At 41.0% G+C, this 288358-nt stretch overlaps 1 long non-coding RNA gene across 1 annotated transcript; it reads left to right on the forward strand.

Annotated features, from left to right (window-relative positions):
* The first annotated feature begins 268183 nt into the window (after positions 1-268183).
* LOC117550611 lies at positions 268184-269760 on the forward strand. Its single transcript, XR_004569665.1, has 2 exons — positions 268184-268298; positions 268566-269760. It is a non-coding gene; the product is annotated as an uncharacterized LOC117550611 (long non-coding RNA).
* Positions 269761-288358: the final 18598 nt, after the last annotated feature.

A 288358-nucleotide genomic window follows, 5' to 3' on the forward strand; every position in this document is an offset into this window, starting at 1 on the left:
AAAAAAGTTATTTAGCCTTCCCAAACCTGAGCCTCACGCGCCGCCTATGCTTTTACCCAAAGCGACTAACATACTCAACACTGTGGGCAATCCCCACAGGAGCAATTTGGTTGTGAAGTGTCTTGCCCAGGGACACAACGACATGCTGACTGCAGTGGGGTTTGAACCTGTGACCCCCTGACCCCAACACCAAGGCACAACCCACTGCACCACACGCCTATGACAGTGATAATGAGCCCCATTCAAGAGTCTTTAAACCTGCTGAGGAATAACTTGTCATCTCATTTAAGTCTTTGACCTCTCAATTCAAAATCAGCTACAAAAGAAGCAGGGCGGCAGATATTACTCGGTTAAGGTGCATTGTATGCGGTGTGTAATTGTAAATAGAAAAATGGCCATATGTTTCACATGTAGCTCGAGGAATAAACTGTTATAAATATGTAAAGGTGTCCTTTTGTGTTGATGAAGTCAAACAGCAGTTTGTTTGGATGAACAAACAAATATAACACACTGGCAGTGAAAGTCAACATGACTGACAAACAAAACCTCCAGCTTGATATTCAAGGACAAATCCGGTTCGATAAGGGCGCACTGTCACAGTGAGCCACACGCATTATCAGGGTGGATCATCATGATTGAAATAGATCTAGTCAATGTGTTATATACGTATAGATTGACCTCTGTAAAAGAGATAAAACCAAATATTTGCATCTCATTTGATCTCACATATTGTGTCCTCATCAGAGGAGAGAATAAGGATTCACTGCTTGGGTTGAATTCTGAGTTAAACGCTGTATGTCATCTGCAGTGTGTCTAATACATTCATTATCCACAAATTAATTCCTCATTGAAAAGTTGAAGAAAGCTTTTATTTGACTTTAAGTATATCTCTAAGTGAAAATAACGTATATATATGGCTCTTCTTGCCAACGCTTATTCCTCGTGTCTATCGCTCCCTGCCATCAAATCTTTTTCACATACATAGCAAAAAGATTGTTCTGCTCTGGTTTTGTGTTTCTGCCATCTCCGTTGCTCAGCTGATTATGTTGGCTGCTGTTTAGTTCCTAGCCTCAGCCGTCCTTCCATTAGCAAAACGAGCTCACCGTCGTGCTCTGCTATCCGCTCTGGAATACCCCAACTGGGCTCCTCTCTGCCCCGTTCCCTGGACTACCCACGAACCCTCCCTCAGTCCTGCCATCTCAAGTGGGGGGTTTTCCATCACCGCTGCTGAGGTTCGAGGTCCGGTTTCTACCAGGCTAATGGTGCTAGCTGGCTCGCTGTTCTTCCCACATGCCCTACCCCGGAGCCTGCGGTCTTCAGACTCTGGCCCCCCGTACCAACCTGTGAACCTTCGGGGATAGAGCCTTCAGTATGGCAGCCCCCACTCTCTGGAACGCTCTCCCTGCGGAGATCCACAACATCCCCACACTTGACGCCTTCAAAAGGGCCCTCAAGTCCCATCTGTCTGCCAAGGACTTCGGCCCCAAATCTATTTGTTGTTTTGTCTGACTGCCTTTTGTTATGTTATGTTTGTTATGTTTGTTTATACTCCTGTTCTTCCTTGTAAAGCGACCTTGGGTATTATGAAAGGTGCTATAGAAATCCAAGTTATTATTATTATTATAAAAGGAATAATAACTACTTCATTCATCAAGCACGTTTAATGCAAAATGCAAACAAAGTTCTTTACAGAGTAATATAAGATGCATAAAAAGAATGACAATGAGTAAAAATATAAGTAAAATAAGTACAAAACATTATAAACAAGTTATAAAAACAAAACAAAGAGTTAGATCACAAAATAATAGAACATGAACAATGATACTACCAAGAGTACCCCCCTTTGAAAGACAAATAGGTAGATTATTGTTTGCAAGTAATTAAAAAAAGGAAACAAATACAATTGTGTGCGTTCTGTTAAGAATGTCACGAGGCTCAGGACCCAAATGCACAACACCAGAAACAGATTAGAATTAACAAGGTCTTTTAATTAAGGTCAAATACAAAACGCTCACTTGGAGGATCAAAAACTCTAAACCAAAAAAACATCTACATGACTATCAAAAATATACTTCACACGATCAAGGGATGACTGGCAGGCTTGACGAGACAAGACGAACTGACACAAGACAAAGGGAGACGCAGACTATATATACACACTAGGTAAGGGGACACAGGTGGCAACAATTAAGGGAGGGGCTGACAATCACACTGGTGGGAAAAACACACCAGGGCAGGAATGCTCTGAAACGAGAGGGAAAGGTTACTACAAAATAAAACAGGAAATCACAAGACAAGGCAAAAGACAAAAGGACTGAACTAAATAAATTAACTTAACACAACTGTCTAGACACCACAGTACCCCCTCCTTTACGGACGGCTCCGGACGGCCCAGCGAGTTCAGGATGGCTTTTGTAAAAATCCTTTATCAGGTTCTGGTCCACGATGAAGCTAGACGGGATCCATTCCCGCTCTTCCGGTCCATAACCCTCCCAGTCCACTAAAAACTGCTGACCCCTTCCTCGTTTTCTGACCTTCAGCAGACGCTTGACAGTGTAGACCAGACCTCCATCAATGAGCCTGGGAGGAGGGGGGGGCTTGGAAGCGGGAACCATTTTGCTTTCCTTGACCGGCTTGAGTTTGCTTACGTGGAATGTTGGATGGACTCTGAGTGATCTAGGCAGGCGCAAACGAACAGACACAGGGTTAATACACTTTTCCACAGTGAATGGGCCTACAAATCTTGGTGCCAGCTTCCTAGAGACTACGTTCAGGGGCAAGTCTCTGGTGGATAGCCACACTTTCTGACCCGGTCTGTACACAGGTGCAGGACGGCGATGCCGATCAGCCGCTTTTTTCATGCGGGCCGAAGTCCTAAGGAGGACCCGACGTGCTGAAGCCCAAATGCCATGACAGCGCCTGACCAGTGCGTGTGCCGAGGGAACCATGACTTCTTTCTCTGTCTCTGAGAACATGGGAGGTTGGTAACCGTAGACGCACTGGAACGGGGTCAATCCGGTGGCAGAGGTAGGCAATGAGTTGTGGGCGTATTCTACCCACGTGAGGTGTTTACTCCAAGAAGCTGGGTTTTGGGACACCAGGCACCGGAGGCAGGTTTCCAGTTCTTGATTCAGTCTCTCCGTTTGTCCATTTGATTGGGGATGGTAACCGGAAGAGAGGCTGACAGAGGCCCCGATGAGGCTGCAAAACTCCCTCCAGAAACGGGAGACAAACTGAGGACCCCGGTCTGACACGATGTCCTTGGGAAAACCGTGGAGACGACAAACATGGTGCAACAACACTTCAGCCGTTTCTTTGGCCGATGGCAGTTTAGGCAAAGCAATAAAATGTGTCATTTTAGAGAATCTATCCACCACCGTGAGGACGGTGGTGTTACCTTTGGATTCTGGCAGTCCGGTGACAAAATCCACTGAGATGTCGGACCAGGGCCGACTGGGGATAGGCAGCGGCCTGAGCAGACCCATCTGGGGCCTGGAAGAGGTCTTATTCCTGGCGCAGATGGTGCAGGCGGCCACATACTCCTTGACATCCTTCTCCATAGATGTCCACCAGAACCGTTGCTTGATGACGTACATGGTTTTTTTTACCCCAGGATGGCAGGTGAGCAGCGAGGTGTGAGCCCATTGAATGACCTTAGGACGCACAGTTTGAGGAACAAACAACCTATTTGGGGGGCAACCCCTAGGTGTCGGGCTCTCACCGTTAGCTCGTTTCACCTCTGTTTCTATTGGCCAAGTTACCGCTCCAACCACACAGTTTAGTGGAAGGATGAGCTTTGGTTCCTTTGCCGAGGGTTCAGGATCAAAAACACGAGAGAGTGCATCTGGCTTGACATTTTGTGAACCGGGTCTAAATGACAAGGAAAAGTTAAAACGAGTGAAGAACAAAGCCCATCTTGCCTGACGTGAGTTCAGTCTCTTAGCTTTTCGGATGTACTCAAGATTTTTATGATCCGTCCAGACTATGAATGGTTGCTCTGACCCCTCCAGAAAGTGTCTCCATTCCTCAAGCGCTGTTTTGACTGCCAAAAGTTCTCTGTTGCCTACATCATAGTTGCGTTCAGCAGGTGTTAACTTACGTGACAGAAAAGCACATGGGTGAAGTTTGCTGTCCTTGGCTGAACGTTGTGACAACACAGCCCCAACTCCATCATTGGAAGCATCCACCTCCACCACAAACTGCCGTAGTGAATCAGGAGTGATGAGAACAGGAGCAGAGGTAAACCGTCTTTTCAATTCCTGGAAAGCTTTGTCGGCCTGTAGAGTCCACAAAAACTGAACATGGGTTGAGGTGAGTGAGTGGAGAGGTGCAGCTATGGAGCTAAAATGTCTTATGAAACGTCTGTAGAAGTTAGCAAAACCGAGAAATTGCTGTACCTTCTTCCTGTTGGTGGGTGTGGGCCAATTTGCGACAGCACTGACCTTGCTTGGATCCATCTTGACCTGGTCCGGAGCAATGATGAAGCCCAGGAATGAGACAGTGGTCTTGTGAAATTCACATTTCTCCGCCTTCACGAATAGTTGGTTTTCCAGAAGGCCTTGGAGGACCTGGCGGACATGCTGAACATGGGACTCTTCATCAGGAGAGAATATCAATATATCATCCAGGTAGACAAACACAAAATGATTCAAATATTGTCTGAGCACGTCATTCACAAGAGCCTGAAATACAGCAGGAGCATTAGTTAGCCCAAATGGCATTACTAAGTATTCATAGTGGCCACTGGGGGTATTGAATCCAGTCTTCCATTCGTCCCCCTCCCTTATCCTGACCAAGTGATAGGCATTCCTCAAGTCAAGTTTAGTGAAGATCTTAGCTCCTTTTAACAGTTCAAAAGCAGTGGAAATGAGGGGGAGAGGGTACCTGTTTTTTACTGTTATATCATTCAGGGGAGAGTAGTCTATGCAGGGTCGGAGGGATCCGTCTTTTTTACCCACGAAGAAAAATCCGGCGCCAGCAGGAGATGACGATGGACGAATGAGGCCCGCCTTCAGAGATGAGTCAATGTAATCCGTCATAGATTGTCTTTCAGGACCAGAAATTGAGTATAGACGTCCCTTGGGAATGGGGGCACCCGGTAGTAAGTCAATTGCACAGTCATAAGGTCGATGAGGAGGCAACGTAGAGGCCCGAGTCTTACTGAAAACCTCCCTCAGGTTGTGGTAACAGGAGGGAACATTGGGCAGGTCTGGTAAGTCAGAGGCATGGTCATGAGTTACTTCCTTCGTCTCCACCTCACTACCTGAAGTAACCCTTCCTACAGACAGCCCTTCAACTTCTCCTGGTGAAACCAAACATGTATGATTACATTCTCTTCCCCAACCCTTCACCCTACCAGAACGCCAGTCAATGTGAGGGTTATGTCTTTTCAACCATGGGAAGCCTAAAATCATAGGGTGTTGTGAGGAGTCGAATAAATGGAATGTCATGAATTCTGTGTGGTTGTGATTTATGATGACCTGGACGGGTTCTGTGTGGTGAGTGACTTGAAACAATAATCTTCCATCAAGGGCACTGGCATTTAAAGGTTGAGCTAAGGGCATGGTGACAATGTTCAAGCTTTTGGCAAAATTCCAGTCCATAAAACTTTCGTCTGCTCCTGAATCAATGAGAACATTCTGCGTTAAGGTTTTCTTACCTAATTTTACTTGGATAGGAGTCAGTGTACGAGGAGAGTAGTCAGAAGTTAGTCGGCTCACCAGCGCCCTCCTCTTGCCTGGGGAGCCCCGTCTTTTAGTGAGCAAGCGGCCATCAGGTGTCCACGATGCCCGCAGTAGAAACACAGGCCCTGGCGGAGGCGCCGTTCCCGCTCCTCCAGTGAAAGTCTTGCTCGGCCAAGTTGCATGGGTTCCTCTGATGTGGTGGATGGCGTTGTCAAAGGAGGCTTGATCCAGACCCCTGGAAACGAATCCTCCCTCATCCGGATGCCACGAGGAGGCCCCCTGGAGCTTGGTGAACGAACTGCAGGGTGTTCTCTTTCTTTTTGTCTATCCCAGAGCCTATTATCTATTCGTATAGCCAGAGCAATCACAGAGTCTAAATCTTCTGGAAGATCTAATGGGACTAAGTGATCTTTGACAAGGCCTGAAAGTCCATTTACAAAGGCGTCCAGCAAGGCCAGATCATTCCAGCCACTGTCTGCTGCTATTGTCCTAAACTCTATGGCATAATCAGACACTCTTTGATTTATTTGCTTGAGTTGAACTAGAGCTTTAGCCGCTTCTCTCCCTGGCGCTGTACGATCAAAAATCTTTTTAAGGGAATCAGTAAACAGTCCGAGTGATCTGCAAAGGGGAGAGTCTCTAGCCCATTCTGCTGTAGCCCACGCTGCTGCTCTACCAGTCAAGTGTGTTATCATGAAAGCTATTCTAGACTGGTCTGTTGGAAAAGCAGAAGGCTGATGTTGATAATGCAGGTCGCATTGGACTAAAAAAGGACGACAGTCACCTGAGTCACCGGAGAATTTCTCTGGAGATGCGAGACGAGAGCATGAAGAAGAAGTAGGTCCTTGGATCACAGCCTCAGGCAGGGGTGCAGCCGCGGAAACAGTTTGAGATCCAGCTTCCAGGTGGGCAAGGACACGAACAAGCTGATCTGCCAGGTGGTTTACTTGGCTGTTCACAGATGTTTGGAAGCTTTCTTGACGACCACTCAATTCTCTCACTCCCTGGTCAATTGATTTCAGCTGATCGTCATGCTGAGACAAAAGCGTGCCTTGTGAGCGCAGAGCTGCTCTGAACCTGTCTGGGTCGGCTGGGTCCATTCTTTGGTCAGTTCGTACTGTTAAGAATGTCACGAGGCTCAGGACCCAAATGCACAACACCAGAAACAGATTAGAATTAACAAGGTCTTTTAATTAAGGTCAAATACAAAACGCTCACTTGGAGGATCAAAAACTCTAAACCAAAAAAACATCTACATGACTATCAAAAATATACTTCACACGATCAAGGGATGACTGGCAGGCTTGACGAGACAAGACGAACTGACACAAGACAAAGGGAGACGCAGACTATATATACACACTAGGTAAGGGGACACAGGTGGCAACAATTAAGGGAGGGGCTGACAATCACACTGGTGGGAAAAACACACCAGGGCAGGAATGCTCTGAAACGAGAGGGAAAGGTTACTACAAAATAAAACAGGAAATCACAAGACAAGGCAAAAGACAAAAGGACTGAACTAAATAAATTAACTTAACACAACTGTCTAGACACCACACGTTCTCAGTTTGCGGGAATGGGATTTCGTATTAGTGCAATATTCAAGTTAATAAATTATTTAGATAACTACTTTAAACTGCCCTGCTAAGTCCCACTATGCAGAGTGGCAGCACTCATATGGAAATGTGACATTTGCTTTGTTTCCCACCATCTAATGAGCCAGTTAACATTCAGTTGTTCACCCTAATTGACTCTTATACTAACCGGGTGGAGGCACAGGACTCCAAATAATTACTCTCTTTATGAGCCAATGTCTAATGAATTTAAGTGGCATATTTACCAGTTGGCTGCCCTGGGTGGAAATGATAGAATGAAATCATTTGGAGTAGTATAAATACACTTGCTGTGTGTGTACACTGAGAACTTAGTAAACACATTGACAGTTGCTTTCAGCTCTCCAGTGCCAGTGGTTTTGAAAATATACTTCTACAATTGCCCTCGGTATAAATAATAATGCGTGTCATGACATCACAAGATCGAAACGTTTTCAAGGCTGACTTTCGATATAAATAAGAAGTGTCATGATGAAGTTCCCAACAGCTTTACAATACACTTTGCAAAGAATAAAGTTAGAATGGACCTTGAGATTTCACGACCTTGACTGAGACAAGTGTTTTATAGTTTTAGCTTTTCTCTTCCTTATTTTTCTGTTTTTAACATGTATTACAGTTTGACAGTTTTGCATTAAAATGCTGGGGAGCACAAGTCCACCATCATGTCTCATCTCTACAGAACTTTAGTTTACGTTGTGTACATGCTTTTATTTCAAGGTCTAGCAGCTTGACTATTCCCAATACGAATGTAAGAACTTCAATAAATTCCAGCTATTAATATTAATTAGTTTTTTTGTGTAACTAGATGTTCATCAAGCTATTATAATGAGATGGCCGGGGCTCGGTTTTTCAAATCTGTAGATATGTAGTAGCACTTGGTGGCCGTGGCCATTATTTGACGACAGGCCCTGAGGGAATACGATACAGATGAACTAAGTCTTTTGGGTTGGTTTCCATGGATGACTTTATCAAACCGTTTATTACAGAAATAAATTGGATTTCACAAAACTGATTGTTGAAAACCCAATAAAAACCCATGTCCATTCACACTGATAAGAACATTTCATAATGCTCTCATATTAAATAACGGCAAAGCCTGCTTTTATCTGGCTGCTGCTAATTACTGTACAGTTTTTTATTCAATACGTCTTCTGAGACATGAAGTTGTTCTTCACCTGGAAATAATACCCTTATAGGTGTTGTTCTTATTATGCTGTGACATCTTCCTCATTTCATACTGAGGAGTCAAGGTCTCCTCTCCTGGATTTAATTTACAACTTTGCTCTCAGCACAGCCATTAGCACCAGTCTTCCTGACTTAAATAGGGTAGCTCCATGGAGCTTCACTCCCATGCAGCCATTAAGCCTCAGGTAACTAAAAGGAAGACTAAGTTTGACACATAGCAGTGCAGTGCAGCTGACTTGTATGTCAGGAATTAATAACTTGGAGCCAAAGCATGAGAGGCTTTTTCAGTTTAACTGAGCGTTTATAATCTACAGAATGTCTAAATAAATGTGACTCTCCGTTAGTGGAGACTTTTTTCACCTTAGATTTATGAAATTATTAAGGAGGAATAGTTTTACTTGAAGACATATTTGTACCACATACCATAACATTTAGAACATGTTGGCATCAGTTATTTACACATCCAGCAGTGCAGGTGCTACATTATCAATCATTTGGAGTCATTGTAAATTTCTTGTTGAAATCAAGTCCAATATTCACTCTATTTTACCTCCATTTTGGTCCCTACCACCTCCTTAATGGGGCCGTATAATGGTAATTTTCAAGTTTCATAACTGCATTTCGTTCCTCTGCTATTGTGTGGGAAAAAGCTCTTTATTTTTCTCATACTGCCTGTACTGCAGCACCTATTTTCACCCTGTCTGAAACCAGAGCCCAGTCTGCTCTGATTGGTTAGCTGGGTGGATCTGTTCTGATTCGTCAACCATTTAGAGATGTCCCGCCCCTATCACACAAAACGTGTTTGAGCACTAGCCAATAGAAGCGTGAGTGTAAAATAGTGACATCACTATGATATTGAAGTAAACAGAGGAGTCCAATGGACTTAAGGACACAGAGATATCACCCTTCAGTAACAGAGTTAACATCTTATCACCTGTGACAGTGTCCCTGAGCAAGACAAATATGATGTTCCAGGCTCAGGGAGACTGTTATGTTGCTATGGCTGTTGAAAATATGAATTTTCCCATGGAGGGTCCATGAACTACCAGAAAATAAATCCATCTAAAGGAAAAGTTCAGCAAATGTCCTCTCTGTGCAGTAGAAGGCACATTCACAAATGCAGAAACACTATGCATCCTTAATAATGTTATTTTGTTTATAATGCAAAAGACATCTTAATCTGCATTATTTAACTGTGCTGTAATTGCTTAATAAAAGTACAAAATATGCATGATCTCAATTCTTTCTTACCAAATAAACACTTTTTTTTTTAAATTGCATATTTCCTCAAAAGTTAAAGAAGTAACTTTATCAAAGAGAGTAAATTCTAGGATATTGCCTGTACTATAAATGATACGCTTTACAATTAGGTATATAACTTCAGGTGGACACACAGTAATTAAAACATTACTTGTGTAAAACCTGCTTACTTGGCCAGCCCACTCCGACGAAGTACTCATCAGAACAGGTCCATGAATATCACAAGTATCCGTGCTGGGGCATCTGAGCATGCGTCCTGCACATTTGGCAGAGGTGATTACATTTTGGATGAGCTTCTTTAAGCATATCAGAGCATCCCATAGAGGCTCAGCAGAATGTCGAACACCAAGGTGCTCCTTATGGTGCTTCTTACTCCCAGCCTGCATCAGTGCAGTGGAGACGGACAGCAGGTTATTATCTGCTGTGAGGTCTCCGCATGCTAATGACTCCAACGGTCCTTCATCAGGACAGCTTCACGCCTGAATGTGGAGTATCATCATGTAAAGGTTAATACTGCTCCGTTTAGGAGTTAATATATGCAGCAACACAAAGTCCTGTGGTGGAAATGATTACTGTGAATATGTTCACATCCAATGCTGCACTGAAGTAAAAAACACACTATCTTGTTCTAGTATTTATAATCCTAAAAGCGTTTATATTTTCTGCTGAAGGTGAGGGGAAATTATATAATCTATTATACTTGAATCATCCAACTGGAATGCATTGGTTATATTGAACTCCGTAAAAGTTTCTGAGGACATTGATTCTTTACCTTCATTGCTGGGGTACTTGGAGCATGCATATATTCGTTAATTATCACCTAACAAAGATTTCTGCTGAGACCAATAGGACATTTTTGAGCAGGTCATTTTTCATAAACCAAGGTATTGTTCAAATTAAATGATTGAACTGATGGTGACTGAACTGAGTTTAATGGGAATCCACAAATGTCATGGTAGTGCTACAATCAAAGTCAGAGAAATCACCAAAGTCATCGCTCAAGAGTTTTTCTTTCTTTCATTGTACATGTATAATGACATTAAATTATTCTATTCTATTCTGCGGCCTATGAGGACAAATAGTAATTTCTTTGGAATATCTTCTGTAACAAAACAATGTACTTCCAATTAAACGAGCCACCCAAAAGAATTGTGTAAGACTACATATCACGGTACAAATCCCATTAAAACCTGTAATAATAATAATAATAATAATAATAACAAAGTCATGAGGTTGAGTTTAAGGTCCATCAGCCTGAAAAGATAAATCCCTCTGATACGTGTCTTCCCACCAGAAAGGTAACAGATGGAAAGTTGTGTGTTGACAAAAAAAGCAGCAAGGGTAGCAGTTGCTTTTCATCTAACAGCTGACACTGCAAGTACATTAGAGTACTTGCATTAAGGCGCTGTGTAAACTCATCAACCCTACCACCCCCCCCCCTCCCCCATCACTGATGTTCCCTACAGGCTCCACAGCTACTGCTCCCACAATTTGATTAGTAATCAAGATAGTAAAAATAGGTATTTGTTTGTATCTATCACTTGCAGGTATGAAGACATATGTTCATGAAGAAAAATTGGGTATTGGTTTTGTGGGAAAAGTTTAAGGGGCCCTATTTATGCTAATTTTCAGTTTTCATAATTGTATTTTGGTTTTCATTGTAAAGCACTTTGAATGGCCTTGTGTTGAACGGTGCTATACATAAACTTGCCTTGCCTCTACTGTTACATTGTTTAATGTTCAAAAAGGTCTTTGTTTATCTCATACTGCCTGTGCTGCAGCACCTCTTTTCACCCTCTGTCTGAAACCAGAGCCCAGTCTGCTCTGATTGGTTAGCTTGACGGCTCTGTTGTGATTGGTCAACTGCTAAGAGATGTCCTGCCCCTTAACCTATCAAGTATAATGTGATGGAACGCTAGCCAAGAGAAGCACAAGTGTTACATAGTGACTTCACTATGTTCAGGAAGTAAACAAAGTAGTCCAAAGGAGGCGTTTCAGGCTGGTGGTGAGTGTTTGGGAACTTTGCAATTTTAGTCTTTGCAGACCATTTACATGCACACAAGCCTAGGTAATAGAAAGCCCCCAAAAGCACTGCTCCTTTAAGGGTCTGGAGTAGGGTTGCACAATTAGAAGAACAAATAATCTAACTGACACAGACAGAAGGGGATACAAATCATTGTTTTTCTCATTTTCATAAAAAAATAATTCAAGGTACCATGGTGTGGTTTGTCTTTCAAAGATTTGTACCAAACTACACTCTTGTTTTAGGATTAGATGTGTCCTTCATTACGTAGAACACAATTTGTAGGCCAATATTTCTCTGAAACACCTCAATACTTGATTCAGAATGATTTTTCTGAGATTTGGATATTGCACTATTGCTATTTTGTGATACAAATCCAATCTGTTCAATGTATAGCCATAGTCTGGAACATCATCAAATGCCCATGGGGAACATGTATTTCTTGCCAGAATGGTCGAGTTTTTAGCGGCAGAAAGGTCAGCACCTACTGAAGTAATCATGGAGTCATTGGTTTTTATCAACAACTCTATCAAGTCCCTCGAGATATATTACTGCTATTTTGTGCTATGGAGCGTTAAAAAGCTCACTTATTGCCCCTGTAAGGCAGAGCGATAGTGAAAGGTGGACCCGGCGGCATTCAGCGATGGAGGCGAAGCTTCTGCAGCAGCTAGGCTTCCTCCCTCTCCTAATTACTCAGAGGACCTGTCCAGGACTCCATGTCAGCGCTGACCTCACACTGATGTCATTTGACCCTTGGCCCATGCGAGGCGGTCACTGGTGTCACTGCCAGTCAAAAAGAGGTCAATTTATCCCACCTTAATAGTCTTCAGTTCAGAACATCTCCAAGTGACCATGAATAATCCCCATCATTCTTCTGACAGACATGCCGCAGCACAGAGGGTGTATTCTGCTGTAAAGCTCTTTCTGTGCTCCATGTTGACAGTAATGCGTGCTTCGTAGTGGTGACAAGACTTATTTCTTCACTCAGTCTTATAATTTATTACCGTAAGAATGAGACGTTTAACACCTTTTTAATGGAGCAGATAATGATTATTGCCATTATTGATTATTCCATCAAAGTTCAGTGGTGAGGCAGCCAAGATATGTGTTGAATTTCATTATTTTTACTTTGAATTTTACAACATAAACATTTACATTAAAACCATTTAATGGCGTAATAAAGCTCCTGCTGCTGAATATAAAATTATACAGCGTACTGCGTAGTGTCATGATATCTATTTGCCTCGTACGTATTAATGCAATACACGTTTGGCTGAGGATTTCGTCTTGAAATAACAACTGTCGGAGCAGGCAATACAAAGATTTATCCTTGTAAATACAGCTCAAATAAATACTTATACATCTCAGCACTCTGAACAGTGTGAGATGAACAAACCTAAGATGGCCAAAACAACTAAATTCAGGCAGTGCAGTGAAAGCTCCTTGGCTTATGGCTCTTCATGCAGATAGGATGCTTGCCATGCTGTCCACGTCTGCAGAAAGTCAAGCTGGAGACAATACCCTCTTTAGAAGAATAGATGCTCTAATAAAATTGCCTGCGTGATAACTTATTCCATTCCTTATGATTGAAAAATTGTGAATATGTGTGGTTTTGAGATTAAGTGAGTTAGAATAGTTGTATTGTTTTGTTAATTGAAAAAAAATCTATAATTATTTTATGTTGGGAGTAGGGCATGCAGGATTGCAAAGATTATCTTCACTTTGGAGGGGTACCATGGGCTAAAAAAGTTTGGGAACCACTGTGGCCATAAGACCAACCATAAGATGTCTGGAAAATAGTGTGACCTCAAAATTCCATCTTGAAATTACAATCCAAAACCCAAAGAAATGCACTTTGACGTTTATTTCAACCATTAGCTGCATGTTTTCACATTTGAGCAGCTCGAAATATTGAGGTTTGAGATTTTTGCTCGATAAATCACTTGTGATTTTGAAAATGGCTGTTGACGATGCACTGACAATAATGGATTCATTAAATCAAGCCTTATTCTGATGTTTAGTGTCTGGACAACAGGAGATTGTTGGTGTCAGAACCATCTTCATTACTGGAAATAATCGTTTGGTTTAGGCAAGTGGTGACGCCTTGGTAAAGCATCCAGGAGGCAGGACAACAACTCTTTCATTGCATTTCTCTGATGAATTCTGTATCGGCCTTTACCGTCAGGAGTCAACTAACTAAGTGCCATCAACATGTAAATTACCTTTCTTCTTCGCAACTTAATATTTGTACAGCCACGATGGAAACATTATTGACATTCCCACTTGATAGCTTTGAATTATTTCTAAAATGAGTGCCTTTATTCACAATTGGCTTCTTGGACGTTGCCATGACTTTGGATATTTTGGGTAACATTTTTTTCCAGTTCTACTGATCAGCCATTTGTGTTCTCACATACAGCTTCTCGTGTGAAAACAGCTTAAATGTTTCATAACTCATTCAGTAACACTTCAATAAACAAATATATATAATACCTTAACATGACTTCTACTCACTGTATTAACCCTGCTAACTACAATTCTGTGTATCTGGCTTGAATCTCAGGAGTGGACTTTTGAAACTGTGCATTGGGTATTTTGTACCCAAACTCTCTGCTATCAACTTATACACAAACAATAGATAAAACCTTCAGATAAAAGAAACATCAAAATGATCTGAAGTTTAGGAAACAATTTGTCTTTTGTACATTTCCCTTTGAGCATGTATACATGCCTTTGAAGAGCTTTGGGCACAAACAGAAGCAAACATTTAAGGATGTTTTAGATGGTTCCGTTGAATGGATTGAACTGTACACTGCCCTCTCAAGAGCCGCTTTGATTGCCTGTTAGGTTGGATAAGTATAAAATAGAATTTATTCCAAACTTTTGAGCCCCTTTCTTGCGGTCAGTGAGCCTTACTTACCAAGGGCTTTCCAATGAAAGGCATGATTTCTCCCTGTGCTGTCCCTTAAGAATACTTACCTGAGTGTTAATTAATAATCAAAGACTGCAGGGGGATTTCTGCTCCTTGAAGCCCCCTCACAAGTTTAGAATCAGTGTAATACTGAATGCATAATGAAGGGCGTATGAGGGTCTGATGGTATCAGGGGCCTAAGCATAATTTGCTGCCTCATTTACTTTCCTGTCTCTCCCAGAGCTATTGTCTGATTCAATCTTTGAAAAACCTAAATTGAGATATATATACCTCTCGGTTTGATCCACACGATGTGACTTATGTGTCTTTGTTATTGCAGTGGAGCATGCTAGAGATGAATGGCTCTTTTCCAGACAGTTATTGTTGTGTGTAGGATCTGAGTCCCAGATAAATGTGGAAAGGCTGATTAACTCAGTGATAGGTTTCTTTTGGAAAGTGGGCTGCTTCAGTTTGGAGACGTGTACCAATTTAAGTGTGAGCTGTAAAGAATGGCTCTCCCTTTTTTGGATAAATATAAACTCTATTGCCGTTGAATATAAACTGTTACATTCCCCTTATTACTTAATTGTTTTGTTGAATACGGAATAAGAAGAAACCCTCTTTAATGGTCACACATTTAGAATACTCATTACAATTTAAGTACAAAATAAGGAAAATATACCTATGATACATTAGTGTGCAATGCTGGTGCCTTTTTCAAAATTTCAAAATTATGTTTAACACTAGAACCGCCAATCGGGTCAATTTGACCCAGAGCTGTTTTTTATTGTATGTAACTTTTTTTCAACAAAATATTAAAGTCTCCCAGCCCGTGACTTTTCCTGAAAGTGTGTTATGTAGCACCCTATGTTGTTAAAAATTGTCAATATGAAGTCAGATTGAAGAAATTGCCAAAAAATTGCCATTTATAGCCTACCTAATTCCGCCAAGCGGGTCATATTGACCCCACCCCTTTTCGCGCTATTGATTTTGCGTGTAAACAAACATGACGTGTTGCTATAGCAACGCCTTTTGTCTACTGCGTTTCCTTATAGATTGAGAGATAGATTGAGAGAGAGAGAGATAGATAGATAGATATATTGATAGCGACAGTCTGTAGTGAAGGAGCGCGCTCCCGCTCACGGGAGACTGCTCGCACTGCGCTCCGCAGCAAACAGCTGTTTGCTTTTCACCCAACAACAACAACCGCCTCACGAAACGCTATGTTGTAGCGTTAATAAACGAAACAATTTAACAAAATTGCTTGTCAAAATACCAATACCACAGGACCATTTTTATTTTTAAAGCAATACTTTTACCTTGAAAATCAATGCATTCTAATGCCGGGTCAATTTGACCCAAGTGGCGGTTTTAGGTATAAAAAATCTCTGGCGGTTCTAGTGTTAAATGCAAGACGGTGCTAGGTTGCAGCTGCACCCAGAGTATTATAGATTGTTTGTCTTTATACTCATTTATTCTATTATTTGTGAAGTGTTTTTCAACTATTAATTTCTGTTTACCAAGGATACTTTTTGTTTCAAAAGTAATGTAAGATCGCTTGGTGTGATCTTGTTTAATTTCAACAAATAACTAACTCTTTGGGTCTACCATTTGTTTGTATGCCTCAAAGTGAAAGAAAAGCATAAAGGTTAATATACTTAGCTTAGGTAAGAAGGTTGGTTTATTAATAACAGCAAAATGCTACATGGTACCATGGAAACATACTTATGGAAAAATCACACCACAGAATGTGACTTGAATGTCATCTGAATGGATAATTAACAGCAGCAGAAAACATCGGCAATGAAGACACTGAGATAATACATGAAACAACATAAATGTAATGCTTCATCCAAAATCCATGGGGATCTTTCAAACATAACTACTGTCTATGATTTCAGTTGGCTACTGTTTACAATATTTGTATTTGTATTGATTTTTTTTTTATTTCGGGGGAAACCAGTGTCTTTATTGCAGAGATAGAGTTACAATGGGGAGACAGACAGGATGATATACAGCACAAATGGTCCCAGGCCAGATTTGAAACGTGGACCGAGCCCCATTGTATAAGCTGCCAGCTCTACTAATGCCCCTTTCACACCAACGCGGTTCCAGGGCCGGTTCGGAGCTAGAGCCTGATAAGCACCGTTATTTTCCTGTTCACATCGCAGCGGAGCCGGCTCTTTTTCCCGAAAACCGGTTCTTACCAAGCTCCAAACATTTTTCGGTCTATACAAACGACAAACTCTGGGGCAGAACCGGGAGGCCAATAAGGAAGTGCCTCAAACTGCAGTTCATTTATTGGCCGATAGGGGATGACTGCAGAAAAGATCAATTTCCATAGACCCCCATGTTAAAATGCCCAACTTTACAGCAGAAATAAACATGTTTCTACCCCTGGATGCAATACAAATTATTCCGGATATAGTTAGATTCCACCTTCATGATTATGGATTGGTGAGTGAATTGTTTTATAACGCAACCCTTTTAGTTATATTAGGTCTTAACGTGTTTGCATAAATTAGGGCGTGGTCACCTTGAGTGACAGGTCTCTTCAGTCACTGCTGCTTCTAGCTTTCTGTCTCTCTGCTAGTAGCTCCGTTAGCTCAGGATACTACATGGGCTCAGCTGCGAGGCTGATACAGGGAACACAGCTTGAACTCGGACGTGTTTGTTGTGTTGGTGGAGTATTCTTCATTTAAATATCGGACTTATCTTATGGCTCAGCGGTTAAAACAGACCGTCCCTGAATGCAGTTTCTTCGGTAAGTGAAATTCAAGCACTTTATTTCTTACTGGTCTTTTTATTTCTTTTTGGTGTCTATATACGCCGGGATCCGGAGTCATGGATGATCCTGTTGCTGCGGTCCTGTGTCCTGGATCGCGAGTCGTGGCTGTGGTCCTGGATCATAAGTCCTGGATGGATATCCTCGTGGATTCATCTTCCTATTATACACACATGCATTTCCAAACATTTGGACTACCTATGTTGCAAATGTATTATCTTTTCAATTTACACACGGCATCTATTGCACGTCTGTCCGTCCTGGGAGAGGGATCCCTCCTCTGTTGCTCTCCCTGAGGTTTCTCCCCATTTTTCCCTTTAAACTGTGGGTTTTCTCCGGAAGTTTTTCCTTGTACGATGTGAGGGTCTAAGGACAGAGGGTGTCGTATTGTCATACTGATATTCTGTACAAACTGTGAGACAAATGTAACATTTGTGATATTGGGTGATATCAATACACATTGATTGATTGATTGTCAAGTGCCAAAATAAACTATGCAATATATTAGACGTTAAGTACTTTGTCAGACTTAATATTTATCTGTTGATACCCCCAAAGTTATTTTCTTATTCAAAAGAAGACCTTAACTGAAAGTATTCTTTAATGTTTGAATAAAGCCTTATTAGTTAGTCTGTTTTGCACATCCTCCTGTTAATATCTTTGGACGTCCTCCACTAGCTGTTGTATTGTAGAGATCACTACAGTATCTTCTTGATATTTTCTATTCTATATTTCTATCATTGACCTTCTACTTTCCCCCTATTTTGTATGTAGGCTACTATTAATATTTAAATGTTTTCATCAAATATAACATATTCAACAACAACATTCAATAACGTGCTTTAACCACTAGGCGGTGCGGGTTAAAAAACCAGTGGTCTAGTTAATAAAACATAATATCAAACATAATATTACTATTTCCTTTATTGTGAAATTAAAACGGAACAGAAAAGAAAAATACAGTTTCAGTCTCTCGATTTGAAGCTTATGCATTGTACCATGAATAGACCTGTAACAGTCAACTGGTGAGGAGTTAGAAAGGTAGTTTCTGAAGATGTTACAAATAACACACAGCATACAATGTCATCATAACTTTGTATTATTAGTGTAGGACACTTATGTATGTATAACATCTGAAGATGTGTAGTTGTATTCATGTTTTCACATAATTGTACAGGATATTGCTATAATATTTCACATATTGTAGTCATATCTATAGAACTACAATATGTGAAATATTATAGCTGATGATGTATACATATATATATATGTCATATATATTATATATGATATATATATGTCATATATATTATATATGATATATATATATATATGTCATATATATTATATATGATATATATAATGTAATATATCAGATATTATTAATGTGTATACACATTACTATCTGATTTGTAAAACATCACAGACAGAAAGGTATATCTGTCATTTAATTGTAAGCTATTGAAATTGTGATTCCATAGATGTGTCTCCCATCACCTAAAACCCCCGACTATTCTCTCAACTCAGTATTTACATTCTTTAATTCAAAGAAAATCAGTAATATCTTTAAAAACGACAAGTCCCTTTCTATCAGCTGTGCACCGTTATGGTGTAAATATAACCTATCTACCAATGGGATCAAATATAAAAGTCAGCCGAATTAGTGTTGATACTGCAAGGAGACGTATTGTGTGAAAATAAATTGAAGATGTTGTTTAATTGCTGATATATTTATGATCCACGTCACATATTCAGTTTCGGTGGCAGTTCTTCCAGTTTGTCCAGAAGTCTGCTAATCAGAGCTCTATAAATAGAGAACTACGGCAGATATGTAATATTTAATGCAGCCGAACCGTGTATTACAGTGCTGTTATGTGATGACTTTCAAAGAGAAAAGCAAGAACACTCGGAATAAAGTATTATTATTATTTTTTTAAATGTTTTCAGATTTCATATCGCATAAACACCATATCCCAACGTGCATTGCGGCTAAAACATCCAATCACCAAGCTTGAACTGTAGCTGAGGATTATCGGTAGGTATGTTTTAGCCTATCAAAACCTCTGAAAAAAGAAATGTGTCTCTCAGAATCGAAAAGGGAAAAACACAAAAGCATTGTAGACAATTTAAACCAATTCATGTCGTGTAATTAACAAGGATAAACTGATGATTTTTAGTGCTTAAAAAAGCTTTCTTGTCTCTATATGAAAGTAGAGTTATAAACATTGAACTTAAATCAAAATAACCCAGTACAGTCAAAAGAGTCAAATGGTAGAATATTTCCAAGTTTAAACACATTGGGGAAAGCAATGACTCAACACATAGATCAATAAGTCTTTAGTGTCAGATGGTCCTGATGGGCAGCTCCCAAACAGAATATCCACCTTTATTATCCGCCTACAGTCAGCAGCAGCTTCTCTTTGTGGTTGTAACACTTGAGGAGAGTTTAAACACGGAGCCCCTGATGTTTTTGAAGAACCAGCCAGTAAAAGATTTAATGTGTTGTTACTGCAGTCAGGTCTGTGTTTACTCTGTGCTGTGGCTCCAGAACTATACAGTTACACAAAGAATACACCTTTGTGTCAAGTGAGGATACAGTAAATAACTGAAATGTAGGCTTTAGCTTTCACTGAAGTCCTCATGTTAAACAGGAGTAAAATTGGTGCAAAATAGAGAGTTGTTTAAATCGACTCGCAGTGTTAACTTCTACAATACATCTTTATTGTTCACCAGGGTGGAAATCTGTCTTCGGCTCACCATCTAATAAATCAAATAAATGTATGCTGAGACTATTGTTTTAGCGTTTGCTGGATCTAAACCCAAACTATTCAAATAATTATAACAATATTACAAGTTGAACAAAACAATGCGTAGTAGTAGTTTAGTGCTAGAACATAAAACGTCAACAACATTACTGGCCATATTGTCGTACCCAGGCCAGGCGAACTCATTGTAAAAACATAATTTATTGAGCCATAACATATTGGAATAAATTACCCCTTAATATCTGGTAAATAAGAATGATATCATGCTATGTAAAAAATATGCAGAGTATGGGTGTAAACCGTTACTGGGACAGAAAGTCCACACACTGTAAACTCAGATCAATTCAATTCAATAGATCTATTAGCATGACCATAATTACATACAGTATTGCTAAAGCTATGTATAGTTGCAACATCCATACACAAATACATATTTGAAACAAACTGCTACATTCTGAATATAAGCAAGACAAACGTTTTTTTTTGTCTTTTGTATCATCAATGCTAATATGTTACATATCATTAATGACACTACTGTATAACACTGTGCTGAAAAAAGTGATTGCTGAGTGAAAGATCTACATATCTTCAATATTTAAGTCTTTAGCTTCTTTTACTGATTTGTTTTTTTAGTATCAAATTCATTGACTAAAGCCATCATCAGGTTGTACATTGTGTATTTTATAAAAGTGCGTACAAGGAACAAACTACAAAGTATCAGATTGATTTTCATTTTTGTAAGTCAAGAAAAAAACCAGTTTTTTATCAAAGGCCTTTATTCCAGTGTGATCACTTTAATATTTCAAAGAATAGACAATCAACTATTTTCTCCAGCCTCAAATCTTGTGTTTTGGTGCACAGGGAGAGACATTTTGTTTTGGCAGTACAACAGATCCATACTGTATGATTTTCTTCAATCAGGAAGCGGTACAAAGCCTACCCCTGGTGGGTTAGCTCAAAGCCTTCAGCTCCTATTTCTAAACCAAGTGTATTTGCTCCCTGTGCTGAGTTTCCCGCTTATTCAACTCACTCCCACCAGATCCTGCTGCTCTCTGCTGACGTATTTTATTACTCTTAGTTTTATAGGCTTCACTTGCTCGTACAGTTTTCCACTGCCAACATATCCCTCTGTTCTTTGACAAACTCTTTTTTTAGTTGCACTTTCATTTCCGACCCAGAGGTTGTTTGGTCAAAACTAATCGCACAGTAATATCAACTTCATTGGAAAGCGAGGCTAAAGATTAGGGAAATTCCATTAGCATATGGTTAGGGGTGACTGCATTTCGGTCCTGTTTGAACTTCAAATGTCATCTCACCACCAATTACATTCTAAATTGCAATTTACCTCAGTTAATTACCTTAATTAATATTCAATGGAACAGCAAAAAGACTCCTACTTGATTTGTTCCGGTTTTAATTTAACATATCACGGCTCATAATCTGTCCGTATACCATATGCATCTCTTTCACTCGGCTCGTCTATTTGAGACACCTTCACATCAACATACATGTATTCTGAGGATGCATTTGATAAAAAACCTTCATATTATGCATGTACAGTACAGTAGTTTTGTTACAAAGAGTGACTCACAATGATGGCAGAACCAAAGATGGACAATTATGATTGACCTCCATTAAGGTAAATGTACTGCACTTATTTTACATTGCCAAACATGTTGCATATATAAAAACAGAAAGTTGCCAACACAGATGTGCAGTGTTAACTAAAAGCACTGCATTAACAAAACACTTGTCCACTCTTGTCCATACTGTTTAAAACAACAATCTCCTATTAGTTGACAATCGTGTGTGCCACACTAACTGTTAGCACTGCATACATTATCATTTGTAATTTCATAATGTGTTACTAGCAATTCTCTATATATGTCATATATCTGATTATATTGCAAAATTGAGGCTTAAAAAGCTGCAAACCTTTCAACGTAAATTTGTCTACTTTTCTCGTGAGACAAACCTAAACCACGGCCATAGCTCCTTACAGGAGGAAGATGCTGATTGGATAGGACACTGGCTGTCCAGAGATAGCCTGTTTCATATTTGTAAGTGTTTCTGTCAGTGTATTTAAAAAGACTAAGACTAGCTTACAAAAGATATTCAATAATATGGGAGGGAATCATGCAATCACATTGTTAAAATAAGTGACTGTTGACCAACTTTATAATCCCCTAAAGTCAACAAGTGCTCCGGCCCCAGCTGTGTGCATTAGTTTTGAGTTCCCCCATTTCCGTTTTGTTTTAAGCTTCGTGAAGCATTTTGTATTTGCAGTGTTTTCTTTTTCGTTTTGCATTTGCAGCATTTCGTTTATGCAGCAGTTTTAGTAAACCCTGCGCATGTTTTGTTAAGTTTGTGAAGATGTTTCTTCATTAGCATGTGGTTTTAATTTAATTGTCATTGTTTTTTAAAAGGGTAGCGCGTTTCTCCTAATAAAAGTGTTTTGGGCAGCTGTGACATGTTGGCACCTGCCGGCCAGCGTCATTTTTGTTGGATAAAACATTTAAAATAAATACCTTTTGGAAAGACAAGAACATACACTATAAAAATGCAACCCACATTATATTTGTGTCGCCTCTGTAAAATGAGTACTTCCAGAGCATTTGAGGGTACGGTGCTATTAGGTGGTTAGGTGCTATTAGGTGGTTAGGTGGTTAGGTGCTATTAGTCAACAGTTGAAAGCTCTGGCACTGGGAGCGTTTCTTCTCGGTGGAAATTAGTCCAAACAAGGAGCACTTCCATTTGATGCTTCCAATTTGCTGACTCTGTCCGCCCTCTAGACCCCAGTGCACTTTCTATTTTCCGAAGCTCCTACAGGTCAAACCACTGACCCTCATCACTACTTGCTTTTTTCTAAAGCTACAAAAAGACCAAATTCGTATCTATAATATTGCTGCATTATTGGTGGCAAATACTTTTGAAATACTGTATGTAAAACTGATGGGCATCCAAATAAGATGGTACTGCCTAGACATTGCCCCCTGTTTCAGCTGTCCTTATTTATCTTTTTTTTGTGTTTTTGTGGGTAGTTTATTATTTCCAGTGGCCCAGCCCAACTCCCAAAACCTCAAAGTGATTTGAGATTTGGAATTAAAATAGACTTTAAACAAATACGGTTTAGTGGTGTTTTAACAGATTTAGTTTGGGGAATTGTATATATAATTTTAGGATTTTGTGGTACTATAACAATAAGATTAATAGAAGACAGGGGATTTAGAGTAGCTTTCACCATTGTGTGTGTGTTTCTGTGTGAGTGTGTTCTTTCTTCCTAAAAGTGATTGTATTGTTTGAACATTATTTTTGCTTAAAGGCAGAATGAAGTTGGTCTACAGTATAACAGCTGAATCTTTGCAAGAATGAAAATCACATATTGCAACAAAAATCTATCGTGTCAGGCATCAAGTCATATGTTAGCGTCTGGACAGCCAGTGTCCGGGCTCATCTTCCTCTTCCTCCCGGGAGGAGATACCAGCAGATGGCCGAGATGTGTCTGAGGTTACAGAAGAGGACATTTTTGTATTGTTGAAAACATGGCTGCTTCAATAGAGGTTAGCATACATGTTTCATTAGCATCAGCTATACCAGACCTACAGACTATTGTTGGTATCACCTTATGAACTTGATATACTCAACTAATGATGTCTTAAAGGATTGTCAGTTAATTTGCTCACCAATAGGATATTTTTTCTGAACATTTATACACCGTATGGACAAGAGATTTGTAATTGGTTTACGGACCTACTGTTAATAATTGGTTCGTAAACTGTCTCTACATCTAAATATCTGGATGGGGATTATAATTTAGCAACTAATAATACAAATATTAAATTGTTAAATTGTTAATAAATACTTTGTAAAGCATGCTTAATTATTTATATAGATGTTTCTTAAATTAATGTTTAAATGGTTACAAATGTAATGGTAATCGTTAACAAATACTTAATATAGCAAATAAAATGTAATATTGTGACCATTAATACTGTTAATACAAATTCAGTCATGTCATCAGAGTGCAACTGTTTTCTGTCCTTATACTGTATGCTATGATACCATAGTAAAATATCTATTTACTCATGAATTAACTTCATATAAGCAATTCAACATTTTGTTCTGTTATATTAAAGATGATCAAGAAACTGCACTGAAGGCTTTAAGCATATATTTTGCTTTTCTCCAGAATGGCTTCAGTAAGAGTTTGATTGACAGATGGTTCATCCATCACCTTCCTGCCTTTTTACCAACAATTTCCAATGACAGCTTCTAAGTGTAAACAAACCATCTGGCGTGTCAGTTTAAGATTGATTAATGTCCTAAAAAAAAGACATGGACTCACACAAATATAATCCCTGTCATTCATCAGCTAGGACAGACTGGAAGTGTGTGTTTGTATCTGCAGACAGCCTTTCTTCTGTCTTCACTTTCCTATTTGTGGCCCAAAGCCTTTAAAAAAAATCAAGATAATGGGTGGATGGACATTTTAAAAGGTTTGGATTGAATGGGTTCTTTTTTTTACAATATTGATTAGATACTGTTGTACATGCCATGTTCATTTTTGTAGTAAATATCTACTAAACTTAGCAGTCTTATACAACTGTTTATTTATTAGTTGACCAAAAAGCCTTCACTTAAGATTGCTTTCTACCGTGTTAAACTGCACTGGAATTGAGCTGTGTTGTTCATAACTGTAATTGCACTGAATTTAGAGACACAGAGTGTTCACTTGATTTGGAAAATGAAAGCAATCTCGCATCCCAATCTTCAAAAGTGCCATTCAGAATTTCAAAAGATACATTTTAAATGCCATTTTGTAAAATTGTTATTCCTTAAAGAATCAGATGTGTTTGTCCTTCAACAGAAAATAAAGCATATCATTTTTTTAAATGTCAATCAAGTTGTTCCATTTATTTATTCAGTATGCATGGAGAGAAATACATTTATCTTTTGATTAATAGAAGAAAATATATGTATACTATGTGTCAGGTTTAACTGCTTTGGTGCATCCATCAATTTACGGCAAATCTGATATGATACAATGCTGCATTTTTAAATAGGTCAAGCATGTCAGCATGAAATGAATAAGCAGTAGATATAACCACATCCTGGTTTTTGCAGTGTTCAATTCTCAACACTGCAAAAACAAACCCTTTTAAAGTTTAATAGTGAGCATCCCCCTCTGACAGTAACTGTGATAAGAGAACTGTTACTGATACAGGATTCTCCAAGAGAAAATCTATAAGCTTTTATCTGGGAGCTGTCCATCAGAACTCAACCAAACAACAGATGACGGAAGAAGACAATTAGCATTTTGGGAGAAATGAACCTGATCGTAAAATAGCTAGCGTGTTGGAAACTCACTATATGCTTGTTACACCAGAATGGAATTGGTTAAGTTACAAGGGTTTATTTGTACAACAAGTTAAACAAAAGGCAGGCAAAACGGCCGGGCACAAGCAAAAGAGGCCAAAAGGGCGCAGGTTAAACTAAAGAACAAACAAAAGGAGGACTCTAATAAAATGAGCCTGTTCAAAATAGAGATAAGGATTTACAACAAAAATAGACGGTAGGTAAACACAGCTACCTGTGAGTACAACAACTCAACATAATGCTAACCTAAGCTGAACACCATAAATCACAATAATCACCACCACATGAGGTACACAGTTAACAGCAAAAGCGTGAGGCATCTACACACAACAGAGCCTCCCGAATGATGTCAGTCGACCGTCTTTATAGTCCTCCCCCGGAAGGTGCGCGCTGGTTGTGCGCTGGGATTGGAGCGCGTCGGGCCCGTCAGCTCCAATCACAGTCTTCGGGGCGGACCAGAGGATGGGCAGCCAATGACATCAGGGCCACTGCACAGTTCATATACATACATACTCCCAGAAGAGAGTAAATAGGACCGGGGAATCAGCGGCCGTAACAATGCCATAGAGATCTCGCTTTCACAGGATCCTCTTTGTAAAAGCCCTTTAAGATTTCCAGTTTCTGCTTTCGGAAGTGCCCTAAACGGATGACTTTATACAGAGGTGGGAAGTAGTGGAGTACAAATACTTTGTTACTGTACTTAAAGGTGGGGTATGTAATTTTGGAGAAACCAGCTCGAGTGCGCTAGAATTTGAAAATACACAACCGGAGAAAATCTGCCACTTCCTTACAGAGTATGGCTTTATATTTGTGCCTCTATCCTGAGCACGCAATGAAACATGTTGAGCATAGAAAATGCAAGCGCGCACTTGAACATTTTTGAGCACAGAGAAATATATTTTCTCTCATAAAACTCCTGCTCCGTGCGCAAGCAGACCGCTGCACGCGCTCTCTCTCCCCCGCTCGCTCGACCTCTCCAGCCTGTGCGCGCTCAGCTTTGCCTGCGCTCGCTCAAGTTGTCACAGCGTTACAAATGTGCCACAAAACCAACCAATCGGTGAACTCGAGAAGGTCAATTCTGATTGACTGGTCCAGCGCCATGGAGAGAGAAGAGTTGCGACAGCGGAAGTCCAAAATGCTTGATCGTCACGTGGTTCAGAGAGACTCAGAAAGTTCCCGGAAGTTCGTGGCGGGCCATTTGAATCACGATTTGAATGCATTTATAATAGGATAGAAATGCAATTTTTGCTAATTTAGTGGTCAGTAAAGGTTTTGATTTGCAATATGTATACAACATATCGATATGTGTATGTAGTTACATCAATGTGTTTTTTTTAAAGTAAAATGTGCTAATATTTGAGGATTAAGATAAAATAAGAAGTACTTTATTGATACCAATTGGGGAAATGTTTACGCTGCAGCAGCAAAAGACAAGGCATTGTACATTAGACAGTTAAAAGACTAGAATTAAACAATCGAAAATGTAAACATCTTAAATAGAAATAACATAGCATTACAAAAAGTAGAAAATATACATAGTGTGAACAGCTATCTTACCTGTTAACATATACATGTTAGGCTAACGTTGCCTTTGTTACAGAGCCTTTTGCTGTTGTTTATTGCTTTGAATTCTTTAAAACAAATATTATCTTCTTAAACTTATATGGTAGTCAGGAGCATCACTTTCTAATGTTTATTGATATATTTAGAGGGAGGGAAGGAAGGTTTCAACATTCAGATTAGAATAATTTCTACCATTTCTTTAATTCATGGTGGTTTCAGTAATCCCCTGGTAATTGAGGACATAAGTAATCTAAATGAGTAATGTAATCTTTATGACTTTCAGAAAGGACAGGAGACCCACAGGTGCCTATCAATGATTGTCAACTGACAGCACAATGAGTCAAAGGACTAGCAGCAGCAGCATGATGATGATGTTACATGTGTTGTTTTAGGAACATCCATTGTAAATAAATGGAATTCAATACACATTGAATAGCATATCATGCCGTTTGTCTGTGCCTTTTCCTCTGTTGTCCTGGCATATAGTCTCCCCCATGGTTTGCTGTGCTGCCTGGGGATGCTCGAAGCGCTCAGAGAAAGGAGTATGAATGTAAGGTTTCCCCACTGACAGAGAGGAGGAAAGAATGTCTGGCTCAAGTCAGCAGGAGCAATTTAACTATCACAAAAGAGAACAACAGCAACAACATGTGAGGTAATCATATTTTTCACTAAACAAAGACCACACCATTGGGAAGCTTAATGTCTGTTTAATCAAAAATAAGGAACAGGGAGAGGCTTGCAAAGCTCTGAGAGCTGAGACTCAGGGTCAGGGTGAGGGTCTCAGTGGGTATTCAGGCTCCATTCAATCCCCCTGGGGTTCTTGTGCTGAAAGAGGGAGACAAAGACAGGAGAAAGGGTTATATACATCTAGCAACCTATAGGATGGGAAATTGCTGACCTATTTTAAACTTACCTTGTGTTTTCACTCTCACTTAAGTCCCTCTCCCTTTGCCATCAATCCAAAATCAGCTGAGCTGCAACATAATACAGACAGGTAATAATCAACAGAATCACAAGGACAATATGGCTGTGATAAAAACACTCACCCATAAGTTACGTTGTTGTTTACTGTTTAGAAGTCTCAAATATCCACTCTAAATCCATATCAATCACACGTGCGCCCCAAAGTTATATTTAACTAATATGTAACTCCCTCCACCCCGGATAAAAGCACATTAAGAAGCCCCTTTTCTCTAATTCCACAACGTTGGATTAATAGGCTGTTCATGGATAACGTGTGTTGCTAACTTTTCCGGTATTCTAGCCTAATCTGTTTAGTTGTCCGGTTGAAAATTAACGCAAGCTCTATGCCCATTGCAGAACAGGAAACAGAAGTTGGTCCAGGTTCTGGTCAACCCAAAATTGTGATGGAGAGAAAAACATGTTTTGTCATTCTGCCACCTCTAATGCTTACAGCAAGTAATCAGTACCTCAGAAGGGTTCATGTACATGTAGGCTACGGTTTGTTAGCTGGTTGTTTAAACTACCCCTATAGCTATGTTGCCGGCTAGCAAACTCAGGCATTGCAAACAATAAAGTGATATCAGAAAACTAGAAATGTATAACTCACCTGACACTGTGGCGTACTATTCTCTTCATTCGAGTCTGTCATGTCCTGTAAATATTCTTCTTATCGTGTCCACAAGGCAGTCAGTTACAGGGCTTGGTTAGATGTGGTTCAGCCACAGCTGATCTCCAGGCATGGTGTTTTCTCTTGGTGTTCTGTGGCTTACTCAGTGCTGGAATTGGGCCGGTACTCACCGGTACGCAGTACCGGCACTTCTGGTTCTGACCCATGGAGTACCGGCACTTCTTGCTCAGTACCGGCATGCTGGCGGTACTCCGGTACTCATGCACCGTGCCAGTACTCAACACTCTCCCGCCGTTCTTATTATACATCCATATATATATATACAGCCGCCCGGTACTCAGTAGATGCGTCATGAGGTGCCGAACGGACATTCTCATCGCTCTAACCGCTGGAGTTTCACAGCGGCTGTCAGCTGTTTACTCCTGTCATTCAAACAGAACGTGCTGGAGAGGGGGCGGGGCTTATCTTCTCCATGTAAATACTGTGGTGGAAACGACTATGTCAAAATTAACCTATTTGACCGTGATTTAATAGTAATACACATTTCAAAATAATAATAATAATAATGCCGAAGTAACAACATACTGAAAACTGTTAGTAAAACCATGTTTTAATGCTTTACAATTTACATACCTAGATGCACGTGTGTTGTGTTTATGCAGTGCAACTCCCACCCAGTGGGTGGCTATGTAGAGTGATAGAACAGAGCAGGCACGCCCCCGAGAGAAGGAAAGCAAGTCACGTCACAAATTAGCATTTCTAAAATGTTAGCGTGGATTAATAAAAGTGCAAAAAGACAGCGGTTGTCGCCGGAAGAAACTTCAAATACAGAGAATGCTGTGCCTGTGTTGGAAATTGTGTCTGATGGGGAGCTTTCTTTGGTTGATCCTCCTGCTCCAAGTTCTAGTGCATTAGCATTAGCACTAGCTCCGCCGCCTCCTCCAGAGCCTCTAACGTTAGCTGCTGCTGGCGCAACTGCCACCACCAACACCGGGCAAAGCGATGCACCTGACTGCTGGACAACGGACCAGGTGCAATATTTTTGCAAGACCAATGCATGGCTCCTTCTTAAAGATAAGAAGCTAGGATGTCGGATATGCAGAGATGTCAAATCTTGGGAATACACACTGGACAAGGACTGAAACTGTCAACTGAATGGGGTGAGTGTGCAGTGTCTCATTTCGGTGTTGACAAGGGCAAACAACAAGCTAGCCTGAGAAAAAAAATCAAAGAACATAAAGAATCACAAGTCCATGTAGAAGCTGCTGACATCCTTACATCTGCTTCACGTGAAACTATTCAACATCAAGTGCAGTCTATGCATAAATCTGAATTAGACACCACTATCAGAGTTTTTCGAACGGCATATCAAATTGGCAAACATAGCCGGCCATTCACAGACATGCCAATTGATTTGAATGTACAGAAACTGAATGGGCTGAACGTGGGCAGGGTTTTGCACTCCAATAAAACCTGTGGCGAAATCATCGACCACATAGCTCATGAGCTGAAGAAAAAAATGGCAAAAGACATTACAGAAAACCAAAGAAAACTCTGTGTTTTGGTCGATGAATCTACCACTATTAGTGGTAAAACGGTGCTTGTTGTGTGTCTATGCTCAGCATTAGCTGATGCTGAGCCCGAAACGTTTTTTGGGAGCTGATCGAGTTGGATGGAACAACGGCTGATGACATCACAAAGGCGTTAATGGAGTGTCTTGGAAGAGATTTTAACGAGGACTTTTTAGGTCAGTGTTTCGTTTCTTTTGCATGTGATGGGGCTTCAGTCATGCTAGGGAAGAGAACAGGCGTTGCTACCCAGTTGTGTAGTAAATTCCCAAGCCTGTTTGTGTGGCACTGCTCCAATCATCGTCTAGAGCTGGCAGTTGGGGATGTGGTCAAGGAGGTCTCAGGGCTCAATAATTTCCAGATCTTTTTTGACAAACTCTATTCCTTGTTCCATGCCTCCCCCAAAAATCAGAGGCAGTTAGCGCAGTGTGCGCAAGCAGTCGGACAGCGTCTCCTGGTGATAGGGCGTGTTTTGTCCATCCGCTGGGTGGCTTCAAGTGAAAGGAGCGTCAGAGCAGTCTGGGAAAACTACCGAGTGCTTCATGATCACTTCACAAATGCTGCAAACGACACGAGCAGGGATTCCAGAGACAGAGCAAAGTACAAGGGCCTGGATGATGTGCTCACATCTGCAACATTTGTCAGCAATCTGGGACTGATGTACGATGCGCTCACAGAGCTCAGCGACCTCTCTCGGCAACTCCAAAAAAGAGAGATGACACTGCCTACAGCAGATAGGCTCTTAACTCGAGAAATACGAGTTTTTGAATCCATGGTCACCATGCCTGGCCCACACATGACTACAGTTCATACAGCTCTAGCTGAGAAGTCCTTCAAGGGTGTTACCCTGCGTGAGAATGGCAGGCTTGTACAGATTCATGCAGGTCAGTTTTTCCGCAGTATGGTAGAGAATCTGAGACACAGAATGACTTCCACAACCTCCTCTCATGTCAGCACAAGAGAAATCCCATTACATGGCCGGGAGGCCCGGGACAATCAGCTAATCCAGGACATGAAAGTTATCCATCCTGGAAGTTGGCCTGAAGACGAGTTAGACGTACAGTATGGGGACGTAGAGGTGCTACGTTTGTGCGAAGTGCTGAAAGTGGACAGAAGAGAGACTGTTCAGGGCTTTCGCGAATACAAGGAAACCAGGGCATCCCGTACACCTGCTGCCATGGAGCCTCTACTGAAAGCAGTCCGAACCATCGCTGTCTCCACTAGTGAGTGTGAGCGGGCATTCAGCTGCATGAACGATATCCTTACTGCAAAAAGGAATGCTCTCTCTGTCAGCCGACTGTCCAGCCTGGTTTTCATTAAATGTAATGGACCATCACTAGGACAGTTCAATCCGGAACAGTATGTGAGGTCCTGGCTGGCAAAGGGAAGGAGAAGTGCTGATGAAAGAGCCTGTCCAGCTCCAGCCCCTGATACTGATGTCCCCAAGGCCTTCTGGAGCCTTTTCTAACAATGTGAAGTATATTGCAAAGCAGCTCACCCAGTGAGAAGACTTTTGGCATAATGTGCCGATTTGTACAGATCCTGGAGATAGAAGGACTTCAGACCAACCAGGGAGTTATCTGATCAGCTTGGTGTTCAATGTAACTCTTTACCATGGCTCAGACTTTGTTACTTGCAGTTACAGTTTCTCATTTTAGATTGTGCAAATTTTGCATTTGTTTTTACATGTTCTTTGTTCATGCTCTTTATCATTTTTCTGAGTTGGAAAGTTAGATTGCATCATAGTTTACTTTATACATATTTGTATTCTTCAGTGGTGAAGTATATTGCAAAGCAGCTCAGCCATGTGAGAAGACTTTTGGCACTTTTTCGTTTTTCGTTTTCTGAGTTGGAAAGTTAGATTGCATTCAAAATGTACAGAAATACTTAATTTTGTTAAAGCTTTTTATAAAAAATGCTTCTGACCAGAGCTTTGTTTCCTTGTCATTAATGTTGAACACCACCAGAGGGGCTCTCACCTGAAAGGTCTCTGCTTCATGTGTCTTCAGCAGAAGATCTAGACTTTGATTGCTATATTTTCAGTTAATATTGACCTTACTGAGCTTTAGCCATATCCGCTGCCTATCATAAAAAATGTTAAGTACAGTGAACCTTTCTAAAATATACAGTAGTAAAGAGACAAACCCACCAGCATTATAGTAGCCAAATTCTTGTTTGTGGGCTGTATATATAAAATTGACTTGAAAAAGTTGCTGATTTTAGAGTACTGGCACCTTTTTCATTCCAATTCAAGCACTGGGCTTACTTACAGCTTTCAGCGTAGCTTGTAGCGTAGCTTGTGCAGACTAGCTTGCGGCTAGCGTAGCTTGTGGCTTGTAGCGTAGCTTGTGGCTGTGTTGTAGCTTGTAACTGTTGCTTGTAGTGGTGATAGGATTAGCAGTATCTAGTCGATCTAGTTGATCTTGTCGATCTAGTTGATCTTGTCGATCTTATCGATCTTATCGATCTCGTCAATACTCCTGTAAATGTCAACGATGGATGTGTAATAAGAACGTCAACAGCCTGATGGCAACCGAAAATTCCTCTCTCATCTCAGATAGAAGATATGATTGGAGACGACCAGCCAATCAGAATTGACCTTCTCGAGTTCTCCGATTGGTTGGTTTTGTGGCACATTTGTAACGCTGTGACAACTTGAGCGAGCGCAGGCAAAGCTGAGCGTGCACAGGCTGGAGAGGTCGAGCGAGCGGGGGAGAGAGAGCGCGTGCAGCGGTCTGCTTGCGCACGGAGCAGGAGTTTTATGAGAGAAAATATATTTCTCTGTGCTCAAAAATGTTCAAGTGCGTGCTCAATAGCATTTTCTATGCTCAACATGTTTCATTGCGTGCTCAGGATAGAGGCACAAATATAACGCCATAACAGAGCCCCTCCTCCAACACACACGAACGCGCACATGACCAATGAGGGCACGAGATAAGTTTGTGCACAGATGGAAGGCTGACAGGCAGGTAGGCCATCCAGTTATTTTAGCCGGGCCGGCTAAAATGATTGGTCGTGCTTTTTACAGCGCTACGGCTTCCACAGATGACATTTTTAAATGGATTTGTTGTCAAAGCACTTCAGATATTCATTGCTATCGGGATGTTAAGAGCATTCCATGGAATATAACAAAAAGTGTATCTCGAACTTAGCTACCCCACCATTAAGTATATTTTTCTGGACTCAATACTTTACTCCACTACTTATTTTTCTGACGACTTTTTACTTTTACTTCTTACATTTTTAACACAAATAGGCCTACCTGTACTTTCTACTTCTTACATTTTCAAAACAGGTTTGTTACTTTAGTTTTAATCTGCGTCTGGTGGCCTGATCATTATTATTTAGAGTAATTGTGTGTCTGTTGATTTTAACATGATCCGTGAATCCATCATTTCCTGGTCTTCTCTAAACAAGAGGGACCAATGAAAACGTTGTAATGTTGCTGTTGTTCAGCTTCGAAACATTCATTAGCCAACAATTATATTATTGTTCTATTAATATAAAGGGAGATCAATTACTCTTTAAAACAGTTGGTAGGCCTAGTTATGGGTACTTTTAGGTAGGGTAGGTAAGAATGGAGAAACCAGCTCGAGTGCGCTAGAATTTGAAAGTACACAAACGGAAAAAATCTGCCCCTTCCTTCAGACTTCCTTACAGAGCCCCTCCTCCAACATACACGGACGCGCACATGACCAATGAGGGCACGAGATAAGTTTGTGCATGAGATGGAAGGCTGACAGGCAGGTATACAGGCCATCCAGTTATTTTAGCCGGGCCGGCTCAGATGATTGGTCGTGCTTTTTACAGCGCCACGGCTTCCACAGATGACATTTTTTTTATGCATTTATTGTCAAAGCATTTTATTTATTCATTGCTATCGGGATGTTAAGAGCATTCCATGGAATATAACAAAAAGTGTTTCTGAAGTGAATTACTTACCCTACCTTTAAGTACATTTTGAAGCCCATACTTCTTTACTTGTTCTTGATTAAAGAAGTTTAGTCAGTACTTCTACTTTTACCAGAGTATTTTAAACGCAAGTATCTGTACATCTACTTGGTAAAGGATGTGTGTACTTTTGCCAGTCGCGATTGGTTAACAAACAAACAAAGCCTGTGATCGATGACGTCAGCCGGACAACAGAACCTAAACTGAGCCATGTGGTAGACCTCGTGATGTGATAGACCTCTTAACTTTCGGACTTCCCGGCCTCGCGTTTCCCAATGCTTCATCGGCCTGCTGGGACATGCCACATCCAATGGCTCTCTGATCACTGCCCTCACTTTAACGTTATAGTCGTGAGGCACAGATTGCTTTTCTGCAGCAGAACAGATTGCAAATCATTTAAGAGCTAAGTAAATGTTGGTGCACATATATTCATATAAATGTATTTTGTTATCCTATTTGAAACAATAGTAGCTTTAATATTTGTTAATAACCAGACTTGCTCAAACTATACCCCCAAAACAGGCGTCATATAGCTGATTTTTCTATGTAGGACTGGGCAAAAGGAAGAAAATCCAATCACATATTCATCAGTAATGTCTATATTTTTACATTTATAAGGGTTATAATAAAACAGCTAGAACGGTCCGTTCAGAAAATAGCATCAGTTTTGTTATAAATTGTAAAACCTAGAAAAGACACCTTTTTGATCTTACAATATCCAAAATGTAAGTACATATCTAACCTTATATCACACTATTCATAAATATATACATGTATCTTGCCCTGCCCTAACAGATTTTTACACGGAGAGAGCAATATATTGTTGAACTCTTTCCCTGTCCTCATAAAACCAAAGTAACCCAGCTTTCAATCAACGTCACTCATGCTTGGTACAGTTGTGTGTCACTGTTTCACTAAAAGGCTGTAAGTATGTTAGTCCGCGTTTGCCTGGGAGCAATACATCAGCAGGGGCATCTGAAGTCAAACACTTTTAGAGAACAACACAACAGGGATGCAAAGTGACCTTAGACACATGAAGAACATCAGATCTGGTAGCACGAGGTCACTGTTCATGTGCTGTAAATCAGAGGGTCTTCTGCTGGACAAAAGTGCCAAAAGCAGAGCGTCCCAGCACTTTGTTTGTAGCAGTGCTGGGATGGCACCTAAAAGCTCAGATCATTTTGGCAAAGGTGAAGCACACTATGTGATATTTTATGATTACAATAAAAAACAAACAAAGACAATGCTAACAAAAAGAAAACCTAGGGAAAATTGTTTACATTTTCATCTCATTATGAGCAAATATTATTCCTTTTTAAAACTATGATCAAAACATTATCTGAACCGAAACAAAGATAATGAAGGTTGGTTACTTTAGAATAGATCAAGACAAGGCAAGTTTATTTATATAGCACCTTTCAGCACACGGCAATTCAAAGTGCTTTACAAATTAAAATAAAATACATTTAAGAATAAATACAGCAAGATCGGGTGGAAAAACCTCCTTTGCCTATGGTTCATATTTATTTTCTAATATTTAGAAATAATCCACATATTAAACTCTACTAACAGCCTAAATGAGTCTCATGTTTTACCTGTGTGACTCACATCCTTATGCCTTTTTAAAATGTGGTATGACAACATCACATGTGAGCCCCTGGTCATACCAATCCTGGCGAAGCTGAGAGCTGCTTGCCTGACTGATGACAGTGCTTTCAGCCAAGGGGCTATCACACCAAACAGCCGAGGAGATTGTGTCATTTTGAGGAGTTTACAGCGTGCCATGAGGTGATCCTGCGGTACTCCAAAAAGTGCAGTAATTTCACTGACAAAATGGGAATCAATTCAGAGGCAGAGGCTTCTAACCAGGGGGCATTAGGACACTTCAGAATGAGTAATTGTGCCCCATATATTACCATTGAATACAAGACATTTTATAAGTGTATCATTTGTACAACTGGCTTGCAAAACTGAACTCAACAAGGTAATCTGTAAACCTTTTTCAACCTGTAAAGGTTTCTTGATGCAGTGTAATTGTACCATACTAACTGGCATCCAATGCAACATGTCTTATTCTCTGTAGGTATTATAACTCTATTCTTGCACCATATCCATTACCTTTTTGAAAATGGAAAGTTCCCACTACACTCAGAAGGACATAGACCCTGCGTTATACCAGGAAATAGCACATTCATTTGTCATTTATAGATCTAATAACACATAAAGTATTTATCATGTGGAATGAATGCAACTTGATGACAAAGAAGTAATCTCTTGAAACATAAATAAGGTTCATTTCCACATCCTTATGTTTAAATAACTGTGGAAATTGTGACGGTCACCTTGAGGCAGAAATTGGAAATCCACTCTGAGTTGAATCTTTCTGCTCAGCACAGGTTGAGAACATTGTGGCCTCGAGATAAAAGAAAAAGGTTTCAATATCCTCTTATACTTCTCATTTAATCATTTCACTATAATACCTCCCGACAGACGGGGAGAAAAATCAATAACACAAAGTTGGACTCTGATTCGCTTTTGAAAATTTCTGTACTGCAGATTTTCTCTCACTTTTTTTCTAGACATTGTCTCAAATGCCAATTGAATCACATTGCAATATAGAGTAAGTATTCAATAGCTCAAACTTGAATTGTGTTGTGGTGGTGTTCTCATTCCATGGATGAGTACAAACCCCTTTAGGCTTTTCAAATACCTGCCAGTCTCGGCTACTGTGGCTGATTTTATTGGACAAAAACTAATCTAAGATTACCCAAGCAAACTTTGACTGAGCTGTATGCACTCCACAGCCCACAGAGTTTGGCCAATCCTCCAAATTCCAGCCTGTCTTTGACTGAAAATAACAGTGTTTGTGTTATCCTCCCACACCATCACTATTTGAACTTGGTACTGTACTTGGCCTCGTCATATTACAGTGGCAGTTGTATGTCTTTTTGCCTGTGGGATTCACATGATAAGGACACCCAAGCTAGGTTTTATGATCTGCAATGGGCAGGGAGGAATAGCTGTGGACAAAGATCAGTGTCGGCTATGCTGATTCAACTATGTCACCATGTCCAGTGTGTGATAGGAACAAGAGACGGCTGTGATGGGAAATGTGAGGACGGCCTCCTTTTGGCTCAGGAACTGCTGGTAAAAGGCGGAAGTGACAGACGAGAGGACACGCTCTAGCAGGCAAGACGAAATTGAATCCCGTCTCGCTTAATGCCTCTGAAATGATGCGTCTCTTGCACTTCTGTGCGGAACTGTTTATTCTCTCTCCCTGTATGCCTTTCATTTATAATGTAGAGGCCTTTACTTTCCCGCAGTGCAAGGAAGACTGCAGCCAGGTTGGTGAGTTGCTTGAACAACCTTTTTGGAATCTTCAACAGACCACCTTGTCTGGAAATTAACACATCTTCTTTATGCTCTTGCAGTGCTGCAGACTGCCATAGTGGACTCAATCTGTCTTTTATCATGTTATTTCACTCACTCATGGTCAGAAAACATGGACACTTTATGCCCTTCTATACCATTCTGCATACAAAAAGGATTGGTACTTATTTAAAGGTCCCATGTCATGGCCTTTTCCACTGATCATAATTCCATTGTTGAGGTCTAATAGAATAGATTTATATTGTGCAATGTTCAAAACTCACATTGGTTTCTCATACAGCATCTCTGTGTAGTAGCCTATGTGTATTCACTCTCTGTCCTAAACGGCTTGTTGGAGCTCCTGCCCCCCCCCCCTCCCTGTGAGCCCACTGTGCTCCGATGTTTGTTTATGTGTTACAATGGCGTTTATTAGCAACCAGAAAATGACACCACTAATGACAAACAGATGAGAATGCTGCGTGGGGTCTGGGGGCCGTGTTCAATCTTTTCTCAGCTTGAGACGGCGGGACACGGTGAGGCTGTGAGTTTGTGTGTGTGTGTGAGCACACACACAGACTGACAGCCAGGCTGCGGGTGTGTGTGTGTGTGTGTGTGTGTGTGTGTGTGTGTGTGTGTGTGTGTGTGTGTGTGTGTGTGTGTGCGTGTGTGTGTGTGTGTGCGTGCTCAGGCTGAGTTCCGCGGTGTCTCGCTGCCTCGCCGACCCCACACCAGTGAGCCAGCTCACACTGTCCGCTCCTCGCAGCAGCGAGCCTCGCAACGTCCCGCCGAGTGTGTGTGTCATAATGTAACGGCTCCGCGGACGAAACGTAACGGCTCCGGATTGGTCCATTTGGGTCGTCGTTACGTCACAGTGACCAGGAAGAAAACAAAATTGTCATAGAAAAAAATGGAAAAATCTCCAACGAGGCGTTCTGGGGCAGCATAGACAACTAACTGTGTTAGAGTTTTACTCGCTACAGGGTGTACTTTGAGGGTTAGTGACTTTGCAGACCGTTTACATGCAGAAAAACCTTCATAACACACAAGGGACGGGTAATAACCCGGAAAAGCATGACATGGGACCTTTAACGTATCGCCGACCTGCATCCTAATTATGTCGATCAATGGTGGAAGGGTGTTATCTCATTTTTTACAAAATAAGAAAACTGTCAGCTTAAAGATGAGCACACACTGTTGTCCAATAAATAATCAAATTACCTGGATTCAAAAACAAAAGTTATTGATTAACTTGCCACAGTAATGTCAGAATAATATAATAATAAAGAAATACACAATGCTATGGAGATTTTCTTATATAAACTTTTCCTTAATAATGGGAATTTGTTGGATTGTACAGAGGTTTTTTAGTTCTATTTACCTAATTACTTTATGACTAATGTACCTCAAGCTTACTTTTTTTCCATAGTAACAGAACCATTGATCAAATGTAAAATTCATGGCACACAGAACTCTTTGTAAACATGAATGTAGGTGTTGCTTTTTTGTTTCTACCTTTTTATATAATTCCCATACATAATGAATTTGTGCCTGTAATGTAAAGCAGTATAAAAGTATGAGCATAGCAGCATTATATTTATATCATCATTATATTCATAGTGGTATAAGAAGTATTCATATTTTTCTCCAACTTCCTTCAGATGTAATTTGACTCTGAAGATTGATGAGAAACTAGGTTAGCCCTCCTTCACATCTGATATATGAAAAAAGATGGCTCTCCATATAAAATGATTTTATGTGGTCCCCAATTTCATGAAAACCATATCATCACAATGCAGCTGTCACCCATCTCCCAAATAACCTGCCATCTCCCGAAAAACAAACAATGTAAATGTGGCTTTTTAAGTGACACAGTCTCCGTTGGAAAGACTCTGCTGCAACTCGTGTGACTAAAGTATTTCTGCTGCTCAGCGAGGGCGCTGATCTGTTCCAGCCACAGAGATGATTGAGGAATCATTGTCCACCTGAGTATTCAGACTTGGGAGTTGATGCCGTCAGTCACTGCCTGTCGCTGTCGATTACACGTGGGTGTCGAGAAGTGTGAACATTTAGATGTCCCATGTGGCGCTTGTCTGCTTCTGTGCGTCCTTGCCCAAAGTCAGGCAAGTAGCTGTCCTTGTTGGTGAGACGGGCGATAACTCTACTCTCTCATACATTTGGCTCAATTGAAAAAATATGGACTCTATCCTCTGGACACACACACTAAACAGATTGTAATCAAGCCATAGGGGCGCGACAAGTGAGTTGAGGGATTTTTATGAACTGCACAGTGACATCTCGCATGTCTAATATTTCTCATTTGTCTTTTTTATACCATGCTGTTGCCAACAGTCACTAAAACGAGAATAATGTGGAAAGAATACTGAGTAAAGAGAACAAATGCCTTTTTCCATCTTGACACAATTTAGATGAAACTTCCCAGCACACATATATTATTGGGAACAATTTTTTTTTATGTTTAGGATTAACAAGCCTGAGAGGGATTTCAGACTCTATTCTTCTCCGTAGATTCAATGAATCCACCGCTTCATGTCTTCTGAGATATGGTGCAGGAGCTCAGAGGAAGCGAGGTACACCCACAGGGGCCACATTACTATTAAAGAAAGAAAGAGGGACGGTGTTTTGATGTTTGTTTCTCCCGGGGTTAAACAGCATCTTCCTGCAGAACTACACAGGTCAGCCGGGCTAAAGCCAGCATTGCATTGAGAATAATCGCCTGAGGGATGATAGGAGGCGCGGAAATGTTGATACACAATTGAGCCTTCAAATGGAAGTACTGTATTCCATGTGGTGATTATAGAACTGCCAACACAGCAGACAATATACTGCAGGGGTTTCTCATTTAGCTATTAAAGCACATGTCACATGTTACTAAGGATGGATAACAAAAAAAGCGAGATCTTTGAGCAGGAAGCCAGTCAGAGACGCAGGGTATTTCATTGATTTGCAAGCTCAACATGAACTGTAAGCAGTGACAGGAGAATGTAAATCAGACCCTGAATATTTCAATGCACATGCTGCCAGGTTTCAACAGGCTCACTTGTTTTTGGAGAGTCTTGAGTGTTGAACAGATTATAGCAATTAGTGAAAACACTTTAAATCACAGATGTTTCCCTTTAAGTGGGGTTCTTTCCCTGCGGTTTTCACATTGAAAATAACAAAAAGCAAGGGTTGCCCTGATAGTTTGAAACAAAATGTTGTGAACGTGTTTACCAAACCTGATCAGTAGTTTGACCACACTTGATTTATTGATTGATTCAACATCCTGTAACTTCAATGTATCCGTAAAGCAGGCCTATTCACATGGTTGTGGAATTAAACAACCAGACAAATGAAAGATATTACAGTATAAATGAAATGCCAAAAATACCTGAAAGCTTACATATTTGCATTGTCTCGAAGTAACATATCATGTTACTTTTTTAAAACTTCCAAACCTCAATCGACCATATTAAAGGGGCCCTATGCTTATTTTCAGGTTCACATTTCTATGTTGTGCCTCTACTGTGACATGTGTCCATGCTTTAATGTTCACAAAGGTCTTTATTTTTCTCATACGGCCTCTTTTCACCCTCTGTCTGAAAGCCTATCACCTACAATGTGTTAGCCAATAGAAGTGCTAGTGTTAAAAAGTGCAGTCACTATGTCCGGCGGAAGTAAACAAAGGCGTCCAATGGAGGCGTTTCAGGCAGGGGGAAGTGTGTGGGAGAGAAACTCCCTCTGGAGGGAACTTTGGGATTTGAGCCGTCACAGACCATTAACATGCACAAAAAGTTATAACGGCCCGTCCACACTACAGCTTCAAAAAAAGCTTGGAGCTGGGCGTGTCTGAAGCTCGACCAACAACCAATCACATGAATCTCCAGCCCCTGACACACAAGCAGCGGTTTGATTGGCTAGAGCTTGTACTGGCATATGATTTGATTGGCTGACGCTTCCACCGAAAGCTTCAGAAGCTTCAAAAGTTGAACATTGCTCAACTTTTGCAGCCTGAAGCGCCAGGAAAGCTCCGCTCTGCTTCCCACAATGCCGTTCAGCGAAAAGTGACGTCACCCCATTCAAAGTGAATGGGCAGAAGCATTGGAAGCTTCTTCGCGTGGAGAGCGGGCCGTAAAACCCAAAAAAGGCCTGTTTAAATATAATCTGAATTTTGAGTTGTAATGGCCTGTAATCTAACCTTTTCACAACTTTTTTTGTTGAAAAGTTCTTAGATAATGGGAGAAACCTTTCAGAATACATGTAACTACCATATATTTATAAGCAAAGGCCAAACACAGACTAGGAAGTGATGTAATTGTCCAAGTGTAAGGGGGTATGAAGTTCTCTGTAGGAGAATCATTTTTGTTACAAGAAAATTCACTCATCGATTTGTACCCAATCCTCAAAAGAAAAAAGCCAGAAGCCAGGCTGGATTTCATCAGCAGTAATGGCTAACAATAATGGCAACACTGTCATACATTTTTTATAAGATACATTAAAGCTAAAGTACATTTTCACAGTTGGATTAGAGCTGTGAACCCGAGCAGAGTGGCTTGAAACGTGATTTACATCTCCATCGATTAGCTGTTATCTTCCTTCCTGTGGGACGACTGGTGGAGGGGAGATTGACAGTATTGTCACTCTGTAAATCTCTGTCTTGGAGGACTATCACCGCTCTCCAGACTCATCCTGATAGTATCTGTGTTTGTCTCTGGCCTACCACAGATCCCGACCTTCTATCAGATCCCCAGCCTCATCATGCAGTCCTCCTGCCTTCAGCCCTTCAGCTCTTCAGCTCTGGGTCCTGCGAGGGCACTTCCACCTCGCTGAAGCCCTTTAGGGAGGGTGAAATTTTTCCTTGGGGAGGTCCTCTTGTTATAATGGTCAATAATATCAATATGCGTACTGCAGACATTCAGCCTTTGTAATCCTTAAAATAATGTACAGTTGGGAGCCAAATCTACAGAACCCTCACTGAGGTGTTTCCTTTGTATCCCAAGTCCCCATATCACAAAAGCAAAAATGTTTTTCAAATTTTCCAGTGTGATTCATGCAACTGTCTTGATATCCCAATGAAGGCATATCTTCCTCGCACTTAAGCAGCCTCGAGCTATGAGTGGGATGCGTCCCCATGGCTCTGCGTCTATTCTCAAACATTCTGTTGATTTATTGGAGTCCTATTGTCAGATACTGAGTAAACTGAGTCATTTCTTTGAAGCACAGGCCAGCATTTATCCTCAAAGAAATGGTCTTTTGGCCCATTGTTGTATAGCAGCGGAGCCTGACCAATCCACAGTCTCCCTCTCTTCATCCGTCTCTATCATTCTTTTACAGACATGGTATCAGTGGCAATAGTATTGAAATTAGTAACTTGATACACACTATCCATATTTAGTTTGTATTGCTATGACTCAGTAAATACACTTCCTTTGTTACTTTCACTTGATACACACGACTGTATCTATTGTAGCTAATTGCTGTGATCAATCTAAAGATGTACAACTTGAAAAATCATTCATGCTTTTAATTCTTCAGAATGAGTAAAACGTTTGAATTGCATCAGCACAACAATTCAGATTGATATTGAAAATGGCAGTTTGACTGACAGAAAGTCATGTGTCTGGAAGTTTATTCTGCTCCACTGTCTTCCTCGGTTGTTATAAAAAAACGACTTGTGCTAGGGGAGAAAATGAAATGTGGATGAAAGCGGACCTTAAGTTACATAATATATACAATCACATTTAAAAATATGATATTTCGTCATGAGTATTTTGTCATATTATACTGTACAAAGTGTTTTGTTATATCTACATTTCATGTCATTATTTCTCAATATATATATATATATTTTTTAATCCTTTTCTTACTTTTTATGCAAATGCTTTTTGTATAATTGCCAGTACAATCGAAATCATATAGCTACAACACTATCTAAGATATTGCAGTATTAAAATCGGAGATAATATGAGTCTGGCAATGCGCAATATTAATTTTGTTCAACCCCCAACACCAAGTCCGACGATTTATTTTCTCCGCCGCTCCTCCGCAAGATGGCGGCGCGTGACGTCAGATGTGCCAAACATATTTCCACCTGGCTTATCAATCACAGCGGCTTCCGCCGATAGTACAACTAGTTTCGTCTATCATGTCTGATTCTGAGTAGACTATAGACTAAAAGCTTTAGGAATCCAAACTATAACATATAATAAGTACCCTGTATCAAGATTGATGCAAAACAAGTGAAATTTGACCTTTTTAGAGAGGTTTAGAAAAATAAATTCCAGGCGGACTCACCTCACAAGGACGAGGTGGATGGGAATTTGTTCAATGCCTAACATATTTCCACCCGGCTTATCATGTCTGATTCTGAGTCGGAGGCCACCCAATATCTGGAGTATGTTGTCGACATCCAACCCTATCTCTACGAGCCTCTGATGTCGAAGAGGAAATACAAGGAAACGTCACCTGATATCACCGATGAAAGTGCTGATGGTGATGATTCAAGTTCGCCATCTGAGGAAGAGGCCGAGGGTGCTGAGAATTGGTGTAGATGTGGAAACTGCCAGACCATGCCTACAAGCCGAGAAAACAAGTGCTGCCACAACTACGGTTCCCTTATTACTTATCCTAGCTCCACATCCAACACATTGTTTATGATCGCAAAGACACATAATCTAACGGTGCCCACCTCTATAAGCAATACAACTTAATAAAACTGCAATTCCGTTATCTGCGTTATCTGCTGTGCTCCGTGCGCTTTGAAATCTAATCAAAAGTTGTTTACCTCAATTCTTTGTCGTTTCTGCATCGCCCGGCTCTTTCGTTCTTTCAGTGGTTTCTTGTGCTGAAATATGGAGGGGACGGCTCCGGGTTTCAGCCTCCGACGTGCTATTAATGCTTCTCCACCAACAGACTTGATGATAGCAGGATCAACCTCGTATGCATCACACGTGAAGTGGTCAGAACACAACCTGCTCCATTTTGTCGGTTGCCAGCCAACACGATTCACTAACAAAATCAATTTTTTGCGGATGATTTGGTCTTTGGGAAATACATGAAAAACTCTCCCAGATCCCGCACCGTTCGTACAACAAAAAGCACAACAATAACCCATGTTAATTCAGTTTTCTTGTCGAAAAACTTGTGACCGAGACTGCCGAGTCGGGATGTTTGGTCCAGAGACTGTTTGGCATGTATGACGTCACGCCCGCAGAGGCTGCTGGGGAGGTCATGTCAGAAATTAAGACGGCTTTGGGTCAAGTTTTGTATCAATAAAAAGCTTTTTTTCGGGTGTATTATCTCGATTTAAATTTAAAAAAACAAAATTTCTATAAAAATGTAGCATATTTGGAAGCTTTGCATTTGATCTTTAACTGTGTTCATTTATGCACCATATACATCAAGGCAAATTCCTCGTACAGTGGAGGAAATAAGTATTTGATCCCACTTACAAATAAATTAACAATCTATAATTTTGATGGTAAGTTTATTTTAACAATATCAACAAAATTGACATTATATAAAAGATACAAATTGATTTGCATTTAACTGTGGGAAATAAGTATGATCCCCTTGCAACAAACAATGATTCTGGCTCCCACAGACCGGTTGCATAAGTCTTAAGAAAGTACTCCTAATATCAACTTGTTACCTGTATAAAAGACACCTGTTCACAGAATCAATCAATCTGATTCCAACCTCTCCACCATGGGCAAGACTAAAGAGCTGTCTAAGGACCTCAGAGACATGATTGTCCCTGAGGTCCGCAACCTCTGAAGACTGCACAAGGCTGGGATTGCCTACAAGACCATCAGAAAGCAGTGTAGTGAGAAGGAGACAACTGTTGGTGAGATTATTCGGAAGTATAAGAAACACAAAATGAGCATCAATCACCCTCGGTCTGGGGCTCCACACAAGATCTCGCCCCGTGGGGTATTGATGATCATGAGAAAGGTAAGGGATCAGCCAAGAACTACACGGGAGGAACTTGTTAATGATCTCAAGGCAGCTGGGACCACAGTCACAGAGAAAACTATTGGTAGCACTCTACACCAGGGCTCTCCAACACGTCGATTGCAAGCTACCGGTTGCTCGCGGGCAGCTTTTCAGTAGCTCGCCGCTCGATTATCGATTATAGCGTAGTAAGGTTGCTTATTGATTTTTCGGCCGCGGCTGGACAATAACGTTTTTTATTTTAGAATTGTTTCTGTCACACGGATATCAAATTGGTCAGTGACGCAGAGATCAAGGAACAGACGTGACAGCGGCACAGCGACACCACACACGGAGCAATCTGCTTTCTCCAGCAACACCAGTCCAGAACCAACAGCAGAATGACCCGCTCTGAATCAGGCCCTGTCGCTGCGGCTCAGAGACACACAGGGAGGGATTTGTGTTTTTTTAAAAACACTCGTTATCGTTACTTCAGGTTTTTGGTGGATTTAATCAAGTCTTGGATCGCAGAGTATGAATGTCCTCTTGCTATTTTCAGTTGATAAATACTTGTGTGAAGTTTGTGAAGGCAGGAGGAAAGCTTCCGCGATCACGAGCCTCATCCCAATACCCCTCCTCGACTCCTCTCTTCCCCTCCTCCGGAACTTGACCCGGAAATCGATCAAGACATGCCATTTTGAAGGACGTCCCAATAGCTGAAATGCACACGGAGGAGTCGAGGAGGGGTGAGGGAGGAGGGGTGCGGGAGGATACACGCGAGCAGACTACGCGGAAGTGTTTTCACTACTCGCTTATAAACCCCCCCCCCCCCCCACACCTTTACAGCTGGTCGATTTCAACAGAGGAAAACGGAGAACTGGAAGATGAGTGGAAAAGCGTCACATAAATGCATAAGTGCTCACAGCTCCGTGGGAATTATTATGTCCAATTCATTTCTAGAAGGCTTTCACATTACTATAATTATATTTTTATTTAAATGTAGGCTACATTTTACACCAAAATGGAACACAAAAGCAGGACCAGCCATCATACATTGAATTCCTTGACTAACAAGAGAAAGATTCATTCATTTAAATAAATATTTAACAACAAATGGGCCGGTTCTAAAGGGTTATTCAGTTAAGCCCGATGAGAAGGGATACAGCTGTGCACATGTCATCATTAACAGACGTCGTTTAAAAGTGACGTTTGAGTGAACGAGGCCATCCCAAATAATACCTGAGGACTCCTCTGTCCTCGCGTCACCTCCTCGTGTCTCTCGCTCTGAACCTACGGAGGCGGAGCGAAGACGCAAGGAAGGGAAGCGAGTGAGGGAAAGGAGGAGTCGAGGAGGGGTATTGGGATGAGACTGTCTCCTCTCAGTTCCTCCAAACCCCGCCCCCTCCCTGAAAATAATGGCTGATAGTAACCTGATACTGAATACCTGATACCTGATAACCTGAACACTTTATTATTCACTTAATCACTGATTGAGATATGATGAAGCTAACTTAGTCTCATACATTCATGGGATTAATGTAACAGTAAGACAGAGAATGTAAGTGTGCACCCACATGCACTATTTTTGTTTTTATAATGCTGTTTTCTGCTGTGTTCAGACTCAAGTCATGTGTGTGATCATGCCACATTCAAGACATTCAGTGTGTTTTTTTTAACAGAAGACCGTTGCTATAGAAGCTGCAGCTAGACTGCAGAAGCATTAGTTTTTTTGTTTTTGAGGATGGAACAATTTCACACACAGATATAGGGAGGCTAGACCTATACAATTGATGTATTATGGTTTAAAATTGAATGTCAAGACGAAGAAGAAGAAAAAAAAGATGGCTGAACAACTGTTCAGTGTCAATCCTGAGGAGATCTCCAAAATAATGTTCAGCTTAAGTCTCAGCAAAACTCACAACATTTCTGGAGCCTTGTAGACCCATAAAACTATAAGAACATTCACCAAGCAGCACTGAACACGTCTACTTCATTTGGTTCTCTTCTACAGACCTTTGTGAAGCAGCTTTTTCTGGCATGAATGAAATCTAAATACAGAACAAGACTGACTGATGAACATTTAAATGACTCTATTAGAGTGAACCTAAGTGGGTCCAGCAGACCCATATGGCGGACTCCATGCAGTGCCAGTCATCTCACTGACTGTAAAAAAAAGAGTAACATGCTTGTAAGGTGGTGATTAAGACATTTATGTGAATTCTCAGTGATGTACTCACTATGTGGGCCATAATAATATGTGAGAAGTTTTCTTGGACCTTGATGTGAAGTTAAGATTTTTGATAAGCTTTAGGTATATTGCAATTTCATACGTGTACAAAAGTATAGCTTAATTCAACTGATGAGGGCTATGTGAATAAATGTAAGCGATGTGATGCAAGTAGCTCTTGGCCACGTTTTTCAAAGTAGCTCTCAGATGAAGAAAGGTTGGAGACCCCTGCACTACACCATAATGGATCAAATCCTGCAACGCCCGCAAGGTCCAAGAAGGCACATGTACGAACCGTCTGAAGTTTGACAATGAACATCTGAATGATTCAGAGAAGGCTTGGGAGAAGATGATGTGGTCAGATGAGACCAAAATCACGATCTTTGGCATCAACTCGACACGCCGTGCATCGAGGAGAGGGTGTACCGTAACATCTTGGCCGATAGCCCCTTCCCTGAGCCTGACACTGAAAACGGGTCATTGATGGGTCTTCCAGCAGGACAATGACCCTGGACATACGGCAAAGGCAACACAGGAGTGGCTGCTGAAGAAACACAGGTGACGGAGGGGCCTTGCCAGTCTCTGGACCGTAATCCCATAGAAAATCTGTGGAGGGAGCTGAAGCTTCCAGATGCCAAGCATCAGCCTCAAAACCTTCAGGATTTGGAGAGGATCTTCAGAGAGGAGTGGACCAAAATCCTTCCTGAGATGTGCACAAACCTGGTGACCAACTACAAGAAGCATCTGACCTCTGTGTGTCTCCACCAAGTACTAAGACATGTTTTGCAAGGGGATCAAATACTTATTTCCCACAGTTAAATGCAAATAAATTGTTATCTTTTATATAATGTCAATTTCTGGATTTTGTTTTTGATATTCTTTCTCTCAATAGTAAAATAAACCTACCATTACAATTATAGACTGTTAATTTATTTGAAGCCAAACTTACAAAATTAGCAAGGGATCAAATACGTATTTCCTCCACTGTATGTGAAAACCTACCTGGCAATTAACCTGTTTCTGATTCTGAAAAATGTACTGTATTTTAAACTATAAAAATGGGTGTATGCACAAATTATGGAAATGGTTTATATAGTATTATCATGTTTTATGCATCTTTTTGGTCATTGTCAATATGAATGAACAATATGAATAGCTTAGATTACATTATGTTCAGACAAAAAGCTTAGCAGGAAAAAAAGACTTAAACAATTGAAACTTTTCAGATCCAATTTAAAGCACAGGTGGTATGAAATGTCATTGAAATAGCATCTTTGAAAGTGAAACTCAGACCAATCCTGACACAGTGAAAGATGGAGACGAGCAGATGTCTGGGTAAATGAGGAGTGTTGCACCTCCTCTCACTGTACTCCAGTATGCAACATTAGCAGCAGTGAAGCTCCTACAGTATGTTACCTTCCTGTTGCAGCATCCACTGGTTAGTCAGAAAAAATGCCTTTGGTTGAGCGACTGAACTCCTGCGTCATGCATGACCATCAACGTTTCAAGGACAGCAAATCATATAGTCCAATCATGGTGTCACTCATCAAATACAGTGTTGAGAGTCAGCCTTACATTTCAGAAAATAATAGAACGAAAAATGTTTTTGATTTGGCTGTCTGAGCAAAGTGGCAACTGCAGCTGCATTTCTCCTAATGGCTGCAAGATGCTGACGCCAGAGAAACTGTATTAACGTCAATTGAAAAAATCCTCCAACTCCTCTTCTGAAAACAGGAGTCCATTTTTTTTATTTCTTAAAAAAGTTAAAGTTTCAGTTAATGCTTTCTTCAATGTTACTTTTAATGGTAATTTTGGAAGACATTTTTCCATTATGGAGATATTGATATGTTGTTGTTTTCATTAATCAATAACAAATGCCCACATCGATCTAAAACTGGAGAATGTTTGGAGGATTTTCATAATAGGTTCTAAAATACTTCACTATTGCCAATATTGTACTTCCACTGTATGTTTATCCTAATGCCACATGGTACACACGTTCGGATCATTGAATATATCCTAACATTTTCTTCGGAACTTAATCTTATCATTACCCCTATGTCCATTACATTGCAGTGCACGTGTCCTTGTTCTCTGTGCAATGACAAAGTTAAATGTCATGAAAGCTAATTCATTGTTGTATTAAATGCCAAAATACAGCAAGGACTAGACTGATATCCTGAATTTAAAACATCTTTAGAATAAGATGGACTGTTATTAATCCCCGTGGGGAAATTGTTTCTCTGCATTTGACCCATCCTGTGTTAGGAACAGTGTGCTGCCATTTTGAACGGCACCCGGGGAGCAGTGTAGGGAACGGTGCCTTGCTCAGGGACACCTCAGTAGCACTTGGTCTTGCCGGGACTTGAACCTTCCAGTTGCCAAGCCAAGTCCCTATCGACTTCGCCGCCACCACCGCCCCCTACAATGCTACAGATGATGTCACAGATGATGTCACAGATGATGTCACAACAGTCTGAGTCCAGTGTTAGCTACAGTAAATGCTATGAAAATCACAAACAGTGTTATTTACAGCTCAGCTACCTGATTATATAACCAGACAGCTGGAGAGCACAGAAGATAAAACCTCACTCTGGTTAACTGCTTATCCAAAAAACGACATCCTTTGCATTGAAGCTTGATCATGCTGCTTGATTTTATTCCGTTTTATGTCTGACTTGAGACTGGAGAAGGAACAGTTGCAGCATTTGAACAAAGTGCAGCAGACGCATTTATTATGACAACAATCAACGGTGTGCACACATACCAAAGAGGTGTGCAGAATTGTATTTTGGAACAAAAGTCTTTCATCATGAGCAGCAGAGAGAAGGAAAACAGCATTGATGTTCAAAGGCGGTGTTTGAATGAGCTTGGACAGCACCTGTTAAGGGCTCTTCAGCATGGTGGCTAGATCTCTGCAGCAGGAATTGAAATGGTTGTCAAAACAAAGCCTTGCTGAAATTGCACGCTTGGGTGGGAGGGGGCTAGAGGAGAACACACACGAAGAGGAGAAACACACCCAACACACTCATACCGTGAGACTGTAAAATTACACCTGATTAAATGCCGTGATGTTACCCCACCAATTGGCCTTTTCCTGACAAAACTTAGGATACTGCTGACCCATCTTGTCCTGAGGTAAAACTATAGCAAACCCTGTGTTGAGACAGCTTTATTTAATTCCCCTTTCCACTGTATCTCAAAGGCCAAACTGTCCCCTTGGGGAATAAAACAAAAAAGGAGCTCTAAATTTCATCATCCAGCAGGACCCTTTTAGAAAGCAATTTTCTCAACCTTAGTTCAGAGTATATATGTCCCAAACAACCAAGCTAACGGGGGATTTTTAAATGTATATCCACGGTACAGAATCCCAGGATTTCTTTTCAAATCCGGGCACTCCAAAAATCCCATATTCAAACTCCCCAGGAGGGTAGCGTGAGGGGCCCTCTGCAGCACACAGCAGTACATACAGTAGAGGCAGCAGAAAGACACTACTCAGGGATTCATGAACATGAGCAGACAGGCCTCTTGATGGTTTGAGTACCAGGTGAGCTTTACTTAATGGTAAACTGTAATTTCTGCAAAGGATAATGGAGCATTGTGTGCCCTTTTAGTGCTTAAACGATATGACAAAAGAACAATTTGGAAGATCTGAAAGTTCATTGACAACACTTTTGATAATCAACGAATCTTTCAAGTAGAATGCCAAACTCAAGTGGATTTCCGACACTAAAATGTTAAGAGATTCTATTTTTAATTTGAACATTATTGGTTTTGGACTGTTGGTCGAACAGTGGGGATGCCACTTTTGGACAATTTGGAAGATTGGGATGAGCATTTGACGCTATATTCTGATATTTTATAGACTATACAATTCATTAATAATATGAATATTTGTTGAAGCTTAAGTGTAACATTTATAAAGATTTTCACCTTGTTTACAGACTGCAGCGATGAAGTAATTCACCAACTAGGAGACATTACTTTATTATTTATCTGCTGTACTGATATACTCAGACTGCATTATTAACCTTAGCAGCTGCGTTTCACTACCCTCCACCATACAAGGTTTTCTAAGGGGAAAAACATCTTCGATTAGGGGATGGTGATTTTCTGGTGGGCTGCGTGACACTGAAGCTTGAAAGTTCTTTGGTGCACATAGAAGTTCACGGTCCAATGAAACCAAATGGACAACTTCATCCGCAACTGGTAAGGGAAGCAGTTCCCTCAAGGGAAGGAATTCTCTACGACATTATACACAAGTGATGATAAAAAGGACCATGAGATTGGCTGTTGCAGCGTTTTTATCAGGTTGTGAACACAGCGCTGAGCTGTAACCCAAACTCTAAATGTACTGGTCAATCTGTAGTTAAACCCACATAAAATCTTCAGATTACATCAGTGAAGTCAGAAGGACCCTAAAAATCAAACACTTTAAAAATGTCATGTCTGCTCCTAACTGCAGGGGTTTGAATAATCCAGCAAGGCGTGGAATCAGCATAAAAGTCATGTAGCGCAACCCTGCCTTCACATCAACCTGTCAGCTGTAGGAAAATGTCATTCAAACTGCAGGAATGCATGATCAATGGATTATTTCAGCTAATAGAGTACAAACGGCAGCATGCAGCAGAGGCAGGTAGAGCTTCAGGCTACGTATCACAATGGACCACACAGAAGGAGAAATGATCTATGTTCTTCTTGGATATTGCTCCTGGAAATACTTAAACATGCTCTTTTTAATAGAATGTATTGTATATCAATAGAAAATGAATTGGCAACTGTTTTGATTATTGATTTAACATTCAAGCCATTTTAAGCAACAAAACATTATCTAGTTCAAGGATCTCCAATGTGAGGACTGCCGGACAAGTAACTACACTTAAAGAAGATTATCATTGGGGTTTCCCAACATGTTCGGGTATATATTATTCTAAACAATAAATACATTCATAACTACTGCAAATTCTAATACAATCATCAGGATATTTCACAGATAAAGTTGAGTTTGTACGGAGTCCTGGAGGGTTCTTAGAGAGAAAAATAAATAAAACGAGGCCACATTTTATTAATTTGTGCACACGAGATGTAATTTGTGGCCTCAATTTAAATAAAACGAGGCCACGAGAAAGTTACCGGTGCGCCAAGTAGGAAGTGGAGCGCACAGGAGACAACTGTTTCATTGCAGACTGTTACGTTTATGTGGGGATATGACAGTGCATGCAATATTTGAGATATATTTCAAACTCGACTTCATTTTAGGGACATTTCGGCAAGAGGTGTAGAGCTATTTGTTTAAGCACCGGATTCGCAAAACAGGAGAATCTGTGAACCAGTCTGCCTTGATCTATGAATTAATGTCCGTGACTCTCACAGTATGACCTGCTATCTGCACGGAGAGAGCTGTGTCTTTTACGCAGTGCCTTCACTGTGTTTACCTTCAGAACAGCTGAATAGAGATTGAGGCTGCTACGTTTAGCCACGCACACACACACACACCACACACACAACACACACACACACACACACACACCACACACACACACACACACACACACACACACACACACACACACACACACACACACACACACACACACACACACACACACACACACACACACACACACACCACACACACACACACTGCCCGATTATTTAACCTATTACTCGTTTTATGAAGGAGATATCCGGTCACCAGGGCACATGATGTGTAAATAATATTGTTTTCTGTGAAACTGAAAAGGATATTACATTGTTTTTGTTACTTTCGTTGCAGTTGTATATGTCTTAAATGTCATTTAGGTTAACTTCCTGTTTTATTTAGATGCTTTTATTTTGAAGGCGAGTTTACGCTTTTGATAGGAAGTTGTTGTTGCTATGGAAACGTGAAATGCTAGATGATGTGTGTTGTGTTCGGTGTATGTGTCTGTCCGACACCGGCATTTGTTTTCAAATTACCATGAACAGTAATTTACACACATCTGGCTAACTCCATACGTATATTCCCAAGTGAAAGAAGTTTGTTTAATTGTAATCTCGATGTAGGCTAGTGCTAAATGCTGTCGGAGTGCACCGGAACGAACGCCACTATCATATCTTCTGAAAACAAATGCCCACACATACACACACACAGACACACACACACACAAACATACACACACGCCCTGGCGACCAGACATCTTCTTCATAAAACTAATAATATGGCGTAATAATCGGGCAGTTCGATGTGTCTAACCATAAGAAAGTATATCGTGCGCACAAATTAATAAAACGTGGCCTCGTTTTATTTATTGTTCTCTCTATGAACCCTCCTGGGCTCCGTAAGTTTAAGACCTTGTGTAACTAGCATAACTCAAATTGTGTCACTTGGCATGAAAGTCAACAGAAAATAATTGACAACAAAATTCCTAATGTTATAATTGTGTCAATTGATTGTGATTTATTATAGATTATGAATATTGTGTTTTGCACTGTTGGTTTAATTGACAATTGTATAACATTTTCGAGATGAACAGTTCATTGACATTTTTTGGAAATTGGGATGAAACATATTTTTAATATAATCAAAAATAATTAATATATAGATCAATTGGTTGTAGCCCTTTGGAATAACATTCAACATACATGAAATGCACATTATTTCCAAATGTACATCTGAATTGCCTCATTTTGATACAAATAAAAATGCCTGCCATCAAAATCCTTTCAGAAGATGTTTCAATGACCTACAAATTACACAAATAGGGGCTTTAAATGTATGATCATAGAGGAGTTGATTAAGTGAAAGTGATGAAGCGTCTCTGTGACTGATTTTTTGAGGATCACTTACAGCACATTTTGTTCTTAACTCCCCAAACAAGCACACTTCTGTCTGAAGGAACTCATGTAGTGATTTTCTTTAAAGCCAAAGAGATGTTTCCCCTTATATTGTAATTTGTCTTCTTTCTTAATAAATAGACACTTTATTTGATCCTGGTTCCACAAAATAACATAGAATTAAAGAGCACTTGCTGATGAATCTTGGTTATAAACCTCTCTTATTGTTTGTGCGTTTGTTGTACTCGTTATGAACCTCGTAGCACAACCGATGCTTGAGAAAGTTTGCTCAAATAAGTCATATCATAAATCATGCCTTTAAGCCCTGCAAGGGCACAATTCTGACTGGATACTTTAGTTTAGATATGTTGCTGAAATACTGAAATGCTCCCAAGCTTATGCATCCTAGAGAACAATAGCATGAGTGCCAAGTGTTTTAAATAATATGTTTGGCTCTGGTTTTTTGATCTGTAGCTTTTCCAGGCTTTTAACCGTACAACAGAGATTTCTGCTCCGAGGTCAGTCCATGCCGCAACAAGGGGTCTCCGTTTAGGGTCAGGCCATTTTGCCAGGGCCCTGCTGGGTCAGCTTGTAGAGAAAAAAACAGAGAGGCCCGTTAATCCTGAAGAAATCCCGCTGGCTTCCTCGTCAACAATCACAAAACTCGTGAGCTTTTCTCGCTGCCTGAGTGAACGGAAGAGATTGGGTCTGCTTCAGTGAGTATTGTCTCAGCTAGCTCCATCTATCTTGCAGGGATTGTATTTCTCATTAGAAATACAATCTACAAACAAACAGGAAGTTTAACAACATGCATGTCCATCGCCTGCTCTTTCTTACATGTAATCGTTGTTGTCTGCTGCAGGCTCACCGTTTCAGCAGAGATTTAGCCCTTTGTGTCGAGGGCGAGCTGGAGAACACAACAGCGTTTCAATGATTTCCAATTTCCATCACATTCTACCACAATGGGGGTAATTTATTCTCCAGCCTTGATGAATACCGCAATGGAGACATGCATCAGATTGAGGAAATGGGATAACATTTTGCTCTAGATTGCAATTGCATTTGAGATTCACTGACTACACTCGTGATTTCCTAAGTATAAGCTGGCATGGGAGACCCATAACGTCTACTAGGGATGTGATTTGAGGATCTTCGACACACAAGATGACAGCGGCATAAAACGAGAAGCATTGATACAAATAAATAAATAAGAGATACACTTATAAATACGTAATAAAATGTGAAATGATTTCCATTCTTGTCAGTGAATGCTGTAGCTGCTGAGCTTTGTGACAGGTTTTGCGAAACAGGTGTGCATAGCACTCAAAGTCTCCCTGACAGGAGTGAGAATCCAAGAACACATGCTTGCAAAGATTATATTTACAATACACAGCAGAATGGCAACTGTCAACCTGGAGGTAATTATGGAATCAGATGTTTGACCCAAATGCTTTGCAGGGGTGTTAAATCTCATCCTGTCTCTCTGAGCTTAAAGTGGACCTACCATGCTATATTTGAAACATATATTGTAGGGCCATAACTATATAAAACATGTCTGTGAAGTTTTTTTTTCAAAATACCAAACAGATCATGCATTTTAGCCATGCCTCATTTCGCTCTATTTGCTCTTTTCCAGCCCTGTTTTTGCAAGGGCTGATTCTGCTTTTGTGGCAGACTACAGCGCCACTTACAGGCCTGGCATATGTACTACAGCATCTCCAGCGCTTTCGAGCGGTCTCTCATTCTCCTTATAGGTGGAGAGTTGCCCATATAGGCGGAGCACCCCTTTTCTGACGTCAGAAAAATTCAAATAATAATCAGCTCCGTTGCAGCCTCATTTTTAGAGATTTGGGTATGGAGGAAAAGAGAGGGTTGTGTTTTCTGACACTTGGTGAGTTCCCTGACACACCGGGGACACATATTCATGTATAAAATACGTACAAAAGTGCATTTTGTATGATAGGTCCCCTTTAAGTTATGTGAGCTTGCACTGTGTTTGCAATAAAAGTCGATTTAATAATATTTAGAATGTAGTCATTTACACCCAATGTTCTGTTAAGAGTCTTGGAAATATACAATTCTTATTGTTCAGCTTTATACTTGGAGTTTTTTTTTCTTCTTTTGACTTGAATTTGTTGAAGTACAGAAATGTTGTCAGGGTTTGTTTATCGGAGATCTTAAGGGAGTGTGACATCGGACTAATTAATTTCCATATAGGACGTCTCAACATACTGTAGATGGAGTAATTGATGGCAAACACAATGACAATTTTTCACGCATACCCCATATAACAACAACAACATGATTGCCAGATATCTGGCAACGGGGGCGAGACGAAGGCCGGCTGCACCGGATGCACCGGGCGTAAAACCCCTGTCGAAGGCGGCTTACTGGCCTCGGTGGCAGCGGTGGGGGGAGCGGTAGGCCCACACGCTCCGCCGCCAGGGTAATCACCGCCGGGAAGTCCAGACGCGCAGACCTGTGTGATGGACCCTCCTGGCCGCCGGACCCGAAAGTACCAGACAACGGGGCATCCTCGTCGTCTTACTCCTCCGTGAACGTGGCCCCTCGGGAGGGTGAACACGAATGGCACCTCGTCATCCTGTTCACCCATCTCCACCACCTCGAGGTCCTGATCCTCCGCCTCCCTTACAAGCGGAGAACGGAGTAACTTGACGTCACAGCAGGCATAACAACAGCCGGTGTTTCTCGTGATACAATACACACAAATGCAAAAATACACATACACACACACACACACACACACACACACACACACACACACACACACACACACACACACACAAGCTTCCCCAGACCAGTAATCCAAACGAAAATATTTTCCCTTGGTACTACTACTTTGATCATTTGCTAGCCGCTAATAATCAATCAGATCGATGGATTCCAGAGAAGAGGAAACTTTGAAGGCCTTTTTCTCAAAATGATGACTCGGTGATAGTCATTATATACAGTAATGTGACATATTTCGCTTAATATTTGGAGTACAACAACAATCCTGATATCATTAGAAAGCTAGGAATCTCCTCTTTCAAACAGTGTATACAACTCAAAATGTGTCTTCGGGGTCAATGCAACTGATTTCGATGGAGCAGGTCACATATAACATCATTATATGTCATCATCAGTGTTGGGACTAGTAACAAAGTAACGCGTTACTGTAACGCCGTTATTTTTTGCAGTAACTAGTACTCTAACGCATTACTTTTTAAATTCAGTAACTCAGTTACCGTTACTACATGGTGCGTTACTCCGTTAGTTTTTTGTATAGGCTATAGTCAACAGCCAGGCGAACAGAGATGAGAACTGTACTTAAGTACAGTAGGCTACTTGAGTAAATGTACTTAGATACTTCCTGTGTCACATGCGGAGACGGGCAGTGGGCGTGTTTGTGTTGTTTACTAACAAGACTATCATGGCTGCGGCGGAACTCAAGTCTAGTTTCTCCACCTGGAGATATTCTCACTATTTCACTTTTGTCGAGCACAAAGAAAAGAAAGTTTCTGTTAAATGTAAGTTGTGTCTTGGCGGGTCAAAGATCCTATCTACTGCCCAAACCAGTAATTCAAATCTCTTAAAACATCTGCAAAAACAACATGCTGGGACGAAGCTAGTAGCTAAGACCACAGAGACTCAGCCGACGCCACTCCACCTCCACCTAAGCAACAGCGGCTGGATTTTAACCAAGGGACTGCTAGCCAGGGAAAAGTCGATAAAGCCATTGCACGGTATGTTGTAGAACACATGCAGGCTATTGCTACAGTGGAGTCACCCGCTTTCAGGGAGCTAGTTAGCATGATAGCATGTCCGGGCGGCACACGGCATATGGGACGGAAAACTTTTTCCAACTACCTGGAGAAAGAATATACAAAAATGGAAAGCCAGCTAATATCGATGCAATCCAGATTGCATATAATGCATGTCAAGTTGATCAACAGATTGTATTATTCTCCAATGCAATAACAGTACTGAAATGAAGGCTATAAGGGCATTAATGGGAGCCATTTTGTTAAGTAACTAAAACGTTACTTTTCAGTAACGCATTACTTTTTTGTGTAAGTAACTAGTAAAGTAACTGAGTTACTTTTGAAATGAAGTAACTAGTAATGGTAACTAGTTACTGGTTTTCAGTAACTAGCACAACACTGGTCATCATTACATTTTTTATTTTCACCTGCCGAATCTGTATTTACGAATGCAGAAGGTGGCCTGCTGCGTGTCCTTTTGTGTGGAACAGGCAGAGTGTAAGCACATTATATTGTGTGCAGTTGCTTAAAGGGAGGGAATGCTCATGACACGCATTTTTAAATAATTATCATCCGATAAAACAGACCAGTCTCTGCCAGTCTTTTTTTTTTTTTTTTAATCCGACGACGTTATCAGTGATTTTAAACTGATTAATTACCGAAATAACATTAACACTGTGGGCGGCGCCATTTTACCGGAAGTGACGTAAACTATGCGTTTGGTGTCGAGGACAAATTGATGTTCATGTCATTTACTCTAGTTACTCTCTCAATTCTATAGAAATATGCCTCATTGTATCGCGAAACATTGCCACAATTCGGATAGGAACAATCCACGGAATGCTCGGTTCCATCTATTGCCAAAAGGTAAGCGTAGGAAGTACGTTCGGAGGCAGTGGCTAGCGAAATGTGCTCGGCCCGAACCGAAAGATCCACAGGCGCATGTATGCAGCGAACATTTCAAGTTTCCGGACGACTACTCTGAGAGTATGATAAAACATAAAATGGGATTTATTAAACAACTATTACTTAATGGAGATGCAGTGCCATCGGTCTTTCTGGTGTCATCACCGACCAGGACACCCATTCGGCCAGTTGAGAAATCGCCCTCTGCAAGTGTGAAGCGACGGAGGACCAGAAGTAGTGCTAGGAGTAAGAATAAGGTATGTTATGGCGCATTTCCATTGCAGCGGGTAGCCCCGTTTAAACGTCCTGTAGCGTCCAGGCCAGGCCAGTTTTTGGTGGCCTTTCCATATAGCGTAGTACCGGCTAGCGGGTACTTTTCCCCAGTTTTTCCGGCCCCATAAAATCGTGGTTCTAGGGCCAGGGACAACGAGGCTGAGTATGCTAAACTAGAGAGGGAATCGCTAGCAAGGGTGGTACTACATGCATACATTTCATCCTCATCGTCACTGTCCCTGGATTCCTGACGGTTCTGACTACTTGGCTCGAACCTGTATGGCTGAATTCCACCATCCAATCTCTTCACATTGCTCAAAACTTCTTCCTCGGCTGACTAGTCCGAACTCAAATACTCCGCCATGTTTTCGTGTGTTTACAAAGTGAACGCATGGATGACGTCACGACCATCACGTGACTACTGAAAATGGCCAAAATGGCAGCTGCCTGACGGAATATACAGGTTTTGATAAAAAAGAGCTATAAAATCATTATTTACCGGGGAATATCGCTGATTTCTTCAGGGTATGGTTTAAACATAATGTTTCACTAAATACTGAAGTTTTGATTAATTATCTAATGAGTGGAGCATTCCTTTAAGGTTTTTGTTGGTCAATGGTCACCACTGCCCTCCCCCCAACCTCCCTCACCACCTGCCTTGAGGACATCAGGAGCTGGATGAGCAGGAACCTCCTGAAGCTTAACGGTAGCAAAACTGAGGCACTGCTCATCGGCTCCAAATCCACCCTCACCAGTTCACATATCACCCCATCATCAAACATCATCATCGACGGCTTCCCCATACCATTCGCTGCCCAAGTGAAAAGCCTCGGTGTCATTCTGGACGGCTCCCTCTCATTCGCACCACACATAAAAAACATCACCCGCACCGCCTTCTTTCATCTTCGGAACATCTCCAGACTCTGCTCATCTCTGTCCCAGCACTGAAATCCTGGTCCACTCATTCGTCACATCCCGGATTGATTACTGCAATGCACTTCTGACTGGCCTTCCCATCAAGCTCCTCAATAGACTGCAAATAATCCAGAACTCTGCTGCCCGGATCATCACCCGCACCAACTCATCCGACCACATCCCCCCCATTCTCACTCAGCTACACTGGCTTCCTGTACGCTACCGTATTGACTACAAAAACATTCTACTCATATACAAAGCTGTCCATAACCTTGCCCCCATCTACATCTCTGACCTCCTTCAGGAGTACACCCCCTCCCGCACCCTCCGCTCTTCGTCCGTAGGACTACTCACCGTCCCAAGCTATCGCCTCAAAACCATGGGTGCTTTAGCTTTCAGCTGCTCGGTTCCCAGACTCTGGAACACCCTGCCACTACACATCCGACAGTCTGATTCCATAACAACATTCAAAACCCAACTCAAAACCCACCTGTTCAAACTGGCATTTTCTCTATAATCTGTACCCTGTGTCCTTTTGTAGTCAATTTCCTGTTGTTTGTCTTGTCTTACCCCGGCTGATACTTCACTAAATCCACTGTTTTAATTTGTAAGGTAAAATTGTAAATGTAAATCTGTAACCCTGTAAGGTGTCCTTGGGTGTTATGAAAGGCGCCCCCCAAAATGTATTATTATTATTATTATTAATGGGGCAATCACTTCCTGCTGCCATAAAATAGCAATGTGTCATCAATGTACCTAGCAACTACTCATTTTATACCAGCAGGTGAGCGCACAGATGGACGCGGGTACATTTGCTTCATACATACCGTGGGTGCTGGGTTTGAAAATAGATCTGATTCAGACTGTAAGTAGCAATGACAGTTAGGCTACATTGTGCACCACTTTGTAAGATAGATCCCATTTGGGTTTAACGTCAGAAGGTTGGTAAACATTAAAACAATGGTTTGATCTTGCAAACAGTGTTTTTATTATACAGAAAATATGTGTTTTTGACCCCAAACAATGTTGAAGTAACCCCAATAATAACAATATTTTTTGGCCCAGCTCGATTTGAACCCCGGTCTGCATGGCTATGAGCCCCACATCCATTAAGTCCTCTTAAGATTGAATTTATATCCAATAGTTAAATGCATTAAGATACACAATCTATGACATTGATTCTCTAGTCAGGGTGTATTTTACCCTTTCAGAGATAGAAGGTGCAACTTTATCCTACACTGTAAGCCCCAATAAGTAAACTTAACTCAAAAAAATTAGGGCAACTGATTGCCTCAAGTATTTTAAGTTAATCAACTCAAAACTTACAATTTTCAAGAATTTAAATAATTGGATTAAATGCTACATGTACCTATTGATTACAGTAAAATTAAAATGGCTTATTAAGTCAACTCAAATATGTTCACGTACTGTGACTTAAACATTTGAATTCACCTCTACTAATGGATTAAGTTACCAGAACTTAAAGACATAAGTACTCAAAGTCTTTTTTTTTTTGGGTTAACAGAACTCAATATTTATTATTTCAACCAAACCAAACACATTGACTTAGTCAACTCAAAATCACATAACTTAAAACTTAAAAACATTGACACAACTGATTGCCTCAATTGAATCGAGTGCGACTAACTTGAACAGCTTTACTACATTTCTTATTTTCTAGCCCTCCTCAATATAATACCTAAGAATACCTTAGAGCTTGACATGCAGGAGCGTACTGACCAACGTATAATACAATTACACACATCACCACCTTAATATAATTATTGTTATAATTATTTACTCATTTATGCAGATTTTATATTTTTGGGAATGTTTGCTCTAAAACACTTTTTAAAAGAGTACTAAGATATCAGTATTTTATTAAGCAGAGTATTTCAAGGAAGCCAAACATACAGAAAGTAAGTTTGTAAGTTTGTGAATCTTGCCAAGTGGAATTCACTTCTGACACATGAGCAATAGTTAAACCAAACAGCAGGGATAACAACTTGCCTGCTGCTGTTGGCAGGGTAAAATATTAAATTGCCTTGTCTTATCTCTTACCAAAAGCGTGAACACAAGGCTGCATCTCACCCAACCCATCCATTCCTCTGATTGTTACAATATCGGCGACTTTCCACCCCACCAATTCTGATCGTCCTGCCACGGCTCTATGTTATGTGCTGACTGAATCATATTGAAACAAATGCAAAATAAATAAGCTTCGCCTGAAGGGCATAAGAGACTGTTTATCCTCCAGACATTGTTCTGCTGAGATAACATGGGCTGAGTTTTTGAGGATGCCGAAATATTATACAGCCAGAATCCATTTAAGGTACAGGCGTCTGCTGTGAAAGCGTTTGCTGCACTGCTTAATCCTGAAGAGATATCTTCATTAATTGTGTTCATCCCCTCTCTCTCTTGCGGCATCCAAATGCAGAAGTGTTGAATATAAATAATAGAAGTTGAACCGCTGAGTGACAGGATTTTAAACACACCTGTCTACACGCTGGGTTTTCGGAGAGGCCTCTGAACGCATCAGTCCCATCAATCATCAGTTACTGACATGTTGCTGCGCACTTAATGGGACTTTTTCAAGACTCTGTTTGCAGGTATTCTGATGTACACATATATGTTTGGTTCAGTAACAATATATAATCACACTAAAAATAAAAATAATGCCATTCTACAGGTCACTCATTGTAAAAACAGGGCAAATATAATGAGATGTTATGCTCATTGGCTTGAAGTACAAAGCAAAAGCTTAAATCTAGCAAGCTAACATAGATAACCTATAAACAAATATACATTTATGTTTAAAGTGGCTACATCTGTGATCTCTTAGCAACAATATAATATTATATTAGTTTGAACACCATCTGCAAAGTATTTGTTTTAATTGCTTTGATTGCCCTTTTGTCACTAAACTACAAGTGAAAATCATTGTAATAACATTTTGTATTGCAATGATGAGTGTAAACAGCTTGTGGGTAACTCTAATTTCAAGACTAATGTACAAAAAACAAGCTAGGGAAATTAATTTACAAGCATTTGTGACCCACTCTATCGAAATCAGTCAGAAGTCGCAACGGCTCATTTCAAAATAAACTTGGATTCACGTAAAAACTATTTTTTCGGGGTTCGGGTGTTTTGTTTGATTTTAAATAAACAAAGTCTTGGCTTTCAGAATATGAAACTTTTATTTCCAAAATCACACGATAAATACATTTTTGAAGCTTGTAAAGGGACGAAGACAGGCACCTCTCACTCGCAATCTGCTCTTCCGCAGCGCCGCCCCCCTCCCTCCGGCTGAAATTATGAATGTAAGAGTATAGTAATCATAGATAACACGGCAGGGTCCGTTACAGTTTGTTTTCATCTGATTTCAATTAAACAAAGTCTTGGCTTTCAGAATATTAAACTTGTTTCGGCAAATTCAGATGATAAATATAACTTTGAGAGCTTGTAACGGTATAATTACAAGCGGAGAACGGAGTAACTTAAAGGTGGGGTAGGTACATTTGAGAAACCGGCTCCAGATACACTTTTTGTTATATTCCATGGAATGCTCTTAACATCCCGATAGCAATGAATATCTGAAGTGCTTTGACAAAAAATCCATAAAAAAATGTCATCTGTGGAAGCCGTAATACTGTAAAAAGTACAACCGGGCCGGCTAGACGGATTGGATTGCCGCCTTGTCTGTCAGCCTTACATCTCGTGCGCGCACAAATGTATCTCGTGCCCTCATTGGGCGTGCATTGCAGCAGTACTTCAATGACTCGCCAGCAACAGGCGGCCACTTTCACCAGTCTGCTGACGTCATGTGCGCGTTCATGTGTGTTGGAGGCATGGATGTATAATAAGAACTGGATACAGCGTGGGAGGCGGGGCCTCATTCATTCCTATGAGAGTTGCTCATTAGCACATGATGATAAAATGGCCCAACTTTTGAGAGAGCGAAACGTCACAGATTACCCGGCATGCCTGAGAAGTACCCGTATGTGCGCTCATAGCGCATGCGCAACTTTAACCAAAATGCTCGTTCACATCAAGCACGTCAATTTGCGTACACGTAACAGCACCGCGCGTTCATGACAGCATGGTAATGGATTGTTGTTATCATGGATTTGATATTAACGAGGCGGCAGTTAGCAGCTAGTGGCTAGCTAGTAATTATGCTAATGTACACATCAGTCGTTATGTACTTATATTACGTTGTAACAGGATCTAGTGATATCCAACAGAGCTTCATTTAGTATGAAATAATGATTGCACTGTATATATATACACACAGTGCAATAAGCTTCTTAGTGCAATAATAAGCTACAGGGACGTTAATCCAACGTCGGTAATATTAACTTTATTTAATACAACATTTACGGTACAAGATTTAATCATACAGCCCATGAAGTATACTATTTTACAAATAATGAATTACAGCAAACATGTGCAATATATCCATTATTACAGCTCCATGGGCAGTAAGGCGATATGGGTCCGTTGTTATTGTGCATCCATGGGTAAAGATAAACGCATGTAGTGCTGACACGTAACTTGAACGTGCCGGGCGGCGCGGTCCCGTGGGTTAGATGCGCGTTCATAATGCAGAGGGAAATAACTCTCAGAATAACGTTATTAGCACATTTTACAACTTAAGGAACGAATGGTTTTAATAAGGGCTATACAAGTGTTCATACTGGATAGTTTATTTAGTTTAAAAAAAATTATCCAACGATTTACAGACCACTCTTTCCCCATGTAAGTCAATGGGAAAAAGTGTTTCCGGGCCTGGCAACCAAACGGATGTGCAGTACTGCCGTTTGGCCACCACGAATATTTTCATCTGAGTCCGGCGCACTTCCTGGGGGCTTGGTTGGAGGAGGTGCTCTGTAAGGAAGTCTGAAGGAAGGGGCGGATTCTTTTCGGCTGTGTACTTTCAAATGTTAGTGCACTCGAGCCGGTTTCTGAAACTTACCTACCCCACCTTTAACGTCACAGCAGGCATAACAACAGCCGGTGTTTCTCGTGAGTGTTTTCCCCGGGAAACAAACACAATACACAGAAACGCAAAATTACACAAACACACACACACACACTCGCGAGCTTCCCCCAGACCAGTAATCCAAACGAAAATATCTTCCCTCCGTAGTTTTTTGATAATTTGCTCCGCTAATAATCAATCAGATCGATGGATTCCAGAGAAGAGACAACTTTGAAGGCCTTTTTTTCAAAATGATGACTCGGTGACAGTCATTATATAATGTGACATATGTTGCTTAATATTTGGAGTACAACAACAATCCTGATATCATTAGAAAGCTAGGAATATCCTCTTTCCAACAGTGTACAGTATACAACTCAAAATGTGTCTTCGGGTCAATGCGACAGATAGATAGAGCAGGTCACATTTGTTGTAAGTAACGTTTCCTGAGTGAAATAATCATTTTTCCAATAGGTCATTTAAAAGTCAAAATGATCTTGAATCTCTACTTCTCTTTGTGGTTTGTTACTGTGGAAGTTGGCTGTGTTGCCAAAGGCTGTCAAGCCAAATAGAATATCCTGCCAGTTTAGAAATCCTAGAAATCTCAGGTTGAAAGGTTAGAAAAGTCTCGAAACTGAAAATCCTCATTTCACATTCGCTGCCGGCTGTGAATATAAAGGTGAGAAAGTGTCTCTGTGAAATCTTTGCTTAGCAACTCTGCTTAAGGGAGGCCCTGAAAGGAAAACATCCACCAGAGAAAGAGAATACCTATAGGATTACATTCCAGCAAGGGATTTTCAATGTGTTTACTTATTTCTACAAAAAGGACATATTTTCCGTGTGAAAAGAGCCCTGAACGTGACCATGTGAGAAGATCAAAAGTTCAGGGCACTCTTTTGAGAGTAGAAGAAGACTGATTCACCAGCTCGTTACTCAAAACACAATGTCAATGATGATTGTTTTTGAGAAATATGTCCAAAAGTCGGAAAATAAACCTTTCTCTTTAGCTCCTGATAGGTGAGAACACCAAACCAAATCTAATCTTAACTGTGGATGTGTCAATAACTGAACAATTATTAGCTGCTAATTATCACATTATGATTTTGTATAAATACAAAATCATAATGTGATAATTAGCAGCTAATAAAATAAAATGTGGCAAGTTGTCGACAGTAATAAAAAAAGAAATACACCATCACTGATAACAATCTTGTGTTATATACTGTATGTTGAGCTGTAGTAGAGACCACCAAAATATGTCATAGCCGAAGACTCATATTTTGATGGTCTGAAATCAAAATGATAGAAAATATGTACTCGATTGCACTGCCTTTCTGTCCGAATGACCAATAGTTATTCATTAATTAAAGTTAGATGGAACATATATTTGTTTTAATAAGTTATCTACAGTTTAAATTAGAAGGCAAACCTTTGAAATAAAATATTCTATTATTTATTAGTATCCTCCCTGTTGAAGAAAAAATCAACATACACACATTATGGATTAGGACTACTGTTTATGTTTTATGTTTTATTTGTATTGTTTCTGTTCTGATTTTATGTAAAGTGTCTTTGAGCATTAGGAAAAGCGCTATAAAAATACCATGTATTATTATTAATATTATTATAAAATCATGTCTACTTTTGTGTTTTGGCCCTCTGGCAGGTGCAGACATCCAATACAAAGCTGTTCAACATCTACCCACTGCTTTAATATAGCTTCATATGTTGCATGTGAGCGTGCCACAATATTTTGACGTCATTCATCAGCCTTTCGTAACAGACCTCAATGAAACAGTGCAATTTGGTGAAACCACTCCATAAAAACATGGAATCATTATTTCTCCGTCAGAACTTTAAATGGATAGAAATATTTATAGCACTAATTTTATGAACAAGATTGAAATGTGAGTCAATTTGCAGATAAAGTAGCATGCGGCTGTGCAGTGGAGCAAGACGTGGCCCACCTAGTCTTTGAAGGTTGATTAGCAGAAGTCACTCAAGCAACTGCTAACTTTTAATCAAGGCATCATTTGTGGTCAATATTCCATCTGCTAGATCCTAACATGAGCCTTGAAAATATTGAATACAGAGCTATGTCTCGCATTTATTCCAGCCATCTCAGAATATTGATAAAGGCCTGAGGAAAAATAAACTGAGAGGAAATTCCGTGGAGTGATGGAACGATGGTGGAGAAGCTCTCGTAGGTGAACGGCAAAATGAATAAGACAGAAACACAGAGACAAAGAGCCTCTCGGGGTCTTCAATAACCGCGACCATGACCACCGTAGCACGGTCCGAGCACTTCAACCGGCCTAAAATATTATCTCCAGGCTGCAACATCTACTTGAAGTCGATTAATATTGATTCTGCATTTGAGCAAGCTTGTGTGTCGCCTCAGGTGAAACCAAATTACTTTGAAACACCCCAGGAGGGCTCTGCTTCTGGGAGAATACTGAAAACCATTAGCTGACTGGACAGGGAAAATAAAACTAAATTAAAGCAAATAAACAATAATAAAGAGCCTGCTGTTTCATGCCGAGGAGGATCAGTCAAGAGTGGCTGAGATAGGCTGCGGTAATGTAAAACACAGGATCAATGTTAGTGCTGGATTAGACCCGGCTTCTTTCACTTCACAAACATGTGCACCAGGTATGGAAATGAGGAGCATGTCAGCACCTCATACACTCAGATGTGTGTGAATGTATTAGTCTGTGTTATCCTTTGCTCCTAAGCTTCTTATCTCACTGCTGAACCTGTGCATGAAACATCACTTTGAGTCTCTCTTTTACCCTGTCCATGTAGTTACCTTTTATATCCTGATAGCTACAATTTAATAGGTTAGCAAGGAAATCAGTAAACATCAACAGGAAGTCTTAGCTTGTGTTCACCCAACACTTCATTCTGACCCAAATGATGCCTTACATGATATTAGTTATTTGGCAATGGGTTAACTGTAATTCATCTGAAAAACGTGATTTAAAAAAAGGTTTAGTGGTATTTTGTATGAGACGAGTAAGATGACGAAACTTGGAATGGCTGGAAAACCCTTCACTGGAGGCGTTAAGCAGCATTAGTATTTTATTTGCGCTTTTTTCTAGTGTTTCTGCAAAACAATCTTTTTTTTAAAGCTTTGCAAAACTACGAGACTATAAATAAATTAGGCTGTCTACAGAATGGGAGTCGCCAACAAGGTTGAAAAACGAGTTGTCGTTTTTGTTGCTTTTAAAGGACAAGAAGTGAAGAAATTACCAGTCCAACGTCTTGAATCCAAATATTTGCTGTTTTCTTTCACAGTAAACTTAATTTTTGGACTCTTGGTAAGGCCAATCAAGGAATTTAAATGTCTAACTTTGTGATGGTGACCGTGTTTTTACCCGTACTAATAATTGATTATTATTTAAGTCAAAATGCACCTTTTTTATTCCACCAACAAGGTCGAATTACTTTTATTTTAACGAGAAGGAAGGACTCATAATGACATGTTTTTTTTCAAACCTTGCAATGTTGGTTATAGTCTTTCAACCAATATGGAAACAGGACTCCACTAAATGTCCGTCTGAGTGTCACTTTAAAGACAGAAGAAATCCTCACAAAGTGCATCCTGTGGGTGTAGTCATTAGCAGATCTGTGCAGGTCTGTCTGATAGGAGTGGAGGTCAATTGACAAATCTGATCTAATTCGGGCTGCGCAGAAAGTGGATAATCCGGGTCAAATCGCATTCTCACTTCTCCGAAATTGCCTGTCATCACATATGCATTAATGCCAACCCGCGCATATCAAATGGGACATCTTGAGGAACGATATGACCACTCATTTCAAGAGACTGATTATCAGGCAGGAATCGTCATCGCGACAGAATCAAACGGCGCACTAGAGATAAATCAGACACTCTTTCTCATTTATCGTTAACACAATCAAAGTGCTCTCTCTGAACAGACTCTCACATTTGATGAGAGGGAAAGGAATCAAATGTGCCTTGGTTAAAGTGTGCCAGCCAAAGAGAGACGCTGTGCTGAGACAGGCAGAAAGAGAACCCAACTCTGAATGCTTCAAATTGGATTGGTTATTTCAGCAGAACTCTGAAGCACGAAAGAGAGATAATGAGCTCTCTTTGATCAGAGGAGCATTGTTGTACATGATGATCATCTGTGTGTGTGTGTGTGTGTATATGTGTGAGCAGACGTGTGTGTGTGTGCCAGCAACAGTGCCTTATGAATATTCAAGATTGTCTGTTGTAATGTCCCTGAGGAGCAGATGGCTTGTTGTTACACACACATGGGAGGCTTGCCACGCACCTTGTCACAATCACATGATTTTAGGAAATATCAGTGGTGCTTTGAATCATTAAAAGGTATTTTAAAGGTAACATAGGGTCACACAGAAATAGAAAAAGGAAAAAGAGAAAATAGCGTTTAGCTCTGGGTCTCACGGATATTAAAAAAGATAACAGTTTATTATCAGTTTGATTTGTTCTGGATGGCTGAAACAGAAAATGATGATTGCATGCTAATGACTTTGTAAAGTGTGTCAATTAATCATTTAAACATAAACAACAGCAAAAACATTCATCACTCTCCAGTTCAGAAATGTACGGCAGTAATTATTTCTATTTGGTTTTGCTAATTAAAGAAAAAATATGAGTTAAATTGCATTTCGCAGTTTTATTTACTGCTCTATTAAACTATCCTGTGCATTTGTTTCCAAGACCCTCGAGGGGGCAACTGTTATTGTAGATTTATCTGCTGAATGCAGTTTCCTCCTCTTTTTTCGCAATAATTAATCCCTCATTTATGAAAAAATTAAGCTGCAAAGAGATAAGGGACTGTGGTCTGGGAGTCCTTCTGTATAACCTCTGCATCACACAGCCCAGAGCCCATTTGTTGTGTTGCGTGTAGTTGCTCTCACTCGAGCTGGCAGAGCAACACATGACGCTCACAGCTTCTGGTTCTCCTCCACAATCACTCTCTACGGAAACAGCTTGGACCACCTTTTATCTATTAAATCCATTCAATTCACATCCCACAGCTGTAAATATCCCATATTTCCATCAGTGGCAACATTAATGGTTTTATTTTGCTCTCCATAAATATGTTATGGTGGACATTTTCAAAACTGTTGTGGTACAGCTGAGTCCTCTGAGTCCTATCAAAAGTCTAACTCCACTCGACCAAGACCATCCATCTCCACTCATAATGTGCATTTAATAAGAATTAAATTGGCGGGTGGATAGATGCGGTTTGAGCCGCGTGGTAATGACAGTTTGACTTTTCATGGCTTTGATATGTGGATGACAGCCCCCTGTAAGGCCTAATGGAGCCGTTCCACCAGCATCTGTTAAGAATGCCTCATTGAGTTTACAATTAGTAAAGGCCACGGTTCACTGCCAGGCACTGTGACGACGGAGAGTGGGCGAATCCAGGAGCCGGTAACACTTTGATCACGGAGTGGGAGGAAGAGTTGGGATTTTATTCGAAGAGCAGAGGATTGATGTGTAAAAAAAAACGGTTTATACTGAGGATTCAGGTATACAGTTTCAACAGGAATTAAAAATAAAATAATCCCTTTAAAGTAATGTTTTTACTTTTCTACCTTTCATGTGGCTCTCAGCTCTAACGGTTCCTACAGAAAAGGTCACACAAATATTACTTTTAAAGATTGTGAAGTTATTTCATAAAACAGCTACAGTAGGCACTCTCATTTTTATCAAATGTTAATCTAAAACAGGTTTGTTTTTTTTAAATGTTGCAGGACTTTTTCCAGACGAGGATTAATACATATTTGATGCTCCCTGGTACACAAAGGGGATTTGTTCCTTCTTATTTTAACTCAGCCAGGTACAACCACTGTTATCTAACAAAACCTTTTTCAGAAGATATTATCGTGTATTTGAATTGTAAGGAGGGTAGGGATGATAAGGTATTCTGCTTCCTTTTAGCATGTCACAGATACAATATGTAGTGGTTTTCTCCTTGTGGTTAAACAAGATGTAAACACACATCATATTATATTATGTTATGTATTTAAATATACTTATGAGATCAGTCTTAAGTATAATTTAATCTTGTGTTACCAAGTTATTACAGAAACATTTAGGCAGGTGTCAACACTGTTTTAGAAACAATAAAAGTCTAAGACCCAATCGGAGCGAAAGAACAAGATAGATCATCATATTTGTTTTTATGTGAGTTTATGATAGAGGCAGAAATTATATCCAAGATTGCTTTTTGTTTCAACCATATCAAAACAACAGGAACAAATTTGAATGATAAATTACATTAGTGATCACAATAAAACAGGTTCATGTTTTTTCTGAGGTATCGTTTGTCTTTTTTAAGACTTTAAATGTTGAAGTATAACATCAACATTGTAAGTCAGAAAACACAGCTCCCAATTCCTAACCGATAATACAAAGTGGATTACTTAGAAATAGGGCAAACCCTACAATTATGCTAAAAGCAGAAAGCAATCTAAATTATACACTTATAAACATGGCATTTTTAAACCCCTCCGACACATAAAACCATTAATAAACCAGCATATAGCATGTTTGTCTTAACCCGAAAATATATATACTTCTTTTTGTGCCCAACTTCCAAAGGTCTCCGTAGAACTGTATCCTCTCCTCTCACTCTCCAAACCTGTGTCCCGTCTCTCGGCAGTTCTTTATGATCTGGTTTCACAGCCTGGCAGAAATACGACCTTATTCATACATCCCTTCTCCGTTCAATCCAAACAAGTGACCCTGTGATTTCGGAGAAGTGCAGCACATCAAGGCTCCGCCCCCTTCGGCCCCCCTGCTGACACCAGAAGCAGTCAAGTGAAACAAGGCCTCTCCATGGCGAAAGCAGAGAGAGCAAGCACTTCATCTCTCACCTCAAAATCATTATTACCTGATTAAGTGTGATTAAGAGAAGATCATTAGCAGCTGCATGTCCTGTCAGTAATGATTACTGTGATGGGTGCGTTATACCCAATGAGCTCATCTGCAGGCTTCGCCACTTTAATGATTAGGGAAGCATTGTTTAGAAGAGCTCTTGGATGAAAGGTTGACTTGCTATCGTCTGAGGAGAAAGTCAGAGTGAGGTGAACATCCCACAGCTGCATTGTAATTAACTAAATTGTTCAATCTATTACTGATCATTTTGATTTTGTGTGTATTAAGGGGCTTAAATAGGCCCCATTATGCTTTTTATGTTTTGGATTTTGTGCATGTAGATGGTCTGCAATGTGTAAAATCCCAAAGTTTCCCTCTCACACACCCCACAAAATACTTTTAACTTGATGTTATCCTAATTTCATTTCATATTTCAGCTGAATTACGAAAAGGGAGTAAATACATCTCACATTATAAATAAATGCAAGTGCCAAAGGATTATGCCTGCATAATAAAGGACTCAGTTGCCTGCACTATAAATAGCTGGAATGAATTATCATTAGAGAGAAACTTTGCAAGGCAGTGATAAATGTAAATTGCCTGTGTACATCAACTTCTCAAGATATGATGTCTGACTCCTATTAATATTTGCTTGTTAGGGTTGAGTTGAAGTCAAAATCACACACAGCATATTGACAGGTAAGTCATCTCTGGAAAGTAACGATGACATCCCCCACACTGTTGGCACTAATGCATTTCTTAAAGCTAAAGATAAGAACTTCATTAAACATCAAACAAGTATTATAATGTGTACATCATATGCTTTATACCAACCTACTGTAGCGTTTTCTGTCTATCATCCCAATGAACGTGCTTATTTTACTTGAATATGGTGTGCAGTAAAAATCAGGTAGTTCAGAATCACATTGCTCCACTGAGCTTTGAAATGGGTAAATCAAGTGACCTTAGTGACGACATTGTAGTTGCTATGCCAAAAAACAGTCTTGTTCATGTCTGTCTTACAAAATATTCTGCAAACTCTTGGGATCCAAAATATCAGTCACTATAAAAGTTGTGTGGATCAAAGGAGGAAAATCACATTCAAATTCAACAGTGTTCACTTTCTTGCACCAGTTGTCTACTACAAATTGTATTAGATGGATTAAAGGTGCATCTAATAAACTGAAAACTGAAAATCGACCTCTGTTACAAAAGCCATTAATAAAGGATGGTTCTTATCACGAGGGCTAAATATTCAATAATTAAAACTGCGGTCACAGACGTGCGCAGTGATGAGCTGGCCCTCACGTCTATGCGCCTGTCGGGGAGGGCATTCGGTCGCCCCTGCGTCAAGTCGACGCACGCGAGTCCTCCGAAATTAGCCGTTTGTCAGTTCTCAAATTGTTGACTCCTCGGTCCTCCGGCAGCGACCCGGAAACAGATGTCGGCGCGCCGTCTTGAAGGAAAACAAATTTCTCTCAAGGCTCATCGAGGATCGATTATCGAGGAGGCTGTCTGGAGGAGCCTTAACCGAGGATACACTGATTTAGAGGAGAGAGGAGTCTCTCTGGAGGAGCTATAACCGAGGGTACACTGATGTATTTGAAATATGTCCGCAATCATAAGAGCAATGTGTATACAGCGTTTCGTGAATATCGGAAAAACTGTATGCGAGTAGTTTGGAGTAATTTGTGACATGTAAATCGTCAGAAATTGTACATTCTCCGCTAGCTTACGAGCTCCCTATTTGAACGATAGGAGGAGTTTGCAAAAATGTACTTAAAATACATGAAAAACGCACATTTGTGGTGTTTCTGGCGCCCCCTATAGTTCAAAATGAAAATGCTTCGGTGTGCCAATTCCCCAAGACAGACTGAACCTATCCATCAAAATCTGTGATATCTGGACACATTGTTGATGAGTTATGAGCATTTATTTCTAAGCCCCGCCTTTTTGCAAATACGTTTTGATTAATGGCGGCCATATTTATGAACAGGCTCATTTCTTAGGGTAATGTGTGTGACCCTCCACCGATGCTGTATACTAAGTTTGGCGTAAAAAAATAAAATGGAAATGTAAGTGAATATTTCACTGTTTTGAACACTATGCCAATTAAAAACAAATCAAAGTAGGCGGAGCTTAGAGGTTCAAGAGGACAAAATGTAGAGCAGGTCCACCCGGATAAGAGTGCAAAATGTCAGGTCAAACGGACTTACGGTGCGACTATGTAAATGTTTCCAAAATTATTTACATATAGGTGGCGCTAGCGAGCATGTTGGACAATTTGAACCCATTGACTCCAAAATGTCACATTTGTCAACGGTCCTGGCGTCCGAGCCCTCAAAAACAGGTTTAAAGCGCAGGAAGAAGAACAAATTATTGGATAACAATAGGTTCCTGGCACTTCGTGCTAGGACGCCGTTGGGTCCTAGCGCTCTCGTGCTCTGGCCCTAATTAGGCTACTAAACAGGTTCAATAAAAACATGAGGAGAGGTAAAAAGCAATATAATAGATATATGGGGGAAATAACGAAAACGAAAATAAATACCACAAGCTCCTGATTTCCATTTTGCTTCACTTCTTACAAAGTAGGGGGTAATGGGGGCTTAATTTCTCTGAACTTCGGGGATAATGAAATTCAACTAATCACATTGTGCTGAGAGGGAGAATTTAAAAAAACTAAAACTCAAAGGTTCTGTGATCCGAAAAGAAGACTTCCATCTCTATAATTCCTTTCAACTAGATCCACTTCTTCTGTTCTTACATTTCACAATAAAACTGACAGATAATATTCCCATGCGGGTATTTACAATTGTTGTGTTGTTTCCTTAGCATGCCCACGGTGTGTTAAAGGTCTTTAGATTGATTGTTGATAGATCCCACACTGACAACCAGACTGTTAATCCTCAATTTATATTAGAGTTTACACACTCCTCCATTGTCTGAAATGATTCTGAAAGGATGAAAAGATAAGTAGTTACACCATATACATTGTACTTTTCACAGAAATTAGTCCTATATTGTAGTTTTAAATTATTCAAACTAAAATATATGAGGGACAAACAGTTGAATAGGAGAGGGAAACTGAGATAAGAAATAGTGCACTCTCCAAATCCCTCTACAAGATATTTTTGTAATTGTGGTTGTTATTTGGAGACCATTTTACATTTCAAAGATTAGTTTTCTTTTAACTGTTGGAATGTTTTAAAGCAAAAATGTTTAACGTTTAGGGAAATAAGTATTTAACTGCTTATTATTTTGTTGCGATATTCCCTCAGGGGCCCTTTAAGGATCCCTGAGGAACCCCAGTTTGAATTATCTGATCAACTGGCAAAATCTTCTCTGGATATTTTATATGAACATAAACTTCATAATTGTCATCTAAGCCAAAATGAATGTTATTCACACTAATGGCCCGTCCACACAGCGGCATGCGTTGAAGCTTGCCGGCGGGCGTGTCTGAAACTCGACCAACAACCAATCACATGAATTTCCCGCCCCGGACACACAAGCACGCGGTTTGATTGGCTAGAGCTTGTACTGGCATATGATTCGATTGGCTGACGCTTCCGTCGAAGCTTCAAAAGTTGAACATTGCTCAACTTTTGCGGTGAGCAGAAGCGTTGAAGCTTCAACGCACGACGCCGTGTGGACGGGCCGTTAGTCTCAGGTAAAAGCTAGGTAGAGTTAAAGTATAGAAACAAGGCCAAAATGCCATTCAACCTACATCATGGGCTTTGAGTTGAAAATCATTGAAAAGTTCATTTACATGTAGTCAAAGAGAAACATCTATTTCACATGCTGATTCAGTTGATCCCCTCTTTGTGGATACAATAGCCATCAACAGAAAGGCGGGTGAATCATGCCCTCGAGACAAGGCTGTGCCGAAAGGGAGTGAGAGGGACTGCAGTAAAAGCCACACAAATTCTCTGAAAAACACTTTATCGAACTAACACCATACAGCCGGCCAGAGTGTTCCTGCATGCGTTTCTATTTATCAGTTCGACATAATATGCTTTTTCAAATAAGTTTGCAGTAAGTTATAATCAATATCAGAACATGTTGAAACGTTATCGTGTACTTAAGGCTTTGTGCTTTTATGAGTCACATCTTTGATGACAGAATTATTTGACATTCATTCTTTTTAGGCACAATGTTTTAATCTATTAGCATTTTTTTTTCATTCAGGTCGATTGAGGGAAGCATAAAACAATGATCTCTGCTGTGTGCACATGCAGTATAAGGACACATGGATCATTAAGGAATATTTATTTCAAAATTAATATAAAACTGCTGGCGTTAGTGTTCCCAGTTGTTTACAGATCTACGCCAGCCCAACCATTCGTATCAAGTGTGATCAGAGAGGAGGAAACCGCTCAAGCAGATTGCATCCGTTAAAGATGCCTCCATTGAGGAATTGCATGGAATATTTCCAAACAGACAGTAAGATTGGTTTCCAATTCCTCCCATCAGACAAATTGAGCCCAGTGGCCAATTATTCCCATTGCCAATTAACCTTGCAACCAGCCTCTTCTCAGTTCCTTCTGACTCAGCCTGCCAAATTTGCTTTTGCCTGTCACGTCGACACCACTCATGAAAACAGACAGGGAAATGCTGTGCTGCTGCATAGATAGGACCAGATATCATTGTGTAATCCATATCAGCTCACCTAGGGTTCTTTGTTATAGGGAATCTAAGATGAAAAAAAACATGCATTCTCTACATATTCAATCAATCAATCAATGTTTATTTATATAGCCCAATATCACAAATGTTACATTTGTCTCAGTGGACTTCACAGTTTGTACAGAATATCAGTATGACAATACGACACCCTCTGTCCTTAGACCCTCACATCGTACAAGGAAAAACCTCCGGAGAAAACCCACAGTTTAAAGGGGAAAATGGGAGAAACCTCAGGGAGAGCAACAGAGGAGGGATCCCTCTCCCAGGACGGACAGACGTGCAATAGATGCCGTGTGTAAATTGAAAAGATAATACATTTTACAGCATATAGACCGAATGTTAGGAAATGCATGTGTGTATAATAAGAAGATGAATCCATGAGGATATCCATCCAGGACTCATGATCCAGGACCACAGCAACAGGATCAGCCACGACTCAGGACCACATTACTCCTGTTATGGCTGCCTTACACTGGCTCCCTATAGAACACAGGATAGAATTTAAAATTCTTCTTCTCGCCTACAAAGCCCTTAATAGGCAGGCACCATCTTACCTTAAAGAACTCATTGTACCCTACTTTCCAACTAGGGCATTGCGTTCCAAGAATGCAGGGTTGTTGGTTGTTCGGTCCTAGAGTCTCTAAAAGTACAATGGGAGCCAGAGCCTTTTCTTATCAAGCTCCACATTTGTGGAATCAGCTTCCAGTTTGTGTTCGGGCGGCAGACACCCTATCCGTTTTTAAGAGTGCGCTTAAGACCTTCCTTTTTGATAAAGCTTATAGTTAGGGCTGATTAGATTCAGCCTCTAGTTTTGCTGATATAGGCTTAGTTTGTCGGGGGACATCTTACTTCTTCCTTCTCTCTGTCTATACCTGTGTACTCTCATGTTCCGAATAACCCAGCTTCCCCAAATTTCTTTTTGGTGTCTATCTACGCCGGGATCCTGAATCGTGGCTGATCCTGTTGCTGTGGTCCTGGATCTTGAGTCCTGGATGGATATCCTCGTGGATTCATCTTCTTATTATAGACAAATGCATTTCCAAACATTTGGACTACCTATGTTGCAAATGTATTATCTTTTCAATTTACACATGGCATCTATTGCACGTCTGTCCGTCCTGGGAGAGGGATCCCTCCTCTGTTGCTCTCCCTGAGGTTTCTCCCATGTTCCCCTTTAAACTGTGGGGTTTTACCTTTTTCTGAAGTTTTTCCTTGTACGATGTGAGGGTCCAAGGACAGAGGGTGTCATATTGTCATACTGATATTCTGTACAAACTGTAAAGTCCACGGAGACAAATGTAACATTTGTGATATTGGGCTATATAAATAAACATTGATTGATTGATTGATTGATTAATTGATTGATTCAGGCTCCCGGTGTAGATAGACACCAAAAAGAACATTTGGGGAAGCTGGGTTATTCGGTAGTACACAGATATAGACAGAGAGAAGGAAGAAGTAAGGTGTCCCCCGACAAACTAAGCCTATATCAGCAAAACTAGGGGCTGAATCTAATCAGCCCTAACTATAAGCTTTATCAAAAAGGAAGGTCTTAAGCGCACTCTTAAAAACGGATAGGGTGTCTGCCGCCCGAACACAAACTGGAAGCTGATTCCACAAATGTGGAGCTTGATAAGAAAAAGCTCTGGCTCCCATTGTGCTTTTAGAGACTCTAGGAACAACCAACAACCCTGCATTATTGGAACGCAATGCCCTAGTAGGACAGTAGGGTATAATGAGTTATTTAAGGTAAGATGGCGCCTGCCCATTAAGGGCTTTGTAGGCGAGAAGAAGAATTTTAAATTATATCCTGTGTTCTATAGGGAGCCAGTGTAAGGCAGCCAGAACAGGAGTAATGTGGTCCCTTTTCCTAACTCTGGTTAGTACACGAGCCGCAGCATTTTGAATCAGCTGAAGCGACTTGACTGACTTCTTGGTACACCCTGATAATAAAGAGTTACAATAATCCAGCCTTGAAGTAACAAATGCATGGACTAGTTTCTCTGCATCGTTTTGAGGCAAGATATGCCTGATTTTTGCAAAAATTATATTGTGTTTACAGAAGCGGAGAAATCCAATATATGCACTCTGTGGCAGATGAGGTCAAAAGGTTACCATTGTTAATAAATCCATAGCATAAAAAAAAAACAAGCTCCACTAGTTTTTTCTTTTCAATACCATTTCAGGAGCCTAATTGCATCTTGGGAATGCATGGCCTTTGTTACAGAGAATGGGAACAATCTATAAAGGAACGGAAGATGGTCATTGTAGCAATAATGTGATGCATAATGCCTGTAGTAATAGTAGGTAATAATGTAAAAAACAATGACTTTTCAAACAAGGGAGCTGCAGTTTGTTGTTAATTATATCACTTATCTCTTCGAGCAACACCTTTCACGTAATTATATAATACATTAATATTATAATAACAATACTGAGAAGTGGAGCTTTAAGCAAGGCAGTGCAAAGAGTTTTTGAACATTATAAACGAAAAAGGAAAGGGTGCAACATTTTGTTAGAAAAAAATGCCTTTAGATAATGAAGATATAGTACTGTTAATGTATTTGGCAATACAAATATGTGAAATTTAACACATATTTTCTCTTTTTCCCAAAGTTATGACCCAGAGCATCTGTCTTTAAGTCCTTGTTGAACACAGTCTGTGCTCAAACCAATCTTTTATATTTCCAGTGCAGCAGGTAATGTATCTCCATCATCATTAAATCTCAGCTCTTTCTCTCTCTGTGGGATATATCCGCACCTTTTGTGTTGCATTTTCCACCTACACACCGGGGACTTTCTATTATTCTGCCTGAGCACGGACCACCTACACTCTGTGTCTGAAATGTATATATTCAGTCATATTTATTGAGTTTAAGCTAAATTACAATAAATGAGTATAGGCAGGCCTTTGGTGTCTTGCTCAGTGGTATTCCAGCATTATTAATGGACATATTGACTGCTGAGGTAAAACACAAGACAATAAGGAGAAATAACATTTCTAGCCATATATGCTGATACCAAAGAGGTGATTACATTTATTTCACATTTAATATCTATAATTACAACTTCTTATTTCAACACATTGATTTCCCATTCCTGTTCTGTGTATAGGTTGTAGTGCATGTAAATGGTCTGCAAAGGCTAAAATCCTAAAGTTCACGTAAGAGGGAGTTTCTCTCCCCCCCCTTGCCTGAAACGCCTCCAGTGGAGGGACTTTTTCGACTGATCTCCAAACGGTTGACCAATCACAACAGAGCCAGCCAGCTAACCAATCAGAGCAGACTGAGCTCTGGTTTCAGACAGAGGGTGAAAAGAGGAGCTGCAGCACAGGCAGTATGAGAAAAATATAGAGCTTTCTGAACATTAAAGGATGGAAACATGTCACAGTAGTACATTTCCTTTGTTATATTTGGGATTGAAACTGTATTTTATAGGCCACCAAGCACTGTTTTTTAAGGAATGACCAAGACATTTTGTCTCCAAAGATTTACCCACAAAAGACCAATAATTCCACAAACAATATCAGATTTTTCTCCTCAGGGGCTCGACAGGAGCAGGAACTTAACTCGATATATGGATTTCATTTAACGTTATCTAATATAGCACCGTGAATCTCATTTTATCAGGCCCGAACAGAGAGGCCTATTACTTGGAAAGAAAGTGTACAGTATAACTGTATATGGCTTTTACAATTTAACATTGGATGCATTTAAGTCAATTATGAATTGATGCAAAATGATCAATGATGCAAAACAACACAAACAAATACTACAGAGAGTAACACAATGATATAATGACATCACTATGTAACAATCGCGCTGCTATTCTCTAGCTCTCCAATTGTAAATGGTAGGCTAAGGGGCGAGACACCTCTGAGCGGTTGAACAATCGCAACTAAGCCGGCCAGCTAACAAATGAAAGCAGACTGGGCTCTCGTTTCAGAAAGAAGGTAATAAGAAGCGACTTAAAGACACAGAAGAACTTTAAAGAGTAAAGAAACAACTACAGACGGATACAGACAAAACAACCTCTTTGAGAAAAAAACACACAACACAACAGCAGAGAGACAACAAATGAACATAAATATGCAAAAAGAGATACTAAATGACAACATACAAGAAAGCACAAAAGCACTTCAGTACAATTACAGAAAGAAACAAGACAACAATGAGGTTTCTGGCTCATTTGTAGTCGTTTTGTGTCTCTTTTAATCTGACTGGGTGTTATTTAAGAGATCTCAGGGACCTTCTACACGTTTCTGCCCAGGGCACATTGTCTTATAATCTGTCCATGGTTGTCAATACCTTGTGTATACAATCTAATTGATGCATAAGAATGGATAAATTAGCTAAGTTAAGTGTCAACATCATTATCATATGCTCAACCGACTGACCTGTGCAGGGCCTCATTAACTCTGGCCTTGAATGGCAAGAAACAAGCATTCATTTTTGCTATTAAATTGCTATATCAACTTTTTTGGGCGGATGTCGCCTGCATTAATAAAAGTATTCTTACCCGAGCAAAATACATTCAAAAGATACAACGTGTTAAATATAAATGATTGGATATTTATAATGTATGGCTATCAATTAAATATCTCCCAGCGTTGGTATCCCATAACATTGTTCAGTATTTTGGAAGAAGTCCAAGTGAAAATGTGGGATTACGAATTTGAGAAAATCACCTGCTGAGAGGCTTTTCTCAGTATAGAGGCTTAACATTTGATGCTGTTATTTCATTGTTGTTTCATCATCTCAATGTTATATTTATTTTACGTGAAATTCTCCTTGACATAGTTTAGGAGATGCATTATGTGTTTTTCATGGGCATTTGAATAATGGATACCGTTAACGTGAGGAATATACATTCGTGATAGAAAGCTTGGTAATTGATTTTGTTAGAAGAAAGCACAATTTAGCGACTTACGTCTGGTTCCTGAAGGCTCCTCTGGCATCACCGCAATCATCTGAGGGTCATGACATCTTCTTACGTCTGTATTGTGACCGACATAATTGCTCATAAACACAAAATGACATTGTGGAGGTGCTACAAAGCCAGTGGATGCTCTGAGCAACACTTCTCTTTAATCTCCTCCTTTGAATCTGCATTGTAGTGCTTTAGTTTTAGCAAAGCGTGCCAACATTTTCTCCTTCCTGTTGGCAAGAACAAAGCGGAATTATTGCCATGAAAGGAAAGCGCATTTCACCCTCATACACACCTACACATCAAGTGGGATTGATTAGAGACAAGAGGCTTAGGCCATGAAAAGCATTCTCGGAGAATTCCCATACTGCAGCATGCTCGCAGTGCACAGGTTCCTTTATTTACCAGCATCATATGTTAGCGTGCTGCAGTTTAATCTGGTTAAAAGTACAACCCACAAACACTGCAGGGCATTCAAAAAGGAAACAGTGTAGCAAAGACAATGCTTGGATACTTGAGGAAGGCGTTACAATTGTATTATCTTGATGCAAGTGCTTGTGTTTGATGATGAGGGGGTAGGAAGAAAAGAGGACTTTTTCTTCCATGGGAACAATTGTTTAGTAGCTTGTGCCCTTTTCTAACTTGAGCAGTGGGTAAAGTTCCAGACTCTGCACAGTCTGTAATCCATCATTAACTTGATGATTTCGATAAATCTAATCTAACCAGACTAAGGGAAAGTGTTGTAAAGGTGTGTTGTGTTCTCTGCAGAGCCCTTACATCTTCTAATAGTATTTTAATAGTGATTAAACTTAGGTTCTTGGGCAGCCCAATGTTCAAGATAATATAGGTCACTATGACATCTAAAAACACCCAAGTTGATAATTGGGTCCTTGTTGGGCAATGGGTCTCCTAAATTGTGTTAGACGGAGAATAAACTTCTGAGGAAAGTGAGATACAGACTTCGCTTGCTGCTTTTCATTAGTGACTCATCTCCCAGAACATCCACTAATCAGCTCCAAAGGCCACAAGATACATAGTCCACGGTCCACATTTACTAGACTAATAACAGCACATTGATCATTACGTACATGTGGCAATTTGAGATAAGAATGATATCGTCCTTAATATAACTCCTCACTGTAAAGAAGATAAGGGGAGTCAAACATTATTTTCTAACTTGAGGGGGCGCTTTGTCATTATTGCTCTCATAGTTTCCCGTGGTGTCTCGCTCTTTAGCTGAATGTGAAAAAGCATGAGAGTCAGACTGTGAATGCTGATGTGATAGAATGCTCTGACATGGATTAGATAATATTACATCTGACTTTATTTTCAAAAATGTCCCAAATTGGGATCAATAAAGTACTATCTTTGCTTATCTTATACATTTTCAACTAATACCGCTTTTATCCTATCTCTAACTTGTGTTCGCTATAAGCCATGTTATTGTTGCAGACCAGACTCAAGTTAGGGCTATAACTTCTAATTACTCATCAGTCTTTCAGTTTTTGATTAATTAATTCGTGTTTGTTAAAAATAAATAAAAACACGTCCGATGTAGGTACCCAGACTCATTTTTTATTTTTTTGTTTTGTCTAAAAAAAAAAAAATGGATACACTTAAAAGAAAGGAAAAACAGAAATGTGGGGATTTTTTTGATAACTCAAAACATATCAGTATTAACATATTACGTTTTTAATATGTTTTCTTTAATTATCAATATTTGTATACTCTATTTGGACAATGGGACGAAGGCAAATACTTCTGTCCATACTGTATTTATCCTAAAACAGCTGCCCCTGATAGTTTTGAATTTCCTAAAATATTTTTAAAGTGTGTATAAAAAATCACGAGTATCATCTTATGTGGGTCCGGAGAGATGAAAGCATGAATAAGTGAAAGTCAGAGGACTGACCGGGCCCCTAGCTTCAGCAGTGGGGTCTTCAAAAGGTTTGTGGGTGCAGTAAATCACCACACTCAGCATCTCTGATGATCAAAGGCTTAAGTTGCAGGTTTCTCTCTTTGTGTCTCCCTCTCTCTCGCTTTCTCTCGCCGCCTCCATGATCTAAAAACACCACTGGACCATAATAATCCTCCCGCCTCATGGTTTGTTTTTAGTTCATAATCACAGAGCACACGGTGAACTACTTAAACCGTCTTAATGATTACCCCTGTGATTTACGCAACTTGACACGAGGCATTATATACAGTATATTAGCCCAGCATGCTGTCAGTATTGCCTTCTTTCAGCTCGGCCTACCAAGATATTGAGTCCCGGTATCTGCCCCTGAGAATAGCATGAACCACCCAGGAAGTGTGAGGAAAAATACCTCTAATTACCTTCAGGTTCAGGCAGTACACCTGAATTACAACTGGGAGGGGGTCCATATATAAGACTAGGAAAATAAAACGTTCTTAATGACACATAGCATTACTATGCGTCTTGGGCGACTGGTCCCCCCGAGAGGACTGTTCTAAGTACCAATTATGAAAGATGAATGAATGTGATCCAATCCCACAAACCACATTCCAAGGTGGTCGTTAAACATATTTGACCACGTATCTTTTATAGCATAAAAGCTAATGAGTCTGGATGTGTCCCTAAAATGGAGAATACATGGCTTTTCTGGCAAACTATTCATTGTTTACAGGTTTTTTTGGAAAGGCAGCACATTACAGCCTCACTTATTTCATTCTTACCTTTTCCAACAAAAGCCACAGATGTATATAATGTATCACTGCTCCTTACTTGAGAAGCATCCAGAGACACATTCCAATGTCAGGTGGGATTTAGAGCTGTCCCGTTGTGAAAGATACACATTAATTGAGCCCTATTGTCTTTTTTGTGCTTTTTCCCTTTCCTGTAGTGTGTTATGTGTTAGGTTTTTGTGCAGGTCTGCAAAGGCTTAAATCCAGAAGTTCCTTCCAGAGGGAGTTTCTCTCCCACACACTCCCCCCCACTGGCCTTCATTGGACTCCTGTTTCTCCCGTCACAAAGGGACATAACTATGTTACACTCACACTTCTATTGGCTAGTGCTGCAACAATCTGTACATGATAGGTTAAGGGATGGGACATCTCTGAGCGGTTGACCAATCACATCATAGCTGGACAGCTACTGTACGATCATAATAGGAGCCCTTTAATGCCAGGTGTAAACAGGGTTAATCAATTTGTTATCTCAGCTCACTCTGAAATTACCAACATAGTGATTATGGATTTTATGCTGATTTACAAAGTAATAAAACATGTTTACTGTAAGGAGAAATACTAAAACAGCATTTTAATAAATCAATTTGTATAGGGCTTTAGAATTCACTTACCTGTAACACGTAATTGTTACAAATAGCACACAAGCTTATTTAATGGAATTCTTTAAAATACAGACCATAATTCCAACCATCATTCAAGGTTCAATGGCTCAAAGTACATACCAGCATTATGTAAATAGTCCTACCTGATCAAGGCCAGAACTATTCTGTGCTGTCTCCACATAATGAATCTTGGGGGGTGGGTCCACATCCAGTTATACTGTAGATCATTGTGGGGGTGGGCAATAGACTCATGCGTAGCTTATTATTTTACAATGCCTGATAGGTATATTATATAAACGTTATACTTCAGGGCTTTGCAAAAAAAAAACTATATTTGCATATTCCTTTAGACTTGAATCTTTACAGCTTTCGGCTCCAGGCCTTCCTCTGTTTACCCATCATTTCCAGGTATCTTGTGGCCACTGAAGGCTTAAATTAGCATTAGCCCAAGGTTAATTGTGAAGGAAATAAGGGGGTACTTTATTATCAATCAGGTCCTCTTGCATTGTGCAGTAATTGTCATGGCTCTGCAGAACCGCTTATTAAAATTACCTGGAAATCATAAAGTGGTGCTTGCTCCAGAACAATTGCAAAGGTTATTAAAATATTCTTACCGCAGGATGTTTCAAGGAAGGAATAGTCAATATTTGGTATGCAGTACACAAGCCGGCATCCAGAAAGTGATGGGCCTTTCCAGCTTGACTTAGATATTGTCAGACATTTGAGATAACAGCCGTGAAAAACTGTCAAGCACAAGACGCTTCTGTGAGAGGCGTTTGAATTCTGGTGTGAGAAGTTTTCCAACTATGCATTTTGAAATGAAACACTCATTGAATGAATTATGATAGGTGGCGGGAGAAATAAATGAAAATGTTGATTTCATTTCTATCATGTTATTCTCTTTGGGATCCAATTTAAGTTCTGTCAGGCACTAGATGAGACAACATTGACATTCATTTTGAGGGTCTATAATATACAGATAGCCAATCATTTATTTGTTTCCTTCTCATTTATACACAGTTAACTTTTCAGAGCACAGGAAGACTAAAGTATCCTCCCCCCTGCCTAGTCATTCCCTACTTTATCATATTATGTGGAGTTTCTGAGGTCCGATTTGCACTTTCAGACTTCATAAACTATCCAGGATGTCATCTTGGTCATCAGTCTGAGACTTTGTATTTGTTAAGATATATATATATATATTAATGCTGTCAAAATTATCGCGTTAACGGTGGTAATTAATTTTTTGAATTAATTGCGTTAAAATATTTAACGCATTTAACGCAGAATGGCCCGCCCCATACATCCCACCAGTGGCAGCGCCAGGGTATGGCTGGGGTAGGCTACACCCACCATGAAAAATGATGTTAAAGTAAGCAAAATAAAGTCCGCCAACTCGCGCGCAGTAAATTGCACAGACAGCAGTTAGTAAGATTGATTTCAGTAGCCACTTGTCTGGAAATACCGAAGACCAGAAACGGTTTTGAAAACTTTTGTCACGTAGTGATCGTCTTCTCAATAGACCATCTTTGATAATGTCTTCTGGCCAATCAGAATCAAGATAACGGTGTGGTGTTGTTGCAGGAAGTCCCGAAGGAGAATACTTTTGCTGTAGTTCAGGGGTGCACTAACTGGTACGCAGGTTATGTGCGTAATCTGAAATGCGTACCGTCACTTGTGTCACAAAGCGCATTTGCGTACCGACGTACTTGTGAAGCTTTTCCAGAAGGCGGTTAGATCACCGGACGACATAGTCGGTCTCCGTGTGCACAGACAGGGCTGCTGTTAACGTCGGGCTGTACAACGGAATTGTGCCAAAACTACGCCAACCGGCTGTGGAGGGAGACTCCTCCCCCTTCACTGGAGAACTGCGCTAAAACAGCTGATCACAACGTTCACACTCTGTGGCCACGAAGTACTCCACTAGCCGCCGCCCCCACCCCCACCCCCCACGTCGACTTTCCTGAAGTACTCCCCCGTTGATAGAAATCAACACGTAATGAATTAAGACCCCACGGTTTGATGATTGATAGGTGTGTGGGCTGTCTTTCATTTTGACACCCAGAAAAATGTTCTAATAAACATAGTATGTGAAATGGACAGTGCTTGAATTGGAATGAAAAAGGTGCCAGTACTCTAAAATCAGCAACTTTTTCAAGTCAATTTTATATATACAGCCCACAAACAAGAATTTGGCTACTATAATGCTGGTGGGTTTGTCTCTTTACTACTGTATATTTTAGAAAGGTTCACTGTACTTAACATTTTTTATGATAGGCAGTGGATATGGCTAAAGCTCAGTAAGGTCAATATTAACTGAAAATATAGCAATCAAAGTCTAGATCTTCTGCTGAAGACACATGAAGCAGAGACCTTTCATGTGAGAGCCCCTCTGGTGGTGTTCAACATTAATGACAAGGAAACAAAGCTCTGGTCAGAAGCATTTTTTATAAAAAGCTTTAACAAAATTAAGTATTTCTGTACATTTTGAATGCAATCTAACTTTCCAACTCAGAAAACGAAAAACGAAAAAGTGCCAAAAGTCTTCTCACATGGCTGAGCTGCTTTGCAATATACTTCACCACTGAAGAATACAAATATGTATAAAGTAAACTATGATGCAATCTAACTTTCCAACTCAGAAAAATGATAAAGAGCATGAACAAAGAACATGTAAAAACAAATGCAAAATTTGCACAATCTAAAATGAGAAACTGTAACTGCAAGTAACAAAGTCTGAGCCATGGTAAAGAGTTACATTGAACACCAAGCTGATCAGATAACTCCCTGGTTGGTCTGAAGTCCTTCTATCTCCAGGATCTGTACAAATCGGCACATTATGCCAAAAGTCTTCTCACTGGGTGAGCTGCTTTGCAATATACTTCACATTGTTAGAAAAGGCTCCAGAAGGCCTTGGGGACATCAGTATCAGGGGCTGGAGCTGGACAGGCTCTTTCATCAGCACTTCTCCTTCCCTTTGCCAGCCAGGACCTCACATACTGTTCCGGATTGAACTGTCCTAGTGATGGTCCATTACATTTAATGAAAACCAGGCTGGACAGTCGGCTGACAGAGAGAGCATTCCTTTTTGCAGTAAGGATATCGTTCATGCCGCTGAATGCCCACTCACACTCACTAGTGGAGACAGCGATGGTTCGGACTGCTTTCAGTATTGGCTCCATGGCAGCAGGTGTACGGGATGCCCTGGTTTCCTTGTATTCGCGAAAGCCCTGAACAGTCTCTCTTCTGTCCACTTTCAGCACTTCGCACAAACGTAGCACCTCTATGTCCCCATACTGTACGTCTAACTCCTCTTCAGGCCAACTTCCAGGATGGATAACTTTCATGTCCTGGATTAGCTGATTGTCCCGGGCTTCCCGGCCATGTAATGGGATTTCTCTTGTGCTGACATGAGAGGAGGTTGTGGAAGTCATTCTGTGTCTCAGATTCTCTACCATACTGCGGAAAAACTGACCTGCATGAATCTGTACAAGCCTGCCATTCTCACGCAGGGCAACACCCTTGAAGGACTTCTCAGCTAGAGCTGTATGAACTGTAGTCATGTGTGGGCCAGGCATGGTGACCATGGATTCAAAAACTCGTATTTCTCGAGTTAAGAGCCTATCTGCTGTAGGCAGTGTCATCTCTCTTTTTTGGAGTTGCCGAGAGAGGTCGCTGAGCTCTGTGAGCGCATCGTACATCAGTCCCAGATTGCTGACAAACGTTGCAGATGTGAGCACATCATCCAGGCCCTTGTACTTTGCTCTGTCTCTGGAATCCCTGCTCGTGTCGTTTGCAGCATTTGTGAAGTGATCATGAAGCACTCGGTAGTTTTCCCAGACTGCTCTGACGCTCCTTTCACTTGAAGCCACCCAGCGGATGGACAAAACACGCCCTATCACCAGGAGACGCTGTCCGACTGCTTGCGCACACTGCGCTAACTGCCTCTGATTTTTGGGGGAGGCATGGAACAAGGAATAGAGTTTGTCAAAAAAGATCTGGAAATGATTGAGCCCTGAGACCTCCTTGACCACATCCCCAACTGCCAGCTCTAGACGATGATTGGAGCAGTGCCACACAAACAGGCTTGGGAATTTACTACACAACTGGGTAGCAACGCCTGTTCTCTTCCCTAGCATGACTGAAGCCCCATCACATGCAAAAGAAACGAAACACTGACCTAAAAAGTCCTCGTTAAAATCTCTTCCAAGACACTCCATTAACGCCTTTGTGATGTCATCAGCCGTTGTTCCATCCAACTCGATCAGCTCCCAAAAAAACGTTTCGGGCTCAGCATCAGCTAATGCTGAGCGTAGACACACAACAAGCACCGTTTTACCACTAATAGTGGTAGATTCATCGACCAAAACAGAGTTTTCTTTGGTTTTCTGTAATGTCTTTTGCCATTTTTTTCTTCAGCTCATGAGCTATGTGGTCGATGATTTCGCCACAGGTTTTATTGGAGTGCAAAACCCTGCCCACGTTCAGCCCATTCAGTTTCTGTACATTCAAATCAATTGGCATGTCTGTGAATGGCCGGCTATGTTTGCCAATTTTATATGCCGTTCGAAAAACTCTGATAGTGGTGTCTAATTCAGATTTATGCATAGACTGCACTTGATGTTGAATAGTTTCTCAGGCTAGCTTGTTGTTTGCCCTTGTCAACACCGAAATGAGACACTGCACACTCACCCCATTCAGTTGACAGTTTCAGTCCTTGTCCAGTGTGTATTCCCAAAGATTTGACATCTCTGCATATCCGACATCCTAGCTTCTTATCTTTAAGAAGGAGCCATGCATTGGTCTTGCAAAAATATTGCACCTGGTCCGTTGGCCAGCAGTCAGGTGCATCGCTTTGCCCGGTGTTGGTGGTGGCAGTTTCGCCAGCAGCAGCTAACGTTAGAGGCTCTGGAGGAGGCGGCGGAGCTAGTGCTAATGCTAATGCACTAGAACTTGGAGCAGGAGGATCAACCAAAGAAAGCTCCCCATCAGACACAATTTCCAACACAGGCACAGCATTCTCTGTATTTGAAGTTTCTTCCGGCGACAACCGCTGTCTTTTTGCACTTTTATTAATCCACGCTAACATTTTAGAAATGCTAATTTGTGACGTGACTTGCTTTCCTTCTCTAGGGGGCGTGCCTGCTCTGTTCTATCACTCTACATAGCCACCCACTGGGTGGGAGTTGCACTGCATAAACACAACACACGTGCATCTAGGTATGTAAATTGTAAAGCATTAAAACATGGTTTTACTAACAGTTTTCAGTATGTTGTTACTTCGGCATTATTATTATTATTATTATTTTGAAACGTGTATTACTATTAAATCACGGTCAAATAGGTTAATTTTGACATAGTCGTTTCCACCACAGTATTTACATGGAGAAGATAAGCCCCGCCCCCTCTCCAGCAGGTTCTGTTTGAATGACAGGAGTAAACAGCTGACAGCCGCTGTGAAACTCCAGCGGTTAGAGCGATGAGAATGTCCGTTCGGCACCTCATGACGCATCTACTGAGTACCGGGCGGCTGTATATATATATATATATATGGATGTATAATAAGAACGGCGGGAGAGTGTTGAGTACTGGCACGGTGCATGAGTACCGGAGTACCGCCAGCATGCCGGTACTGAGCAAGAAGTGCCGGTACTCCATGGGTCAGAACCAGAAGTGCCGGTACTGCGTACCGGTGAGTACCGGCCCAATTCCAGCACTGGAAATGGATATATCCGCCTTCTTTAATTTATCTTTCCATTCCCACAACAATATACATACAGAAATTGCATATTTTGGACATAGTTCGAATGGTGATTAATCATGATTAATTAATTTTTAAACTGTGATTAATCTGATTAAAATTGTTAATCGTTTGACAGCCCTAATATATATATATATATATTGACACCCCCCATGTGTATTATAGTATAACAGAGTGTTAACTTTTAAATTCCCAGATTGGAATAAAACGCATTGATGACATTTGCATACAGTATAGAAAGAGCACAGGAGCACAAGGCAGGGAGAGATGTGTAAACCAGTGTATATATATATATATATATATATACAGTACCAGTCAAAAGTTTGGACACACCTTCTCATTTGAAGGTTTTTATTTCTTTAAAGGTCCCATGTCATGCTTTTCTGGTTATTACCCGTCCCTTGTGTGTTATGTAGATTGTTCTGCGTGTAAACGGTCAGCAAAGTCACAAACCCTCAAAGTACACCCTGTAGCGAGTAAAACACTAACACAGAAAATACCTGTCTATGCTGCCCCAGAACTCCTCGTTGGAGATTTTAATTTTTCCATTTTTTTATTCCTGGGTCGTAGTGACGTAAGGGGCTAAGTGACGTAACGGCTACGTGCATTGGTCCGAAATGGACCAATCCACGGACTTCCTCACACACACACACACAGCCTTATCTTTTCAGCCTGAACTCAGCCTGAGACACACACAAACTCACAGCCAGGCTACGAGTGTGTGTGTGTGCTCAGGCTGAGTTTCGCGTTGTCTCGCAGACCCCACGCAGCAACCAGGAAACAACACCAGTAATAGAGCTCACACTGTCCGCTCCTCACAGCAGCGAGCCTCGCAACGTCCCGCCAACACGGCACCCAGACCCCACGCAGCATTCTCATCTGGTTGTCATTACTGGGGTCATTTTCTGGTTGCTAACGCCATTGTAACACATAATCACTGATGTTCCGCTGTAATGGTGGTTGACTTATCAGAACAGAGTGGGCGAGCTGACCAATCAGAGCACAGTGGGCTCATAGGGAGGGGGGGAGGCAGGAGCTCCAACAAGCCGTTTAGGACATAGTGAATACACATACTATACAGAGATGCTGTATGAGAAACCAATGTGAGTTTGGAACATAGAACAATGTAAATATATTCTAGTAGACCTCAACACTGGAATTATGATCGGTAGAAATGGCCATGACATGGGACCTTTAATTATTTTCTACATTGTAGATTAACACTGAAGACATCAAAACTATAAAAGAACACATATGGAATTATCTAATCCAGAATATGTTTTATACTTTGAAGAATCTAAAATATAAATCATATTCTGGATTTCTTTTACACTTTTTTGTTTAGATAATTCCATATGTGTTCTTTCATAGTTCAGTCAGACAACTCACGTGTTCCTTTAACATGTTTATTAGAAGCATATAGTTGAGTTTGGCGAATAGGCTCGGGCATCATCACTCCATAGATATACATAGCACGATGAGTGATGATTAAATAACTAACCCCCAAAACTGCGTGGAGATTAGATACTATTACCCAAAACTGCGTAGCCCGAGCCTGACGCTGGTGATGTAAGACTGATAAGTAGAGGGCCTGGCGAGCTGCCATGTGGCCATTCCCCCTAAGCACAGCAGCTTTAAGTGAATATACTACTAAGTGAGACTGCTATGTGTAGGCCTGAGGAATAGCCCAGAGCCCATTCTTCCCTGAGCATAGCGGCTTTGAGAGGAATATACTACCTATATGCTACCTAATGAAACTGCTATGTGAAGGCCCGGGAACAGCCCGAAAAGCCATTCCCCTTAAGCACCACGGCTTTGAGGGGAATATACTACCTAGAGAGACTGCTATGTGTAGGCCTGGAAGTGACCAGTGCCGACCCCCCTCCCAGCACCGCGGCTTTGAGGGGAATATACTACCTAGAGAGACTGCTATGTGTAGGCCTGGAAGTGACCAGTGCCGACCACCCACCCCAGCACCGCGGCTTTGAGGGGAATATACTACCTATCAAGACTGCTGTGTCTAGGTCTTTGTGGCAGCGACAATGAGCTTTCCCCCCCAAGCATGCAGCTATGAGGGGAATATACTATAATGAAATAAATATAATCTAACCCAGCAACCACCTGGTATGCAATAACAGAATTCTATAGATATACATCTTTGAACGTTACTCATCATCGAGTAGTGCAAGAGCTCATGGTTGTTTGTGCTGAAAGGATCTCATTCATGTGAGGCATGATATAGCGCTGGTGGGCAGAAGATGACCGACGGCCCAGGATACTCAGGGTTGAGGTAGGCGGGTATAGAGCTGCGGTTGTGGCTGTGCAGATTCTTAAACAGTGGGAATAGCGTTCTGGGGGCAGGTTGCAGCTTAGTCAGAGATCACGCAGCTTGGAGGAGAACCCGCGTCGTTGGGTTTGCAGCCATCGAATAAACATGGGTGCCGACCCATGTGTCAGAGGGCAATGATGCGAGAAGTTCAGCATGGAAGATAAAGGACAAAGAAAACAGTGTTAGTTTTAGCAATGATTATTCGGGGTTCCTTGACTCCCAAAACAGAAATGTCAGACATTGAATGTTTCAAAAAAGTGTGTATATTTGATCTCCAAAGTTAATTCAGTAAAGGAGAGATTATGCTGAGGATTAAAAGGTGAGAGGTCTGTGTATATTCGCCACCTGAGAAACCAAGAGAAAGCTGTAACAACTGCATCTGACGTTTATCAATGTATAGTGAAACCCCTTTGCCTGAACTTATACATTAACCTTTGCACGGGTGCCAAGTAAAGAGGCAGTCTTTATCATTGCGTGGAGGACGTGCCTTCTAAAGGCCCTTGAGGAGCAAATTAATTAACTCTAGCGTGGCTTAATACTTAGCCCTTGAAGATTGCAGGATTCGAATGAAAATACAATTAATGCATGAACAACTATTATATCTATTGCATAAGTACACAGAGGAGGTTGGGACAGAAGAAGATAGAGTACCAAGCTGAATTGTATGCTTTGAATCATGCTCTTGGTTGGAGGCAGAATATGGGAAATCCTTGAAGGGCTTGACGTGTAGATCCAGAGTCATTTGGTTGAACGAAGGGCATGGCAAGCTGGTGGGGCAAACCACTCATTGTGAAATCCCCGGAACCAGCAGAAGGCACAGCATCTGTAAGTAACTAGAGGGGATCTGAGGACACCGCAAGGTCATTATAAAAGAATGAACATAACCTTCCACTCTTCGCAGAGGGGCTAAGGACCAAAGATCTGAGCAATAGCCATCTCTAAGATTGCATTCATGCCGAATAGTCCGCGTCTTTACACCAGACGCAAGTGTATTACATCGTTTCATTTGCAGAAGGTTGGGTTTCCGTTCACCCAGGCAACCTCAAACAGACTATGAACTGTAAACTAAAGTCATTGTACGGAGATGCTTTTTCAACAATTGGCGGGACATTAAGCGGATAAAATGCAGATCCCAGCAATTTCTACAGTAGCCTGCATTATTGGCAGGTTATTTTCATACTGCTGTTAATCTGGAGAGTACATCAACAGACTCTGCGGCCGGCGCATAGGATTATAAATCAGACAACGTGCATTAAAAACATTATAACACATAATGAGACGTTATGCATTGAGGAGGTTTCACCGATCACAGGTGGCTCTGATGAGATTGTACCACTGCCTTTTCTCTGTACACGGGACCAGTGAGGTAAGCAGTCACCAGAATGAATGCATGACCATATAGGTTACTGGATGTTGCACACAGCATAGATAGCAAAACAAGCGATGACGCGCAAATAGTTGTTTCCCATGTTTTGATGCGGACTACGTCACACCAGCAATTAACCTCTCCAGAGTTTACTAGCGAGCGACCCGAGACCACCTCTTTTAGGCGGAGCAGAGGTATCGGACTGCTTCCACACCAATTCAACGAACCGCATCAAGGGGTTAACGCTACAGGGAACGATTCAATAGTACTAACCAAGCAGGTGTGAACGTGACCTAAGACTATGGTGCCTTAAGGTTTGAACAGAAAGGCCAGCGCTTGTTCCTTATAAATATAAAACATCTCTTTTAGAGAGACTACCAGTGGGAGACCATAATTGAAGGCAGTAATCAGTATTGAATGTATTACAAGTCTAATGTAGTATAACGTAGAGCACTTTGAACATTTGGAAAGGCGCTAAATAAATAACATGAATTGTAATTATGGCTGTTCTGATGCGGGACAGCTTGTCTGGTGGCAGTGAAGCTTGCATCAGCACACTATCGAGAATGATACCGATAATTCAAGACGTGTGGAAGGGCTTCCAGTTCCTGTTCTGAAAGAGGTAGGCCTAGCTGTTGAAAAGTTTTATCTGGGAAAGTTAACAACTAGGAAATGGTTAAAAGATGGACACCAAGGGGTGCTTACAGTATTGCAGAGAATCCAGCATAATGCTTCTGATGAGGTGTCAAAGAAACGTGGGATACTATGGAAACCAAATGCACATTTGATTTGTAAAACCTTAAAATATATATGCCACAGAAGGCATACGGGATGTCTGCTTTCCCTGCCATGTCATCTACAGAGCAAAGAAACGGGAACAATCTTTAGTAGTTCATTATACTCTTGACAGAATAATCGTGAGGAACTAACGGCTCAATAAAGAAACGTTGCTAGAATAATTCCTCCTAGCACTAGGCTAGGGGCCTGTCGTGTTTTTAAACGTTTAAATAGCAGCATGTGTAATACTCCTGGCTCCTTCAGTGCAAACTTCAGTCTTGAGTGCAGGTTTCAACAGACATGGGTCCCTGGGAGCCAGCATAACCTGCTAAGAAACCTTGATTTAAGCCTGTGATAAGGTCATTTGACGAACATCTGTGATTAGAAAGAGCTTGGAAACTATTTGCAGCATGAAGCCTCCTGAGGCACACCCAGCGAGGGGCAGATATTGCAGGTAGAGCTTAATTCCTGTAAGGAAAAACTCTTCTTTGGTAGGTGATTAAATGTACATGGCCGCTTGGCAGAGAATGATTCATGGTATTCATAGAAAAGACACTGTAGGAGATTGAAGTCTAAAATGATGGTCAAAAATGTATCGAGCTTCCCTTCATATTCACGTGATGGAAATTATTAATTTATTTCCGTTTTTAATTTATAGTAGGCCTAGTATAAATACTTATACACATACAACTTCTGTATAATTGCCTCAAATATGACTTACTGCAGGCCAAATATTTCCATAATAAAACATTGCCGGAAGCAAGAACTCGTGGCTGGATCTGGGACTCCAATTCCCAGAATCCTCGGGAGTGTGACGTCAGCGGCACAACGTGGTTGAACGCGGAAGTAGAAACATTTGTTTACATTGCAGGTAGAGGAAATCGAGTTTGTTCACGGGAATATATCGTGCAATTAAAGGCTTCAAGCGCTGATTTTACTTCGAGAAGGTAGGACAGGATGGCAGGTACTTTGGGAATGCCGGAGTCAGCTTGCTCCTGCCTTTTTTGGTGTTTAAATACCCACCGACCGAGAGACAGTGCGACTCTTAGCTGACACACAAGAGAGGGGTTGTTACCGGAGCTGGCGTAGAACTCGGGACTTCCTCTGGCCCAAAGGATATTAAAAGCTACTCCAGATGAGGACGGAAGGGACACCTGAATGTGTGTCGTGCGGGAGCTGTGGCTCATTCCAGCGGCGTCTGAACCATGCTCTGAGCTAGCCTGTGTTTCGGGAATGAGGCATTTCTTACGGCTTCTTGCGTGTGATGATTCGGTTCCAGAGTCGGAGATTGCAATAGACATTTGCAAGGACAGCACCGGCAGGCAAGCAGCAGCAACATGAAACACAGCAGCCGGAACATGAACACAGCAATAGCAAATGAACGCAGCAATAGCAAGTGAACGCAGCAGTGGCAGCAGGCAAGCAGCAGCGACGTAGAGGTAGCTGCAGCAGCAAGCAATGCATGGAGAGAGATCTGGCAGGTTAAATAGAGCGGCATATTAAGGAGACTCTGTTTGGTTGGTTGTAGAGTGGCAAGGGGCGTTATGTATGAATGCAGCATAAGTGCTCGAGTTGACTGCCTGAACTAGCTCGCAGGCTTCGCCCGATTTTTTATGTCTTCAGTGTTAATCTAGAATGTAAAAAATAATTAAAATAAATAAAAACCTTCGAATGAGAAGGTGTGTCCAAACTTTTGACTGGTACTGTATATATATATATTCACCCAGTAGGCTATGTGTAGTACAGTATAACACGGAATATATTTTGGCCCAAAAATTCCAGCAAATCTGATTTGTCCATGAGAGGGTTAACTTTCAATACACCGCATTGGAATAACACACGTTGATGAAATGTGCATATAGAACGAGCCCAGGTGTACAAGGCAGCAAGAGATGTTAACACAAGTCAATTAAGTGCACCTCCCACCTGTGATGGAGAGCAGATTCATTTCTATTTAACAAGAGAGGAAATGAAAGTTCAATGGGTAATATTGTTGTGAAGAGCAGCCAGATGGGACAGCTTTCAAAATAGTAACAGGAGAGGGGAAAAAGAATCAGCGAGGGAAAATTAGTCCATCACTCGGTGACAGTTTCACAGGACATTGCAAAATGAAGCGTCCCTCCGGTGATATGATAATACGTTTGTTAGATTACTTTTGCTTAACCTTTCTTTAACCTTTATTTACAAAGACAGCCCCATTAAAAGTGCAATTAGCTATGTCTTTTGCACATCATTTTGGTGAAATTGATATTTACATGATTGCCACGTCAAAGTAGGCTTTACCGACTTTAAAACCAATGTATTTGGAAATGTAAAGCAATTTAACTTTTCATTAGAGCTTTCATTAAACAAATCAGGACAATCTGTTTGGATTCATTCAGTTTATGTCTAAACGAATGCTCTTTATCTCTGTCTAAGTTTTAATGTCAGGAGAACAGCAACATTGATTTGTAAAGCTACAAATCACGGGGAGTAGTTAAGTATACTGAAGTACTCGCTAACATTATCCCCACTAATGGTTTAGAACACGTTCATTTTCTTCTTTAAAAGACAATTGTGCCCTTTCACATTGCTTGAATGAGGTCATAAAACAAAGAATAGTAATAGGTTATGTGACATTTACCGTAAAGGTGAGTTTGAAATGTGTATTTATTAGGGCTATCAAGTTAAGGCGTTAATAAAAAAATGTTTAACACCACTAATTATTTTAACATGCAATTAACTCATGTGTATTTGTCCTCGGCCCCCCCCGTAGTTTCAGAGCCCAAAGGCTTGATGTTGTTGTTGTTGTTGTTGTTGTTGTTGTTGTTGTTAGTTGGATGGATGGTGGGAGATTCTAGCGAGAGATATGGATACCAAAAATGTGTTTTAAACAGCAAGCCAGGCACACAGCTGATGCTGACAGCCCCGCTCCTGCCACTCTCTTGCGGCAGACCACGCTTGAAAGTTTGCCGGGGAGACGCCTGGACAACAACAGCGATAGCTAAATGGGTGGCTACAGCTTAACATTCTGGAGGACGAGGGGCTGCGTTAGATCATTCGGATCGCATCCAACGTGTCGACTGCACATCACAGCACATTATTGTGACCCACAGTGGGAACGTCTCATGCTTTGACTGTTATGAAGACAGAGGAGCTGCAATTCGCCGACAACTGTAAACAGGCTAGTCTGTTTGAGCAACTGGCTCAGTGCAAAGAAGTAGACAGGGTTGGGTGAGAGTGTAGATTGAGAGAGGTTCCAGGTTGTTGTATTGAAAATATTCAGGAGAATATTTGTCATTGTTCCAAAGATAAACAAACATTTGCATAAAGCATATTTGTCCACTCATATGTTGAGAAGAGTATTAAAAACTTGAAAAATATTCCTCGAGTCTAAGGTACATTTAGAACAGATACAAAATTTGCAATTAATTTGTGATTAATCGCGATTAACTATGGACATCATGCGATTAAATATTTTAATCGACTGACAGCCCTAGTATTTGGATTGGTTATAGTGTATGATAAAATACATTATGGTCCCAAATGGGCACTTCATGGCGCTACATACACACAGAAAACCGAATGAGATATTGTCATGAACCTAAAAGTTACAACATCAAAAAAGTGGAGAGAAGTTGTGGGCAGCAGAGTTTATTTGTTACAGTTAAGATGATTAGCTTTAATTAAAGCCATACATTAAAGCTGTGGTAGACTCAGTTTGAATCTAAGATGGTGAGTGGAAGGAGGCCTACAAAATAATGCATCATGTTCAGTGTCACTTTTGTTTTTGAAAATCATTAGAAATGATTTGCTTCCCTCTGCATAATGAGCTGCAGTCGTCGCCCGGAGTGATCTGAAAAAGCGGCGGTGCGCTGGCTTTCAGTCCTCTCCCCGCTGTGAACAAACCGCAGCAATTAGGAGAGCCAAGATACATAATGTACAAAAGTCATTTATGAAAGGCTATTTTTAGAGCAACTAAACCTCTTGCACAGAGATAAAGATTCAGATGTTTCCACTGAGATAACAATTGAGTAGTTGTTAAGAAATAAACCAAATTCCCTTGTTGAGTGAAGGTTTTGTACGCTTTTAGAGGAATTCCGAGGAAATTAAGACAAAAGTCCCATTTCACTCCATTTGCTCGCCAAAGCTCCCATACAATACACGTAATTTAAGTTTACTAACTGCATAGGAACAACCATTTAAATACTAATTTAAATTCACCAGAGGAGACAGTAATCAAACCTTATCAGCCTCACAGTTCACCTCTGCACATTCTATGTCGTTCACCATGCTGAAGTATCACTGCTGAGCCATGAAGCCGACTGAAAGAGAAACTCTCCTTTAAAGACTGTCTTTGGATTAATAACTCTATCTGTGTGAGTTTTTCACAGCAAATTATATACATCATCCATAGGTCAGACAGCTGTCCAAAATCACATTCTCAAAACACTATTTTATTCATTTGTGTGAATAAATGACTTTACTGTTCCAGAGACTTAATAGAAAGACATAGATGTCAAGGCAAAGTAATTACTGAAAGCCCTTTTTAGAATGTAAATTCGTTTTACAACTTCTCTCCCTCTCCCTCTGCAGAGCTCTGACATTTAGGTTTTTCATTATTTGATCTACACAACACACGTCTTTGTTTAGCTTCAATTCATCCATCGTACATCACTGTGACATTAGGAATGAAAGACTCAATGACAGTTATTGTGTGAGTTTAGTTATTTGTTGACCTTGGTGATGAAAATCGATACCGATAAATGCCTCTAAGATATTGCCCTTAGTTCTATTGTTATGTTCACATTGAAGTCCCTTTTGAAAAAAGGTGGGCACATGATTGGACATCCTGTAAACAGATCCGTTTAGCTATTTTGTTTTCACCAAATTATTTGGAACAGCTTATTCACACCCATTTTATGTCACTGATAAACTGATTTAAAAAATAGCATGATTCTTGAGTGGTGCAGTGATGATGTATTTTTCTTGGCAGACCTGGAAGTTAGCATCACAAAGGGCTCCCTCGACAAAATCTAATGGAATTTTTCCATTGGATTTTGGTTTATTTTATAAAATAAGCTTTGTGGCAAACACACTCTCATGATACATGATCTGTTCAGCAGGATAATCTCATCATAGAAGCTTCGGACATGCACAGATGTGCTATTCATGTTTAGGTAAGACTAATTTAAAGTCGGAGAATATATCATTAAAATCTCTTCGACTTGCTTTAACCACATACCTTATTTCAGGCTTCTAACAACAAACAAAAAAAACATTGACTTTCGACATGAGGGAACCAGAAGCAGTAAATGCTGAGTTATTTCCAGGTCTTTAAGAATATTCAGACTTTATATGGATATTAAAATATCCTAAATAAATAAAATCCCCAAAAACCAACAACCAGAGCAAAAAATAAACTTCACTCACGTGTTCTGTTAACACATTTGCAGGCCTGCCTAATGCCAAAATCATAAAATGGTTGGGAAAACATTACTGTTTATTCTGGCATCATGTTGGTGACCTTGACATGTAAACAAATGTGCATGTAAACAGAAAGCCATCTCTATACAGTATCTCGAAAATAAAGTCTATAATGTCAAAATGATATCTCATGCCCACATACATCGTATTCATTCATTATGTAATTATCAAAAGTGTTTTCATCCTGAAGTGTTTATTGGAATTATAATATTATAATAATTATAATCAAACATTGTAATGAAAAATAAGACTCATTTTTTGAAAATATCCTCATGTAGGGATTGACAAAAGGTATGTGGGAACTTGTTCATTCAGGTCATTGAAAGTGTATGAATAAGGATGGAACAAGTAGGAACAAGAAGGGATTTAAAACCAACAAACTGATTGGTTCTACACTTGTTTCTTTATTTTGATTTGATGTAAACTCCCATGTCCCACAGAGCTTTGTTTCCGCTTGACTTGTAAGATTTCTGACATGATTATTGTTTGGTGAATTTCCAAAGAAGCCAGCATGGCACTCAAAACATAAGTAAAGGAAATTAATTAAAATCCTGGCAAGATGTTCCTTCCTTCCTTATGAAGTAATTGTAATCTACCGCTCAGTGGGATGCAGCGTTAGAGTATCCGTGAATGCTTGTGATTTTGCGTGAGTAATTGAGAGCCAGGAAGACATCTGCGTTGTTGTTTTGTTCCTTCAATCCTGTCTATTATCTACATTTTCTAACTTGGATCCAGCCCATGCCAGATAACTTTATTTCACATTAATTCAGGGTTTTCTAAGGATTTGGGGGGGGATTCTGAATAGCGAACTGCTCAAAATCTGTCAGAATTAGGGGGGGGGGGAAGACTACTCCCTGAATGTGCACATAGAAGAGCACCCCCACTAACCTATCTCATCAGGGTCACAATCTTCTACTGTTATAGAAAATGAATTGGAATGGCAGGGCAGCCAGAGTGGGAAATCCCACAGCCTTGGTGCATCTGACAGTTTGTAAAGAAGCAGCAAATCACAACGATCGTTGAGCCTTGGAGCTGGTGAGAGACAAAGACAGGACATGTGATTGCAATCAGGGGGAACAATGTTGGGTGTAATAACTGGCTGGATATCAGCCGTTCCTCCCAATGTCTGCGAGATACTCCTGCCGCTGACAGAGCTTGATTAGGAGTGTCTGGGCGATGGGCCGGGGAGGTCTGGGCGATGGGCCGGGGAGGTTGGGAAACATCATTTCACTCTAACTGCATCGTAAGCGGCAATGACTCATGACTGTTGTGCTGTCCTGCGTGTAAACAGAGAAACTTGCAGAGATTGATGGTTGTTGTGGTGCTTGGTGGTGGTAATAGCAGGCTATCTCTAGACCTGTCTACATTCTATTCAAACAGATCCCTCCCTCAGGCCTCCAGATAAAAATCCCATCATGGGCCAAGGTGAGGACTGATGAAAACAAAGCGCGGGCATGAGTCTTCAGAGGGCCTATTGTCTGCTCCACGGGGGTCTATGTAATACAAATTCAGCTTAAAGTATAGCTCATTTCTGCATGTAGTGCAAGAGTCCATTATGTCTTGCACGGTTCAATTTATTTTGATGATAATAGCTTATATATAATTTCTCTTGCATTCATCCCAGCATAATTAATGTGTGTAATTAAGATTTCCATTACAATGGAGCAGCTGTTGTTAGCTTCATGCTGATAATGGACTTAGATCGGACTAAGATAAATGTGCTTTGTTGATTAGGTTAGGAATTGCTCAGCTGTTTAGTTTTAACTTTGAGCTTCTTGTTTTATGTTATGTACACAGCCAAACGCACAATGACAGTTCTGTCATTCTCAAGTGATTGACTACTGGAGATAAGATTGAAAATATATCAAATGAATATGATATAATTCTTGCTGTAGTCAAACGGATTGAATGCTGGCCAGAGATCTGCCTCATGTTTTTTTAGGCTCTGTCTGCTCGATGATTGGCTGTTCGACTGTTTTGGGAAAAGGGGAGTGAGGTGAAGAAGGTCATGAAAGTGCTCAACACCGCTCTGCACTGACTGGCTTCTGTAATTACTGTGAATAACATAATGACCCTGAGCTTTTTGTGAGCTGAAAGGTTTAAACAGGTGAACAAACTGCTATATTTCATATAACATTTGACAAATTGACCAGAATTATGTAATTAACTGGGATGTGAAAGGTCATACTTTGTACAACTCCAATTTAAATTATGAAAAAAAGCCAATTTTTGCAAATAAAGCTAGAGCAACGCATTTTCCCAGTTGGCGAGTTTATTTCATTTATATTTATAAATATTTCAGAAACATCAATGTACAGAATGCAAAAATATATATTTCGAAATAAAGAACAGTGTGCCTTTTTGCTAAAGGCCACTCCCACTGCAATTCCCCCTTTTGCCAATTGTCACCACACACACACACAAATCAATTCATTACACCTCAATGCCATATTTTAGCATCCTAAGGCAAAAACTATGGCAACTTAAGGGTGGGAAATGGCCTTAGTGGCCTATAGAGCTACTTGCTAAACATGGATATTGTTTGTTTATGTTTTGAGTAAATGACTGCTGATATACCGGTATAGCTGAACAGCTGTTAAATAGTTTTATATTTGGCAAATTATTTATAAAATATGAATATCAGTATTGGTGGTTAATTGAGACAGAGGACTAGTTATTTACGGAGCGGTTGTGTATCATGTAGCAGAAAAACATGACAAAAACAAACAAACATGCAATATATTTAGGTTGGATGTAAATCCTAATGTAAAGTCTGACGCATATGCACAAATGGCATATGCATAAGTAGAATATCAATATTACATTGTGCTTAAATAGTGTATGCACTTTAATGTTCTATCTTGAGCCGCTATCAGTGGCTGTAATGAGCAGTGTGTGGGCTTAGACGTTTGCCTTTTTATCTTTTAATGTAAACTGCATTAAGTCGTGCTCACATGCCCTTTTTATATTCTTGTAATACCAATCTGATGATTGTTATCCTGCACGTGTTCATGTTCATTTTGTGTCTTCTTGCACATAATATTACTCTTGTCTGCAAAACATTTATTCTAGTGCTGCTTCTACTGATCCAGTTCCCATTATGCATTACGTGCATTTCACTTTTGGGACAACGGTGCCATAGACATAATTGTTTCTGAGCAGCCAAATACGATTTATTTGACAATCAAAATGTGTGTTTACTCTCATGCATCCTTGATGAGTCTGACTCGCTGATGGAAGAAACATGCTCGTCATAAGCCTCGGTACGCATCATATCCAAAATATATTTCCGTCAAGCTGTCACATTCTGTCAGTCTGACTGTCACAGGGTTTTAGGAGTGCGCAAATACACAGATAAATATAGGGAACTCTACGTGTGTGGTGAATAATGAAGGGGTTGCTGGGACTGTCAGACTCTCCCAGATCACAGCGTGCGCACAAGAGATTATTCCTGGGGAAGTGACATGCAAAGACATTCAAATTTGTACACAATTACTATTATACAGACTTCAAGAGGACAGTGGGAGTAAAAGATATCCAAGAATACAGCTGCATGCAAGACAACATTCCACTGATATCAAGCTCAGCAACATTTAAAACGTGGTATACAATTCAATTATTTCCATCTAGACAGGAGTTAGTATAAGAAAGGAGACTAATATTATTCTAATACAGTAACACAATTCAAATTAATGCTAGACAAATATCACCAAATCCCATTCCAGCTGGCAACGAATGCTGTGAAATGGAAAATAATCTATTACTGAAGGCTGTGATATTTCTCCACTACCATCATAATTGTGAGAAAAAACCCTTTACAATCATACTTTTGTATCAAAACTCAAGTACTTTGACCCCCTGAAAACAGATTCAAATGTGTTCAACTTGTCTGTACTGTTAAACCATTACATTGAAGAACATTGTATCTCCATTCACACCACTCCAAAAAGACCTGCAGCTTCATGATGTTCAAGGTGACTTTTCACAGAATTGTTAAGTATTTCCTGTAGTGTGTTATCAAGGTTGTTGGCATGTGCATGGTCTTCAAAAGGCTAAAATCCCAAAGTGCCATCCAGAGGGAGTTTCTCTCCCACACATTCCCCCTCTGCCTGAAACGCCTCCATTGGACTACTTGTACTTCCGCAACATGACAAAACGTGACATCACTATGTAACAGTCACGCCTCTATTGGCTAGCACTCTAACACATTGTATGCTAAGAGTGGGACATCTCTAAGCGGCGGATCAGTCAAAATAGTGCTGGCCAGCTAACCAAGCAGAGCAGACTGGGCTCTGGTTTCAGACAGAGGGTGAAAAGAGGTGCTGCAGCACAGGCAGTATGAGGAAAATAGCTTTTTGAACTCTTAAGCATGGAAACATGTCACAGCAGAGGCACAACATACAAATATGAACCTGCAAATGAGCATAAAAGGGTCCCTTTACTCTCAATCACTTGATGACGCTCATCTTAATCTTGGAAGTAACACTCTCAAAAAGTGAACATACATTGAAGACATCATAACTGAACATAACACAACAGAAGCTAAATGTTACCGAAAGGATAAACTTTAATCCCGCTAATTAAGCCTGATTTATTCCTTTTTCCCTCTCCGTACATCATCATACTAACATGTGTGAAACGTCCCAATATTATATAAAACTGCCACCTGGTAGTGGGTTGTTTTTTGTGACTTGTCTTTGTCTACTTTTATTTTTTTTAATCAAATATTATATGAATAATGCAATTATTGTTTGATCTTTAAAACATCTCAGGGTTCTCCAGTGATATTCATCTGTAGGTACATTTTAACATATATACTACCTCTTTCTATCAAACAGGTGACAGTTGTCACCCTCCGGAGCCTTAAATGACCCTGAGAGTTGTATTAATGTGTTTGAATTTGCATAATGAATATTTTAAGAATCTGTCCCATCAAATATGAATAAAGTATGTGAACTAGAATGTCATGTAAATACATATTTTCTTATTTCCTCAGGCTAATACATGCATTTTAAAGACCGGTTTATGCATGCATGTGTGCAACACATTGAGGTAACCACTTCTATTTACATTTATTTGAATGTAGAAATCTGTGCAGAAGGATTATAGGCTATGTTCACAAACATTTTCATGTAAACAGAAAAATGCATCAAATCTAACTCAGTTTTTTTAACTCAAACTCCAATCCTTTTATGCTCATGTTTAGGTTTCTATTAGTATGTTGTGCCTCTACTGTGACATGTTTAAATGCTTTACTGTTCAAAAAGCTCTTTATTTTTCACATTATACCTGTGCTGAACCTCTGTTCACCCCAGAGCCCAGTTTGATCTGATTGGTTAGCTGGCTGGCTCTGCTGTGATTGGTCAACCATGTAGAGATGTCCCCCTTTAGCCTATCAGTAGAGAAACTCTCTCTATACCTCATTCACACCAACGCAGCGACGTGCAGTCAGGGGAGGCAGAGCCTCACCTGTCATTAGGGTTGGGAACCGAAACTCGGTTCCAGATGAGAACCGATAAGAAAATGCCGGGTACCGGGTACCCATACAAAATACACAATTTCGGTTCTGCTTAACGGTTCCTAAACGCGGTAGACCCTGTATTCTAGCGGGTCCGTCTGCACCGCGGTGCTGCGGTGACCCGGTGGAATACAGGGCGGACCTGGAGAATCACAGAACGACCGGTCGTCAGCGGGCCGTTGACGGCCGACTCGGTACGCTGACGGCCGGCACCGCCCTTCATTTTTTTAAACGGCATCATATAAATTGCGCTGACAGGCGACAGAGGTCCACAGTTGCCCCGCAGCGATGCTCCCCCGCCCTCCCGTAGACATTTCACGAGCTCAGTCACTTCATAACACCAAAGATAGGTCGCGGTAAACACTCTGAAGTGAGGCTCCACTACACTAAAAAAGAAAAAGAAAAGGCAAAGTGTAATGCCTGTTAATAGCTTGCCACAGGCATAGCTCAGTTAAAATAAAGCACAGCTATTGTGCAATACATTTGTATTGCATGTATATTTTTTAGTAACAATTTCAGTTAAAGCTTTTAAGAATAAATATATTTTTGTTATCTAAACGTTTGACCTCTTTATTTTACAATTTTGGAATCGAAACGGGGAATCGATAAGAACCGGAATCGATAAGCAGAACCGGAATCGAAATCGGAATCGATAAATTTCAAACGATACCCATCCCTACCTGTCATACTCCAATGTAACGGAAAAACAACTAAAGAAAAACTAAATAGTAATAATAATAACATGTCTCCACTGATCTGTGTTGTAAGTGTGATTTATGTATGATTCCAATCGCTTTTTATAGTCAAAATCAGCAAATTGGCCGCGCTCCGCTACAACTCCTACATGGGAGCGATGAGGAGTGAGGCAGGGACGAGCTCTGCCTCACGTAAGCCCACAGTAACTTGCTGGAGCGCGGGCACTAATGTAGCGCGGGCACTTGTTTTGTGAGCGCGCTCAAGCCAGTTACTGTGTGGTGAGGTGAGGCACAGATGTATGAGGGGCCGTGTAGGCCAAAATTCAAACTCACCTCACACACACACTACTGAAAACATCTGGCCTTGCACACACACTACTGAAATACTCTCACATTCACTACTGAACACCTCACACACACGCTACTGAACACATCTGGCCTTGCACACACACTACTGAAATACTCTCACATTCATTACTGAACACCTCACACACACACTACTGAAAATTAAGCCTCACACACACACTACTGAAATCCTCTCACATTCACTACTGAACACCTCACACACACTACTGAAAACATCTGGCCTTGCACACACACTACTGAAATCCTCTCACATTCACTACTGAACACCTCACACACACACTACTGAAAACATCTGGCCTTGCACACACACTACTGAAATCCTCTCACATTCACTACTGAACACCTCACACACACACTACTGAAAACATCTGGCCTTGCACACACACTACTCAAATCCTCTCACATTCACTACTGAACACCTCACACACACAATACTGAAAATTAATCTCACACACACACTCCTGAAAAAATGTTTACTGAAAGGTTCTCAGTAGGGAATGTGCATGTGTTTCACCTATGTGTGTGTGAGGGGATTCTTGCTGTAACGGAAGTCATTCTAATGTAACGGAAGTCATTCTAATGTAACGGAAGTCATCTGCTAGTGGTCTCTTTACTAGCCCCGTTAGCTTCATTAGCTCCAGGCTGCTACTCGGACGTGTTTGTTGTGTTGATGCCTGGTGGAGTATTCTTCATTGAAATATCGCACTTGTCTTATGGCTCTGCGGTTCAAACAGACCGTCTATGAATGCAGTTTATTCGGTAAGTGAAATTCAAGCACTTTATTTCTTACTTGTCTTTTTATTCAGCTAACAAGCGAGACGAAGCTACATCTGTGCTAACGATGCTATCCGTAGCATACAAGTTAAAACATAATAGAGAAGTGTAAAACATTAAGAAGGATTATACTGTAAAACATAAGGCTTCTCGGTGAGGTTGGTAAAATAAGGTCATGCTTGTACATTAGTTAGTTTGCTAGTTAGGTAACTGTATGCATTGTTATTGTTAATTTAAAATAGCTATGCTCGACGATGCAGACAGCTAGCGTTACATTAGTGTTGAAGAGCAGAATATGAGATTAACCCATAGATTAACCTCACTATAAGATCTGTGTATCTGAAAAATATGAATCTCACATTTCCAGTTGGTTCCAGAAATAACGTTGACGTAGATATTGCAATATGGTTTGTTGAGCTGGAGTTGATTGTTGAAGCTTACTGGTTAACGTTCATCATATTAAACGAACGAACCCAAACGTTGTTGTTTTTATTAATATTATTACCAATACTTACTTAGCATTTTATTATCATAACACTGGAGAAACCGACTTATTGTGGCAGCAGAACGTGAACATGTAACTTAATGCCTGCATTTGAGGACGAAAAATAGCTCAGTCAATGCTTTAGGGACAAGGAAATGATTTGTTTAAATATTAGATATGACGTTATGTGTGCTTCTGTGACAATGAAGCTTATTCATTGCATTACATTTGTTGAAGTTGTTTGTCTTTTACCCTTACGTGTGTGTTACAAATGAATGTGAATATGGCATAGTACAAATATTTAAATTGACTGTCTCATGAAAAACGATTCTAAAATAAAAAGGACCCCAAAGTGAGTCAGCAAAACTTTCAATAATAATCTAAGGTATTGAGTTTTGGGATGTTACTTGCATACAAATCTATAAATGCCTTAAGGTTTCTAAAACATACAATATGTGGTAAATTCAACAGTGGACCCAGCAAAGATTCACATTTTTGCATGATTTGTTATTGATTTGTTGCTGTCACTTAATTTTAATAAATTCAAGTCAAGCTTAGTTACATGTGATGGTAGCTATATGCTCTTACCTGTGTGCCTCCTCCGCAACCAGACTGTATTCAAACTCTTAAGTACCAGTTCTATCTACTTTAAACAATTAAAAAGACAAAATCAACTACATTTATTGATATACCAATCTTTATTTTTGGGGCCTCTTCTTCTTTTAAATTAAACTTTCAGACATGAGATATTGAAATACAGTAATAGTTTTGTCTATTTAAAAAAGAATGAGCCATTCCTTACAGTTAACTTCATATTTCTTATTGTCTAAAGCATTTATGACACACATTTCCCCCTCATATTCACAGTGTGGATCAATTGACACAGCGTGCAGAGACTTTGGGAGAAACCTCAGCATGACGGATGTCCTGTCTGTGGGTTTGGCTGGAGAGGACTGAGGTGGAGAGGTCTTTCTCTGGGAGGAGGGCCAGGCCTGATGGAGGAGGACCAGGCCTGATGAAGAAACCCCCTAACTGCATCTGTGAGCACATACTGGGCTCAGCTGTCACAAACAAATGATGGTCCTGTTTGACTTTGTGTTCACAATAAAAGTGTAGTTTCTTAATGAATGTCCTGTATTGGTCTTTAATCTGAAATCAGCTTTTCATTTTCTTCTTGCCCCTCTGAGAAAACGGTGAGGCAGTTGTGTCCTTCAGGTATGTCCTTTCCTAACAGAAATAACAAGAAACATATGACATTATTGCAGAGCAAGTGTGTTATTTATGAAAGGTTTGTTTATTTAGCGGCTGTAGAAATAATGTATTTTTTTAATTTTAATGTGTTTTTTTAATTAATCACTTTGTACTACAAAGATAATCAGATTATGAATGAACAGTCTGCAGTTAATCAACATTAAAATATCTTATTAAATAATATTCAACTGCTCGGTTGTCTCACTGCAAGAACCACTTTTACCACGTCTTTTACAGACAATATGTAGAGACAAATGGTAGCAATTCTCACAATGTAAAATAATAATTGCCTTAAATACATTGAAATGTGAAAGCTGATTATAGTTGTTACTTTATCTATTTAAACCAGAACGTTTCTCGATTCTTTGTACAGTATGAAAGGAGTCTTTGTACCTTTGAGTCCATGCTGAAGTTCACTGATGTTAGGAATAGGTCTGTCTCTCGTGGTCAGCATCCTCTGGTCTGTCTGCATCACCTGGAAACTTTAAACAAACAGATGTATATGTAAAGTAACAATGTGTTGGTCACAGACTTTTTTTTACATGCAAATGTCATGTGATAATCTTTTTGTTATCCTTAAAAAAAAGTGCTGGATATCAAAGCCCACACACACGTAAGGGTAAAAGACAAACATCTTCAACAAATGTAATGCAATGAATAAGCTTCATTGTCACAGAAGCACACATAACGTCATATCTAATATTTAAACAAATCATTTCCTTGTCCCTAAAGCATTGACTGAGCTATTTTTCGGCCTCAAATGCAGGCATTAAGTTACATGTTCACGTTCTGCTGCCACAATAAATCGGTTTCTCCAGTGTAATGATAATAAAATGCTAAGTAAGTATTGGTAATAATATTAATAAAAACAACAACGTTTGGGTTCGTTCGTTTAATATGATGAACGTTAACCAGTAAGCTTCAACAATCAACTCCAGCTCGACAAACCATATTGCAATAACTACGTCAACGTTATTTCTGGAACCAAATGGAAATGTGAGATTCATATTTTTCAGATACACAGATCTTATAGTGAGGTTAATCTATGGGTTAATCTCATACCGTACTCTGCTCTTCAACACTAATGTGACGCTAGCTGTCTGCATCGTCGAGCATAGCTATTTTAAATTAACAATAACAATGCATACAGTTACCTAACTAGCAAACTAACTAATGTACAAGCATGACCTTATTTGACCAACCTCACCGAGAAGCCTTATGTTTTACAGTATAATCCTTCTTAATGTTTTACACTTCTCCATTATGTTTTAACTTGTATGCTACGGATAGCATCGTTAGCACAGATTTAGCTTCGTCTCGCTTGTTAGCTGAATAAAAAGACAAGTAAGAAATAAAGTGCTTGAATTTCACTTACCGAATAAACTGCATTCATAGACGGTCTGTTTGAACCGCAGAGCCATAAGACAAGTGCGATATTTCAATGAAGAATACTCCACCAGGCATCAACACAACAAACACGTCCGAGTAGTAGCCTAGAGCTAATGAAGCTAACGGGGCTAGCAAAGAGACCACTAGCAGATGACTTCCGTTACATTAGAATGACTTCCGTTACATTAGAATGACTTCCGTTACATTAGAATGACTTCCGTTACAGCAAGAATCCCCTCACACACACATAGGTGAAACACATGCACATTCCCTACTGAGAACCTTTCAGTAAAATGTTTTTCAGTAGTGTGTGTGTGAGGTTAATTTTCAGTAGTGTGTGTGCGAGGTGTTCAGTAATGAATGTGAGAGGATTTCAATAGTGTGTGTATGACGTTAATTTTCAGTAGTGTGTGTGTGTGAGGTGTTCAGTAATGAATGTGAGAGGATTTCAATAGTCTGTGTATGACGTTAATTTTCAGTAGTGTGTGTGTGAGTTGTTCAGTAGTGAATGTGAGAGTATTTCAGTAGTATGTGTGCAAGGCCAGATGTTTTCAGTAGTGTGTGGGTGAGGATTTCAGTAGTATGTGTGCAAGGCCAGATGTTTTCAGTAGTGTGTGTGTGAGGATTTCAGTAGTATGTGTGCAAGGCCAGATGTTTTCAGTAGTGTGTGTGTGAGGTGTTCAGTAGTGAATGTGAGAGGATTTCAGTAGTGTGTGTGCAAGGCCAGATGTTTTCAGTAGTGTGTGTGAGAGTATTTCAGTAGTGTGTGTGCAAGGCCAGATGTTTTCAGTAGTGTGTGTGCGAGGTGAGTTTGAATTTTGGCCTACACGGCCCTTCATACAGATGAGCTCTGCCTCACCTCAGAATGCGTCACCCCACAGAAACTGGCTGGAAAGCGGGCCCTAAGCGCATGCCTGCACCATCTCACTGTATGTCACCAATGTAATGTTTGTAGATCCATTTATTACATTTATCCTCGCCATCCATAGTCTCTAAATAACTTATTTCACGTATATATGATATTTAGGCCCGCTGGTCTCATCATACAACGGCAATGAACAAAGCACCAGGAGAGGCAGCCATAACCTCTGCCGCACTGAAGGGGGCGCACGTGAGCCCACATGTTCTTGTTGCTACTGTTATTCTACGCAGAGACGGTAGACAAACAACAAGCTAGACTTTTGAAACTAGAGGAAGATAAGGAGGACGTTTACAAAAAAGTAATGGAGATTGTTGTCCAGAAGGATAGCATGGACTTCATCTTCAAGTCAAGGTAAGACCACAATTGTAATGAACATGGGATCTTACTAAGAAAGAACAATCCAATATTTAGATTGTGGGTATCCTTTTGTTGAACAGTCTGTTTAAAATGAATTGAAGCATCAGACTAAAAAAGCTTTTGAAAATAATCGAACATTTCGATTAAGGTCAAAATATAATATTTGTAAATCTGACGCTGAAAGAGTCAGTGCCTCACCAGCCATGAACCTCACCGCACGTCACTGCACCAACGGTGTTTCGGGCCGGTTCGGAGCTGGAGCTTGAAAAGTCATGTGAAACCCAGATTTGGCACAAAAAAGGGGGAATACACGTTTCGCAATTATGCCACATCAAGGGGGAACGCTCTTCCCACAACTGTAAAGGAAAGTAAAACTATACTTACCTTCAAAACCTCTCTTAAAGAGCACCTTCGGGGGAGAGCATTGCCAAACTGGCCCCGGTAATGGTACAAATCTCAACCTGTCGTTCAATGGACAGCTTCCCCCCCCATCTATGTATATACTCGCATTTTAGACTCTGTTACTAACTGTATATCTGTAGACTTGGTATGTCTTAAATGTCCCGTTAGGATGTATTAGAACGAAATCTAAAATGACAATTGTAAACAAGCAATCTGTATGTAAAAAAAACCACCTGTATGTAAATTGTAAATAAGCCATCTGTATGTCAAATATGTCTTATATGTCTTAAATGACATGATTAATTGGAAATGGGGGACCCTGATGTAAACAAGACGAAAGTCTTTCTCTGGTCTGCATCCCCTTAACAATTGTATGTTTTGAGCTGTACTGTACTGTACCCAATATACAAACTGTTAATAAACTTTTCAATCAATCAATCAATCAAACCGGGTTTTCCTGTTCACACCGCAGCGGAGCAGCCTCTTAGCTCCGGAATCCGGTTAATTTCGAGCACCAAAAAATTGTCCGGCCAGAGCAAAAGCACCACATACGTCACGCTTACGTCGAGGCGGGGGCAGGGGCGGGATCAACTCCTGAACAACAACAAGAAGCCCGCATTGTATCCAGTTTGTACACAACGATGGAGAAACTTAACAAGCAGCAGTGGTCCACTGAAGAGACCAGCTACCTACTGGGAATCTGGTCTTCCGAAGAAGTACAGAGGAAGCTGGAGCACAATCGGCCATTGTTGTTGTTGTCGGTGTCAGCTGTGAGGGGTTTCCGCGCGGTTTGGCTTTATGAAGCAGGCACGCGAACGGTTACGTCATGACGCAAACGATGACGCAATGACGCAGCACCGAAGAACCGGTTCTGAACCTGAAAAGCTCTAGCACGGAGCTTGAACCGGAGTTGCGTTGGTGTGAATGAGGTATCCTGAAAGGAACTTTGGGATTTCAGCCTTTGCAGACCATTTACATGCACAAAAACCTATAACACACTACAGAAAAGGGAAAACCCCAAAAAGTGCAATAGAACCTTTATTTTTTAGATGTTATTGTGTGTAATCATCCATAACATTACATTGAACTAGCACTGATTAAGCTAAAAGACCTATAACAACAATAATACAATATGTAAACATTATATTATTACATCTATCTTTGCTTTAAATGTATTACTTGTATGCAATTCTTAATGGGGGTGTTTCTTTTCAGTTGTCTTCCTGTCCAGTGAAACCATGCATGTGGTCTATTTTAATAAAATAAAAATAATACTATATATAATAACATTACAATAATACATTAATAATAAGAAGTGTATAAGAAGTATAATAAGTAGATGTATGTGTAAAAACCATAGGTAAAAACACAATTACAGTATGAGGGGCCGTCCAGGCCAAAATACACACTGGTCCTCTCACACACATACATTCTCCTTTTACATACTATATTTACACTCACACATTCTGCTATCATATTATCATATTTCACTTACACATATATACATTTTGCTCTCATATTCAATGGTGTACTTTTACTCTACTACATGTATTTAGTACCTTTAGTTACTTTACAGATGTGGATGAATGATGTGAAATCTAATAAAGTGTTAAATCAGACTTTAGTTCCACCTGGAGTAAATCCACAAGCTACCCTGCAGTATACAAAGTCATTCAAACTAGCTGCACCTTTACCAGCTTTGAGAACACTTTCATGATCAATCATTATAAAACATATCATATATATTATTCTGAAATGGACCAATCTGCACAATGACTACTTTACTGTCGCTACTTTCACTATATTTTGATGAGAATACTTTTATACTTTTACTTGAGGAACATTTTGAATGCAGGACTTTTACTGTAACAGAGTATTCCTACACTCTGGTACTTCTATTTTTACTCAAGTACAAGACCTGAGTACTTCTACTTTTACTCAAGTACAAGACCTGAGTACTTCTACTTTTACTCAAGTACAATATCCGAGTACTTCTACTTTTACTGTCGCTACTTTAACTATATTTTGATGATAATACTTTTGTACTTTTATTTGAGGAACATTTTGATTGCAGGATTGTTCCTACATTCTGGTACTTCTACTTTTACTCAAACCTGAGTATTTCTACTTTTACTCAAGTACAAGATCTATATTTATACCACCTCTGTTTATAGCCTATGAAAAAAAACGAAGGCTAAAGCTAACGTTAGCAGATAGTGACAATGTACGCTCTGCCGCTCCGACAGGGAGCTCTGCTCTGAACACCTGAACGGCCCGTTCTAACAGCTGTTCACCAGCGGTCCAGTCTGTGCCACAGTGACTCCGGACCGCACAGTTACTATTAACGAACGCACCCGTAGGAAATGTAGCTGCTGAAGCTAGACCATCATCGCGGAGCAGCAGAGCCTTATTATACATCCATGAGCAGCAGTGTTGGGCAAGTTACTTCCAAAATGTAATATAATACATATTACTTATTACTCTCTTTTGAAAGTAATAAGTTACATTACAATATTACTGTCTCTGAAATGTAATGAGTTACACTACTTTTAGTTACTTTTTAGTTACTTTAACCCAGTGGCGAGCCGTGACTTTTATACCTAGGCCCTCGGATATTATCCGGCTGAACAAAATGTGCATTAACTAACAGGTTTGTTTTCCACAGACCTTATTTCGAGCTATTTTCCAAAATCCTATGGAGAAATCCCATTGCTTTCTGTCGAGGGAATCCGAGTGAAGCTTACTTCCGGGTTTTAGGACGCGTCACTGCACGCCTTGCATAGACCTCAAAGACCTCACAGCGGGCGGAACTTGTCATAAAGTCCGCGAAAATAAAGCCCGCCCATTTATAGGGAAGATATGATTGGTCAATTGTACTGTCATTTGACATTACTCTCTCATTGAGTTAGCGGGCCCTCTGTGAATGTAGAGAGGGACCAACAAGCTCTCCCGTCTTCACATAACTCGCAGAGACGGCATTTAACCCTTCACATTCTAACAGAAACTGAACAGGCAGATTTGAAGGATTTATTTCTTTGGAAATATTATTTTAAATACAATTAAATCAAGTTATTTTGGTAAAACTAATGAAAAATGTAACAACAAAAAAATATAAAAAATAATATTTAAACAAAAATGTTTTGTTTTTTTAATGTTTTCAAATATTATTTTTTAGAATATCTTAGGCCAGGGGTGCCCAACCAGTCGATCGCGGGGAGATTCCCAGTCGATCGCGAGATGTGTCTAAAAATAGAACAACAATATTCTGTTTTATCGTTAATGTCCTGTAACATAATCTTCCTGTGGCAGAATAATGCACTTGAACGCATCAAAGCTTTGTGATTGGCCGGCGTGACCCCATGTGTCGGGGCGTGGCTGTTGAGCAGTGGGCAGTGCACTAGTTCGCTAACGTTGTCCGTAGGAGTGACAGTCCGCACACACACAAGACCGCAATTATGGCAGAAGCAAAACATATATAATTTTCACTCCGAGTGGGAGGATGATTATTTTTGTATCTATTCCAACTCAAAGTCCATCTGTCTCATCTGCAATGCGAGCGTGGCTTTATCGAAGAAGGGTAATTTAGGAGCGGCATTTCAAAACAGTGCACAAACGCTCCGAGACGGAACTCCCTCCTAATTCTGCCCTACGCACCAAAAGGGGAGGGGCCTGAAAGGACAGCTAAATGCACAGCAGTCCATTTTCACCAGGCCCAACAACAAGAGCAAGGCTGCTGCCATAGCATCTTATCGTGTCAGTCACGTTCTTGCGAAACACATGAAGTCTTTCAAAGATGGCGAAGTTGTGAAAGAAGCATTCCTGGAGGCTGCCGATGCGTAATAAAAATAACAGTAGCATTTCAACAGGTTTTTGATATGATAAAAACTCAAGTTAGATACCGTTATTAATCAGCTGTAAGTTTGAGTTTGTTTGAACTTATTCATTATAATTATTGTACAAAATGGTATAATAATGCAAACTTAAATTGATTATAGTCTATTATCAATTCAGGTTAAGAAACTAGTGTTGCTTGCATCCTATTTTAAAAAGGCATTTATTTTTATAATCTACTAAAATGCAACAAAAAAAGGGTTTGATTCTATTAATTTTGTCTTTTTTATTGCACTGTTGCAGCAGATTCCTGTGTAGCTTCAGATCTGAGTTGTCTTATTAGTAAGCCTAATTTATACTTTTGTAGCAACACTATTTTTATATAATGGCAAAGAAAGGGTTCAGAGTCTTTTCTTTTATCCCTGTGTCATATGTGGCAGCACTGTTCGATGTTTTTTGAAAACATTACCCACTGTAGTATGCGACGTGTGAATAAACTCCAACTCTGTATCAACAACACTGTTGTGTAACTTCAGTTGAATACTTGTATGTGTGTAGATTAGAAAGAGGTAAGATAAAGGATCTGCAGTATTTTATGAAGTATTAATCGTACAAAGGTCAGTTTTATACAAGTAGAAGTGTGTATTTACCTGGTAGTAGGCTGTCAGTAATGGCTACGCCCGTCTATTTGGACTGGTAGATCTCGGCAGACTGGCAACTTTAAAAGTAGCTCTCGGTTCAAAAAAGGTTGGGCACCCCTGTCTTAGGCCCTCACAGAGGGCCTAGAGGGCCCTGACGGCTCGCCACTGCTTTCACCAAAATAACCGCAAAAGAATGGCTAGGTATTTGAAATGCTAAAATGTAGTTTAGTGCAGCTCATTATACATCCAGTGAACGGCGATGTGGTATAGCATAACAACTGTGAGGCCATTAAGGCTACTAACAACTTGTATAACACGGCTTAGTTGAATACTGGATTCTGATTGTAAATTCTTAACATGTGACACGTTGTTAATACAGTACAGACCACTGTCAAGGACTATAATGAAGGTTGCTAAGGAGGATCAAGAAAGAGAAAGGAAAATAGGTTAAAAGACGGAGCGCTGGACGTCAGATAAATCACCAGAAGAAGGCAGACAGGAAGTAAACAATAACAGGGCACGGAATGGGCTGTGCAGGCCCGGTTCCAGAACAAAATGACTCAGGGTGCCTCTGAGATTACAGGGGGCACAGCAGTAGTAGGTTTGCATGAGCAATAGTGGCCGGCAACAGCAATGAAAAATAGCATTGATGGTCCCCAATGAACAGATTATGGCATTTGTTATGTTTTGAAACCAAGCAAGTGAGAACATTTCAAGTGAGTTAAAAGTGCAATCCTGAAATATTTCATATAGTCCAAAGTGGACTATGGCAAAGAAAAGCACAAAAGCTTCAAAACTGTACTGATAAAACAACTGAGAACATATTGTAAATCAAGGCAAATATTATTTAAACCAGCTCATGGTTTGAAATGGCAAACATTGAAAAGCAAAAGTATTATTAAAACCATGTACTAAATCATCACTTTGGTCCCATCATATACTCTGGGAAGAGAATATTTACTGTGCTTGAAAACTGGTATCACATCATCATGTGAGGTTGACTTTGTGACCTGGAGAACATTTCAGCTGCAACATTAGCTTGTTGATAAGCTTGGGATATGAGATAGTTTTGTAGCCATTCGTGGTGAAGGCATCTGTGCTATTGTATGCATTATTTTTGACCCAACATTTCTACAGGCATGGCAGAATATGGCACTATTTTCACATGAATATTCTAGCCATTGTCTATTTGTATACCACGAGCTGCAAAATGACCGCCTAACCCCACTGTACAGGCGGGTACTTGTTTAGATATACCTGGGCAGGCTCTGTTTTGCCGTGGTATCCTGGCACCTGCGGGCCGCAGAGGGGCTGCGTAGCTGCTCCGGGGTTGAGGGCGGCGAGTCAGGCTAGTGTCCACAACGGAGGGTAACGTGATGTCCCCATCTGACCTGTTGCTACTGTCTGCAGTAGATGCAGTGTTGCTGGCGTTTAGTGATGGTTGCTTTAACCATTTTCGTATAAATGATTATCCACAGATGTGTGTCACTGCTGTGGAAGCACTTTGGAAATGATGCACGCGCAGCGGAGCAGGTCACGCGCACCTGACATAATTTGTTGTTCTCTTTTTTTAATAGAGGGTGCATAACATTCAACTGCCCCGAAGATCCTGACGCGAAGCCTGAAGGGTAAACACACCAGGTTTACTAATCTACCCGCACAATTTGTCTGGTGTCGGAATGTCTCGCGATGTTAGTACATTCTTAAAAAACAAATCACCATTTAATTTCGGGTTAAAATGTGTTGTAACTGCGTTACTGAGCATTGTAACGGGTAATATATTACCCACATTTCATTAGTAATGCGTTACATTACTTCGTTACAGCAAAAAGTAATATATTACTGTAACTCCGTTACTTTTGTAACGCGTTACACACAACACTGATGAGCAGAGCCGACAGGCAGGAAGACTCGATCACACAGCTCGCGCTTCATTATAATATATAAAAAAAGAACACCATGCGTGTCATGATGGCACATAACAGCTCGCGGCCGCAGATTACTCCGGGTCCCAGACCCCCCCCCCATACCCCAAAAATATTTTTATTGCAGATCTACATGAATCACACAAACAACCTATTTTGGATTCAAAACAGCGAATTTCGCCGAAAGGTGACAAGTTTGCATCCCTGATATATGTATTCAAGAGAAGAATGCATGTATGTGTGAGAGAAAGTATAGTGGAAACAGAAGGAGTACAGATGTAGCACTCCAGATAGGACTCCACCCAGCGGATTCCAACCAAAATCCCAGTGTTTACCAGTGGCTGGGAGATTAAAGCCCTCCCACTATTTCCTGAGAGGGCGTTGCCAAATGTCCCCATTTGTTCAATTACAGGATTTAACCATGGATATAAAAGAAAGTAAAGCCTGACTCCTACTGGCGGCTGGTTAAATGACTCCTCGTCCCTGAGTACACTCACCATCTTTCAGCAGGAAAGGAAAGAGGGAATCAATGGAGCTGTCAGGGAGGACACAGGGGAATCCAGACGATGGTTTAACCGTTTATGGGATGCAGAACTTGGAGCAGGAGGCTCGACCAAAGAAGGCTCCCCGTCAGACAACATTTCTAACACAGGCACAGCATTTTCTGTTTTTGCAGTCGGATCCTTGTCCGGCGACAACCGCTGTCTTTTCGCACTATTAAGCCACGCTTCTGCCGCCGGCATCTCATGACGCATCTAGGTACGCTGGGCATATTTGTTGTCATGCGCCAAGGTGCCGGTACTCAGTAAGAAGTGCCGGTACCACATGGGTAAAAATCAGAAGTGCCGGTACTGCGTACCGGTGAGTACCGGCCCAATTCAAGCACTGCATACACACACCAACACACATAGATAGGAAGAGAGACCCATTCACGCTTTACCTGGCAGAGTTTGCACCCGCTAATTTACATTTTGGAAGGAGCTCCACAAATAACATTTTTATGGCTGTAGTAGTATTAGGCTTTGCCTGTTTCTCCTGTTTGTACAGCATCTAAGCAAGTCATTTTTCCTTGCCATGACGTTTAAAAAGGACTACATGTGAAGATGTAAAAGCTTATTTTGTTCAAACTTAAGTCGCCAATCAAAACACTTTAAAAAGTAAGTGTGATTTTTACTCAGATTTCGGGATGGACTGACTTGGTGTGCTGGAGAAAATCCAAGCTCACCCGGAGAGTTTTTGCCCCCTTCTATGCTGGTCTCCTACAACCCTCACAGCTGACCTGCTTGACAGCCTCTTCACCATCCGCCTATCTACAGTTGGCAGCAATAGAAGGAGTGCTGAATAAGTTGTTGTTCCTTTCTGGAGAGACTACCAAACAGATGCAGAAGGTTAATGTATAATTGTTTAAAGCGTTTCTTGTATGAACTGAAATATCTCCTCGCTTGTAATTAACAATGCACTGCATCTTGACATTGTATCAGTTAAGTGCAGTGTTTTTTTGTTTGTGTTCTTTCTGATTTCCGATGTATTGATTTTTCTCTAGATCAAGAGGGAACACAGAAGCTGAGGACAATTCTCGCCTTTGCCACTGGAGCCAATACTGTTCCACCAATTAGCTTTGATCCACCACCTTCAATTGAATTTATTCACCAAAATTATGACTCAGGAACCACTTCTAAACTTCCCATTGCAAACACCTGCATCAACTGTTTGAAGTTGCCACTGCACAGCTCTTACATAGACTTCCAGGAAAATATGGAATTCGCACTGGGCAATACCCAGGGTTTGGGCATAGCTTAATTCATGGGCAGGCCTCCATCTCAGTATTCTGTTTAAAGGTCACACTCAAATAAATACATTTGAGTTAAAAAAAATCCCAAACAGTTGTTGACACATTTTTATTGTGGATATCATCCACAGTGTTTTGCTGGGAAAATACCCATTTGTTGAAATATTAAGGTGCTAACATCTTTTAAAGTGCAGTTCAGATTTTGAGAAAGTTCAAAACAGGCAAATTCAACTTTATTATTGAGTAAACTTGAACTTGGCTCTGTATTTTTAGCCAGGATTAGGTTGCCAGTCATTTTGCAATCAAACCGTTTTTAAAAAAAAAGTTGTTTTATTAAGATGTGCAATTGTTAGGTTACTGTTTAAGTTCATGGTTGCAGTTTTCTGCAAATTAATGGATCCTTGCTGTGTATAGGATGTTAAGACCTTTATGTGCATCAGTGAGCTCAAACCTCCATGTTTAACATTTCCAGCCATGTGTCTTACTTTAAATGTTCAAAGAAATTGTTACCAAAAATAGTGAAACACGTGTGAATTGAAACCATATTTTTATTAAAGCTTTTGGCTCTGGAGAACTTAATAAATTGACTGAAGTATTAATTATTTTAACATTTGATGTCCTTTGTCAAATACAATGACTGAAACTAACAACATCAACATGGATACAGCATCAGTGGAATATGTGAGAAGTCAGTAGGAGTATAAGAAGCAACACAAAATCAGCACACCATAGAACAGAAGAGGACAAAAGCCGAACTTTTTTTCCCATTGCTCCACTGAAATAAACGCTTTTTCTTTTTAAGCAGTGTATGTTAAAACTGACAATATGTTTAAGTGTCTGTGAAAAAGATTGTCAGTGTGTTTTTCATTTTGCTTTGCTTTATACTACTAAGGGCAGTACATTTCCTGTGTGGACCTTTTCTATTGATGTGAATGTGCTCTTAAATTGGTTATCTGTTGAGGGGGTTTTGTTTCTTTTTGGTACGCCATTTGGTTCTATGATTTTAGGTATGCCTCTCTTCAAGAAAATACACAAGGTTGCAAAACAAATATATACCATGATTCCCATCATCTTCAAATTGATCAAAAGTCTGCTGAAATGTATCCATTGTTGGGTCACTGATGGTAAGGTTAATAGATGGAACAACAACAACGACATTGTTAGTCTGTAACTCCGGGAGTGGTCTGTTGTCATCAACACCAAAACTACTGTCTATATCATAAATACCATTCATACTTGGGTTATGCGTTCCTGCATTGTTGACTATGCCTCTTTGCCACAGCTGAAGAGGAGTTTGCCCTTCTTCTGTTGAAAGACCATGGTTATTCCACTGGTTCTGAAAGTCAGTGGCAGCCCTTTGAACCCGTGGCAAATAAATATAGTGAAGACAAAATATATGAGCTCATTAAGTGAATCTAATACACCGTGCTCCTCCATAAAGTTGAAAAGATTAACAAAATGAAATGAGACTACTCGATTTACCTCTGCCCATAATCTCTCAATTCTTTGGTTGTGCACTGACCTGCCAGTAATTACACTATGTCTGTTTAATCCTCTCCTGTAAAGCATGAAACGGGCAACACCTGTGTTTTCCAGTCCATGATCACATCTCACCCTGGACGGTAGTCCAAACTTCTGAACACCGCCAATGAATAGTGACAACACACTAGACTGAGGCTCTGTTGTTGTCAAGACAACCAAGGTAGATGATGGTTCGACTGAAACCATCAACACAGCCGTGGAACACCATTCTCCATCTCACAAGCTTGTGGTTTCCATCAATGTGCCTAAAATTAATTAAAATCAGAGTAAATCATGCGTGGGAAAACTATAACAAGGCCAAGGTTAGTTATGCATCAATAATTTAAAACTAACAGAAACAATTCTTAATAATGACCGCTTTTGATGCTTAGTCCATTTTGCTGTAAAGTCAAAGCTGTGAATGCAGGACTTATACTTGTAATCAAGCGTTTTTACATTTACTTTCCCTCAAAAAAAGGATATAAGTACTTAAGGATTGTAAGAAACTGACAACTGAGTTTGTGCTACTTGATTCAACCAAGAAGTTCAATTCAAGAAGTTGTTCTATTGGGAATTTACTCACCATAATTTATTGGGGGTTGGAACACTGTAAATGTGTCGACGTATTGCATGGCGTCTTCTGAAAAGTGATCTGTGTTCGTCATCCATAACATACGCCTGCCCATACCATAATCCCACCACCACCATGGGCCACTCAATTCACAACATTACCCTAACCCTAACCCTACCCCTAACCCTAATCCTACCCCTCACACCAGATACTGACTGGATTTCGGACCCCCCCAGACCCCCCCCAATAAAGCAAAACTGCACGTTTCAGAGTGGCCTTTTATTGTGGCCAGCTTAAGGCACACCTGTGCAATAATCATGCTGTCTAATCAGCATCTTGATATGCCACACCTGTGAGGTGGGATGGATTATCTCGGCAAAGGAGAAGTGCTCACTATCACAGATTTTTGCAGATTTTTGAACAATATTTGAGAGAAATGGTTATTTTGTGTATATAGAAAATGTTTCAGATCTTTGAGTTCATCTCATGAAAAATGGGAGCAAAAACAAAAGTGTTGCGTTTATATTTTTGTTCAGTGTACTTCACTTGTTTCATATACAACTTTTGGGGTAGAAAAGCACAGTTAATATATATATATATATATAGACCAGCACAATCCGTGTATATCTACGGATCATTTGTTTTTCTTTATTAAAGAAGTAAACGGAAGAGGCGTTTTTGCTTTTTACCTTACTAAATGGTCTCGTCAAAAGCACTCCATTTATCCATTTATTTTATTGCATTTCCTTGAGGCTGGGGAAGATATATCAGCATGTAGTTCAACATGCAAATGTTCTAATACTGTACAAGCAAGTATAAGTATAACATGGAAAAGGAAGTTTCATAGGAGGATGTGGATTTATTTTCTCTCACCTTGTAATTAAACAATCAAATCTATAATTTAGCTCTGGCCTTCACTCACAAAAAAACATTTTGTTGAATTGGACACATTGTTCGAAGCTCTATTGACTGACATGCAATGACTGGGACTGATGGAAGAATCTGAGAGGAATGAACTAGCGGCAGAGAAATAATCATATTTTAAAAGACAGCAGCTTCATAAGAGGCCAACAAGAGTGACAAGGGTGTGTCAGTGTGCTGAAGGATAGTTGTGACCAGCTATCCAGGCCAGACTCTAAAGACTTTCCATGGTGTAAAATGCTGCTGCCGGAGTACTAGTGCTGATACCATGTCTACCATCCTCTTAAAATACTCTGTCCAACAATATAAGTCTCATGAAGAAAGGTGTTTTAACGCTTATTCAAAATAGTAGAGAAACATGCATTATTGTACTTAGGAGGGGACATTCACAGAGGATTACTCAAAAAGTACACAGTAAAAGTACTTCATAGTATTTCTGGGAGTAGTTTCACTAGTCCAACAGTGTCAATCTCACGAAGAACTAATGACAACAAATTATAAAATCATTTTTTTCCCTCATCAAACTTAGCAGAAGTGGCTTGATTTTGTTCTCAGGAGGGGACATTGACAGAGGATTTCAACAACAACAAAAAAACACACTAGAAGTAGGTTACTTCATTGTATTGTAGTAGGTGTAACACTACTGAGTCCAGCATATCAATAAGAACTAATGGTACAATTGTGTAAGAGTGAAAATGTATGTAAAAGGAGAATGTATGTGTGTGAGAGGACCAGTATGAATGATGGCCTGTACGGCCCCTCATACACAAGTGTGTGTTAAATTGCACATACATCTAGGCCAGTGTTTCTCAAACTTGTTCATACCAAGGACCACTTAACCAATAAAAAAACACTCGCGGACCACCTAACTCCACAAATATCAAAAAACACATCGTTTTTCTAGAACAGATTACAAATCGCCTGAAAATGGTACAAACAAGTGGCAACATGTGTGATGAAGGTGTTGTGCTGGGCTATATCATGCAATCAAAAGTGAAACTTAACCTCGCTCCATTGTGGAGATATGCCAGTGAGAGTGCGGAAAACTGAAATGTATTTATTTATTTCAAATGTGAAATTTTACCAATATACTCATGGACCACTAGGGGGCGCTCACGGACCACCAGTGGTCCGCGGACCACACTTCGAGAAGCACTGATCTAGGCTAACACAATAACATGTGCAGGTACTTCACCTTCTCCAGTGCAATCTGAACACTCTAAAAAATGTTCATTCCATTTTGTGAGCCATTTCCATAATATCTTATAGTGATTGGCTCAGCCGTTTAAAATGTCACAGGATGAAGATGAACAACCCCATCGGGTACGTTTAATCCCTACACCCTGCAATTTACATACATTTAACTTCTCTCTTTTGCATAGCAATCTGAATAGAATTGACCACAGTGCAAGTATATGCTGTTAACATCCTTGCACACGTCATATCCTGCTTTGCATGGGTCACATTGCTATCTTTGTATAGGTATCAGAATTATATTCAACACCTGACTAAGTGCGCACTAAACTTAGGAACACTGCCTGCCATGTGTTTTTACAGTAGGTGTTTATTTTCAATTTGACATTCATTTACAGAGGCCAGCGGTGAACCACAGTTTTGTGTGAGTTGAAGATGTTTGGTGAAACGATACTTCGGTCCCAAGTTTATGCCAACATTCTCAAACTCTAAAGGCTGCTACACACCAACCTGAGACCAAAGAACGCGTACCGAAGGCGTCCCGAGTTTTACGTCTGCTACGTCGCCTGCGTTGGCTACGCCGTCCGCCTACGCCGTCCGCCTACGCCGTCCGCCTACGAACACACCGCAAAGACTTCAGTTGACGAGTGGCAATAACTGTCCTTACCAGCAGGCAGCGGCAGTATGTATTCGTCATTCAAAAGAGGCAACAACCGGAAGACAGACTGTACACGAGAGAAGAAGAACAGGCTGCGTGATATAAACAAACAACAAATAGCGTCTGGGTTCCATTTTCACTCTCTCTCGTCGATCGAAAACATGTAAACATAAAAAATAAACTATTACGTCCAGGTGAGATGAAAAAGAAAAAGATTAATCATCTGTGTGTGCCTTCTTAATCATTTGTCACTTCCGCTTCTCGCTAAGCTGAATCGCGGGAGGTGTGAAAATGAAACGACAGTGCGGGACACACCAACCTGAGTAGGGCGCCGCGAATGCCCGACTGCCTCTGACGGCCTCTGACTCCCAAAATCGGGTAGGTGTGTCAGGGCCTTAACAGTCGTCGTTTTTCACCGAGTTTGTATCAAAAGGTAAACTTACAACGTCCTGTTATCCCCTTCCAAACAAAAAACAGTTTGCAAACAGTGATTGGCAAGTTGAAGTACAAAGGATTTATTGTTTTCCTTTGACTTTGCTGTGGTTTCTATTGGGATCAAGAATCGTGGGAATTCACTGAAATCAGTGTTCACTACAAATGTGCTGGTACAACCCAGTATCACGGCATTTCGTGTTATAGTCACGACCAGTACTCAAGTTGTAAAAAAAAATCAGGGGGGATGGTGGATTTTATCATATGGGGACATCATTTGTGCTGATAACCCGCCGAGGGTGGGAGACCAACCAGCATAAAGATAATTATTATACTCCTAAAACAACATGCATGTTATGGATGTTCAGATACTCCTTTCATTGCTCTTGACCAAGGCACCTCAGATTTAGAGTCGGTCCCCGGGCTGCCATGGCACCACTAACATTTAGGGTCAAATGCAGAGGACAATTAGTGCAAAATCTTTTTTTCACTTTAATTTAAAGGGGGGGAGGGGATACAAAAATGTGGTTATAATGGAAGTCTATGGTACAAATCTTGTAGGTTAACAGTCCCTCATTTATTATTCAGATGGATCAACTGATTATACTAATAATAAAGTCAAAATAGTTTTTAGAATATTGAATTATAGTGTATTTTTTCAAAAAAGCAGTTACTGGTATACGATCAAAACTGGTATCTAAAGGGTTACATTTGTATCGTAATTAATTAAATCATTATTTAAATTAAACACTTCATAAAACATTTGAGGAAAAAAATTAGAAAAATATTGATCCGTCATCATTTTATTGCAGTTCAAATACAAATATGTTATGTTAACATTCCCAATGTTACTTTTTTTAACAGGGCATTAAGTGCAAATTGAAATTGTTTACAACATATGAAAATATATAAAAGAATTATACAGATAATACAAAATAGGACCAATGTTGTCAATGGCTGCCTACTCCACTCTCCCCCATCTCATAGAAGTTTCCAAAGATGTTCATAATCATGCTTTTTGGTCTCAATTTTCTGGCTCTTGCTTTCGGATTGTTAGCCATGGCTTTGAAGCCAAGTCTTGATGTATACCTCTGGTCTGAACTTGTTCAGTGGAGGACCAACACACTTGATGAAAAGCAAGGCTGACATGCTTTTTACCTCTAGGGAGCTTCTAGTTGTGGTTCAAATGTTCATCTGACTAAACCCACGTTCACACTCAGCTGTGGAGATGACCAGAGTGTTCACTGCTTGAAGGAGGGGTTTCAGCTCTTGCTGGTGGTATCATTTCATCAACAGTTTTGAGTCTTACCAGCTAGCTAACACGAGAGAAAAACGTAGCTAAACTCCAAACTAAGTTGTTATTGCTGCTTATGTCCATAGATTCCACCTTTGATGACTAAAGTAATGAGTAATGACTAAGATTACTGACTCTTGACTTACCTGAAATGTTATTTTTAGTATTTTTAAATATGAAGTCCCTCAGATCGCGTTGTCCTCCTGGTCGCTTGGCCATTGTGATGACCGTTACCTGCGCTTCTGGCATCGATCAAACAGGCGCTTCACGGCGCTCTGGTGCCCTCTAGGGCACTCGCATAGTATAGCGTCAGTGACTTGGTAAAAATGTCATTGCGTGTGTGCGTGCTCCCTCGCTCACAGTATTTTACTCAAAATGCGCAAAATTAATGTTGAAATAGCAGTAATACCAGTGCCTCGTTCATTGATAAAATGACATAAGGGATGGAAAGGGGGAATGGCAGTTTTAGAAGGGGGATGATTTTGACTGTTTTTATTTCAGGGGGGATGCCATCCCCCCTCATTCCCCCTCAACTCGAGTAGGCTACTGGTCACGACATTTAATCTATTGATTCGTGTTCACCAACACGATTTTCCCCTTTTTTTCGTGTCACACAGAACGATTTGAAAAGCAATGTATTTCTATTGGTAGTATGTTTCGTGCCTGCAGCACGTCTTTTTGTCTGTTCGGGTCTTGGAAGACCGGAAGCTGTGGGGTTCATAAAAACATGTTCTTACTCAATATCAAGCCACAATTCTTGTTTTTATTTTAAATCGTATAATGAAGGTTTTAAGCTGGAACACAGGAAATCTGTAAACAGCAATATATCTGAGTGCAAGCGTATACAGTTTGAGCAGAAGCAAAGCAAATCTAAATGCAAGCAGGCACTATTTGAGTGTGAGGACAGGGTTTGAGGGAAATAAATACATAATCAGAACGTGAAATCAATAAAGTATGCTCTCAAATTTAAAGACCACGCTCTTGAATAAAGATAGGGAATAACCCCCATAAGGCACCTGCTACTGCCGTAGCTAGCACGCCGTCCTTGGTTAAGCTTACTTGATAAAAAGTGAAGCCCCCAGTATTTTTATACGGTATGTAGAGTCATTTGCACACATGAGCGTAAAAGCATCGTTAGATCTGGTGAGTTTGATTCTCACATCTACAGCGTTCAGGAGAAGCCTCTCGCTGAAAAATATATCTGTGTGTAGGGCACCGATCAGATGAAGCTCTCTAGATTCTGCCGTGAATATAGCTCTCTTTACTAGACCCTTGTTTGGTCCATTGGTGATCACTACAGAGTCCATAGAACCCGCAGTGTCTTTATAAAATAAGCCGGCAGTGAACTGAGTTTTTAAAGTAGAATCAGAGTAATTCAATAGTGTTTCAATCATAGCTCTGTAAGGATGAGTCGAACTGGATTGAGAGATTAGCCTGTCCCCTAGAATAACGTCGCATTGACTAAAAATGGTATTCAGAGGATAATTAACCAGGGCCACAGGGGCATCAGCTACCAGATTAGTCCCATCGGCGTTGGTTATTTTGATCCTGAGATGCATCAAGGTGTCATTCATATCTAGGTATTTATCCCCGTCCCCGGGAATACAAAATGCAATGGGTCCGTCCTCCGTAATGGCAGACAATGGAAGGACCTCTGTGTAGTGTTTTTCATCGATAGAAAGCTGCGTCATGGGGGCTGAAAATAAATCCAGCTCTGCCATGCTGCATTCAGCAGATTTGTGATGTAAAAGAGCCATATTTAACACTCTAAAATATATCTCTCCCCAATACATTCCTTCTCCGAGGGTGTTTTTTCCCTAATGATTTTCTTTTGACTGAGTGCTTTCCTTTTTTAACACCTACCGGAACCCGTTTGCCTGGAGGTCTCTTCCTGGCCCTTCTTGCCAGAACCATCAGACCACCTGCTCCTTCTTGAGATCCGGGGTCTGACTGGCGGCCAAATTTACGGACAGCCTTACTGATAACATCTGATGCAATATTTTTGGCAGCCGATTTCAGATGAGGTTTAGCTATGGCGAACCCTTTTCTCACCAGGGGTGCGACAAAACGAAATAATCTGGAAAATATAGAGCCAATGCCTCGCCCGTACATCACTGGGGCACCATAAAAACCCGGCAGGGATCCTCCCACTTGATTTTCATAGTAACTCACAAAACGTTGGTGGTCGTGATGAATCATCGTTTTGTAAAAGATTGCCCCTCTTTTGAAGGTCTGAAATGAAGTTTCACCACACTCTTCCCGTAGGTGAAGTTTACTGGTTTGTTCTGATCGTTTTTTATCTCTATCTGTATATTCTCGATGTGCGTTTTTGTTACCGGTAAGTAATATGCAGGATTAAAATACTGAGTTACGGTATCGCCGAATGTTCCTCTTATATCTATAGTTCTCAAGAGAGGAGCAAAAGCGTCACCTACCCGCTGGTGACTGACCACATTACTATAGCAGTACAGGTGAGTTGAGCCTGCATTTATATCCGCTGGGTAGACTGCTGATTTATCATCAAATTTGTGCCAGTGGTCTGGTTTTATTCCAAGCATATAAGCGACGGGTTTTGGAAAGCTGAAACGATGTTGGCCCCCTCCTAGAAATTCAATTTTCCTGTGAATTGGACTATAGTACAAAGTGACATCAGAGTCAATTTTTCTGAAGCAAGACTCTAGTTCATCCATGAGCTGAGTTATGCTACTATAGTAACCAGCTCTAAACATATGAAGTTTTAACTTATTAGATATGTCGGGGAGTTTTGGTTTCTTTATCCATTCAAAGTAGGCTACTTCAAAAGGTATATTGTACCAGGTGTGCGGGTATGACATTTCTGTCATGGCGACTTGCCACGAACCATCCAAGTGTAAAGGCTGGGCCAGGTTCACCTGATAACTAGAGCTTGTATTGTTTTGAAATACATCAAGGCTGGCATTGGACGGCAGCGTAATGTAGAACCCTTCATTTATCTCCATGGCTGTAATGAAGGACTGAGCGTTGATTCTGTTTGCTTTTATACATCTTGGATTTCGCCTGCATCAACCCAGCTGTTGAATTTTTCGGGCCAATTATGCCAAGATACAAACATTTGTTTTTTCCCCCTCACCACCCGCCTTTTTAGAATTTTCTCGACTTGAAAAGCCTTGTCCTTGGATATCTTTACTTTTTGTAACTCTTTCTCATAAAAAGTCCCCTTGATCTCTTCTCCATCATAATCTTTGAGTTTGTAAACAGGTGGCTGTCGAGGTATGCCTTCAGACACCGTAAATAATTCGTCCGTATAACTCTGCTCATATTTTTTATCAAATACCCCTCTCAATTTGGATATCCTTACAAGCTCCCCCTCCTTAAAGTTCATTTTGGCAACAGCTTTTTTACGAAGGCTGGAAGGGGTATACAGGTTCCGGAACACTTGAGCCGCATTTTCCTTAGTCACTTGCAATGGCGTCATCTTAATACTTCCGTGATAACTATTATTGTAACTTTCAATTAGTTCAGGTAAGACGTCTATATATCTATGAGTGTTTTTAGCTGTAAAATACCTCCACATTTTAGTTTTCAGCGTACGATTAAATCTCTCTATCACACATGCCTTCATATCACTGGCGGTTGCATAATGTTGTATACCTCGTTTCTTCATTAAGTTTTGAAAAACTTTGTTAAAGAATTCTTTCCCCGCGTCTGTTTGTATCTTTTTAGGAATCTCACTGTGTGTTAAAATTGTATCAAAGGCTTTGGTAACCTCAATACCCGTCTTCTTCTTTAATGCCTGAGCATAGGCTTTTTTCGAAAATACATCTACGACTGTTAACAAATAATTAAAACCATCATTATATTCGGACAGCGACTGCATATCGCAGAGATCTGCTTGAAATTGCTGCAGCGGTCTGAGTGCGAAAACTCTGTTTCTTACAAAATGCACCCGAGCCGGCTTATGTAAAGTATATGCATCCTGCTCAGATAAATATTCTCTGACTTTCTCTACATTTACTTGTTTACCCATTTCATTCTGTACAGCTCTATGGAGTTTATCCACACCTCCTAAACTCCCTGGATTAGAAGGAGTGTAATACACCCTTTGCATGACACGTTTCTCAGACATGTTCCCTGTTACAGCCCGATGAGGTAATGAGTACAACAGTTTTTCTTACAAAGCATTTTATTGATATGTCACACATGTATCAAAAAAACATTTTCTCCAAGCAGATCAAAATATAAAACATACTTTAACGAAAAAGTATCACATTTGTTTTTCCTATTGCTGCCAAAAGGCCCAAGCTGCTCTTATAGTCTTCAGACGGGTCTCGTCGCTATCTACCAGCTGGTCGTAAATCTTCTCCATTTTAGCCTCAAAGAGTCTGGTGTTTCTGAGATTGTGCAGAATCGCCTCGGTAGCTCCAAAGACTCTCCTCTCCGACACATGAAGCTGGCTTTGGTGCAGAGCATCCCGAATGGCTGGAATGAAACGAACGGTCCAGAGTCTCTTTATCACATCGTCATAATTTATATCCAGAAAGTAATCTTGGGTCGGAAACAAACACTCGTGCTGCCTCTGACTTGGGTGAGCGATTTGACATCCGTTACATTTTTCCTCTCTGTACAGTTGCACGACCCTATCCAGCAGATGGGCTACAACCGCTTTTACCGTATTCAGGAATGATGATGTCCTTTCACGTTCTGTAGCATCAACCTCGGGAACACGAGTATAGCATGGCATATCAACGCCTACTACTGCTGATTCCCCTGGAGACTCGGATGGAGTAGATGGAGGTTGATGCATATCCAGCCACCCCGTAATATCAATATCAGCCATATAGCTGTCGAGATCTGCTATCCAGATTGTTGGAGAGGATGGAGGTCCTACAGGCGTTTGCTCCAGGCTGCAGCTCGCGGTGAGAGAGTTGTTTTCTTCCAGATCCATGGTTGCTGCTCACAAAATGTCCTTGAGGTGTTCTCATTTTTAAATGATCTGGTGAGGAAAAGGCAGGGCTTGTTATGTTGAGGGAGAGGCGGAGCCCTCTGTAAAAAAGTATTTTGCAGTCAAACCGGGGAAAATCTGCCACTTCCTCACAGAGCCCCTCCTCCAACACACATGAACGCGCGCATGACCAAAAGAGGTGCGAGATAAGTTTGTGCACAGAGACCCCCGCATTGCTGCTGCTGCATTCATTTCTTGACTGACGCTCCGGACGGATGCGGTAAGCTGTCACAGACTGGCCCCATTCGAGGCATCTCTTGGCCATTTTTCTTTTTTGAAAAGGTGACTGGGTAAATGGAATTGCTGTCTTTTTATTTAGTTTGCGCATATTTCTACCTAATTCCACCCCCCACTATCTGCCTGCGTCATAGCCCGGAAGGGGGGGGGAGAGGCTAGGAGGGGGCTGGTAGACAGTCTCACCTAACTTCAAGAGACACCTAAATTAACATCAGAGGCTTATAACACACCGGTGTGAAGTCACACCGGCCTGTTATAACACCTCATAGATTAGACTTCATAATTAGATTATACAACTCTGAGGGGACAGGGGCCATACAGCACAAAGAGACTTAATCAACACATCAAAGAATTAGACAACAAAGGCGCTAGCCCGGGGCTTTTCACATGACACACTTTAAAAGGATCTCTAACAAAGGCACTACACAGGGGGGGCATTTCACACCTACGTGTGATGATACCTCACCCCTCACATCAAAGGATCTCACACCTACGTGTGAATTCACACCTAGGTGGGATATCCACCGCGAACCAAGGGAGGCGGGACTTAGCCATTAACATAAGTAGGGAGAGGTGTGACCTGTCACACCACCTGTCACTTTTCTTGCATACTAATGTGATTGAAACAGCATCATTACTACTACTCACGTCCCCCAGACTTTTTTTCGAGACTGCTGGTGGAGCTTCTGGATGACCAAGTCCTCACTACAGCTCCGGAGCTGGACCAAGCACACAGAGCCCTGACTGCCAAGCCAAGTCCCGGGACAAGAGCAAGAGCGCTAATAGCCTGCATCCATCATTTCAGGATGAAAGAGCTGATCGTTTAGGAGGGCCGGAAGTGGCGGGGAAAGATGTTTTATCAGGGGAAGCCCGTGGCTATCTTTGAAGACTACTGCCCAGAGTTCGTGGAGCAACGTGCGGCGTACCGGGAGGTGATGTCCGCACTTTATCAACGCGGCTTGAAACCATCACTCCTGTATCCAGCGAGGTTACGGATCACAACCAACGACGGGGGGGAAAAGCATTTTGCATCGGTGGATGACGCTACATCTTTCCTGGTTACACTGTAGGCAGGGTAACACGTCAGAATCTCCGACTAGAGAGGAGCAGTGATGGCAGGTTTGATCTATGTTTTATCAGCGCCGTTTCGCTCCATACAGCACTCCATAACAAGCTAATATATCTTATAAAGCTGTGGAGAAGGACTTTTTGACACTCATTGCTGTTTGTTCATACTATACATGTCGAGGTACAGTCTTATGCTTTCCCATCACATTACTGTGACTATTTATTCATTTATGTTACCCCCAGTCCAACCCAGTCTCATGGCATTTCGTGTTCACCAACACGATTTGTAATCTATTGATTCGTGTTCACCAACACGATTTTCCCCTTTTTTTCGTGTTGCACAGCACGATTTTAAAAGCAATGTATTTCTACTGGTAATGACGCTCATGGAAGCACGGCATTCGTTTGTGTCGGCTGCCCTTAAAGGTAATATGAGCATCCATTCTCATTGGATAACGGAGAATTGTACACCTGGAAGTAAGTATTCCCCTTACTGTCGATTGATTTTACAGTGATATCTGCACTAGTCATCGACTAAAAAACACCAGATTATCCTTGTTAATTACACAACAGTGATTGGTTTAAATTGTGTGCAATGCTTTTGTATTTTTCCCCTTCGATTCGGAGAAACAAATGTTTTTTCGGAGTAAAGGATGGCAGAAGACACTACACTACCCAGAATCCCCAGCTATCGTTTGGACTACACCATGTGCTCTGTTTGACAAACCCCGTGATAGTCCTCAAGCTCTGTGATTGGAGAGTGTGCTCCGAGGGTTCCGCCGAGCCTCGAACAGCACTTGAAATGGGATGGAACCACGGCAGACTGTCCAAAACTGGATTTGAACGGATCCACCGCGTCCCCCCCTCCCCCACCCCGTCCCCAGAACTACACATGCTGGCTATTCTGTTTCGCAACATGTTCTCTATCTATGGCACGTCTCTACTGGGAGTTGTAGTTTTAAAAGACGTTTTCGTATTTCCCATAATAAGAAGTTGCCAGTATTAAACTGTGTACATCCCTGGAGGTTTAGGGGATAGGAAACACTCACATTTAAAACATATAATTAATAAATGGGTGAAAATTGCTTGTGCCCATAATGGGCAGCATTAATATACACACATGCCAGCTAAGGTCAGAAGAGCTTTATTTAACAGCTGGTCTTATGTTAGTGACCCCTGTTGTTAATTGATAACATTACATAACATTACATTAATTGATAAGCCTGAAACATGCACTTGTCAAGGTTCAGAGGCAAATTTAGCAAATATGGCAGTAGCCATCGATCAGCTTAAGATAAGATATGCTTTATTGATCCCAAGTTGGAACATTTGCCTTACATCAGCATGTGTAACAGTTGTAAATATGCAGTGGTGTTTATTTGTAAATCATTTAGTATAATCACACAAATTCTGTGTTTTATATTTAACAATTCTGTGTTCTTTATTTATTGATTGTTCAATACCTGACAAGGCCGGAGATTAAATATCTACATACATCTTATAAGAGTATAATACATTATGTATAATATCAGTTAAAATAAGTGCTTCGACATAGTTAACATTGCTGGAGGTATGCACAAATATTGATAGATGTCTTGTAATGCACTATTGAGGAACCTGCGACCCAAGTTTTTCATTCAATGCAGAACTACACCATAGTTGTGTAGGCCTATATGATATCTCAATAAACCTTAGAAAATCTTGAAATCTTGAAAGGGATGTGCAAAATAGTCATTATATACAGTCTTTAATGAACTATTAGTAGAGAATAACGAGTAATTAATATACTTTATAGGGATCCTATTAATATCTAATAATAAAAATAATGAAATTCAATAACATGCTTTAACCACTAGGTGTCCCTTTATATCAGCTGTGCACCTTTATGGTGTAAACACAGCCTATCTACCAATTGGATCAAATATAAAAGTCAGCCGAATCAGTGTTGATACTGCAAGGAGACGTATTGTGTGAAAAGAAATGTAAGATGTTGTTTAACTGCTGATATATTTATGATCCACGTCACGTTTTCTGTTCCTCATGTTTGTCTAGAAGTCTTCTCATCAGGGCTCTATAAATACAAAACTACGGCAGATATGTAATATTTAATGCAGCCGAACCGTGTATTACAATGCCGTTATGTGATGACTTTCAAAGAGAAAAGCAAGCACACTCGGAATAAAGTATTATTTTATTTTTTGTAAATGTTTTCGGTCTGTTTCCGGTATTTGTTTATGACGATGTGCTGTGAGATGTGAGACTGGAATTGCACAGGGGAAAATAACGTATCTTTAGATGCGGATTTTGTTAAACTAATATGTTTGCGCTGTGGACCAACACTATACATTGACGGGGAAGGGGGTAGCAATAAAGATAACACCATTAAACAGTTACACAACTTAACATAAATAATATCGATAGCAGCGTCCCTAGCAACCACCTTGGTAACAATGAAAACGTTATATGGACGCAATTTCCTGAAGTAATCTTCGTAATAACTAGCAAACTAAAGATCATGTACATCCACTGCACACATAATCTGAAATAACAACTCATATTTCTCGCATCAAATGACATCAAAACGCATTTTAATTGCCAAACTAACTTTAAAATAGGCATTTTCCACCGAGAATAAAACGAAGTTCAGCCATGTTTTTTTTTTCTGCAGGGAGAAATTTGAAGATCACGTGACATAGACGCCAGCCATTAGGCGCATTCACACCGCAGTACTTTTCCCACAAAGGTTCATGAGAATTTAGTTCATGAGAACTCTTTAGTTCTCATGAACTAAGTACAGATCGCGTTCACACCGGAATAAGTCCCTGGGGGTGGATTAGGCAAATGAAGTCGCTGACGTCACTTCTTCTTCTTCTGCTTTGGATTTACTGGCAGGCCGCAAACCACTTCACGGCGTATACTGCCGCCGGAAGTCCCCGGAGTTGGGGACTGGCTTCAGTAGAAGCTGCTGGGACTCCCAGCAGCTTCTACTGAAGCCTTCCGAGTAAATCGCCAGAACGCCGACACCTCCTCATCTCCACCGCTCCCATGTTTTATTTTGTGTTGCCATAAGTTAGTCTCTCTGCGTTTCTGCGCTGGGCTAATGCTAATGCTAATAATGCTAATGTGAGGATAATAAAATGGCGGCTTCACAACACTTTTTGGGAGTTTTACGGGGCGTGGTTTGCAATCCGCCCAGCCAATCAGAAATATAGCTCTTTTCTCACAAGAGAGCCGCACGAAAGTCCCTGCTCTCTAGCAGGGACTTTCGTGGGGGTAAAAAGGTTCTCATGAACTAATTTTAGTACCGGCTCTTTTTGGTGTGAACGCGACAAAAGAGTTCTCATGAACTAAGTTCTCATGAACCTTTATGGAAAAAGTACTGCGGTGTGAATGCGCCTATTGGAATGAATGGTGAAAAAAAACGGGGTTTGTCAAACAGAGCACATGGTGTAGTAGATAGCTGGGGTTTCTGGGTAGTGTAGTGTCTTCTGCCATCCTTTACTCCAAAAAAATATTTGTTTCTCCGAATCGAAGGGGAAAAATACAAAAGCATTGCACACAATTTAAACCAATCAATGTTGTGTAATTAACAAGGATAATCTGGTGTTTTTTAGTCGATGAGTAGTGCAGATATCACTGTAAAATCAATCGACAGTAAGGGGAATACTTACTTCCGGGTGTACAATTCTCCGTTATGCAATGAGAATGGACGCTCACATTGCCTTTAAGGGCAGCCGACACAAACGAATGCCGTGCTTCCATGAGCGTCATTACCAGTAGAAATACATTGCTTTTAAAATCGTGCTGTGCAACACGAAAAAAAGGGGGAAATCGTGTTGGTGAACACGAATCAATAGATTAAAAATAGTGTTGGTGAACACGAAATGCCATGAGACTGGGTTGCCCAGTCACTGTTACTCTATTCGGAGTGATTTGCATTGAGATATGCCACCTATGCTCCATATAGTCGTGAATCCCTCGGCTGTGTGTGTGTCCTGAAAAGATTGTCACATTTTGACCCTCCAAATGCTTATTTATTCATTATTACTATTTCTTATTTTAATTAATATTGCTGTTTACCATTGTTTATTTGTATCACTTATTTCATTATTGCTATTATCTAGTTACCTTTGTATTTTATTTTGTATGTAAATATGTTTGTGTGTATGTATGTATGTACACTGAACAAAAATATAAATGCAACACTTTTGTTTTTGCTCCCATTTTTCATGAGATGAACTCAAAGATCTAAAACATTTTCTATACACAAAATAACCATTTCTCTCAAATATTGTTCACAAATCTGCAAAAATCTGTGATAGTGAGCACTTCTCCTTTGCCGAGATAATCCATCCCACCTCACAGGTGTGGCATATCAAGATGCTGATTAGACAGCATGATTATTGCACAGGTGTGCCTTAGGTTGGCCACAATAAAAGGCCACTCTGAAACGTGCAGTTTTGCTTTATTGGGGGGGTCTGGGGGGGTCCGAAAACCAGTCAGTATCTGGTGTGACCACCATTTGCCTCACGCAGTGCAACACATCTCCTTCGCATAGAGTTGATCTGGTTGTTGATTGTGGCCTGTGGAATGTTGGTCCACTCCTCTTCAATGGCTGTGCGAAGTTGCTGGATATTGGCAGGAACTGGAACACGCTGTCGTATACGCCGATCCAGAGCATCCCAAACATGCTCAATGGGTGACATGTCCGGTGAGTATGCTGGCCATGCAAGAACTGGGATGTTTTCAGCCTCCAGGAATTGTGTACAGATCCTTGCAACATGGGGCCGTGCATTATCATGCTGCAACATGAGGTGATGGTCGTGGATGAATGGCACAACAATGGGCCTCAGGATCTCGTCACGGTATCTCTGTGCATTCACAATACCACCACCACCATGGGCCCCTCGATTCACAACATTGACATCAGAAAACCGCTCACCCACACAACGCCACACACGCTGTCTGCCATCTGCCCTGAACAGTGAAAACCGGGATTCATCCGTGAAGAGAACACCTCTCCAACGTGCCAGACGCCATCGAATGTGAGCATTTGCCCACTCAAGTCAGTTACGACGACGAACCGGAGTCAGATCGAGACCCCGATGAGGACGACGAGCATGCAGATGAGCTTCCCTGAGACGGTTTCTGACAGTTTGTGCAGAAATTATTTGGTTATGCAAACCGATTGTTGCAGCAGCTGTCCGAGTGGCTGGTCTCAGACGATCTTGGAGGTGAACATGCTGGATGTGGAGGTCCTGGGCTGGTGTGGTTACAGGTGGTCTGCGGTTGTGAGGCCGGTTGGATGTACTGCCAAATTCTCTGAAACGCCTTTAGAGACGGCTTATGGTAGAGAAATGAACATTCAATTCACGGGCAACAGCTCTGGTGGACATTCCTGCTGTCAGCATGCCAATTGCACGCTCCCTCAAAACTTGCGACATCTGTGGCATTGTGCTGTGTGATAGAACTGAACATTTTAGAGTGGCCTTTTATTGTGGCCAGCCTAAGGCACACCTGTGCAATAATCATGCTGTCTAATCAGCATCTTGATATGCCACACCTGTGAGGTGGGATGGATTATCTCGGCAAAGGAGAAGTGCTCACTATCACAGATTTTTTCAGATTTGTGAACAATATTTGAGAGAAATGGTTATTTTGTGTATATAGAAAATGTTTTAGATCTTTGAGTTCATCTCATGAAAAATGGGAGCAAAAACAAAAGTGTTGCATTTATATTTTTGTTCAGTGTATGTATGTATGTGTATATATATATATATATATATATGCATTTGTTCTTATTTCTTTCTTTCACATCCCAGATGTTAAAATACATTTAAAGTTGACAACGCTTTGATTCTGAGGTACTTGTATCAATGTGGGGCTGATATAGCAAGTGCAGGGAAGTTGAATTGCAGATGGTAAGTTTTGGGGAGAGCATGCAACTGCTTAACACAGTTGCTTTCTGGGGTATGGTTAATTTTATTTTGCTTCTGAGTTCTTTGGAAGCCTTCTTGGGTTTTGGGACAGGGTGGGGATGTTATAATAATTGCACATTGTTTTTTTTCTCTTTACAATGGTCTGGTGTGGATAGTAAACAGAAAATGGTCTATTTCCTTTTTCCTAATGTTGACACGAGTCCACACCAAACCAATCTTATACAAACAGTACTTTTTTCTCCCAACATATTATGAGTCGCTCTCTTAAAGGTGGGGTAGGTGATTTAGGAGAAACCAGCTCGAGTGCGCTAGAATTTGAAAATACACAGCCAGAAAAAAATCTACCCCTTCCTTCAGACTTTCTTACAGAGCCCCTCCTCCAACACACACAAACGCACACATGACCAATGAGGGCACGAGATAAGTTTGTGCACAGATGGAAGGCTGACAGGCAGGTAGGCCATCCAGTTATTTTAGCCGGGCCGGCTCAGATGATTGGTCGTGCTTTTTACAGTACTACGGCTTCCACAGATGACATTTGTCTATGTATTTATTGTCTAAGCATTTAATATATTCATTGCTATCGGGATGTTAAGAGCATTCCATGGAATATAACAAAAAGTGTTTCTGAAATAAATTACATACCCCACCTTTAACACTGTGAGTTGGAATGTCATGGGTCTGAACCACCCAATTAAAAGAAGGAAAGTACTCAATCATCTGAAGCAGTTCAACGCTGACATTATCTTCCTTCAAGAAACACATTTGCGTTCCACAGACAATGACAGATTTCTGGCCTCTTGGGCGGGGCAGCACTTTCTTTCTACCTTCCAGGCAAAAGCAAGAGGGGTTTCTATCCTTGTGGCAAGGGGCGTAGTCTTTGAACCACTCGATATTACGGCTGACAAGAACGGTAGATTTGTAATCGTCACTGGGAAATTATTTAACATGAACGTTGTCCTGGCTAACGTATATGCCCCAAATATAGATGACGCTGCCTTCTTTGTCCGCCTTTTCTCTAATCTTCCCGACCTGGGCCCGCACTACTTGATACTTGGAGGGGACTTGAATTGCTGGCTGGACCAGGTGCTGAATCGCTCCTCCACCAAGCCAGGTGCAGTGAGTAAATCAGCTCTACAAATTCAATCCTTTCTCTCAGAGTGTGGTATCTCAGATGTATGGAGGTTCCTCTACCCAAAAGAGAAACAGTATTCATTTTTCTCCCATGTTCATCATACATATTCTCGAATAGATTATTTTCTTATTGATAATAGACTACTTTCCCAAGTCTGTTATTGTACTTACCAGAGTGTTGTTATATCTGACCATGCACCTGTTGTGATGTCACTGGCACTCCCAGGTATACCGATGCCCACAAGGCACTGGCGTTTTAACTCATCTTTACTGTCTGATGATGAGTTTGTAAATTACTTGGAGGACCACATCACCTTCTTTCTAGAAACGAATAACACATCCGATACCTCAACTCTCATGGTCTGGGATGCACTTAAAGCTTACCTAAGAGGACAAATCATTTCATTCACCGTTAACAAAAGGCGAAAGTCCCAAAGGGAACGTTCAGACCTGTTATCCAAAATCTCAGGAACTGATTCACAATACGCTCTAACCCCGACCCCTGAGCTATACAACACTAGACTGGAACTCAAAACTAAATTTGATCTACTTACTACTCACCAGACTCAAAACATTCTGCTAAAAAACAAAAGTACATGTTATGAGCATGGCGAGAAGGCTGGAAAACTGTTAGCTAACCAGCTAAAAGGACGGCGGTCGAAACAACTAATCACAAGTATTAATACACAAAGTGGCAATGTCACACTAGACCCTACAGAGATAAGTATTCAAGTTGCATTCAAGGACTTCTATTCTGAACTGTACTCCTCCCAATTTGATGGGGACGATCCAAGAATCAAGAGTTTTCTTGACTCTCTGCCCATTCCAACTATTCCCCCGGATTTGTCAAAGGCCCTGGAGGCACCTATAACACAAGCAGAAATAACCATAGCTATATCCTCAATGCAATCTGGAAAGTCCCCCGAACCAGATGGGTTTCCCTCCGAATTTTTTAAGAAGTTTTCCATGCTTCTCTCGCCATACTTGACAACCGTTCTGGCCGAATCCTTTCAGCGCCGTCTCTCAACGAGGCAATAATTACTCTCATATCTAAAAAAAAGGAAATACCCTACCGAATGTGCCTCTTACAGGTCTATCTCATTGCTGAACACAGATGCTAAAATCTTAGCCAAGGTTCTGGCTCGCAGATTGGAAGGTGTCATCCCACTAATAATATCATCCGATCAGACTGGGTTTATTAAAAACCGCTACTCCTTCTTTAATGTCAGGCGTGTCTTTAATATACTATATTCACCAACTGGAAACGTCCCAGAATGTGTTGTGGCTTTGGATGCGGGGCGTTTGATAGAGTCGAATGGAGGTATTTATTTACAGTTTTAGAGAAATTTGGCTTTGGGTCATCGTTTATATCTTTGGTTAATCTATTATATGCTTCTCCCACCGCCGCAGTCCAAACAAACGGTACACACTCTCGCAACCTTTTGCCCTGGGCCGTGGAACCATACTTGCCAACCCTCCCGATTTTCGCGGGAGACTCCCGATTTCATTGCCCTCTCCCGGTTTCCTCCCGGTGTCATATTTCTCCCGCATTTCTCCCGATTTCTGACAAAATCTGATTTACTCAGGACTGTTTCCACTCGGACTTTAATACAGCTACACCATTGTTTGGTTTCCATGTTAGCGTGTCTCTTTAGTAGCGCGTGCAACTGAAAGTCTCAGAGGGTGGGGAAAATAGTCACAGAAAACAGAACAAGTATCGACAACTCTACCCTCTGCTCACTCCTGTCCTTCACATATGCTCCATAAAGGATGGTCCTACAGGCCGCAAGGCAGGCCCCTTACAACTACAATAAGCATGTTAATGTTAATCTAATACAGCTGGCAAGAATGCGTGGAACACGCCAAGGTTGCCCATTAAGTCCAATCCTTTTTAATTTGGCTATTGAACCGTTAGCGATTGCTCTCAGCAACAGTGCAGACGTTGCCGGTATCTCAAGGGGGGGCTCGGTACATAAGGTGTCTTTGAATGCAGATGACCTTTTGCTATATATTTCAAGCCCAACAACCTCTCTGCCAGCAGCATTATCTTTGCTAGAGCAGTTTGGTTCCATATCTGGTTACAAGCTCAATTTAAACAAAAGTATTCTGTTTCCAATCAATAGTGACGCACTCGATTTAGACTACAAAGACTCGCCATTTAAACTTAAACGTGAGCAGTTTACTTACCTTGGAGTGACAGTTACACGAAAATGTAAAGATCTGTTTAAAAAAAACTTGATGACCTTATTCGGCCAGGTGAAAACGTTGCTACAGCAGTGGTCTCCTCTCACAATGTCCCTTGCCGGACATATAAACTCCATCAAAATGAATATACTTCTGAAATTCACTTATCTATTCCAGATGGTGCCAGTGTTCATCACCAAATCCTTCTTTGTTTCCTTAGATTCAGTTTTCTCCTCATATATATGGCAAAACAAGAAACCGCGAGTTAATAAGTTACTACTGCAACGACTCAAGAGGGATGAGGGCATGGGCCTCCCCAACACTCGCCATTATTACTGGGCTGCTAATATTTGCTGCCTCACCTTCTGGCGTCACTTCTACCTTCAACCCAACAGGCCAGCGTGAACATCCTTGGAACTAGAGTCATGTGGTGATGTCTCACTTCCAGCACTCCTTGGGTCACCACTCAGTCAATTCTCGTCTAAGTCGATAGCTAATCCAGTTGTTCGGCATACCCTGAAAGTGTGGGTCCAGTTTAGGAGGTCTTTTGGTCACAAATATTTCTCACTTCTGAGCCCTGTGGCTTCCAACCATCTTTTCGTTCCATCGAGACATGACTCCACCTTTCAGGACTGGCACGGGAAGGGTATCAGTCAATTTAAGGATATGTTTACAAATGGTAATTTCATGTCTTTCGACCAACTTTCAGAGAAATATTATCTACCTAAGACACATTATTTTTTATATCTACAGGCTAGGCACTATGTGCGTTCTGTCTTGCCGTGTTTTCCTAAGGAACCGGATAGTAACCCTGTTGATATGTTCCTCTCCTTTAACCCAATGTCTCAAAGGGATATGTCAACCTTATACAGAAACATCTCCATGTTGATGCATGCACCCTTGGTCAGTATTAAGCTGGCTTGGGAACATTACCTGGGGCAGTCCCTGGATGATGACCTATGGGACACAATCCTCACATCAATTCATATATCTTCACTCTGTGCAAGACACTGCCTTATACAATTTAAGGTAGTACACATATTTCAAAGGCTAAATTGTCCAGCTTCTTCCCAGATGTGAACCAAACTTGCGATAAATGTAAAAACAATGATGCTACCCTATTTCATATGTACTGGCTATGCCCCCGCCTACAGACTGCACTGTAACTTGTATCCATGTATTTTTTCTTTTAATGTTTAATTGAACTATTCATATCTTAGACTGCACTGTAACTTTTATCCATGTATTTTTTCTTTTAATGTTTATTTTATTAGATTTTCTTTTAATGACTGATTTTAAATGCCATTTTCTTAATGTCTTTCATTTTTTGTAAAGCACTTTGAATTGCCTTGTGTTGAAAAGTGCTATATAAATACACTTGCCTTGCCTTGCCTTACAGGAATTCTGGAGAGACATTTTCCTTACCTTGTACAACATCCTAAATCAAAAACTAGACCCGGACCCCATGGTAGCTATATGTTTGGTATACAACCACTGTAGGTGTGCTGCACTTGACACCCTCAGAACGCCGCATGATTGCCTTTTCCTTGCTTATGGCTAGACATGCAATTCTACTTAAATGGAACGACGCTGCATCGCCCACATGCAATCAATGGCTTTGGGACATTATGTTTGTTTGTTTGTTTGTATGTAGCCTTTATTTATCCAGGTAAAAAATCCCATTGAGATCAACGATCTCTTTTACAAGGGAGACCTGCCGCGCTTCTCAATCAGAGGCTCTGATGAGAAATTTTATAAGACCTGGGGTCCCTTTTTGGCTTACTTTAATAAGACCAAAGTAACTTGATGTGGTTACTTGGCCCTTGACATGAAAACAGTGTGACTCCATTGTAATATACAATAACATATAGTAATTATATTCTCTACTCTGGACAATGTGCTATATAATTAGTTTGATCATCCACTAGAACGGGGAGGGATGGGGAGGGAAGGGCCATCTCCGGCATAATTATTTGTTCACAATACTTTGCTGATGGTGTGTTTTTTTCTTCTATAACATTTCTTCACTTTTTGTATGTAATGCTACATGTTTGCACAACTCACTGCATTGTGATACTGTTTTGGCCCATCTGTGGGATTTCTGTGTTGAACAAGAAAATTCATAAAAATATTTTTAAAAAAAGAAAACAATAACACGTTTGTATTCCTTCTGCAGTTCAATGTTATTTCTCTCAACAAAATTCAAGGAACTTGTGTACATTTAAACTCCCCAACACTTTGAAATGAGTAATACAAAGTTGTTCAAACCATTATCTTGAATGAAAATGTAGGCAAACAGCTCCCCACAGTTTGACAGCTATCATGCTTGAGACAACCTAAAACGTACACTCTAACAAATAATAATCGAGCATACTTTTTAATCTTCTGATAACTCTTAATGAAAAGTCCTCACCACTAACCATTATCAGATAGCGAGCTGCAGAAAAATAAAAGAAACACACTAGCAAACAAACCAATCTGTGAAGAAATCTGAAATTACAAATCTGAACTTAACAACTTCTACAAACGTTTTGATATTAATTCTGCTTCTAACATTGATGCATGTAATAACTTGTCAACCTCTTTAACCTGTGACCCAATACACAATAGAAGAATAATAATTGATGATAGTGCTGTGGCCAGGGTTTTCAAACAACTGCATACTAAGAAGGCCAGTGGGCCAGACGGTATTTCGGCACTCCTGCTGAAAACGTTTGCAGATGAGCTCACCCCTGCCTGGAGTCCATTATTCCAGCTCTCTGCTGACACGGGAAGCATCCCTCAAATATGGAAGAAAGCTGTCATCATACCAGTTGCAAAAAACCATGCCCACATGACAACAACGACTTCAGACCAGTGGCTTTGACCTCAATAGTTAAGAAGTCACTAGAACGGATTATTGTAGGGAACTTGCGAACTGAGGTGTAACACCTCTTGGACCCCTACCAGTTTGCGTACAGCGATGGTAGAGGTACAGATGATGCTCTGACCTCTACAACTCACTTTATTCTAAAACACCTGGAAAATCCTTTAGCTTATGCTAGATTAATGTTCATGGACTTTAGCTCAGCTTTTAATACTATTCTTCCCCAAATGATGTTAAAAAAGCTCAAACAGATGGATGTGAACCCTTACTTAATCAGATGGTATCACTCCTTCCTAACTGAAAGACAGCAGCAGGTGAAAGTAAACTCGACCCTCTCTGACACACAGGTCATAAGCACAGGGGCACCACAAGGCTGCGTTAGCTCTCCTCTTCTCTTCATACTCTACACAAATGAGTGTAGGAGTCAGCACACACACAACCACATTATAAAGTGTTCTGATGACACAGCCATACTTAGTCTACTGACTAGAGACTCAGACATTTCTATTGATAAACTTGAGATTGAAGAGGTCGTGAAGTGGTGTGAGGCGCACAACCTGGTGTTACATGTTAAAAAAACAAAGGAAATGATCTTTGACCCCAAGTCAGTAGGTGATCACAGCCCCGTCCTTATCAACAGGGAGGGAGTTGAGCAGGTTTCACGTTTTAAATATTTGGGGATTTATTTTGATGCTCAGTTAGGCTGGGCCCATCAGGTGGATCAGGTATGCTCAAAGATAAGCCAGCGCCTGCATTTTCTGCGTCGGCTCAGGGTTCATGGAGTGGATACATGTATCATGTTAATGTTCTACAGGGCAGCAATTGAGTCTATTATTCGTTATGGCATCACAACATGGTTTGGTAACTTGTCAGTTAAATCTAAATCACAACTCCAGAGCTTGATAAAAAGGGCTGGAAAAATAATTGGCATGCTTCGACCATCCTCTCTTCAGGAGATATTTGAGGAGATGGTGAGAAAGCAAGGCCGTAAAATCACATGCGACCCCAAACACATCCTGTATAGAGAGTTTGATTTGCTGCCCTCGGGCAGAAGGTATAGATTACCAAACTGTAAATTGAACAGGTATAAGTTTTCCTTTGTTCCGCTGTCAATCAAGCCGCTGCACAGTCAGAAACAATTGTGATTATGCTGTGTTGTGTTGTTGGGAGGTGCAATGTTTACAGTGTAGTTTGTGCAATCGAGAAGGTTAAATAGGGAAAGTGCATTATGTGTAAATAGGTATGGACACAATAGGCATATGTGCAATTTGACGGACACTATGCATAGGTGCAATAGGGAAAGTGCAATATTGATTTGTGTATGAATACAGTAGGGAAGGTGCAATATTTGATTATGTATGAATGCAATAGGGATATGTGCAATAGGGAAAGTGCTGTACCTGTATGTTTCTTGTTTGTTTCTTTGCCATGTGATATGTGATCTCTGTTCTTTATCTATGACTGATTGACCTGAATGTTTTATGTGTATTATCTCGATGTCCAAGACAAATTTCTCCTAAGAGAGACAATAAAGCTCTATCTTATCTTATCTTATCTTAAAACAATTTACCTGCAGTAATCCACTATCAAAATGCAACAAGCTTCACAGATACAAATGAATCAAACATTTCAGGAGACTCGCAGTGGCTGCTGCACAACCTGTCTTTGAGATTCCTTTTTTTTTTTAAATCCACCGACTGCTTTAATATTCAATCAGTTCTTTGGATGTAGCCTTAAATATCATTTTGTAAAATGTCATTTCATGTTGCATTCTAGAATCCAAAATCTTCCTCTCAGAGCACAGAGGGAAGCTTTACTTTTCAGAGTGTGAACCTGCCATTATTAATCTGACATCTCTGCCATTCTATTCATGGCTGGAATTATTGTTCCTGTGACATTTTGCACTTTTTTATAAAGGTAAATACTGAGAGAAATACAAGATATGGTCAAATTGAGACATGCTTGAATACAATCTGAATGAGACCTGGACTAGGGTTCTGTTGACCTTTTCTAATTGAATAGTATGAAGCTTTAGGATGGGGTGATACTGTGAAATCCATACTGTATTGAAAGTAGGCTAAATGCTAAAGGAGTACAATGCCCTTCTGGCACAAAAGCAGGTGTCGAGTCAGCAATGATTACCGCTCTAAATGCAGATTTGGAAACCAACGAGACACTTACATGTGTAGTGATATTCTGAAATGCAACTAACATTTGTGTTTCATTATTTAAAGCTTGAATTTAATTTCAACAACAATTACTTTAATATTGAAAAAGTTAGTCCACCAAAATGAGTTAAGTTTGGATTTGAGCTAGTGTGCCATTAAATAAATGAGACCTTTAAAAATAAATACATGGTGGATTAAATTATATAAACTGTATTAACATTCATACATGTTATTTGGTGATTGTATGTAAGATGTAGCAAAAGACCATTACATTAAAATGATGTACTATAACACAATCAAACCAATACATTGATCGATTCAGACACTATAATCTATAAAAATGACACCCTATTTATTGCTTTATACTAAAAGGTTAACATTGAAGTATTCCTAAAACATAATAAGGTTTGTCTTCAGATAAGTAAATACATACTGAAATATGAAAAGCGACTCACCACCATACAGGCACTTTCTATTCAGGTATGCCTTTTCTGTGAGAGAGCAGGCAGCCGCCATCAGTGTCACCAGATATAGGATGAGCTTTCTGTTGTTTAAAAACAATAACTGTCTGAGAGCGATAACTTAAAACACATTTCTCGAGGATTGTCTTTTCCTGTGCTATCAACCACGTGAAACAAGAGTAAAACGTGTGTTGACTGAGCATCTGGTTGTATCATTAAAGTAAATGGGTACCCTCAATAAGAAAATTACATTTTCTTATTTTAATCAAAGAGCAGAGGAAGATGCCTTGTTTCAATTTATTTCACTCATTACCTCCCTCTTTCCTGCTTCACATGCAGCTGTCTGAAACTCCTTTCATTTTTCCCATACACAGCCTTGTAAGTGAGCACACATTTTGGGGGCATGGTTACAGAGGCAAACTGTGATGGCCTTGAGTAATATTGTCACAAATTGAAACAAGTGTCAGACCCATAAATGTATCTTTAGATTAATACCTCACATAATCTGTCTCCATGTTGCTATCCCTGTGTATACACTCTGTAACTGAAGGGGATAAATGAGGCATATACTCACTATTGACTTCCCATGACCCTCGACTGCAGTGTGTTGCTTCAGCGCCTTCAGTTGACTGAAATGAATGTCTTTACTGGTGAGAGCTTGAGATCAGTGATGTACCTTCAGTGCCTTGAGAGTAGGAAAAGCAGTATTTACACTGACAGGAATCACTCTATCCCCTAAACACTCAATGTGCTTTAGCGAGTTGTAAATTGTGATTTCCGACTCATCGTTTTGCATCGACACTGGACGTGTAGTGGTACATTTAGGGTAATTTACACATCAGTCTTGTCACTCTATGGCAGCTGCATAGACATACTGCTGTACATTTGATTATTAGAATGCAAACCATTTGAGGGCACTCGGTAATGACAAAATCAGATTATGATTACACAAACATATATATTGTAAGGTGCTTTGGATAAAGGCATCAGCTAAATGTACTGTAATAAAATCTGCAATTTTGTCATGAATTGCTCTCTCCACTACGCAGTTTTACATTTTCACAGCTTTAAAATGCCAACTGAGGTAACTGAATGTGACCTTAAGTGCTTAGAAATATTTCAATGTCATTACCTGTAAAAGTGCGAGAGCAATATGTCTCAAAGGATATAACTGTTTTTTTCCACTGTTATATATGCCAATGATAAGCTAAAACTAGCTATAACTGAACTGCATTTAAAATAAAGAAAATCAATGGTAGGGCTGCAATGTATAACTGCCGATAATAGGTTGATATCTTTTGTTAACCATTTAGTAAATGTAAGAAAAAAATAAAAAAGATGAGTGAAAAACACCCATCATATTTTCCAATAACGCACATTTTCAACATCCACAAATTGCTGATTTTTTTACAACCAAGAGTAAAACATTTAAATATACTGTATATTATAATTAATAGTGACAAAAAAATCGAAAAGAAGCAAGAAAGAACAAAAGAACAAAAATATTGCGTTAATATACTGCTCATCAAGGAATAGTTTTGTTTAAAAAATGGTTATGCTGCTCAAATTGTTTAATTGTCTTATGTTGGCATATTGGCAGATTTTCCAATTTCATGAATCAGCTAGTAACAAAATATTCATACTAAACATATCTGGAAAAAGTTCACCCTCATTTTTTATTTGTTCTCTTACAGAATCCACCCATGCAATAAATCAGTTTCCTTTCATATGAAGAAACATTCAGGCAGCATTTTTTCTGAAAAAACATAATTAGCAAAACCGAAAAACACACACATTTCTATAAGAGGCTTTTGATGTTTCTTTGTATTGCATTATTGATTGTTCAATGACCTCCCCATAACTTTGTATTCCGTTGTGTTTGTTCCAACATTTTAGCGAGCAAATGTGTGTAAAGCATGTTCAGCCTGATGCTGGACACATAAATGTCCCTTTCATTCCTGTTTCAGATAAATGTTGGTCCCAGAAAAAGGACAGAGGGAGGTGAAGATGATGGATTACATTCATCAAATGTCCCAGTGGTTGTCCGATCTGCAGTTTGTTTGGATTTTTTGGAAGGGCAGTCAGTAACTTTCAGGGAAGACAGACCTGCAGACAGTTGAAGCAGCTGGACTGTGAACAATCACATCAACAACAAACAAGGAAGGCGCATGTTGGCCCAGAAATGAGAGCAGAGTCGGTAATGGGGCAAAGAAGTAGAAAATGTGTTACCTGGTGTTTCTAACGCACCGGGGAAGGAGACAGAAGCAATCATTCTGTGCAGGCAACAAAATGTGATGATGCATTTTTACCAATCTGAGCAAATTTGAATAAGGCTGAATGTTCTTGTTTTACCTATGTATGAATACATCTGATCAGTGGTGTCCCAGATACTGTGTGTCAGTGATTGACAGGCGGTGGCAGTGCAGACCACAGCTCCCACCTCAGCTTATCACAGGAGACAAAGAAAGAGTGTGCTACTGTACTGATACTGTACTGTACTGTGTGTCCATTATGGTCAGCACTGAATCAAAAACTAGGGCAACAAACTAGACGTCCCTACTTAGGGGGCTATTTTTGACTGGTGCACAATCGCAACCATGCAGCCTGTTGCAGTTGCTCCTGCTAGATTTATTTACAACTTTTAGCTTTCTTATTTGATCGTACTTGTTTTTTTTCTGTTCATACCATATATTAGTAACTTATAAAGCTATGTCCCTCCTAAATTGTCTAGTATAGATAGATTTTGTTTAGTATTTTTGCCATTCAGTTGCTGCTGTTGTGCATCAACGCCTGTTGCGCCACAACCACAAGGCTGCCTTGCTTGGGATGTGTCTGAGGACGGCGTTTTCATCGGTGGCTTTCGGACTGTTTGGGCAACATTTCCACCAACATTTCTTCCAATGTTTCCAACAACTTTTCCAACAACATTTACATTTTTGGCTTCCGGACTGTTTGGGCAACGTTTCCATCAACGTTTCCATCAACGTTTCTATCCACGGTTCCACCAATGTTTCCAATAATGTTCCAAATAATGTTTCCATTTGTGGCTTCCGGAATGTATGGGCAACGTTTCCATCCAGGGTTCCACCAACATTTCCACCAACAACTTTCCATTTGATGGCTTCCGGACAACAATATTGGCGATGAGAGCTTACTCATGTCTTCCCCATGAGCCTGAGTCTTCAGAGGATTTGAGAATGTCCCGTCTCATTCCTGGGTCTAAGAAGATGTGCATTAGAAGGACTTTTATAACACATTTTTACTTGAATCACGTTTTTATAAATCTTTATTTATTTTTTAACTTCTGATTTCTGATATTTTGATTGATTGATTCAACTGATAACAGGTATTTTCTATTGTCTATGTATGTTGATGAGTTTGTGGAAGCCTTCGGTGTAAGACTTTCTGAAACACTGAAGTGGATATATTATTAGCTTCCTACTGATCTCAAAAAAGTGATTGGTTTTGTGTGTTGCCAACACGACATGCTGAGATTCACAGACTGAGGCACACCTGAGAATAAAGCTCTCCCTCTTAGACTCATCCTTCTAACCCAAGCCATCTGGGCACAGCGATCACACCATAACGAGATTGCACATCCATAGGTGTTGCTAAAGAGCGAGTGGAGCTTGAAGCTTGACAGCCAGTCAGTCAGTCAGTGCACAGACGCCATGTGGCAAAGTCTGAGATGAAGTAAAGTGTTTTATGACATAGAGTATGAAGATATAGTGTTTAACGGTCAGTTACAAAACTGCTACTGGTAATATGTTTTGGCGAATGTGCAAAATTAACATTAGGAATATTATAATGCCCCTAGCTGTAACCATGCTATTCTGTCTAAGGTGGTTGATCTTTGTTATCTTATTTTTGGTAGAGTATAAAATATCTGCTTAAAGATTTTGAAGATATTTTGTTGAAAGGCTGTGGATAGAGAGCAAGTGATGAGCATCTGGTAAGGTTCTATGATTTTGTTACTGTATTGGACAGCGCATGTTTTGGATTCAGTGTTCAGTTTTGGTTTCACCTGTTGACCCTCACCACAACACAGATGGATCACATGCCGTTTAAAGCTTTGAATGTAAACATATGCAACTGACTTGACCTGGAGTAACATTAGGGATGGGCTCAGTCTGTGGGGGACTTTGCTTAGGTTTGGACTGGTACTATGAGAGGTGCCTGGGAAATGCCTAGGTGCCCTTGAGCAAAGCATCAACCTCCCAAACTGCTCCCTTAGTGCTGCTCCTTATACTAAGATGGGTCAAATGCAAAGACTACTGTACAATTCACTGTGCACATGTGTGTGACAATTGAAATAGGATTTGATTCAAAACATCAATATGTTATGTATATTGCAAAATAGCACAAGTGTCTACCCTGGCCTTGACTGTGTTGGCATATCAGTTAAGTGTTATAATAATAATAATAATAATAATAATAATAATAATAATAATAAATGATATTTATATAGCGCCTTTCAAGGGACCCAAGGTCGCTGTACATGGTGGACAAACAAAACAAACAACGGGCAAACCAAAGAAATAAATATGATAAATATATGATTTCTGAACTTACTAGACCGTTCTAGTTGTTTTATTATTTGCCTTTACCCACTTTGTTATTAATGTATTTGTAATATATACCTGGCCGCTAAATCCTAAGACTATGCAGATTTGTTCTTGGTTGTCCTTTTCGTACACATCACTGCACAATGTATAACTTAAATGGCCTTCTTTAAATGTAAGAAGACACGCATTGGCTTCAGCTGATATTAAATGCATTTATCTTAACTATCCCCCTTATTTAAAGCAGTATTTCGTACCCTACTCACCAATTCATCAAGTTAGACATTCTGTTCAGATTTATTTCTCTGTCCCCTCTGCAAAAAAATTGATTGGCAGAAGAGCGTTCATGTTCAAAGCCCCAACTGACTGGAATACTTTACCTGCTGCTATTAGATCTCTTGCATCATTGGGTTTATTTAAACATGCATTGTTATCTCACTTTCAACTGGTCTGTACTTGTTATAACTGATATTGATGAAACTGATTTGCTTGACTGTCTCAAATTGTAATGATTGTGTGCATTGCTTGAATTTCACTTAACAGACTGTATGTGGTTTGTCTTGTGTGTCATGTTTTGCATTTTGTCTTTTTGTTTATGTATGTCTGTAAGTTGTTGCTATTGTCGGGACCCCCTTGAAAACGAGATGTGGCATCTCAAGGGTTTATTCCCAATCAATAAAAATGTCTATATATAACTGTTACAGGATTGTGTATTTTTTTTAATTATGTAACTTTTTATTTTTTATTATATTTGTTTTTATATCATAACTTAGTACTTTTTTTTAATGCATGTCACATACAGTATTTAACATATGTAACATTAAGCTGTCTGTGGCTCTTTTTCCTGCTGTAACTACGCACATTTAATGTGAATTCTGAAATTCACATTACTGATGATTATGTATCAAAAATATAATTGTAGTGTGCCACTGAAACCCCTCGTAGGTATATACTGCATTGGCTCTGGTACAAACTCTGTTGCCCCCATGTTTAATTTTGTCTATATTTTCAAATTCAATTCGCGAATATTGTTGCAAATTGGATATTGAAGTATTTGTTCAGACATACTGTAATATTAGATGTTCTCTTATCAGTGTGCTGAACCCGCTGACTTCAATGATTGGGTACCATGATGCAATTGCTGCTCCCATGCAATCGCTGGGATTCTCTTCTTTTCCCTGTAGAGGGCACAGGGAGTGATTGTGTGCAGCCAAACGTTTGCAGTGGAAATATCTTTGTTAAATTGATAACTAAAAAAAGAAGAATGAGACGTTTGCTTCATGCTGTCTTCACCCTGACTTCAGAAACATGTAGGCGACAACAGAAGCAGCACAAGTTTACCAATTACAGTTCTGCTGGTTCCCATGTGGTATACTGTATGGAGACTGCTGAGCTACGAAGTTGGACCGACTCCCAGCAACTGATGATGATCTATTTCTGCAGTTGGCAGGAAACTGGAATACATTCAAACAAAACACGTACAGTATTAATCCATACGAAATTAACTAGCTCATTATATGGTGTGTGTGCCTTATCCAGATGTGACACTTCTAAACAATGTAACTCTTTGATATTCTTGTGTAATATCACAAGCATCATCGTGCACCATGAATATTTGTCCTCATTAATTTACCTGCACACTCCCCACTGTTAGCATAACCACTCTGATATCAATCAAGTCATATCTTATTTCCATTTCCTGATATTGAGTTGCCGCCTCCCGTTAAATGAAAGGAGGGTTTTCAGTTTAATATGATAATGCGTCATTCCTGCCCCTTCAGTAAAACAAATTAGATATTTCCATCCGTCACTGTTTCATAAATCCTCTTGACAGAAATGAAAAGACTACATGATGTTTCATTGTTTCACAGTTAGTTTGTTTACCAGATTGGCTGTTACTCTCAAATCAATTTAGAGAGAGAAACGAAGATTTGAAGCAGAGGTAGCACCGCTGCCATGCCATTCACTGCGTGTCATTTGAGTGCCAGGGGTTTTATCTGTGACCTTTGAGATTATATCTGCTTCATGAAAAGGGGACAAGTGGGAAGTTTAAATGTGATCTTAAATTGCCTTGATATTGTCTTAGCCTGTGGATGGGTTATGCAGTCAGGCAGTGGAGTTGCTTTCTCTTCATATATCCCTTGGGTATTTCTTTCATTTATTTATTTTCTGTAGGCAATTTCTTATTTTGCTATCTACAATTCTTGTGTTTAGTGCCCTTGGCATTCCCCTTGTAACCAAGCGATTTTCACTGACCAGTTTGTAGCAGATTCACAGTAATCCGTTTCATTTAGACGGGGTATATACTGTGAATAATCCATGCATCTGCAGAAACAGTATTTATATAAGGTTTTCTCTCACTGGTGCAGACATTAGTTTAATGTATTTCATAATAACAGGCATCCTCCGTGCAAAGAGATCTGATTGAGAGCAGACGAAACAAAGACATGCGTAGGGATGAAGCACTGTGTAGAGTAATCAGGGGAAATAGCAGTAAATATGTTGAGGGATTTTCTGCAAGTGATTGGCTGTCTTTATGGTTTCAGGTTTTTATAATCCCATCCTGTGATGCTCTAATCTCCCTTTTCTTAGTACAGAGTAAATACCCTCATTACATGGGGCAAAGCTGGAGACTTGTTATAAAAATGGAAATGAAGAGGCAAGAGAAACCTTTTATTAAATACTTGCCTTCCTATACGTACCCTGTCAGGCCACTGACGCCCACACAGATTACAATAAAGATAATCTCGCCAACGTGCGTGGGACCTAAAAGCTCATTGAAGATACTTGAGCATTGTGAAGCGGCAAAGCAAACAATGGTGGTGTTTGGATTTCCTCACCCTGTCCTTCCTGTCAAGATGTTTTTTTTTGTGTGTGCTATAATTAAATGGGAGAATTAGAAGTGATTGTGCATTTCATCAATTCTGGAATTCAGGTCGGTTGTTATGTTTTCTTTAAAAAAACTCTTTATAACAAATCAATTCCTGTTTATAAGATGAAGGGTGCAGGACCTTGCTGACGGGCACATCTGATTTGCATGTTTCATTTCACATCTCTGCATATACTGTAACAAGAAATGTGAGTGTTAAAGTGAAGCACCTGCGGCCCCAAATGCATGCAGATGAGAGGTTATATTGTAACATTAGCATGATTATTGATTTCCCTCCTTCTATCCAGATGGTTGAACTGCAGCACATTTGTTCGAGGTTGAAACTGTTCATAGATATAAAGCACTTTCTTTTAATTAATCATTGTTTAGTAGAGCCGTGCAATACACTCATATTATAGTAATCATTCAGTATTATATTTGTTCGGCTTAATATCAATAAACACTTTGACTGGAGTCGTTTATTCATTCCTTTCTACAAGAAAGCTCTGCTACTGTAAATTCTTGGTTCATGGTTGCTCTTATGTGGATCTTACAAATATTAGCGTTAGCAGTGGTTCAGTCTGTAGGAGTGTGGACTGGTACTGGAGAGGAGCCAGTTCACCTCCTGGGCCACTGCCGAAGTGCCCTTGAGCAAGGCACCAAACCTCCAACTGCTCACTGGCACTGCTCTGACCTCTCAACTGCATGTGCATGTGTGCATATAACTGTGTGTGTATGTTGTAAAAAGTGTGTACTGTATTACCTGTATAAAAACGCATGTGTGTGTACGACAGAGTGGAATTTCCCCCTTCGGGGATTAATAAAGGTCCTTCTTCTTCTTCTTCTTCTTCTTCTTCTTCTTTACTTTTTATGATTGACATTGAACAATGATGTAATATCTCTACCAGAAAAAAGTGGAGAAGATGGCCCCTAAATCCTGACTGTATTGACACCCAAGACTTGCTCTTTTCTCCCAATGTTTGCCGTTATATGATGGGCTGGATGGACATACAGTAGTGACTGTATTGTTTTCCAACATGATGCCATGACTTGTGATGTCCTTTGTTACATTAAAACTTGGCTGGAACTTGAAGTGGCCGACAATACCACTTGGCCTTCTGCTGTTTGCTTATCTGAAAGAGGCGGAGGCGTGTGATTTAAGGTAAATAATGCACACATTCAAGAAGCTGACAGCATTGCATTTCCCTTGAATAGAACCTTGTATTATTTCATGTGACATATTGATTGGTTTTTGAAGATTTTGATAGAGAATTCAATTTGTTAATGTATTTCTTTTTTTATTTTGAAATATTTTTAAGCTTTCGGGCCCACAACATTACTGTTTTTTTTCACTCTCACTGCTCTCATATTGTTTTCATTACCTGCTCATTAAACAGCAGACAAATTCGGTTAACTACTAGCTTCCTTATAGTTAGGTCTTTATCTGCTAAAGAACCAGATACGAGACCTAGATCAGAGCATAAACCGAGTAAATACTGGACTTTGTCATATCAACTTAAACGGTTTGTGCAGTGTTTTCTGCTGCCCTCGAGGTATCAAGAGTAGCTTGGTCTCCTAAACATACCCACAACAATGTTAGACATGTCTTTGAAGCAAGCAAATATTGCCGTATATCCCGAATAATTGTGAGATATGTTTATGTAAAACATGAAATAGTGTTGAGAAAGAACATGGCAAGTCTTAAATGTTTTGTAACAATTAGTTAATACAGCCCAAATAATGTATTGCATTGGAAATGTGCAGAGTTATTGGACCATGATCACTCCATTAGATGATGGCAATAAAGAAAGCCTCCTTGCTGAGTTATATAATGAGGAGCATTGTGAGCGGGCCAAGGTTGAACTGATCAAGAAAATGCCACACTTTCTCAGACTGGACTCCAATTAACTGTTAGTTCACTTGTCTTAACTTGTGGCTCTGTCACAACTCTGCGACACCCTGTAATAATTGCTTAATTTGATCATTTGTTTATTCCTCTGCAGTTTACAAGCTTTACTTCATTATTGTTACAGGTATTGTATCGTATTATCTTTGATACATGTTGCTAGTTGCATGTGCTGTGTTATTTAAGAGAGAAATGAAAGGGAAAAAAACACCCTGTCAGTCCATTTGAATCCCTCTAAAAAAGGAAAAGAATATATGAAACTTCATTATCTTGCTATCATGTTATAAAATCAAATACATTTTAAACAGATTACATCATTTTATCATGAATATCCTTTGTTACTTTTTTTCTAACATATCCATACAGTACTGCACATTTCTCACAATGTGTCTGGATTTGCAGTTTCTAAAACCTCTCCAGCCACAGTGCTCTGCCTGGAGTTTTTTGATATAAAGCTGTTCCATATTAGCCCTCTATATATTCCCTTTATATTCATGATCTGAGTGGCCAAATGTATTCATGATGAGACTGCTTCCCTAGAGGAAAACGGTTTAAAAGGCTGCGATAGCTCCTCTAGTCCATTACTGCGGTAGAAATGGCAAAGAGGCATTGAGGTGCTTCCATTTTATGTGCAGGGTTTTAGTGATTTACACACTCATCAGGTGGGTTTTGTCTTGCACTGTTTATTTGGACACAAGCATTGATTATGAGAGGAATTTCAGTGAGCTATTTAAATGCATTGGAAAAGTTTCACTCAATCATTCACACTGCAGTTTTTAATTCAATAGATGTGTCATTAAATTGCTGCCCCATAGCACACAAGCCATGTCAATCATATCCCATTCGCAATATCGTTATGTCATGTCTCCGCCTCAACGTTTTTAGAAATGATTCAGTGTCGAGGCTCGAGGCAAGGAGGATGGATGCAAATACAGATAGGAGCTGTAAAAGTTAACTGCCTGTTGGATGTTGGGCTAGTGTCAGAACTTGTGGAGAAGGACCAGATGGATGTGACTCAAAATAAAGCATCAACATCTGCACACACTGTTCAAACATCTCAGCTCTCGATGTCTTAATGCTGCCGTTAATACTCTGAATATGGGCCTAATTGAAGCGACATAATTAGATTAACATGTTCACGGGACAAACAGCGAGTCTACTTTAACATTCTGATAATCACATTAACATCAAAGTGTGAGTGTAGAAATATTTCTTTAAAGAGCGCCTGCTTCTGTTGGATTGGATGTCTTAAAATGCAAAGCTTTACCTCCCACAGCCAGGTTTTCCCTCAGGCGAGTTATTATGCAGCTGAAAGTGGATCGGCTCTGTCAAACAGAGTGTGCTTCTTTCTCTTCCCTTCTCTTTTTTTTAAGGAGGGGTAAGAGTAATCTTGCACTCTAATTTTAGGCTTTTGGAGACTCGAGAAAGACAAGACCACTTTAAGACCCTTTCACCCTCTGACAGTGTTGTACTTTCTGCCATTACTCTGGGCAGTGTAACCACAGACTGTGCTGACCCTCACTCTGCAAAGTGTTGTTGGCTACACAGAAAAAACTGTAGGAGACCAATAATAACATTCAATAAGTGTTGTCCTGTGGCTGAAACACAGCCACCTGTTATTGATGAATGGGTAGTGATAATATGGTAAATAATATATAGTATGGGATGGTTTTATTTTCCTTCAAAGTCCAACAATATCTTAATTTTCAGATTATGACTAATTACAATAAACATATAAGAGACTCAATAGTATATTGTAAATAACATCGCATAGCTTGCTCCTAATTATTTTTGTTTTATGTTTTCCTGCTTCTTGGTTGTGATATTTAGATGAAAGCTTTCTATTTGTAATTGTACATTTTTAGAGCTTATGGTATATAAGGAAACCACTGGAAGGTCCAGGTTTTAAAAGGATTATCAAAACCAGCATGTGTGCACAATTCTAAATATAACCAAATAATACTATGAGCATTGTGAAATAACCGCTTTTCAAAAAACAAAAACGGTGAAAAGGTTTCTGCCTTTATTACATCTACAAACAATGAAGTGGAAACTATTTTGATAATGGACTGATCTCTGATTTGTAATCTTTATTACAAAAATGTCAGACAATGATGTGTACAGCCTTACAGGTATGGATCATTTCTGCTTTTCTATGTTTTGTATTCAATTAAACAGAATATATTTGTTTTCTTTTTACTTAGTTGGAACTTAGACTTGGATAGAATTTTTAACTATCATCTTATTTTATATTGATTGTGATCTGATTTTATAGCCCAAACACAATTTAACTGATTAATCGAGAAAATAATCTGCAATTTAATCGATAAAACTTGGGAGTTGTAGCCTTACTTTCCACTAAGAAACAAACAATATTCAGTCACGTGACACCGTTCATGACAATGGTGCAGCAGACATTCCCAAAGTCTCAATTTACCGATCAACACAGGGGCGCCACCAGGGATTTTGGGCCCCATGAAAAGATATCACATTGGTTACTTAAACATTTTTTTCTTAATGTTCTCAGATTGTTTGGGCCCCTGTCAATCACGGGCCCTTAGAATCGTCCTAACTTTTCACCCCCTTACGGCGCCCCACCAAGTGAATTATCTTTAATATTAGTAGCAGTGAATGACTCAATCAGGGAGTGTCTTTTGGCTCTGATTTCTATTCTGTTATATTTTCATCTTGTCCAGTCTAGTCTGTTCTTTGGTCAGGCGTTTTACTATCCAATTTAAATATATTTCTCCATTCCAGACAGCCCTTGTAAAGTCGTGTCAGTTCTCTTCTGCTCTCTCTGCGGTCAGGTCTGAATCAGGCCCTTATATTGGCAGCTGCAGCTCATTTGCCTTTGTGTGAGAGTGTGTGGGCGTTAGTTAGTGACACGGGAAGAGGAAACGCGAGAGGTTGACGTTGTGCACTTGGCTGTTGTTTCCACCAGATAAGTTGTTAATCACGCATGTTTTGCCAACAAACGCTGCGATGCTTCATATATAAATGTCTGCTGTGTGAAGCTGGTCCATGCCTTTACTGTAAGTGCACCCCTTGCTTGGAGACTCCTGTACGGCCTGTTTTAAGATAAGATAAGATGGTACTTTGTTGATCCCAATTTGGGAAATGTTTGTTGCAGCAGCATAAAAAGACAAGGCATTTTACAATAAAACAATACAAATTCAAAACTAGAAATAAACAAGAAAGTAGAAAATATACATGTTGAATTTAACAAGGTATTATATATATATATACATACATATATGACAAATTGAATATTAATATTAAATATTGAACAGATTATATAAATGCACAATGTGGTTTTATTCCAAGAGAAATGATGGAGCAGAGAGTTCTCTTCCAGCCAGAGGTGATTTATTAGAGTTATTGCAGTGTGCAGGAATGTTTTCCTGTACAAGAGTATCTTCATCAAAGGCTCTTTGGTGGGGCACCAACTCCTACTGTTAGTATATGGTCATGACATGTTCCCTGGTAACTTTGATCTGAAACCTTTTTTTTGGTGGGATTCAACTTTGTATCTACTGGGAGCCACTTAAAGCAGTCATAGCTATTTCATTAGATTGACACTTTGATCTGCCAAACATATTCTGTTTGTTCATTTTTCAGCCCAAAACTTCAGTTTGTTTTGCAGATCTTGAGCCCGACTTCAGATCCACTGAAAACTCTTTTACAATACTTTTATTCTAAAATATATTTAGCTTGATAGCGCAGTGTTGAACACAACTCGGTAAAGTCCACAAAATCCTTGTCCTTTTTTTTTTTTTGTAATGGAAAAGAGAACTGGACAATTATGGTGGAAATCGACAATTTAAAAATAACTAATACCTTGGCCCATGCTTCACCCTTCCACGAAATGTCATAAAAATAGACCCCGTAGTGTTTCCGTAATACTGCTAACAATCAAACTGAAAGTAACATTCAAGTTGATGTGCATTGCCTCGGGCTGTCGTACACTCATTCATTATTATTTATAGAAAACCTTATATTTATATATAGAAAAATTCACAACTCAAAGAGCTTTTAACTGCTTCTCACAGACTTCAACAGTGATGGAACTCAGACATCATCACATGACCTACTGAAGGCGAGTTGGACATTATACTAGAAGATAAATAAATGAATGGTAAAATGAGTTGAGTTGGGATGTCACTTTCATTTAAGATTTGAGAATGAAGGAATCAGCATTTGTGACAAAGAGAACTATGGCAAAGGTCCCCCCCCTTTTTCTGAGCTTATATATACACATCTTAGAGTTGTATCATGTGTTTGAAAGCTCACATAAAACTAATAATTGCATTTTCTCAGTTTAGATATTTTTGTCACACACAAAGTTCAAGAATGAACGTCCATGCTTTAAAATACTTTAATATCGTCTCATAGTGATGTGATTCTTACTGAAAACAGATAATTGTTAGTAAATATAGAGCAGATGAATTCTGGCCGGTCTCAGTGACGGATCCAAAGCAATGTTACTGGGGAGTCAGTTATTTAATAGGAGGGGCTCATTCAATGTGGAACAATAGAGACAAAGACGGTGCTCAAGATTTCAACATTTTCAGTTTAGTATACTGTAAATCATAGCGGACATAAAAACAAAACTTAAACAACATGATTGGTGTTTTTTTTAGTACATAATTTGTGTTAATGATTTTTATCAAACAAATCATATTCCTGTTTACTTCAGCCCAAATGACAGCACGGTCTCTGCTGCAACACTATCATCGTAGGCTCAGTCCCCACTCCCCCCCCAACCTTGAACCACCGATGGCCTGACTGTACAGAACATATGTTTAGCAACAGACACAACAAGGACACTCTTGTATCCAGATCTGCAACAAATAATTGCCAGTTTTGAAACATTTCTATTTGACATCAGTGAAGAAGCCGTGGCTGCTGGCAGTCATCGATGAAATGAAGGAGCGATAGAGGGATAGATGGATTTGGGGGTCAGTCATGACAAAAGAATTGCGGGTCCAGATCTCCTCCCCAGCCCGGTGTTATTGGTAGCAGCAGATTGTTACAGGGCTTTTTCTTAACGCCACACACTCTGCTTTCTCTGTCTGGTTCCCCTCCAGTTCACTCTGTGTGTGAGGGGCGCTTGCTCCCCATTTGGCAGTGCTGTAAATTGTTTCTGTCAGCTTAGATAAACGGACCCCTGGGTTTGTCCATCTCCCCCTCCCCTCCACACAAACACGGGCACCTTTACACACACAAATGCAAGCCCACACAGCCACACACACATAGATTATGCTGTAATCAACCAGTTAGGTGGTACTATATCCTCCCTTGTTTTGGAGGCTTGTTTACCCGTTTCCCACACTATTAATATTCCTCCCTTCTGCGAAGTATCAAAAGGGTTATCCTTCCTCAAGTAGATGAAGATGGATTTTATCTTTGTATGCTTGCCAGCGACTGAATGCCTGGAAAATGATTGTAAAGTCACCTCCAAAAATATGTAAAAGAGGGTGAAGAGGATTTAACACGGTTATATAGTGTTGATAATTGTCTAAAATTCGACCCATGCGTAATAGCAAATGATTTCACTGCAAATTGGGGGAGATCAGGAAGGACAAAAAGGCATTATCTCACGGCAACTGACAGAGGGAGGGATGGAACATTTCCAACCTGAAAGTATTCCTTAGTTCCGTCATTTTCTCGCTTCATGGTTGTTGTTTTTTCCGTGAACCATTGTGCGAACTGATTCTCTTCTATGATACAGTGTGATGGCAGCTTTCCCTTCTTCTTCGCCATCTTGTATTTGTTTAGGGACTTTTTCATGTCATTTCTGCCGAGATGTAATTTAGTCAGACAGATTTGTTCCCTGTTGATTTGCTATAATGAGACAAGGCGGCGTTTCTCTTGTTTGTTGAAGCATTTTGCTTATATTCCAGATGTCTCCAAAAAGAAAACAGAAAGAAGAGATGAACAATAAAAGCACTGATGCAAATTAAATCTAATTTGGAGTTAGAGCAACAGTACAATCTAAGGATGGGTGTCAAAGGAATATGATAAATGTTTAAAAGAGTATGTGTGTGTTTTCACGTTGCCTTGCTTCACATAGAAGACCTTTATCATTGTGCAGTTGACATTTCCTTTATGAATATCTTTCCTACAGTATGTCACATGCATTTAAGATTGAGAAGTGAATGAATGGAAGAAAGAGAGATGAACACACATGGCAGCAGTAGTGTTTGGTGCTCTGCCTTTCGGGGGAAAACAGGAAGCAGAGGACAGGGTTACAGTCCATAGTCTCACAAATAGCTTGCCCCATTATGTCATGTCTCTCTATTATATTCCTTTCTTTGTGGCTTTCCGAATGCAGCTCTTTAATTAAAGTGTTTGAAAACAATGCTGCTAGAAGAAAAGGGTCCGCCATAGCATAATGATAGCCCAAGGCCACGAGCATTCAGAATCATCAGGTCCCTCGTCAGCGCTAGTCATAGGAAGTCATTCCTCCATTAAGCTGGAGTTTCTCGCAGTGGTAGCATATTAACACTTGTTTACAAAGAGCCTTAAAGCACTCAGAAGCTGAGGTCTTCTGCGAAACAGGAAGTGCTGCTAGGGTTGCTGGGCACACTCCTTCTCAGGGACCGAATTTGAAGGATGAAAGTGCTTCTTGGTTTCTTTTGAAGCGATTTCGGCTCGGTCTCTGTGGTTCCCTGCCTCCCTTTGTCGTTGTGTCACCTTTGTTTCTCTCTCATACATACTTAGCCCAATAGATGCAGACACTTTGATCTAATAACGTGCGCACACACACAGCCTCCAGGTAAACTGAAGGGGACGGCTTAGCAGGGCTAAGTGTAATTGCATAGGTGGATAGGAGTCTAATAGCGGTCTTAGGGAGCCGAATTATCGCTGTTTTGCCTGTAGAGATACTCCAGTACCGTCTTTTTCATGTAGTTGTTGCGTTTTGTCTTGAGGGGGTACAGCTCAACGTGTTCTGTCTATCCCCGTCTGCCATCCTCCACCCCCTCATATCAGGACTCTGTTAGAGCTGAGTTGAGACACGAATTGGAACTGGATGTGAATATTATATCCCGCGGCGAGAGATCATTAAAGCGCAATCTTTAATGGTTTTTCTGCCACCTTTCCCACCAACCTTTAATCATGGCCGCTGCTATTAGACGGATAACATTTCTTTGTTTTCATTGAACGCGTGGGTAAATCACTGGCAACAAATCAATTTCAGAAGTTGACACCCTTTCTTGCAGGTCAGTACAGATCCCGTCCGCCTTTTTTAGGTTCTTTACAACATTAATAGGCTGCCATTGTTCTACTGTTTGCACTGTACCTCTGACCAAATCTGTTACAGTCCTCTTCTTGTCGCTCTCTTCAAAGCATCTGCTTGGGTTCTTTTATCTCTTCCAATCAAATATCCTGTGCAAATACTTTGATTCCCGGATGATCTCAGAGTTATCTGTGAGGTTCATGAAATGCACATGTTTAAAGCAACACAGCTTGCTACTTATATCTAACAAGTTGTTGTTAAAAACAAAAAGAAGCCACCACCTTTCTCACAGTAATCATTGCAGAAAAACAGATGGCCATGTAACAAGAAGCAAGAAGGTAATAACTGGAGCTGAAATTAGATCTACGGAAATATAAATAATAATAATTTCAAGCAAAACAGCCAAAATGTTACCTTCTCAGGATGGTCTGCTTTTCTTTTTGTTATGTGATAGGTAAAAAATGTTTGGTTGGTCAGACTTAGCTTAGCCTAAATGCTGTGGTGTCTGCCATTGATTCAGGTTATGTACTAGTCCCAATACAAATAAATGAAACAATAAAATAGAATCCCCTTTGGCCATTTAACAGATTTCAGACATTATATTAAACAACTATTCGCTTTGTCTTGAAAATCATTATCAGATTGATCATGAGTGCCAGTGTCAAATGGCGGCAAGACGCCCCCCTGGCGGAAACACTGAAAAGTGCTAACAATGGCGGCTTCAAAAGGCTGATTTAGGAGTTTGTCTTTTTTAAAACATAAACACTCCTACTATTATAATAGAATTTCTCATAAATTCGTTTTTCAATTTTAAACGTCATACTAAGTGGGTTATTTTAAATTGAAAGAATGAACAGTGCTGAAAGCTTGCAATTTCTAAGCTTTCCTCTATTGCTTTTGCCAAGCATTAGGCCAACCTGCAGAGCAGCACGAAGCAGTCATTATGTGTCATTTGTAAAGGTATATTTTTCCGTCTGGTTTTTAGTCCCAATCATGCCCCTGACACGTACGTGAGCTGTCACTGATGTGAGGCAACACTTACATGCAGAACACGACTCAACACGAGTGAGGACAGACAGAGAAACTCATCGAGTGTTGCCCCGTTTGAAATTGGGAAACACTCACGGTTTTTTTTCATGGGGAGTGAATTGAGTTGGAGGTATTGACTGGGAGAGTGGAGAAGACCAAGGGGGGCCACTTCTAATCCTCACTGACCTACTCTTATCACGTACAGCCAAGGTCAAGAGTCTAATGAGGATGGGACGCCATTAGAGCAATTAGACGGAACTACCTTGTTTCTGGGGCATGCAGAGCCACGGGAGAGGGAGGAAGAGGGTTAGAGCGGAGGAAGACGACTACAGTAAAGAGACAGACTGATGATCTGCAAAGCAGATGTCTCTCTCTCTCTTTCTGTCTGTCTGTCTGTAGATCTCTCTCACCCCCTCCACCTCTCTTCACTCAAACACAGGGTGAGGCACACAGAGGCAACAGCACAGTGCTGCAACAGTGACACTCGGTGGTAAAGACAATCACTGGCATTTTCTCATGAGCACAGCCCTGGTTATTTCAGGAGAGATTACACAGAAGTGGAATGTATTCAGGTACATTTCTGGGGGGAAATTATTCAAATTCATATGCAGATTTTTTTTGACTCGGTGCAAATGTATGAAGATGGATCATCGTGTCCAAAAAGCTCATACAATAATATATGAGAAATGTGTGTTCAAACGCACAAGCTGAAGAAGCTCCCATTAGAGCAGGCATGGACAATTACCACATAGACATAGCAGAAGCAATTGATTCATTGGTAAGAAGTCAATGTGTCATTTCGATACGATATACTTTATTGTCCCCGTAAGGACATTTGTTCTGGACTCCGTCCTGCAGTTCCGCATACATGTACATATACAAATATAGTAAACATTAAAATACACACATATCATCACTCATACACAGTTTGAACAAACACAATACACAGACGCACATACTGACAATGGCGACCTATTGCACAACCCTCATGGCCAACATTTTAAAAAGTACATTTCATTACATGTGGATGTTAAGAAGCTTAATGGACATAGGCAGGAATGAGTGCTTATTTAAGATGGTAATTGTGCAGAAATGCAACATAATGACTAAATCCGCATCTCAATTCTGACAATAATAGTATTTAATTAAGTTCACATGTGATGCATCATCCCAATTGCAATAAGGTCACAAATGATTCTCCAATATATTGATGAGTCAGTGATAAAAACAGAAAGAAGATTCCAAAATTTGAATTCCAAAATCAAAACACATTTTGTGACACTAAATCATCTGTGCAGCAATACTACCAGGCACAGTGCTTGCATAAAACATTCTTCTTAATTATTAATAATACTAAATGATTTATATAATAAAAACATTTTCAACAGATTCATCCCTAATGAAAACTCTTCAAACCTTTAAGATAAAGTGTATTGATCCCAAATTGAGAAATGTTTTCATTGCAGCAGTATAACAAACAGGGCATTGAACATAATTAGAAATTAAAAAAGAGTAGAACATAAACAATTATAAAACATAAACATCTTGACTGTTTTTAGTTGTTGACTGTGAAGATGCAAATCTGAGAAAGATTTGACAAATTAAATGCTATATTGAAGGGACAGATTACAGCCAACACAATATAAAAGTAGGATATTATTTCCAAAAAATCACAAAATGTAGAGGCATACTTTAAAATGTCTTCACTATTTTTGTTTGGGTTGAATGTCTTTGCCTTAAACAATCCCAGTGAACACATCCCCCCCTGAGCTGTTTGTTTGTGTGGCATCACTGCTGATAGATGGAAGCACTTTTCCTCTTTGTGACCATGGAAGACAGAAGCTGCTTCTTAATGCAGACAAAATTGTCCTGGGGGCATAAGCATACATTTGCAAGCTTGAACCGGCTCGAACACAGTAATTTTCTCCTTTGGAGGTAGATTTCTGATGGTAGCAGCAGCCTCTGATTCCAGGAACCCTGTGGAGGAAGTCCAATCCTCTGAGCACTTGGAGAGCCACTTTGATTGAAAACGTGATTACTGACAGTAATGCAGGAAATGACTGCCGATCTTCCTGAGGTGACAGAAGCAGATCTGTTTTTGCAGAAATAATACATTTGGTTGTGTTAAACCTTAGTGGGCAGTGCCAAATACACAGTTTGTGCCTGAATATTTAATGTAATATTATTTCAACTACCTACTTATAATGCCTATGACCTAAAAAGCATTTTAATAAGGCAATCTAATGAGCTAAATCATTTAAGGGGCCTTTTCATGCTCATTTTCAGAGGCATGTCTCCATTGCTTGTGACATTTCTCCATGTTTTAATGTTCAAAAAGGTCTTTATATTCCTCCCACTGGAGGGAACTTTGCAATTGTATCCTTTGCAGACCATTTACATGCACTAAAACCTATAACACTTACAGGCAAGGCACAACCCCAACAAAAAAAATAGGACCCCTTAAAATGGTTAACAAACAATTATTCAATATGTATATATATTTGTGTTATCCTTTTTAGATATGTTGTGTATCTCTTCTATGTTGGGATACATTTCAATAATATTTCAATTATGACTTTGTTCAGTCAATAGTTTTATCTTTCTAGATTGTCAGAAAAAATAGCATATCACATCTGAGATGCTCTAACCAGTGAACATTTGGAAATGCTAGCATCATGTTTAAAAATAATTAAAATATACTATTATTTGGTTAATACACCTAATACCAGCATTATTCTAGGGGTGGGACGTTATAGTAAGACACTCACAATGAAGTGTATCACGTTGAATTTCAGCTCCTGTGATAATCATAAATATTGATACATGAGTAAACTTGAAAAACGGTCTAAATATCAACGTAGTGATGGGAAATATTGAGCCTGACTCAACAATAAAGGAACTATCATGTAAAAAGGAAATTAATGTTTTTATCTTTTTAATACTTTAATTATGATGTATTATAACCTTATCAATGATTGTTTGAATTATGCTTAAAAAGGATTAACTAAAAAGTATTGCTAAATGTGAGGTAAAGGAAAACAGTATGGTTAATATGATGAGTTGTTTTTATTTTGGCCGGGACCATTTTCTAATTAAATTGTCATATAATCCGATGCCTGTGTTCAGCCTCAGCTGTGACTGTGTTAGCATGCTGGCATTAGCATGTATCTCTTAGCACCACCATGCATCCTCACAGGGCTGCATGCTGTGGCTGCAGACCCTTGAAGAATTTGTTGCTCGCCGAATTACATTTTCTTTTAAGTCGATTAACTTCCTATTGATCAATTGCTAAACCAATTGCGGCACTAATCCTCTGCCTGTCAGACTCCAGTCCATAAGCTTTTCTGACAGGTATGAGGCTGTTTGTTGGAGGGGTGCGGTTTCATTTCTTGGAACACATTTCTCAACAACTTTGTGAGAGAGGAAAAAAGGCCAATGCTGCCAGAGGGATGAACCACACTCACTCAGGGTAGTGGTGGAGAAAACGATGTTTGCAGTCTGCTATTATGGACAATGTCCCCCACCCTCTTGGTGACAAAATGTCAATGAAATGGAGTACTTTCAGTCAGTAGCTCTTTCCACTGAGGCGTGCCAAGAAGCTCTTCAGGAGTCCGTCTGACTGCCCTCCTCTACAATGCCTCCTCCCTGCAGGCCTTTCATTTTTTCTTAATCTACTTGCTTGCAGTCGGTCATTTACTTATTTCTCCAGTGGCCGTAATTTCATCCCCTCACATACAAAAACACAAAGCTTCTCCATACTCCATACACCAGCTCTGTCCCCTCTGCTGGGCTTAACAGTGCTCTTGTTCTTTGAGTCACTCTTTTATTACCGTTTGTTTCTTGATGTAGATCTCCTTGTGGATCCCCAAAGTTATTCACTGACATAATAATCATTCATTATTCACTCACTCACACAAGATAAGTCCTTATGCCCCCTATTACGCATTAGGGGGCATAAGGTACATCTACAAAAAAAACACACTGATCCAGCATCATCACTCATTCTGCGCCTTTCTTCTATGACACAGTGTCCTTGTTTTTATCTGTGTTTATGTCTGTGAAGCTCTTTGTCACACATTTATTTTTTCTGGGAATTGATTTAGAAATAAAGTTGTCTTGACTTGATCAGTCCCACCATTTGTCTTATCCTGCTAGGAGGTTGTTCAGTGCTGGTCTGTCATGTAGCTCAGCTCTGTCTCTCTCCTCCTCTCTCCTTCCCTTCAGCCATGGCTGCCGAGGAGAGGCTGGGGGCTATCTGCCTACAGCTCCAATCTGCTGTGAATCTGGACATATCAGTAAGAAATATATCAATATGTCATAAAGATATAAAGAAAGAATGGTTGAGAAACAAACAGACGTGCAATCACCGCTAAATGCACTTTAACACAGGGGTATCTCCTCTTGCACTTTATGTAGCACTGTTATCTCCTCTTGCACTTTATATGTCGTAGCTGCTATATTGTACTGCCATGTGGTAAATACTCATGTATGCTGCTCTTGCTCTTTTACACTTTTTGCATATCATCTATTTTGTTTTTGCTATGTTTTTAACATGTAATTTTCTTAAATGTTTTATGTGAGGGACTGCGGATGGAAATTAGCTCAAAGCTAAATCTGGCACTGTTACGCTTGACACATTTGAATGTCTTAAGTGTTCATTACTGTGCATTGTCCCTGCCAAATAAACGATTAAATGAAATGAAATATTCAAGTAGAGTAACTAACCAATAGTATTTTGATCTAGCTATTTTATCTAATAGATTTGACACAAGTCCCCATGAGATGCATAATCTGATTTTCAAAAAGGTCACAACTATTCTTTATAATGTCGACAATGTTTTGGAGAAAAAACAGAATAAGAACAACAACATAACAAAATGATTATATGAAAATGATTATCATCAAATCATAGGCACAGAAACATTCTTTGCACTAAATGCTAACATACATGCTAATATAAGTGTCACTAGTCGATCCACTTACCGGAAAAACGATTTGATCACCGCATGTGCGAAAATGCCGCTACTTCCTATGATGCTGACTGAAGTACAGTCGAAGCGATTTATGGCAGTTTTCTGGGATTTAAATAACATAGTGTTATTTTTGGTTTGACAACTTATGAAATAGAAGATTGAATATTTTGTCTTTCTTGCTTGTTTTGGTCAAAAATAATCACAGCTGTTGCTGATTAAAAAAAAGTGGTGGTTTTTGCACTTATATGGTTTTAAATCCCAGATTTGTATCTCATTTTTATAATAATAATATTATTAATTATCTCAAACTAACGTCTCTACCAAATTTGAAGTTTTCACATTTCAATTAAAACAAAAATGCCAGCATCCTGTTGGAGCTAGAAGTTTAACAGGGGGACAACATTATATTCTCAGCCCCAAAATCATTAAGATTCATGGCCAGGGAACTGTGATAATTAATTGCATCATAATACAATGCAAACCATCCAAAAGCTGTTGGGATATTTCAGTTTGGACCAAAATGACTGGCTTAGCTATAAACCTTAGTCAACAGGCACAAATTGCTTCCAAATATTAAAGACACGTGATAAAGGAGTTTCATGCAGTTTAGTCTTGCATTAATCAGGATTCATTACATTTATCTATCTGTCGCTATCTCTATTCTGCATGTGGTTGAATCTAAAATCCGGTGCCAGGCCATCAGGCCAAAAGCTCGCGGCACAAAGACAGAGCAACAGACTCTCAGAAACCACCAGCTTCCAAAAAAAAAGATGGAGGTTATGGAGCTGATCTGCATAAGCAATTTCTGACTAGTGACAACATTCAGGGCAAAACCATGAAGCAGTGTGATGTTCAGGGGTAGGGGATTGACACTCAGTATCATATGTGTTTTTTCACTCTGCGCATCATAGAGTTGCTTAACTTAAGAACACTAAAAGGAGAAATCTAATAAAATTATGGACTCAATATTTTATATGAAAAAACGATGCAATTGAATTTAGTTGTTAGCATATTTTCTTCTCAGTAATCGCACAAGCACTACTACCACATGTATTTGTCTGTGAGGCTGTATTTTTGCATATTGCCTCCTTTATTCAATGCACATACGCACAAGTTCATACATGGTCAACCATACAAACTGCCTCCTCTGTGGACCTGTAATCAGCACTTTTTTCTTCTTCTGATAATGATGATTTAGAATTCCTCCTCTTCTAACACATTTGCATGGAATCCAGGTTGTGGGTGGTTCCAGATGTTCCCCGGGGCAACCGCAGTGAAACTAGACACCTCAACATCTGTGGAGGTATGCCAACTGAAAAGGGAAAATGTTCCACAAAGATGTAACATCAGCTTCCCGTAGCTATTGTTCCATGTGAGACTGTTGAAGTTACTTTTGTACCAGGTGGCAGAATGTGGGTTTATGGCGAGAACAAGCCAGGAAGGTTCAGAGATGTCGATCCAGCTGTGCCCTGAATAATTGAGTCCTGTGTAGCAATGAGCGGTAAAGCCTGCCTGTCAACGTGCTTGGGAAATATAAAATATAATATAAATGTTGTGGCCAGCTGTCCACAGGCAGTGAAACTAGCAGAGGCGTATCTCTCCAGTTCATTGGTGTTGGCCTTTGCTTTTCTCAGTCCTGCCCCTGCATGTTTTGGCAGTGATCCAACCCTCGTCCCACAATGTAACCCTTCTAAAATTAACATTTTGTATGACGGCAACATCGTGTGGGTGTGTGATAAAGCTTGCCAGCACACCAATGAAGCAAGCTGGCACTGAATGCACCGCTAGCCCTCTCTTTCCCTAGTTATGTCCCTATGCAACAACCTTGAACCAGTTTGTTAGCATCCCAAATGAACAGCAGCGGTGTTGAGATTTGAATAGCATAAATAAATGAACGAGCAAACAAACCAACACGAGGCCGACGCAGCTATAGTGGCAATATAATGCTTGTGCTCCCTGTGTAATGATCTGTAAATAGCTGGCTGCTGAGATAACATTCAATTGAAACTACAAACTGCCACAGCCGGGCCACATGGCAAATAGGCTGTTATGATTTCAACCAAGAGATTTGCCGTGCACCTGGTGAAATCCAAACACATCAATTCAATAGGACTACTGGGTAACATCATAACAAGACCACATGTTGCCTGACTGTTTGCCTCCCTGCTACAGTCTCATTAGCTAGGAAGCAGTCCCACAGAAGCTAATGAGTGCATTTCTGGTAGATTACATTTTTATTTTCATTCTTTACTTAATTAATAGGAAATTATAGAAAAAATACACACAACCTTTAGATTTCCTTGACTTATTAATGCACCTCTTTGAACTCTGGGCTGTTTGGGTTCAGTTTATCTCTCTTTATTTGGAGGCATGTTGTAATCATGAGGCAAGACCCTAAAGGAGCAAATTAGCGTTGCCCTTTCATCATTAGTGTCTGAACATTCATCAGTTGTCATGGAGATGGATTTGTTGTCATGCAGGCTCCTTGGGGACATCCCGCCCATGTTGTCGTTTGAAGTGATGCTGTTCATTCTTGATCTTTAAAAAAAAAATGTTTTAAAGATGTCATTACTACAGTGTTCTTGAGCTTTTGAACAGCATCACATGATTTTACCATTTTGGCTTTATGGGCATGTATCAACAAATTCAAGTTACCACCATTTATACTAGCATGACAAAATAATTGATTAGGCTGATATGTCAGTGGGTATTGGCTCATTTCAGATATACTTATTTTTAGTCCATAGGGACTTGGCTTGGGAAGAGGAAGGAAACTGGTTCAAGTCCCAGAAAGACCAAGTTCTACCAAGGTGTCCCTGAGCAAGGCACCGATCCCTACACTGCTCCCTGGGCGCCGTACATAATGGCCGCCCACTGCTCCTAACACTAGGATGGGTCAAATGCAGAGACCGTGGCTCAGTCTGTAGGGACTTGGCCTTCGAACCACATCCCGATCGGACCAAAAAAATACGGAGTGTGGACTGGTAGCTGGAGAGGTGCCAGTTCACCTGGTCTTGAGCCTTGAGTGAGGCACCAAACCCCCAACTGCTCCCTGCCACCAGCTAACTGGCACCTTCTTCATTCTGCCACCTCTCCTATCTCCTATCTTGTGTGTGCATGTACTGTACTCTGTTCATGTTTATCAACCCCTGTGTGTAATAAACACCAGATTGGAAAAGGTCATTTCCACGTTGGGGATTAATAAAGAATGTCTACTTGTGTCATTTGATAAATTGCAAGAAATACATGATTAAATAAACAAAAATAAGTTTTAAATAATGTTCTCCTTGAATAGTTTGTCTCCAAAACCTTTCAAATATCAGTACCAATTACATCAGCCTCAAAAATCCTGTGTCAGGTCAGGTTATACTGTAACACATTCAGTGTGTGCAAGAACATGATAATGCCCTGTAGCTAATTCATTCATTCATAACTACTTCAGTAATCTGAAGTGTTCAGTGAACCACACTGCAAACATCTGCTTACAGTGAACTTAACTCATGGTGAATGGAACAAAGTCGACCAACGTAATAATCCTATGTCTACTGATGAATCAAGGTTGACCCTCCCAGCATCTACTGCATCAAACAACGTATAGGAAATAATCTAGTTACTGTGGGGATCGAGCTCTTACCCCAAGAGAAGGAGTTCAAGTATCTCGGGGTCCTTCACGTAAAAAGAAGCCAGTTGAGGTGGTTCGGGCAGTAAGGATGACCCCTGGCCGCCTCCAGGCAAGTGTTCCAGCATGGGAATAGGACGAATAGGGGAATTTTGCACCAATCAGCTTAGAATGGTTAGTATTCTATTGAATCAGAGTGGATGTGCACCAGAAGTGAGCAAAAGCATGCAGGTTTCATTTCTGTTGAATACCAGTCTTTATATATTACATTTTGAAAATAACCCTCACTACACTGTCTGCTTAACGGGCCATTTATTGCCACTGACTGCCTATTTAAACCGTGCAGGTTTGTTCAACCTTGTGATTCATTGGAGACAAACACTGAGATCAAGTGTGTGAATGAATGTCTTTCGGAGGGTATTAAAAGAGAAGGCCTCTCTCAGGGTGATTCTGAAAGCTAAAATATTCTATTGGAAAGATTGAAGGTAGATGTGTGCTGGGCTGAAAGAAAATGCATGTTCTTTTATTTCCAAATCTAATTACAGGGGTCGGCACCTACAGAGGTTTTACAGCATTTTGCTTTTCCATTATAAATGAAAAGGTATAGAACTATTCTTTTCAAGTGTAATGCGTTGAAATGTCCTAGCTGTTTTTCTCTGCTTTTCTTGGTATTGTAATACAGTCCATTTTTTATTTAAATAATGTTTTCAAGTCCTATTTGTGTTCATACCGTGGCAAAGAAAATATCATTTGATTTCCTTTCCTTCAAAGCGAAAACCCAAAGAAAATACAGTACAAAATGGTAATGAATGTTTGTCAAAGGAAATCTTGGTATAAATATAAATGAACTTCAGTCCATCTCTCCCTTTCTCTCTCTCAGATGATACATTTGGAAATTATCCCCCCAAATGGGCTCCGTCATTATCTGCTGGTTGTGACTCATCATTTTCCCAATGACAGAGCACCATGAAAGGATTTCCCATTTACAGCTGAGCAGCCAGAGGATGACTTATAGAGTGAGGAATACCAGCTGCACACAGTTTTGGATTGTCATCCATAAAACATTTTAGCACATAATGGGCTAACAATGGATTTCATTGTATAGGACGTGTTTTAGGTACATGCTATTTATTCCAGTGAAAACCTAAATAAATAATACTATAAAAATGATTCAGAAGATATCGGTTTAATATACATTTTACATATTTTGTAACTAATACATTTGAGCGCTTGTTGACGTTCGGGTATTATAAGGTTGGCAAACTGTGCCTTTCAATGGAAACCTACCTAAATTGTACATTTTATTGAACTATTTTGTCATTGTGATTGTATGATTTATGATGAAACACTTTTTAATGAACTTTTTTATCAATTATGAAACAGTCTTACTCTGCGAGAGTGACAGTGGACCACCTTTATAACCACTGAACGTGGACCCCCTGTTCCCTTTTTAGTGTCCACGTTTCCGTTATGTTTTGAGCTTCTTGCAGCATTTTTTTATTTGCAGCGTTTTGTTTATGCAGTGCTTTTAGAAATAGTTGCAATGTTTTTTCAAGTAGGTGAATTTGTTTCTTCATTTGCATGTGTTTTGAAGCGCTTGCCCCTGTCGGGCCCTGTAAGCAAATCATCGCCTTACACATTGATTTGCAATAGTCTGCATATTGGAAAGTGTAAATCATACAGTTTTGATAGAGGCAGGCTAAGCAGCTGATTAACAGTGACTTTTTAAAGTTGTTAGCAAAATATCCCAACACATATTACATTACATTACATTGCATTTAGCTGACGCTTTTATCCAAAGCGACTTACAATAAGTACATTCGACCAGGAAGACACAACCTTGAAGAAAACAGAATCATATAAGTACATCAGGTTTCATAGAGCCAAACATTTCAAGTGCTACTCAACTGGCTTTAGGTAAGCCAGCCCTTTATTAGTATAAAAGTGCTTCGTTAATAGTTCTAACGCTCGAAGTGGAGTCGAAAGAGATGAGTTTTCAGTTTGCGCCTGAAGATGTGCAAGCTATCTGCCGTCCTGATGTCAATGGGGAGCTCATTCCACCATCTTGGAGCCAGGACAGCAAACATATAGCCTTAAAGCAACTGAATAACCCAGCTGAATTTCAGAACAGGACCTGTTATTTGAAAACATTGGATATCTGGCGTCATAATAGGGGAGGATTTTTGTGTATAACCAATTATAATATAACACCAAACCTTTATAATAAGAAAAAGAGTATACTGTGTCAAGGAAATGTGAATATTGGTTCTTTATTCATGTTGCTGGTTCCTGTGCACTCTGCTAAATTACTTCTGTGGGCACAAGCGAACTGTAAGATTAATTCGTAATAAGATGGGATAAAATTACATTTTATTGATCTTTGAGCTGAACTTGGTCCCCTGCAGAAAATGTGAGATTGTATTGACCAAAGAAACAAAGAAGAACGTGTGGGTGGGTGCAGTCTAGCAATATAAGTTTAAAGAATCAGGTTTATACCAGCGCGGTGTTTTGGTAGATTCACAGATATTTAGAAAAGAAAGCAGACATGTTCTCAGCCATCACAGTTTACAGACTGACTTCCTGGGTTAGCTCTGAAACACATTTCAGATGAGTTCCCTTTGAGGTTTACCTCCAAATTAAGTTGTTAAGATAACCAGGGTCAGCAGTTGTTGGCCTATTTACAACCCTTTGACCGAATGACCCCTGAGGGAATTATCCGGCTCTTTAGCTGCTAAATGCTCCATTACGGTCACCATGGTTGCCAACTGTGTCTATCCTCTGTTGTTTGCTCAGCAGGTCCTGCACAATTTGTAATTTTAGAGCCTTTTTACCTAAAAAATGTTGGCAAATATTATCACAATTCATTTTTTGTGGCAATCAATCTTTTGTTCTAATTTTATCAAATCAAATCAAGTTTTATTTATATAGCACATTTAGAAACGATTTTTGGTCGAGCCAAAGTGCTGTACATATAATTTAAAAAAAAAATGAATTCTCTAATTCTCTTAACTTGAATAAGCCTATTTATATCTGCATTTGCACCATTACAACGCATTATTGCTTTAAACATACTACAATCATTTCAAAAGGTTGCTTTTATGACTTCACGAAGAGACCACCATCGCTCGAGAAAGAGATCAAATACCTTTGGTTGGGAGATATTTGACTCTAAACCATTCCAAAAATATTGGTAGGAATAAAACTGTATTCAGAAATGTAGTGTAATACATGTTTGAGCATTATAGGAAAAAGTGACACTATAGACGGTATCAGGTCAATGTGTAAGTGTGCAGTCTTCAAAGTGAAAGGCCTAACAATCCTACTCTTTTTTGTGTCTCATTTAATCTCAATCAACATAAAGCCGTCTGTCATTAATCCTCCTTTTCTTCACTCACTCAGATCAATGTTTCCTTTTCCTGAGCAAAGATAGTAATTAATCCCCAGTCCAACAGAGCCTTGAGGCATGACCATTCGTCAAAGACCTTAATCAATGCCCAATCCTATTCTTCTGCTTTCAGAAAATGAGTTGCCATTTCTTTTTTGGATTATGCTTTAAATTACATCCCATTGGGGGTAATCAATGAATCTTATGAGGGCTAAATAATAAATGCTTGCGCTTAATCCCGTAAGAAAATCGGAAATCTTGCGGAACATTTTTCTCATTCAAAACTTGGACCCTGAAGCTCATAAAAATGTGTTTGGAATGGTCTTGAATTGATGCGCTTCCCATTGTGCCTATTTAAATTATTTCAGCAATTAATGGTCTATACTCATGTCTTTTCAATTCATTGCTCCCTCATTGACTCGCCATTAATGACATTTCTGAAGAAGGATGAATAATAGATGTTATTACTGATGAAACGTATCTGGTAGAAGTGAAACTTGGAGGAATGGAGCAGGCTAAAGACTGGTAATTCCAGAGAAGCCTGGGCACAACAGATAGGGAAGCGACTGAAGGAGTGAAGGGGCCATCGCCTATTTATCAAGAGTAAGGTGCATGAAATGGGCTCTTAACCTCACAGTTAGAAGGTTTAATTAGAAATCATGCTTTTGCTACAGGAAGGGAAGAGAAGGAGGGGGGGGGAGTTGTCCAAACAGGGTGATAAATGACTTGTGGGACAGGAGGCGTTGGGAGGGATGGGGAGGAAACGTGTTGGTGAGAGTGAAATGTAGGTGACAGCTCTGGTGGCGGCAGGAGGTGAGAAGCGAGGGTTGAGGTTGAAGCGAGCAGGAGATTGCAGCTGAAGTGCAAAACCACACCTCAAGAGCTGTAAGGTCTGTTATCAGGGGAGAGGGCAGTGTGGGGGGGGATCAGCACAACCAACGGGCTGATGGCAGACTGTCCTCACTCGCTGTCATCAAACAACCACTCAATATTCAACAGAAAGTAATAATGTCTAAAGTCACATTATGTACATTTAGCAGAAACAGCTTTTTCAGTTGTGTTGACAGACACTGTGCTTAGTAAGATTATGCAAAAAGTTGAAATAAATACTATAAGATGTGCACTTTATCCCATAGCTGGGTATTGAACCTTAATTTTGCTGACAGATTAGTCAGTTTTTCTCTAGATTTAGATTAAGAATGTTGCTTTTTTTAGACCTATAATTATTATTATTTTTCGTTTGTTGTTTTATCTTTGTTAGAAACCACAAAAGAGTTGTAATTTTCTCATGGTTCTGTGGAAAAGCAAACAGTAAAGCACTGTAGGGCTGCGCACCCCCAAGTCGATTAGTCAAATACAAAATGTATGAGCATAAGTCTGGTAAACACAAGATTTAGATTGGTGCTTTTGAAGGATTATGTGATGACAAAATCTGTTTTAGAGATGTCTCAATTAAATGAAGCAATCTACTAGTCAACAAAATCATATGTGTAAGTCAATAGAGACTTTCTTTACTTGAGGACAGTGATATTGCACAGCAGTTGTTAATGACTGTTTTTTAATGTGTTGGATTGCAATAACTATTTTCATTAAAGTGCTTAGCGATGGTGATGCTGCATAGTGAACACAGCCAGGAACTGTGATAAAATCCTTATTGCTGGCATATAAACCTTTGGCCGGGCCATGGACCTCCCCTGGGTGGATAGAAGTGATTTACTGAGGGTCAGTTAACCTGCTGGTGACAGCCAGCATGTGCAGGAATATTTCTGACTTTGGGGCCAGACTCTGGAAGGATAAAAAAGAAACCATAGCAGACAGAAATGCTGCCTACACATTTTCCCAAGAAAAATCTGAATGAATGTGAAAGGATCTTCATATTTTTGAAAGACTTGCTATGCCATAATTCAGCAATCAGACTAAAATATGTCAGAATTAGTTAAGCCAAAGTGAAGATCAGTAATCAGTAGGAACACCAATCTAATACATAGAAATGTCCCCCGCTGGGATTTAGACAGCTTTGCATTCGGTTCATGCTTTAAAAATAGCTATTTCAAGAGGATAAGGCCCCGGCCACACGAGGATGATATTGGTCGTTTCCGTTACCGTTTTGTGTCATATAGACCATTCGGCCACACTAGGACGACAGAATATGGCACTAAACGACTAGGGTAACGATAACGGGTCCCAAGGTGGATAGAACGGCATACGCAACGCTCTGGGGGGTCCAACGGCTCCGTGTGTACGCCCTCATTTTCTGATAATGATGAGTCAATAGCCCCGCCTCTCCCCACCTCTGCTGCTCACCCCTGCGTCAAAGTAAACTGCACACTGAATTCAGATTATTTATCTTTCTCTCGATATGTAGTAGTAGTAGTAGTAGTAGAACCTTTATTTATCCAGGAAAATCAATTGAGAACAAATTCTTATTTACAATGATGACCTGACAGGAGGCAAAGGCTTCCTGAGGGGATGGGGTTTGGGAGGAAAAATAAATAAAAAGACAGACTCCGGGCACTACAGAACCCAGGAGACAACACAAACACATAGAGCAAAGATGACAGGCATAGCAGTTAAACATATAAAAACTCTAAAACAATATTGCTGTGGTTCAGTCAGTCATTAAAATCAGCATCAGGCAAAGCAGCTACATGTGTGTACCAGGGTGTCAATAATAGTGACATTGAAGGTGCGGGGGGACAAAGATATGGACATAAACGCGAGTGAAGTCTAATCTGACAGGACGGAGACACGCAGCTCTGCTCACCTGCAGCTCCTCCCACTGTGATGCGGCGGTGAACGGAGCAAAACACACACTTCAAGTCAGATCATCACCCTGACCCCTAGTTTCCACTGGGTCCGTCTGCGGAGCGTTACGGGCGCGTTGCGGCCGCGCCGCGGTGTCCGCAAGGATCGCGGCCACTCTAGTCAATGGTTGCTATTCCACCAGACGCGCCGCGTTACGGCTCAGAAGTGTCCCAGAAGCGTCTCGCCGCTGGGCTCCGCTCGAAATAGGATTGAAGTCTATTTTTCAACGCGACGCAGCCGTAAGGTAATGTCGGAACGGTGACAGCATCCGGCCCACCCCCCAAAACCGGTTCCTTCTCCTCCCCCCATCCCTCCTCTGTAGTCTTTCCAGTAGGAGAATAAAGGCCAGCGTTCTCCTTCGGTTTACAGGCACTGTGTGTAAATTGTATAGAATAATTATGATGATGAATGCTTTTTTTTTACCACTAAAATACAGCAACCCATCTTTGATTCATGTTGTTTTTAACTGGACTATTACAATTATTATTAATTATGTCTGCAGTCTACAACACAACAAAATAGGAAATAACAACAATAAACACGATTTAAACAGACACAAAAATAAACCATTTAACTACGTAGTCTACTTACTTTCTTGTAGAAGTACAAATGTCCAGGAAATATGCCCAAATCAACAAGAACTGCGAGCCGGCATGCACGACGCTCCGCTTCCGTAATGCTTCTGAAACGCTTGTGAAACGCGCCCGGTAGGGTATGACGCCGGAGGAGGCCGGACCAAAACCGCGGCGCAGCCGTAACACGCCGCACACGGACCCAGTGGAAACTAGGGGTTAGCTATTTGAATTACCTCTCAAACTACCTAAACTAGTTATAAATATGTTTATTTTTACTGTCGGCCGGGTCACTCATTACTGGATCAGCTCCTGCATGAGACAGACACTGACGCTGTCAGAAGAGAGGGAGGAAAAAGAGAGGCTCCATCCATAGATTCGTTATTCATTTGTTTTAAATCTCAATAAATAACAAAGAAGACCTTTGACCGGCACTTTTCTAATTTTGTCCGGAAGATTTAAACTTTAATACACGTTGACTGGCGAAAAACTGCCCGGTTCCCTCGGCCCCCACCGTGGAGAATAAACAGAAGGGCAACCATGACAACCATGCTTCTTCGCTGCTTTTGTGGAGGAAGTTACAGCGCCACGTACAGGCTCGGCATATGTACTGCAGCTTCTCCAGCGGTTGGAGCTAAACGGAGCTGTCTCTTGTGGACAGGGGCCGTTTCTCAATCGCGAGGATGCTTGCTTGATAGCACATATCTTCCGAGTCACTTGCTTCAGAAGCTAGGCAAGAATCCTTCCTGGCATTCGGAAAACGAAGAGTGGAACAGGCTAGCAAGTGTGCAGGTGTGCGTCATATGAGAGGCCCCGCCTTACATTTTCCGCCACAGATTTGGGGAAATTGGTCCGTGCGCAAAGCATTGTGGGGATTTTAAGGACGCGAAGTCTACCCATGTGCAGCCTCGAAATTACCCCCAAACCAAGGACGAGGCCTCGGTGGAATTCCAAGTATGCTGGAGATTGGAACAGTCCTTCGGCGGCACTCGATGATGTAGCATCCTTGAAATATTGGCTTGGAAGCCAGTTTCCTCGAGATTGAGAAACGGCCAGAAACTTTCTGGTGTCTATTGCGTGTGGACGGAAGCCTTTTTTGCGATTGCGTATGCGTTTTACCGTTATCGTCCTCGTGTGGCCGGGGCCTAAATTACTTGCTCTTATATGTTTACTTTTTTATAAAATGGTATACATTCTTTATATCCTCTGTTTCTTTCGTTGATCACTCCCCCCATCCCAAATTAACCTTTAACGAAATCAGTGAAAGTTCAATATAAACTGGAAAAATATCACGCCCTGAAAATAAAATATATATATACATGGTTTACTGAAATGTGTTCCATGTATTTATCTTATGGAAGAATATACATTTATTTATTTTTATTAAAAATTAGGGCTGTCAAGTTAACGCGTTAATAATGCGTTAACGCAAAAAAAAATTAACGCCACTAATTATTTTAACGCGATTAACGCATGTGTATTTTTTTCCCTCGGCCGCCCCGTAGTTTCAGATTCAGAGCGCATCGAGTTTAAAATACCATCTACAAGCTGATGCTGACAGCCCCGCTCCTACCGTCCGCTTGCAGCAGACCACACTTCCACGCTCACCGGCAGGCACCGACTGGCTACTGGGAGGACCGGGAGGGTGTGTGTATGTGTGGCCCGAGCGAGCGAGAGAGAGACCGTACGTGCATTGTTGTTGTTAGCATCTGGTGCTAGCTAGCTGCGCTAACGGATATAAGCAGCTGTTTAAATGAAAACCGAGGAGCTACATTTCGCCACAACTGCGCCGAGCACTTGACTTTATGCAGGCAGCCAGATAGTGGGACATTGTACGAAAAGTCAGCACACTCAGCACGGATAGTGCGCGCAACATGATTGCAGCGTCCAGGCAGCTCCCGTTCGAGCATATGCCTTGAGTTGCACATAGCTCCAACGATCCATCACACACACACACACACACACACACACACACACACACACACACACACACACACACACACACACACACACACACACCATTTGTATTGTATTATTGAATGAGAGAGGTTCCAGGTTGAATTGAGGCGAATATTTTTAATGATCAGAGGTTGTTGTGTTTAATATTCATGAGAATATTTGTCATTGTTCAAATGATAATAAACATTAGCATAAAGCATATTTGTCCACTCATATGTTGATAAGAGTATTAAAAACTTGAAAAACATTCTCCTAAGGTACATTTAGAGATAAAACAGATAAAAAATGTGCGATTAATCGCGATTAACTATGGACAATCATGCGATTAATCGCGATTAAATATTTTAATCGACTGACAGCCCTATTAAAAATATGTTACAGTATTTAACCTGATACAGGTCTCAGAGAATGATGTGTGATGTTCAGAGATTTCGGCCTGGAAAGTTCTTTAAAAAGTATTTGGTTTTATGTTTTAGAAGGTGTGGGAACCCTAGAATGAGTGCAGTACTAAGAACAGCCTGGCGTAAAACCTACACTGATTAATTTCCCCAGGGCTTAAAATCCGACTAATGGAGCAGACCAACGTCAAATCTACGAGGGATTATCAGGTCTGATGAGAATTACTGCTTGAATTGTGTTTTTAAAACAGAGTTTCTGCCGTTGGAGGGCTTTGATTCAGCTGCATGTTGGAGGAAAGATTCCTGTTCTTATGTTGCAAATGGAGCTTTGCCACCGCTCCACCAGAGACAGCTCTGATCTTTGACACAATGTGCAGTCCGTAATTGCACAAAAGGGCAAACTGGTTGTACACTTTCAAAATAGAGTGATGTTATGAATGGAATCTTGAGAGCTTGTCATTTGAAAGTGATATGCTGAAGTGCTTAATTGCTTTTATTACATGGTTTAGTTAAATACTCGATTCTGATTGGTCAATCCAGAACACATGCCACGTTGTTAATACATTCCAGACAGACCGCTGTCAAGGATTTATTGACCGTTGTTAAGGACGCTCACATCTGCAGAAAGAAGTCCAGTCGATTTAACTGTATACAGTTTGGCTAAAAACTAAACTGCATGCAGTTTGCAAAGCAAACCTTTCGAACTGGGACAAGAAAACAGCGGAGAAGCAACGGGGCAGAAACCCTCCTTTTTACGCAAGGTCCAGACATAGACATCAAACGGCAAAACATATTTAGTTGCCAGTTACTTTGGCATTAGGGCAGATACTTTCCAAGGTTTGACATAATGAATTGTGCTACTTTTGCGCTACTTTTAAAGAACACCCTTTTCCCCATAATGACCGCGTCGCTGCACAATATCCCTTACATAATATACAGGGGTAGACATTAAGGATGCAAATCCACTGGCCCGACCATTGTAACCACTGGCCCAAGAGCATAAGTCCAAAAAATCGACTCTAATAATAAAGAGAATGAACACATTTGTTGCAATAGTAATTTATGCACAAACTACATTACTACTTGCACTACAACATTTGTCTCATCAGTTCTTCCTCATTTTAGGCCGATTGTTCAAGCCCTACGACCCAGAGACACGTTTTAAAGTGTATGTTGTTGCTCTCACACAATATTGACTGGTTTAAATTGTGTACAATGCTTTTGTGTTTTTAACCTTCGATTCAGAGAAACAAATAGTTTTTTCAGAGTTTAGACACTACAGTTTCCGAAGACACTACACAACCCAGAATCCCCAGCTATCGTTTGGGACTACAACATCCGCCTTGCTTTACAAACCCCGTGATTAGTCCTCAAGCCCTGTGATTGGATGTTGGAGTGGCAGTGCGACAAGGTTACGCCAAAACAGCTCTTTGAAATGGAATGGAACCACGGCAGACTTTCCAAAACTGGAATTGGACTATATTTCTATCATGCCTTCTATTTCTCCCAATTTTGTATGTAGGCTACTCTTAATATTTAAATGTTTTCATCAACTATAACGTATTCAACAACAAAATTAAATAACGTGCTTTAACCACTAGGCGGGGCGGGTTAAAAAGCCAGTGGTCTAGTTAATAAAACATAATAATATCAAACATAATATGACTATTAACTTTTTTGTGAAATTAAAACAGACCGGTAAAGGAAAATACAGTTTCAGTCTCTCGATTTGAAGCTTATGCATTGTACCATGAACCTGTATAGACCTGTAACAGTCAACTGCATGAGGAGTTGGAAAGGTAGTTCTGTAAATCAGTAATATCTTTAAAAACTACAAAAAAGTCCCATTCTATCAGCTGTCCACCGTTATGGTGTAAATATAGCCTATCTACGAATTGGATCAAATATAAAAGTCAGCCGAATTAGTGTTGATACTGCAAGGAGACGTATTGTGTGAAGGGAAATTGAAGATGTTGTTTAATTGCTGATATATTTATGATCCACGTCACATATTCAGTTTTGGCGGCATTTCTTCCAGTTTGTCCAGAAGTCTTCTCATCAGGGCTCTATAAATAGAGAACTACGGCAGACATGTAATATTTAATGCAGCCGAACCGTGTATTACAATTCCGTTATGTGATGACTTCCGAAGAGAAAAGCAAGAACAGTCGGAATAAAGTATTATTTTTATTTATTTTTTATGTTTTCGGATTTCACATCAAATAAACACCATATCCAAACGTGCATTGCAGCTAAAACATCCAATTACCGAGCTTCAACGATAGCTGAGGATTATGGGTAGTTCGATGTTTTAGCCTAGTGGTTCTCAAATGGGGGTACGCGGACCCCTAGGGGTACGTTGGAGTACTGCAGGGGGTACATGAGATTTATTTTATGTTAATGGGAGAAAAAAAAAATAATTAATGCATTTAAACAAACTAGTAGATTAACTGCTTTATTCAAAGGTTTACAGTAATTCTGGATAATAAAATGGGAAAAGTAAACGGGGTGCTTTTTCTTTTCCTCTCCCTCTCCTGACAGCCCTTCAGTCTCGTGCAGCTCGCTGAACCTGTAATAAGTGACCCGACAGTAAAGAATAAATATATTTATAACTAGTTTAGCTAGTTCCAGAGTAGATGAACTGTGTTAGGTCTAACTCTTGTGTATTTTGCTCTGCTCAACGGTCCGTCACAGCTGCGATCATGCAGAGCTGGGTGTTCTCCGTCAGCAGCAGCTGATCTGATCTCTGATCTTTCTCTCTCGCGTCCGGTTATACTTCACTCGCGTTTATGTCCAAATCTATCAGATCTAGCTCGTTCTAGTTAATGATATGACTGCCTGCTTATCAAAGGACACCTAAACAATAAGCGTTGCTTAGCAACGGTGTGTGGCCGCAAAGTATAGCTCAGCATTATGCATAGTGTTGGGGAATGGCCCATAACTTTGACCCAGTTTATCAGTTCAAACTGTCCTGACTGAGCACACGCACCTCGTAACCTTGGCTGCTGTGCTCTCAGTGTTCTGACTCCCTGTTCCTGCCTGTTGGCGTCAGCTGATAGAGGTGTTATGATTTTATCTTGTTATGCAGCATGTTGATGATGCTCTCGGAACTAGCTAAATACATGGGTCTGGAGTAGAGTTCTTCAGAATTGACGTGGCAACTCTACCGTGCAGTCAGATCGTGGCTGCTGTGACTTGTGATGTGAATTCTCCGGCCGAAGCTCCAAATAAACCATCAGTGTTTGACATCAAAGCTCCTGCTCTTCCCGTGTCTCTTTCCTGAGTCGGTGACTCCCACTGCATTGCTGCTACACAGAAGTTTCCCTTACACATAGGCCTATGTTTATATGAGGGGTCAAAATCCCATGCTCATAAAATGCTCATTTATTTTGTTCTCTTCATTCCCCACGCCCCAAAATAAATAAATATACCAATTTTAGGAAAAGTAACAAAGTTTGAGCAGTGTGGGTTTTATATGAACAGAGTTACACATATTTCAAAACGCGAAGTGTAATAAAGTTATTAAACTTACACTGAGGGTCTTTGTCATTCTGACGGAGGCAACAGTTGCCTCCGTCAGAATGACAAAGATCCTCAGTGAAGCACAAGCCCATGTTTCTCACTAAATTCCGTACACCCCAGCACGTGCACTCCGCTCTGCATCAACCAAACGGCTCGCTGCACCCTCGCTGCGAAGGGGACCCAAGTTCCCATCAGCAAAAACACGTGGGTTTGCTATCCTGGCTCCAAAATGGTGGAATGAGCTCCCCATTGACATCAGGACAGCAGATAGCTTACACACCTTCCGGCGCAGACTGAAAACTCATCTCTTTCGACTCCACTTCGAGCGATAGAACTATTAACAAAGCACTTATATACTAATAAAGGACTGGCTTATCTAAAGCCAGTTGAGTAGCACTTGAAATGTTTTTGCTCTATGAAGCCTGATGTACTTATATGATTCTGTTTTCTTCAAGTTTGTATTTTGTTGGTCGAACGCACTTATTGTAAGTCGCTTTGGATAAAAGCGTCAGCTAAATGCAATGTAATGTAAATTGTAAGTACAACTTATTAAAAAGATCAGTTAAATGCAACTAATATCGTCTTAGTGTTATTGCATGATGTTAAAATTGGTTTGCCATGAATTTTGTGATGGATTGTAAACATTTGAAAGGTAGCATTTAAGTGTTTCTCAGTTACAAGGTTTAATAAATCAGACTCTGATGGTGCAGCGCTGTACTGTACCTCTTTATATAGGCATTTGTTCCATAACAAATTGTTTTTGCGCTGCTCAGGGGGTACTTGGCTGCATTTTTTTTTTCAAAGGGGGTACATTATTGAAAAAAGTTTGAGAACCACTGTTTTAGCCTATCAAAACCTCTGAAAAAAGAAATGTGTCTCTCAGAATCGAAAGGGAAAAACCTATGGGAAAAACACAAAAGCATTGTACACAATTCAAACCAATTAATGTTGTGTAATTAACAAGGATAAACTGATGTTTTTTAGTGAATGAGTAATGCAGATATCACTGTGAAATCATTTGACAGTGAGGGGAATACGGTTTTATTATGAAAACTTCGAGACCGGAAATACTGTTTTCACCCTGTGAGGGATGACGCTAACTTTCATGGACGCTGCCGTCAATAGAAATGAATAGGGGGAAAGACGTAGTATACTGTATACACGTTCTCCTGGCGAGACCTCAAATAATCTTCGTAATATCAAACTATAGATCCTACACATCCACTGGACGTGGATTCTAAAAGTACAATATACACTTGTCGCTAGAAATCTAATCAAAAAGCATTTTAATGGCCAAACTATCCTACAATTTAGGATTTTCCAGAAAGGGTTATTTGTAAGTATATGACCCACCGGAGCGTTTTGCAGTCAACGGGAGCACTAGAGGTCGAAAACTTTAAAACGTGATTATAGGTCGTAATAAGCGTTTGAACAATTGACCTATTTGGTCGTATGAGTTGGAGGACTTGTTGGTTTGTTGTGGCTAGAACTGTGATCTTGTGATTAAATATAAAGGTGAACTTCCTGCATAAAAGATAGATTGTCTGCATCCTTCAGCTCTGATTCCATTTGATATGTTCCTTTTATTTTCCATTCATAGATTTGCCTAAAGTAATACTGCCATGGTTGAGGACACGTTTGTCTTATTTAGAGTGAATTTAATTGTAACTGTAAATAGACAATGCTGAGTTGCGGTTCCATGCTTATGTCCAGTGTGGGTGATAAACACATTGTAGTGCCGTGGAGAAGGGCTGAGAACACAGCATACAAGATTAATAAAAATTCTCCTTAAACCTTGTCCCCTGCCTGCTCTATTCTCCCTCCACCAGGGGAAAAATGGCTGAGCCTGGATCATCATTTAACACAGCATATACTCTTGAATCAGTGCCAAAAAGTTTCATATCAAACGGCGCCTGCAGGAGATAACTGTGCAGAGGTTTTGATGGAGAGGAAAGCCGGTGATTTTTATATGAATATCTGACTCCCTGAACCTCACCATTTTCTAATTATATTAGGATTAAGTGGCTTGGGTCTGAGGGACTCCAGTTACCGGTGTTAGAGTTTGAATGTGCAGCGCACCTTGTTGGGTGGGCTCTGGGCGCTGTTGAAAAGCCTGTTAATTAGCTCTGTGGTGAGGTGTGATAAAATGGGAGCAGTACATAAACAAGCCCCAGCAGAGGGGGGTTGCGGGGGTCACCTGCCGGACAGCCTCCACCTGTATCGCACAGGGCCACATGCTGCTCTGCTCCTCTGTCTCCAGGGGGGGCTGGGGGGGGGGGGGGACTTCTCACACACAGAAGAGCTACCACCTCTCCTAATCTCATACCTGTCCAATTGATTTAGTTAGAGGTGTGTTTCCCCGCCACTACCCTCAATATGTATCCGTACACCGCAGAGATCTAATGTCCGTCATAAAGTTAAACATCGGCGAGCCACATGGAGGTTTTTAATGAGACTCCCATGCTCATTTCACGCTCAATATCTGTCCTTTTCTTTTTTTCACCCCCTTTCTTTAATGCTCTCTGGGCTTCTCCTCCTTCTCTGAACCGAGAGAGAAGCCTTAACAGTCGATCAGCCTTTAGATCCTCTGGAGTGAGACAGTGTCACGCAGGGCTCTGTGTGTCGCCAGATAGGACCACGTGCCCTAAGGTAACACTTCCACTTCCAGTTTGACACCCCTGATTTGTACTTGTTACAGAGGAAGTTGAAAAGTACACGCAGGAGTTTAAAGTGGAGGAGTGAAACTTTGGAAATCACAGTGTTTTCCATCATGGTTTGGAGGGAAAGCGGTTATTTCTGTCCATCAGTAATCGCAGGCCTTTAAATCACTTCTCAAACGCAGTCAACGGGAAATTGTTTTATCGAGATCAGTCGTCTGGTCCACAGAGAGGCTGTCATATTGCATCATTGCAACAAAACAGGAGTTTGAGCCAAATTGAATTGTAGTTGTTGTTGCCCTGATGAACAGCATCTTATGATGAGTGCAGTGGTAGAATAAACTCACATGACACGTTTGTGAGCTGTACGTGAAAGGCTCGAATTTAGTGAGAAAGGCTCGTAATAGTCTAGAAACAGGAAAGTGTGTATATTGTACACAAGTTCAGAGATCTTTTTATAAAGAAAATTCAACATGTTTTACACGACATTAAATACATTTATTCGTAATGCAGTGTACAAGTCATAAACTGGACCTAGTCACAATGATGTCTCACATGTGTTAGTGGACTATAGTTTAGAAGCCCCAGATTGATTCCAAGCTGTCGCCATCTGGGTTTTTGCCCTATCCATCTTGCTTTATTTCAACCATAAATAACACTAAAGGTTGAAGCTCAGTACGACTGAACTGAAAAATTGATTTTTAGGTGACAGAAATGTTACAGTCAACTTTCATAAACTGAAAGCTCAGTGTGAAAGCGTTGCCGTTGTAAGACATAAACAAGGACACTATAACGACGCCTTATTATGGTGCCATGTACATGTCAAACGCAATGTAGTCTTGTCTTAAAGCACACCCTGCTTTATCTGTTTTAGTCTGAAGGTTACTGCAATTTACACAATTCACATAATGTTGGATTGAAAAAGACCTTAATTGAGACCATATGCCCAAATAGGTCAGAAATCAAAAGTGTGAATAAAAAAGCAATATACCGAAACCTCTTTTTGAGAGGTTGAACCTGTACTTTTTTGTTACTATTATCTATAAACTGTACTTGTGGGTATAATACATTATTTAACCCACAGATAACTCTCTCCTGCAGCATGAGGAACGCCGTAAAACTCAATATACCAATCCCTGCTCAGCGCAAAATACCAGACAGACACAGTTACTGACTATCCGTTGAACATAATGAATATTTTACATTACATTACATGTCATTTGTTAGACGCTTTTATCCAAAGGGACTACTGGATAAAAAGTACTGTGGACAATCCCCACAGGAGCAGTTTGGGGTGAAGTGTCTTGCCCAGGGACACAACGACATGCTGACTCTAGTGGGACTTGAACTTGCTACCCCGTGATTCGAAGTCCAGCACTCTATCCACTTTGCCACAGCCGCCACATATTTAACAGTTAAAGATGTAACCAAAAGTGAAGCTGAGACAGAAAATATTCGAATTTCGAATGCAACTAATGTTGCTGCATTTCTGCAAAATATGTTTTAGACAGCTTCTTGCAAACAAGTGTCATATAACTACAATACTTGGGATAAATAAGCGAGGTGTGACTTGTACAATGTTTTAATCTCTATGTGACTTCTAAGTTTAAAATAGGTCCTGTCTAACAAGTTCAACATACAAATGTGATAACAATGTGTCAGTGTTGTCTGCGTGTGTAATAGGAAAAAAACTGTTATTACAGTGATTAGATAAAGGATAATAATTTGTCCTGGCCTTTTTTTAACCCTGTATAGATCCCAAAGTCATATGAGTACATTTGCCCTTTCCCTGCTTCACTATAAAGCACTTACACAGTATAATGTCACTCTGCAATACCTATGATTACTTTTTGATCTTTGTATTATAAAATAACAAGTTGGATAAGTCACATTTAAATTTGACAAAGGGTAACAAAAAAGGCCTTATATTTAAGGGAAAGACAAGACATTTGAGCAGTCTTACTCTACTTATTGTATCTACTTCATGTACTTTTACAGCTGTTTGTCGCTTCAAATCTGCTGGACTCTGCTGTGTTTCCTTCAATTCAAACCCCCCCCTGGGAAACCAAACATTTAAACCCAAATACTTTATTATATACATTTCCAAAGATACCAAGTATGTGATTTTGAATTTGGAGAGGTAGTTTATTCCAAATTGTACTTTTGAGTGTAGAAATGCTGTGTGTTCACCTTCCTCTTCTACATATTACCAGTACATCTGTGGAGTCTTATAAGCCTTCTTCTCCACTCTCTAGACTTCATGTGCATTTCATTTACTTTGTATAAATCAACTTGTTAAAATGAAAACCAATATCATGTCCTTCTTACTTTCTTCAGTCATCTGAATGTCAGCTTGATTATAAGTGGTCTTAATCTGTTGTAAACCTGCTGTGGTTTGTCCAGATGTTCCCATCACGTTGGATGGAAGCTGTTCAGCCCTTTACTTGAACAGCTAAGTAATTCATCCTCCTATTATCATCTTGTCGTTGATTTCTATCTCTGTATTTGCCTTCATTTTGCAGCAAATCTTGAATAAAACATGTTGCTACAGTGACAAGTCCTCCAACAACACGCAGGATTTTCTGTGTCTCTGCAGACTCGGCTGTCACACTGACAAAATTATCAGATTGAATTCAGTGCCAGAATACTTTGGCTTTGGAAGAGCTCTATTAGTATGCTCCAATTGGTAAAAGCATTGCACCATGTTTGTCAAAAGGTGTACCCTGACGAATTGACTTGGCAAAAGTTACCCGGGGCGAACCAATTGGAGGTAATCAACAATGATCCCCCCCACCCCCCCATATGTTTCCCTGAACAATATGCAGTCCACTGATTGCTCCTCTGAATTTACAGCAATTTTTTGTCCGTAAATTCTCCCTGCTGCTGTGGATGGGCCGCCACTGATTCACATATGTGATGCTATGGGGAATGTCTGTGGGGTTTTGACTTAAAATGTGTCCCCGGTGTGTCAGGGAACTCACAAAGTGTCAGAAAACAAAACCCTCTCTCTTTTCCTCCGTACCCAAATCTCTAAAAACGGAGGTACAATGGAGCTGATCTAGATTTGGTGCCGATATGACGTAATATCGGAAATGTGGACCCACGGCACAATCAGAAAGTTGCTATCAGAAACAATGCCTGAAGTGTTTTGGAGGTAATAGTCTTTGTTTACATTAGCAAGCATCGCTAACACTCAGAGCTAACCTGTACTGGAGAGAGCATGTGTAAAAAAGCAGGAAATAAAAAAAGAACTCACCTTGTGATAAACCCGCAAGAGAAAAAGCATTTGAGCTCCATACTGTTTCAGAAACAATCCTTGATGTGGTTTGGAACATGATGGTGTTTAATCACGGCACAATTTACTGACGGCATTAGCTCGCCCTCCTCTTTTTTTGTTTCAAGCTAAGGACCCAAAATCAGCATTTCTCTAATAGGGCTGGAACAGAGAGATGTGAGGGATGTCTTAAATGCATGATCTGTTTGGTATTTTGAGCAAAACACATCATGGAAATGTTTTTTGTATTTTTATATATCTGAGACCCATATATGCCTAGAAATAGCATAATAGGAGATCTTTAAAGGAGGCTTCGTCTGTCTGTCCGTCCAATTATCCAATTATCCAATTATCCAATGACTAAACGTTGTTTCATTGAGTTTGGTGGAGAGTATGTTTGAAAAAAGTACAAATCTCAGAGGCAGAGGCTCAACGGCTGTCATGTCAAAGTGATGATCTTTCGCTCGGGGCTCACCTCAGGGTTTTTCTCCTGCTCTTGTCCCTCTGCTGTTTACACCGAGGCTACAGGTGTCGATCAGAGAGGAGGCACACTCACTGACGAGTGAACACACAGGCTTCAAAACCATGGAGGTAAATGAAAAGGAGAGAGGGATGCATTTCTGACCAAAACAAAAGACAGATTCACAAAATATCGTTTACAGCCTTGTCCAAAAAATATGTTTTCCTGTTCGGTAAATATTGATTCTGCTGTCTGAGTAGTGGTAAGAAAAATACGGAGCTTTAACCCTTTAAAAGGTTTCAGTATCCTAGGGGAGAAATTCATTTGACAGGCTTTGTCCATGTGTAAAATGAGGGTACTATTGGTGTTAAATGGGTGTAATATGGGTCTATTCACATACAGGTGTAATAACAGTGTAACATGGGTTTGATATGGGTTTAATAATAGTGTAATACGGCTGTAATAATGTTTTAACATGGGTCTGAATGTGTAATGTGGGTGTAATAACAGTACGGTGTAATATTGGTCTTACAGTAGATGGGTGTAATATGGGTTTAATAATAATGGGTGAAATAACGGAGTAATACGGGTGTAATAATAGTGTAACATGGGTGAACTACAAGCCTTAGAATGGTGAAATAGGGTATATTAATGTGAGTGTAATGTAGAAAAAAGCTATCAATTCATTGTTACAAAATATTGCCCATGTGATTGCCCATTTAAGGGTTAAGAAAACCACAGTAAGTGAACAAGCTCTGCTTCACACATTTTATGCAATCAAGTTCCACTGTCATTGGGGTAGCATGATTTAAAGAAAAACTAATTGTGGAAACAGAGCAAAATGACAGCAGTGAGTAAGATCAGCGATGTCCGTCTGACACACTAATATGTTTGTAATTATTTAAGAGGCACAGAAAAAGCTCATTCAGCCTGTCATGTAGAACACGTTCCTCAGACTGACACTTCTGCCTTCTCCGTTGTTTTCAGCTCCTTGTCCGTGTAATGTGTTAATGGATTTTACAAGGAGGGTGTGTACTTCCATTATTGTGAGCTCGCTGACAGATACTTGTAAGACCTGCTTTATTACACACCAAACATACTGTATATGAGGAAATACTTGGCTCTAAAAATAAGGAGGGATGGCTCAGAGGATTATAGTCCTTTCTGCATGGATTCAAAATACCAAACACAAGCTTTTATCGTTGTTTGTGTTTTTTATGGAGTTGTATTGTATTGTTTATTTTCCCTATTGCATGCTGCAAAAGCTAGGGTCCAAGTTTGGTTCTGTTATTTTCCATCACGATTTAATGCACATTTTGGAATTCTGCATAAAGACACCAGAGCATCAATAAATACTTATTTGCGTTATTTATTTTTCTCTTATTGATTATATGCCAGTAAATTAGCACCTTAACTGTTATAGAAAGAATCATGGTGAGCCACTATTGGATTTTTACGTCTTGCAAAAAAGAATGTCAATTTGTATGATTTGCTATAACAAAAAGGTTCCAAACCATTTCCCTAAATAAACTGTGCATTTTGAGTACTTACATCTGTGTCCTGTATGATGTATTATATTAAGACATTTAATAATCACACTTTGTGACATTTGCATGTCATTCCACTCTCTATCCCCATGACAAATCACACCAACATCACTCTCTTCACGTTGAAAGAGGGAACAAATGAATTCATGAAAATAGCATAAATGGCATTTTAAGGTGGGAATAATAGAATAATGAGATGACACAATGGTATCTTTGAAGCTTGTCATTTTGTTCACATCAACTTGAGAATACTTACATGTCTCTCATCTAGGAGAGCAGGTGCTGTGGTCTGCTTTTTTTCGTAGATGTTAAAAAAGATTTTCCATGACAAAACAAAACATGGACATGGCTCTGGCAAAGGTAGGACAAGCCAAATAGGGAGGGGGAGTGTTACATTATTTGATGCATGGACTTCTGTGTGAGCATGCGGGAACACATGCATGCCCATGATCTTACATGAACACATGTTTTATTCATACTGCATTACTTAACAAGAACTTAAGGTTGACATTGGGAGTGAATAATTGGAATCAAATAATGAGAGGGCATAATGGTCGAAGATGCAACTTATTCTGTGCTCATAATGTTTAAACAGTGCTCCAGCCATTTATTTATTTCAAAATCAGCCTTTTTAACTTTCCCGTACATGAAAATTATACTGCATAACATTTTTGTGCAGATTGGAAAATGAGGCCTTTGGGTTGGATGTCCAGCAAATAGCCTGTCCTGGATCTACTTCCATGTAGCATGTTTATTTTTCCAAACATGACTGGTTCAGTGTCAAAGTTATTGCTTTCATCAAAGTCTCAGTCACAAATAGCATAATTAGCCATATTCTGACTGCAACAGACACATGTGTTGTTCTATTAATAAGAAACTTTCAAAAGTTGCATTACATGCCTAAAAAGAGGGAGTGGAGCACAAAAGAATGGCATATGGTGCGATATAATTGTAAGTGTTTTACAGAGTGTACATTGCCACAAACAAGCCAGTATATACTCCATAAATCAGATCAAGATAAGGCCATATGCGAACAGAAGACTGAGTAAATCATGAGTATTAAGAAAACTTAAGAGCCAAATCCTTATACTAGAAGCCCCAGATATCATTAGCAGCTATACAACATTCCTGCATTCTGATTCAATAGCTTGGTCTTTGCGTTAAGCCGTGAGCGGTACCTCACTGAATCACACTGACTTAGATCAAACAGAAGGGGAATTAACCTGTGTTAGCACAACTTGGTCTCATGTACAAAAGAAACACACGTAACACTGATTAAACCTTATTTTAACAACTGAGGGGATTGAAGATGTTCCCTTTTTTGGACCTTGACTATCTCTTCATCTCCTGAAATAGAAAACCTACTGCTTTGCTGTCATGTTTGGAGCCAGAAGACTTGATCTGCTTCTGTATTATTCTCTTTGAACAGGTTGTGAGGAGATTGGTAAGAATATATGTTTTTAGGGCCGTAAGCTTTCTGTTTTTTAACAGAAAGTCATTATCCCACTGACCGTATACAGTAACCTACTAGAAAGGAACACTAACAATAGCGTGCTGAAGGGGCTTGGCCATGTAACAACAAAAGATCTTTGACATCTGTCCAATATTGTGTCATCACAATGAGTTAAATAATGGACAAGAGTTAGTGTTAGCAGCATTCACCGCTGATACGAAGAAAGAACTGTTATTTTCAAAGATGTTTGTGATCAAAGCTGAGTAGTGAAAAGTGTTCTAATTTTGTGCTAAATGTTTTGAATGCCAAAAAAAATCAACTTAAAATGAAAAGAAAAACGGCAGCTTCTCATTCATGTTTGACTCAAATGCACTTTTAAGTCAGTTTAATAATTATCTTTCTGACCCGGTTCCCATTCTACAGTCCTTTGGTTGCCTTTGCATTGTGTCCGTTTTATGAAAGTTAATGTATGCTCTTTGGTCTGGGAGGTTTTGCATGGGTCGATTTCAGATTGGGTCCCATTAGGTTTCATTTTTTCTTTCTCTCGCCTCTGTTATCGATGTTGTGGTACTCCACAGGCTCACTTTCATGGCTCCCACTCCCATGAGCCCACACTCTGTGAGGCCTCTAGAGCAGTGGTTCCCAAACTTTTTGTGCCCAAGGCACACTAAAGGACAAGTAAAAATCTCAAGGCACACCTATTGTGCAAAATAACCCTTATAACACGTGTTATCACTCATATCATGTAAAATATCTGTAAATGTGCATAATTATTTACTAATGCCAAATAAAATAAAATGTGACAAAGACAACTATGAAATATTTATTAACGAAATATTTCAGAAATTAATTTGAAACTTTATCAAATTAGGCTTCATCAAAGCAGCAACACACTCATTTAAACCAGACAGGTCACCAAATTAACATTTCAGCAATCAGCATTGAAACATGTGCTATTGTAAATATTTTGCCGACTTACAAATTAGCGAGATACATGTGCCTGTCGGGGCGCGCAGATTTTTTTTATCCTTGGTGGTACTGAGGAGAGGGCCACTTGCAAGTCCTGTTCAACAGAGAGCCGTGACCTCCTGTTGTTCTTCATGTAAATCAGAGTAGAGAACGCCAATTCCAGAGATGGGGTCGTTACTAAAAAAATGTAATATATTACATATTACTTTTTAAAAAGTAATATATTACACTACTTCGTTACTATCTACATAAAGTAACTCGTTACTTTACTTGCCGAGCACGTACGAACTTGCGCATGCGTGAGTGGCAATAACTTTCCTTACCAGCAAACGGCGGTAGTGTGTATTTGTCATTCAAAACAGGCAACAACCGGAAGACAGAGAAGAAGAACAGACTACGTGATATAAACAAACAACAAATAGCGTGTGCGGTAGCTTCACCTTAGCATGTGTTCTTTGCAGGTGTTTGTTGAGGTTTGACGTGGTGTTTACAGCAGTGGATAACAGCTTCTGGCCTGGACACAGTTTGCACCTCACCGTCACATTCCTGTCTATTCTTCAGACGAACTCAAAGTAATGGGCATACCTCCACCCCTCGAAAGTTATCGCTGACTCAGCCATGTTTATGCAGCACTGCACGTGGAGATGTGGACGCGCAAGTCGCGCAGATTATGTACATATAAACCTACAAAGTACTGATATAGTCAATTAAAAAATAATTATTTTTGTGTAGTTGTATATTGCAATAATAATGTATGGTTGTCACAAAATCCCACGGCACACCCAGACTTGCCTCACGGCACACCAGTGTGCCACGGCACACCGTTTGGGAACCACTGCTCTAGAGAATACACAAAAACAGCCGCCAGTACCACAAGAACAATCCAGACTCCCCAATGCACAATCACCCTTTTTGCAGAGTACACAAGTTTTAATTGCAGAACTGCATAGCACATCTGAATAACAGCTGTGTAGCTAAGCCATTTCAGACAGTATATTACAATTTGAGTAAGGCAAGAAGGTCCCGTCCATATTTTTGATATGATTTCCTTGGGGGTACTGTAAAAATATTAGTACCAGGCTGATCGCTACAAGATAACTAGTCATTGTATTCCCTGATTAACATCTCTGTGTTTATCTCTGCAACAAATCAAATGCTTCTTCATGGACATAATGTGACACCAGGATCATATTGATAGGCAACATCCGGGTCTGAAAAGGTAAGCCAGTGATACTTCTCACTTAAAAAGCAACAACAAGTCTATGGTCTCAATCGCTAGTTTTACGTTTTCTTCAATAAAGCAATAGATTTTTTTGTATATCATGATCCATTTTTAAAGTAAAACAGACTTGCTAGGAGTATGCTTTTAGGGGTTACCTGGTGATTGACAGGTCCGTAATGCTCCGTTCTGGATGGTGTCCACGTTGTCCTCATACAATGGCAAACCTTTCAAAATGTGTTGTCAGTTAAGTAAAGTAAATTGTAATATTTTGGTCACCTGAAAGTGTCTGGTTATGCCTTCAGGTGTACTAGCTCAACCCTCTCATGTCACTTCTGGTTTAAAAAATTAAGATGGTAGCAACAAAAAAACTATAGTCCTTGAACACATCTTCAAGTCAGTACCCAAAACGTATTGATTAGTTTTCCCACTGTTCCACAAACGCTTAATTACTGAGTTTGTAGTGATAATGTGCCAGCTTTGTTTTTGCCCTAATGTCCGATCCACTCTCGTCCACTCTTTAGCCCAACCTTACTTAGGAGCTTCACCGCTGCTCCTTTATATTCAGAGGAGCCAGTTGAGTTATCTGATCAGTATGGGCACCTGGACCCCTTGCTGTGGAGGTTTTCTAAGCATGTCCCACTGGGAGAATGCTCAGGGGAAAATACTTGAGGGATAACACGTTCTATCTAGCTTGGGAAATCCTAAGGGCCCTCCGGGAGAAGCTGCAGGATTTAGCTGTGAAATGGGACATCTGGACTACATGACCTGTAGCTACTGCACATATAAAACCACCTTTTTCACCACTTGTATAACTAATTACCCCACATCCAGCTTTATTTTTCTACGAGCAGGAGTACAACGTTTGTTACGTATGCAAGCCAATTTTAAATATCTAGTTGTTTATAAGAAATACAAAGCAGAGGAGCTGCTATCTGTTGCAAAAAGAAATGTGTTGAATATCTGAGAGTAATTCTTTTTTTGGCTATATTTTCCCAATTAACACCTTCACTTCTAACATTAGTCTCGACAATTCGACTGGGGTTTCTTTCACACCTTTTTCTTTTCGTTTTTAGCATCATTATAGTAATTTGCAGTGTCTTTTGCACATATTTTAAGAGAAACTACACACTTCATTCATTTGCATAAGCACCTTGACTGGGGTTGCAGCTGCTGCACTAAGTTACTTTAAATAATGATAAGATCTTAGAGCAAGTATCTCATGAAAATAAACAGATGACTTGTCATTAGTTTGCAGCTGAATGAAGAGGTGCACTGTAGTACATCAATATATATACATCCCTTAGGATATAGAAAGGCAATTTGTTTTTCTTTGAAGCCATACTGTGCTCTATTTGTGAATAATCTTACAGTAAGCCACATGAATTGTTTGCAGTCCCTTCACAAATTGGTTAACATGAAGTCTTGTGTACTGACACATCTGGAAACCATCTTCGAAATGTAAGCAGTGAGGGATTTGAGTTCAGTCACACTGCATGTGGAAAATTGCACAATTTCTCTAGTTAGTCAAGATAAGGGCTCTGGTGAACAAGAGACAGTTGTAAATATGAGAAAGTCTGCCTTTAGCGCAGTGTTGTCACCATCAGGAAAATATCATCTCTGCTTATTTCTGTCTTCCTCAGTAAATAAGCCGGCAACTGAGGTTTTAGGGTTCTGTTGAGCTTCAGTTCGGTTATTGAAAATGATTTCTCCTCTCTTTTTTTTTTTTTTTTTGCTTTTAAACCTATTTTACAAAATGACATTATTACCCTCAGGGAAAAATGGAGTTGTCAGCAGCACGTTTTGACCATATGATTCGATCCTCTCTCCCCCCTCCTGCTGCCGTCTCCTTCCGACTCCTACATCACCTTTCCCTGACACTAGATAAACACTGACAGCCCATTACTGCTTATCTCATGCTATCCTCCTTAATCACTGACATCATGGCCACATCAAAGTAGAAAATAAATAACAAATCTCAGCCCTGTTCTGATACTAGTTTTGTCACATAATTAAAACACAAGTCAGAAGAGTAAACTTTTGGCTGTCCTTCATTTTGATAACAGTGTTTGCCTGATCTTTATAAAAGCTTCCCTACAGACAGTATTTATGTATTCAAACATACTCTTCTTTGAATAATTTATGAGTTTAACATATTTTAACACATCAAAAAAACATTTAAAGGAGGCTTGAAACATGCGTCTCCTTCGCTGTATTTTTTTTAGAGATCTTTGGAAATATTTAAGTAACACAGACCTGAAGGTAGCAAGCATTAGATTTGACCACACGTTTCGCTCATGTAAAGTTGCTCTGCATCTAAATCGAGAATGAGCAGGCATATCCACAGTTACCATTACATTATATATTTCAAGACCCTGAGATATTGTTGAAGGGGCCGTTGAAACCTGCAAATGAGCATACATGTGCAGCTTTTATATGTGTATTTTGTGCCTCTACTGAGACATTTTCCATGCTTTAATGTTCAAAAAGGAATTTGTTTTTCTCATACTACCTGTGCTGCAACACCTCCTTTCCCCCTCCGTCTGAAACCAGAGCTCAGTCTGCTCTGATTGGTTCAATTCAATTCAAAACCTTTATTTATCCAGGTAAAATCCCATTGAGATCAATGATCTCTTTTTCAAGGGAGACCTGCAGCAGTAGGTTCCACAAGAAGACATACAAACATAAACAACAGAACAACCAACCCAGAAAAACAAAAAAACGTGTAATAACTACGTTGGTCCACAACGTAGGACGTAGTATTTCTACAAAAACGCCTCTGAAATTGTAAGATCCCTACGTTTTTTTTCACCATTCATTTCCAATGGCTGGCGTCTATGTCAAGTGATCTTCACATTTCTCCCTGCAGAAAAAAAAAACATGGCCGAACTTCGTTTTATTCTCGGTGTAAAATGCCTATTTTAAAGTTAGTTTGGCCATTAAAATGCGTTTTGATGTCATTTGATGCGAGAAATATGAGTTGTTATTTCAGATTATGTGTGCAGTGGATGCACATGATCTTTAGTTTGCTAGTTATTACGAAGATTACTTCAGGAAATTGTGTCTATACAACGTTTTCATTGTTACCAAGGTGGTTGCTAGGGATGCTGCTATCGATATTATTTCTGTTATGTTGTGTAACTGTTTAATGGTGTTATCTTTATTGCTACCCCCTTCCCCGTCAATGTATATTGTTGGTCCACAGCGCAAACGTATTAGTTTAACTAAATCCGCATCTAAAATTGTGGCATAGATACGTTATTTTCCCCTGTGAAATTCTCCATTTACTCAACAATAACACATACATTAATTATCCTTGTGTTTATTTATTTGTTTGATTAATAAACACAAGTTGGAGTCCGTCAGGACCGAGTTTCGGAGCAGCTCATTTGCTTTACAAAATATTACACCCGGAAGTAAGTATTCTCTCCGCTTCGCTTGACAAACCCCGTGATAGTCCTCAAGCTCTGTGATTGGAGAGTGTGCTCCGAGGGTTAGCCTACGCCGAGCGTGGAACAGCACTTGAAATGGGATGGAACCACGGCAGACTGTCCAAAACTGGATTTGAACGGGTCCACCCCGTCCCCCCCTCCCCCACCCCGTCCCCAGAACTACACATGCTGGCTATTGTGTTTCGCAACATGTTCTATGGCACGTCTCTACTGGGAGTTGTAGTTTTAAAAGACGTTTTCGTATTTCCCATAATAAGAAGTGGCCAGTATTAAACGGTGTACATCCCTGGAGGTTTAGGGGATAGGAAACACTCAAATGTAAAACATATAATTAATAAATGGGTGAAAATTGCTTGTGCCCCTAGCATTACCCACATGCCAGCTAAGGTCAGAAGAGCTTTATTTAACAGCTGGTCTTATGTCTGTGACCCCTCCTGTTGTTCATTGATAAGCCTGAAACATGCACTTGTCAAGGTTCAGAGGCACATTTTGCAAATATGGCAGTAGCCATCGATCATCTTAAGATAAGATATACTTTATTGATCCCAAGTTGGAAACATTTGCGTTACATCAGCATGTGTAACAGTTGTAAATATGCAGTGGTGTTTATTTGTAAATCATTTAGTATAATCACACAAATTCTGTGTTTTATATTTAATAATTCTGTGTTCTTTATTTATTGATTGTTCAATACCTGACAAGATGAAAAACTTTGTCGCAGGTTCCTCAACAGTGCATTACAAGACATCTATCAATATGTGTGTACCTCCACCATTAAACTGTCGTATTCTGCACATTTCTTATACTATCTACATACATCTTATATAAGAGTATAATACATGTGTTTAATATCAATTAAAATAAGTGCTTCAACATAGTTAACATTGCTGGAGGTATACACAAAGTTTTTCATTCATTGCATAACTACACCGTAGTTGTGTTTATGATATGTCAATAAACTAGATAATCTTGAAATCTTGAAAGGGATGTGCAAAATAGTCATTATATACAGTCTTTAATTAACTATTAGTAGAGAATAACGAGTAATGAATATACTTTATAGGGATTCTATTAATATCTAATAATAAAAATAATGAAATTCAATAACATGCTTTAACCACTAGGTGTCCCTTTATATCAGCTGTGCACCTTTATGGTGTAAATACAGCCTATCTACCAATTGGATCAAATATAAAAGTCAGCCGAATTAGTGTTGATACTGCAAGGAGACGTAATGTGTGAAAATAAATGTAAGATGTTGTTTAATGGCTGATATATGTATGATCCATGTCACGTTTTCATGTTGGCGGCAGTGCCTCATGTTTGTCTAGAAGTCTTCTCATCAGGGCTCTATAAATAGAGAACTACGGCAGATATGTAATATTTAATGCAGCCGAACCGTGTATTACGGCCCGTCCACACAGCAGCTTTTGGCGATTTGTCCACCGCTTCCAGCGCGTCTCCGCCCATTGACTTTGAATGGGGATGACGTCACTTTCCCTCGCTTGTCGCCGAACTGCATTGTGGGGGGGCGAGGCGAAGATTTCCAGGATTTCCAGGATGTTCAGGATTCCAAAGTTGAACAATGTTCAACTTTTGAGGCTGAGCTGGAAGCGACAGCCAATCAGATCCGTTTATGCAAATCTGACAGTTCAAGCGCTAGCCAATCAAACCGCGTGCAAGCTGGGAGAACCAGACCCGCAGTTCATTTCTATATTCCACAAAAATGGAGGAGAACTTAGTTATTGCGGTAGCAAATCACCCGGTTCTTTATGACCAGTCCCTATTTACTTACCGGGATACAAACCGGAGGAACCAGGCATGGAGGGAGGTGGCAGAGACAGTAGGTGAAACTGGTAGGTTTTCGCTTGTTTGGGGATTTTATATCCAGTTTACTTCGTTGCTAGTTTACTTCGTTGCTAGCAAGCATAGACAGTATCATTAGCCAGCATGGAATGTAGCATAAAATAGCACCATAAACATTAATCTCATAAATGTTCAAAATGTTAAAAAAATAAATGTTCATCATAGCCCTTCCTATTTGACAATAGTGTAGAAGAACCGGTTTTTTTGCTTTGTATGTCGTGGGCGGGATATTCATGTGATATTCATGTGATTGGTTGTTGGTCGCGAAATCCCCAAGCTGTCAGACACGCCCAGCTCCAGGATTTTCAAGATTTGGTCAAAGCTGCTGTGTGGACACACCGTTACAATGCCGTTATGTGATGACTTTCAAAGAGAAAAGCAAGCACACTCGGAATAAAGTGTTTTCGGTCTGTTTCCGGTATTTGTTTATGACGATGTGATGTGAGATGTGAGACTGGAATTGCACAGGGGAAAATAACGTAGGCTATCTTTAGATGCGGATTTTGTTAAACTAATACGTTTGCGCTGTGGACCAACACTATACATTGACGGGGAAGGGGGTAGCAATAAAGATTACACCATTAAACTGTTACACAACATAACAGAAATAATATCGATAGCAGCGTCCCTAGCAACCACCTTGGTAACAATGAAAACGTTGTATCGACACAATTTCCTGAAGTAATCTTCGTAATAACTAGCAAACTAAAGATCATGTGCATCCACTGCACACATAATCTGAAATAACAACTCATATTTCTCGCATCAAATGACATCAAAACGCATTTTAATGACCAAACTAACTTTAAAATAGGCATTTTACACCGAGAATAAAACGAAGTTCGGCCATGTTTTTTTTCTGCAGGGAGAAATGTGAAGATCACGTGACATAGACGGCAGCCATTGGAATGAATGGTGAAAAAAACGTAGGGATCTTACCATTTCAGAGGCGTTTTTGTAGAAATACTACGTCCTACGTTGTGGACTAACGTAGTTATTACACATTTTTTTATGAGACTGGGTTGGAACAACAAAAGGACATCATACAGCAAAATGTACAGGGATTACAATTTACATATCTAACCACATGTACAGGTACCAACAGCATCTGATTTTGTAGCATCCAACCGAGCTTTAATTAGCTGGCCCGGCTCTGTTTAAATATGTCCCACCCCTTAGCCTATCACGTACAATGTGTTGGAGTGCTAGCCAATAGAAACACAAGTGTTACATAGTAATTTCACTTGTTACTGAAGTAAACAAAGGAGTCCAATGGAGGCGTTTCAGGCAGGGGGTGGTGTGTGGGAGAGAAACTCCCTCTGGAGGAAACTTTGGGTTTTTAGCCTTTGCAGACCATTTACATGCACAAAAACCCATATCAAATGTAACTACTCTGGTCTTGAAAGAACATTACGCATCGAACTGATGTCCACAATCACGTTTATTCTCTTCTTTGCACAATCATGAAACACCATGAAAACGTGTTCGCCTAGTAGACCAGCAGTAGAATTATCGTTATCACATCGTTGACACTTTTACCGCCCTTTTATTCTCTCACAAACACAATATAAACATCCTGGGCAAGAGGTCACATGACTTCCGGAAAAACAACTCTTATCATTTTTACAAAATAAAACAAAGTTCAAACATACATTAAACACTCTTCAAAAAAGGACAAAACAATAATAAGGGACCTTTGAGCATCAGCTACACTCCCACCAAAATTACCTTCAAACACATATGCAGATGTCAATACATATACAATATGATCTTCATCAAATAAATCAATGGTAATTTTCAACTCTTTTCGCTTGTTTGTCTTTCCCTTAACTCACATATAGAACAGTGCAAGTTCACAATATCATTTACATATTTGAGCAATCAATTTTCATTTACTTAACTAAGGCTACATCAACTTTATTAGCCCCTTAGCCTAACGAGGAAATATATAAGTTTCTAGCAACTGCTTGCTTCCTAACTGCTCTCCATTAGAACAACTAACTTCTGAATAGGTCTTTCAACAACGGATGACTTGTTGAGGCGTTCACCCTTTTCCCCCAACTGCTGCATCAGAGAAGTGATGAAGTCGACACTCAGTAGCTCACCAAAGTTTGTAGGGTTGAAGCATCTTGGGATCTGAATCTTCTCAAGATTTTCCAGATCATTCATCTAACTCTCCCACCTTAGCTTCACCGCGCTTGGCAGTGGATCATCCTATCCGATTCCACACATCTCTCGCAGAACCCTCTTTCCTTCAAGGATGAATGGAGCTAGAAGGCCATTTGCGAGATCCGGTCCTGGTTCTGGTTGTGTTTCTGCTTTCTCTGCGTCGCCATCCATAAACTTCACATAGTCAGCCTTGAATTAGGCTCTCTTTCCAGTTCCCTTTTAAGGTGCTTTGGTCGAATCAAAGCCAGCCTTTTGTTGTCTGGGAGAAGAGCTCGTGCTTTGAATGTAAGAGGCATTTATAGATGACTCAGCTCGTTTTGCTGGATTCCTTCCTTTAAGATCTGCAGAAAGCGAATATCACCTTGAGATATGCTTTTGTCCCCTGGCCTGGTGTCCGTGAAATTGGACTCCTGCACCTTGATAACGGCTGATGGCGTTACAGGTGGCACCTCCCTGACAGATACCCGATGACAAAGTCCAGTCACATCTTGAGAATTCACATGATGTGATGCACTTCCTACGATGCTCCATCCAAGGTCGGTCTTAATACCAAATGGCTCGTAATCGCCACCAGTGATGATTTTCCTTGGGGCCAGTGCTCTGGAGCAGTCATATCCAATCAGTAATCCAACACCGCAATCTATAAGTGGAGGAATTTCTTGAGCTATATCTTCAAGGTGTTTCCATTTGATGGCTGTCTTGCAGGTTGGAATGTGCGCACGTTCAAGTGGAATTAAATCCCTTGTATAAGCTGGAGGCAGATCAATGGAGGTATTTGAGGTGAACCCTCTGACTTTTAGTCCACAAACTCTCTGACTCTTTACAATTGAGTCTTTTCCCATCATAGTCGATCATTTTAGTTTTACCGGCTCCATCTCTGTTTGCAGCTTCTCACAAACCTCCTGTTCTACAAAGGTGTGACTGCTTTGGGTGTCCAATAGAGCATACACCAGAGTTTCAGAATTAGGAGTGTTCGATGATGAAATCCACACTGGCACGATCATTGACGTGCTCCCACCTTCACCTCCATTCACACAACATGATAGTGAGGATGTATTTCCTTCAAACCTGCTGTGTGTGTAGGGTTTGTCCGCTGAGTAACGCTCTTCATGCAAAGGAGTCGGATGACCCCTTTTGCATATACCACACATGGCTCTGTTCTTGCAGTCTCTGGAGACATGTCCCTTTCTCAGGCATGCAAAACACAGCCTATTTTCTTGTATGCATTTTCTCTTTTCCTCCACAGTCAATTCCAGTAGCTTTTGGCATTTGAACATGGAATGATTTTCTCCACAGCAAAAACACTCAGTTGTGTTTTGTGTTAGCATGCTCCTTTCCTTCACTTCCTCTGCATCTTCTGACTTGGTTTCTTCTACGTTGGTTTTAGCCACAATGCAAGGTGTGTCTGAAGCCCCCACGTCGGTGACAAATGTGTTTGCTTTTGGCCCTTTTGCTTCTCTTACAAGCAGAGCATATCGTGATGACACTGGGTTGCATGCTATACGGGCCTCCTTTGATATGAACCTGGCAAACTCTGCGAAGCTTGGATAATCTTTGCCTAAATCCAGCTGTTCTGTGAGAGAGAATCGCTTGCAAGGGGGCTACAACTACAACAAGATGAACATATTTGACCGTGATTTAATTGTAATACACGTTTCAAAATGATGCCGAAGTAACAACATACTGATACCGGTTAGTAAAAACCATGAATTAATGCTTTGACAAGTCTGCAGACGAAAAACCCTTTTAAAATGCGTGTTTTCTAAATGGAGCTTGGCTAAGCTAACGTTATATATGCTCCGACCGTCCACACTCACAACAACGGCCTATACAGACATAAATAAACCAGCGACTGTATTCGCCATGACACAGACAGTCTGTGGTTTGTACTTGTTTAACTTTTGTCTAATTTCTGAACAGATATGAGGAGCTGTGAGCTCTGAGTGCTAAGAGCTAATGGCTGTGTTGTTTTTCTGGGGCTCTCATTGAAGATGACGTCACGGCTCCGCCTACACTGCGTTACTATAGTAACTACCCCAATTCCTAAACTGTAATGGAAGCGCAGCATTAAAGTGAGCCGGGCCTAATAAGGCCTAACCAAACCGAGCGAGGCCGAGCGAGGCCTGCAGTGGAAACGCGCCATAAGTGGGTCCAGCAGACCCCTCTATGGCGGACTCCATGCAGTGCCAGTCATCTCACTAACTGTAAAAAAGAGTGAAATGCTTGTAAGGTGGTGATTAAGGACATGTATGTGAATTCTCACTATGTGGGCCATAATAATATGTGAGACATTTTCGTTTTCTTGGACCTTGATGTGAAGTTAAAATGTTTGATAAGCTTTAGGTATTGATTTCACACGTGTACAAAAGTAGCTTAATTAAACTGATGAGGGCTATGTGAATAAATGTAAGCGATGTGATGCAAGTTGCTCTTGGCCACTTTCATTTTTTCAAAGTAGCTCTCAGAAGAAGAAAGGTTGGAGACCCCTGCTTTAGAGTATATTGCAATATAGGTTAATCAAGCGTGTTTCATTACGCTTGGGTTAGGAGGGGTTTGACTTCACTCTTACATTGGTATGGCCAAGTTTATACACAAAAAGTAAAATCAAGATTGTGCTTCATTATTAAAAGGCAACTTAAAATGTGCTGGAAAAGCGGGAAAAAAAGCTGTGTTAGAAACATGTATTGACAGGACTGAAGACAGGGTGACAATGATATCACATTTGATATATTTGATGAATAAGTTGAGTGTATCTTGATCCTTAAACTTCTTTACAACACAGTGATAATACAATCCAGGAGAAGAGCTTGTTTCTGGGCATGTATGAGGCCAGTGTAGGACACAGCAGCTAATAAGGATGAAGAAGAGACATGTTAGGGTAGTTGAGGGGAGGCCAGGCATCTTCAGCTGTCTGCACTGATGGCAGGCAGATTTAGCGTTGTTGATTCGAATGGCGTAAATTCTCAGTGCAGCTCCCTTAACATCCTACGCAGTTCCTTAATCTCTGATCTTAGTTTGTCTCTCAGAGGGTAGGAGGGGGGGGGGGACTGATAAGGCAAACTTTTGATGACCTTGCTGGCTTTATCAGTCGTGTCAGCCCAGGCAGGAGAGAGCTGTTTTCTCTTTTTGTCGCTTTGTTATCAGCAGGGTTGGAGTAACAGAATGTGCATGCTTGGGATGAAGGGGGGTCATTTTAATGCTGGTGTTAACTAGAGCCTGAGTGAATCCCAAGAGGGGATGAGCCAATAAAAAGTTGGGAGTGAAAGGAGGAGGAAGTAGGACTGTGCTGCATATCAACACACTGACATTATGTTTTGTCTAAGTGGCGCCGAGGCTGCTGTGTGTCAGGGAGCATCCTGTCAGGCCTGGCTGAGGAGGGTCACGCTGAACCAAAGATGATCCATCAGTACTTTATCTGCCTGGTTGGAAGCCATCAGCCCTTAAAAGATGTGGTCTTCGCCAGAATAACTTTTGGGTTGCACTCTCTATGACCGCTATAGCTAAAATGTATTAATAGCATACTTGGCTATGGTTGTAATTGGCTTATAGTTATAACACTATATAAGTCATGTTAAAAGCACACATTCATAATGGTTCAACATTAATTATAATTCATTCTTAAGCATATATAATGAGTTCAAATCTAAGTATCATTTGTGTTGTCCTTCATAGAGTGAATATTTTTTTTGAACTTTATTCAAAACAACTATAGACTAGGGGTCGACCGATCGGCTTGGCCGATTATCGGTATCGGCCTTTTTTTAATCAAATTGCCGATAAAACTTTGGCTCTGATGCGGCCGTTTCTCTGGCTGCAGTCACCACTCTGTGTACACGAGCAATGTCCCGCTCACAGCGCTATCTGATAGGCTATTACTGAAGATTTTCCGGGCGGGAGCCAGCCAGAGAGGCGGGACCTTCTCAGATTACAGCAGTAGTTCTCAAACTTTTTCTGTCAGCCCCCCCCCTTTGGAGAAAAAAAAAAGTCGGGCCCCCCCAACACAAATAGTCAGTCTCAGTGGCGGCGCCAGAGATTTATTTTGGGGTGCTGTGGGGTAGTGTTAAGAATGTCACGAGGCTCAGGACCCAAATGCACAACACCAGAAACAGATTAGAATTAACAAGGTCTTTTAATTAAGGTCAAATACAAAACGCTCACTTGGAGGATCAAAAACTCTAAACCAAAAAACATCTACATGACTATCAAAAATATACTTCACACGATCAAGGGATGACTGGCACGCTTGACGAGACAAGACGAACTGACACAAGACAAAGGGAGACGCAGACTATATATACACACTAGGTAAGGGGACACAGGTGGCAACAATTAAGGGAGGGGCTGACAATCACACTGGTGGGAAAAACACACCAGGGCAGGAATGCTCTGAAACGAGAGGGAAAGGTTACTACAAAATAAAACAGGAAATCACAAGACAAGGCAAAAGACAAAAGGACTGAACTAAATAAATTAACTTAACACAACTGTCTAGACACCACAGTACCCCCTCCTTTACGGACGGCTCCGGACGGCCCAGCGAGTTCAGGATGGCTTTTGTAAAAATCCTTTATCAGGTTCTGGTCCACGATGAAGCTAGACGGGATCCATTCCCGCTCTTCCGGTCCATAACCCTCCCAGTCCACTAAAAACTGCTGACCCCTTCCTCGTTTTCTGACCTTCAGCAGACGCTTGACAGTGTAGACCAGACCTCCATCAATGAGCCTGGGAGGAGGGGGGGGCTTGGAAGCGGGAACCATTTTGCTTTCCTTGACCGGCTTGAGTTTGCTTACGTGGAATGTTGGATGGACTCTGAGTGATCTAGGCAGGCGCAAACGAACAGACACAGGGTTAATACACTTTTCCACAGTGAATGGGCCTACAAATCTTGGTGCCAGCTTCCTAGAGACTACGTTCAGGGGCAAGTCTCTGGTGGATAGCCACACTTTCTGACCCGGTCTGTACACAGGTGCAGGACGGCGATGCCGATCAGCCGCTTTTTTCATGCGGGCCGAAGTCCTAAGGAGGACCCGACGTGCTGAAGCCCAAATGCCATGACAGCGCCTGACCAGTGCGTGTGCCGAGGGAACCATGACTTATTTCTCTGTCTCTGAGAACATGGGAGGTTGGTAACCGTAGACGCACTGGAACGGGGTCAATCCGGTGGCAGAGGTAGGCAATGAGTTGTGGGCGTATTCTACCCACGTGAGGTGTTTACTCCAAGAAGCTGGGTTTTGGGACACCAGGCACCGGAGGCAGGTTTCCAGTTCTTGATTCAGTCTCTCCGTTTGTCCATTTGATTGGGGATGGTAACCGGAAGAGAGGCTGACAGAGGCCCCGATGAGGCTGCAAAACTCCCTCCAGAAACGGGAGACAAACTGAGGACCCCGGTCTGACACGATGTCCTTGGGAAAACCGTGGAGACGACAAACATGGTGCAACAACACTTCCGCCGTTTCTTTGGCCGATGGCAGTTTAGGCAAAGCAATAAAATGTGTCATTTTAGAGAATCTATCCACCACCGTGAGGACGGTGGTGTTACCTTTGGATTCTGGCAGTCCGGTGACAAAATCCACTGAGATGTCGGACCAGGGCCGACTGGGGATAGGCAGCGGCCTGAGCAGACCCATCTGGGGCCTGGAAGAGGTCTTATTCCTGGCGCAGATGGTGCAGGCGGCCACATACTCCTTGACATCCTTCTCCATAGATGTCCACCAGAACCGTTGCTTGATGACGTACATGGTTTTTTTTTACCCCAGGATGGCAGGTGAGCAGCGAGGTGTGAGCCCATTGAATGACCTTAGGACGCACAGTTTGAGGAACAAACAACCTATTTGGGGGGCAACCCCTAGGTGTCGGGCTCTCACCGTTAGCTCGTTTCACCTCTGTTTCTATTGGCCAAGTTACCGCTCCAACCACACAGTTTAGTGGAAGGATGAGCTTTGGTTCCTTTGCCGAGGGTTCAGGATCAAAAACACGAGAGAGTGCATCTGGCTTGACATTTTGTGAACCGGGTCTAAATGACAAGGAAAAGTTAAAACGAGTGAAGAACAAAGCCCATCTTGCCTGACGTGAGTTCAGTCTCTTAGCTTTTCGGATGTACTCAAGATTTTTATGATCCGTCCAGACTATGAATGGTTGCTCTGACCCCTCCAGAAAGTGTCTCCATTCCTCAAGCGCTGTTTTGACTGCCAAAAGTTCTCTGTTGCCTACATCATAGTTGCGTTCAGCAGGTGTTAACTTACGTGACAGAAAAGCACATGGGTGAAGTTTGCTGTCCTTGGCTGAACGTTGTGACAACACAGCCCCAACTCCATCATTGGAAGCATCCACCTCCACCACAAACTGCCGTAGTGAATCAGGAGTGATGAGAACAGGAGCAGAGGTAAACCGTCTTTTCAATTCCTGGAAAGCTTTGTCGGCCTGTAGAGTCCACAAAAACTGAACATGGGTTGAGGTGAGTGAGTGGAGAGGTGCAGCTATGGAGCTAAAATGTCTTATGAAACGTCTGTAGAAGTTAGCAAAACCGAGAAATTGCTGTACCTTCTTCCTGTTGGTGGGTGTGGGCCAATTTGCGACAGCACTGACCTTGCTTGGATCCATCTTGACCTGGTCCGGAGCAATGATGAAGCCCAGGAATGAGACAGTGGTCTTGTGAAATTCACATTTCTCCGCCTTCACGAATAGTTGGTTTTCCAGAAGGCCTTGGAGGACCTGGCGGACATGCTGAACATGGGACTCTTCATCAGGAGAGAATATCAATATATCATCCAGGTAGACAAACACAAAATGATTCAAATATTGTCTGAGCACGTCATTCACAAGAGCCTGAAATACAGCAGGAGCATTAGTTAGCCCAAATGGCATTACTAAGTATTCATAGTGGCCACTGGGGGTATTGAATCCAGTCTTCCATTCGTCTCCACCTCACTACCTGAAGTAACCCTTCCTACAGACAGCCCTTCAACTTCTCCTGGTGAAACCAAACATGTATGATTACATTCTCTTCCCCAACCCTTCACCCTACCAGAACGCCAGTCAATGTGAGGGTTATGTCTTTTCAACCATGGGAAGCCTAAAATCATAGGGTGTTGTGAGGAGTCGAATAAATGGAATGTCATGAATTCTGTGTGGTTGTGATTTATGATAACCTGGACGGGTTCTGTGTGGTGAGTGACTTGAAACAATAATCTTCCATCAAGGGCACTGGCATTTAAAGGTTGAGCTAAGGGCATGGTGACAATGTTCAAGCTTTTGGCAAAATTCCAGTCCATAAAACTTTCGTCTGCTCCTGAATCAATGAGAACATTCTGTGTTAAGGTTTTCTTACCTAATTTTACTTGGATAGGAGTCAGCGTACGAGGAGAGTAGTCAGTGAAAGTGAAAGTCTTGCTCGGCCAAGTTGCATGGGTTCCTCTGATGTGGTGGATGGCGTTGTCAAAGGAGGCTTGATCCAGACCCCTGGAAACGAATCCTCCCTCATCCGGATGCCACGAGGAGGCCCCCTGGAGCTTGGTGAACGAACTGCAGGATGTTCTCTTTCTTTTTGTCTATCCCAGAGCCTATTATCTATTCGTATAGCCAGAGCAATCACAGAGTCTAAATATTCTGGAAGATCTAATGGGACTAAGTGATCTTTGACAAGGCCTGAAAGTCCATTTACAAAGGCGTCCAGCAAGGCCAGATCATTCCAGCCACTGTCTGCTGCTATTGTCCTAAACTCTATGGCATAATCAGACACTCTTTGATTTCTTTGCTTGAGTTGAACTAGAGCTTTAGCCGCTTCTCTCCCTGGCGCTGTACGATCAAAAATCTTTTTAAGGGAATCAGTAAACAGTCCGAGTGATCTGCAAAGGGGAGAGTCTCTAGCCCATTCTGCTGTAGCCCACGCTGCTGCTCTACCAGTCAAGTGTGTTATCATGAAAGCTATTCTAGACTGGTCTGTTGGAAAAGCAGAAGGCTGATGTTGATAATGCAGGTCGCATTGGACTAAAAAAGGACGACAGTCACCTGAGTCACCGGAGAATTTCTCTGGAGATGCAAGACGAGAGCATGAAGAAGAAGTAGGTCCTTGGATCACAGCCTCAGGCAGGGGTGCAGCCGCGGAAACAGTTTGAGATCCAGCTTCCAGGTGGGCAAGGACACGAACAAGCTGATCTGCCAGGTGGTTTACTTGGCTGTTCACAGATGTTTGGAAGCTTTCTTGACGACCACTCAATTCTCTCACTCCCTGGTCAATTGATTTCAGCTGATCGTCATGCTGAGACAAAAGCGTGCCTTGTGAGCGCAGAGCTGCTCTGAACCTGTCTGGGTCGGCTGGGTCCATTCTTTGGTCAGTTCGTACTGTTAAGAATGTCACGAGGCTCAGGACCCAAATGCACAACACCAGAAACAGATTAGAATTAACAAGGTCTTTTAATTAAGGTCAAATACAAAACGCTCACTTGGAGGATCAAAAACTCTAAACCAAAAAACATCTACATGACTATCAAAAATATACTTCACACGATCAAGGGATGACTGGCAGGCTTGACGAGACAAGACGAACTGACACAAGACAAAGGGAGACGCAGACTATATATACACACTAGGTAAGGGGACACAGGTGGCAACAATTAAGGGAGGGGCTGACAATCACACTGGTGGGAAAAACACACCAGGGCAGGAATGCTCTGAAACGAGAGGGAAAGGTTACTACAAAATAAAACAGGAAATCACAAGACAAGGCAAAAGACAAAAGGACTGAACTAAATAAATTAACTTAACACAACTGTCTAGACACCACAGGTAGCTTGACGTTTCATAGAGGGTGCTCAAACATTTAGGGTTTCCCATTAATGTACCGGTCGCTACAGTGGAATTTTCTACTGCATCATTCCCCACGCATACACACAGTGTACCCGCGACTGTTACAATGAAGGCTCGATAATCAGCTCACGGCATATAGGTGTAAGCAGGGGTAAAGTGCTATTTTTATAGGTGGTGTGTGGACCTCACATAGGGGGGTCCGGGGGCAAGCTCCCCCGGGAAGATTTTTAAATATTGAAGTTAAAAGCATCAATCTGGTGCACTTTGAGAGCAAAATGAAGAGATCTATGGACATCTCTCAACACCCATTTGAAACAGAACTGGAAACAGATTTACTATTTCTTTATGGATATTTTACAAATCACTCCCCTTTTAAACTTTATTCTTTTTTTACTGTCATATAGTATTTCATACCTGTTTTTCATTTATTCTCTTATTTTTTTATAACTATAATGATCATATAAACGTGTGCCTCGGAAATAATTGTTTACATTAATGGTGACCAAAACGTTTGAGACCCACTGAGATAACACTGAGAGAGTCCTTTAGCTCACTGAGTCTCTCAGTCTGACAGGAGAGGACTCTCCTCCACTTTGTTGTTGAAAAAACTCCTTACAGTATATCCGTTAGCGTAGCTCACTAGCACCAGAAGCTAACAACTACGATCTCCGGTAGCGGCGCGCTCTCTCTCTCTATGAGTGCACGCACACAAAATGGCTCGTTCCACACACACACACACAGAGCCAAGCTTTATTGAAACACAGAGAACCAGACGTAATAGTACTGTACTGTATCATATTATTTTCAATCAATAATTTTTCAAAATATGATTTTTTTTTTTATCTTTTTTTTTTTTTTTTTTTAATAACCATTTTCCCCCCTGGTCTCTCGCGCCCCCCTGTCATGCCTCTGCGCCCTCCTGGGGGGGCGCGCCCCCTACTTTGAGAACCACTGGATTACAGGCAGGTGCGAAAGAACGCAGAGACTGAAGCAAGCAGCAGCGCTGAGCGGCAGAGCCATACATGCAGTGGCGGCGGGTCATTAGGGGCAGGTGGGGCACAGCCCCACCTAGTGTCAGAAGAAAGTATTACAAATAATGATTACAAAAAAATACTAAAAAAAAAATAAAAAAACATATAAAATATATTTTAAGGTCATGTTTAATAATCTGATTCGTCTGTACATTTCTGTTTTAGTCTGTGTTCTTCTAATTAGTGTCTAGAGTGCCGTTTTGAGCTGTTTAGAGCCATGTGGGACAAAACCCGATCCCTGCCCCTCCCTCTCACAGTCTAAGTGAACGGTGATTGTAAAAAACTACACTGCGCATGCTCAGAGTATTTTTCTATTTAATGTGTGTGGCAAAAAAATAATGACCGTAGGGGCATAGTGCTCCCATCCCCACCATACGTCATCTCACATAATTCAGAATTGATTGGCTGTAAGTACTCACGTGTGCAGTGCTGCGAAACGTCACGTGTAGTTTGAAGAGGAGACGAGAGAGCAGCATATAGCTAACATCACCAGCGATTAAAAGAAGTAAAAAACTGAAAGAAAATGAATGAAGTTGACCATTTACTGGAGCACACATTTGAGACACTTAGTCTCGGAGAGAAACTGGAGGTAAAGCGCCTCGGTGCCCACCATCCACCGGATTTCCAAATCCGACTGCGGGCAAAGTTAAACGTGGGTTTAACGCTGAGTGGTTTACTAAAAATAAATGGCTAACGGCGAGCATCCAGAAGAATTCCCTCTTTTGCTTTCCTTGCCTGCTTTTTGGTGAAGATCAAGGTACTTGGTCGAGGACAGGTTACAAGGACTTAAAGCATCTTTCGGAGAGGACAATGAAGCATGAGAGCAGCAACAGTCATTTGGAAAATGCCGTAAAATTGGGATTACTTGGAAGGGGTGAATGTTGCAGCTCAGATTGACAGCGCCTACAGACGCGGCATTGATTCTCATAATAGGAAGGTGGAAGAAAACAGGTACGTGCTTGGTCGGATCATCACCTGTATTAAACTGTGTGGGAAATGTGAGACAAGCACTGCGGGGCCACAACGAGTCGGCGGACTCTCTGAATCCAGGGATATTCAGGTCAATTTTCGAGACAATGTGTGAGGGGCGATTCCAGGCTTCAACGGCACTACGAAGCTCAGCTTGTTTTCAAAGGGACATCAAGCACCATACAGAATGAACTCTTGGACTGCATGTATGATGTGTACAGGGAGGAAATAGCCAAGCAAGTGGACAACACATCATTGTTGGCCGTTCAGGCCGACGAGACAACCGATGTCTCCTGTAAATCGCAAATGGTGATTGTGCTGCGATACATTATGCCTGACCTCACAGTTACAGAGCGTTTTTTGGAGTTTGTGGAAGTAAAGGACAAAACTGGTGTAGGTCTCTCTAACAGCATCAAGGCTGTTCTGGAACCCCTGAAGCTGAAAGAAAAGCTAATCGCTCAGACCTATGACGGGGCGGCCGTCATGAGCGGTAAACGTGCGCGGGGTACAGACAGTGATGAAGGAGACGTACCCAAACGCTCAGTTAGTTCACTGCTACGCCCACCAACTGAACCTGACCCTGCAGCAACTGTGTTCAGCAAGGATGAGCATCCTGAAGGTGTTTTTTGCAGATCTAACTGCTTTTTTCCACTTTTTTCTCCGGTGCTCCAAAACGTGTTGCAAGCTCTTGCAGAGGCAACACAGAGACGCATCCCACGGCCACCGGCTGTGAGATGGAACTTTAAAAGCAGAACTGTGAACGCGGTTTGGGAGACCCGAGATGCACTACTTCAGTGTATGAAGCATATACGCGCACAAACCAGGATGGGATGCGGTCACCATAAGTGAGGCATACGGCCTGTCAAAGAAACTGGCGGGACCGAGCATTTATGCAGCTCCTGGAGTTTTTTTGGTTGCTTATGCCAGAAGTGGATGTTCTATACAACACTCTGCAAAACGAAGCATCGATGCACCTGGGATCAACAGCGCGCTCTGCCGTTTCAAGGAAAATGTTCAGAAAATGAGGCAGAAAACTGATGCATTGGCCGCCACTGCTCATGATGGAACAGACGAGCCAGGCCGACGAGTCAGCAGCACAGCGCCGGTGATGAAGGAGGCTTGTGACACAGTCATCTCACAGGTGGAACAGAGGTTCTCACAGAGTGACCATTTGATCGCTGCAAAGCTTGTTGACAGCTCATTCTTCCCACAGCATGTCCTGTCATTTCCTACACCTGAGCTTGACTGCGCCGTGAAACTGTGGCCCGCGTTGGGAAACAAGGAGAAGTTGAAGTCTGAGCTGACCACGCTCTACCGCCACAGTGAGCTTCACACTGGAAACACTGCCCTGTCTCTGTTGAAATCCATTCACGAGAACAACTTGCATCTGGACCCGGTGACAACATTACCTATTGACGCAGCAACCACTGTAAGTTATATTCTTGTTTAATTAGACTTCTCGGTTTCATTTATTCGACTCTGTATAATTGTTACTGTAGCTAAAACGGCTAAATCGCTTTTGAGAGATTTTAAATCTCAGATCTGCTCAGGCGAAACCTGCTTTACAGCTCTCAGCACTCAAGCCTGCATTATTAACATAGGCAGGGCCAGTCTATTGTCGCCCATCAGCTGTAGATAGTTAACTAATTAACTTCAGCTGTGAGAACTGAGCAATCAGGCGTCCATTTCGGGTAGCTCTTTCCTTGAGCGGCAGCTTCAGCGGCAGACAGGCTAAGACTGACAAAGACATTAGAGTCCTACGGGAGTCACGAGGAGGCAAATCCTACTTTGATTGAGCTAAGTATCGTTGGCGTTTTTAATTTTTACTTTTGTTGTTTAGCCCCTCATGCTATAATCATGTGTATTTTCTCCATTCCTGTTCATGCGTCTTCTCGCAATTATCACTGGCCCCGTGTATCTCCTAATCGATATAACCGGCCTGCTCTCGTCTATCCCACGTGCTCCACTGAGATCCATCATCTAGTTTCAGGTGGCCTGTGGAACTGCCAGTCAGCTGTTCCTAAGGCTGACTTCATCTCTGGCTACACCTCCCTGCAGTCTCTGGATTTCCTTGCTCTCACTGAGACCTGGATTACTCCATCCAACACATCCACCCCAGCAGCTCTCTCCACTGCATATTCCTTCTCCCATACACCCAGACCCACTGGCAGAGGAGGTGGCACTGGTCTCCTGCTCTCTCCCAAATGGAGCTTTTCCCTCTTCAAGCTACCTAACTTTACTCCTTCCACCTTTGAGTTCCATGCCGTCACAGTAACCCATCCTATACAGTTAACCATTGTTGTTCTCTACCGTCCACCAGGCGCCTTGGGGGACTTCTTGGAGGAATTAGATCATCTCCTCTCACACATCCCTGAAACTGGCCCTCCCGCTGTACTTTTCGGAGACTTCAACCTCCAGATGGGGAAGATAGACGAACTAACATCTCTGTTAACCGCCTTTGCTTTCTCACTGTCTCCGTCCCCACCGACTCATAAAGCTGGCAATGTCCTTGATCTCATATTCTCAAGGAACTGCGCTACTTCTAACCTCTCTGTAAACCCGCTCCACACATCCGATCACTTCTTCATTTCATTCTCTCTATCCCTTTCCAAACATAACAAACTAATCTCTTCCCATCCTACACTTGTCCCGCCGTAACCTTCGCTCCCTCTCTCCCTCTACCTTTGCCTCGTCGGTGCTCTCAGCCCTCCCTTCCTCTGATTCGTTCCAACTACTGCCTCCAAACTCTGCTGCAGAAACTCTCCTCTCTACTCTCTCATCCACTCTGGACTCGCTCTGTCCTCTGACATCTCGGCAGGCTCGTCAGTCCCCTCCGGCTCCCTGGCTAAATGATGCACTGCGTGCTAATAGAACCGTCCTTAGGGCAGCAGAGCGGAAATGGTGGAAATCCAAACACCGTGACGACCTCCTAACCTATCAAGCTCTCCTCTCCTCTTTCTCTGCTTCGATCTCTCAGGCAAAAAGCACTTTCTTTCAAGATAAGATCCAATCTTCCTATTCCAATCCTAAAAAACTATTTTCCATCTTCTCCACCCTCTTGGACCCTCCAAAAGCTCCTCCCCCCTCCTCACTTCTGTCAAGCGACTTTGTTTACCCACTTTGAAAAAAAGGTTAATGATATTCGCTCTTCTTTTTCTGACTCACCTTTACTCACCGCTGGGTCACCAGACCTTCCTTCCACCAACACACTAACCTCCTTTTCCCCTCTCTCTCCAAGTGAGGTTCTTACCCTCATTACCTCTGCCCGTACTACCACCTGTCCTCTGGACCCTATCCCTTCAAACCTCCTTCAGACTATCGCTCCTGATATTCTACCGTTTCTCACCCATTTCATCAACACTTCTCTAACTTCTGGTCACTTTCCAAACAGTCTCAAGGAGGCAAGAGTAAACCCTCTCCTAAAGAAACCCACTCTCAACCCGTCTGATGTTATAAACTACAGGCCTGTCTCTCTCCTCCCGTTCCTGTCTAAATCACTTGAACGCGCTGTCTTTAAACAACTCTCCTGTTATCTCAATCAGAAACAACCTTCTGGATCCGCACCAGTCTGGTTTCAAGGCAGGTCACTCCACAGAAACTGCTCTCATTGCTGTCACGGAGGAACTGCACACTGCCAAAACTGCATCCCTCTCCTCTGTCATCATCCTGTTGGACCTGTCTGCTGCATTCGACACGGTGAATCATCAGATCCTCCTTCGCACTCTCCAAAAACTTGGAGTTTCTGGCTCTGCACTTTCCCTCCTCACCTCATACCTGAAGACCGTACCTACAGGGTGACTTGGAGAGGGTCTGAGTCCGACCCTTGTCAATTAACTACGGGGGTCCCTCAGGGCTCTGTTCTTGGTCCCCTCCTCTTCTCCTTGTACACAAACTCGCTCGGATCAGTCATTAGCCCGCATGGTTTTTCTTACCACTGCTACGCTGACGACACCCAATTAATTCTGTCCTTTCCCCGCTCAGAGACCCAGGTCGTCGCACGCATCTCTGCTTGTCTAGCTGACATCTCTCAGTGGATGTCTACTCACCACCTCAAACTCAACCTTGACAAGACTGAGCTGCTCTTCCTCCCGGGAAAAGATTGTCCAACTCTTGACCTGACAATCAACATCGGCACCTCAGTTGTTTCCCCGACTCAGACTGCAAGGAATCTGGGTGTGACCCTAGATAACAACCTGTCCTTCACTGCAAACATCGCTGCTACAACCCGCTGCTGCAGATACACGCTTTACAACATCAGGAAGATACGTCCCCCAGCTGACTCAGAAAGCGACTCAGGTTCTGGTCCAGGCTCTCGTCATCTCACGCCTAGACTACTGCAACTCCCTCCTGGCTGGTCTACCTGCATATGCCATCCGACCTCTGCAGCTCATCCAGAATGCAGCGGCTCGTCTGGTTTTCAACCTTCCTAAATTCTCCCACACCACTCCGCTCCTCCGCTCCCTTCACTGGCTTCCGGTAACTGCTAGAATCCACTTCAAGACACTGGTACTTGCTTACCGTGCTGCGAATGGATCTGGCCCTTCCTACATCCAGGACATGGTTAAAACCGTACACCCCAGCGCGTGCACTACGCTCTGCATCAGCCAAACGACTCGTTGCGCCCTCGCTGCGAGGGGGACCCAAGTTCCCATCGGCGAAAACACGTGGGTTTGCTATCCTGGCTCCAAAATGGTGGAATGAGCTCCCCATTGACATCAGGACGGCAGATAGCTTGCACATCTTCCGGCGCAAACTGAAAACTCATCTCTTTCGACTCCACTTCGAGCGTTAGAACGATTAACGAAGCACTTATATACTAATAAAGGACTGGCTTACCTAAAGCCAGTTGAGTAGCACTTGAAATGTTTGGCTCTATGAAACCTGATATACTTATATGATTCTGTTTTCTTCAAGGTTGTGTCTTCCTGGTCGAATGTACTTATTGTAAGTCGCTTTGGACAAAAGCGTCAGCTAAATGCAATGTAATGTAATGTAATGTAACTTGGAGGAAACGTTTGCTGAGACTGTTATTTTGGTCAAAATAATAGTGACAACTCCGATGACGACATCCGAGTCAGAGAGGAACTTTTCCACCCTCAAAAGGATAAAGACTTTCACTCGCAACACCATGGGACAGCCGCGACTTAACGCATTGGCCATGCTTTCAATTGAAAGCCAGTTGATCCAGCAACTACAGGACTTCATCCCCAAAGTGATAGACACATTCTGTCAGAGGAAGGACCGCCGTGCCGCTTTTCTTTTCAAGTGAGCCTTCAGCTTTGGTAAGTTCATTTATGTCATATATTTTGTTGATCTTCTGTGTTTTGCCTCTGCTGGATCGATTGATATTGTGACCCTCGATGATGAGTGTCTGTGTTTTCCTTATATTTACAGTCTATGGTGTTTTAATGCTAAAGCATTACGGTTGTTGTTATTGTTAAGAATTACTTTTGTGATGGTGACCTTTACTCCATGTATGAAGGTGCATTACTATGACATCCCCACGCTGTGTACGTAAATGTATGCGCTCACAGTGTTGCTCCTGTGGTCTTCAGTATGTAATTTGACACTCCCCCCTCTCTCTCTCCTCCCCCCCCTCTCTCTGTCCCCCCTCTCTCTCTCCCCCCTCTCTCTGTCCCCCCCCCTCTCTCTCTCTCTCCCCCGACCTCTTTCTGCCCCCCCAGTTTTGTACACCTAGAAACGCCACTGCATACATGTGTTAAACCGAAGTTCAATAAACATGCCTATCCCCTATGCTGAAGTTGCAAAAACACCACCATCTTATGATCCAATTCTATCAGTTTCCCAGTTACACAGGGACGCGGGAAGTCAGTCAGAGTTGGGGGTGCGGGAAGTCAGTCAGAGTTGGGGGTGCGTGCAGCGTCTCGCAGCGGAGTAACTGTGGTGCGGAGGGGGGGGAGGGGCTGCGAGTGGAGCCTCGCAGTTTTCAGGTTGATATGTGAAGCTCATTAGCTAGCCAACATGTATCTAGCAAATGTTTAGCAACATATTAGAAGTGAGGCTACTAGACTAACGTTAGGTCTACTGTAATAGCCTCACTTTTAATAGTTTGCAAAACATTAGCTAGCACTAGTGTTTTGCAGTTGCTAGCAGCTTATATTGGGATGTTATGCTACAGTAGATAGACAGATATAATAAATTAAGCATTATTGTTAGTTTAGCATGTCAGCCTGCAGCCCCACTTCTTGTCTCTCTCTCTAACTCATTGCAGATGACTGCACTAAAGAAAAGGGCACAGAGAGGAAACCAGTTGTAAGATGTTTAAAAGTTAATTAAACATAATATATGCTTAAATGCATTTCAAAGAAGTTGAGTTGTGTTGGCGTTTGTGTTATTCTACATTTTGAGACCAAGATTTTCTGATTTTACTGCAAATGTATATCGGTTCCAAATATCGGTTATCGGTCTCCTTGATTACTAATAATCGGTATCGGCCTTGAAAAAGCCATATCGGTCGATCCCTACTATAGACTACTTTCTTTGACTTGTACTATTTCTGCCTCTAACCCAGAAAGCACCCAATGAGCACTTAGAATGAGAATGATCACCGTTATAATCACCGTTATAATGAAAATGGTGTTTATAATATTACAACCGTGGAAAATATAATACACCTATACAAAAAATTGCAGTAATTGACCCGAAATAAGTAAATATTCAAATTGTAGGTCATTATAAAGTTCCTTATAATGTTGTAATAATTGTTATAAAGCAGGACGAACATTTTGAGTGCTGCTAATAACTATGCGTATACAGTGCTGTAAGCCTGTTATAGCGCATTTCAATAGTGTTTATAGCATATTATAGAGATACATGTCATTTGAAGTGCTAGCCATCTTTCTAACCATTGAGTCCTGAGAGTCGTTGGAACCTGTTGACCCCACTCTTGACCGACTAGTACAAAAACATTACTTCCAGTTAAACTGTTCAACAAAATCCTGCTTTTGCCCCTCTGAACCTGTTTTCCAGTGGATATGTCTGGGTTTACTGAGGTCTGTTTTTATGTGCACCTTCGGCTGACTGCCTGATCTCAGGGGTCGATATTTGCTGAGCAGAATCCATAAATGTCGCCTTCATGTTTGCAGTTTGGTCTTGCACTTATATTTACGTTCAGCACCCAAATAGTTTTTGTTTACCATTTTGTCTCAATGCAACTTAAATCATTTATATATATCTGGATTAAATCATGCAGTGGGAAGGATGAGGGAACATGCTGGCATGATGGAGGAAGAGAAGAGTTTGACCTGAAGGTTATTACAACTGAGGCAGAAATAGCAAATCAGTGAGTCTGGAGTGGGGGAGTGATGCCCTTTGAAGGCTTGCAGAGAGGAGAGGGAGCGATTTAAATCTAAATCTTCAGCCAGTTTTTGCTCTGGTTTTGCCTCTGTCTCACTGTCTGTGTCTACTATTATCTGACACTCACTGCTTGTGTGTAGCCTGAGAATGTATGAACTTTTGGCATCTTTTAATGGATTCATCAGGGGTCGGCAACAGGCGGACAGCGGTCCGGACCCAGACGCCGACCTATACCAACCCTGTCTCCTAAAAATTACGTTCCCACAGAACTAAACTGCATTCTCAATTACGTTTAGCTAGAAACGTATTTTCTCCCACGTTACGTTCGTTATGAACATATCTCAAATACGTTTATTTTCTACATATCTTTGCCATTTATTGTCTTGCTTATAATAATGATAATAGTCATTTATAAATATCATTTTAGAGCACACATGTGAAATCAGTAGGCAAGGCTGTAATTTCGCCAGCTGTTACTCTCCTGAGCGAGGCAGAAACTATTAGTTTTAACATGCCAAAAAGCTGCTGTGTCGTTTATTGCACCTCAAACATTAAAACAAATCCAGAGTTACGTGTTTCTGTACTTCCTCTAAGAAGAAAGGACAGTAACAGAAGATCTCTGTGACGCCAGATGTGGTGTTGTTAATGCGATATGATATCAGGAAAAAAATTCAGTTTAGGATGGCCGAAGACACTACACTACCCATAATCCCCAGCTATCGTTTGGGACTACAGTCCAGTTGAAAAAACCCCGTGATTAATCTTCAAGCTCTGGGATTGGATGTTGGAGTGGCAGTGCGCCAAGGTTACGCCGAGCGTCAAGCTGTTTGAAATGGAACGAAACCACGGCAGACTATTCAAAACTGGCACTTGAACGTCCCCCCAGAACTACACATGCTGGCTATTGTGTTTTGCAACATGTTCTCTATGGCACGTCTCTACTGGGAATTGTAGTTTTAAAAGACGTTTTCGTTTTTCCCAAAATTGGAAGTTGACAGTATTAAACTGTGTACAGCCCTGGAGGTTTAGGCGATAGGAAACACATTGGTGTGTACAAATTTAAAACATGTAATTACTAAATGGGTGAAAATCGCTTGTATCCATAATGGGCAGCATTAATATATACCCACATGACAGCTCATTGTTACTTTGTAATTCTACTCCACTACAATTCAGAGGTTAACCTGGTATTTTTACTCCACTACATTTTTGTTTGTTACTTTGCAGATTCTGATTAATGATGTGAAATATAAACAACCCATAAATCGGACTTTAGTTACACCTGAGTTAAATTAAGGGAAAGGTGATTGTCAAGTGCCAACAATCAGGAGAGATATTTTATAGTTGGTGCTTGAGAAGACTAAACATGTATCTGCAGATCTTTATAAAGTATATGCATTACTCGTTATTCTCTACTAATAGTTAATTAAAGACTGTATATAATGACTATTTTGCACATCCCTTTCAAGATTTTCAAAGGTTTATTGACATATCATATTATACACAACTACGGTGTAGTTATGCAAAGAATGAAAAACTTGGGTCGCAGGTTCCTCAACAGTGCATTATAAGACATCTATCAATATGTGTGTATACATACCTCCACCATTAAACTGTCAAATTCTGCATATTTATTATACTATCTACATACATAAGAGTATAATTAATGTGTATAATATCAGTTAAAATAAGTGCTTCAACATAGTTAACATTGCAGGAAAGCAATATATTAGACGTTAAGTACTTTGTCAGGCTTAATATTTATCTGTAGATACCCCCAAAGCTTTTTTATTATTTGAAAGAAGACCTTAACCTAAAGTATTCTTTAATGTGAATACTTTAATTCTTTAAGGTTAATTAGTTTGTCTGTTTTGCACCTCCTCATATTAATATCTTTGTACATCCTGCACAAAACTGTTTTATTGTAGAGATCACTTACAGTATCGTCTTGATTTTTTATATTCTATATTTCTATCATTGAGCTTCTACTTTCCCCCTATGAAAGTATGTACTCTTAATATTTTTTTTTATCAAATAACATTATTCAACAAAAATAACATTATTCAACAAAAATAATTAAATAACGTGCTTTAATCACTAGGCGGTGCACACAAGGTACACACAGCATACTAATAATTACTTTGTATTATTAGTGTAGGACACTTATGGATGTATAACATCTGAAGATGTGTAGTTTTATTCATGTTTTTACATAATTTTACAGGATATTGCTATACTATTTCTCATGTTTTACTTCTACACATTAATATCTGATTTGTAAAACATCACAGACAGAAATGCATATCCGTCATTTAATGGTAAGCTATTGAAATTGTGATTCCATAGATGTGTCTCCCATCACCCAAAACCCCTGACTATTCTCTCAACTCAGTATTTACATTCTTATATTCAAAGAAAATCAATAATATCTTTAAAAACTACAAGTCCTTTTCTACCAGCTGTGCACCGTTATGGTGTAAATATAACCTATCTACCAATTGGATCAAATATAAAAGTCAGCCGAATTACTATTGATACTGCAAGGATACGTATTGTGTGAAAAGAAAGAGATTTCAGTATTTTGAGGCTCTAAGCCCCATTTATTTTCCTCACAGACGGCAAAAAAAGTCCGACATATATACTTTAAAATAAAAACAAATAAATAAAAAGATAAAACACTGGCATGTAATTTACGTTAGAATAAATAGAATGGTTTTGAATAATAGATGAGAGTAAAATCTACGTCACTTTACAGCCCGCCCACTTTTGGGGAAACCAACGCTGTCATTTGAACGGCGATCAAGCCTGAAGCCACAGAGATCTTCTTTTACTGTCCTTTCTTCTTAGAGGAAGTACAGAAACACGTAACTCTGGATTTGATTTAATGTTTGATTTGCAATAAACGACACAGCAGCTTTTTGGCATGTTAAAACTATTATTTTCTGCCTCGCTCAGGAGAGTAACAGCTGGCGAAATTACAGCCTTGCCTACTGATTTCAAATGTGTGCTCTAAAATGATATTTATAAATGACTATTATCATTATTATAAGCAAGACAATAAATGGCAAAGATATGTAGAAAATATTTAAACAATTTAAGATACGTTCATAACGAACGTAACGTGGGAGAAAATAAGTTTCTAGCTAAACGTAATTGAGAATGCAGTTTAGTTCTGTGGGAACGTAATTTTTAGGAGACAGGGTTGCCTATACGGACCCGGAGCTATAATCAATACATTAATAGGAGATTTCAATTTTGACAGGGCGACTCTATTTTAACCGTGAGCGATACAGGGAGAGAAACACAGAAGAAGAGATGAGAGCGCGGCATAGAGAAGCGGAGAGGAAAGTGAGTAAAGAGAACTGTTTGCGATACAGGGAGAGAAGCAGAGAGGAGAGTGAACAGGCGTGTTAGCGGCAGACAGGGAGAGACAAATAATTACACATGGCGCTCTCCAAGAAGAGGAAAGTGGACAGTGAAGTAAAGTGTTACAGCAGAAAGTTTAATACAGCGTATTTCTGGTATATTAATTTTTATGTCACCTGATATATAAGAGGTGTGTTAAATTTGAATGGACAAAGTAAAAATGTTTCCTCTTAATTATAGAGAGGGTTTTTATATATTCCTGAAACAATGTCCCCTTGTTAGTAAAAATAGATTAGCGCAATAGTCTTTTCTTCCACTTTTATGTATAATCAAAAGGGTGGGTTTTTGGCTATTTGTGAGTAGGTAAGGTATAGTATAACCTGTGATTTCTGCCTTGAGTGAAAAGATTACCCATTAAGTATTTTTAAGAAAGTCTTGTTGCAGTTCCCAGATATCAGGAGAGGCACATGAGTCTCTTTGTTAATCATCAATGGTCTTTGCAATTAACAGGGGAGGTCATGGGACAAGGACGGTTAAAACCTATCCAAGCATGGCTTTCAGAGAGGAAAGCAGGTGACATTTGTGTGGGGGGCTGCATAATGAAATTAGTGTGCGTTAAAACCTGCTGCATTGTTCTACTATTTGGAGAACATGGCTATATATATGCTAGATATCCTAATTTGGACACGGCTCAGGCTTCTGGAATGCTGCATGGTGGAATGTGTGTGTTCATTGTAGTGGCTATATATATGCTGGATATCCTTATTTGCACACAGCTCAAGCCTCTGGAATGCTGCATGGGTGTGTGTTCATTGCAGTGGCTATATATATATATGCTGTATAATTACTGCTTAACTATACCTGTGTTTGTGTTTTATTGATTTCTCTCTGTTTTATTCTTTCATGTTATGAGTACTAAATTGCCACCACATTTTGGAGTAGTTGGTTTAAACAGATGTGTGTATGTGTTGAAGATGTTTAAGGGGAATGAGTGTGCGTTCTGTCATGACTCCAAATCATTGTTGGGGGACTGCCTGAGGGCAGAGGGACACACACACACACATTCACAGGAGATGGAGCAACAGATGGAGTCAACAACTGCTGACTCATTGCCTAGGGTCCCGCCCAGAAGTGAAACTGGCCAATGGAGAACTACCAGCTCACAGTCTAGGGCTCGCCCAGAAGTGAAATCGCCAATAACAAATAGCTGAGGAGGAGCAACCAACACAACTCCTCCCACAGAATTTGTATAAGCTGTCCCAATGTTCATAATCGGCGCTCTTTTCCTGACTGGCTGTCATGGTACGTATATCACACGGTGGTAGGAATTGAGCCCGGAGCACTCTGTATTTGGTACTGTTGCAGAGTGTTCTGTATTGTGTGTTGTTGTCTTTTACCATTAAAGCAGATTATTGTTTAACCCTTTATCTGGTGCTTTGAATTCCTTCTTTTATAAAATCTGACCAGCTCATCAACAAACACGCGGAGCCGAGGTGGGTTTCAGACCACACTCAGACTCCAACAACAGTGAGAACAGAGCTTTTAACCCCGAGTGGACGGACTCATTCATGTTCATCCTGCCCACTGGGAGCACAGAACCAGTGTGTCTCATTTGTTCAGATACCGAACGGTCTACCGTTTGGGTGGTGGAGGGCCGCCATTTTTTTTACAGTGGATGGAAAAATAAAACTGTTTTCTGTGGAAAAACACCAACCTGCCTGCTTCTCCTATTTTGCCTCCATGGCCGCTCGGGCATTCTCACAATGTGCATTAACATTTTAAAACCTTCCCTGGCTATAATTCATGATGAATTAATTTCAGCCATGTATTTGTTCCACTCATGGTTACATAATTGACGTAACATGTACATGTAGCCTATTACTATTTACAGCCCATGATGGAAATGAGCAGGGAGAAGAAACTCATATCAACTCCTCACTCAAAAATGTGCTGGTCTGTCGTCACAGCTACCAACACAACAATCTACCAGCAGCAAAACATATTAACTAATATTTTCATACTGTCTAATTTTTTTAAATACATTTATTAAAATTAATGTTCGCAGAGCTCTTTAACTCATTTGGTAATGAGTTCCATAATGTAACCCAAACAGCTGAACAGCAATGCTATACCACTAACATGTTCATTACCTTAGATTTGAGTAATTATTGGTCAATTAAATGCAAACTTAAGGCTGATGTCATGTCATTTTTGTCGTAAGATTTTGTCCTCCGATCGTTGCCCGAGGAAAAGTCAGTGAATCACCAAAGTTGATACAATTCATTCTGAGGGCTTCAAGAATGTCCAGTGTACCGATGTGCCATGTCAATCCATGCAGCACTGCTGAGGTATTTCCTTCAAAACCACAAATGTCAGCCTCATGAAGGCTTTGCAGGAAAAGTCAGGGGATAAACAAAGTCTGGAGGTTATATTGTCTGAGAACCAGGAATGTGTGTACAACATGTCAGGACACTATATTATTCAGACAATGCCCAGAGCCAGGCTGCTAGCAAGGCTAAAAATATGAACCTTACAACCCAGTGTTTCAACGTGGACAAGACACAACCTTAAAACGAGTTTATGGCTAATTCTTTATTTATTTGCATCCATAAATCTAAATCTAAAGTGTTCTTTTTGAGTTGATGCCATACACAAAAATTGGCCACAGAGTAGAAAGTGAATTCTAGTTTTGCTTAGGATCTACCATTTGATATATGGACGACTGTGCAAACAGGGTCGGCGTCATGGGGGGTCATTCGCGGGCCATGCCCCCCCAAATGAGTCACTGTGCCCCCCCAACGCAGGGTGGGCAAGCCTTATTGCCACTTTGCCGTTTTTTGTTTTTTTAATCATATAAGTTAAAACGTTTCCGCTAAAAGTTTTTTGTGTGAAATACATCAGAAATAAAGAATACAAATATGAAACACAGCCTGAGGTGTGCTCACTGCTGCTCTCTGATTGGTGTGTTGCTTGACCAATGACCCCCGACCTTTGTTTTGTTATCATTACGTGGCTGTGTGCAGGGCCGTATCCAGGATTTCCTAAATACCGAGGTCCAAACATGCTAGGGGAATTCGGGGGATACCCCCCGAGATTTTGGGGATTTTCATGATCTAGTTATGGTGCTTTTTAAGTCCTATGGGGGGTCACAAATTGGATAATATATCGATTTCAAACCATGTCAGTGGGCTGACAATGTCAGCATCAATTATTTTGAAAGTGTAATACATAATAAGAATCAGTTGATTGTTACTATTAATGATCTGGACATGCAGAAGAGGCTAAAATGATCACAAAACATTGTCAACATCAGTGGCGAGCCGTGACTTTTATACCTAGGCCCTCTGACACTCACCCCTTCCCTCGAGTTATTACGTCACAGCGTATACGTATACTTCAGCGGAATATCAAAACAACGGCCCGGGGTGCAAAACGCATCAATGAAAGCGACCCTCTACCACACAAAACAACACCTGTAAATAACCCTATTTGTGTTCTTTGAAATTGAAAAGGATATTGCATTGTGTTTGTTACTTTCGTTGCAGTTGTATGTCTTAAGTGTAATTTGGCATGCTTTTATTTTGAAGGCGAGTTAACGCTGTTGACAGGAAGTTGTTGTTGCTATGGAAACAAGAAACGTTTCACAGCGGGCAGAACTTGTCATAAAGTCCGCGATAATAACACCCACCCATTTAGCGGGAAGATATGATTGGTCAATTGTACTGTCATTTGACATTACTCTCTCGTTCAGTTACTATAGCGGGGCCCTCTGTGAATTCATAGCTGGAGCGCCTGGACGTCCAACAGCTCCTCTCTTCACAGTAACTTGCAGAGACGAGCTTCTTTCATTTAACTCTTCACATTCCAACATAAACTGAATAGGCAGATTCGAAGGATTTATTTCTTTGGAAATGTTATTTTAAATACAATTAAATCAAGTTATTTTGGTAAAACTAATGAAAAAATATAACTAAAAAAATATATTAAAAAATATATAATTTGTTTTAATGTTTTTAAATATTATTTTGTAGAATATCTTAGGCCCTCACAGAGGGCCCTGACGGCTAACCTACAGCCTCTCTTCCATCTTCTTGAGTCTCTCTGTCTTCTTCCTGTTCATTACTCTCTCTGTCCTCTACGCTTTCTCTTTGTTCAATCTCTCCCTCGTTGTTCACTTTTTGCTCCTCTTCACTTGTAGCTCCTGCCAGTGAATCAAAAGCAATTCAGCAATTTAGTTCATTTCACTTGTTTGTTTGCATTCTTTTTTTATTTAAATCTGTTTTGTTTGATTCTCAAAAGAGAACAAAGATGTAAGCAAATTGTGTTTTATACAATTGTATGTTATTATGACATCATCACAAGACTATTGTTATAGACACATTACATATTTCTCTCTCTCTCTCTCTCTCTCTCTCTCACCAAAGCTGAGCTTCGACTGACTGACGTAGTCTTCTCATTATATCTGAGTCAGTGTAAAAAGAAAACAATACAATGTTATATCTTCGATGTTTTACTCAAATTGAAATAAAAGAAAAGCATTACAACGTTTGTTAAAAGGTAATCCTTCTGACATTGGATGAATGTAATTAACTTTAGCTCTCTAGCTAGTTTATTCACGCAATTTAAACCAAAGTATAGCCTATAGCTGCAATATAAGTTAGTGTGCATGTTGTCGGACGTCCACTGACTAACGTAGAGCGTTCACACAGGATCTGCTGCTCATATGATGTCCTGATGAACAGAAACACAAGTAGCCCGCTGGACTCAGATCTCTAGATACCTCATCACTCCTCCGCTGCTCCGGTACAAGTCCGGGCTGCGGTGATTTGTTGATACATGTCGTCTTCTTCTGTTTGCTTTAATTGAGGCTACGTAGTTATGCAGCGCCCCCATGGTCAGTAAATGGAAGTACTACAAAGAACCCCGTTTAGTGTAATTATTTCACAAGTTTTGTTATACACAGCTCGGAAAATATTACCGAGGTCCGGACCTCGGTGACCTCAATGGTAGATACGGCCATGGCTGTGTGTTTCAACCATAGACTGTATATATAAATGGACGTAGGGTCCGTGACGTCACCCATAGGATTCTGCAGAGTTGCCGTGAAGCCCTTAGTAGGCGGAGTCGGCCACTAACGGCTCGACGGTGTCGTCAGAGTCTAACTCCCGCCTTTTCCCGCCTTCTCCAAATAAGGGCAAAGAATCGGGACAGGGCGGGACCTGCTGCCAACGAGCGTGACGTTCGAGTCCTAGCTCAGGCTAAGAAGCTAAGCTAACATGCTCTCAGTATCAATCGAATGTAAAACATGATTGATGAAAGTAGTAAATCGGTCAGATTTGACCCGAAGACAACAGGAGGATTAATGCCATATTCACTTAGTAACGCATGAACAACTTTTACAAATATTTCTATATAGTCTGTGTTGGTAAATGTCATCTAGGTTGCACATTTCCTGCTGAAATACATGCATACCAAGTCACTGCGTGGCACTTTGGTTTTGATAAAACAGTGTAGTTCCACTATATAAACGTTACATTCATAATCAAACGAGACAATCTGCAAGATAATTAGCTATTTGGTATTATTCTTAATGCTTGTCATTCACACGTTAATAAAATAAGTACCGATACATAGCAGAATAATTGTGGCGGTGTTCAGCTTAATAAGCCTTGCTCAACATCATTTATTTAGCTAATACTACAGCGGGCTGCAGGCGAACCAAGTCCGCGTTACGATGCATTCCTTGATCTCCAGTTATAACGCCGGACTCCGCCGCTGGCCGAAGCTAACGGAGCCCCAGGGTGCTAGCTACGGCCGCCGGGACGCGCTAGCGAGCTAGCACCCTGCAGCCCCGTTAGCTTCGGCGGCGTGGACTCCGGCGGCCCACCCCTTTTAACATTTGCTCCCGTTTATCATTATGGGCGTCATAGCCATATAGTATAAAAGTCTTACCCAAGGCTGAATCATAAACTAAACTGTATATATGTATAAAGGGTTACGTCCTTAGCTGGCTAATAAGCTACATAACAGGCTAAGCTAACAAGCACACAAACACCTGCTAACGGGGTTAACATGTATAATATTATCATTTTACTCACCGAAAAAAGCTGAAAGTAGACTTCTTGGAAGATCTGTTAGTACATTCAAGCGCACAGCACGACATTTTAATGATCTGGTATTTGTAACAATATTCCCTAACAGGCACGATCACCACGAACACAGCTAAAGGATCAAGTACAGTAACTACAACTAACTAACGTTGTAGCCTCTATGGTTGTAGCCTAGCAGATTGGACAAGTTGCTGTTAGCTGACAGTGAGGCACGTATCTGTCAATCAAAGTGACCACGCCCTAATGTATGCACAAACTTTAAGACCTAATATAAATATAAAGGGTCGCGTTAGAAAACAATTCACTCACAGATCCATAATCATGAAGGTGGAATCTAACTATATCGATAATAAAATGTATGGAGCCAGGGGTAGAAACATGTTTTTTTCTGCTGTAAAATCGGGCATTTTAACATGGGGGTCTATGGAAATTGCTCCTTTCTGCAGCCATCGCCTATCGGCCAATATATGAACTGCAGTGTGTGGCACTTCCGTATTGGCTTCCCGGCTCTACCCCACAGTTTGCCGCTTGGTTTCAACCCAGTCTCACGGCATTTCGTGTTCACCAACACGATTTTTAATCTATTGATTCGTGTTCACCAACACGATTTGCCCCTTTTTTTCGTGTTGCACAGCACGATTTTAAAAGCAATGTATTTCTACTGCCTGCAGCACGTCTTTTTCTCCGGTCGGGTCGAGGAAGACCGGAAGCTGTGTGGTTCATAAAAACATGTTCTTACTCAATATCAAGCCACAGTTTGCTTTTATTTGAAATCGTATAATTTCCACACAGCGGCGTGCGTTGAAGCTTCCAACGCTTCTGCCCATTCACTTTGAAATGGGGTGACGTCACTTTTAGCCGAACTGCATTTTGGGAAGCGACGTGGAGCGTTGCTGGCGTAGCTGGCGTCAAAAGTTGAGCAATGTTCAACTTTTGACGCCTCGACGGAGGCGTCAGCCAATGAAATCCCGTTTATGCAAATCTGCCAGTACAAGCACTAGCCAATCAAACCGCGTGTATTCTGGGAGAGACTACGCAGGTAATTTCCTCATATTCAAAAAAATGGAGGGAAAATTCATTATAGCGGTAGTGAATCACCCGGTGCTGTATGATCAGTCTCTGTTGATCTACCGGGATACAAACCGGAGGAGCGAGGCATGGAGGGAGGTGGCAGAGACAGTGGGTGAATCTGGTAGGTTTTCGCCTGTTTGGGGATTTTATATCCAGTTTATTTCGTTTTAACATTGCTATTGCTTTGTATGTCGGGGGCAGGAGATTCATGTGATTGGTTGTTGGTCGCGTTGCTCGCAAAAAATCCCCAAGCTTCAGATACGCCCACCTCCAAGCGTCAACGCACGCTGCTGTGTGGACGCTCAGTAAAGCCATCGAAAATAATATGATATACAGTACAGTACAAGTACATGGGTCTCTGTGTTTCATTCGAGCTTGGCTCTCTGTGTGTGTGGCACGAGCGCATTTTGTCAGTGCGCGAGCGGTAACGTGGAATGTTGTGGTTAGCATCTGGTTAGCTAGCTATGCTAACGGATATAAAGAGCTGTTTCTACACCAAGGTGGAGGAGAGTCCTCTCCTGTCAGACTGAGAGGATCGTATAACCTCAGCCAGAGGTAAGGACTCTCTCAGTGTTTAGATAGTTCACTTTAGTGTAGGTTATCTCAGTGGGTCTCAAACGGTTTGGTCACCATTTATGTAAACAAGTATTTGCGAGGAATACCTTTATATGATCATTATAGTTATTAAAAAATAACAGAATAAATGAAAAACGGGTATGAAATACTATAGGACAGTAACAGAAAAATACAGTTTAAAAGGGGAGTGATTTGTAAAATATCCATAAAGAAAAAGTAAATCTGTGTACAGTTCTGTTTCATATGGATGTTGAGAGATGTATCCATAGATCTCTTCATTTTGCTCTCAAAGTGCATCAGATTGAGGCTTTTAACTTCAATATTTAAAAAGCATGCCCCCGGACCCCTCTAGAGGAGGTTAGGTCCACCCCCCACCTAAAACATGTTCACATGGATAGGATACTAAATAGGCCTACATTTGCACACTTTTTTATATGGTGGCCTATGTCCATATGTTTCTGTTTTGGTGGTCGTGCCACAACCGTGCATGTATGCACAAGTCATAGGTGCGCTATAAAATAGCACTACACCCCTGCAATGTGTGTGAAAGACAACAGACTTTACAGCATGTTTTTTTAAATTGAAGTTGCGTTGGTGTTTGTGTGTTGGTTGTTGACGGCAGTGTGTGCCCCCCCTTGGTAAATGATTGCCCCCCCATTTGATTTGTTCTAGAGCCGACCCTGGGTGCAAAGCAGCTTATATCTCTCAAAATGCCCTTACACTCACGTTTCGATATGAAAAAGGGGAGCCAAAGAAAATGTGGCTGGTGAGGAGGAGATTACAGCCTTCTTTTGAATGTTTTAAAGAGGAAATAATATGCTCATTTCAGCTTTCAGATTTGTATGTGACATGTTTCCATGCTTTAATGTTCAAAAAGTTCTTTATTTTTCTCATACTGCCTGTGCTGCAGCACCACTTTTCAACCTCTGTCTGAAACCAGAGCCCAGTCTGCTCTGATTGGTTAGCTGGTTGATTGCTTACATTACATTACATGTCACTTGTTAGACGCTTTTATCCAAAGTGACTAACATACTCAATACTGTGGACAATCCCCACAGGAGCAATTTGGGGTGAAGTGTCTCAGGGACACAACGACATGCTGACTGCAGTGGGGTTTGAACCTGTGACCCCCTGATCCAAACACCGACACGCAACCCACTCCGCCACACGCCTCCCTGATTCTGTTGTGATTGGTCAACTCCTTAGAGATGAACCGCCACAAGCCTACAATCATGTACAAAGTGTTTGAGTGCTGGCCAATAAAAGAGTGTTACGTAATGATGTCACTATGTCGCAGAAGTAAACAAAGGAGTCCTATGGAGGAGTTTCAGGCAGGGGTGGAGTGTGTGTGGAGAAAAACTCCCTCTGGAGGGAAATTTGGGATTGTAGCCTTTGCAGACCATTTACATGCACAGAAACCAAAATAAAGCACTACAGGAAAGGGAAAACCCCCAAAAGCAAAATAGGGCCTCTTTGATGTTGTCTTCAGAGGATCAAAACCAAACAAAAATAGATACACAAAGACGACCAATCGATGCGGAGCCCATTGCTGCCTTTCTTTAGGCACTCCGACACTTTGATGTGTTTCCTAAATTGGAAGGTCTTATTATTGGACTTCAAGCTAAATGTAAGTTTATTTACTGATATTGTATATTGTACCTTCACATTAACATTACAGTATTTATTGTCGCTGTAGAGATACCAGAGGAGTGTGCTGTCCCAGATAAACACATGTTTTACAGTTACTATCTCTGAAAGTCTATAAGAACACAGTTCAGTTTTAATTAGACTAACAGGGAATAGAGGTAGCTTATTTTTTCCCCGAACACATCTCAACTCGATTCTGTTCAAAATGACAACACATGCAATGGAAAATGTACATGAGGGAGCGAGTGGGTGTTGTTCACATGTCATATTTGCATTTTTATAAATACCAGACAGTGAGGAAATAAGTGTGTGCATCCTTTTTGTGCCTGAAGTTCACACCCTGTGAGCTTATTGCCTCGGGCTTACAAAACACCAAAGTGTTACTGCAACACCTGATTAAAGCTGACATATTTATTTAATCAGTTCTCAATAAGAGCGAGCAGTGTGGAGCAGCTGTTAGGGAATGTGCTCAGATGGCAGGATTGTTTAATACATTGGGATTCATGTAAAATCTTCCCCGACTCAGCAGTTATAGCACAGTGAGGTGCTCTGACCCTGTTGTTTTGCATCTGCTGATTGTAAACTTGAATCATGTTTAATCATGAGCTACTTTGACTTTCACTTAATTAACATAATTGTAAATGTGATTGTCAGCAAGCAAGTATATCCCAATCACTTCCAACTTTACAACAGGTAATCACAGTTAATATTAAGGGGGGAAACAAGTAGTATCACTGTAAGATGTATACCCTGTTAAATCAAGTTTTTTAATATGGTTTTTGTAGCAGCACACAGCTTCTTCATATACTGTACACATAATACCATATTATATCAGATGCAAAAGATCTTCCTTACAGAACGTCTGGGGTGCATTACTGCATTCCCATTTGCCACCTAAACTATAGCATCATAGTTTGCCTCATCATCTGTCATTTGGTATTTTTTTTCCTTCCTGTCATGTTCGGGTCAAATCAGACCGATTTACTACTTTCATTAGTCCTAAATATTGTGTTTTACATTTGATTGCTATTCTACAGTATAGGCAGTTGAACATTTACATTTGCTGATCACCACTTTCATTGAATTGTGTGTGGTTTAGGCAACTTTGCTACACCTATGACTTTTTCGGTAAAAAATGACTACCATAGGAAATTAATTGCTAACGCTGGATTACGTTCATCCATCGATACATTTTCACTGGCTATACTTTGTACATTCACTGTGTTTTTTTCATGTGAGCTATGTTCTGAGACAGTTAAAACAGACCAGTCATTTGACCTGGAACACCAAAGTAAAGTGGGAGAAACAAACAAGACAGGAGGGTTAATTACAAAAATAGAAAAGTTTACTGCTGGTAAAGTCTTCTGAATATGTATCTAACCTATAGGTTCCAGGAAATCCAGACAGAGCAGCTTAGAAATCATTCCATTCAAACCAATTATGACAATTCAATAGAGATCAAATGATCTTGTGTCTTCATTTGAATTGCCCTCGCATGCCTGTGTGAATAAGCACCCTTCAGAGTAAATATAAGGGGGTGTGTATCATTTATTAAGGAGTACATTTCCAGTTAATCTTTTACTTTCTCCTCAGTGTGCCGGTCCAACTGTAGAACCTGCACGTCTGCCAGCTCTGCCTCCTCCGGGACTCATGATGCTGAAACTCTCCATGAACCCTCATGTTTTATTCATCGGCACATATAATGTTGGCAAATTATTTTATATAGTGGGGAAAGATTCATCTTAAGAGCAGAAATTGGGTAGGGAGAAGCTAATGTGTTTATTATGCCAAGATAATGGCATGAAATAGAGGCCAGGGGTGGAGAATTGTAGGAGTGTTTATACTTTATATTCATTGGAGGGGAGCATCTGAATGCCTCGTGGTCACATGGTGGCAGATGTCTTTTCAATGCTACTTGTGTGTCTGTGCGCACATGTGAATGCACGCAGTCAAAGCTTTTGCAGATGTTTTGTGTGGGCAAAGTTCACGTGTTCAGTGTTTATGTAACGTATACATTTGCCTCATGGAGGTTTTAGTGCCAATGGTGTCGGCTTTTATGGCTGTTTTTGAGAGGAGTGCTTCTCTCTGAGTTGCAGAAAGCACCATTAGTGGGAGAAAGAAGGCTGCTCTCTAAATGCTATCTGCCTATAAGCTGAGAAAGGCAGAGATCTTTCCTCGTATCGCTAATTTCAGTGCCATTATGACATAGCACTATCGGGAAGATGGGCTGCATTTTAACTGCGGGCTGGCTGTTGTGTTGAAAGGGGAGAGACAGGAACTCCATACAGATATGTCAGCGGCGTCAGCGTGGAGATGGGATCTCGCAGTTCAGCCATCTGGAAATAAAAGCTTTTTTTTCCTATTTATTTATTTATTTTCCAATACCCTATGATGCACCTTTTTGATTGAAACTTTCATTCATCTAAGCCTGACAGTCACATCACAGTTTCTGTAACCAGATTGAGCGACGACTGCATGTTAAGAGTATTCATGAGCTTGGCCTTTTTTTATCTGCAAGTAGAGTACTTTTGTCTTATTTAAGTGAAGGCGGCCTGGGCTTCCGGCACATCCTTCAATATAATTCTCAAATGCTGAACGCAGGACATTTGGGGATGATAATATATTCATATTGTGCTACTGGATTGTGTCTCTTCTGTGCCTTTCATAAATTGGGGTCAGGTGATATCTGTCACAGTAGAGAATGTGCTTAGTGCTGACAAAGTCATGTTGACACTTTTTGGAGAGGAAAGCACACAAATAAAAAATAAAAATGGTCTCCCAGGAGGCAGGGAGGAGAGGAAATTAAATTGCCTCTCCACAGCCCTTGTTAGGAATGAAAACCAATCAGCCAACCCTCAATTCACACTCACAGCTCCACAAAGATTGTGAGGAATATTGATATAAGTTTTAACAAACGCACTGTCCTTTTTTTATTTTTGGCTCTGACACTATGGAGCCAGTTGCAACGTACTGATAATATTTTATTTTTTCATCGACAAAGCAGTCTAAAACGGTGGATTCATGGCTATTTTACAAATATGGCTATTGCATAGGCTCATGGGTATTGTGAAGCTGAATAAATAGAAATCTTTGTGGCAATGCATTAAACTTCTATTTTCAAATATATGTGAATTTGACGTGTTAAGTCACCAGATCCTCTGTAAACCAAGAAATACTCTAATTGCAAAACTTGTGTGTGGATTTCTCACATTTACTCAGCTGTGATGAGTCTCATTTCAGAGGATAGGAAACTGTCAGCACTTTTAACCGTATCCCCAATGGCGAGCTTTGTGCTTGTGTTTGGCCTAATTTGGGAGTTCTCAGGCTTACTTCCCCATGAAATCCCTTCCAGTAACATGAGCACACATTCAAAGCAGTGAGAAAGGAAAATGATTAAGTGTATGGACACAGAGCCATTTACAGAATGTAGCATTAGCACTGGTTATCGCAGTTAATTTCACAGTGATCAGTTCAGAGAAAACTCTGCTCGACTTAAATTGCATGATGCTCAATATGTGGCTCATTATGGTGCAGAGCATGGAGGACAGAAAGTTTCTTTACAGACGAGAACAATGAGCTTAACACCGTACTTCACAAAAAGGTAATTTGGAATTACTTTAAACTGAATAACGTAAGCACAGTTGGGTAGAGTCAGTGATAAGAGAGGGGGTCTGCAGACTGAAATGAAAAGGCATGTAATTTAAATTGAAAATGTATTTGTGTAGGAGAGTTATTTTGAATCCATTAAAATGGGATGGTCACCACACATCTACTGCCAGAAAAAGCTTTAATATCTGAAATTGTTAGCAATAGCTGTTGTGGTTTATTCAGGTGCTATAATTCTTGTATAAGGAAAACACAGACACTCATCACAGAGGTCACCATATCAATCGATTCAGCAGAGCAATAGCCTATAGGCAAAACACAGAAGATCAACAAAAGATATGACATAAAATGAACTTACCAATGCTGAAGTAGATGGTCAACTTCATTCATTTTCTTTCAGTTTTACTGATTTTAATCACAATAAACTGCTCTCTCTCGTCTCCTCTTCACAACTACACTGCACACGTACTTACAGCCAATCAGCTCTCTGAATTATGAGATGACGTTTGGTGGGGTTGCCAGCACTTTGCCCCACTGTTGTTTTTTTGTTGTCGCACACATTGAATAAAAAAATTATCTGAGCATGCGCAGTGTAGTTTTTACAGCACCCATTCATTTTGACAGCAGAAAGAGGGGCTTGCCCCACATCGCTCAACACGGCTCAATAGGCATACTGTGGACACTAATTAGAAGAACGCAGACAGCAATGTACAGACGAATCAGACGACTAAACATGATCTTAAAATATATTTTAAAATCCTTTTTTTTGCATATTTTTGGAATTATTATTTTCATTACTTTCTGCAGACACTAGGTGGGGCTGCCCCTAATGACGAGTCGCCACTGGTACTACACCATAAAAAGTCAAACACTGGCAGGAGTCAATACCTCTGTTGACCCTTTTGATTTGAAGTTTTAATTTGCCAACATTTATTTAATTTTGAGTCATTTTCTGTGTGAAGAGAATCAGTTGCCTTTCATTTGAGGGGAATCCAGTGTGACACCTGGAGGTTTGCGCAGCAGTTTGTACAGCTCTCATCATCATGGTCATTTGGAATAGATTATGGGCAAACCGTGGGCACAGACCATTATTTAAACCGGATAATAATTGAGATGTTGCGCTTGTTATCTACTGCATTCCCTGAAGGGAGATGGCGGGGAGAAACCATGTTTGGCCAACTTGGAGTCATTCTTTAAAGCTTGAAATATCAGTTTACAGCCTGGCAAAACCTGCCTTGAAGAACCAGTGCAGTAGGAAATACATTTTTTATCTTGTGTCAAGCACTTCAACTGGCAAAAGTCGCTGAAAGTCCACTTGAGATAACAACACTTCAAAAGGGCTTCAGTGCATCCCAGATTTGGCTAATGATGGGACGTAGGAGTAAGAAGTACAGAAGAGGAGGAAGAGGGTGATGTTTGTAGTGTGTATAGGGTGGGTGGGTTATCTTCTCATAGATCAAACAACTTAAACAATTTCTGAACCATAGTGCTCGTCAATCATAATTGATCTTGAGTAGCGGGGGTTGTGGGAGACGAGGATGGAGACAAGGAGAAAGCGAGCAAAGAGGAGAGCAAGCGTCCTCCCTGGAGGCTACAAGCACCTTTTAAGAAGCCGAGGCCCCGAGGACTCCTCCGCCCTTTCCGCCCTTTCCCCGCGTCAAGATCAAACCCATTGCTCCTCCATCCTTCTCGCCTCTCCTCTCCTCATCTTCCTTATCAAGGCCTCTTCATTATAATCAGTGAAAAAAAGAAACTCTTAACAGCTGGAAATAAGACGCACGCGTTAAGAAGCATATGGACAAACCTCTATTCAGAATTATTTCTGGAGTCACAGGGGGGCACAGCAGAAAATAAAGAATATACACTGCTTCACTTTTATCTTCCAGCAAGAGAATGGCTGATACAAATGCATTACAACAAGTCCTCCAACTCATACGACCAAATGGGCCGATTGTTTAAGCCCTTATTACGACCAAATATGTCGTTTGTTCAAGCGCTTAATACGTCCTATAATTACATTTCAAAGTTTTCGCCCTCTAGTGCTCCCGTTGAATGCAAACGTTACAGATGGTCATTTATTCACAAATAACCCTCTCTGTAAAATCCTAAATTGTAGGATAGTTTGGCCATTAAAACGCTTTATGATTAGATTTCTAGCGAGAAGTGTATATTGTACTTTTAGAATCCACGTCCAGTCGATATGTAGGATCTATAGTTTGATAGATATTACGAAGATGATTTGAGGTATGCGGCAGCCTTGAAAATAGTATTTCCGGTCTCGACGTTTTCATAATAAAACCAATGATCAAATGATTTAACAGTGATATCTGCAGTACTCATCCACTAAAAAACATCAGTTTATCCTAGTTAATTATACGACATTTATTGGTTTAAATTGTGTACAATGCTTTTGTGTTTTTCCCATAGGTTTTTCTCTTTCGATTCTGAGAGACACCTTTCTTTTTTCAGAGGTTTTGATAGGCTAAAACATTGATTGTTTTAGCCGCAATACATTTCGGATATGTTGTTTCTTACACGACCACTAGAGCACCTCTAGTGGTCGTGTAAGAAACAACATACACTTTAAAATGTGTCTGGGTCGTAATAAGGGCATGAACAATCGGCCTATGGTCGTTTTTTGTAGGAGGACAGGCTGATGCATTAGCAACTGCTTTTGTTAAGTCTCTTGGAAAAGGCTTATCATCATAGATCTCACTGTTATTATCTTAAAGAGAATCTCTAGGATTGGCAGTTTACCCACTTCAGGGTACATTTGGTCCATTTCCATGTACTCCATGAATGTCAGGCAATTTGAGGGAAATTTGTATGATGTTCAATTGCATGTCTTCTCCAGTATGTTAGGGAAACCATGAAGCAAACATGATGAAAGGAATGATGAGATGGAATGAATGTCTTACAGAAATGACTGCAACTTCTACAGGTGCACCATAGAGAGTATCCTGACTGGCTGCATCACGGTCTGGATACGGCAGCTGCACCGCCCTCAATCGTAAGGCTTTACAGAGGGTGGTGAAAACTGCACAGAACATCACCAGGACGGAGCTGCCATCCATGGAGGACCTTTACTCCCAGCGGCTCAGGAAGAAAGCCCTCAGGATTACAAAAGACCCCCATCACCCCATCCACAAACTATTCTGTCTGCTGCCGTCTGGCAGGCGCTACCGCAGCATCCGGACTAAAACCACCAGACTCAGGGACAGTTTCATCCCACAGGCAATAAGACTGTTAAACACCTGAACTGTTGAAGCACAATATGTTAAACACCTGAACTGTTGAAACAAAATCCTTAATATTCATCTGGCTGCTACTTAAAAATTATGTATCTATTTACCTATATCATATTTCTTAACTTGCATATACAGTAGACTCTTATTGCACTATTTCACTTTTTAAACTATTTTTCTTTTTGTATTACTATTTACTATTACTTGCACTATATTTTTCTGTTATCTGTGTTTGTGTTGCACTGTTGGAGAAGCCTGTGACACAAGATTTTCATCGGCATAACTACACTGTATATGGAGCTAATTTCCTGCCATAACTCCACAAACAAACTAAACAGGTTTTACAAATGCCTCATGATTCACTAACAAACACAATGTGGTTTGCAAATACAAAACACCATCTACAAACTAATGCATTTAGTTTTGCAAAGAAAAAACGTATCTATCAAACAAACACATAACATTTTTCTAATAAATCATGTTTCAGAGACAAATTCAGCATAGGTTTTACAAGTACACAACTTTTTTTTACAACTACAAAACGTTTTCTTCTCACAGCGGAATATTACTGCCAAAAGTCACGTGACTTTTGGCAGTAATATTCCGCCGTGGCTGGCACATGCTCCACGGCAGCAGGGGGCGCTACTGAGTCCATTGGGGAAGGCGGGAGCCTCCCGCCGGGTGGTTGAGCAGAGCATGGAACAGCCCTTGCCAGCCTGATGACAGCGGTGTTTCGAGCGATCCAGCGATCTGGGTCAGTGTTTGAACAAGGTGAATTTAGCGATCACAACTAAAACAGCCAAGACACATATTGAGCCCAGAAAATGAATGTTATTATGGCTGTAAATATAATAAGCCTTTGTCTAAAATGAACAACATTGTAAGGAGATTTAAACTGTACAGCGATTCTGCACTCGCTCAATTATTTCACACACAGTGACGTCACGAGCTACCCACAATGCAACACGCACCATATATATATATATATATAAATACGCCATTTTCCTGGAGGTGCAAATATCCTGGAAGTGCAAATATAAACAGCTAGCTAACGTAGCCAGACAGAGCGCACTAGGTTTTTTTTCTGAATTAAGGACCGAAGAAATCGCTGCATGTCTTCGGATTACATCTCTGGACTTTAGGGGTGTGCTCTAGGTCGTTACCAGCGTAAACTAGAGCTGTGTGGGTTGTCGGATTGCCCTTACAGACTGTCTGCAGATGTATGGAAAAACGACCCTCGAAAGTGGCCTTCGTCGATTTTGGCTGCATCTACGTCTAATTTCTGGAAACACCAGGTGAATACCCCACTTGTCACAATAATGTTATCTTGCCATTGCATATATGTGGTATTTTAGAGTTGACTAGATATTGATTAAGGCAATAGACTATGATATTCAGTACAGGAAGCTTAGCAACACCTAGACGGTGTACGGCTGCCTGCTTGCACCTCGCGTAAAACGGCGGATACCGGAAGTACGGTATCGCCCTCGGCCCAATACCCGTATGTGTGTGTGAAAGAATCAGCTGCTCTTCATTTTCTTTCCTGCTATATTCAATGAGTGATACAAATATGTTTTACCATACGTTCTGAATAAAACTGATACTGTTGGACTCGGTAATAGTTTACTGCTACCAGAAATAAAAGGAAGTACTTTACTTTGTGAGTAATCCACTGTCAGAGTTCCCTCCGTATAATGCATGTTTTCTGCTATCTTTGATGAATGATTAAAAGACAATTTTACCATAAGTTCTTAATGATATTGAGACTGCTGGACTCAGTATTCTTACACCTACTATCACAATACATTGAAGTACTTCTAGTGTGTGTTTTTTTATTTTTTATCCTCTGTCAAAGTCCCCTCCTGAGAACCTAATCAAGTCACTTCTGCTAAGTTTGATGAGGGAAAAACATTTTTTTTTGCCATTAGTTCTTCGTGAGATTGACACTGTTGGACTCAGTACTAGTCCCACAAGTACTATGAAGTACTTTTACTGTGTACTTTTTGAGTAATCCTCTGTCAATGTCCCCTCCTGAGTACAATAATGCATGTTTCTCTGCTATTTTGAATAAGCGTTAAAACACCTTTCTTATGAGACTGATATTGTTGGACAGAGTACTTTAAGAGGATGGTAGACATTATATCAGCAATACTTCCAGTCAGTACTCTGGCAGCAGCATTGTTACCCCTTGGAAAGTCTTTAGAGTCTGGCCTGGATAGCTGGTCACAAATATCCTTCAGCAAAGTGACAAATCCTTGTGACTCTTGTTGGCCTCTTATGATGCTGCTGTCTTTTAAATAGGATTATTTTTCTGCTCCTATTTCATTCCTCTCAGATTCTTCCATCAGTCCCAGTCATTGCATGTCTGTCGATAGAGCTTCGAAAAATGTGTCCAATTCAACAAAATGTTTTTGTGAAGGTCAGAGCTAAATTATAGATTGTTTGATTGTGTAATTACAAGGTGAGAGAAAATAAATCCACATCCTATTAAACTTATTTTATTTACTTTTCCATGTTGTACATATACTTACTTGTATTACATGTTGAACCACGTGCTGGATATCTTCCCCAGCCTCAAATAAATACAATAAATGGATTCATAATTAAAATGTTTTGTGCCAACATTTAAAATTGAAATATAAAAGGAAAATTAAGTTTACTTTTCAAATGATTTCTCACAAAAACCTTTCTAAATTATAGTAAATTATTAAAAAAGGTTTCGTCAATATACGTTTTTCTGCCTAAAATAGTTTAAATTGAACGTAAACTATATCAAACACCACATCCATGGCAATTAACCCACTTTTGCCCGCTATTTAAATTGACTTTGGTTGAAGTTAAAAACAATATTGATATTATATAGATATATAGCATATAATTGATGCAGTCTTTCTGAACACTTTTAAAATACTGCAAATGAAGTATATTTGTAATGTTCTGCACAGATAGTGGCTTAACTTGAATTTGAAAACATGTGGCAACTTTATTAATACAGCAGTTGAAAAGATTTGTGGAAAGAAAAATTCTTCATGGGCTTCAATGGCTCTCTAGATAAAGGGCGTTTTATGGTTGCTTTTTATCCTCAGATAGTGGTTTGTTTAAATAACTAGTGACATTTGAATAAATATTGCAAAAAAGGGCTCCAAAAAATGCATATACATAGATAACCTGGCCGGCTTAACCTGTCTGTATTTCTTCAAGCACTATAAGATTCATAGTTTATAAAGTACAATTCTGGGCCATTGATTGTGTTATTTCTCCAAACACATACAGTACAAATGCCTGTTATGAAGCCTGAAAATGGTGCAGGACTTTACATTGGGCATACTTAAAGACAGGGCTATTCAGTTAAGAGAAGAGCAAAAAGGAAAGAAAATTGTTATAATGGGCGATGTAAGATTAAAGGTGGGGTAGGTAAGTTTGAGAAACCGGCTCGAGATACACTTGTTATATTCCATGGAATGCTCTTAACATCCCGATAGCAATGAATATCTTAAGTGCTTTGACAAAAAATCCATAACAAAATGCATCTGTGGAAGCCGTAGTACTGTAAAAAGCACGACTAATCATTTTAGCCGGCCCGGCTAAAATAACTGGATGGCCTACCTGCCTGTCAGCCTTCCATCTGTGCACAAACTTATCTCGTGCCCTCATTGGTCATGTGCGCATTCGTGTGCGTTGGAGGAGGGGCTCTGTAAGGAAGTGGCAGATTTTTTCCGGCTGTGTATTTTCAAATTCTACCGCAGTCGAGCTGGTTTCTCCAAAATTACCTAACCCACCTTTAATGACAGACATAATATGAGGTCCTTGGCACTCAGACTCTAGAGGGGTCATGTTGTGATCATGGGGCATCACCCTTACAGCATCAGGACAATATCATATGGAATCAGACACTGGAAGTGTGCTGGAGGCGTTGACTGGGACTGATGGAAGGATGAGGTTGATGAGACTGAAGAATCTGCGAGGTACGAACTAGCGGCAGAGGAATAATTATACACTGAACAAAAATATAAACGCAACACTTTTGTTTTTGCTCCCATTTTTCATGAGATGAACTCAAAGATCTAAAACATTTTCTATATACACAAAATAACCATTTCTCTCAAATATTGTTCAAAAATATGAAAAAAATCTGTGATAGTGAGCACTTCTCCTTTGCCGAGATAATCCATCCCACCTCACAGGTGTGGCATATCAAGATGCTGATTAGACAGCATGATTATTGCACAGGTGTGCCTTAGGCTGGCCACAATAAAAGGCCACTCTGAAACGTGCAGTTTTGCTTTATTGGGGGGGTCCGAAATCCAGTCAGTATCTGATGTGAGGGGTAGGATTAGGGTTAGGGGTAGGGTTAGGGTAATGGTGGTGGTGGGGTTATGGTATGGGCAGGCGTATGTTATGGATGACGAACACAGGCCACTCAATTCACAACATTACCCTAACCCTAACCCTACCCCTCACACCAGATACTGACTGGTTTTTGGACCCCCCCAGAGCCCCCAAATAAAGCAAAACTGCACGTTTCAGAGTGGCCTTTTATTGTGGCCAGCCTAAGGCACACCTGTGCAATAATCATGCTGTCTAATCAGCATCTTGATATGCCACACCTGTGAAGTGGGATGGATTATCTCGGCAAAGGAGAAGTGTTCACTATCACAGATTTTTTCAGATTTGTGAACAATATTTGAGATAAATGGTTATTTTGTGTATATAGACAATGTTTTAGATCTTTGAGTTCATCTCATGAAAAATGGGAGCAAAAACAAAAGTGTTGCGTTTATATTTTTGTTCAGTGTATATTAAAAGACAGCAGCATCATAAGAGGGCAACCAGAGTGACAGAGTGTGTTACTTTGCTGAAGGATATTTGTGACCAGCTATCCAGGCCAGACTCTAAAGACTTTCCAAGGGGTAAAAGCTGCTGCCGGAGTACTAACTGGAAGTATTGCTGATATCATGTCTACCATCCTCTTAAAATACTCCGTCCAACAATATTAGTCTCAGGAAGAAGTGTTTTTTAACGCTTATTAAAAGAAAAACATGCATTCTTGTTCTCAGGAGGGGACATTGATAGAGGATTACTGGAAAAGTAAACAGTAAGTACTTCATAGTACTTGTGGGGGTAGTTTCACTAGTACTGAGTCCAACAGGATCAATCTCACGAAGAACTAATGAAAACAAAAAATAATTCCCTCATCAAACTGTTATGAACCGAGATACAGGACGCAAAAGCAGGATTCGGAGACAGTTGTCTAAAAATAGAATGTTCTTTAATCACAAAAACTAAATCGTACTTTAAAAAAATAGAAAGTAGTTAAAAAGCCAAAACAAAGTTGTACAGCAACACAAAAACTCACTTGACAAAAGGTCTAAATCACAAGGTACGTATCAGGAGTCAAAAGGCCTAGGTGCTTACGACATGAAACATAACGAACTGACAAAGAAACACCAGGGCTATATAGGTGAGGGGGATGGGCACAGGTGAAAACAATCAGGGCAGGGCCAAGCAATCTCACGGGCGGGAAACACACAAAGGCAGGAAATGTGGGATCTGAAATGACAGGAAAGATTACTTTCAAAATAAAAACAGGAAGTGACGAGATGAAAACACAAAACTAGAGTAAAAACATAACTAAACCTAACATATCTGTCGAGTCACAACATTACCCCCCTCCTAGGGACGTCTCCTGACGGCCCAGGCAGATTAGGATGTTGCCTGTAGAAATCCCTGATCAACTCCTGATCCACAACGTAGCGAGACGGGATCCACATCCTATTCTCTGCTCCATAGCCTTTCCAGTCAACGAGGAACTGCCTGCCACGTCCCCTTCTCCGGACTGCCAGCAGTTTCTTGACCGTATAAACAAAGCCACCATCAACCATTCTGGGGGGTGGCGGAGGTTTAGTTGCGGGCACCAAACTGCTTTCCTTGACAGGCTTGATCTTCCCAACGTGGAATGTAGGGTGGACCCGCAGGGATCTGGGGAGTCGCAGGCGCACAGACACAGGGTTCACAGTCTTCGTTATTGGAAAGGGACCAACAAACCTGGGGGCTAATTTTCTTGAAGCGACATGGAGGGGTAGATCTTTCGTGGACAACCACACCTTCTGCCCAGGCTGGTACACTAGAGCTGACCGGCGGTGTCGGTCAGCCCCCCTTTTCATTGAAGAAGAACTCCTTAGAAGGGTTCGACGGGCAGCCGCCCAGATGCGATGGCAACGTCTGACCAGGGCATGTGCAGACGGGACTAAGACCTCCTTTTCAATCTCAGCAAACACGGGTGGTTGGTAGCCAAAGACGCACTGGAAGGGAGTCATACCTGTGGCAGAGGTGGGAAGAGAATTGTGGGCGTATTCCACCCAGGTTAGATGCTTGCTCCACGATGAGGGATTCTGAGCCACCAAGCACCTCAGACATGTCTCCAACGCTTGATTTAATCTCTCCGTTTGTCCGTTGGACTGGGGGTGATACCCAGAGGAGCGGCTAGCGGTGGCTCCAATGAGACTGCAGAACTCCTTCCAGAACTTGGAAACAAACTGTGGGCCCCGGTCTGACACAATATCCCTGGGAAATCCATGTATCCGGAACACATTGACCATCTTAATTTCCGCGTTTTCCTTGGCCGAGGGTAGCTTGGTCAATGGAATAAAATTAGTCATTTTTGAAAAACGATCTACCACTGTTAGCACAGTGGTAATGCCTTGAGACACCGGGAGTCCAGGAACAAAGTCCATGGATATGTCAGACCAGGGCCGTTGGGAAATGGGCAACGGCTGCAGCAATCCAGCCCGAGGCATGGAAGAGGTTTTGCTGCGAGCACAAACAGGACAGGCATTCACATATTCACCAACATCTTTAGCCATGGACAGCCACCAGAAACGCTGCTTAAGTGCGAACATGGTTCCTCTAATCCCAGGATGACAAGTGAGCAAGGACGTGTGATCCCAGTGAATGATCTTGGAGCGTAAGGGCACTGTAACAAACAGCCTATTAGGCGGACACTCACTAGGTGCTGGGCTCTCAACATTTGCTTGCTGCACCTCTTTTTCTATCTGCCAAGTTACCGCTCGTACCACACGGTTCAGTGGTAGGATGGGTTCTGGTTCCTTGGCAGCAGGCTCAGGGTCAAACAGACGGGACAAGGCATCTGGCTTGGTGTTCTGGGAGCCAGGTCTAAATGACAAGGTAAAATCAAAACGATTGAAAAAAAGTGTCCATCTAGCCTGGCGTGAATTCAGTCTCTTAGCCTTTTTCATGTATTCGAGGTTCTTATGGTCTGTCCATACCAGGAACGGCTGAGCGGCCCCTTCTAGCCAATGTCTCCACTCCTCCAAGGCTTGTTTCACTGCCAGTAGTTCACGATTGCCCACGTCGTAGTTCCATTCCGCTGAGGACAACTTACGGGAGAGATGAGCGCAGGGATGGAGCTTATTATCCTTTGCAGCCTGCTGAGAGAGAACTACCCCCACACCGAGGTTAGATGCATCCACCTCTACCACGAACTGTCGAAGTGGATCTGGGATGGTGAGGATGGAAGCAGAGGTGAACATCTCCTTTAGAGCTTGAAAAGCGTTAGCAGCTTTGGAGTTCCATTCAAACGGGACATGAGAAGAGGTAAGTACATGTAGCGGGGAAGCAATAGAACTGAAATTTCTGATGAAACGTCTATAAAAATTTGCAAACCCCAGAAACTGCTGTAGTTTTTTCCTGTTGACAGGAACTGGCCACTCGGCCACGGCACTGACCTTGGCAGGGTCCATCTTTAGTTGACCGGGGGCAATGATGAAACCCAGGAACGATGTGGTTTGGACATGGAACTCGCACTTCTCTGCTTTAACATAAAGTTGGTTCAGTAGCAGGCGGTCGAGGACTTGACAGACATGCTGCTGGTGGGTTATGTTGTCAGGAGAAAAAATCAAAATGTCATCAAGATATACAAACACAAACTTATTCAGGAAGTCCCCCAACACCTCATTTATGAGGGCCTGAAACACTGCCGGTGCGTTTGTCAAGCCAAAAGGCATCACTAGGTACTCATAGTGTCCACTAGGTGTGTTAAATCCAGTCTTCCATTCGTCCCCCTCCCTGATTCTCACCAAATGATAAGCATTTCTTAAATCCAGTTTGGTGAAAATGTTGGCGTCTTGCAAAAGTTCAAAGGCGGAGGAGACGAGTGGGAGAGGGTACCTGTTTTTGATGGTGATTGCGTTCAGAGGGCTGTAGTCTATACAGGGCCGGAGTGATCCATCCTTTTTGTCTACGAAAAAGAAGCCCGCTCCCGCCGGTGACGAGGAAGGGCTAATGAGTCCGGCCTGCAAGGAGGTCTCAATATAATTGTTCATGGCCTCCCTTTCAGGTCCGGAAAGAGAGTAGAGGCGACCCTTGGGAATTGGGGAGCCAGGTACCAAGTTTATTGCACAGTCATTAGGCCTATGTGGTGGCAGGGCAGTGGCTTGGGCTTTACTAAAAACCTCCTTTAGGTCCCAATAGCAACTGGGCACCTTGGACTTGTCAGGGAAATCTTGCTCCTGTACTTGGATAGCCTCAGTCATTTCTGTACATGCAATCTGAACAACAGCTTGGGTCTCAATCCTTCTAGCATGGGGAGTGTTGTCACCAGTCTTATTGTCTCTCAAACAGAAATGCTTGCAGTCCTCTCCCCATCCCTTAACTCTCCCAGATCTCCAGTCTATGTGTGGGTTGTGCTTGACTAACCATGGGTAACCAAGAATAAGTGGATGCTGAGCAGAGTCAAATAAATGGAAAGTCATGTGTTCAGTATGTGTTGCATTTACGGTTACTTCAATGGGCATAGTACAGTGGGTAACGGTAAACAATAACCGATCATCCAGAGCAGAGGCCTTTAACGGTTGTGTCAAAGGAATTACCCCACAGTTCCACTTCTTGGCCAACCCCCAATCCATTAAACTTTCATCCGCACCAGAGTCTATGAGAACCCCCTGAGTTAAAACATGTCTGTCTATTTGTACTTGTACCTGTGTCAAGGTACGAGGAGGGAATCCAGATGACAGTCGGCTCACCAGGGTCCTCCTCGTCCCTGATAAGCCCGATCTTTTGCTGTACATGAAGCCAGGAGGTGCCCCTGCTCCCCACAGTAAAAACACCTGCCCTCCTGAATGCGCCGAAGACGTTCCTCCGGAGTCAACTTAGCCCGACCCAACTGCATGGGCTCCTCTGAGACACTAGGGAGCACTCTTCTCTCAGGAGGAGTATCGACAGGAGGCCTCCAGGCGGGACGATGGCTTGGTGTGTCCCCTTGGTGTCGAGGCAGACGTGCCACACTCTTGAATCTTTCTTTTTGTCTTTCAGTCAGTCTATTGTCTATTCGAACTGCCAGTGCAATGACAGAATCCAAGTCTTCTGGGAGGTCCAAAGGTATTAACTGGTCTTTAATGGAATCCGAAAGACCAGACAAAAAGGCGTCGAGCAGTGCTGAAGAATTCCAGCCACTATCTGCTGCAAGGGTCCTGAACTCAATGGCATAGTCCGATACTCTGCGCTGGCTCTGCTTAATCTGCATCAGTGCTCTGGCTGCCTCCCTTCCAGGAGCCGTGCGATTAAACACCTTGGTGAGAGTGTCTGTAAATACATCCAGAGAATTACAGGTAGGTGAATCTCTCGCCCATTCGGACGTAGCCCAGGCTGCTGCTCTCCCCGTTAAGTGGCTCACCATGAAGGCCACTTTAGAGTGATCAGTGGGGAATGCAGCAGGGTTATATTTATAATGGAGATCACAATGAACAATGAAAGGGCGGAACGCAGGGGCGGACTGGCCATCGGGAATACCGGGAGTTTCCCCGGTGGGCCGGTGCTGTGCGTGGGCCGGAGGGCCAAAACAATAAATAAATGTAAAAAAAAAAAAAAAAAATATATATATATATATATATATATATATATATATATATATATATATATATATATATATATATATATATTTGTTACCTAAATCCTACCGGCCCACATTTGTAAGTATACCGGCCACTCCCTTTTTTTTTTTGCTTAACTAAATCCTACCGGCCCACATTTGTAAGTATTCCGGGCCGGCCACTCCCCATCAGGCCCAGCAGCTGTCACTGCGCAGTGAAAGATCAGGAGTGAGTTACTGATGGATAAACAAGCTCCAAAGCGTAAAGGAGGTGCACAAAAACTTAGGGATAAAAAAATGAAAGCACTTGAGGAAGGTTCAGCAAAATCAAAAAAAATTACAGACTTTTCGTTTGGTCCTGCAGCTGGTTCTAGTTGTATTACAACCACCACCGGAGAAGCTGATGTAACGTTAGCCGACACAGCGGCCATTCCCAGTGGCAGTGAGTCCAGCAATGAAACTGACACAGCGGCATCCAGAGCCCAGTACCAGCAGTGATATGATGGTAAGTTAATGTTATGATTGATGCTGAAAGTGAAAATCCTCATTTGGCTAATGCTAGCTTGCTTTTTAATGTAGCAGATGAGGTAATATTAGCTAGCTAGCCTATTTCTAGCTAGCTAGGCTATTGCCTACAGTACATTGTGTGTTCACAGGGACAGGGTAAAATTAACACCATTCACTGACCAAATTCTGGTGAAATATGCAAGCTGCTGGTAGATTTGCTTCACTCATTGACAACGGTAATCTATTTGAACATTAGAGCCACTTGACTTGGGCTGGTGAATCAATGAGACTACTATGATTGCTTATACTGTCTTTTGTTTGATTAGCTTAGACGTTAGGTTACCTTATTAATACTAAAAATAATAAAGGGTCCATTATTTGTCAACCTGCAACTAAAGTTACTGTCTGGTGGAAATTAGCCTGTTACTGTCTTTAAGACTTTACTTGGTTTACGTGGTAACATAATAACGTAACATACTAATCAATACTAATCATTTATGTAGGCTGAAGATGATCCTGCTGCTGACACTGACAGAGTTAGTCAAGGCTGTCAGTGCCACCCGAGTCAGGCACATTAGACCTATTCTTCCGTTTTTACCCCCAGCAGAAGGCAGACAAGGCTGTAGTGCAGAGGGCTTTTTTTTGCAAAGATGGCACAAACAGGAAATGGCTATCATACAGTGAAGCCAGAGAAGTACTCTTCTGCTCCCTTTGTATGGCTTTTGCTAATCCTAGAGATAGCAACTCCTTCATCACTGGCATGACCAACTTCACACACATACATCAGAGAGTCGAGGAGCATGAGCAGAGCCATGCTCACAGAGGTTGCGCTGAGGCATATTTCCTCAGATTCTCAAAAAACACAATTCAGGACCTTCTCATGGGACCTCAGATGTCACGTCACAGAGAGGAAGTCCGCAGGAAGCGTCAAGTGTTGGAGCGCATCATAGATGTGTTGAAGCTCATTGGTCAAAGTGGTTTGAGCTACAGGCGGAGGCATTATATACACTAGATGATGACACCATTGATCATGGTAACTTTTTAGAGATGATTGTTTTGCTGGGAAAATATGATGTGTGTCTCAAGGAACACCTCACTCTCTGTATAGAAAAGAGCAAGCTAATACACCAGTCTGGTTTAAGACAAGGTAGAGGTTCCCTTGTCACTCTCCTATCCAAAACAACCATCAACACCACCATCCAACGCCTAATGAAGGCCACCATCGCCACTGAAGTCCGGGAATCTGGCCTGTATTCTGTCCAGATTGACACCACACAGGACATCACAGCCCAAGATCAGTGCTCTGTTGTCATACGATATGTGACAGACATTGTTCATGAGCGACTTGTTGCTGTGATTAAATGTGAGGCATCCACTGGGCAGTACTTTGCACAACTTGTTGTGAATGAAGTACTGGAGACCATGAAACTGGATGTGAGGCAGTGTATTGGAAATTCCACCGATGGGGCCTCCAATATGCAAGGCCAATATAAAGGCTTCTCTGCACTGCTCGCCAAAATGTCCCCCACCCATGTCCATGTATGGTGCTACGCACACGTCCTGAACCTCGTCCTGGCAGACACAACACAATGTGTATTGGCAAGTGGGTCTCTTTTTTCCCTGTTGAACAACATCGCTGTCTTCATCAGAGAGTCCTACCAGAGGATGAACATCTGGGAGAAGGAGAGCAAAGACCCAAGACACAGACGTCTCGCCCCGATTGGAGAGACACGCTGGTGGTCCAAAGACGTTGCTGTGACTAAGGTATTTGGCTCTTTTGGAAAGCCAGATAATGCCCTGTATGTTGATGTCCTTCATACCCTCTCCGCCATTCAACATGGACAGACCATCAACGCCACTGCACGGGTCAATGCACGTGGATACATCACCCAGCTTCTGAGGTATGAAACAATACTTACAGCTCAGATCTTCCTGAGAATTTTCCAGGTCACCTCACCAGTCTCAAAATACCTTCAGAAAAGTAGAATGGACATCCTGACAGCTCATCGGATGATTGTGGCTGCAGAAACACAGCTGAAAGATATGACCAGAGACTTCGAGAAAGTCAAGACGGCGGCCGCCACATTCGTCCAGTGGGCCAACAATCAAACAGAGGAGCAGAGTGAGGAGACTGAGCTGGAGGTTGAGGCCGCTCTGCCACAGAAACAGGGTAGAAAGAAGAAAACCATGCCTGGAGAGATGTCCAAGGATGAGGCTGTGACTGATGCTGAAACATCATACAAGATTGATGTCCATAATCAAATCATGGACACAGTCACAGGAAGCATGCACCAGCGCTTCCTGAAAAATTGCACTTTGTATGCTGATTTGGCACTTCTGGACCCAAAAAGATTCAGCCAGGTAACATCTTATGCCGGTGGTTTCCCAGAGGCAGCACTCCAAGAATTAAGCAAGTGCTTGCTGCCATTTGATGACAGAGCAACGGTGGCCAAATTACAGAGTGAGCTCATCAGTCTGGCAGGACAGTGGAATAGGTTGAAGACATCTATATTTGAGGAATACACAACCAAGACAACAGAGGCTGGGCCAGAGGATGCTGAAGATGAAGCGGAGATGGTATATAAAAAGTGCTCATCTTGCAAGGACTGCCCATTGTGTTGCTACCGTATCCTTAAGCAGTACAACCTCCTGACAGATGCATACCACATCATTGGCCTTGCATACAGGTTCCTGCTTACCCTGTCTGTCACACAGGTAGCATGCGAGCAAAGCTTTTCAACACTAAAATTAATCAAAAACAGGCTCAGGAGCTCGCTCTCTCAACAGAACCTGGAGTCCTTTATGCTCATGGCTACTCAACCAGATGTTTTGAAGATGCTGGATAGTGACCAAATTATAGATGGTGTTGCAGAGAAAAGTAAGCTGCTGCAGAAACTACTAATTCAGTGAGGTAATAATACATTTACATTTATTACTATGTGACTTCCCAATCTTGACACTAATAAATTAGTGATTATTGCAGACTATTAAACAACATTAAAAACATGACATTTGTTCTAATGAAGGCTTCAGGTGGATGTCAGTATCTCTTCGATAATGTGTACATAACATGCATATATGTTTTGTCTCTCACCTATAGGCCACCCTATTTTTTCCAGAGGGGACTGACTTCTACAACCTTGCTCCCAATGTCAAAATCAACCACTTCAACCCAGCCTCCTCCTTTTAAAAGCAACACATGGATGAGCTCACTTATAGACCCAAAAGGGTAGAGAGGGAAGTATTGACAGGGCATATTGTTTATAAGCAGGGCTGCACATAACTGGTGCGCATGCGCACCTCCGCCAAAAAAAGAGCACCGTGTCATTTGAAAAAAGGCGCATATGCGTACCAACATTGAGAGAGAGAGAGGGAGAGAGAGAAGGGAAAAGAGAAAAGAGAGAAGAGAGGAGAGAGAAAAGAGAAGAGAGAGAAATATATTTGCGAGTTGCATATGAACCTGTGATATGAACTCAGGGCCGGCCCGTAGCACTGGCGTAATAGATGTTCGCCTAGGGCGCCAGATCTGGGGAGTCGCTGCGCTGGCAGCTCTGGGAGGGAAAAAAACATTTTTGACCATTGGGGCTCATCCTAATTTTCGGCCTTGATGTAACAATATTCACAATTAAGTAAATGTACACCCTTTTCACCCCGGTTACACATTTCATTTGCCCTGTACGATGGGCGCTGTAAGTGATGAAAATGGGGGATGTTGGCTTATCTGGCGCCCGCAGCTCACAGCCAAAATACGAGTGAGCGAGGGAGAGAGGGAGGGTGCACCGGTACCGGCGCTGTTGTTATTAGAATCTGGTGCTAGCTGCTTTAACGGATATAAGAAGAAGATGTTTCTACAATAATGTGGAGGGAGAGTCATCTCCAGTCAGACTGAGAGGCTGATACTACAGCTCAGTGAGGTAAAGGACTCTGAGTGTTTAGATAGTTCACTTTAGTCTAAGTTCAAACGGTTTGGTCACAATTTATGTAAACACATATTTCCAAGGCACTCCTTTATAATTATTGGGATAAACAGGTTTGAAATCATTCCAATGTATACTATAGGACAGTAACCAAAAACATCCTTTAAAACTGGAGATAAAAAAAAATGCATAAATAAATAAATGTTAAGGTAAAATAAGATATGAACAACATAAATAAAATAACTTACATTCATTTGTTATTGGCTATGGTAGGTTATTGGTTATGTTCACATACTTATTTGATTACATCCACTTGTCTAAGCTGACAACAGAGACTTTCGACCCAAACCCAGCTGTTGTCTTGTGGATGCAAGCAGCTAATCGCAGACTCAACCAGAGAGAAAGTAGTAGGCCTACATCATCAGCTACCATGTCTGACAGAGAGGAAGACAGTGAGGAGAACAGTCAGGAGGGTAGTGATGACAGCTTGTAGGATTACTGGTCGTGCTAATGTTGTCTTGTGTTCACCTCTGCATGTGTGTTCTGTGTTCACCTCTGCATGTGTGTTCAGTGCCGTGTGTCTGGCAAATAAAGTCAAGACCCCTCAAAAGTTACGGTTTATTTCATTTTAAGGATGAGCACCAAGCAACATCTCCAGGTGCTCCTTTGAGAACCAGGGCAAAAAAGTTATGTGCACCCCTGTTTATAAGTATGTTGCCCTGCCCTCTAGTGTTTGTTTTTTTTTGTGTATGTGTATACAGTATACAGTATTGTAGCGAACCCTGGGTTCAGAGGGAGGGGCTTGCATAGGGGAGGGGGGGGGGAAACGGGGTTCAGGGGGAGTGGCTGCACCCGTAGGATAGAAAAGGGGGAAGTGACATCTGACTCAGAGGTCGCACGGCTGTGGAGAAGAACGTTCATTCAGAACCCACATTCTGTTACTGAGTTTAGGCTAGTTAGCTAGCAGGTTTATTGTTCTGGGTGCAGTCACTTTTGCCTCCACTTGCTGTTCAAATAAATGTTGAAAGAAAAAGTAAATCTGTTTACAGTTCTGTTTCATATGGGTGTTGAGAGATGTATCCATAGATTTAGTCCCTAATTTTGCTCTCAAAATGCACCAGATTGATGCATTTAACGTCAACATTTTAAAACAAATCTTCCCGGGGGAGCATGCCCCCGGACCCCCCTAGAGGAGGTGAGGTCCACCACCTGCCCACACCCCCTGTCAAATTGTCTCACCCACATTGAGGATGCTTCCTACGCCCATGTTTTATTCCATGTGTCAAGTCAGACAAATTGGGTCCAAATATTATTGCATCAATGATCTGTTAACATTAAAAATCACTAAATATATGTTGTAACTATTTTGCTTAGGCAACTCAAGGGCTCAGGTAATGTGATGACTATATGAATAATGGTCCAAAATAACATTAAATGCATAGGGTTTTTTGTTAAGTAACATACTTTCGTCGCCGGCCGGCCGACACGGTGCAGCTGTTCGGCAAGGTGATTCACCTGAGTATTGACGGAGGCTTGAAAATGTTCCTGACGGCCGGTCAGTTCCCTCACCCCCAGGTTGATGGCGCCCAGCTGCTCCTCATGCTGGTGTAGTCTTGTTCCTTGAGCTCGCAGAGCTATCTTTACGGTCTCTGAATCCGCTGGGTCCATATTTTGGTCAGTTCGTACTGTTATGAACCGAGATACAGGACGCAGGACCCAAAAGCAGGATTCGGAGACAGTTGTCCAAAAATAGAATGTTCTTTAATCACAAAAACTAAATCGTACTTTCAAAAAATAGAAAGTAGTTAAAAAGCCGAAACAAAGTTGTACAGCAACACAAAAACTCACTTGACAAAAGGTCTAAATCACAAGGTACGTATCAGGAGTCAAAAGGCCTAGGTGCTCACGACATGAAACATAACGAACTGACAAAGAAACACCAGGGCTATATAGGTGAGGGGGATGGGCACAGGTGAAAACAATCAGGGCAGGGCCAAGCAATCTCGCGGGCGGGAAACACACAAAGGCAGGAAATATGGGATCTGAAATGACAGAAAAGATTACTTTCAAAATAAAAACAGGAAGTGACGAGATAAAAACACAAAACTAGAGTAAAAACATAACTAAACCTAACATATCTGTCGAGTCACAACACAAACTTAGCAGAAGTGGCTTGATTTTGTTCTCAGCAGGGGACTTTGACAGAGTATTTCTAAAAAAATACACAGTAAAAGTACTTCAATGTATTGTAAGTAGTAACTAATACAAAGTCAAACAGTATCAATTTCATTAAGAACTAATGGTAACATTTTATTTTTATCATTCATCAAAGATAGCAGAAAACTATAGGTTACTTACGTAACCCCAGTTCTCAGAGTAACATGAAGTGAGATGTCTCACTATAGTATGCGCCTCATCGCGGAGCAAACAGAAGCATCAATCTCATTACGCCAATCCTGATTGGCTGGTGATCTTGACGTCAGCGTCAGGGAATTCACCCCCTATAAGTAGCTTGCGCCACGACGCATGCGTCATTCAAAATAAGCACCTCTTCTCGCTTCACCATAGCAAGGAGGGCCGTCTGGTGAGACATCTCACTTCATGTTACTCTGAGAACTGGGGTTACGTAAGTAACCTATAGTTCTCATTCATAACACTCCGTTCGATGTCTCACTATGGGAAATTGTAGCTCCCGTATTGTCAGACGAGCTTATCTCGAAAATCACCAAACCAACCAGAACTTAACAGGTAGAGCTCTGACTCAACCAGGTGCCCAGCACTGCTTGAGTCACACTGGGAGCAGAACGTCCAGCCTGTTAAGAGGCGGACAAAAGTGAGCAGCGAGGACCAGCTCGCCGCTGCACCAATGTCTTGGATGGGAGACATCCTGGACAGAGCCCAGGATGCAGCCAGACCCTGAGTCGAAAGAGCTCGCGGACCCGAGGGTGCCTGCGAACTCTGACTCGTATGGGCCCCAAAGCAATTGCTTCCACAAACCAGTGGGAGAGCCGTTGCTTAGTAACAGGCTTGCCCTTATAAGGGTTAGCCCAGGACACAAGGGGTTGGTCATTATCACGAAGCACCCTTGATCTGTCCCTGTACGTGCGTACAGCACGGGCTGGACACGGCAAATCCGGCCGCTGTTCCCCGAAGGAATACAGTGGCGGGGAGGATGCCTCAATGTCAAATGTGGTACCTGAACCAACCGCCTTAAGATAAAGGCAGGGTTGGGCTTCAACCACACTCTGTTTGCCCTGGGGCGAACTGAGTGCATGAAGACTGTACAGATTGAGCATGAGTGCCACTGGCTCGCTTGGCAGCTGCCAGGGTCAGCTTCATGTCACACTGTATTCAGATTGTACCACTCACGGCCAAGCGCTCTGGGTGTGGGTGAAAGATCGCCCCCCCCCGCTTGGGACAGTATGTCCCTGCGTAGTGGGAGCTGCCATGGCTGCCCGCACAGCAGCTGATATATCTCCGCTAGCCAGTACATAGCTGGCCAGTGCGGAGCTATCAGGATAAGTGGCGTTGCTCTCTCACTCTGGCCAGAGTTGGGGGTATCAGAGCCAGGGGTGGGAACGCGTACAGAAGGCCCGGAGGCCAATCGTGCGCGAGTGCATCCACGCCTAACGGTGCATTTAGATCGCGCATCGAAAAGAACAGCTGACACTGAGCATTGTCTTTCGATGCGAACAGATCCACCGCGGCTCTGCCGTAATGCACCCACAGCTGACTCACAATCCTTGGATGTAGAGTCCAGTCTGCATAAAGTGGTATACCTCTGGACAGTAGATCTGCCCCGAGGTTCATCACTCCCGGTACGTGCGTCGCTCTCAGAGAGAGGAGACGTCTACCGCTCCATAGGATCAGTTTGCGCGCCAGTGTGTGTAACTGGAGAGAACGCAAACCCCCTTGGCGGTTAATATACGATATTGTGGTCGTATTGTCTGTCCTCACGAGGACGTGATGTCCCCTCAGGAAAGGCAGAAAGCGTTTTAGGGTGAGAAACACCGCTAAAAGCTCCAGGTAATTTATGTGCGCCCGCTGGAGGTCTCTGCTCCAGAGACCCCTCACCGGGCGACCTTCATAAATACCTCCCCAACCTGTCAGACATGCGTCCGTGGTGACCACTTTCCGTGTAAGGACAGCACCCATAGGCACACCTCGTACTAGAAAAGTCGGGTGCAGCCAGTGGCGCAGTGCCATTACGCATTTCACAGTAACCATGGTGCGCGGGGTTTAGTTTTAGGGCGGCCACCCAGCGCTGAAACTCCCTCATGTGTAAGCGTCCCAGTCGTACGACCAGGATGGCTGACGCCATGAGCCCCAGCAATCGCAGGCATGATCTGAAGAGAACATGTTTGCGCAGCTGGAAAAGAGCGAGACAAGCTCTGAAAGCTTTCACTCTTTCCGCTGACAAGCGAGCTGAAAAGGGCACCGAGTTCAGGTGTAAACCCAGGAAGAGTATAGTCTGCGCTGGGCACAACATGCTCTTCTCTGTGTTTATTATGAAACCCAGGTTGAGCAGGTGCTTTACGAGGACATTTGTCTGCGTAACAGCCTCCTGCTCCGACTGTGCAAGAAGCAGCCAGTCGTCCAGGTAGGTCGCCTTTTGAGAGATGCCGTAGCTGCTCTCAGAAGGGGAACAGTTGACGGGCTGTTTATTGGTTTTATTGGTTTTATTTTCATTTTTTTGAGCTGCGCCCTCGGCCTGAAGCCTGGATGCGTCAGCGGCAAATGTTTTATGACAGAAAAATCAACAAATGTGTGACATGTGTTTGTGCGGACTTGAGGATAGTGTTGAGGCATCTCTCGAGGCGGCGGGAACACATTTAGAGCTGGGGAACCGTGGACTTCCAGCTCTGTCACAGAGGGGAGAAGGAGGGGCTGTCACGCCGCTCGCTTCTTCTTCCTCGACTGCTGGCCGAAATTCTGGGTTGGCTGCGCCTGAGCTGCAGCCGGAACCGGAGATTTTCTAGGCCAGCTCGCCCTCGTCTCCAGCCTGGGCTGGGGACTCGGGGCGGGCTGCGACCTCTGCGTCTTCGGTGTTTTAAACCGAGCAGGGTTCGAGGCAGCTTGGGCGAAGGACTGCTGCTGCGAAGGACTGCTGCTGCGAAGGCAGCGGCTGGACCCTTCGAGGGAGGCAGAGGTGGAGTGCCTCGTCCTCCTTCTTTTTCGACTCACACCTCCTTTGCATGGAGGCGAGAGCGGAGCCGAAAATTCCCTCGGGAACGATGGGCATATCCAGCACATCCTCCTTTTCCCGGTCTGGGAGGTTGGTGAGGTTGAGCCATCTCGCTCTTTCCTGCACCACCATGATCCCCATTGCCTTGCCCGTGGCATGGACGGCGCAGCGTTGGACACAGAGACAAATGTCCGTGACCGCTGCCATCTCGTCCAGAGTGGCTGCCCCCGGGTTACCCGACAGGTCCTCGCAGAGCTCCGCTTGGTAAGCGGTTAGCAGCGAGGACACATTCAGGGCCCTGGCGGACAACGCTGCGGCTTTGTAGGACCGTTCAGTCAGTGTTGACTGAAATCAGTCCGACTTTGCTGGCAGCGTGGGGTTCCTGCTTGGTGACGGGCCCATCCTCGGTAGGAGGTGGGCCGCTACCAGCGGTTCCATGGGCGGTATGCGGCGCAGGCCGAGCTTCTCCATTCCGTCACAGTCTAGGGAGGAGGCACCCTGGATTGGGACCTTGTTGCTGAAGGGCTGGTCTCTCCACGAGACCGACACCTCATCCAACATCTCCGGGAAGACCGGAAGGAGTTGCCTCTTCGTCCGCGCTGCTTGGGGAAAATGTTTCCCTTCGTAGCGGGACCTGGAGGTCTCCTTGGCCATTTCAGGCCACGGGATGTCGAGTCAGGCCGCGGCGCGTTTACACACGGCCTGCAGGTCCATGCTCAGACAGGGCGATGCTGGTGTGCTATCGTCCGGGAGAGCAGCCCTCGCTCCAGGCTTTGCAGCCTGAGCCGATGACATGAAGATGTCCTCTTCATGTTCATCCGACTCGGACAGGAGGAACACCGAGGCGTCCTCTTCGTCCTCATCGTAGTCCAGCTCGAGGACATCCTCCGTGGGTGAGACCATGGTGAGGTCTAACCGGGAGCCCCAGCTCGGTAAAGCGTGGGGTCCCGTTCCCGCGTGTCTTGCCGTCACCGGGTCCCGGCCTGCCAGGGCGCGGGATTCCGGTTCTGCAGCCATCGCAGATAATGAGCCCCAGACCGACACGGAGAGGGGTTCACTCTCTGCGGCGGACGCCCCTGCGTCTTGACTGCAGGCCGGCAGGCTAGCTTGGCGTGCTAGCCGTCGGCGGAGGCTCTTCACGGTGAAGCGGACACAATGTCCGCACGAGCCGGGGTTGTCGATAGCGCCTCGGGCGTGTTCCAGCCCGAGGCAGGACGAGCAGACCTGGTGTGTGTCTGTGCCCGAGATCTTCAACCCGCAGCCGCAGAGTCGAGCCACCGAGTCCCTGACTCCTCTGGTGTGAGGGAGAGAGGCGTCCATCTTGTTCGCCTCGTGGCGTGGAGAGGACCCGCTCTCAACAGGTAAATTGGGAGAAAAAAAGGTGTTACCACCCTGTCCTTAATCCGGAGAAAAGGACGGTGTGGGTCTTTTATTCACGGAGAATACTGACTGGTGTGACAGTATGCTCCTTTAATCCTTTCCTCCTCCGTGGGGAAGAGAAAAGAAAAAGCTTCCTCGCTACCGTGGTGTCGATAGTGAGGGAGCGACCTAGCAACAGGTGTGTTGCTAGCTTGAAAAAATCAGACCCACCTTACTTTCCGGGGAAAGAGAACGGCGAGGTCGATTTCAATACTAACTGGCGTTAGTATTACCGTCTTCCTGCGAAGCAGAAGGAGTAGCCGGCGAGCGCTCGTCGACCGAAATGGTTATATTTGGGTTCAGTCTGTGGACCGTTAAGCTTGTCCGGCTACTATGATGTGCCCTGAAGCGAGAAGAGGTGTTTGAATGACACATGCGTCGTGGCGCAAGCTACTTATAGGGGGTGAATTCCCTGACGCTGACGTCAAGATCACCAGCCAATCAGGATTGGCGTAATGAGATTGATGCTTCTGTTTGCTCCGTGATGAGGCGCATCCCATAGTGAGACATCGAACGGAGTGTTATGAATGAGAACATGCATTATGTAGGCTACTATGGAGGGGACTCTGACAGAGGATTACTCACAAAGTACACAGTAAAGTACTTCATTTTATTTCTGGTAGCAGTCAACTAGTAGCCTACCGAGTCCAACAGTGTCAGTTTTATTAAGAACTTGTGGTAACAAATATTTGTATCACTCATTGAATATAGCAGGAAAGAAAATGAAGAGTGCAGAATCGCTGTGTGGTTTAAATCTCCTTAGTTACAATGTTGTCCATTTTAGACAAAGGCTTATTATATTTACAGCCCTAATAACATTCTTTTTCTGGGCTCAATATGTGTCTTGGCTGTTTTCGTTGTGATCGCTAAATTCACCTTGTTCAAACACTGACCCAGATCGCTGGATCGCTAGAAACACCGCTGTCATCAGGCTGGCAAGGGCTGTTCCATGCTCTGCTCAACCTCCCGGCGGAAGGCTCCCGCCTTCCCCAATGGACTCAGTAGCGCCCCCTGCTGCCGTTGAGCATGTGCCAGCCACGGCGGAATATTACTGCCAAAAGTCACGTGACTTTTGGCAGTAATATTCCGCTGTGAGAAGAAAAAGTTTTGTAGTTGTAAAAACAAGTTTTGTACTTGTAAAAAAAAGTGTTGTAGTTGTAAAACAAAGTTGTGTACTTGTAAAACCTATGCTGAATTTGTCTCTGAAACATGATTTATTAGAAAAATGTTATGTGTTTGTTTGATAGATAGCCTACTTTTTTTTTAAATACATTAGTTTGTAGATGGTGTTTTGTATTTGCAAACCACATTGTGTTTGTTAGTGAATCATGAGGCATTTGTAAAACCTGTTTAGTTTGTTGTAGCTATGTTCGCATAACTAAATAAAGAACCTTCAACCTTTAAGGACGTTGTATTCCTGTTTCATCATGACAACTCCCCAATTGTTGGGAACACGGCGTGCAAAAGTATACAGGTCGTGCTGCAGCTAGATTTTCCTGTCCTCTGTCAGAAGGTGTTGGCGACGGACGTGCAAGGAAGAATGGGTTTCCACAGGCTGTTCCAGTTTAACTACTTTATTGATTCCAGGGTAGTGAATATACATGCAATGGTAATTGAATGGGTGTGATTGGATGGGTGTGGTATCTGTAACATAAAGATAAACAGGTATGAACAAACATGTAATACAGAGGGTCAATGACTGACACCGTTACACAGCAAACCAGGCAGACAAAGAAATGGCACAATTAGCAGGCCTATGCTGCCCTCTATTGGCCAAAGGCCGCAACAGAATGGCGATTGAAGTGACACGTTATTACATAAAGTAATGAACTATTACAAACAATCACGCATGAACAACATACAGGAATGCACACAATGAAGTCTCTATAATGACTACAATATAAAGAACACTGCATACATTGGCCCCTGCATCAACTTGGCGTTCATTATGCAATGTGAGGGAGCGTGCCTGGTGCGGCCGCACCTCGTGCTGTCCCATAGTCAGCATGACAAAGTTAGCGGCTATTGCTAACTGCCGTCTATTGCAGAGTAAACTCTGTATTATGAACATTAAACCACCAATAACAAAAACTAGGCAAGAATATATGCACTTACATTTTCATGCACGCACACATGTCCACAACACACAAATTGAACACACTGATTGTCCGATCGCTACCGGTGTCCTCCTGGGCCCAGGAGTTCAAAAACTTTTAATCCCTATCTGATCAAATCAGATTTGGATTTTGGGGAGTTCAAAACCAAAAAACAGGATTAGGATCACTTTGATATCCGATCAGATCAGGAAATCCAATCCAAGCTTTAATCTGTATCAAATCTTCAAAATGGGTAGTTCAAACCGACAACACAGGAATGGGATCAGTTTGATCCCAAAAAACTGGATTATCCTGATCCCACCAGAGAGGGGTGGATTTCCGAGAAGGTCCACAGGTCCTTGTGAGTCCACATTACACATCAACTGTTTCCCACCGCCAAGAAGAAGAAGAAGAAGAAGAAGAAGAAGAAGAAGAAGAAGAAGAAGAGAAGAATAGAAGAAGAAGAGAAGAAGAAGAAGAAGAAGAAGAAGAAGAAGAAGAAGAAGAAAGCAAGAATAAAGAAGAAGAAGAATAAGAAGAATAAGAAGAAGAAGAAGAAGAAGACAAGAAGAAGAAGCAAGAAGAAGATAAGAAGAAGAAGAAGATAAAGATAGAAGAACCATGTGATCACCTAGTTGGTCTGTTTGTCCGCGTTATTACATTTGAAGACGATTATACATCATCATTATCATGGAAGGGAACGACCGAAGGTAATAAATGATGTATTATGCAACCCAGTAGACATTCGCTGCCAAGTTCCTACCTTGTAAGTTGTCTGTATGGCCGTACCAATAAGTTAGCGCAGCATGCTTGGTCTTGGTTCGTAAGAATCCATAGATGTAGAATATCTACATTGTTCATCTTGATGTGTTTTTAAATTCTTACAAACCAACTGAATCGATCTGCTTAAAGAAATAACAACATTTGATACATGTAGACTCTGATTTGAATGTATTCCATTTTGTGTTCTTCCTCAGACACCATACCATTCTTACTGAGGGAGAATAACCTGTGCCCCTACAGTCTGCCGATTCACCTTTTTATCAGTGCCCATTCTGCTCTTATAAGACTGCAGAAAGGCATTTGGTGATTAACCACATAACAAATCATGCAACGGTGAAACATAAAGGTAAAAGCCAATGTTAGGGCATAACTTGAACAACAAACAAAATGCATGTGAACAGACAACATACATATGTATATAGGTACTTTATTTATCCCAAAGGAAAGTGATGCACAAGCAAGGTAGAAAGATACATATTTAAAATACTAGTAAAGGGTAAAAGTAAACAAGTAGAAAACTGAGGTATTATCTTTATACTGGTGTACAGCAGAAATAGCCTTAAATATGCACTGTAAATATACTGCATCTATAAGCATATAAGCACTACATACATACATGTATTGCTACCAAAAAGAGCTGCAAACTATTGTTAACTGTCAGCCACTGTCAGTTGCAGCACACAAAGGTTAAAGGTAGCATATCATAATGTTAAAATGTGCAACAAAAAAGAGGAGTAAAAGTAGCTATTTTTCTCGTTTTAGTTTTTGAAAGTAGCTCTCATCCTAAAAAAGGTTGGAGACTGTTATAGAATGTTACATTTGACAATTTTAAGCTTGAAAAATTAAGCTTAAGAGGAACAGGTGGGGCTTGAAAAGGCCCACCTGTTCAAAGTGGGGAATGACAGAAAAAGTTTGAGAACCACTGCTGTAGGAGAAGCACCCCTTTATAAGTAGTGCTATGGCGGCATCTCAGTGGTGCTCTGCAAAGAATATGGGAGATAAAGTCATCCTGCCACAAATTCTTTCCATGGCCCCACTGGACAGAGAAGCAGCTCTCCATAACCTTGGTGAAGCCAGCAACCTGTGGGACGAAGACAGCTGGGAAGACAGGATGGACCCATTTATGTTCAGGTTCAAATTTGATTCTGACTATTTAATGTTTTTTGAGCAGTGCATTGACAAAGAAAACCTTAAGGTTCATGCCTGTTTTGAAGAGCGCGGTTGAATGTTTGCATCAGCAAAGCCTTTCACTGTTGTATAGATTTTTTTTTTGTATACTTGGTTTGGTTTTTATATTTACTGTATTTGCTTTTTCGGTTCTGTTATCTTAATGATTGTTCTGTTATATGATAAATGTTGTAAATAATAAATGCTTTTTCTATCATTCTATGAAATGCAGTGCAATGTATCATTTGAAATATATGGACTAGATATGAGTATGCACAGAACTAACTAAATGAATAATCAATTAAAACAAATATTAAATAATATACTTAAATACACTAATATATCAATTAAAACAAATATTAAATAATATACTTAAATACACTAATATATCAATTAAAACAAATATTAAATAATGAACTTAAATACACTAATAGAAAATATGACTTTTTATACCACATATTTAAATACATTCATGCATTTAATTAGTATGAAGTTTTTTAATTATATTTAGTCGAGTGCAGATTTGTATTTGTACTTATTGTAGTTGTCCAGCAGATGATGCTGTTTGTGTCATTAGGATATCCATACATCCCGCCCATCGGACGTCCAGCCCCGCCCACATCCGACCCCGCCCCGTTCCGCAGCCAGGGCCTATAGGAATGAGGCGGAGGAGGGGTCGGACGTCCGACCCCGCCCACATCCGACCCCGCCCCATTCCGCGTTCCGCAGCCAGGGCCTATAGGAATGAGGCGGAGGAGGGGTCGGACGTCCGACCCCGCCCACATCCGACCCCGCCCCATTCCGCGTTCCGCAGCCAGGGCATATAGGGATTTCCAGTGGATTACCAGAGCAAAATGTACTGTACCATTTATTTAAAAATATATTTCAATATAAATAAAATGGCAAAGTTTGTTGACTGAAATAATACACCATTTTTAGCCTTCATGGGAAATACATTTTATTTTTCATTTTTTGTTCACGTTTGTGGTGGCCTATTTAGTTTTCAACCAAATGTTGATGACATAAATGTTTATGCTCATAAAAGTATCACAACAAAGATTGTCAATCACAAATGTAATTTAGATTAAATTAAAAATATCTCCAGGGACACAATTTGGCCGACTTGTCTGATCCTGGATCACAAAAAATGGGATTTCAAAATCTGATCGGATCTGATTGAGATTAAAAGTTTTGAACTCCTGGGCCCTGGCGATCTCGTTATGACAACAAGTGCACATTAGTGCTGCAATGTGGTTGAAACCATTCGGGCTTATACTAGGGGGTGCAAGGAATAGTCCAAGTAATGGGGGAGTTTTATACACCAATGCATAAAGTCAGTTATGATGTGTTTCCTAGTTCATGGAAGAACTTAACTGCCATTAAAAACCTCCAAAAGGACCATGAGGTTGAATCACCAGCTCTCTAAAATAGTTTCTAAAGAAACCTCAACTTATAACCTTCATGGAGCAAGGATTGTTTGCAAGCCTGTTGAAAGAAACTGCAGAGTTAGCAGGTGTACCCAGTAAACTGAGTACTGAGTTTATAAAGTACATTCTCAATTGGTAAACTATAAAACAGCTAGATCTATGTTTGGCTCATGAAAGCTGAGAAATTAGGGGAACTAATCACATGAATGCAAAACTCTTGTAAGAACATAGTCATTGGCCCGTTGTCTACAATAGAGAGTAAGACATATTAAAAAAGGACAGCCTTATCATCGACTTGAGGTATGTTTTGCTGTTCTGGATCACACATGGTGCAGCTTTTGTTTGTGCAGACAGCTTGCCTTTTGCTTTCTTGTAATTAGCAGCGTGTCTCTGTGCAGGTATGATGAGGATTACAGTGTGTCACATTAACAACACAGCATTCAACGGAAGCGATGTTCTGTTGACTGCGCTTCACTTTCATGTCACATTTGTTTTAATTTCCCACGTTTTTTTAAACAACTGCTGTGTGGAAAAAAATCAATCCTGAATAAGCTGATTCAACACTTGTGCCTCCAAAGCGCATTGAACCACCACATCTGAGCCAAGGAAATGTGAGAACTGTATTTTCTTTAATCTCCATTTATTTCAAGATCCATTTCCTGTTAATATTCAGCAGGTTGTTTTGTTGTTATTCAGGGTGAGAAATCAACTCAAGCCAAATGCTGGTGAAGTCTGGCGTTGGCTGAGGTTTATATTTACCTCCCAGCTACTTGGCGGGGATCCAGTGCTGGTTTGAAGGTTATGTTTAATCCAAAAGGTCAAACATTGCTCGTCAATAAGGGAATCTGGAAGCGTTTGTGGCCCTAGAGCGAAAAATTATAATTTTGTGCCTGATGTGAATGTTCATATATTTGTGCAGATGAGTCACAGAATGTTCAGAGTAAAGTGCACCCGGCTTTAAGGCTGAGTAGGGGAGGAGCTGCTGGCTTGTTGCCAGGGAGCACACAGTGAAGTCCATTTCATTTATCCTGCTCCTCGCACTGCCTCTAAAGAAAATGACCACTGGCAGGGATCAGGGAGGACGTCTTTTGTGAAAGTAACACTGTTGCAGCATAAACAGAAGGAAAAAAAAGGTTCCTGCCGGTGACACCCCCTCCCCAGTCTCTCCTCCTGGTTAATTTCCTCTGAGCCTGCAGGCCAGCCAGTAGGGGGATTTGACAGAGGACATTCTGACAATCCTGAGGAGAGCTGACACCGAGAGCGCCCGTCCCTCCATCGCTCGCGGCCAGATTGGAAGATGCTCAGCATGCAGAGAGCAGATGAGACAAACCAGAGGAGCCAGGAGGGCTGTTCGTGCAAAGCTGGCTGAGTCTGAAACTTCTGAGAGGGACACTGAGCACACACTGCCACACAGAGGCTGGAACTCACACCTCAGCCACTGCCTGAACACAATGTCTCAGCCACTGAACACAGAATAATGTACCCCATTTCTAATGTTCATAAAATAGACACCAGGATCATTTTACAGTAAAATAGAATTATACTAAACTAAAACGTTTTCTTTATTCATAATACCCAATGACTTTATAACTATACGGTTTTTTTTTTAAAAACATTAATCTATGAGTTATATGTGGTATGTCGTAATATATACATTTTTTGCATTTTTCACTACATACTTTACTCAGAATTCTGACTTTAATCTCAGAATTCGGACTTTTTTCTCAGAACAGAAAAACATTTAATTTTTTTGGGAGAAAAAAACAAAACAATGTGGCCCTAATCCTCTTCCGTATAATATACCAGTATATTTTATGTATTTTTATATATATTTTTTCCATATATTACAAATGTTTGTGATTTTTTTATAACATACTACAGTATACTGGGATTTTTGATAATATTTTGAAGACATACTTTTATTTATACTACTATTTTTTTATTAGTTTTTCAATACAGGCCATATTATGAATTATTATGGCATAATATAAAATAACTTTGTATGACTATTCTTCATTTTATAATACACCACGGCTTCATGACATTTTAGAGTATAAAGTTGCTATAATATTTGGTAACATTTTATGTTGATAGTCCATAGTTAACACTCTACAAGTCATCAGTTGACATTCAACAACACTGTTTCAACAGACAATTAACATGCATTTCACTAACTGCCAGTAGAATATAAGGTACAAGTGTTCTATAGATTTTACAAAAAGTGTCTGTTGACTGTCAACATGTTTTTTGCAACAGGTTATTAACCGATATTCAACCTTACTATCTGCAGATTGTGAGTTCTTGTGAAAAACCTTTTTTTCTCAAGTGAATGCATTAGGCTTCTGTATTTATCTTATATATTAGTCAAATAAAACAGGAACAGGTGTTTCTAACTCAAACATTACATACATAATGAATAAATAAAGTTTGTGATCAGTTGTGCAAAACATTTCGCTTTATTCCCATGTCTGTTGAATATCATTAGTGGATGAATGTATGTGTTCTGTTGATAGGTTATAGACTTTCTACTGTTCTCAACTGTGTTTCACTTTAATTGGATAGTCTTAACACATGCCTACAAACGCTTAGTGGAGAATGCCTACTAAAAGTATACTGATAGTCAACTCTAGATTAGTTGACGATCAACAGATAGTCAACTAAACTCTAAAGTTGCTTATCTGTTGATCATTGTTATGTGTTTGTGCCCTGATCAGGGGCTCCTAGTGTGATGTGTCATGTCTAGCTGTAGTTTCCTGTTATGATTTTGTAGTCCTTATCGTTTCCCCTCCAGGTGTACCCATTTGTAATTAACCCAGGTGTGTCTTGTCTCGTCATTACCTCATGTATAAGTATTCTGCCTTCCCCTTTGTCTGGTGCTGATCCTGTCTGTGCAGTATGTGTTCTTGTCTGTCATTACTTTATATTTCCTTTGTTCAACCATGGTGGTAATTATTAATTAAATTCTTTTTTTGATTACTTCGGCTACCGTCTCCTTTATTATGTTGCCTTGACTCGACATTGAGCCTGCTAACAGTCAATGGTAACGTAATATGGGGGCTCGTGCCAAACTGATTTGAGCAGGAATTTGGTGGTGGCCGCTGAGCTTAGTCCACACTTTGAATTATGGTTGACAGTGTCGTGTGTGTGGCCCATGTTTTATACCCTCTTGGTAAATAATTCTCCAATAAGGAGCGTTTTCATCCAGCTAGGGCAGCTGGACCATTTTCTATGGTTCCTTCCTTCGCCTGGTAGACATACCGTCTATGCTGGTCGGGGTAGTAGGAAGACCCTGTCAGGCTCCTCCTAGGCCGGCGTATGTCAGCTAGTTAGTTATATAGGGGGTCTGATAGTGAGGGATGGAAACGTTTAAGGGATGGGCTTTAGGTGTTTTGTTTTTTTGAACACACGACAGTTGTTAATCTCTTGCGAATAATTTTGAGTGTGGATGCTTCAGAAGGTCATACCGGTGCTCTTCTCTATTTAGTGTATAGCGGTAGGGGAGCGGTGGCCAGAGATATTAAGAACAGGCTGTACAGACGTGTAGGGTGAAGCCGGTTTTGTTTTGTTTTTTTGTGTATATGTTAATTGGTTGGTCGTATATGCTGGTGGAAGCGGGGTTGGTTCTTTAGTTTATTCCTCCCCCGGTGCGACGGTACTAGGGCAGGTATGCCTGTGAAGGTATGTGATTTTGTGGCTAGGCCAACTGTCAACTTGTTGGGCTTGTGCACTAAGGAGGAATTATCGGGGATAGCAGAGCATTACGGTGTCAGGCTTGCCCCGAGCATGAAAAAGCAGCAGCAGCGGTTAGCGCTGGTGGAGGCTTTGACCGCCAAGGAGGTTATGCAGTGCTCTGTGGGCAAACCTGAGGAGGAGGAGGTATTCACATGTGACCCGGTTTCGGAGAACCAGGTTTTGCTGAGGAAGCTGGAACTAGAGTTTAAATTCGAGCAGCTGAGACATGCAGAGCGGTTATGCGCTCGGGAAGCGGAGGAGGCAGAACGTGGGCGCCAGGGTTTCCGTTAGCCGGTAATTACCGGTTTTTAGCTGGTAAAATTTATTAAAAACCGGTAAATTCAGAACCTGCCGGTCAAAATGTCTGGTAATAATTAGGGAGGCTCCGATCGATCGGCCGCCGGTCATTATCGGCCGATATTCACTCTTAATAGTTTGATCGGTGCTCTCTATAAAGGCCGATCAGGAGAGCTGGATCTGATCGATATGGACATAAACGCGAGTGAAGTATAACCGGACACGCGAGAGAGATCAGATCAGCTGCTGAGTCTGACCGAGACACGCAGCTCTGCATAATCACCTGAAGCCCCGCCCTCTGTTTAGCGAGCTGCATGAGCTGCATGAGAAACTGACGGGCTGTCAGGAGAGAGAGGGAGGGAGAGGGGAAAAGAGAGCATCCGTTTCTCCCGTGTTATTATTCAAAGTTAATGTAAACTTTTGAATAATGTACGTTATCTACTACAAGTAGTTTGTTTGAATGTAATAATTATGTTGTTTGTTGTTTGTGGAATAATTTATTGAAAAATGAATCTGAATTTTTCGATCTGTTACGATTATAAACTGAAGCAATATAAAAATGAGCCCCGTGAACTGAGTTTTAAACTGAAGCATATCTGCTCATAGTCCGGTAATTACCTGCTAACGGAAACTCTGCTACACAACTCTTATTATTATTATTAAAATATGACCGGTAATTTTCAAATGTGTCCGGTAAAATTAATTCTGCCCGGACATTTGACCGGCGAGAAAAAATCCTAGCGGAAACCCTGGTGGGCGCGTGCATGAGCTTGAGTTTAGAAGGCTTGGGGTAGAGGCGCGGGCAGTGCATCTTGAAGCTAGGTTCGATGCTACTAGGCACCTACGTCTGGTCCCGCAATTTTCAGAGAAGGATGTTGACAAATATTTTTCTATGCTCGAAAATATAGCCACAACTCTGAAATGGCCTAATGACCAGTGGACATTACTTCTCCAGAGCGCACTCACCGGGAAAGCACAACACGTTTACGCGTCACTTTGCCCAAACACCCAGGATTACGCCGTGGTGAAGGCTGCTATCCTTAGGGCTTACGCGCTTGTGCCGGAGGCGTATAGGCAGAGGTTTCGCGCTCTTAGAAAGAACAATGTGCAGACCTACGTGGAGGTTGCTTACGAGAAGGAGCTGTTGTTTGATCGTTGGTGCGCGTCGGAGAAGGTGGACACTTTGGTTAAGATGCGGGAACTCGTGCTTCTTGAGGAGTTTAAGTTCTATTGTTTGCCCGATAATGTGGCGATGTACATTAATGAACATAAGGTGACTGAGTGCTCGGTGGCTGCGAGCCTTGCGGATGAGTTCGTGTTGACGCACAAAGTGCTCTTTGACAGACCTAATTATCCCGTGCGCAGTGTGGAGAGTAGACCGAGGTGGGGCTTGGGTGACAGGCCTGTGGCCTCTGGCGGTGGCAGTGTGGGCGAGGTTGCTGAGCGGGGAATGAGGGGAGAAATGCGTGAGTGTTTCCACTGTGGAAAAAAAGGCCACATAAAGGAGAACTGTTTTGCCCTTACCCGTCCCAGTAAACAAATATCGTTGGTAATGACACCCACACCCACTTCTCGCAGGTTTTAAAGCAGCTGGATATATCGCATAGTTTCTCTAGCCCATATCACCCACAATCCCAGGGGGCTTTGGAAAGGTTCCACTCCACGCTAAAAACAATGCTTCGGGCGTTCTGTCGTGACACGAAGGACGACTGGGATGAAGGGGTTCATTTAATGTTGGTTGCCGCAAGGGAGGTGGTGCAGGAATCTTTGGGATTCAGTCCTGCAGAGCTGGTATTTGCTCATTCGGTTAGGGGGCCGCTTAAGCTGCTGAGGGAGAAGTGTTTGGGGGAGAGCGAGCCGAAGAACCTGTTAGACTGTGTCTGTGGCTTTAGGGAGAAGCTGAAGAAGGCATGTGAACTAGCGAGGACAAATCTGAGTGACACACAGGGGAGGATGAAGGGCTGGTATGACAGGAAGGCTCGGGATAGAACATTTGTGCCAGGGGAGAAGGTTTTAGTGTTGTTGCCTGTCCCAGGCTCTAGCTTACAAGCACGGTTTAGTGGGCCGTACCTGGTTAGAGAGAAAGTAGGGGATTTGGACTACCTGATCGAGACACCTGATCGTGGGCGGAAGACTCGCTTGTGTCATGTTAATATGATTAAGCCATATTATGTGAGGGAGCCTCTGGTGAATCCTATTGACAGTATTGTTGTTCCCTCTGCGAGTGTGTCCACTGTGCCGGTGTCAGTTTGTATGTTGGCCCCATCTAGCATTGATGAGAGTAATGACAGTCTTTGTTTTTCAGAGGGGGTTGGAGAACTGGAAGATGACGTCAATATTCCGTCCAAGGCGGTCGTGGAGGGACGGTTGACAAACACTGAGTCATTGATCACTCTTGACTGTCATCTTGGCCATTTATCAACAACGCAGCGAGATGATATCAGGGGTTTGGTTGGGTCTCATTGTGAGCTGTTCTCCGATATTCCTTCGCGCACTAACGTATTACAACATGACATCGATGTGGCGGAGGCATTACCCATTAAACAGCACGCGTATTGCGTGAATCCATATAAGCGGGCGCGGTTACAGAAAGAGGTGGAATACATGCTCACTAACAATATCGTTGAGCCCAGTTTCAGCCCATGGAGCTCGCCGTGCTTATTGGTTGATAAGTCAGACAAGACAGATAGGTTTTGTACGGCTTTTCGCTGGGTAAATAACGTGACTAGGCCTGATAGTTTTCCATTGCCCAGAATGGAGGACTGTGTCGACAGGGGGGGGGGGGTGCTATTTATCCATGGGGTGGTGTGGGGGTTATGGCCGTCCATACCGGTGATGTTAGTACAATTCGTATTTGTTATTGTGCTGACAGTATTATTGTTTCTTGTTTCCTTCTTCTGTTTATGTTCATTCCCCCATTTCGCCTTGGGGTTATGGACATAAAGTTGGGTGTGGGGGTGTTATGTGTTTGTGCCCTGATCAGGGGCTCCTAGTGTGATGTGTCATGTCTAGCTGTAGTTTCCTGTTATGATTTTGTAGTCCTTATCGTTTCCCCTCCAGGTGTACCCATTTGTAATTAACCCAGGTGTGTCTTGTCTCGTCATTACCTCATGTATAAGTATTCTGCCTTCCCCTTTGTCTGGTGCTGATCCTGTCTGTGCAGTATGTGTTCTTGTCTGTCATTACTTTATATTTCCTTTGTTCAACCATGGTGGTAATTATTAATTAAATTCTTTTTTTGATTACTTCGGCTACCGTCTCCTTTATTATGTTGCCTTGACTCGACATTGAGCCTGCTAACAGTCAATGGTAACGTAATAATCATCAACTAATGCTTAATGTAATCTTTAGTTGACATCAGGGGCGTCGCCTGGGGTAAAGCCCCGGATGTTTTTTCTTTAGCCCCGGACAAATTCTCCCTCAATAATATAATACATTAATCTACTTTACCTTTAGGACGGACAGCAGAACTGTAATTTCCCATGTTCAGTGAATGCAACACAGAGGCAAGACGACGCCACCAGACCAATCAGAGCGTTGCATGAAAATAAACGTGTTTTATTGGCTGACAGGTACGTACCTCTCCTCTGTGACAATGTTTAAACTTTAAACTGTCAGCCCCGGACGCGGAGATTCTGAAGATGGACATTAGACATTTCTTTAATAAAAAAGACGGCAATTCTCAAGTGGTGGCTCACACAACAACCCCAGAGCCACCACCTGAGCCAGATGAACAAGGTATGTACCTGTCAGTAAACTTACAAGTTATGCGAACATGTAAGCAAAGCATACATTATAGCTACGTTGACGTTACTTTGAATCGCGCGGGTAAGCTAAACCGTTAGCAAGTAGCTATAGCTAGCCAGATATATTAAATAAACTTTGTCATACAGTCTAAATGTTGTGTTTTTTAGCGTTACTTGGTGATTTCAAAGAAAGCTCTCTGGGAAATGTTGACTTACTGTCTGTGTTCGACATGAAGCTAGAAGCTACCTTACAGTAGTACACAGTTGATCCTGATTCCTGAGTCCTGTCAGTTAGGCCCATTCCCAAACCGCCTCCTACACCCTACCTCTACACCCTACCACTCCGTTTGCGCGTTCACGCGGAGGGTCCGCCATATGGAGAGGCGAAGTCACGCTCATCTACTTCCGGACCATGGGACCCCGGAAGCGAAAAATTTACATTGAATTCAATGGAGAGAGAACACGTATCTTTTGATCCCGTTTGAATTGTGCCACGAACTACACATATGATGTTTGTCAATCTTAAACAATCATTTCCATGTCAAAAAAGTCACATTTTGTCGTAAAACTGCTGAAATATAAGACTATGAAAAATACGCTACTACAAAGACTACAAATCCCAAATCCCATTCTGGGTCGCGTAAGTGATGTCACAGGCATGCTCGGTGATTTATAATAAGACTCGTAATTAAAGCGAAGAAGAAGATCTCATAACTGATTTATTCCCTCCAATAAATTATAGATCGCTAAAAATAAATTCACTTTTACAAGATGCCTGTGTGCTTTGTACCAGGTTGTAGTCATAAAAGTGATCATACCACTTGCTCCTTCTATCGATTCCCGTCTGATGAAAGGACCAGGAGTCGCTGGATCAGACATATCAGGTAATATCATAGGTAATATACATGTTGTGCATGGAACATAGTCAAGTTAGCTACCTAGCTAGTAGCGACGAGTAGCGAGCACGTTAGTTAGCATTACATTACTTAGCCTTGTCATTTTTAGTAGCCTTACCATGAAGTTATTATTTTATTACATGAAGTAAACCAAAATGTTAAACAGTAACCAAACATGATGGTAAGTATTTCGTGAAACTTTTGAAGAGTAGCCTACTGCGCCCTCCACCGGGTGCTAAGGAAGCAGTTCAGGGAGAGTCGAAGGCAGGCATGGAGCTTTGCATGACATTCTTCTGGACGTGTTTCATTGTGATGACAATCTGTTTGTTGGAAAGACAGTCGTTGTGTGCTTATTGAGAGAAAATTGTTAGAAGAGATAATTATTCAAAGTGTTGTTACTTTAAAGTGTTGTTACTGACCTTTTTCTCTTTTATTTTCTTTACCTCACCTGTAACTGCTGAGACGTTGAGGAACATGCACACTGACCTGCTCTGGCAACCTGATTTCCACTGTACGTAATAGTATTTGGTTATGATATATTATTTATATACATCAAAGGCACAATGCACCCCCCAGAGACACACATGTATTGAGTGTGATATTTTGCATAGGTCATGTGAAATCATCTTTACATACTAGAAAACTGTAGGAGCGGCAACTTGTTTTGAAATTGAATTTTTAATATCCGATAATAAAGTTGATCTGTTTTCTTTATTCTTCTCTCTTCCCAGCTCCATCACCATTCTCTGTTCCTGCAGGTCCTGCTTGCTAATCAATGCTCATATTTTTTTACACAATTACAAATAAAGTCATTGTATTGTATGACATGAAGTTGTGCTTCATTCGGAGTCAATAATAAATTCATTCTGCCTTCAACTGCGCAATGATTGTGGACTGCACCGACATCCATGTAGCTGCCCCCCAGTAAGATGAACCAAGCAAAGAGGGTCCCCATCATGCCCAAGGACATCCAGCTGGCCCGCCGCATCCGCGGAGAGAGGGCTTAGACTGACCTGAGACCAGCACACCCAAACACAACAGCTCTTTTAAGAGCCACATACATTTTCAAAGAGTTGCAATCCTACGTTATTATAATGATTAAACTGGTTCATGTATCACTTAGTTTATTGAACCGTGATGAATGAAAGAAATTAGTGAGGTAGTGGTTTACTGAAGTTACAAAGACATTAATATATGAGTAACAGGTCAGTGTAAACACAAGCTTCTGTCAATTATGGATCATTCAAACTATTTATATAAAAATATGTAATAAAGTTCTAAAACAAGTATTCGGTATATTCCTTGATAGCTTTTGGAGAAGGTTGTTTTTAAGTTTACTAAAATCTATCGTTTCAACTGTTTCACTTTATAAAAAGGGAACAGGTGAGTAAAGCATCATTGAGTTTCTTATTCTGTCAGTAAATTATCCAAATGAATGTTTTTCATTATTTTAGTCAACCCTAAACAAATTGATTGTACCTTTTAATGATGACCTTACATGGTCGGCAAAGTTAAATTAACTTCAGAAAATTAAATCTGTTATGAGAAAAAACTAATAAATGTTTAAAGATAGGAACTTGCCATCCCACTGAAAAACAGTCCGTAGAGATTTAAAGGCGTAGTTGTAGTTCAGTCCAACGTTTCATTTGGATTCATTTGACAACAGTCAACTATTTTCATAAAGAATATATATATTTTTCAAAGTCAACTTTATTGTCAATCTTACTCAGTTTGAGAGATCAAAAAGACGTTTAAATACAATTATACAATTTACAGATATGTATACAAATATATATATCCTATATACACCATCATGTATAATGATGGTGTATGATGTAGAAGGAAGTGTGGTAGATAACAAGTAAATATAGAGTTACATACAGATCCATGTTACAGCAAAAGATGGAATAACTAAGAAGCACGCAGTATAATAATAATTACATGCAACAATTAAATAACTGCTCAGCATCTCCACCACAATCCCAATCTGCTGTGTCCTGTTTTCCTCCCCTCTGCATAACACCCCATCACACATTCGAAACACAACGCAGAGTCCGAGGGTGTTAAGAGTATGTTTATTGAAATGTCCTCCTCTCTACTGGCCAACACAGGGAGCATATGCTGGGTGTAGAATTGTTCCAGGAGGAGGAGATTTCCATGCCATGCAGGGTCTTTGGGGATGGGGATGATGATCGCCTCCTTCGTGGTCCACACAACAAAGTAGCAGAGACTCCGGTCTGTGATGTGCAGCTGCCCTTGGACCTGGTGCCAGTATGGGTGATTCTCCTTGAGAATATATGACCCACCCTCCTCACGGAGACAGAAGGATGGTAACTGGACTGCCTCCGTGATGGTCATGTTCCTCTGGCTGTGTGGACACTTCACCTCCAGCAGGGCAGATGGCTGCACAAGTCCATCGGGTGATGCTCCCAGAACACCCGACTCACTCACAAAGAGACCAGACTCGATTCGAACACTGTCACTTGATAGGCCTCCACAAAAGCCTTCACCCCTTCGGCCTCGTTTACAACCCCCCAGTTGACAGTTGGCGATGTCTCTGGCCAGTGGGTTGTATGTCTCCTCTCGCTGATGGTAAAGTTGAGACACCGGCTGGACTACTTTGGAAGTGCCAGGCTTCCTCCACTGGCACTCAACATCTGTGGAGCTGATCTGCCACATGGCAAATATTGCCAATGCTGCAGCGTGGCTGCATTTGTACATCTCCTGTGCACAATCACAGACAGCGCTCTGCATCGCGCCATCGTCTCCCATGCAGATCTGTAAAAATAAAGTAAGTACCATTTGTTAGCATGCTATAATAGATTGAATGAGCAATAATACAAGGATGGTCCGGATCTGGGGGTGGGAGGGTTTATTTTTCCATAGTTTTGTCCTCTTGTCTGTTGTTATTGTTTGTTTTTCTGTATTTTTTGTAATTTGTGTTGTATTGGTTGTGATTGTACATTGTATTTTTCTAAATGTATATGAATACGTTTTTGAAAAACATTTGATCAACAATAAAAAAGGATTTGGTCAGGATCTAGACTCAGTGTGTAGTTTATTAATTAATCAATGCTCTCTACATTAGGAAAACACATACCGGTGTACCAGAGGGAGTCACACACAGCTGTGACTAGATAACCAAAATCCTTGAATCGACACACAGCAAATAAACTCAAATGACACAACGAGAAAAAGGAGATCAGACATACAGTATAGTCGATATAAAACTGGCCGCTTCAATCTGAAGAGCAACTAAAACAAAACACGGGAGTGTACCTTGTTCTTGTGAACACTAATGTTATCCACAGCATACACAGAGACCACGAAGTTCTTAAGGAGAAAACTAGTTGCTAAAACAAAACACGTTAGTGTACCTTGTTAGCTAATGTTAGCTAGCTGACATTAACGTTACACATTGCACTCATATTACTCACCGAAACCTTGTAAAGCCGGTCCCGCATGCTGGCTCTTACAGAACCGACTAACTCCCCTTTCATATAGGTACAGCTCTCAACGTGCCCAGACTTGTAGTGATTTTCACCTCGTAAAATACTTTTATTCTCATTCTGAAAGAATGTGGTGAAATGTGCTAACGTGACGGCCATCTTTATGTTGGTGACGCGTATTGTGCGAGACGAGAGACCTGTAGTTCACTGAGCGGTTTCACACGAAAAAATGTGTAACTTCACAGTTTTACGACACATTTTATTTTTTTGACTTGCAAAATGTTCTTTTAAATTGACAAACATCATATGTGTCATTCGTGGCACAATTCAAACGGGATCAAAAGATAACCTTTCTCTCTCCATTGACTTCAATGTATAATTTTCCGCTTCCGGGGTCCCATGGAGGCTTTCGGAAGGGGAGGGACTTCGCCTCAAAGCAACGAGTGTGGAGGGGGAGTGGGCTATCAAGCCCTCAAACAGCGAGTCTGCAGCGGTGCTGACTTGAGACCGGTCTCTACCTGACCGGAGTCACGCTGGAAACACGCTGTTTACAAGTAGTTCCAGCAAACATCCACTGATAAATTGCGATGTTAACAACCTCATGATAACCTCATATGTTTTTAACTTATGATCATACCTGTGTTTAGTCTAGAAAAAGGTAAATGTGTGCATTTTATTATAAAGTTGTGTATATTTACAGACCGTTGCAAAAACTAAGACGCTTATAAACATCAGGTTTACAACTAAAAGAGCTTTGAAACACAATGAAAGATGTTTGGAGTTTTATTTGAGTTATTCATTTAAACTTTTTGTCTAAGAGATGCTGATTTGAAACCGTTGGCATTTCCTGTTTCTGCCGGAGAGAGGGGAGGCCGTCCCAAAGCTTGCTGCTGTATTTACTCCCTCCATCTGACAGGAGGCAACCTCGTTGAGCTGCGAGTGTGGCTACAGACGGAGTTCACTCCATCACGGAGGTGTCATAGTGTCATAGTTGCCACTGCTTTACGTGTCGACAGCATGTTTGAACGTATTTGCAGCAGTAAATGTGGCTGTCTGGCCACTGACGTTGCCATAACAACACCTGCATTTAAATGTGCAACCTCTTTTTGTGACAGATTTTGCATGAAAATATAATTCTTCTGATTTATATTTCCTATTGACAGCTAGTTTCTATGTGAACATTATGAGATGGACAACCAGCTAACAAGCTTTTTATACAAATATTTCAGATCAAAGCCAATCCAGTGGGGCTCCTGAAAGGGAGTAAGGGACACTATGCTCCCAAATATTAAGCCTTGACCCGCATCTTAAAATTGATATGATCAAAAAATGATCTGCATTGTCGGAGGCCTTTTTTCCTCATCATCATGTCAAATTGTACAGCTTTCCTTAGTGTTGAATGCAGAAAGATGACTATATTAGAGTATTAAGTGAAAATGACTATATTAAAGTTTTAAGTAAATATATTAAGTGAATTACTCAAACTGCATTTGTATAGGAATGATTCTGTCCTATTGGCAGATAACTACTCTAACAGTGATATCTACAAGAGATGTACATTTAACTATTTTCAATTGGTTAGTATTACATTTTGTGACAGTGTGGTGACACTCATTTTAATGAAGACAAATGTGTGTATCTTGAAATTCATTTATTTGACAGAGCTGGAAACTGATACATACTTGTTTGTGTTTACCCACAGTCATCACAGATGAGCCAAACAGAGGATGAAGAAAGGAGAACAGGAGAAAGGGACACACAAGAAGGAGATACAACAGACAAGAACGACAATGGAGACAACAATGAACAGGAACACCAGAACAGACAAGAGTCAATGAGTAACATGACTGATTTAGGGACTGCAGATACAGGGCCAAGGCAAGTGAGACATCACTGCTTTCCATCCAGCATGTTTGGCCAGCAAAAGAGATCATTTCAACCGCAAACAGCAAGTGATGAGGGATTATTATTTCCTCCTTCCATCCGTTTTTCTGTTTAATCTGATTACTAACAACTTCTAATAATTTGACATAGTTTATGATTTAATTGGAAAATGAAGTGTTTTTAAATAATAAACCCGTTTCTGATTCTGATTCTTTGATTTCTTTTTGACATATGGGTGTTGAGAGATGTATCCATATCTCTTAATGTTGCTCTCAAAGTGCACAAGATTGATGCTTTTAACTTCAGTATTTAAAAAAAGTCTTCCTGGGGGACCCCAGAGGAGGTGAGTTCCCCCCAAAATAGCACTTTATCTCTGCTTATGTAACTCCGGTGTAGTGTCCCCTCGGCAACAGATCACTCAGAGCTGGTGATTACTTTCCTGCATTTCAATGGACAGCATATAAAAAGGACACGTGAGCTGCATTGCTTAAGAGATCCTCTCATGCTATCTCTTTTACAAAATAAGTGTCCAGTCAACAACAAAACATCAGTGATCGTATAGCTGTAGTATATTTTTCACAAGCAATGTGAAACATTAAACTTATACAAACTGGTGTACAAAACTCACATACCTGCGTTGATCTCCTGGAGTGTCTCTACTCTTTCTTCTCCACATCTCTTGTCCACCATCAGAGATTGCAAACATTTCAGAAACAGCTAGAGGTAGGGGACAAACAACTTGTCCGCTGGGCATGTCAAAAACCTCCCTGCTTGGACTTTAGGGAGCCTTTCAGCCCCTCTAGCAAAGGGACTGGAAAGCAAGCTTTGAAAACTCAGTACCATCTACATGCTGTCATGTTCCAGACACTGCTCCCAACCACTCAGGGCCTGCACACATACCTGCAGAAAGAAACACTTGACTTGGTGCAGGCAGTAGATTACAAAACAGCAGTTGAGAACACACTGAAAAGTTACCGAAGTAACGAGAAAGCACAGGAGGTCTATGACAAGACCAAGGCCCTGTGCAATGATCTTGATATTGCCGAAACTGTGACACAGAGGAAGAAGCGTAGAAACATGGAAGACTTTGTAGTCAAGGCATCATGTGGAGCAATGTGAAACATTAAACATAAATAAACTGGTGTATAAAACTCGCATACCTGCATTTCAATGGACAGCATAAAAGGACTCGTGAGCTGGGTTCTGGTGCTCAGATTAGCTATTGATGATCACGTTGATAAATCATATAAAACAAATAGCCAATCACACTAAAACATGTTGCTGTGACTGTGAGCATTAAACAATTAACATTAAACTAAACAAACACAACAGTACGTTATTGTCCTTATAAAATAAAAACATACATTTTGTCCACCGAGATAATACAGGCACCTTACCCTCGAGATCCTCACGTGCTATGAGAATCTCCCACAATCCATTGCCGTAACAAAGCTAATGCAGGCACACGTTTGTGACACCAGATGGCGCAATTGTGTATGTGCGTGTGGGGAGTCTTGCAGTAGAACATTTGACTGTAGCACCGCCACTGTGGGCTAAGCCCCGAATGTTTCCAGGTCCAGGCGACGCCCCTGGTTGACATCTTGACTCTCAACAGATAGTCAACATGACCCTGTTGACTTTCAACTGACAGATTGATTTTGAGTAGTTGATTGTCAATTTTGAAGATGTTGACACAATATACAGATAGTAAGGTTGAATATTGGTTAATACGCTGTTGACATGCTACTAAATGTCAACTGATGTGTTACCTAATATTTTATTGACATTATAAACTATGACCTTTATTAATATCTTTATGTTATACTGTACTAGGACTTTTTATAGTTTACTATAGATTACCATCGTTTTTATAGCATATAAAATGACCTAATTACATTTTTATGGCAGACTATAATAGGACTTTTTTTTATCATATTTGTTATGGCTTGCTATACTATGACAATATGTATGACGTTTTTTTATGCAATAATACTTTTCTGACATACCATATTACTATACAGTTCAAAACAAGCCCAACAAAGCACACTGTGTTTTACATACAGTGAACACATAGATAAATATATACATATAAAGCAGCCAACAGCTTATGCAGAAGCACATCCAAGAAGAATTCTGTTTTTTTGTTGGGACCCGTTGAGTGAAATGCAGCCCTGCAGACTTGCCCGTGTCTCTGATATCAAAGGTGATATGAACTCAGTCTCTGTGTGTAACTTAGCTTTCTAATGGAGCCCCATTTGAAATGCGGCACCAATTGGCAGCCTGCAGCTCACATATTTCAGTCGTGTCTTTGTGACCTTTCACAGCAGAATTTACATTTAAATTTCAATAATAAGCAAGTTCACACATCCAAGGGAAATTCAGAGGCCACATTCTTTTCTCCACTCTATCCACAATTCCTCCACTCACAATATAAATGGGAGGAAGGAATATGCATGCAGCCATTTGCCCAAATCAATGTCAAATCACAGCAGAGTATCCTTGAGTCGTGGGGATACAAACCAATGTTCGGTACAGACAAATGTATATAACAGGGAGGAGTGTGAAGCAGAAAGCTTAAACAACAGCATCAGGAGGAGCTGGGGGTCTGTGAGCAAAACAGGAAAGAAAATCACCGTTTGAATCTGATGAATTTATAGTGTTGTGTTAAAGCTTGGAAGATCACAATGCACTTGTAATAGAAAGGACTTTTTTGATTCCTGCAAGGAAAACCGTGGGGGGGAATATTGACAAATATGCTTGAGAAAATGGATGAAGAAAGGCCTTATTTGCCAGAGAGTCATGCAGCTCCAGTTGTTACCGAGCCAAGGACAACCTTAAGTTACTTCACACCAGCGCACTATCTTAGAGCTCAGAAGCCATGGACTTGAAATCAGTTGGAAGTCTGAGAGAGCTTTCCATCAACAGTAAATAACAGGCGAGCTTCAGGACGACAGGATTTTTATACAGGCAGCAGCTTTAGAATCGTGTTCTAATACTTTGCTAGAGTGGTTTTAACAGGACCTCAGTTAGGGTGGCTCACTGAGCCTAATAGTAATTAGTGGAAGTTAATGGACCAGACCAGTAATTTTGTGTGTTAAAGCCAATTTACTGCAGATAACGTATACTTATTAGTGGTAAACATTTTCCACGCGATGGGTTTCATTGCATTGTCGGCCCACTGTACTGTGAATGATTTAATTACATACCATAAGACGTTTGTGTTTTTCATTTCTTCATTTTTTTCAACACTATACTATTACTTTTGATTCAATGACTTTTACCTTCACACGATGACACGATTATACAGATACAAATTATACAAATGTAAATGTAGAAAAAGAAAAAGGGGCAAAAACGTAACAATTTATAATCCACACATTTTATAGCTT

The sequence above is a fragment of the Gymnodraco acuticeps genome, unplaced genomic scaffold, assembly GCF_902827175.1.
Source record: "Gymnodraco acuticeps unplaced genomic scaffold, fGymAcu1.1, whole genome shotgun sequence".
Taxonomy (NCBI): Eukaryota; Metazoa; Chordata; class Actinopteri; order Perciformes; family Bathydraconidae; genus Gymnodraco; species Gymnodraco acuticeps.